The 288358-nt window shown below is 45.8% G+C and overlaps 1 protein-coding gene and 1 long non-coding RNA gene across 2 annotated transcripts; one reads left to right on the top strand and one right to left on the bottom strand.

The window, feature by feature from the left end:
• Positions 1–33238: 33238 nt before the first annotated feature.
• NFU1 (NFU1 iron-sulfur cluster scaffold) lies at positions 33239–160852 on the bottom strand. Its single transcript, XM_069214188.1, has 8 exons — positions 160676–160852; positions 110386–110495; positions 104739–104874; positions 102716–102782; positions 102451–102565; positions 82052–82115; positions 35888–36062; positions 33239–34411 (listed from the first exon to the last, which is right to left on the bottom strand). The coding sequence occupies exons 1-8, from the start codon at positions 160726–160728 to the stop codon at positions 34337–34339; spliced, it is 795 nt and encodes a 264-aa protein (XP_069070289.1). The 5' UTR covers positions 160729–160852; the 3' UTR covers positions 33239–34336.
• Positions 160853–161075: 223 nt separating this feature from the next.
• Positions 161076–215728, top strand: LOC138266660 (uncharacterized). Its single transcript, XR_011199604.1, has 3 exons — positions 161076–161447; positions 214556–214614; positions 215641–215728. It is a non-coding gene; the product is annotated as an uncharacterized lncRNA (long non-coding RNA).
• The last annotated feature ends 72630 nt before the right edge of the window (positions 215729–288358 follow it).

Raw genomic sequence — 288358 nt, forward strand, 5'->3', positions numbered from 1 at the left:
TAGAAGTCCAGAGTTACTGTCATCACTGGGGGCATCTTCTGTTGGGGGACTGGATAGTCGTGGCACCTCCTCTCCGCTGACATTGGCTGGGGCACCTGTGGGGATGTAAGTGATGTATTATGCTTCATGTCTGTGACATATTGTACATCCCTATCTTCCCCTCGATCTTTGGTGTTGCCCTGCCACCTTTTGCTTGTGTGTGGTGATGTATTGTGTGATTGTTAGTTTCCCTACGCAGTGCTTGCTTTGGTGATGTAGGTGCAGTATGTGGGATGTAGTGGAGTGATGGGAGTGAGGGGGTGAGATGGCATGCAGGTATTGGGGTGATAAGTAGTAAATCTTAACTCACCAGTGTCCAGTCCTCCGGCTACTCCAGCGAGTCCCTCAGGATGCAGTATTGCCAAGACTTGCTCCTCCCATGCTGTGCGCTGTGGGGGAGGAGGTGGGGGTCCACCGCCAGTCCTCTGTATGGCGAGCTGGTGCCTTGCTGCTATGGAACGTACCTTCCCCCGTAGGTCATTCCACCTCTTCCTGATGTCATCCCTTGTTCTTGGGTGCTGTCCCAAGGCGTTCACCATGTCCACGATTCTCAACCATAGCTCCATCTTCCTTGCAATGGATATCTGCTGTATCTGTGCTCCAAACAGCTGTGGCTCTACCCTGACAATTTTCTCCACCATGACCCTTAAATCCTCATCAGTGAAACGGGGGTGCCTTTGTGGGGACATGGGTGTTATGTGGTGTGTGTTGGAGAGAGTGTGTTGAGTAATGTTTTGGGGTGTGTGAGGGATGTATGGGTGTAAATGGTGTGTGTGTCTAGTTGTCGCAGTGGTCTTGGTGTCAGTCTGGTGGCAATAATTTGTATTCGTAAAGGGTTGTGGGTAATGTGGGTGCGTGTTTTTATAGTGCTGTGGTGTGTGGGTGTGGTGTGTGTATGAGTGTCAGGTATGTGTTTTTAGTATTGGCCCATGTAGTGTTGTTTTGTATGTGGGTGTCCATTCTGAGCGCAGTGGTATGTACCGACAATGGTTTACCACTGTTGAATGTCCGCCGTGGTGATTCGTGGGTCATAATGTGATGGACGTTGTTTTGGTTGGCGTAACGGTATAGGTGTTGGGACCACCACTTTATCACTGACCTTTGGGCTGGCAGATTTGTGTATGTGGCTGTATTCTGTCGGATTGGTGTGTGTGTGTGTCATAATATGGTGAACGGATATTCGCCACTGCGGCAGTATGTTAGCGCCCGTCAACGTGACTGGAAGCGGGATTTACTGCCAATGTCATAATGAGGGCCTTTCCCTGAATTAATCAACAAAACCAGAACCGTTACAGCCAGGATTGTTTTTGTGAAGGAAGAGAGACCTCTCTGCACAAAAATAATCCTCAGAGTCTTTTCCTTCCCTTTATGTTCGGCGCAGAATGAAGCACATGTAGAAAGAGGAAAAAATAGAGGAGAAATAATCATATTTCTCCTCGTTACGCCTCCCTTGCGATGGCTACCATTCTGATGAATTCACGGGTTTTAATGATGTTGGTAAATCGTGGAAAGTGCCAAAAATCAGGGAGGATATGAGGGGAAACCCATGTTCCACCCAGGGAATGCCTTCCTAGGGCAGATTAACGCAGTCAGCAACTTGCACTGCCTTGTGTTACTTGAGATTTACTATGCCACGCAGAAGTGGCTCTGCGTAGCATAGCAAATCTCACTCAAGTGCTTGCATTTTTCTTGCATCACCGTGCGTGACGCAAGGGCAACACAAGCCCTTGATAAATCTGGCTCCATGTTTGTGAACAATGGTCCAGAAAAGAAGATTGCCAGTAGCAGCAGAGCTGGAAGAAGAACGGAGTCACCTAAGTGTAGAACAGCAGAAACCAGAGAGGTGTGTGAGAGGGATGCAAGATTGGACCAGTAGCTGGATCGAACTGGGGCAAGATCCAGAACTGAGATCCACATCCAAGCCTAACTGTGCATGCATCTTTGTGTGTGCATACATGGATGCACATTTATCTGTGTGTGCATTTATGTGTGTGTTTGGTGTGTGTTTCTCACTGATAAACAGTTTTGCTTCCTGGAAGCTCTGCCTGGTGTCAAGGACCACTAATAGCATATGGCCCTTCCCATCATATTGGGTTCATCTCTGGCACAATTATGCTATTGCTGTCATACTAATGGCTCTGAAACAATAGTTGTCATCCTGAACATATTTGGGGCATTTTTTTGTCAAGTGTTGCATTCTGGCAGCCATCACTGACATATTGTGAACATGATTGATCTCATTTTGGAGGCCCTGCCGTAATGGGGGGCGCCAATATATAATAATGGCCATGACGGACATATTATGAGCATCCTTGATATTAAGGTGTCCAGCCCTGACATTATGGTGTCTTTGATATAAGAGTTACCATTAGTGTCATATTGTCTAGATCCTTATTATTATGATGAGCATCCATGGCTTGGGGTCCTAAAGCCTGGATATTTGAAGCATACTGGCTTTGTGAAGAATTTGACACGTGAGTACTTGATGAAAGTGACAAGCAACGTTTGGGAACCGCATACTTGCTGAAAATGGATACTAGTATTTTAAAAGCATAAGTATGTTTATTTTAAAAAATAATTTTGAAATTGAGTTTGTTTGCGTAAAATGGAAGTATTTGATGGAAAAAATATTTTTAGAAACAGATATGCTGATAAAGACAAATGGTTGCATACTAAAAGCTGATAGTTGGGTGGTAGTTCAAGTTGATTGCTGGAGAGTTATTGCTGTGGGTATGTTCTTTGTGCCAGAGGACACATGCTGCTTCGGGTGTTATTTCATTAAACATTTGGAAGCATTGCATACTGATAACGCTTTTCTGATAATTCTGCTGGTAACAACATGAAATGTTTATGAATTAATGTGTGATAATACCGCATAGAAACTGTAATAATAATTTTGCTTAAACGTGCACCTGAAATGTGACCACGGGGAGTGGCCGTCAATGTATACGTGGAGTAATAATGATGACTAAAATGTTTATGTATTACTATTATATTAAATACGTTTATACTAATCATTAATAATTATATCATTGAATTTGTGCTGAAATCCTTATAGGCCTTAAGTTACCATGAGTCGAGGTTTAGCTGCTTGGCTCTCATATTAAATGTAGTTTTCCTATCTTGCTGTGTGCTGATTCACAAAAGGACACAACCTTTTTTATTTTTTTCAAGCTAGAAGACGAATGTAACCATGCTAGATCCGTTCCCATGAATTTTTCCATTGCTTGTAGGACGATATTAAAACAAAATGAAACAGTGTAGATTAATGTAATGTACAAGGTGACTCAAACCGGTGAAGACAATGGAGCTACTGACCAAAGACGTGCAAAGAATTACAGAAAGAAGAAATCATACCGGACGTGCCACCTCTGAAGATATCGAACAGGAGAACCAATCAAAGACTTGTAAAATAATATGGGATGAAGAGTTAGGTGACCTAATGTGTTTTCTGATAGGTTAAAGATAGTGGGGTATAACAAATGTCCAATAGAATTTTGGGGGAATGTACGATGAAAAAGGGATAAAAACCCATGACACAGGGAGCCATGGAGGTGGGTTAGGGAATGCTATTGATTTTATCCAGAAACTTTGTCACTCTGTTTGGTGACTGGTTGCTTTACTAAAACCATCCTCGTCCTTAGTTTTGCCCATTTTACACTTTACCTCCTTATGAGGGAAGTGCCCATTTTTTTTGCCCCGGAGCTGAGTCCTGACTGATTGCGATTTGACTGATGTCCTGAAGACGAAGACTGAACCTGTGCGCTGACCTAAACTTTGGAGGGTAATTATGACAATGCAATTGTGATTTGTCTGTTTGCTTTTCCTTTCTAGGTACCAACTGCTTACTTTTGAAAGAGATCTTAGTTAGATGTTTTCCAAATTAGTGTTCTAAATTGTTTTGCATGAAGCCCAACATGCTAATGCTAATCAGTGGTTAGGACAGGTGTTCACTAAATTGACGCAAATAGACAAACGACGGAAGTGATGCTTTGTTGAACTGACGCATTATTGACACTTTGCTAAATTGATCTATGTTCACGCCGTGTTATGTTTTGATGTTTGTGATTCTCGCCTTAATTAAATCTTACCAAAGTTGCCATATCGTGACTATGCTATTATGTTTCTTGGGTTTGAGATTAACGCATCTGCTCTTAGATTTGTAATAAATAGGGAATAAAACTTATAAAATTTTACTAAACTGGTGTGGTTATTCATGGCTGCAAGGTCATGGTAGAGCTTTGAATTGATTAATGACTTTGAAATGTGTTGTTATGATGTTATAAATATTGATGACATTATTGACGTATTGATTGACATATTGATTAGCTATCTCGTCCTAAGGTGTCTCTCAACTGGGTCAAAAGATTCATTGGCCTAAAACGAGTCCTGATGTGTAATAAATTATCATAAAGGGACGCGTTATCAGTTGCATATTAAAAGCTGATAGTTGGGTGGTAGTTCAAGTTGATTGCTGGAGAGTTATTGCTGTGGGTATGTTCTTTGTGCCAGAGGACACATGCTGCTTCGGGTGTTATTTCATTAAACATTTGGAAGCATTGCATACTGATAACGCTTTTCTGATAATTCTGCTGGTAACCTCACCTAAAATGCTTAGATGATTACTTGTGTATTGTTAATTGATGTGGTCCATATTGTACAGTGACAAAAATTGCTAGTAGGGGAAGACGATTCTCCTTGAGCAGAAGTAGCTTGCATTGTAGAAATGGTTGAAGACTCCCTATATAAAGCCTGCATTACTAGTTGCCATTGGCCTTTAGCTTAAATAGGCCAATTGCTGTACAACCAATCATTCATAGATCAAAGGTAACTTGTAGAACAACTAATTATTTCAGGAGGTTTGAGAACTATTTACCCAATTCTCTTTTATGACCAAAAGTATTAATTCCGGGGTATGTAGTCACCCTCGCAAAATGACAGTCTAGAAAGTATTCAAGAAAAAAGATACTGCCCGAGTCCTCCCCTAGAGCCTCTGGCCCTTTTTGAAACTTGTTTTCTCCGAAGTTAAAACTGTTTGTAATAATAGTTGCTTTAGAAAGAAATGAATTGCACGCTTTCGTTTTACATTTGAGTTAATATAGTTGTAGCTCATTTTTGGTTTTAAATTATCACTGTTGAAGATTATCCTGAGGACGTCTTTATAAAATTAATTCATGAAGATACATACAACATTTTGTATAGTACTCTGGTGTCCCAGTCTGCTTTTTGCTTTATATAATCTAATAAAAGTATGCATAATGCACAATGCAGTTATTTTTATTTCCAGTGTTTATTCTGAATGTGAGCCAGATCACTCTATAAAGGTATTTGCTTTTATTTTGATTGAGACAGCCTGGTTCCATATATTTCCAAAAACCATTTCCCATTAACACTAGGGCAGATGAGTTCATGTTTTCCAGTGCAGGATTGCACAGTTCTGGATATGCAGTTAGAGCACAGACTTGGAAATGTGTGAAGGACAAGATTCTTTGTGGAATTGCTGGACGCCTGGAGTTATGTGAATGTATGCAGAGCCAAGATCTGCTGGGACCCTTTTTTTCAGTTCAGGGCTCAACCGGAGTATATTTGAGACCCCACGGTCGGGATCCAGATTTCCCCGCTGATTTTGCTCTGCAGATTATGCAGATTTAAATCATTGCATATCATCTGTATTTCAACCCTAACAATTCTTGAAGCTGACCCTGCACTATCTTGGTACCTCTTCACTGAACAGTCACTGTTCTGTATTTATTCTAGAGCAGTGTGCACAGTTATAGGAAGGTCTTCTGAACTAGACAAAATTCTCCAGATCTGGGCTCCTAACACGGTTGAACTTTTCAGAAGTCAATAGAACTAGATATTGCTCCAGTGTTCATCATGCTAGGTGAGCTTGGATTTTTTTGTCGGCCTAGAAGGAATCCTACACACATACTCCTACTCACACATCCTGGAACGTATATGGCTGACTGGAATGTTCCTTCTTCCATATCAATGCTCTTCTAACTTCTTCCCCTTACAGAGACGAGTGCAGCCACAACCACAGCTAATCATGGCTTGGAATACATTTCGACTTTGACTTCAACCATCTATTATCTTGCCTATTTCAGTGCAACCAAGAGGTTAAATCCAAAGGGGATCTGGGGTGAGTTACAGCTGGACTGATCCTGCTATAGTAATTTTAACCAATTGTATTATATTTGTGCTTTGTGAATACGAATGCACTGAATATTTGGGTTTTCATTGAGCTGATCACGTGAGTTATCCACACAGGTCTAAATACCTAGAATGTTCAGGTTGGATTGAACTTGTACTTTTCATTGAGCTGATCACGTGAGTTATCCACACAGGTCTAAATACCTAGAATGTTCAGGTTGGATTGAACTTGTACCCTGACTAGCACAGCCTGGGGATTTTGAGTTTGGGTCTGGAGAGAACAGGGTGTCAGGATGGCCTATCTTATCAGCATTATGTAGGAGAGCCATCCTTCAGAAACTCGTGTTCAGGTTAGAGCTTGCTTAAAGCACTACCAGTGGCGCCCATTTACTAAAGTCATGGGAGGTGCCAAGGCTCCTGGAGTCATGACTCACAGAGCGAGGGACCCACAAGGTTTCTGGATAGGCAAAAATGATTCTTGAAGCTGCTATGAGCTCTTACTAGCTGATTGACTGCAGGTATGGTAAAAGATGGCTGATTGTGCTCGGGACATGGCGCATACACCAGATCCAAATTTGTGTGCAGAGATAGAGGTAGACCAAGGAAGCAGACACTGGGAAGATAGAGAAGCATTTTACCCACATTTGAGTAAGATGCATCTTTATACAGATAACACCTTTCCACCCAACCAAAAACTGTACCACCAAAGAGGTGGGGGGAGAGAGCTTTAACACTTCAGAGGAGTCCTGAACACCACTCACTGACACAGTCTTTGAGGGAGGTGAAAGGAGACAGACCGTAACAGGGTGACCTGCGATCAGTCACTACCTCAGGTGACAGTAAAGAGAGCTTAAACACGTTGGAGCTATGCCAGGTGGCAAATAGGCACATGTGATTTAAGTGTTGCTTTATGAGCTTCAAGGCCCCTTAATCTCACTCTGGCAGGTCCTGCTTTCTTCCTTTGTGACGGTTTTCCATCTTTCTCTTTCTTCTTCTTTTCCGTTAGTTTGTTTTTCCCTGTCTTGGTCTCGAGAAACATCCATGCTATAACATTTTGACTTCTGTGCATTCGTTGCACTTAATTAGCACTAGTTTAATACCTAAACATAGCAATAAGCACCAGAAAAGTGACCGGTCTCCCACTGCTTGACAACAGGCGTCTTTGCATTTTTAGTAACTTGTGAACCGTTTGGGCTAGAAACATTTTTATTTTTTTAAATATGCAGACTATGCGACAGAAGATGGATTGTGTAGCAAATTAGGCTAATCTATAATTATGCAAAAATCTATTGGCTTTGTCAATATTCATATGCTGGATATTCATTCAGCAGGCGGCAACTACTGCATTTGCCGCTTACTGTGTTATTATTGAGGGTGGTGTGCAGCATTCAGGAGAGAGACTGTTTTACAGACAATAAATCACACTTTTCAGCAGGCTGGCAGTTTTACACAACTTGGGGTGGGCACTGTGGGTCTTGCCAGATAAAATGTTTATTTTTACAGCAGAGCTGAGGGCATTTTGTTCTCCCTGACACTGGACATAAAACATCCCATGCTGGCACTCCACTTTCCTAGATTCCTGAAGCTCTGCTCATGAACTGGCGGCGGGAGCAATAAATGCAAAAAGCTGAATACCCGTTTATTTGCATTTAAGCCCAATTTTAAGAACATTTCCCCGAAAACACAGAACATGAAATCCTTTTAAACAAACACATACACATACATGGTCTGATAGAAACTCACCAGTAGAACCTTCGCTTGCCAGACTGTTGATCACTGATGCTCTAGAGAACAGCTTATCGAGTGACTGTTCGCAGATCACTTAATCTCCACCAGAGTGATGTCAAGAAGCAGGACATCACATGAATGGGTACTTCAAAGAACCTACTCGCCACCCTTCTCCTCACAATGGCTGACAAATTGCTGGATTTTGGTCACTAAATGTTGCTTGTCATTTACTGTAATGCAACTAGTGCTCATCTAAAGCTCTCCGATACCTAAGGGGTGAGTTCGCACTATTTTAAATTGCAATAATAAAACAAAAGAACAAACAGCTGGAGGGGTTTGGGAAACAAATACACGAAAGAGAACAATAAAGATACATGCTACCCTCATGTTATTTATTCGTTCTGAGAGAACACCCAACTATAAAAACATACATTGCGCTTCTACTATTTCAATCATTATAACTGCACCACCCCTTTACCTATGCCCCCGTACTTTCTGTCACGTAAAATTATTAAGAGAAGCATCTCCTTCTGGTAACAGCCGCTACAGCTCTCTTCTCTTGCCAGCTGCTGGTCTCTACATCTGATTGAGAAAATACACCAAGAGTAATAGCTGCCTGTGCTGTAATCCTCAGCAGGACCCACACCCATGCTTGGTAAATAATGGAATGCTGACTGCTCGCCCACCGCACAGCTGACTGGTCACCTAATTGGCTCGGGCATGCCTCGGATCTCACATGGTGCCAGTGGACGTGTGTTGTGCTTGCGACTTGAGAGATGTCCTCCTGTTCAGTCTGCTGGGAGAAGGAGCAGCTCATGCACCAGCGTGTGGAGAATCTACACTCCGCGGCCTTGAAGGGGAAAATAGGTGAGTTCTGAACGGATGCGTTAAAAATCGTGTGATTTGCGCAGTCATTTCCCCCCTTTATGATTTAATTCATATTGCTGCTTAAACGTGTCGCGATTATGACGTCTGTGTTGACAGTTGTGACACCTGATCAAAGGTGACATTTGATGGTATTAAATTGCTCCCATTGCACCTGCAGACGCCATCTTAAATTGCTAAAATAAAACAACGAACAGTGAGTGGGGGTTGGGAAACAAATACAAGAGAGTATGGAAAACAACAGCTGGAAGGGGGGGAGGTGATAGAGAGCAGTGGAAAGATGGAACACATGCACTTATATGGAGTGTTGGCATTAAATAAAAAAAAGAAGTACCTCTGAAGTGCACGGCCAGTGGAAGCACACTGGCTGCCACCCACCTGCTGCCAACCGGAAAGGGTACTTGGTCCAAGCTCAAGGAGACAGCCGAGGCAAGATGAGAGCAAGTGAAGCTTGATGACATCAGATGCGGCTGATGATCAGTGAGAAGCAAGAAAAGGAGAGTGACTAGCACAGTCTACAAATGGTAAGTAATGTGTAGCCGGTAGGTGGATTGTAAGCCCTTTTAAGATTGTTTCTACATACAAAAGACTTCGCAAGCACTACTCAAGCACTATGCAGGTGACACCTAAAAATGTGCCATGGATACCCACTCGAAAAGTAAAAGTAGGAGATTTTGGAACATTAATGTGCAATGACTAACTATTTGGCAATGTGAACAGGCTGATCTGTGCAGAGTAAGTCCACTGGTATTTATATTTTGACTTAATTCAAGAATAATTACACTGCCCTGCTCTCAACCCCCTCTCCATCTCCAAAATGCACAGAGTAAGCTCAAGCCTACCAACCATGTGTAAAGATAGGAATGCAATTCTGATGTATTGAATTAATGGAACAACGAAAACTGAGGAACCACACTGGAAGAAATCAAGATATGGAAAAACAGTTTCAAGGAAACCCAATTGTAAGGAAATACAAATACATGGAAAATTAAAGGTAACACTTTAAAGGAAAGAGCATCATTCAAAGACACCTTATAGGCAGAGCTAGCAAATATATTATTGGTGAACCTCAAAAGAGACTGGTTTCCTGTCTAACGTGATGAAATGTACTTAGTAGAATTAATTTAGGAGTATGTCAAGGAGAACCTTGAAAAGATGGTATGAAATCTCAATGGGTTCAAGCCTTACTACAGAGAGCAGCATCCAACAGAAGGTTCCATGTTCTGATCCTGTCTACCTCAACCCATACTTTCGTACATCAAGGTCAATTAAAAGCACCCAATAGAGAAATGGCACTTACAAAAGCGATTACTGAAGCAGTTTGTAGTGTACACTAAATAATCTGTGTAGCCTGAGAAATTAAAAGAAACAAATGTTTTAAACATTTTCAAGAAAAATATGGAGCTATTCGCTGTTAATTTGTGCTGGTGTTAGACTCAAGCAACACTTTGAAAGATGAGTTTCCTTAGTATGAAAGACATGCAGTTCTTGTGGGCAGCTGTGCAAAGTTAAGTTCTGAAACCAGTACTGAGATTTCTATATATAGAACTGAGCTATATTATGATGCCTACATTCAGTTTCACGTAAAAAAAACTGCATTTTATAAAACCGCACACCAGAGTGTGGCTTTTCAAAATATCGATACACTGGACTCCAAATTCTGTTTCCCTTCAAGAGTGTGTGAGGGGCGCTGAGGGTGGTTGGATTCGTATGTAATACTGGTGGAACATTCCCTAACAAAACATTCTCTCATGGCTTTGTTTAGGCGAAAACCGGTTTTGTGACAACTCCATCAGGCCTGAAATAAGGTCTGCATCGTTTGCATGTTGGTTTCAGATTTTTCTGAAAGAAATGTTTATTTTAGTGACCCTCTAAAAAAATGAGGACTTGGCTTTTTAAAACAGGCCTGAGTGGGATTCTTTATTGGCAGAGTTTTGTGGTTGTTTACTTATTTTTCTTTATCTGATTTGGTACCTATTTTCGAGTAATATGTGGTTTAATGTCGCTTACAAAGATGTAATCCGTAAATGGGATTTATTTTCCTTAGGGTTGGACTACTACCGCCACTTTTGAGCCTTCAGATACTTAGAGCTTACTTACGAGTGGAATGGAAAAGGGCTAGGTCTTCCCGTAGTTCTTGGAGTTATCAATACCATAGCTATGGGTAATTCTCAGCTGGATTGCGGGGGTGAGCCCCTCTTACAAGCTGGACCCTTGCATTCCGTCAGAAATGGGTAATTACATGGAAATCAGAATACCACACCCACATTCTGTTGTAATTTCCTCATTTTGGCCTACAGTTAACCAGCTGCTTTCGGGGCTGGTGCAGTTACCGCAGAACTTGTAATCCAGATAAGGCTGGTAACTCTGTTACTAGACCCTTATGGATTAAGGTGGCACTCGCATTGAGGCCCTTACACTGCATGTCATAGACCATCAACAACAACAGCTCCCTAGGTAAGGTTTGATGACGTCCCAATGAAGAAGGCAGCATATAACTTTGTCTCTTTTTGAGAAATCCACATAAATTGTTCCCCAAAGTATCTTTAGATGATTCACAAGCATATACTTATATAGGTGAACTGTTAGGATACTCAAATTGTTACAAGAGTTTGTCTATTTGTAAGTACAGACATACAGCATTACAAAGACTGAAGCAAGAGTCCTTTGCACAGATGTAGATCTGCTCCCTTAACCCAACAAATCTACCTACTCAACTTTATAATTTGGATCTGACTAACTTATCGAAGTACTCAAAAAAATGGACAGGTGTCAGCCCTCAGTTTTTCTGTAGGATCACTGTTCCACAATAGCTACTTCCCTCTCTCCATCATTAGATCGAGGTATTTGCAACATCACTAACAACTTATTCACAATAGGTTTAATTCCGCTATCATGCAAAGGGAATGTTCTAGTACCATTGCTATAATAAATCACAATACAATACAAAATACAATGGGTGGTGGCCACGTGGGTTTGGCACCTGGACAAATCCTCTGCCTTGGGACTGAACTCTAAAATATTGAGTGCAAGAATATCCTGGCACACTCATATCATGGATTAAATATCAAAGGGTAAGTGCACTGTAGAAAGTATAGACTTACTACACTTAGTTCCACATCTATGTACCTTGAAGATCTGGAATGTCAAGGTACATAGATGTGGAGTTTGGAATTACAAATTCAAGCATACCTATCCTTTAATATTGTGTCCCTTGGTATTCTTCCTGCAATATTAGTGTCCCATGATATTCTGTATTCAGGATCCACACTGTGGCTAGGGCTACTGCCCATGGCCAAAGAGCAAGCTATGCTTCTCGTTCCCGCTGAGCAGAGTCAAAAGCTATGCCAGGTAGATAATGGGGACCTGTTTACTGGGCCACATAATGTACGTTTGTCCTCCTCTCCCCCAAAAAGTTGTGAGCTGCAAGAGTGCTTCAAACTACCCTGAGAGGGCCTTGCTCTCCAGTGATGGCTGGAGAAAAAGCCAATACCTAACCCGTTCAGATGGCTCTCGAAAGAAGTACCTCTAAAGGAAGAATGAAAAAACTAGTGGCGTTGACTCCTACCTGGCACCACAGGCAGCCACAACAAGCCCAAAAGATACCATCCCAGGAATCTCTGTTTGTGCAATGTACCACTAGCCTGATTCCTACATCCTGAACATGGTCAGCACAAACCACACAGAAGGCCGGAAATCCAACCTAGGTGAAAGTAGAACCTTCATGCCCACAGCATCACTCGCACTGTCCTTGAGTGCTGTGGCCCATCAAAGCAACTCTTCTAACCTACCCCCCAATCCACCAAGGAGACACATTTGCACCTCTGGTTTGAGGAATCACAAGGCACAGCAAGGTTCACACTTCCACTCCTTTACGTGGTGAGTTGCGTGTTGATGACCTTACTTATGGAGCATAAAGAACACGTTGAGCACAGTGATGAAGAAGTGCAAGGACGGCATGAACAAGTTGGCACCTTAAGATTTTTTAACTACTTTTTTTAAATAAATAAAAAAGAGAGGGAGTCGGTACTTGCAGAGGGGAGCTGGGCTATTGAGTACATCTGGTAAATCCGTCCCTTGAGATTGGTGGGTTTGGGGGATGTTGCACCACCGTGTGTCAATGTTAAAAACAAACACCAAAAGTCACATCGTGTTTCTTGGGGTACACAATTCGAGCACAAATGTGAGTTTGAGCCCCAATCGGCAATCCGGCAGGGATAACTAATTTTCCTTCACACATTTTTTTTAGGTAAACATTTGCAAAATATCTGCATGGAAAATACTGCTCATTCTAATCGTTACAGCGGAAGAAACGTGGTTAACCGTGCAATTCGTGTCAATAGCAAAACAGTTTTTCTGGTGTGATAAAGCGAGTGCCTTTGTTTCGAGTCATATTAACGGTTATCTCAACAACCAGAGAGAATTGACCTTGTGGTGTGCGCTTTAAATAAAGGATCATTACAACGTTGTTATCCTGTCAATAAAGATTTAAAGACAAAGCCTTGGAGACAGGGGGGTTCCCACAATCAGCTCGGCCTAGATAAACACCAGAAAGGAAGTGCCTCAGAGGCAGGGTTGGTGCTTTAAAAAGATGCTGACCTTGCCTCCCCTGCAGAACTTATAAATGAAGCTCCTATTTCAGATCAATATTGAGCAGGATTGCACTGCGGCTAACACAGCTCAGATCGGAGGCGGCGCAGGGCATTGTCTCGCTGCAGTGTAACAAGAATTAATTCAATACGAGGCGGGTCTGATCGATGTGTGGGAGCCACGTGTACTCGCAGGTCATTTTGGTGCTCTCCCTGCCGCATACAGTGATCCACCTTAACCGAACATGGGGTATTCGGGTTGTGTGGAGACCAAAAAACCAGAGCATCTGCACAATTTCTTCAACCTGTTCAACAGAACACATGTTCAGAAAGGATGCTACTGCCTGTATGTCACGAGTCAGATACCAGTAGGGCTGTCTCAGCATTTCACCCTAGGATGGTTGATAAAATTAGTACCTTTGGATTTGGTAACAGTAATACCAGGTATGGGCACCAGGAGTGACTGACTTTGCTGTGCTTGCTGTCTGAGCACTCAGTGTTGGAATACAATCAACAAATACATTTCAGGGTTTTCGGATGCAACTTAAATGTATTGATACGCCAAACAGGGTTTTAAAATTAAAAAAAGAAAGGTATTCGGTAAGGGCTGCATCTTAGGTGGGTTTTATCATTTACCACTTGTTTACGGGGGTGAAAATAAAATTGCACTCCAAATTACTCCTCTGGGCACTTAACTATCACTAATCTTACTCTATAGTAAGCGACAGGCGTTAAAAACTCAAATATACTGTGATGCAATACATAACACCAAGTTATAACTATGTCCAGTCGTTGCTTTATCTAAAATAAAAAAGGACCAATATATAGAGCATTAGAAAATAGGATGGCAACATACTATAAAAGGAGAAGCTCCTGGGGGAGCCAGATATAATCCCTAACGTTATAATAGCTCCTACATATGTAGTGCAAGGTTTTACATGACATCGGCCCTATGACCAAGCATACCTTACGGGGCGGCCACGTAGTTGTTTTCTGGATCTTCTGAAATCTTTGAGACTCCAATCTTTTGCAAGAGCGTTCCACCTACGAATACAGATGTAGGGACTCTGGCCCATAAGCACCAGATTATGGGCCAGAGTACTGGTCCAAATCTGAGTATCGCATTGATTAACTTGCAGGGCTGAAACCTCAGCTACCAAGCTTCTAGCATCAAGAAATATAAAAGGCACCCCACAAAAAATTCCTATGGCAATAATCCTAATATGCAAACAAAGATCCTCCCCAAAAGTGAAGTCACCTGTGCTCTATCATGGTGAAGTAAATGGTGACCAATGGCCCACTTATAGGGTTCTAATTAGGGACATTGTCCAAAGTTACTGGGATTCCACAACCAGGTTACGACTCGGCTGCTTATAATATTGATGGGACAGATCTAATAGTGGGCCAGTACCTTCTGTGGATTCCTGAGTATATCTAAATTCTCAGGGGGTCAGTAGTTTAGGATCCATTAGTCACACCCATGTTTTGTCAGTGGCATGGGTAGCCACAGAGGTCATGGCTTCACCATTTTCTACTGAGATATCAATTGCTCAGTTAAGGGATCGAACAGAACATAAAACTATGCTCCTTCTTGAACCATTGGAGGCTACAATGCGAGTTCAAACAGTTATGAAATTAGTGCAACCTAATCGAGCAAACTGAAATGGGCTGCATGTCAAGGGATGATGAGAGGTAAAGGCATATTGCATTTTGGTCCTTCTGGGGCTATGGCGAGCAGATGAAGACCCCCTTTATCTAATTGGATGGTCATGGATCCTGCAGCTTTCTTGAATACAAACAATGCAACTCTAGGACTGAGAGGATGTCCTTCAGTTGAACGACAAGGGTCTCATGACCTCCCAAGGTGACCCCCAATCCAAAGAGAAGTTCTTTACACAGACCTTACAGTCTGCTGGGCTTTGTGCAGTTTTCCTGGAGTCAGGTCACTTCTTTACAGAAGCAGTCTAGCACGCTTAGGTAAGCTCTCCATCCCTCCACAGCTGAAAGCAGCAAGGCTTCACTCAAGCTTCCCAGAGTTAGGTGCAGCCTGCAGAGAGAGTAGCATTCAAGAGGAGGATTTAGATGTCTTCTTCCTTCTATGGTGTGCAGGTATCTTCAGTGCAAAGATGGCCTACTGTGTACTCATTGAGAGGGCAGCATTTCTCCTCATGCGGTTTCAAGGGCAGAAAGCAATCAGATGGTATACCTTATACAACGTTCAAATGCTCCCTCCAATCCTGAAGGATGCATCTAACCTCTTCTATTATAGTGTTCCCTGGAATGAAGCCAGCATCCTATGCCGTACAGACAACTGAGCTGTCAAGTTAAACCTAAAAAGTGGGACCATGAACCAGTTTAACAGGAAAAAGAGAGAGATTGTCCAACATCATAACTGGAAAGGGTGAATAGGACAGAAAGACAATGCTATAAACTTTCAAAATCCCTGAATAAATTAGGCAAACATCTTAAAAATCTCTCACTTTGTAGGAAGGCGTTTGTCCAGTAACTGGTGTTTCAAATCAGAACCAAACCTTTATTTTGATATGTTTTGGTAGTGTAACTACATATAAAGTTGATTTTCAACGAGCTCCTAAAGCTAACTTCAGTGTGCGTTTTTTAAACGACGATTCAGCAGCGCCATTCCGTTGCTCTAAATTTAGTATGGATGTAATTTAAGTTAATTAAGGCTTCTTGCTATTATTAGATGCAAAACTTCCTGAGGACTAATTTCTGGGACAGGTTATCTTGGTCATCCTACAAACAAACACACCAATCTTGTCACAGTGAAGGAGGGACTTAACACAGACCTCGTGACTGGCAGCAGTAAATTTCCGCTACATGTGGCACTATGAAGTGGACGAACGAACTATTTTATTCAAGTTGCCGTTGCAGTGCTCTCTCGATTGTTTCCATTATGTTTAAAGATAGATCCCTGAAACAGATTACTATGAAAATACGTGCACAATCAGGTGCAATATAATTCGCGAGCCAGGGCCGGCTTTTGGGCGGTGCACCGCACCGGGCGCTGACTTCAAGGGGGCGCTGTGTTTAGCAATAACTTCAGAAACTTGCAGTTTAAAAGCACCTGATGAAAAGTTCCTTGTGTTTTTAGCCTTCAAGAAACAATTAAAATGTCAAGATACGTCTTGTGATTAATGTTCCTGCTAGAGAGATGGGAGTTTTGCCTAGTGGCAGCTTTGACTCAACATAAAGTAGCATAGAGGGTTAATATGCCTGCTGCAAAAAACAGAACTATGGGGCATATTTAAGAAAAGTGGCGCTGCACGCAGTGCAGCATCACTTTTCTTGCACCCCTTAGCACCGCCCAAACGCCACCATGTGTGCGTCATATTCAAAATACAGTGCACCGTGGCAGTAGTTCGGGGACTAGCGTCAGAATTTTTTACGCTAGTCTGGCACTTTGCAGGATTAGAATAAAAAATGTTGACGTTAATCCTGCAGAGCCCATTGTAACCAACAGAAGCCTCCTTTTAACGCCTGCTCTGAGCAGGCATTAAAAAAGTGCCAGAAAATAATGACGCAAAGAAATCTGTCAGATTTCTTTGCAGCATTTGTTTTGGCCCACCCTAACTGGAGAATGCCACCTTTGCATACATTATGCCTGGCGCAGGCATAATGCAGCGCAGAGGAATACAAAGTGGCGCAATGCATGCATTGCACCACTTTGTAAAGATGGCACAGCGTTTTTGGCCTTCTAACACACATTAGCATAAAAAAATGATGCTAATGTGGCGTTAGAATGGCGCTAGGGGCTCTTAAATATGCCCCTATATTTTATGTGGCTAGCTGAGTGGATTAGTAAAGCCAGCCTTTACAAATGCTTTAAAGCACATGGATGTATGTGAAAGGGGAGCGATGGAGAGATGAGGGGCACATTTGCTGGGTGGTAGTGAGTGAAACAGAGGAGAAGGTCATGGGGTGGGGGGTGCCACAATGAACTGTCACACAGGGCGCCACCAGTCCTAAATCTGGCCCTCTCGTGAGTCTCCGAGGCCAGACTCCCATGCTTCAAGCACTCCCAGATAGGTCTGGCCTTCGGCAAGCCTGCAATTGTTTATTTATTTATTACACACAAACACAATTTGCATTAGAAGTTCAACTGTAATTTAAAAAAAGTAAAAATACCACCGTCTACAAATGACGTACATAAGCTTGTAAAAAAAAATAAACAAATGGCCAATTGCAAACAAAAACACAAATTAAAGCTGAAATGAATGGGAAGATTGGTTCACAAGCTCTGGCATTTAAGTGGACTTTAAATGGTATTTAAGTGGACCACTTTTTAAGCAGACGTGCACTTGAAAAATACTTTCACTCGCAGTGACCAGAGCCAGGGCCTGAAGTAGGATACAAATTTCCCTATGCTGTGGTGCAGGGAAGCCATGTAAGTCGAAAGCCCCAGAATGTATGAATATTTATAAATATTTTATTTTGTTCTATGGAAAATATGAAGCTAACACAACAACTAAGCTCCATCAGAGACAGTTCTAAAAATACATACAGAAAATAAGATACATCAAGTCACTAAACACTTTCCAATACAGAAAGGAATGTTCTATTGACTGCAGGATCAGTAAACAACATACAATCTCAGATTAAAGGAGTGTAAAAAGGTAAAAAACATGGATCTTGTTGCAATAGAAAACTTTTTCCAGAGAAGACACGGATTTGTTACAATCACCCATTGTAACCTGGACCCCAATCAAAAGTTGTGCGTACACAGCTACTTTTATAGGGTGCTATGCATCACATCTTGGTTTCACTGATGAGTAACAAACATCTGCACTAGAAACACTGTACAGAGCAACAAGGATGAAACTGCGAAGGTCAATCAGTGCATTTGGATACCTATATAGAGAAGTTAGCACATATGCATTGTGAGCGGAGCAAAAACGAGACACTACATATGTATGTTTTATTTATGGTAAAGTAAGTTTTGGCGGTGAAGGGTGTAAATGGAGGTTGAGGGAGGACTAGATGTAGTTAGCCTTTGCATACATGTAGGAGGTGTGCTTTGAAATCAGCCTTGGGTGAAGAGATTGTTTGTAGGTCTTTCAGGAATGAGTTCTAGTGGAAAAGCCAACAAGATATTCAACAATGATGGTGGGTGGAAGCAAGAAGATCTGATTGGCCTAACATAGATTTTGAGAGCGAACATTGTAAAAAGCGCTTCCGATAGTTGGCGGAGGTACAGGTGATCACTTTACACACTAGAGTCAGCAACATATAAATAAATGGCCAAATTCATGAGCACTCATGCAGTGTGGTTGCAATAGAGCAAGATGTCGATTCACAAGGATTTTTTACAAGATTATTAGGTCAAAATCTAGTACCTTATCTAATGGGGTGAAAGAGTAGAGGAGACTAACTGGTCAGCTGCTACAATAGTCAGGTATCTACTCAAATGACTGTGGTTCACATTCCCAAGTGAACCACAGTTATTTGAGTAGATATAATTACCCTGGTTCTTATGGTAATTGGGTAGACCCTGTATGTTGATAGAATAGTCAAGTAAGCTGAGAACTTACAATGTGCCCTGCACTTACACTGTGATCACAACCTTGGTTAAGTAGAAGGAATTGCACTAGGTCTTAACGGCTCTACGTAGGGCCGGCACTAGGCATGGGCAGCATAGGCAGCTACCCATTGCCCTGCACTCAGCCCACCAACATGGGGCCTCGCGTCAGAGCCTACCCTGACCTGGGCCTCATGTAGGAGGCTGGCCTGGCTTGTAGTGGGTACCAGAGGTACTTACACCTTGTGCCAGGTCCAGTTATACCTTATTAGTGAGGAAGAGGTGTTTCTAGCAGCTTAGGGTGATAGAAGGTAGCTATGCCAAAGCAGCTTAGGCTGAACTAGGAGACATGTAAAGCTCCTACTATACCACTGGTGTCATATGCACAATATCATAAGAAAACACAATACACAGATATACTAAAAATAAAGGTACTTTATTTTTATGACAATATGCCAAAAGTATCTCAGTGAGTACCCTCAGTATGAGGATGAGAAATATACACACGATATATGTACAGAAACCAAAATTATGCAGGTTATAGCAAGAAAAGTAATGCAAGCAGTGTAAAGTTACAATAGATTGCAATAGGAGCACATAGGTATAGGGGCAACACAAACCATATACTCCAAAAGTGGAATGCGAACCACGAATGGACCCCAAACCTATGTGAGCTTGTAGAGGGTCGCTGGGACTGTAAGAAAACAGTGAGGGTTAGAAAAATAGCCCACCCCAAGACCCTGAAAGGTAGGTGTAAAGTGCACCTACTACCCCCAGAGAGCACAGAAGTCGTGATAGGGGGATTCTGGACGGAAAACCAACACCAGCAATGCAACAACAGTGGATTTCCGGACCCAAGTACCTGTAAGACGAGGGGACCAAGTCCAAGAGTCGCGACAGTGTCGAGAGTGGGCAGGAGCCCAGGAAATGCCAGCTGAGGGTGCAAGGAAGCTGCCACAGGATGGAAGAAGCTCGGTGTTTTGCAAGAACGAAGAGGACTAGGAACTTCCCCTTTGGAGGATGGATGTCCCACGTTGGGAAGAAGCTTGCAGAGGTGTTCCCACGCAGAAAGACCGCAAACAAGCATTGCTAGCTGCAAGGGTAGCGGTTAGGGTTTTTGGATGCTGCTGTGGCCCAGGAGGGACCAGGATGTTGCCACTTGGATGAGGAGACAGATGGGGTGCCCAGCAAGTCGGGCAGCCCTCACAGAAGCAGGCAGCACCCGCAGAAGTACCTGAACAGGGACTTAGAAGAAAAGTGAACCGGAGTCCACCCGAAGTCACAAAAGGGAGTCCCACGACGCCGGAGGACAACTCAGAAGGTTGTGCACTGCAGGTTGGAGTGTCGGGGACCCAGGCTTGGCTGTGCACAAATGAAATCCTGAAAGAGTGCACAGGAGCCGGAGCAGCTGCAAATCACGCGGTACCCAGCAATGCAGTCTAGCGTGGGGAGGCAAGGACTTACCTCCACCAAACTTGGACTGAAGAGTCACTGGACTGTGGGAGTCACTTGGACAGAGTTGCTGAGTTCCAGGGACCACGCTCGTCGTGCTGAGAGGGGACCCAGAGGACCGGTGATGCAGTCTTTTGTTGCCTGCGGTTGCAGGGGGAAGATTTCGTCGACCCACAGGAGATTTCTTCAGAGCTCCTGGTGCAAGGAGGCAGGCTACCCCCAGAGCATGCACCACCAGGAAACAGTCGAGAAAGCCGGCAAGATGAAGCGATACAAGGTTGCTAGTAGTCGTCTTGCTACTTTGTTGCAGTTTTGCAGGCGTCCTGAGCAGTCAGCAGTCGCTCCTTTGGCAGAAGGTGAAGAGGGAGATGCAGAGGAACTCTGATGAGCTCTTGCATTCATTATCTGAAGAATTCCCCAAAGCAGAGACCCTAAATAGCCAAAAAAGGAGATTTGGCTACCTAGGAAGGAGGATTGGCTACCAAGAGAGGTAAGAGCCTATCAGAAGGAGCCTCTGACGTCACCTGCTGGCACTGGCCACTCAGAGCAGTCCAGTGTGCCACAGACACCTCTATTTCCAAGATGTCAGAGGTCTGGGACACACTGGAGGAGCTCTGGGCACCTCCCCTGGGAGGTGCAGGTCAGGGGAGTGGTCACTCCACTTTCCTTTGTCCAGTTTCGCGCCAGAGCAGGGCCGGGGGATCCCTAAACCGGTGTAGACTGGCTTATGCAGAGATGGGCACCATCTGTGCCCATCAAAGCATTTCCAGAGGCTAGGGGAGGCTACTCCTCCCCAGCCTTCACACCTATTTCCAAAGGGAGAGGGTGTTACACCCTCTCTCAGAGGAAATCCTTTGTTCTGCCTTCCAGGGCCAGGGCTGCCTGGACCCCAGGAGGGCAGAAACCTGTCTGAGGGGTTGGCAGCAGCAGCAGCTGCAGTAGAGACCCTGGAAAGGCAGTTTGGCAGTACCAGGGTTCTGTGCTAGAGACCCGGGGGATCATGGAATTGTCCCCCCAATGCCAGAATGGCATTGGGGTGACAATTCCATGATCTTAGACATGTTACATGGCCATGTTCGGAGTTACCATTGTGACGCTATACATAGGTAGAGACCTATGTATAGTGCACACGTGTAATAGTGTCCCCGCACTCACAAAGTCCGGGGAATTTGCCCTGAACGATGTGGGGGCACCTTGGCTAGTGCCAGGGTGCCCACACACTAAGTAACTTTGCACCCAACCTTCACCAGGTGAAGGTTAGACATATAGGTGACTTATAAGTTACTTAAGTGCAGTGGTAAATAGCTGTGAAATAACGTGGACGTTATTTCACTCAGGCTGCACTGGCAGGCCTGTGTAAGAATTGTCAGATCTCCCTATGGGTGGCAAAAGAAATGCTGCAGCCCATAGGGATCTCCTGGAACCCCAATAACCTGGGTACCTCAGTACCATATACTAGGGAATTATATGGGTGTACCAGTATGCCAATGTGAATTGGTGAATTGGTCACTAGCCTGTTAGTGACAATTTGGAAAGCAGAGAGATCATAACTACTGAGGTTCTGGTTAGCAGAGCCTCAGTGAGACAGTTAGTCATCACACAGGGAACACATACAGGGCACATACTTATGAGCACTGGGGCCTTGCCAGGCATGGTCCCAGTGACACACAGACTAAAACAACATATATACAGTGAAATATGGGGGTAACATGCCAGGCAAGATGGTACTTCCCTACACCTCACACGTATGCGAGGCACGGGAGAGGGCATTTCTCTTCTAGGCCTCGCAAGCTCATCCAAATGACAAGCAACTTTCATTCTTTCAATCCCTGATGAGCTGTTAAAGAGATGCTTGTCGGTGTCTGGGAGGGGGGCATTGCTGCACAGGAGTCCTGCGCCATGCAGGTTGAGGATCACCTTTAACCATTAGGAAGCAAATATGGTTGCCGTCTTTCCAAGAGAAAAATCCAGGCCATTTTTGCTGTTCCTGCTAAAAAAAAAAAGAACAGGAACAGGTCATTAAATGGGCACAGGATGATGACCGCTGGGCAAAGCTGTATTCGGACTCTAAAGATAAGAACAGCATCCGGTTCTGGTCTACCATCAACAAACTTCTCTGGCCTGAACACAAAGGCATTACTTTCCACATCTCGAGGCCACCTGGACAAAATCTTCAATGGATCATTTCAATCACCATGACACTGGCAGCACTTTGCAGCCCATCCAGGAAGCTGCACACTCGGTCTACCCTACAGAGCCAAACACGGTTGATGAGGCACTAATTAAGTGACAGATAGCAAACGGGTGATTCCTCCAGCAGTCTTTATGCAGGACGCCGCCTTCTAGGCCGGAACCCTGGAACTGGTGTTCTCCCAGACTAGAAGCCCAGGCATTTTACCAGAATCATGCAGAGGCTCCATAATTTTCACCTATATTTAAAAGTGGTGATAAAGCCTTGCCTATCAATTATCATTTAGTAGCACTCATTGATAATGAAGCAAAGTACTTCGCCGGGACCTTGGTCGAAGAACTCATTTTATGGCACTCCAGCAATTATATCATCCCACTGAACCAGACTGTTTTTCCAAAAAGTCAGGTACAGCAACAAATATCCTGGCAATTCTGCTTCATTGACTATGAGCCTTTGACCACCACGATCGGGGGAAGCTCTGGAGCAAGCTGGCAAGATGGAACATTATGCAGGCCCTGCTTGGCATGCTGATCCTGCTTCGCAAGGACATATGGGTGCAGGCCAAGTTGGGTGCTAAAAAGCACCTATCCAGGAAAATTCCAACAAATAAAGGCCTGAAGCAAGGGTGCGCCTGGGCATGAACCATTTCAATCTTTTCTTGGCAGATTTAACACAACAGCTGCAATCCTACAATGCCAATGTTCCAAAAATAGGGGGCTTCACAATCTCCATCTTTCTCTATCCTGATGACGTGGTCTTAGTCACACACACAGGTGGGGCTACAGAGGCTTCTCAATACCACAAGGACTTATTCTTTGACCAGCGGCCTGACCAAGCTCGAGAAAACCAACACCATGATGTTTAACAGCAGGGAAAAAAGAGCTCCTACATGGTTCTGGGAAGATCCCCAGATTAAAAATACGAATGGAGTATAAATAACTATGGGTCATTATTGACAAGAACTGTGTTGTTATTGCCTAGAAAGAAGCCATTGAAAGGGAAGGCTTGGGTCTGGCCGTCACATTAAAAAGTCTCAAAAGGAAAACGGCAGGACCATGCTTGATTCCCTTCGTCCACGTAGCGCATGGAAAACTGAGGCCAATTATCACATATGGGAGCGAGTTATTCAGAGTAGCAATGCCAGAGTTTTAGACAACATAACAACATGCTGTTATAGAATTATTTTCTCATTCCCGCGCTTCACCTCACCAGCCGAGATCCAACTGGAGTTTGGATTACTAAAAAAAAAAAAGTCCTTTGCCCGTCAAGGAGCTCACATCATTTTCTGGAATAATTGAATCACCTCTATGGAGAGAGCTGCAAGACAGACGTGTCCCTGGCAAGAGTGCACCTCCTGGAATCTCTTGCAACCACCAGGCTTGCACAGCTCTGGGAAGTGCCTAAAAGTCATGAGGTGTACAAAGAGCTTGTCTTAAAATCCTTAAAAATCTTCTCGATCGCCAATGACAAGTCTTTAATGTCCCACAGGAATCACGGATGAATGAAGCTAAACAACTATAGGGCTCACGTCCCACTGAAATATTTCAGCACCGGGTGTTCACCTTTCGTTAAGGAGCAGTTCCTATGGTACCGGCTGGGATTGCTTCCTCTAAACCCACACCTTCCCCATTGGCTGCGGAAGGGTTCATCAAACAAGTGCTGACTGTGTGATCTGTGGGAAGGAGACTTGCTTCATTTGGCCTGCTTCTGCGATGCACTGAGGGAAGAAAGGAGACAGTCGTTAAAAGCCCGGTTCAATAAAAGTGATATTCACACATGGAGGCAGGGGTACTGGCCTGCTTCGACCCAGGGGATCCCCAGCTGAGTTGTTGCTTTGTAAAATTTCTGCTGGAGGCGGGCAAAAAACTGTCTTACTACACAGTGATCTGCCCTCCCACACAGGTGCTGGACACAATCGATGATTGAGGGGAACTGCTGACTAATCGAATTTATGCTGAAGGGGGGCAAAAAACAACCTCATAGCTGCCTAACCCACAAGTGCCGGACACGACCCAGAAATGAGGGGATTGATAACTTCTATGTGGTTAAGCCTTGCTGAAGTCAGAGGCAATCTACTATGCATGCAGCCCTGATGTCACAGTAAAGAGTGTTGCCTGGGAGTGGTCTCTGAGGGGGAGAGGGGGGCGATCACATCTACCTAGTGTGCAATCTCTGTCACTGGGAGGAGGTGGCGGGGAGGGTTGCATGACATTGGTCACTACAGGAGGGGGGAATATTCCACCATGTGTGCAGTTCTGCTGTCACTTTGGGTGAAGCTTGAGGGGGTTTAGCCGTCTTGCTCTGATCACTGTGGGAGGGTGACTGCTTCAGGCCTGCCTCCCCTCCATACTTTACTGGTCCCTGGGGAATCTGCTCCTTTTTCGGGCCGAGCCTGTGTCACATGCGCTTGCACATGCGTTTTGCTTGCAAGACGCTTTAGGAGTTAGAAAAGGGCTCGGAGCCCCGTCCTTGTCACGTCAGTGTCTTTCATTGGTTTGTGGGCTTGCCTGTTAAAATCTGCTTGCTTTTATTAGTGGAAGGCATGCATACGTCATGCCTTTTCCGGTGGTTAGCCCTCCTAGAGCGCAATGACCAAGTACTGAAAACATGCGAGGCTCGCTGTTTCCCGTCAGGTTTGTGGACTACTTTTATCTTTTGTGCGCAGCGCGATCTCGCTGGGCAGAAGTCGAGCACTTTGCATAACATCGACCCTGTTACATAGTTAATTGCACTTTTGCCGGTTACGTTGATAATTTCACTTTTGTCGACAGGTTTCACTACGAGTGAACTGTAGCAGCGTTGTTTTTTTCCATTCATTGTGGCAAGAAAAATCCAGTTGGGAGTTTACAACTGCTAATAGCTCTAACTCGGAGAAATGCGAGACCCTATTGCATTGTAAATGCTTGTTTGCTCTCTTATTAATAGGGCAAGGCTGGTACCCTACCCTTTAAATACCTAGATAAGCCCTCCTAAGAACGTGATGGTTTACACTGTTTGTTTAATTTCAGTTATGCAACGTGGAGCACGAAGCCTCCATGTTGAAGATGCTCACTGTTGATAGTTGCTGCTGTGGAGCACAACTGTGCAGCAGATCTTATTCAAGGTTTTAACCCATGTCATTCCCATTTAATTGATATTGGGGTATGTGTTTATGTATAGTCTATCAGCCTAACAACAATATTTATGGGGACTCACCTGTTCATGTATGGGGTTTTAAGCAGTTTACTCATCCTGTGACTGCTACTCGTACCCATAATAGAAACTGTAATTTGTATGTCGTGTTTTTATGCTGTTGTTTTACTGCTAAGGTTTCATGTAACTATGCAATCAATAAAATTGCTTATTTTGTATTTTATTTTGTTGATTTATTTATGGCCCGACAGCTACACAATGCTACTAAGCTGCTTGCTTTTCAGCTTTCCCAATCCTCACAGTCATCTTTCCCTGACGTCCTGATTTTTGTATAATATTTTTTTGGTGAGGGTCTTGCAGCTGCACACTGCTCTGGGTCAAATGGTCTTTATGCCCCCTCACCATGCCGTTATTTTATATTTTTTAAATTATTATCATTGAGCTGCACACTTCTACCAGGCCTCTCACTTTTCCTCTGCTGGATTCTGTACATACTTTTTTTAATTTACCTTTCTGAGACAGTAAATCAGCAAACGTAACCACCAGTAACTATCTTTATAGAACAAGTCCTGGCAAAGCGTCCATCTTTGAATGATTTTTTTCTTTTTTTTTTTTAGAAATATCATTCAAAGATGACCACTGCGCTTGGATGAGCCTGCACAGCGGTCATCTTGTAAGGATTCCACGTTCTTCTGCTGAAGCAAACTTGTTTGTATGAAGATGTGCACCGCAAGACCCGACCCCTCTCTTACAGTCACATTTTACACCCACCCACAGCAGCATACAGAATGGGGCAATGGGCCAGCCCAATTGAACCACTGGTTCTCTTTCACTGTGAGCGATGGAATTTGGCCTAATCGCATTTGCACTTCTTTCTAAAAAGACAATTGCCCGTTAGTGCCAGGGCTGGTGGCTCAATAGTTTGACAACGCTTCCCCCACAATTCTTTATCCTTTTATTTCATCCTTTGTGTTTAAACTGTCTTCAAATTACAGTAGTTCAAAGCCTATAATTCCTTTTTCGCACAAAAAAAAGAGTCACGTTTCCCTAAAACGTGCAATAAAAATCAAACGGGGTTTCAAGAGTTTATATATGTGTTCTAAGTGCACCTGCCTTCTAGGAAGCATCTCCTTGTAAGCACCTGTACCGTTCTATTAAAATTATATGCGGTGCTTAACTTTACTTTTAGTTTAAAACTTTTATAGCAAGCATGTTGTTGGCAAATTTAGGATGCCTGTTTTTTTTTTCTTCATTTTATTTTTGTAACAGATACTTGCAATAAAAACGCCAGATCAGTTGGTTTTGCCAGTGCTTTTTAAGCTTAACTTATATTCTGCACGTTTCACAGCACTGAATTTTTAGCAACTGCTTCCTTTGTGAGTCATGTTTGGTGTTCGAAGAAAGTCTTCATGCTTGTAAATAAGAGATAGCTCATATGAGAATTGAATTTTTCACTCTGAATCGGGGCCTTAGTGCCCCATGTGCCTGGGCTGTGTGATAATGTTTGTGTCCCTTGATGTGGAATGTAGAGAATGGATCTGCTGTCACTTTTTTCCCCTTAGGGTGCTCCGTCTACAACCCCTGGAGTGTTTCTGGAAGGGCTGAGTGATATGTCCTGGAGTTAGAAACTGCATGAGACTGAGAAGCATCAATCATACAAGTTGAAAGAGTTCTAGACCAGTTTTCCTGTGTTACAAGCGTGCAGGGGATGCTGGAGGGGCTGCGGTTGGGCGGGGGGAGGGAGGGAGGAGGAGATCTTAGTGGAATATAAAAACACCACAGGTGCCCAGGTGCACGAGGATAGATGAGAGAGAACTGTGGCTATGTATTGTGAGAAAGATGGCAATCTGTTTTTTTCCCAGGCATTTGAGAACTTTGGAGAAGAATGGGAGTTAGGGAAGTGGGTGGTAGTTAAAGGCAAAGGAAGGAGGTATTTTGTTTAGTAGTAATATGACCAATACTTACTAAAAGCAGACTGCAAAGGAACAGATGTGAACGAGTGATTGAAAAGTGAGGCGACACATGACATGATATGGGAGAAGGAGGTCGAGGAATTGATAGTTTAGAAGCTGACTAGGCCAGAAGAAGCACAAAATGGGACTGCAGATTTACGTATGGGAAGCTAGACCGAGACGAGCCGAGGGTTTGAGGTCACGAGGGTTGGAGAAGGGGGGTATATGAAGATGTAGAGGGAGAAACTATGAGGAGTGTAGTTTTGAGGACTAATGTTTGATAAGTAAGAGGCAGACTCAGAAGGAGACAGGTGACAGGTGTGCAAGGAGGAGAAAGTAAAGGTGACGGTTGTGCAAAGAGAAAGTGAAATGTTTGTGAGGGTGGGTCGTTGAGGATGACAGGCAATAAGAAGATAACATCTTGGGAGTAAGATAATTTAGCACTGGGCAGGTTCAGGTGTTGAATGGTTCAGTCTTTTATTAACCTGCAAAGCAGATGTTATAAGCAAGTGTGAATTTCACAATAACCAGTGAATTGGTGACACAGGTTAGTTAGAGTCATCAGGATCTAAGCCACACGCCTAAATGTGACCTGAAATCATAGGGAAATTGACATGAATCTAACCAGTGACCTGTATGAGGACTTGCTGGAACGTAGCACAATTTATCCAAAGGACTGCTGGAATGGTTGTATCCACAGGGTAAATCTAGGTGTCAGGGATGAATGTGTAGTACTGGGCTTGGGGGATGAGAGGCAAAGTGGTCAGTGGTATCTATGGTGGTCTACTGCAATGCCAAAGGGCATTCTATATCCAGGTTGTATCCCGAGGGTCTATCCAGGTCTCTGGTGACTCTAAATTGCAGGGCATAGGTGTTGAGACGTAAGTGGCCAGTGATACATGTTGTTCTTACTGCAACGTCATGGGGCATTCTATATGTAGAGATGAACGTTAGTGGTCGTTGTAACGGAAAGTCTGTTCCCCATTTAGACAAGGTCATTAGACGAGGTTGAAGGTGAATGATTTACTTAAGTGACAGTAGATGAGAGTTGGTGGCATGAACATGTGAGGACTGGTGGGCATTACAATAAGGAATATTTTATATTCTGAGTGTTATAGAAGACCTGACATTAGGCAGTTTTAAGCACAGAGGCAGACTCGGTGTAGAGACGATTTAAGACATTTAGTTTGGAGTAAAACAAAGATGAAAAGCCTTCAGCCGGCCATAATCGAGATGCGAATTTGGGTATGTAGAAGTTTTGCGGTGAGAAGGCAAAGGACGTTAAAAATTGGTCAGTAGCTTACTATGTAAGGACACGGTAGATCGAACAAAAACTGTTAAATTGGGGTTCGTAGAGTAGTGCAAGCTGCCTGGGCACCAAACCTTCAAGTGGTGGAGTACTCTCACTAAGAGTGTGGGCAGGGTCGCCAATCACTCAAAAATGGGGGTGTTGCAATATTGGTGCAAAACGGTGCAGCAATCACGCAAATTTTGGGTCTTGGGCACGAGCCACCGAAATGATGGGGCGTAAGAGCATAAGGCTTATTACAGTTCAAGGGGACACAGGGGTATTGCAATATATCCACATGGAGTACAGCGCAAAGGGATACACATTTCTCAGGAAGGAGGAGAACTAGATATCACTTAGGAATTCAGGTGCTTTGTACAATGCACAAATGAAGCACTGCTTGGAGGTGACAGTTTACATCCTCAAAGCCTAAAGCCAATATATGTGATAAAGGTAGGCAGGCTCCCAACTTGGTATGGTGGGCCGGATGGTGAGAAGCAGGTGGGAGTCTGCTGCTGTGCCAGCAGGAAGCCGCAGGGTCAGTTACCATGCAGAAGTAGTAGTGTTAAGTGTCATCTGCAGACGAAGGAAGCTGTGCCAGATGGAGGAGCCAATCGCTTCCCCTCCGTGTATAATTTGCTTGGCGGACCCATGCTTTGCATCATCAGAGGTGGTTATCAATCACAGATGTGGTGGTGGTAAAATTAGGGAATTCCGTTGTCATTTGGCAAATTTTGGGGAGAGAACTTGGAAATGTAGGATTCTGTGGATAGTGTAGTCCAAGAATATGACTCGATTCATTTCTAACAGATGTAAAAGTACATTTTGAAAATCACAAATTACCAAATGACCAATTGTACTTTATGCAATATGCATGTCTCCTTTGATAAAAAGCTCAAGAAATTAATATTTTTAACATACTTGGAAAGGGACTGAGAGCATTTTAAGGTTACACACAGTGCCACATCAGCAGCATGCATAGAATACTGAACTCTCTCTCGGGTTGGCAAGCCATGGTCAGTGGAGTCGGTTGGTGAGACACGCCCTTGGGTGTGTTCAGGGGAAGTTTTCAAAAGGAATGGAAGGGCTGCCTCGGCACAGTTATGAGACTGGGTAAAGCTACAGACCCAAGGATACTGTGATGGGAGCTACAAGGAGGAATCGAACCTAGGTGGAAGGGGTAGAGCGCTACAGCCCCCTAGGATTAAGGTAGTTTAGCGCTTCTGAAGGGAAGGTCCTAAAATGTGATCAGAAAGTGAGAAGTAATGGTCTTCCAGAGGCAACAGTGTCTAGTTAAACTGACTGAAAAGGGGTGGATAAGGTGGGAAGGAGTCAGGCGTATTTTGTGCGCCTTGTGTAAAAACGTATGTGTGATGCAGAGAAATTTGAAGTGGGAGCAGTCGTCGATGCCTGATTAGTATAGAAGACTTATGAAGGCTAATATGTGGTCGTGTCATCTCATCCCAAGGATTACACCAGTGGGTGCAGTTTTGGTAACACGGAGGAGATTGGGGTCTGTGATTTCCAGAATGAGAACGAGGCAGTTGCAGTAATCCATTTGAGAAGAACTGGGCTGGGGCGGCAGCTCCAAAGTCGTCTCGTGGTTACCACACGCACCTTTGGCATACTTTCTTGAAAGGATTACATCACTGCACAGAACAGCAAACATGTGAACTTATGTGAGAAAGGGAGTTGTTAAATGGAAAGGGTGAAAATCAAGCAATAGCCACAATCCGTGTCAGGCTGAACCACAAATCACTAAATTAACCTGTTCTTAACCCTCTGGCATCCTAGCACAAAAGCAATCAGGCTTAACTTAGAGGCAATGTATAAATATTTATGCAGCACTTAAACAATAATAAAGTGAAAACATAAGAAAAATTTCACACAAACTTAGCACAATAGAGCAAGACGACACCAAAACGACAAAAATCCAATCAGTAGACACAGAGTTATGAATTTATTAAGTTTAAAGTGTAAAACAACGCCTAAAATATCAAAGTACCAATCACGGATATCTAGTCATGCAAGACTGGGGCAAAGTCGAAAGTTATGGCCGACCGCAATGGAGCACGGTTCAAAACACAAAGTGAATTGGGGCTGGTCTTCACTTACCTTCGAACTTTGAAGACATTTTGGGGGAAAATGTCTCAGAAGGTAAAGTTCAGCGGGACAAAGCAGCCGGTGGTGTCTAAGGAGCAGGTGTGGACATCAGGGAGCCGCTGGATAAAGTTGCAGTGAAGATTTCTATGTTCATCCTTAGTATCTTTTTTGGAAGTCGAAAATCTCCACCAAGACAAAGCTGCAGCCTGAAGACAATAAGGGCTCCATGGTGAGGTGCTCCTGAACAAAACTTGCTGCTATGGAGAATAACGTAGCAGGAGCTGTTGAAGTCAGGATGACTGGCGATGCTCCTTGAATGGATCGGCAAGCAGTTAGGTCTCAGTCTCCTCTCAGGTGTCAGAGCACTTTTTGGCAGAAAAAGTTTTAAGTCCCAAGGTTTAGACATGGGCTATTTGGGCACCTTAAGCACCACTTCCAAGGGTCCAGGGCTGGAGAAGTACCACTAGGAGGGTCAGGACTCACTCAGGGTGGGTCTCGGAGCTGGTTCAGATGCAGGGTTGGAGCCTTTTCTGTCCTGAGGGCTCGGGTCAGGCCGCCAGCCAACTAGCATTGGAGTCACTCTAAATGTCTTCAGTTCAAGCAGGAAAACAGTTCTTAAGCAGCAAGGTAGTCCTCTGAGGGCATAAGGCAGGCTTCAGACAACAGGGTAACACTTCTGGTGCAGCAAGGCAGTCCTATGAAGTACACAGCATGCCACAGGCAGAAGGCTAGTCCTTTGAGAGTCGTTCAGGAGGTCCAGAAGTGAACTGAGGAGTGGGTCCAAGTGTTATACCCGATGCCATCTTTAAAGTGGAACAAACTTCTGGAGCCCCCACCAACAGCAGTGTCTGGAATTTCCTGCCTCCCTGCCTTGGTCCCAGCCTGTCCGGGGGCACAATAGGCTAGTGTGAAGTTCTTTGTGTGTGAGCTGACGTAGGGTCTTTGAAGTGTAAGTGGGACTGGGCACAGCTCTCTTCCCCCCGCCACCTCCTCCCCCCTGCCATCCTGCCGACACCAAGTCCCTCTATTGAATGGCTGTCTGGGAGGAACACACAAATATCAACTTCCAAATACACCTAGTCATGACACCCACGAAAACAGACTGCAGACAACAAATGGTAAATACAAAAAAATTGCCAATTGTTTAAAAGAGGCATTTTCAGATTGTGACTTAAAAACACGCCTATAACATTAAAGAGGATTTTAAATGACAACTCCTTAGACACCAAACATGTCATTTCGACCAGCTCCCAAACCAAAGTTAGCACTTATTAAATGTGATAAGGTAATCCAATGTTAACCTATGGGAGTGGTGAGCCTCACAGTAGTGAGAAACAAATTCAGGTGTTTTTCACTACCAGGACATGTAAAACATAGAAGTCCATGTCCACCTTTTTAAATACAATGCACAATGCCCTGTGGGCTATTTAGGGCCTACCTTAGGGATGACGTATGTGTACTAAAAAGTGAGTTTTAGGCCTGGTAAATGAATTATTTTGCAAAATCGAACTGGCAGTTTAAACCTGCTCACAGACTGGGACATATTTTAAGGGGCTACTTAAGTGGGTGGCAGGCCCACAAGCAGCATTTACTTTACTAGTCCTGGGGATATGGTATACCACTTTACTAGGGTCTTACTAGTAAACTAAAAATGCCAATTAGGTGTAAGTCAAATTCACCATGTTTTAGGGAGTGAGCACAGGCACTTTACCATTGATTACCAGTGGTAAAGTACGCAACAAAAATGTATTCCGCAAAAGAGAAGGAATGAAGCCAAAACGTTTGGGGTGTGACCCTACAGAGAGGGCCAAGATGAACACAAAAGCACTAATAAAACGTAAAAACTCCACTGGTAGAGGCATGTTTTTTAAGCTATGTACACCATTATAGGGTATAGTGGCACACATATAAACGGTGCGAAAACTAGAGGCCGCTGTTTGTGTTAATGTTTCACGAACCATAATCTTAGTATGTAACAGATCCCATAACGTCCCACATCAAGTATGGGTATTTCTTCCAGACTGTGTTTGCATTCAAGAATATGTAGCCTTGCATTTGTAATGGGAAACCTTATCTATAAGTCCAAGATTATGAGCAATATAGTTAGATAAACTCCTCACTCACGCCTCAGATAAGGCAACTTGAGATATGGGCATTGAAGAGACAAAGAAAAAAAAGAAAAAAAACATGGATATTTAAAAAGTTATCAGCTTTATTTTTCCACATACTTTTAAATCTAAACAAACTTCCATACAATCTCAGAACTAAAATAGAAACATAAAATAAAAACCTATAGAACGAAGCCAGGGACTATACAGTGACATAAAAGAGAAATGAAAAGTGATTACCATAAATAAGGGAAAAAAGGACTGTTCGCGTCATGCAATGAAATCACTACCTGGCCATGTTTTCATCCTCTGTATCCAACTGCTGAAATAAGCCAGGATGTGTGAAATGGATGCGCATAAGTCCTAAACATAGTTTTACCCAAAAGGATAATTGATTCAGCAAACTCAAACGGTGGAAAATAAAATTAAAAGAAATAAGGATCGTGGATTAAGGGACAAACTTTACAAAAAAACAATTAGATATGCAGCTAATGGATGTTGTAGAAGAGCAGACCTGTGCAAGTAAACAAGATAACGTCAAAATGAAAATTGATCTGGCATGACTGCCTGAGAAAATAGAAAGTAAAAAAAAAAAAAAGAAAGGCTTAAGGCACTTACTGAACTGCACTGGTTGTTGTACAAAGCATGTGTCTAACTGCTAAAGCATGTAATCACATTACACAAATAAGGGTCCCGATTGCACATCTCCTGGTCTCCAGAAGATTGGATTTGCAGAGGATGGATGGAACCAAAATGAAGGGGCACAAAAAAATAAAATCACAGAAGTGTCCAGTAGATCCCTGGCATTTTGAAGATCATCTCTTACCTCCCCTTCGTACATAAAGCAAAAGTCATATATATCGCATTTAATGAAAAATATACATTTAGTGATACAGTTTGACTACACCAACCGATATTCGAAAAATGCAGTTTCTTTGTCATATTTCTTGGCTTGGCGGTTGTTCTGAAAAAGCGCAATACAGAATAAACAAAATTGAATGGAACCTGCAGGTCAATGCAAACCAGGACCTTTCTTCACTACTTAGCTTTCGAAATGAAGAGGTCGTCTTTATTATACCTCTGTAAGGTCAGCAATGCAGACACCAAGAGCAAGTTCCAATAAATACAGGGTCTGCAATGATTTTGTTGGGGTGGAAAACATATGGTGAAACCACAGTAATTAAGGACGATGGGGCATGCTGGGGGAGTTTGCGCCCGCCGGCTCTTCCTCGTCTTCATCTTCATCTTCCACAACCTGCAAAGAATGAGGAAATGGTGTCCAGTAAGTTAATCAGTACTCAACGATGGGAGACAGCCATTTCAGTCTAAAAATATAACCAATATTATAGTACTGGAATCTGTTTCTACAAAGCCGTAACATAGTATGTCCAGAATACACTATAAAACTTTCCAACAAACAATAACTCAGGTGGGAAATTTAAAAAGGCATCGGACAAGGATGCCTCCTGTAGCCATCCCACTTTATTGTTAATTTCAGTAAGGTGGTTACTTATTTAGGTGTTCTCTTTAGCACCTCCATTAATACACTTGTGTCTTTGAACTACACACTGCTTTTGAGAGGAGTGAAATCTAAACCGCATACATGGTGGATCGTCTACTCTCCATCATAGGGCACATTATTGTTCTCAAATGGACACACTAGTGATATTGCTTTATTGCCTTCAGAGCAATAATTAAAGAAATTCCAAGGAAATACTTTCAGCAAACCTCGCAGTTTGAATAGGTGTTAAATAAATATTCGCTAAAGGGAAATCTAGGCCTCATTCTGCAGCAGAGTACATCGTTGACAGACATGCTGATTTATATGAATTGAAGCATATGTTAAATATTTTATTCTTGTGAAGGATGTTTTTCAAAAAGTTATCTCTTGTAATGGACTCTCCTTATTGTAATTACAACCATGTTTCAGGCCAACTTAACATTCTTCTTACACTGTGACTGTTTGAACACTCTTGATATGTTTGGGTGACCCTTCTAGTTTATCTCTCTCGTTACTCTGAGGCAATCTTGTCTTTTTTTTGGAATTGTGTTAGCCAGCCAGCAACTCTAATGGTGGGGTGGTGAAAGTGGTATTCTATTGGGATTAACATGGCAGATTTAAATTAGGATGCTAATCGGCAACATTTTCATTTTTGGCTGCAAATAGAGGAAGAAGGTAAATCGAAGAGCCACTGGAATTATGTTGCAGGAAAATACCAAATTATGAGGCAGGGTCGACCAATTTATGTGGCAAGAAAAGTCCAGTTATGAATTTACCATGCCAATGGCTGTGACTCCAGCAAATGCGAGACTTATTGCATTGTTTACTCTAGGAGCCCTTTTCTTCAAGTCTGGGATTTCTATCTAGTGGCTTTTGAAAGATGTTGGGTCCGTAGAGATTTGTAAACGTCAAAATTACTAATAGTTTATTTTGGTTAAAGTGACAGTATAATGAGTTTCCTCTGGTTAAAGAGTTGTGTAGTTTGTTTTGTTTAGAGGAGGGTGTGCCAAAAGGACTATTTTCATTCTATGCCAATATTCAGTAAACCAGTTAGTGACTAATTACAGAATTTGGTCTTACGCAAAGCAGGTGTTAGGATAATGTAGAAGAAAACAGGGTTTTGTTGACTGTAGGTAAACCCTGTGCGTGGTGTTCGGTAATGTCGACTTTGAAGCGAGAGCAGCTCCCGGCCTGAGAAGTCACACCCAAGTGTGGTCAATGTTTACTTGCCTGCTCCACACCTTCCACCTCCGGGATGTAGAACTGCAGCATGTTCTGGATGCCGCTCTTGAGCGTGATGATGGAGCTGGGGCAGCTGGTGCAGGAGCCCTGAAGCCGCAGCAGGACAATGCCGTCCTCAAAGCCCTTGTAGATCACGTCCCCACCGTCCTCCTGCACCGTGGGCCTAGTGAGACAGCAAAGAAAAAAGCTAACCAAATGCAAACAGATGACCTAGTTTCTAGGTGCCCAAAAGCCACTTTCAAACGTTGCACCTGTGATGGCCCTTTTAACCAAGAGCTCTTTCCATTATGTGGCTTTTAAGTCTCAAACCTATATCCTGAAAGAAAAACTACAAGTCACACTGCAAAGTGCTGTTGGCTGTAAAGCAAAGAATGGTTCACATTATCACAGACATTACAAGGTCCACTCGGGGGAATCAGCAGAGCAAGGAGAAACGGATTCAAAACCAGGACAACTATGAAAATAACTCGCCACAGGCACTAGCCCGGCAAGGACTAATAAGAACTGATATTTCACACAGGACTAACCACTAAAGTTTCAGGGCGCACAGGGCAGGGGTTACAACCACTCCAGTTTATAAAAAATTTGTAAATGAGCATCAGTAGCAAAAGATAATCCTAAATAAGACAAACAAAATCAAAATGTAAATTCCCAGAAATAAGTATTTCTTTATGAAACCCCCAACAAGGCATGGAAACAATTAAATATAAAACAAAAATAATAACACTAGGTAGACGATGTGCTTGTTTTTGAACACGAAAAATTGTGAAAACAAGAAGCACCATTTTTTGTACATTCAAGTGCCCAAATAATTTCTGAAGTAGCTTTCTCGCATTGCTTTCGCTTTTGTTTTCCGATTTCAGAAGGAAGACTGTTCGGACCAGCATTGACAAAACCAGTAGGTTTCGCCTAAGCATGAGCTATTGGCTTTGCTATTGTGTTTCAGCCAAGTTGTACACTATTGTGGCTGCTGTTACGCATGGCTAAAAGTTAGCAGCATAATGGAGAGTGGCGTTGGTTCTCGTACAGTACAATAGCGAAAAGCGGAGTAAAGTGTTGTAGAGTGGAGTGGCAGTGTGGAGCGGCAGAGTAGCATACACTGGAGTGGCACAGTGTAGAGTGGAATGTGTAGAGTGCACTGGCATAGAGTGTTGCATAGTATAGTGGCATAGAGTGCAATGGCGTTGAATTCATTAGCATAAAATGCAGCATCGTACAGTGCATTTGCGCAGATTAGAGTGGTGCATAGGACAGTTCAGTGGTACCGACTGCAGTGGTATGGAGTGGCGCAGGGTAGAGTGTCAGGGTACTGTGGTGTAGTGTGGAGTACAGGGGCGTAGACAGCAGTGGAGAGGAGTACACTGATGCATAATAGAGTGCAGTGACAGTGCAGTTGTGTACAGTGCATGGAGGTAGTGTGTAGTGGTTAAAGTGGAGTGGTGTAGAGTGCCATGATGAAGTAGAGTGGCACAGAGTAGAGTGGCATAAATTAGATTGTTTCAGAGTACAGTGAAGTGACATAAAGTAAAGTGAAGTGGTCCAAGGTAGAGTGCAGTTGTGTAGAGTCGCATAGAGTGTAATGGTGTAAAGTGGTGTAGAGTGCAGTGGCATGGAGAGTAGTGTAGGAGGCTGGCCTGGCTTGTAGTGGGTACCAAAGGTACTTACACCTTCTGCCAGGTCAAGTTATCCCTTATTAGTAGAATATAGGTGTTTCTAGCAGCTTAGGCTGATAGAAGATAGCTATGGCAAAGCAGCTTAGGCTGAACTAGGAGACATGCAAAGCTCCTACTATACCACTTATATCATATTCACAATATCATAAGAAAACACAATACACAGAGTTATGAAAAATAAAGGTACTTTATTTTTATGACAATATGCCACAAGTATCTCAGTGAGTACCCTCAGTAAGAAGTTAAGTAATATACACAAGTTATATGTACACAAACCACAAATAGGTAAGTAAGAGTCAGAAAAGTAATGCAAACAGTGTAGAATTACAATAGGTTGCAATAGGCAAGCACAGGTATAGGGGCAACACAAACCATACAATCCAAAAGTGGAATGCGAATCACGAATGGACCCCAGACCTATGGGAGCTTGTAGAGGGTCGCTGGGACTGTAAGAAAACAGTCAGGGTGTCCAAGATACCCCACCCCAAGACCCTGAAAAGTAGGAGTAACCCAAGAGAACACAACAGTCGTGATAGGGGGATTCTGCAAGAACAACAAACACCAGCAGTGCACTGACAATGGATTTCCAGACCGGAGGACCTGCAAGGCAAGGGGACCAAGTCCAATAGTCGCGACAGTGTCCGGGGGGGACGGAGCCTAGAAAACCCCGGATGAGATGCAAGGAAGCTGCCTCCGGATGGAAGAAGCTTGGAGTTCTGCAAGAAAGAAGAGGACTAGGAACTTCTCCTTTGGAGGGAAGATGTCCCAAGTCGCGATGAAGCTTGCAGAGGTGTTCCCACGCAGAAATACCACAAACAAGCCTTGCTAGCTGCAAGGGTCACGGTAGAGGTTTTTGGGGGCTGCTGAGGACCAGGAAGGACCAGGATGTCGCCCCTTGGAGGAGGAGACAGAGGGAGCGCTCAGCAACTCAGAGAGCCCTCACAGAAGCAGGCAGCACCCGCAGAAGTACCTGAACAGGCACTTGGAAGATTTGTGAACCAGAGTCCACGCAGAGTTACAAAAGAGGGTCCCACGACGTCGGAGGCCAACTCAGCGGGTTGAGCACTGTAGGACGGAGTGCTGGGGACCCAGGCTAGGCTGTGCACAAAGGAAATCCTGGAAGAGTGCACAGAAGCCGGAGCAGCTGCAAATCACGCAGTACACAGGTTTGCAGTCTAGCGTGGGAAGGCAAGGACTTACCTCCACCAAACTTGGACTGAAGGGCCACTGGACTGTGGGAGTCACTTGGGTAGAGTTCCTGTGTTCCAGGGACCACGCTCGTCAGGATGAGAGGGGACCCAGAGGACCAGTGATGCAGTCTTTTGGTGCCTGCGTTAGCAGGGGGAAGATTCTGTCGACCCACAGGAGATTTCTTCTGTGCTTCTGGTGCAGGTTGAAGGCAGGCTACCCCCAGAGCATGCACCACCAGGAAACAGTCAAGAAAGCCAGCAGGATGAGGTGCTACAATGTTGCTGGTAGTCGTCTTGCTACTTTGTTGCGGTTTTGCAGGCGTCCTGGAGCAGTCAGCGGTCAATCCTTGCTAGAAGTCGAAGAGGGAGATGCAGAGGAACTCTGGTGAGCTCTTGCATTCGTTATCTGAAGAATTCCCCAAAGCAGAGACCCTAAATAGCCAGAAAAGGAGGTTTGGCTACCAAGAAATAGGATTGGCTACCAAGAAAGGTAAGAGCCTATCAGAAGGAGTCTCTGACGTCCCCTGCTGGCACTGCCACTCAGAGCAGTACAGTGTGCCCCCAACACCTCTGTTTCCAAGATGGCAGAGGTCTGGGTCTCACTGGAGGAGCTCTGGACACCTCCCCTGGGAGGTACTGGTCAGGAGAGTGGTCACTCCCCTTTCCTTTGTCCAGTTTCATGCCAGAGCAGGGCTGGGGGATCCCTGAACTGGTGCAGACTGGCTTATGCAGAGATGGGCACCATCTGTGCCCATCAAAGCATTTCCAGAGGCTGGGGGAGGCTACTCCTCCCCAGCCCTTCACACCTATTTCCAAAGGGAGAGGGTGTAACTCCCTCTCTCAGAGGAAATCCTTTGTTCTGCCTTCCTGGGCCAGGGCTGCCTGGACCCCAGGAGGGCAGAAACCTGTCTGAGGGGTTGGCAGCCGCTGCAGTGGAAAGCCCAGAAAGGCAGTTTGGCAGTACCTGTGTTCTGTGCTAGAGACCCTGGGGATCATGAAATTGTCTCCCCAACACCAGAATGGTATTGGGGTGACAATTCCATGATCTTAGACATGTTACATGGCCATGTTCGGAGTTACCATTGTGACGCTATACATAGGTAGTGACGTATGTATAGTGCACACGTGTAATGGTGTTCCCGCACTCAAAGTCCGGGGAATTTGCTTTGAAAGATGTGGGGGCACCTTGGCTAGTGCCAGGGTGCCCACACACTAAGTAACTTTGCACCCAACCTTCACCAGGTGAAGGTTAGACATATAGGTGACTTATAAGTTAGTTATGTGCAGTGGAAAATGGCTGTGAAATAACTTGGACGTTATTTCACGCAGGCTGAGGTGGCAGGCCTGTGTAAGAATTGTCGGAGCTCCCTATGGGTGGCAAAAGAAATGCTGCAGCCCATAGGGATCTCCTGGAACCCCAATACCCTGGGTACCTCAGTGCCATATACAAGGGAATAATATGGGTGTACCAGTGTGCCAATGAGAATTGGTAAATTTAGTCACTAGCCTGCAGTGACAAATTTAGAAAGCAGAGAGAGCATAAACACTGAGGTTCTGGTTAGCAGAGCCTCAGTGATACAGTTAGGCACCACACAGGGAACACACCCCTGGCAGGGTCCCAGTGACACAAGGACTAAAACAACACACATACAGTGAAATATGGAAGTAACCTGCCAGGCAAGATGGTACTTTCCTACATGCAGCAGTGGATTGGCATAGAGTGCAGGGGCATAGAGTTGTGCATTACAGAGTAAAGTGCATTAGCCTAGAGTGTACTGGTATAGAGTGTATTGCAGTGGCGTAGAGTGCAGTGTTCCAGAGTGGCGTATAGTACAGTGGTACAGAGCAAGTTGTGCAGAGTAGATTGATCTGGCCTAGACAGTAGTGGTGAAGTGTGCAGTGGTGTAGAGTGGCAAAGAGTGCATTTGCATAGAGTAAAGTGGTACAAGGTAGAGTAGAGAGGCGCAGAGTGCAGTGGAGTAGTGCAGAGTGCAGTGGTGTGGAATGGTGCAAGTGGATTGGTACAGAGTAGAGTGCAGTGGTGTGGAGTGAAGCAGAGGAGAGTGGAGTGCCTAAAGTGAAGTATTCATTGTGTGGTAGCACAATGCCATTATAGACAACACATTTTCAATTGAATCAACCTTTACATTTGTAGAGACATACAGTTTTAGTAATAAAACTATCCAGTTCACAGACTAAAACGACTGGAAATTGTATCACCTAGTTTAATGATTCGTTTTGATCATATTAACCCCTTCCCCGCCATGGAACATGCTGCCCTCGGGAGAAGCGCTAGCGCTCCCCCTGAGGGCCGCCCCCACCCCCCCCAGGTCAGGGCTGAAAGGGGAATCCCTTCCCCTTCAACCCCTGACCCCCCCACCCCCCCTGTGATGTCAGCGCGTGAGCTTCCAGCGCGATCGAAAGAGAAATGCTCAGCATTTCTCTTTCGATCACGTGGGGGAGGCAAGGAGAGGCTTCAAAGGGAAGGGGGGCAGAAACCTCTAGACACCAGGGATACTTTTTTTTGTTGTTGTTGTTTTCTTTTGTATTTTAGGTGTGGGGAGCGACCCCTTAGGCAAGGGTCGCTCCCATAGGGGGCAAATTATATTTAGGCCATTTCTGCCCCCCTTGGGGGCAGATCGGCCTATTTTTATGAGGCCAATCTTCCCCCAAGGAGGGTAGAAACCACTAGACACCAGGGAGTTTTTTTTGTGTCCACGTAAGGGGAGCGACCCCTTAGGCAAGGGTCGTTCCACTGGGGGGCAAATTTATTTTAGGCCATTTCTGCCCCCCCTGGGGGCAGATCAGCCTATTGTAATTAGGCCGATCTGCCCCCAAGGGGGGCCGAAACCACTAGGCACCGGGGATTTTAGTTGTTGTTGTTTTACAGATGGGGAGCAAGGGTCGCTCCCCTGGGGGGCAAATTGTATTTAGACCATTTCTGCCCCCGTTGGGGGCAGATTGGCCGATTTTAGGTCAATCTGCCTCCAAGGGGGCAGAAACCACTAGGCACCAGGGATTTTTTTTTTTGGCGCCAATGTCACGCAGTGGGAGCGACCCCGTAGGCAAGGGTTGCTCCCGGGCGGGGGTTGGGGGGGCACATTTATTTTAGGCCATTTCTGCCCCCCCGGGGGCAGATCGGCCTATTGTTATTAGGCCGATCTTCCCCCGGGGGGGCAGAAACCTCTAGCGCCAGGGCAAATTTTATTTTGTGTTTTTTTTTGTTTGATTGTTTTTTTAGAGATGGGGAGCGACCCATTAGGCAAGGGTCGCTCCCCTGAGGGGCAAATTGTATTTAGACCATTTCTGCCCCCCTTGGGGCCAGATTGGCCGATTTTAGGTCAATCTGCCTCCAAGGGGGCAGAAACCACTTAGCACCGGGGATTTTTTTTTTGGCGCCAATGTCACGCAGGGGGAGCGACCCCGTAGGCAAGGGTCGCTCCCTGGCAGGGGTTGGGGGGGCAAATTTATTTTAGGCCATTTCTGCCCCCCCTGGTGCCGGCTGAGCTAGAGGCCAAAATCCACAGGTAGGCACTGTTTTGTATGAAAAAATGTGATGTGTCCACGTTGTGTTTTGGGCCACTTCCTGTCTTGGGCGCTAAGCCTACCTACACAAGTGAGGTATCATTTTTATTGGGAGACTTGGGGGAACGCTGGGTGGAAGGAAATTTGTGGCTCCTCTCAGATTCCAGAACTTTCTGTCACCGAAATGTGAGGAAAACGTGTTTTTTTTAGCCAAATTTTGAGGTTTGCAAAGGATTCTGGGTAACAGAACCTGGTCAGAGCCCCACAAGTCACCCCATCTTGGATTTCCCTGGGTTTCTAGTTTTCAAAAATGCGCTGGTTTGCTAGGTTTCCCCAGGTGCCGGCTGAGCTAGAGGCCAAAATCCACAGGTAGGCACTGTTTTCTATGAAAATTTTTTTATGTGTCCACGTTGTGCTTTGGGCCATTTCCTGTCGCGGGCGCTAGGCCTACCCACACAAGTGAGGTATCATTTTTATCGGGAGACTTGGGGGAACGCTGGGTGGAAGGAAATTTGTGGCTCCTCTCAGATTCCAGAACTTTCTGTGACCGAAATGTGAGGACAATGTGTTTTTTTAGCCAAATTTTGAGGTTTGCAAAGGATTCTGGGTAACAGAACCTGGTCAGAGCCCCACAAGTCACCCCATCTTAGATTCCCCTAGGTCTCTAGTTTTAAAAAATGCACAGGTTTGGTAGGTTTCCCTAGGTGCCGGCTGAGCTAGAGGCCAAAGTCTACAGGTAGGCACTTTGCAAAAAACACCTCTGTTTTCTTTAAAAAAATGTGATGTGTCCACGTTGTGTTTTGGGGCATTTCCTGTCATGGGCGCTAGGCCTACCCACACAAGTGGGGTATCATTTTTATCGGGAGACTTGGTGGGAACGCTGGGTGGAAGGAAATTTGTGGCTCCTCTCAGATTCCAGAACTTTCTGTCACCGAAATGTGAGGAAAACGTGTTTTTTTAGCCAAATAGTGAGGTTTGCAAAGGATTCTGGGTAACAGAACCTGGTCAGAGCCCCACAAGTCACCCCATCTTGGATTCCCCTAGGTCTCTAGTTTTCAAAAATGCACAGGTTTGGTAGGTTTCCCTAAGTGCCAGCTGAGCTAGAGGCCAAAATCTACAGGTAGGCACTTTGCAAAAAACACCTCTGTTTTCTTTCAAAAAATGTGATGTGTCCACGTTGCGTTTTGGGGTATTTCCTGTTGCGGGCGCTAGGCCTACCCACACAAGTGAGGTATCATTTTTATCGGGAGACTTGGGGGAACATAGATTAGCAAAACAAGTGTTATTGCCCCTTGTCTTTCTCTACATTTTGTCCTTCCAAATATAAGAGAGTGTGTAAAAAAGACATCTATTTGAGAAATGCCCTGTAATTCACATGCTAGTATGGTCACCCCGGAATTCAGAGATGTGCAAATAACCACTGCTCCTCAACACCTTATCTTGTGCCCTTTTTGGAAATACATAGGTTTTCTTGATAGCTATTTTTCACTCTTTATATTTCAGCAAATGAATTGCTGTATATCCAGTATAGAATGAAAACGCACTGCAGGGTGCAGCTCATTTATTGGCTCTGGGTACCTAGGGTTCTTGATGAACCTACAAGCCCTATATATCCCCGCAACCAGACGAGTTCAGCAGACGTAACGGTATATTGCTTTAAAAAATCTGACATTGCAGGAAAAAGTTACAGAGTAAAACGTAGAGAAAAATTGAAGATTTTTTCACCTCAATTTCAATATTTTGTTTTTTCAGTTGTTATTTTCTGTAGGAAACCCTTGTAGGATCTACACAAATTACCCCTTGCTGAATTCAGAATTTTGTCTACTTTTCAGAAATGTTGCGGTTTCTGGGATCCAGCATTGGTTTCATGCCCATTTCAGTCACTGACTGGAAGGAGGCTGAAACCACAAAAAATCGTAAAAAATGGGGTATATCCCAGTATAATGCCAAAATTGTGTTGAATAATTGGGTTTTCTGATCTGATTCAAGTCTGCCTGTTCCTGAAAGCTGGTGATTTTAGCACCGCAAACCCTTTGTTGATGCCATTTTCAGGGAAAAAAAACACAAGCCTTCTTCTGCAGCCCCTTTTTCCCATTTAAAAAAAAAAAAAAAAAAAAAAAAAAAAATTCACTGTATTTTGGCTAATTTCTTGGCCTCCTTCTGGGGAACGCACAAAGTCTGGGTACCTCTAGTATCCCTAGGATGTTGGGAAAAAAAGGGCGCAAATTTGGCGTGGGTAGCTTATGTGAACAAAAAGTTATGAGGGCCTAAGCGTGAACTGCCCCAAATAGCCAAAAAAAAGGCTTGGCACCTGAGGGGGAAAAGGCCTGGCAGCGAAGGGGTTAAAGTACTTGTTTCCAACACACTCCAGAAATAACAAAAACGAGCTTCATTTGTGTTCCTAATTCAGAAAGATTCTGAAATACATACACAGTTTATTTAAATGTTGTTGTGTGCTAGAAAAAAAACCTCTCTCCTACCCCCTGTATCCAGCAAAATTGTCACATAACCCCTCTCACTTTGAAATCAGAGAAATAAAAGGAAACAAGCTCCATCAGAAGACAGCAAATGTGAGGAGATAAGAACAAGATTTACAGGCCTGTTTACAGAAAGGGAGCATTCAGAAGGATACTGTAAATATGTTTGGCCAAGGGAAGGAATGAACTTACGCTGGACAGCCTAAAACAAATAAAGTCAACAACTGGAAAGAAAGAAAATGTGAGTTATAAGCCACAAAACCAATGGCAAGCAACAAGAGGAATGCATTCCTAGGTCAGCTTTCTGAATGTCCCCAAAATGTCTTTAGAAAACCAGACAGCTGCGACCTAAAAAGCAGGAGTGTAACTAGCTCAAGCCCCTTTTTTCCAGATCTTTCGGAATTAACGTCAAACTTCGGGCAGCCTGAAGGTAACCTTTGAATGGCCTGAATATATCAGTTTTTATGCAAGAAAATAATTTGTTGGCACTTCTGGGCAATCTATCTTTAGCTGCCTTAAGAGGCCACCATATTAACTCTACCACGTGGGACGGTCAGATACTGTCTATAGGCACTCAGGCTAGGTTAGATCCCAGCAGCAAGTACTTAACTAACTGTGGGAACCATCTATGTAATATTCATTTTACAAGTCTGAATCTCGGCAGAGCTGGCATTAAATCATTCAAGGTTGACAAATCAAACAACTTAGGTAAAATGAAATCCATTACTTAGAGCGTTATGTAATGAAAAACTATAGTACTGCCCACAGCTTGTAAAACTGAATGTTATTAATATTAAAGAGGTAGCTACCCTTGGGAAGCGCATTTGTCAAGGACAATAGATCTCGCCTATGCAAAAGCTGTTGGCTTTGCCAATATGTTTTAGCCATGTTGTACACCAGAGTGGCTGCTGTTCTGCATGGGTAAAAGTTAGTGGTGTAAAGGAGAGTGACATGGATTGCTGTAAACTGGAGTGTTATGCAGTGACGTAGTGCTGAGTGGATTGAAGTGGAGTGTCATGGAGAGAGGAGAGTTTTAGAGTGGCAGGTAGTAGAGCTGGATGGAGTAGAGTGTCAGAGTGGAGTAGATTGTCAGACTGGAATTGCATATTGTGTTGTGGAGTGGCGTAGGGGGTGTTGGGTGGAGTGCAGTGGCATAGAGTAAACGAGTAGAGTGCAGTGGCATAAGTGGAATGTTGCAGTGGAGTGGCCTAGCCTGGAGTGGTGAAGAGGGCAGCGGGGGCAAAGTAGAGTGAGGTATAGCGCACTGGCATAGAGTACAGTGATGCAGAGTGGAGACACCGTGTAGTGAAATACAGTGGCATAGAGCAGAATAGCGCAGAGTAGAATGCAGTGGCGCAGAGTACAGTGGTTCAGAACAGGGTGGCGTAGAGTCCAGTGTTTCAGAGGAAAGTGCTGTTGAGTGCAGTGGTGTAGAGTGGTGCAGAGTAAAATGACAGCGTCCAATGGTGTAGAGTGCAGTGGAATAGAGTGCAGTAGAATGCACTGGCATAGAGTAGAGTGGTGCAGAGTAGAGTGATGTAGAGTGCAATGGTGTAGAGCGCAGTGGCACTGAGTTAAGTGGTGCATAGAAGAGTGGCATAGAGTTAAGTGGTGGAGAATGCAGTGTTGCAGAGTAGAGTGGCGTAGAGAGAAGTGGCCTGGAATACAGTGGCGTAGAGTACAGTGATGCAGAGCAGAATAGAATGGAGTAGAGTGTAGAGGGCATTGGTTTTGAGTAAAATGGTGTTGAGTGCATTGAAGGAGAGTGCAGCGGTTTAGAGTCGCAGTGGTAGAGTGCAGTGGTGAAGAGTAGAGTGCTGCAGAGGAGAATGGAGTGGCACAGAGTGAAATAGAGTGCGGTGGCGTACAGTAGATTATGTCAGAGTAGAGTGAAATGGCATAGAGTAGATTGTTTCAGAGTAGAGTGAAGTAGTGTAGAATGGAGTGGTGCAGGGTAGTGTGCAGTCGCATAGAGAAGCAGTGCAGAACAGTGGTGCGTAGAAGAGTAGAGCAGCATAGAGTGCAATGGTGTACGACAGATTGTTTCAGATTATAGTGAAGTGGCATAGAGTGGGGTGCTGCAAGGCAGTGTGCAGTAGCATACAGTAGTGGTGTAGAGTGCAGTGGTTTAGTAGTAGAGTGACGTAGAGCACAGTGGCAGAGTAGGGTGGCGCAGTGTGGAGTGCAGTGGCACTGAGTGGAGAAGAGTGGCCTAGAGTGCAGTGGCGTATAGTAGATTGTTTCAGTGTACAATGAAACCACTGAGTGGAGTGGTGCAGTATAGTCCAGTGGCATAGTGGTGGCGTAGAATGCAGTGGCACAGGGTGCAGTGTTGCAGAGCAGTGTGTCACAGGCTGGAGTGGCCTAGACTTGAGTGGTTTAGAGTGTAGTGGTGCATAGTAGGGTGGGGTAGAGGGCACTGGAATAGAGTAGAGTGGTCCCTAGAAGAGAGGCATAGCGTGTAGTGGCGCAGAGCAGAGTGGTGCAGAGTATAGTGCACTGACGCATACCAGAGAGGCTTAAAGTGGATTGGCATAGAGTGCAATAAGGTAGAGTGGCGCAATGAGGAGTAGAGTGGTGTAGAGTGTAGCGGCATGCAGTGCATTACAGTGACAGAGTTCAGTGCATAGAGTGGAGTAGAGCAGAGTGGTGCAGGGTAGAGTGCAGTAGTGCAGAGTGGCATAGAGCAGGGTGGTGCAGAGTACAATGGCAGAGTTCAGTGTTGCGGAGTAGACTAAGAGTGCATTGGCATGGAGTGCAATGGTGCAGAGTGGCAGTCAGCAGTGGCACAGAGCACAGGGGTGCAGAGTACTCTAGAGTGGCATAGCGCGCAATGAGAGTACAATAGCGTAGAGTGCAGTGGTGTACAGTTCAGTGGAATAAAAGGTTGCAGAGTAAAGTGGAATAGAGTGCAGTGGTGCAGAGTAGATTGGTCTTGAGTGCAGAGAGGCAGAGGAGAGCGGAGTGGTGCTGAGTGTTGTGGCATAGAGTAGATTGTTTTAGAGTGGAGTGGAATGGTGCACAGCAGAGAACAGTTGCGCACGGTAGATTGCAGAGTAGATTAAAGTGGCACAGAGTGGATTGGCATAGAGTGCACTTCCACAGAGTGGAGTGGTACAGAGTAGAGTGAATTGGGGTACAGTACTAGGAGCCAGCATGGTTGTCACATAAATCTCACTCTGAAGTCAGAGAAAGAAAAGTAAACACCAAGCTCCCTGGATATCAGAGCCTGTCATATGACCTTGGTCTTTGAATGCAGAGCAAAAATGACAAGATAACAACAAGATTTAAAGACCTATTTACAGGAATCAGTACTGGTGGAAGAATACAGTAAATAGGGTTGGGGCAACACAAGGGACAACCTGAGGTTGGATGGTCTAAAATAAATAAAGCCAGCAAATAGAAAGCAAGCAAAGCTGAGTTACAAACCACAAAGCCAATGTTAAGCAATATAGCAAGAGTGCATTCCTAGGGAAGTCCCCAAGATGATGTTAGCAAATTAGTCAACTGCGCTGTCTGTTAGACTTCAAACAAAAACTGTCTAAAAGTAATAAGGAACTCATGGACATAACTATCAGTAGTGCAGCAGATACGGTTGCACTGATAGCTAGAGGCATGAGACGTCCAATGCGCCACATTACAGGTTTCATTTACTAACCAATGAAAGGTAACAGGGTTCATCTTACTTGCTTATGTGAGGGCTCATGGAAGTCTTGCTACACTACTGAAAGATCTCTGTAGGCTGGGCTCACTCATCTATATCTCAAAATTTCAAACCACTCCAAATTTTACACGATAACGGAAAGTAAAATAGGGGGACAACTTACCTATTATTAAAAAAGAAAATGGAGTAACTTACTCCATACGCCTACTCCTTTGCATAATTCGCACATTTTTGCTTGCTATGTTAGTAAACTATAAATGGTGAAAAAACAAACTCAAACATTTGAGAGTCACAAAAGCAAAGTTCTGAACAAGGAAACTGAACTTGCTAGACATCTACAATCTGAGGTTGCCCCAGGCTTGCCTCATTGCACTGGAGTCTGCTGAATGCAAGCCTGATCAAGATGTTATAGTCATTTACTCAAAACAAGCATTGGCAAAGCCAATAGGTTTGACATTGTCCACTAGCCTTCTGCAAATTCTTGTTTTGGTGTGCAATGGGTTTTTGCAATACATTATTGTAAGGAGATATGTAGAGAACTCAGCAGCAAAAAATGATTTTTGATCTTAAAAAAAAAAAAAAACACACAAACATAGTACTATAATACTTCCTAGCACTGAAGGGAACTACTTTGTGTGTGGATGTGTCCCTTTGACAGGGTAACATGCTTAAACCCATAGTGAAGTCAGCCAATGGTTGAAGTAGGCTTATGCATTGCCACTTAGTGCACGCTGGTGTGGGGGGAAAATTTGTGAATGACATCAACCACAGACTAACGGATGAAGTCTGGTTGCTACTAAAATATGCAACTATGTTTTACACATAATTTTAGTAAACTGAAAAGGGCTTGGAAAACAACTCAGTCTGGGACTGGATGCAAGTCTCTTGTCTCTGAAAAAAGAGAAACAAATAACGAAAGAAGGCAGACAAGAAAGAAGGCAAGAGAGGAAGAAGGCAAGAAAGACGTACAGAAAAAAAGTAGAAAAGTGAAAGAAAGGAAAGTGAAAAAAGGAAAAAGGAAAGCAAAAGGAAAAAGGAAAGCAAAAGAAAGAAAGAAAGAAAGAAAAGGAAATAGAAAGAAAAAAGTTTTTAAAAAAGGATAACAATACAGAACAGTTTCCACTGGACACAATCTGATTTGCTGTGGAATAGCTGTAGTCAGAACAGCACAATACTCCAAAAGGAATTTACAACATTATTGGGAGAAGATGGGATCTGATTAAGATGGAATGTGCCTTTGTTGCCAACAGAAGCGTCCTGCTATCAAATTAGGCTCTGAACACAAAGGCAACCCTAAAGTAATTATAAAGTGTTGGAAATGGCCCCTTTAGCAGGGCTTATCTCCAAACATTTTGCCTCTGACCTCCATTTTTGACTGTGTGCTGCATTTCGTTTTTGCTGGCTTTAGGACTCTGGGCACTTTACCACTGCTGACCAGAGCTAAAGTGCAAGTTCTCCCCGACTAAAGTGTATTGGTGATCGGTGTATCCATGACTGACATATTTAATTTACTATTAAGTACTTAGTGAAGTGCACTGTGTGCCCTGGGCCTGCAAACCAAATGCTACTAGTGGGCCTACAGCCCTGCTTGTGGCACCCACATGAGTAGCCCTATAAACATTTCCCAGACCTGCCACTGCAGTGTCTGTGTGTGCAGTTTTAAACTGCCATTTCAATCTGGCAAGTGCACCAACAAACCCTCCCTTTTACTACATGTAAGTCACACCCAAAGTAGGCCCAAGGCAGCCCCATGGGCAGGGTGCAGTGTATTTAAAAGGTAGGAGAAAGCTTGGCACCAAGAACCCTCCCTGATCAACTTCTCCACCCTCAAAACCACCATACTCAAACATCACCAACTCATCCGAACCACCAAAAGGGCTTACTACAAAGAACGCATAGATAGTAACTCACATAACAGCAAGGAACTCTTTACCATCATCAAAGAGTTCACCAAACCCAAATCCTGCAACAATGACCCCACTCACACACAAAAACTTTGCAACTCCCTCTCCAACCACTTTCATCTCAAAATTCTAGACTTACACAACAGCTTCACACCACCTGCACCCACCATCACCACCACCGACACGACCAACAAAACCACACACCCCCCACTCCAACCAACTGCACACCTGGGCCCCTACTAACGATGAAGAAACCGAAAAAACCATGAACTCCATCCACTCAGGCTCCCCCACAGACCCCTGCCCCCACCATATCTTCAACAAGGCTAGCCCAATCATAGCTACCCAGCTCTGCGCCGTAATCAACAGCTCCTTCGACGCCGCCACCTTCCCATACTCCTGGAAGCATGCCGAAGTAACCACACTCCTCAAAAAACTCAAAGCAGACACGGATGACCTCACAAACTACTGCCCCATTTCTCTTCTCCCCTTCCCCGCCAAGGTCGCTGAGAAGCTAGTGAACACCCGCCTGTCACACTTCCTAGAGGAAAACAACGCACTCGACACCTCCCAGTCTGGGTTCCGCAAGAACCACAGCACTGAGACCGCCCTCATCGCCTGCACTGACGACATCAGAACCAGAGCTGACAAGGGCGAGACCGTCGCACTCATCCTCCTGGACCTCTCTGCAGCCTTCGACACTGTTTGCCACCAAATCCTACGAACACGCCTTTTTGACGCAGGAATCCGACACAAGGCCCTGGACTGGTTCGCCTCCTTCCTCGCCAAAAGAACCCAGAAAGTTCGTCTCCCTCCCTTCCAGTCCCCAGCAACCAAGATCATCTGCGAGGTCCCCCAAGTGTCCTCCCTCAGCCCTGCCCTCTTCAACATTTACATGGCCCCGCTCGCCAACATCCTCTGCCCTCACAGAATCACCATCAGATCTTACGCAGGCGACACCCAGCTTGTCACTTCCCTCACCAGGAACACCACCATCGCCAAGACAAACCTCCACGCCGGACTCCTCGACACCGCCAAACAGATGACAGCAAGCCACCTCAAACTCAACTCCAACAAAACCGAAGTCATCATCTTCGGCCCCAACAAGACAGTATGGGACGACTCCTGGAGGCCCACCGCCCTAGGACCACCCCCAACACCCTCCACCCACGCACGCAATCTCGGCATCATTTTAGACTCAATCAACTCTATAACTTCCTCCTACTTCAACACCCTCCGCATGCTGCGAAAGACCTTCAAATGGATCCCCATAGAAACCATGAAGACCGTCACCCATGCACTCATCAGCAGCAGACTAGACTACGGAAACGCCCTCTACGCTGGTACCACAGTCAAGCTTCAGCAGAAACTCCAGCGGATCCAGAACGCAGCCGCACGTCTCATCCTGAACCTCCCACGCCATGAGCACATCTCCGCCCACCTAAGATCGCTTCACTGGCTACCCATCAGCAAAAGGATCACTTTCAAAATCCTCATCCACGCCCACAAATCCCTCCACAACACTGGACCAGCCTACCTCAACGAAAGAGTGAACTTCCACACTCCCACTCGCCTCCTCCGCTCTGCTGACCTCGCCCTCGCCACAGTCCCCCACAGCCAACGAACCACCTCCGGAGGCAGATCCTTCTCCTACCTTGCCTCCAAGACCTAGAACTCCCTCCCCACCAACCTACGCAAGACCCAGGACCTCCTTACCTTCAGAAAACACCTCAAGACATGGCTTTTCGAACAGTAAATCAGCATCCCTCCCCTGCTTTGTCTCCCCCCACAGCGCCTTGAGACCCTGCCGGGTGAGTAGAGCGCTCAATATATATTTTTTTTTTGATTGATTGATTGACATGTACTGGTGTGCTTTACATGTTCCGATAGTGAAATACTGCTAAATGCCTTTTTCACGATTGCAATGCCTTTCTCTCCCATAGGTTAATATGGGGATTGCCTTGAAATATTTTTTAAGTGTAATTTCCCATTAGGAGCAGATAGAGATATGGAGTTTGGAGGGGGGTCCTGAATTCACAATTTAAAAATAGATCTTTCTGTGAAGTTTTTGCACTATGAGTTCGAAAATGCCACTTTTAGTGGGCATTTTCTTGCTTAATCATTCTGTGCCTCTGCTTGTCTGCTGAATACACATCTGGGTTAGGATGACAGCTGTGCTGTTTGTTCATTCACTCTAGACAGTCACACAAAGGGAGCTGAGGCGTGCCCTGCATATCCTGATAAGCCTTCCTGGACTAGAGTGGTGGGAGGAGCGGACACGTGCACCTGAAAAGGGCTGTGCCTGTCCTCACACAAAGCTGTATCCAACCCCTGGGTTGTGTCTGGGGCCATGGCGGGAAAGGAAGGGCTGTGTGCACTACAAGGACTTCTCTTTGAAGTGTGCCTACTTTAAAGACAGAGATGTGTATAAGTACTGGACCTCTGACACCACATAGTTAGAATCTTTCTGGACTGAGGAAACTCAGCATTTGGATGCTGTAGGATGGACTGACAGTCTGCCTGCTGCTTTGTTGTGCTGGCCTGCTACTTGTTGCTTCTGCCCTGAGAGTGAAAGGACTGAACTTGGCTTTCTACATCCTGCTTCCAAAGGTTCTCCAAGGGCTTGGACCGAGTTTGTCTCCTGTTAAGATGTCTCAGGGACATCACAGACTTCACTTGCCAGCACCTGGGCTATCTTGCTCAAAGTCCTGACTTGCCAAGTGGTGCCAAATCCAGTTTCTGGGCCCTTGGGAGTGAGTTCTGGTGCAACAAGGAAGAAACTAGTGCATCGACTTCCAGAACGACTTCAGAACCAACGCCACTCTCTGACATTATGGTGCTGCTGCCTGCACCAGAGCCATGGTCCATGCTGAGTGCAACAACCGTGACGTACATTGCAGGCCCGCCGCTGCCGAGGCACCTCCGAATTACCGCCACAGCATGAGTCCAGACTGGCATGTCATCAACATCTGTGGCACCTGACTCCACCACAGCACCCGTGGCCCTGTGGTGCGATTGCAACACAACAAAGTCAAAGCCTCGGTCTTGACCTACTGGATTCATCTACCCCACCTTGTCGTAAGGAACTGCTGCCTTGTTGCATCATCTCCCCAGTGGCAGTACGAAACCAATGCCACACAGGCTCCCATGTCGCCTCACCTCTACAACGTCTTTGTTTCCTCATTGTTTTCCAAGGTACTGTAACCGGGGTCTAGATGACTCCGTGGCCGGCCACACTCCCTTGCGTGTGGCACCAGACTGTTGGAAGTGACTCAGTCAAGTCGTTTGCTAGCCCCAGTTGGAGCTATTGTGTTTCTAAGTGGTATACCACAATTAATCTTCAAAAATGCGTATCTTTACTTGTATATGTTGGATTTTTTTCGTTTTAGTCTTGTTTTAGTCAGATAAACATTGGCTATTCTTCTAAACTGGTGTGCAGTACTTTTGAAGTGTTTTCACTGTTACTGTGTGTGGGTGTTACAAATACTTCACACATTGACAAGCTACCAAGTGGGCGAGCAGGGGTTATTTTAGCTGTGTGACTCCCTTACCCAGACTAGAGAGAAGGTCCCTACTTGGACAGGGTGCAAACCACTGCCAAATAGAGACCCATTTCTAACAATGTAAAAACGAAAACACTGGTACTGAAGGGAACTAGACTCTGTGGGGATGTGCCCTTTGGATACAGTCACTCAAAGTGAAGTTAGTAGGTGGCTTAAGTAGGCTGACTCACTGCCCGATGCTACATAACGTAGTCACGGAAGCAAAATGTGAATGACACAACAACAGATCAACAAATGAAGAGAGGTGGCTGAAAGCCCCTTTATGGAAGTATATTATACATATTTTAGTAGAATCAAAAGGTCTTGGCTAACACCAGATCTAAAAACGTCAGACATGCAATTATACTACATTATTGACAAAGATGGATGGCGATCTTAATATGCTGCCCAACTGTGGGCAAGTTGGGATGCACACTGCTTTGCAAGAACCCTGGAAATTGTGGTTACCACTGCCTAAAAGCAGCGAAGTGACTTTTAGCCCTCCTTCTGATTCACAAGATGGAACAGAAAACATGATATTAAACATTAGGGAGAAACTGTTGTCTGCTCATGATGAAGGCCAGTCCTTCATGCGTGTGCTCCTTGCCATCTCAGCTGCTTTGGCACGCTGAAAATGGATGCTACGGAATGAATATAGCAGCAAGACCAATGGAGTTCCACAGTTTTACACCTTTTGCGCGTTTTAAATGTGATCATCTTGGTAATTTTAAGTAGAAGTCTGAGGATTATGGCACAAGAAACTACAAAGAGATACATGCCATTCTAACAAACACAAACTTGCCAAAAAAGAAGGTATGATAAGTGTCCAAAAGTTAAGAGGTCGAGTTTAAATATACAGTATTATTATAAGTACCTAAGCCACTTCACCCACAAGAATACTGGGTTTCAGTAGCACACACAGGAGAAATTCTGGCTTGCCTTCACAGGGCAGAAACATGTTATTGCATACGGCAAAAATGACTCTGTATGTTTTTAGAGTGTGTTAAACACAGCTACAATAAAGCTGAAGCTCTGATACCACATAATCCTATTTTTATTCCCCTTTGTTTGGGGTTTTTGTCTTTTTTTTTTTAACAAACAGACATGTCACATTCTTATATATCCCATCACAAAGACTTTCAGAATAGAGACCTGCAGCCTAATGTACGGAGGTGTTTAGGTGCAGAAAATCCTGCAAGTAGAAAATACATTGCCTTTCCAACCACAAAAAAACACTTTTAGAAATGTACCAAAGCACTTTTACGAGTCAGTAAAGTCCGACTTTCACAATTTATTACTAATCATTCATTGGAGAAGATGTGCAAGAGGCTTCCCCCACCTTTTTCGGGATTCGCAATGGAAATGTATAAAAGGTTTGTGGACACAGTGTGGCCACAAACCACTTGCCAGCTTGATTTGAGGTGGTAATCGATTCACAAGGAGGAAGTTGTACCTTTGAGGCAGACTCCTAGTTGAGAATTTTCAGAGACATTTCCGGAGGTGCTGGCAGTGGTGCAGTGCACCAAATGGGAAACTTTTAAGCAGTACCATTTCCTTTACTACCCATGGGCTGCTTAAAAACACAAAAAGTTCAATTCCAGAAAGCAAATGCAGGGTTGTGGGAGGTGGCTGTTTCTTGCAGGCCCTTCATCATTGCATTCTCAGTCAATCACAGGGGATCATAAGTTACAACTTGCCTATTTAATATTCATTAGGCAGACCATTTTTCAACCCCTTTTAAATAAGTGGGTGCATCGCACATTGCATTTCCATTCGCAATTAGTCCATGTGCCCATTCCTGATTTGCGAATGGGAACAGTACTTCGGAAGGTAGAACTTCAGTACAAAAAAGGAACACCCAGACATGTTACCACCACTGACTAATTTTGGTAACCTCTTTTGCAACAGTATTTAATGTTCACAAAAAGATGCAAGAGACCCAGAGAAAGACAAAAAGTGGGTAACCGCCTAATGAGAGTACAGCAATTTCTATACCTCAGTGGTGAAAGACAGATGTTGCTCATGCGTCCAGATAACCACTGACCATTGCCAAACTCCTAATATGATTTTTCTCCACATAGTCATGACCAAAAGCAATCCAAACCTTGATGAGTGAAGCATCAGTCCCTGTTGAATAATCCACCAGTCAAAGCAACAAAAAGATTGCATTATTTGACGTACGAGGAGTTATTTCTCTTTTTAACTGCCCTGACAATTTCCGTAGTATAAAGAGCTCTACCAGCTCTAAAGGGTGCTGAACCACAAGCTCCTGATTACATGCAATTTGCTGTGCGGGGATTGTGAGACCACCATTAAGACCACAAGGACTCTGAATTAAGAAGATATGGTTGGTTAAGGATATCACTCCAAGGACTTGGGGTTCTACCAGTCAGAGACACTGGAGGTCGGGCTCCCCAAGATACTTCAGGTCACCAGACATAAAAGATACAGTGGTTAAACCTTACACCCACAGGGCTCACTCTGGGAATTCTCTTGGCCCATTTGAGTCAAGAAGGTGTTCTAAAGTTTCACAAAGATCTCAAAACCTAATTGCTTCTTTTGTACACGTGACTGAAGGTGGTGTATTGGCACTCATTTTTGGTAACCAGGAACTATTTTTCCATTATCAAGATTTGACCAAGAGAGACAAAAGAGGTGAAGGAAGGAAGAGGATAGAAAAACAGTAATAAAGGAAAACAGCAGATGTGAAAAATATACTTAGAAGAGCGGGATACAGAGAGAAGAAAAACAAAGGTGAAAAAGATGCGGCAGAATTCAAATTAGGCAGCCTTGGTATTCAACAACGGGTTCCTAAGGAACACTTTAGACTTCTGGCCTTTACTAAACAAATGAAGCCCAGTAACCACTCTGAGCCTTCCATCCAATCTACATTACAAGGGAGTAGCTAGAAAATTGTAATACCCCCACTTTGAACCAAAAATGTAATGACGCAGGTTAAAGTAGTTAACTTCACTCTCATATCCACCAATTAAGCCATTCATCTTCTAACCAGTCCATCATCAAATCCGTTCATCCACCTTTTCAGCTGTCGAAATATCAGTCTTTCATACCAAATCGTACACTTGCCATTCCATCCATTCTTTCGCATGCCCATCGCCCATTCCCATCCATTTCACCATTCCATTTATCCACTGACCAATTAGTTCACATATTTATCCAATCATCATCCACCGCCCACCCTTTCACTCCTCCATCTACTCATTCTTTTACTCTTCTGTTCACCTTGTATTTCCCCATCCATGCGCCCATCCACAAATTGATTGTTTTATTTTTTCACATTTATTTTTTTCATATTTCCATCCGTGTATCACTGGAATGTTTCCTCCTAATTCACCCCTCTTTCCACTCTTCTTTAACCTGCATTCATATCTTTCATGCTTTCAGCCATCTGTCCTCCATTTGTATCCATCCATATTTATTTTAGCACCTTATTTTTCTTTTTTCCCTTTCCCTCTCGATTTACCCATCTCTCTGTCCATTTTTCCATCTTTCATTATTTTTTATTTCCTTCACTGAACTTTGCTTGCTTGACAGTTCTCAACTCTTCCCTGATATTTAGCCTAGAGGTCTGCAAACACAGCATCATAACCGAAATGGCCAAAATAAAACACAAATGTTTTTGGGGTGACCCAGCTTACTAGGCCATAGTGTCCGGTGGCAAGAGCCACTTTGGCTCCAATGGAAGTGGGGGGTAAGGGATGGTCATGATGCCACTACCACATGTATTCATAGGCACTAACTCGGCTCCGGAAGGCATGAAGGTGGACAGCCAAGAAAAAGTGACTGAAAACCAGGGTCACATCTGAAAGACTGGCAGGGCCGTGGCAGTCAGTCACAAAGGAATATGGGGTAAATGAGTTGGTCGTCTAAGGGGGTGGTGTGTGTGTGTGTGTTTGTTTTTATTTTTTTAAACAGTTTAGGGATTTACTCTCTGGAAACACAATCCTGCTTTAGTTATTCAAAGTGCTGCCTGGTAATTACACTGGTTACCAAATTGGCTCCACGGCATTCTAAGTAGGAGATAAGGCTAGGCGATTGTTCAACTGTGTGCTTACGCGAGGTGACAAAATGAAATTAAGCAACAGATATCCGACTAGACCAACCCGTTGCCAGAGGCAGACTGACCTACAAGGAAATCGGAAGATTCCCAAGATATGCCCCAGCTATGATAGACCGGTCTGATCGAGTGCGCCAAACTCAGGTTCACTACTTAAAGATCGTCTGGTTTGGGACAGATTTGGTCACAAGACAGTCTTTTGCTGCTAACAGATCGGACGGGCTGGCACAGAGTCTGTGACATGCCAAGGCAAAGCCCCTGGGGCCAGCACAGCTGAGGCAGACATGTTAGATTTATTGCACGGAAACAGACCAAACATACAGAGGCCGAAAAAGAAAAATAATGGAAAAAAGGTCTAGGACTGCCCAATAAGTTGCGCAGCGTTGCACAATAACCTTTTTAAACTTAACAGCATGCAAGGTGCTGGGTTATAAAAAAAAATAAAAAAGCAGGTCAGAATGGATTAGCTAGGAGAAGCAGATCGCATCTGAAAATCAGTCTTGAAGTTCGTTCACTCCAGGAATGCCACGTTGTTATGATCGATTTTATGTGGATATTCGCGGACAAATGAAAATACTAAATTGAAAAAATGCAGAATTTATTAGAAAATGGAACGAGAACGCTAGCAGTTTTACAAAAAAGTAAAAGCCGTCATAAAAAAAGAAGGAAAAAAGAAAAAAGGTCATGACGCGTAGCAACCCCAGCCAATGCGTGTACACAGTCTTCATTAGCTCCTACGTAGCAAATGGCCTTGCACAATGTCATGCCAAGTTACCTCTCATGGTTTACACGGTTTAGCGTACATTGCAATGATCATTGCGTGGCACACATTTTACACATGCCAGTTCGATCAGACCTGGTCCAGCCTTTTATCCTTCCAACGTCTATACAATTAGTTATGTTGGGCTGAGCAATATTGACACATACTATTTAAGCAGCAGACAACAAGTTAGTCTGAAGTGTCTATACAAAAGTGGTCATTCTTACAATGCAGTCAACATGCGGTGAAGACATAATACCATTATTGGGGAACAGAATAACAAAAGTTACCAAATATTTCCTCAATTAACTACAGCAGAAAAGACGGGCTTACATTCCACATTTGACCCCAAATCAGCCAAAAAAAAAAAAAAAACGCTGGGAAAGCTGAGCTAGCCCTTTCTTCAGCATTTGCTGGGTGTGGTCCTCAGTGGTATAATCCACACTCACTTCCTCCTGCACCTTTATCAGAGTGCCTCGTTAATCATTTATAAGGAAAGGTTTCAATCTTTATAGTGTTCCGCAACAACAGTGATTATCCCTCCCTGCTCTGGTTTCGTCTTCCCCTGGCGACAAGTGAAATCCTGCATTCATATTGAGGAAAAAGTGCATATCGATCTTACGTGCAAGTTTAAGGATGCATCCATCTCCACACATATTGCTCATTTAATAAAACATCCGCAGGTGCCAGATAGGGCTCCAAAAAATTGATTTCAGCAATGGCCACAATATGGTGCTCGTGTTATTCTGACCGGCAACACAGGATGTGATTTAACAGTGCTGCCTCATCATAGTAATGGCATTAGCTCCGCCTTACTTCCCTGCTCCACGTGCTCGGTGACAACCTTTCAAGAAGAAGCATTGGCAAAGCTACACAAGAGCGATTGGCTTGGCAAGTGCGGCTGCTGTTCAGCATGGCTAAAAGTGAGTGGTGTGGAGTGTCAGAGTGGAGTGGGGGAATAGTGTCAGAGTGGATTTGATGGAGTAGAGTGGAGTAGTGGGAGTACAGTGTCACAAAGCTGATTAGAGCTCAGTAGCAGAGAGTGTCGTAAAGTGCACTGTCTCGGAGTGGTGTGGAGCAGGGCGGAATAGGGTGGAAGGAATTGAGGCGGTGGAGGGGATAGAGGGAGTAGAGTGTGGTGGACTGGACTAGGGTAGAGTGGGGGGATTGAGTGGACTGGGGTGGATTGGAATGGTAGAGGTGGGGTGAATTGGATTGTGGTGGATTTGATTAGATTGGTGTGGGTGGACTGAACTGGATTGATAGGACTGGGATGAGGTGGACTGGATTGGAGTGGGGTGTCTTGGAGTGGGGTGGATTAGACTGAATTAGAGTGGAGACAATTGGATTACTGGATTGGAACGGGTGGACTAAAGTAGTGTGGACTGGATTGGTTTGGAGTGGGGTGGATTGGAGTGGGCTAGAGTGGGTGGACCGGATGAGGTGGATTAGATTGGGGTGAAATGAAATGGACTGGGTGGATTAGGGTGGGGTGGACTGGATTGGAGTGGGGTGTGGATTGGGGTGGGTTGGATTGGAGTTGGGTGAATTGGACTGGAGTAGGGTGAATTGGACTGGAGTAGGGTGGATTAGATGGGGTGAATTGGATTCAAGTGGGGTGGAATAGAGAGGGTTGGAGAGTGGGTGGATTGGACTGGAGAGGGGTGTGCTGGAATTTTAGAGGGGTGGGCTGGGATTGAGAGGGGTGGAATGGATTGGAGTGGGTTGATTGGAATGTGGTGCATTGCAGTGAGGTGGATTGGACTGGAGGACGTGGACTAGACTGGGGTGGGGTGGGTGGATCGGACTGTTGTGAAGTGGATTGGAGTGGGGTGGATTTTTGGAGTGAGTGCATGGAGTGGGGAAGATTGGAGTGGGGTGGATTGGACTGAGGTAGATTGAGGTAGTCCGGCGTGGGTGATTGGATTGAGTGGGTGGATTAAGGTCGACTGGATTAGACTGAAGTGGGGGTGTATTAAGGTGAACTGGATTGGAGTCGTATGGACTGGAGTAGGGTAAGTGTATTGGAGTGGGTGGACTGGGTTGCATGATTACATTGGAGTGTGGTGGATTAGATTGGAATGGGGTGGAATGGATTTGAGCGGGTGGGCACAATGAAAGTGGGGGTGGACTGAAATGGCGTGGGGTGAACTGGCCTGGATTGGGGTGGATTGGATTGGTGTGGGGTGCATTGGATTGGAGTGGGGTCGGTGGGTGTGGGATAGGATATGGTACACTGGATTGGAGTGGGGAGGGGTGGATTGGACTGGGGTGCATTGGATTAGAGTGGGGTGTGTTGGATTGGTGTGGAGTGCACTGGACTGGAGTGGGCTAGATTGGATTGGGGTGACTGGATTGGCGTGAGGTGGATTGGAGTGGAGTAGATTGGATCATGATGGATTGGTGTGGGGCAGACTGGAGTGAGGTGGCCTGTGATTGATTAGAGAGGGGTGAATTGGGATAAAGTGGGGGTGGACTCGCTTCAGGTGAAGTGGACTGGTTTGGAGTGGGGCAGATTGGAACGGGGTAGACTGTTTTGGTCTGGAGTGGGAAAGATTGTTTTGGATTGCCCTGGGTAGATTGCGGTAGGGCAGTTTGTTTTGGATTGGAGTGGGGCAGATTGTTTTTGATTGCAGTGGGGCATATTGGAGTGAGGTAGATTGCTTTGAATTGGAGAGAGGCAGACTGGAGTGGGGTGATTGTTTTAATTGGGGTGGGGTAGATTAGAGTGGGGGGCAGATTGTTTTAGATTGGGGTGGGGTAGACTGTAGAGGTATAGATTTGTTTGGATCGGAGTGAGGCAGACTGGAGTGGGGCAGATTGTTTTGGATTGGGGTGGGGAAGATTGGAGTGGGGCAGATTGTTTTGGATTGGAGAGGGGCAGATTGGAGTGGGGTGGATTTTTTTGGGATTGGAGTAAATCAGATTGTTTTGGATTGGAGTGGGGAAGATTGTTTTGGACTGGAGTGGGGCAGATTGTTTTGATTGGGGTGGGGTAGATTGGAGTGGGGGGCAGATTGTTTTAGATTGGGGTGGGGTAGACTATAGAGGAATAGATTTTATTTGGATTGGAGTGAGGCAGACTGGAGCGGGGCAGATTGTTTTGGATTGGAGAGGGGTAGATTGGAGCGGGATGGATTTTTTCGGGATTGGAGTAAATCAGACTGTTTTGGATTGGAGTGGGGTAGATTGTTTTGGACTGGAGTGGGGCACATTGTTTTGGATTGGGGTGGGGTAGATTGGAGTGGGGCAGATTGTTTTGGATTGGAGAGGGGCAGATTGAAGTGGGGTGGATTTTTGGGGGATTGGAGTAAAACATTTTGCTTTGGAGTGGGGTAGATTGTTTTGGACTGGAAAGGGGAAGATTGCTTTGGATTGAAGTGGGGTAGACTGTGGTGGATTGGAGTCAGGTGGAGGCGGGGGACTGGGTTGGGGTGAGTTGAGGTGAACTGGATTGGAGCTAGGCAGATTGGAGTGGGACAGATTGTTCTGGATTGGAGAGGGGTCGATTGGAGTTGGGTGGATTGGAGTGGGGTGGATTGGAATGGGTTGGGCTGGATTCTTTTTGGGTGGACTGGAGTGGGGTTGAGTGGGTTGGACTATATTGAAGTAGGGTGGACTAGAAGTGGGGTAGATTTGACTGGAGTGGCTTGAAATGGAATTAAGTGGACTGGAGAAGGGGTGGAATGGATTGGAGTGTGGTAGAATGGATTGGAGTGGGGTGGGGTGCACTGAGGTGGGTTTGATTGCGGTGGAATGGATTCAATTAGGTGGACTGGAGTAGGGAGGATTGGAGTGGGTGGTGTGGATTGGATTGGACTAGGGTGGGTTGGACTGGATTGGAGTGGGGTGTATTGGAGTGGGGTGGTTTGGAGTGGATTGGATGCAGTGTGGTGGACTGTGGTGGATTGGAGTGGACTGGAGTGGGGTGGAGGCGACTGCAGTGGGGTAGACTGGACTAGGGTGGATTGGATTAGGCAGATTAGGTGGATTGGACTGGGTGGAGTGGGTCGAACTGGACCGGAGTGGGGTGGATTACCTTGAGTGGGGTGGATTTGATTGAGTTGGGTGGATTTGATTGAGTAGGGTGGATTTGATTGAGTGGGGTGGACTGGAGTGGATTGTATGGGGTGGATTGGATTGAGTGGAGTGAATTGGAATTTAATTGGTGTGGAATGGATGTGGGTTGGACTGGAGTGGGGTGGCTTGGATTGTGGTGGATTGGACTGGAGTATACTGGACTGGATTGGAGTGGAGCGGATTGGACTGGAATAGGGGGGAATTGTTGGGTGAATGGATTGGAACAGGGTGGATTGGTCTGGTGTGGGGTGGACTGGGTTGGTGTGAGGTGGATTAAATTGGTGTGGGGAGCATTGTGGATTGGTGTGGGGAGGATTGGATTGAGTGGGGTGGATTGAACTGGAGTGGGGTGGATTGGGGCAGACTGGATTGGGTGGACTGGTGTAGGGTGGCCTGGATTGGGATGGACTGCGGTGCAGTGAATTGGATTGTAGTGGACTGGATGGGAGTGGGGGTGGATTGTGGGGTTGACTGGAATGGTCTATGGTGGATTGAGTGGGGCAGTTTAGATCGGAAAAGACTGGATATGGGCAGATTGGAGTGGGGCAGGTTGGATTGGGGTGACTGATGTGGGTGGATTGGAGTGAGGTGGGGAGGACTGAATTTGTGTGGGGAGGATTGAGTCAGTGCGGGCTGCATTGGATTGAGTGGGGTGGATTGTATTGGAGTGAGTGGATTAGAATGGGGTAGATTTTACTGGGGTGGGGCGGACTGAATTTGTGTGGTGAGGATTGAATTGGTGTGGGCTGCATTGGATTGGCGTGAGGTGGATTGGACTGGATTAGGATTGATTGGACTTGTGTGGGATGGACTGGATTGGTATGAGGTGGATTGAGTGGAGTAGGTGGTTGATTCGACTGGGGTGGATTGGAGTGGGGCAGTTTAGAATGGAACAGATTAGATTTAGGCAGATTGAAGTGGTGCAGATTGGACTGGTGTGGGGTAGACTGGATTGGAGTGGGATGGACTGGAGTGGAGTGGGGTATATTGGATTGGTATGAGGGAGGAGGACTGAATTTGTGTGCGGGAGAGCTGAATCGGTGGGGACTGCATTGGATTGAGTGGGGTGGATTGTTTTGGAGTGGGATGGATTGGAGTGGGGTGGGGAGGATTATATTTGTGTGGAGAGGATTGAATTGATGTGGGCTGCATTGGCGTAGGCTGGATTGGGCTGGATTAGGATGGATTGGACTGGGGTGGTTTGGAGTGGGGTAGACTGGACTGAGTCAGACAGGACTGCAGCAGATTGGAGTGGGGTGGCCTAGACTGGGGTGGATCGGACTGGAGTGATTTGAATTGGTCTGGGGCAGATTGGATTGGGGGTGAGGTGGGGTGTGGTGGAATTGGGCAGATTGGATTGGGTTGGCTTGGTTTGAGTTGTATTGGATTGTACTGCATGATCATGCTAAAGCATAATTTCGGAAATCACACATAAGAAAGAGACAATGTTGCTTTGTAAAATTTAGAAGATAATCGTCCTCTTTTAAGAGCAGCACCCACGAGAAGAAAAAAAAACAATGAGTTAAAAGTGAGGAAAAGAAGACTTGGCAAAATAAAAGAAAGTTAACTAGAGAAAATAAAAATTTGCAATTTTGTTTGTCCTTCTGGGTATGTTTTTGCCAGAAACATGCGTTCTGTTTAAGGGCACTAGAAGTTCAAAAAAATACCTCAGTCACGACAGGAGAACAGAAATGATGCTTGGCCTGCAGTGACAAATTGTGATGCTGTAAAGAAGAGTGCCATGCACGTCAACAAATGGTAAGCAACGAGCAGGCTCCAAGCCCTTTTTGTTTTCAATAGTGTCTCACAAGCAAAACACATTTGCTAATGCAGTCTGTTGCAGGCTTGACCGTAAAAAGTATCTCAATCCCAACACAAGCAGAGGTGGAAGGACATTAATCAATGACAATCAATCTTTACTTTATCTATGCTCCAGAAGAGAAAGGAGGAAGTGAAGCTGGCAGGGGCTGCCCAATTAGGAGGCAGAAAATAAGAGTGACTATAAAGCCAAGAAATGGTAAGCAATGTGCTGGCTCTAAGTTCCTTGTTGTATACCATACTACCTCTCGCAAGAGTGCATGCACTGTCGCAGGCAGGACCTAAAAATGGAGGCAGTTCCTCTCAGAAAAGCCTGTTACCGCATCAACATCATGGGACGAGCATGAATGTTTTCTGGAGGGTCATTTTTTCCCAGTGCACAGCGCAGCCTGATACAGAGAGCAATCAGGATTTTTAGGCAGCAGAATATATCCTTTTGTTGAGATGATGAAAGGCAGGAGGGCCCTTTTTGGGTTAATTCAATGCATTTCCTACTCTTGGCTAGAAAACATGGAGCAGAAAAACGTAATTTTCCAGTGCCACAACATGATTACCACAAAAAGCTGAACTAATGAACTGCAATTTGATTTGTAGAGGGCTTGTATGCCTCATGTATCATAGGCAATTTAAGGGTCTTATGGACTATCTCGTTTCTAAAAATTATGATTATTTGCTGAGTACACCCATGTATTTTGTGACTTTAAAGCATTTGGTTATTATTTGGCTGAGGATTTCGAGATACTAGGCTCAGCAATGCTGGAAAAGTCTTCAGAATAGAGTTGCTGGCCAGTGGTGCTACTTCACAAAGGTCAGAGGGGTGAAAAACAACAATGGTATTACTAAACAAGCATTTTAGCGAAGCTCAAGCACTTTCCCGAGGGCAGTGGTGACACTCTTGCCATCGACCTCCCTTGGCATTTAAAAAAATCGTACAGTGCCATTTTCTCCAAAACAAGACTTCAGTGTGGTATGATGTACCAATTTATACAGAACACATTCCCCTCAAAATGGCCTCCGATGCTTTGAAATCAGCATAAACAACTACAGGAAGGACAAATCAAAGTCTTGCTTAGTTAAGACTACATATGAATCACTTTACAGATAGCATGTCGTAAGGCTGGTTCAAGATAGAACTAAATTGGCTTGCTAAAATATGTCTGGCCCAGTGAAAACTCTAGATTTGCAACAGAGATTCACTCAGAGCTCTGCTCTTCATATCAAGACACACTCAGTTCCGTTTTAAGTTCCGAGAGTCGCTGTGAACAATGTTTCTTATAATACATGGGACCCTACGCCTGAGTATATACAAGGTACTTCAAAGCTAAGGTCTTGATGACAAACACTACCTCAAAATGACACCCTGACTATAATCAAAACTCTGCTAATAACAGATTACTTCACGCAGAGTTCCGTTTTCTCTAGTGTATAGACTCACTCAGACCTCAAGTGCTGATAATTCCCAACTAAGAATCGCATCACAAATTGATGTAATACTTCAAACTTTAACACAATGCAACAGAAGCAGCTCTAACAACTTTAACAGGCCTAGCAAAACATTATGTGACCAACTTGAACTCTGGATGACCAATTTTTGTTTAACAGCAGAAAACATATAAAATTGAAGCAATAAACAAAAGCAAATTCAACAGTCAGCATATACACTATGCAATGACAAATAATATCCACTTGAAATGATGTGTACCTCTTTGAAGTAATCCCACATAGTAGTGCTGTGTAATGGTACAACGACCTTCAAAATATTGAGACATACGTCAGTGACTCTTAGAACATGAGCCAGGCCATGCCCAAAGAATATTGGGCTAGATGCACTAACATTAGGAATACCCAATTCCTATTTGCAATACTCCCCTTTGAATTTCATTAGAGATTCCTAGTGGGTCAACTAGATCTGCCTCATGCATATGAATTAGGTAGGTCGCAATTTGCGATCCATTAGGAATCGCAGCCATCACAGGGAGGGTGGCCTGCTAGGCTCAGCAGACCACCATGTCTGTGATTGCTTTTTAATAAAGCAAGTTTTTTTGTTTGGTTTTAATGCAGCCATTTAAAAAGAAAAAGAAATAAACACTGCAGTCCATGGGATCACTGCCTGCTCTTAAAAAATATTGATTACATTCTCAAAGGGGAAGGGGTCCCTTATGTAACCAAATAGGTTTCCATCAGTTTGAAACTGGTGGTGAAGTATTACTGTTTTGTAAACAGAATTTCTGTTGCAAAACAGTAATACACACCATACGGAGTCAGTATTTGGAAGGGAAGCCCTAAACACACCCCTTCCAAATACCGAATTGTGGAAACAAAATGTGATTTGGTAACAAGTTACTGAATCGCATTTTGTCCTTTGTACATTGAAAAAACCTTTTTATGGTTGCAAACGGCCCGATGGCCCATTTGCAACCAGAATAATGCTTTGTACATCTGGCCCATTATCTCAATATATACACCATAATATGTGTCATCATTAGTACATACTAAAACAAGACAATTCTGTCATAAATCAACCAGGTTATCCTTTTAACTTGTTACCATTTGAGGCAATGTTCACGGCATGCAAATAAATGGTCAATAAAGGGTATTTTGAAACTCTTCTTGTCGACGAAGAAACAGTTAAAATGAATAGATTTTAGCAATGCTCTTCACCATAAATAAATAATGTTTCATTGTTACTTCATGATTTGAAACTGACCTGATAAACACACATATCTGCTTCTTATAATGCGCAGAAAAAAAAAAACACACAGTGATTAGTCCTTTGATATTATCTATGTTAATCTGGTCATCTGCTCTTAGTCATACCCAAGCTATCCTGATGATACATAGTTTCATTTTGTCGGTCTCTCACAAAAACCTTTCCTTAAAATCAGAGAATTACCAGGAGCTCCGTTCATAGTATCCAGACACACTCAAAGGGTTGCAGTTGAAAAGAAGCCAACTAATTCAGAATATACACATCTCTGCTCTTCTATGGATAATGGACAGATTCATTTTTCTCAGAGGTCTCTTCTTGACAATATCCAGAATTCCTCAAATGCACAAACATAATCTAGTATATTTTCTTGATAATATTCAGAATCATAGGTAAGCATTTGGCAATATCTACACCCCTCCAGCAGAAATGGACTACCAAAAGACCAAACAGTAATTAGCTTCCTATTTTTGGGTTATTTTCCAGAGGGATTTTTCAGTCAATTACTTAGGTAAACTGCAGGATTGCTAGGGTTCATTTGCCAGCGGACTCTTTATGTTCTTGATGGGTACTTAGTTTGGTGTTTTGTAATACTCCACAGGATGGTCAATGACAGCATGAGAGTGCTATGTTTGGCAAAGAGTGTTCTAATTCAGAAGCAAGTAAAACAGTTCAATGGCTGAAATTACATATGTAAAATGGTGATCTACTTTCAATACTTCTAGGAGAGCGTCTTGAGCGACTGATAGTGATATCTTTACATTTATCCCATCCAAAAAAAGGCAGCTGGCGAGACTCTTGTTTTAGGTGCTTGGCTGATCAGAGTTGAGCACTGGTTGATGAGTTGAAAATTATGGTGAAATTGGGGAAGGAGCAACTCATGTAGAGGTGAACACCCTACTTGTTATGGGGTACTAGGAAAAGAGTAGTAGAGTTCCTTATAAAACGTGAAGATGCAACCTTTAACTGTCAGAAGTGCCTGGGTGTACCAATAAGCCCTTGATGCGAAAATTAGGTTTGGAGACGTTGATCACAAGAATTAGCCTATTTTTCAGCCTTCTCTTGCGGACATGCTTTTCCACACCATGAGTGGTGCAGTGGGCTATTAGACAAAGTCTGTGCTAAACAGTGACCTGGCCAAGCATTCATCATTGCACATTCAACATAGCTATAACTTATACCTTATAAGCTTTTTCAGCTTATCCGTAAGTTCTAGGAAGGTGATGAGTCATTTTTAATATTTTATTTTATATTGCTTCAAAAAATTTGTTACCAAATGCAGGTGTACTCAATGTATTGAACTTGTAACGATGGAAGGCTAAGTCGACCTGGCCATAAATGCATTGATCGAAGGTCAAAAAAAGTTTACGTTGGCATGCATCTCAAAATGCACATCTATGTATCGCTGTGTGTTTTTTACCTTACTAAAAGTCTTTTGGCCTGATGTCCTAAAAGACTGGTCAACATCGTGCACAGGATTTAGCAACCAGTCTTTAATTTTGCAAAGCAACCTTTGTACTATTCGGTACAGTTTAAAAATCTCTAAACATGGACAGGGTTGCAGAATGACCTTCCTTTTGCATATTAATTAGAAAGGTCACTATTGTGACCATCTCATTGGTTGGAAGTACTGGGAAGCTGGCTTGTAAAGAGCAGTAGACCAACATCCCATTGCTTAAATTTGCAAACAGGATTTCTTTTGTTATTAAAGAAGCTCATGTTCCTTAAAGGAACCAAGGAGCTTATAAATCTTTTTAAAAAATTGGTTGTAGGAAGCTGACCTGATGTGTAGTGGGTACCCAAGGTACGTACACCTTATACCAGGTCAAGGTGTCCCCTATTAGTGTAGTCTAGGCAAGTCTAGAAGCCAGGCTCTCTAGAAGCAGCTGTGGGTGAGCAGCTAAGGCTTATCTAGGAGACATGCAAAGCTCATGCAATACCACTGTAGTCACACAGCACACACATGAAGTGTTACAAAAATAAAGGTACATTATTTTAGTGACACAATTATCAAAAGCACTAGATAGGCAACTATCCCATAGCAGGTAAGTAAACACACTAAATATGTACACTAATAAACAGAAATAGGCATAAATAGCAATAAAAAAACAGTGCAATAGCAAAGACAATAGTGACCCTTGAGGGAGCCAAAACCATGTACTAAAAAAATGGAGTGGGAATGCAGGACTCCCCCACCCAGGTAAGGGGAATCTGTAGAGGGAAGCTGGGGGAACTAGGAACCCCAAAAGGTAAGTACCACAGTGCCCCCCAGCGACCAGGAAGAAAGGAGTGAGTTACTGGTTTTTCCACAAACCACCAAGATGACTGAAAAGAAGAATAATGCACCACCCAGACAAGACAGCATGAACCCACGGGTGGATTCCTCAGGAGGAAGACCTGAAAAAGAAGGGGACCAGGCCCAGAACTTGTAGGAGTGTCCGGTGGTGGCAGGAGCCACTACCTACCCTTCTGTGGTTGCAGGAGTTGGTTGACGGTAGGACGATGACAGTGAGCAATGCAGCCCTGGAGTCGGTGAGGAGTTCCTGGAGGATGCAGTCGATGTCTCACACAAGATGGAAGATTGCAGTCTGTCTGTGGTGTGAAAAAATCCCCAACAAGCCTTGGCAAAGGCAAGAGTCCCGGGAGGCAAAAAGTGGAGCTGCTGGGGACCAGCAAGGTCCAGGTGGACTCAACCCATGGAAGGGAGTCTCCGGGGACCGTCAGCAATGCAGAGAGTCCACAGAGGAAGAGGCAGCACTCACAGAGGACCCACTGGACTCCCATTGGGGGTCATAGTGGAGCCCACGCAGGACAAATAAAGAAAGGTTCCACACCGCAGGAGAAGCATGCAGACGGCTGTGCATCGCATTGAAGAGTGGTGGGGGCTGGGGCTACATGGAGCCTGAAGATCCTTTGGAGGAGATGCCAACAAGCTTTGGTAGCTGCAAGAGACACTGTGTACGGGATACTGTCCTGCGTGGAAAGACAAGGGCTTACCTTCACCAAAGTTGGACAGCTGGTAAAGAGGACCAAGGGGACCACTCCAGACACTCCCCCCCCCCCCCCGATGCAGAATCCATGCAGCTCAGGATGAGAGGAGATCCACGCAGCTGGTCATCGCTGCAGTTGGTGCCTGCAGATTCAGGGGAGTGACTCCTTCACTCCAAAGGAGATTCCTTCTTCCTTCTCGCGCAGACTGAAGACTAGCCGCCCTCAGAGAATGTACTGCCGGGGAAATGTTGCAGCTGCTGGAAGGAGATAGAGAAACAATCTTGCAGGGCGAAGTCATTGCTGGAGCTGTAGATTGTAGGTTCCTGTGAAGTCTAGTTGCAGTTCCAGAGGCCAAAATTCGAAGTAGACATTGCAGATGAGTCCTGCTGGAATCTTGCAAGTCGAATCGGAGGACCCACCTAAGAGGGAGACCCTAAATAGCCCTGGAAGGGGGACTGGTCATCTAGCCAGGTGACCATTTATCAGGAAGGGGTTCTGACGTCACCTGCCTGACCTGGCCACTCAGATGCTCCCAGAGGCCTCTGCTCACCTTTGATTAAAGATGGCAGAATCAAGGGACCCTCTGGAGGAGCTATGGGCACCACCCCTGGCATGTAGATGGATAGGGAGTGGTCACTTAACTTTCCATTGTTCAGTTTCACGCCAGGCAGGGACTGGAGGTCCCTGAACCGGTACAGACTGGTTTATGCAAGGAGGACATCAAATGTGCCCTTCAAAGCATACCAGTGGCTTGGGGAGGCTACCCTTCCCAAGCCATGTAACACCTATTTCCAAAGGGAGAGGGTGTTACCCCCCTCCCAAAGGAAATGCTTTGTTCTACCTTCCTGGGCTTGAGCTGGTCAAGGAGCAGGAGGGCAGAAACCCATCTGAGGGGTGGCAGCAGCTTGGGCTGCCCAGAAAACCCCAGAAAGCTGGTAGGAGCAATGCTGGGGTCCTCTAAGCAGCCCCACAGTGCCTGGAACCATACTTCGAATACTGGCAATAGTATTGGGTTATGATTCCAACATGTTTGATACCAAACTTGCCCAGGTTCAGAGTTACCATTATGTAGCTGGACATAGGTAGTGACCTATGTCCAGTACACGCATAAAATGGCATCCCCGCACTCACGAAGTCCAAGAAAATGGAGCTGGAGTTCACGGGGGCACCTTTGCTCATGCAGGGGTGCCCTCACATATAGGTACCTCCACTCTGCCCTCTGGGCTTGGAGGGCCTATCACAGGAGTGACTTACAGTTACCTGGTGCAGTGACATAGTGAAAAGGGTGCATGCACCCTTTCACGCAGGCTGCAATGGCAGGCTTGCAGATACACTTTGCATGGCCTCCCCATGAATGGCATAATACATGCTGCAGCCCATGGGGGACCTCTGGTGCCCCAATGCCCTGGGTACCATATTCTAGGGACTTATAAGAGGGCACCAGTATGCCAAATGTGGGGCGTTTGTGGTTCAAGCAACCTAGTTTAAAGGGAGAGAGCACAGTCACCCGGGTCCTGGTTAGCAGATCCCAGTGAACACAGTCAAAACATACTGACAACAGGCAAAACGTGGGAGTAATCATGCTAAAAAAGGCTACTTTCCTACAGGGGGCACACTAGAGGTTGCGACAAATCAGTTATCTCCTCCTTTGATGTGCAACAGCAGTTGCAGGCTATGGATACATACCACACTGAATCGTGAATTGGAGAGACATCCCTTTTATACCCCTTCCTAAATGCGATGTGGTATTGGTTGGTAAACCCAATCATATGGATCTAAAGTGGTTTACCAAATTGTAAATTAGGTTTAACAATGAAAAAGCCATTTTGTGGTCACAAATCCTGTTATTTATTTTTTTATCGCAGGGCTTGCAACTGCAAAATATTTCGGTACATCAGGCCCTTTGTCTCCTTTATACTCAAATATACAATAGGAAATGTTTTATTTGTGCTTCCAAAAAGGTTTTACATATTAAAATATGTATACTTTTTACACTGAAAAATAAAATATATTTATATTTTTTAAAATCTGTGTGTTTTATGAAACCTTTCACATAAATACCGGTCTCCTTTCACCTTTTCCAGTGCCCTGGCCAGTATATTATTAGTTTCAAGTCTAATCTGTTCTACGCACAAAAACATGGATCTACTTATTAATTTGTATTTGGCAACAAAAAAAACTTCGTTTTTGGTTATGGTTTAATTACGTCTGACAGTTTGCTTTCCATGACATACTTCTGCATTAATGTCCGGACTTCCTTAAGGGTGCCTTCAAAAAAAAAAAAAGAAAAAGAAATCAAGGATAGAGGAAGCTGCCGATACAGCCACTTCTTCACTAGAGAAATAGATTTTAGTTTCTGCCAAACAACAAAATTAGCGCCAAGACGAGCAGCAACAAAGAGGCAACAGAGACCCTTCTCTGCTCACTTTAGTGCCCCACCATGAGGGTGAGCATACTTGCCCTATTTAACGGCTTTTGAGATTGAGTCCTTCTTCGGGGTTCTGAAGTCTTGGCTTCTCAGATAATAACTACAGGAAACGAGGAGAACTATTGACCATGAAACTCGCTTTCAAAGAAGGATCCAGATAACTGGCATTTCCAGAGCAGCCAATCAACCCGAATTGGAGTCTAAAAGGCTAAAATTATGATGCCTTACTGAGACTCATAATTCATGCATTTGATGAAGGCACAGGCTGCGTCAGAAATGCTTTCCAATAGGCCATGGTGCTCTTTATCAGAATGTTGCTTGGCACAAGTTACGTTTTGGAACCTTATATGCCTTTTGAGCTTTTCCATAAGATCTAGGAAGGTGATGCACACAGGCCCCGAGACAGGGACTGGAATGTGAACCTCAGTGTCACTGCCACCGCTTCTGTGAAGACGAGAGCCAGCACAAGAAGCCGACCTAGAGGGCAACACAGAGCTAAACAGCACAAAGATGTTGAGCAGCTTCACAACGTATGGCCCTGGGGCCGGTCCTGTAACTGAGGACACGAACAGCTGAGCAGAGTCAACACTTAACATGAACTATGAGATCTAGTTGCAGAGCGTCAGAGGTCTGAGGAGCAGGAGTTGCCATGAAGGCAAGCGCCTTAAGTACAAACTCCTGAAAAGAAGTCAGCTGCTTCAGATCACACCTGGAAGAGCAAGGAATCTGAACCAACCAGCAGATCACCCTAGGGGAGTTAGAAGAAGGTCATTATGCCACAGAAACCCCCTTTAACTCAAGAGACCTTGTGTCCAGATGAAGATGACAATTTTAATTAGAAATGGTAGTAGCTCCTTTACTCTGCTTGGGTTTGAAGAGGTTAGGCACGGCCCGAATTCTTTCCTCCCCAGCCCGCAACTTTAAGGTAAAACAACAACCATCAATCACAGTATTCAGTTGTTTTAAGATTAGCTAGCCAGTGCATTTACTGGCAGAAAGAATAAGCATTGCGGTTCAACCTCAGGCAAAATATCGACTATCAGAAGGGCCGGAAAAACAGACATCTGATTGCACCAGCTGGTGCACTACTTGAGTTGAATGCTGGCGGTGGCATGTGGCCACAAAAATGAAGTGTTCATTGTTCTAATTCAAGATTTATGGAACCAGTCTACTTATGAATAGTTCATTAGATTCAATAACTATTGGAAAGGCAAAAGTGCAAAGTCAGGGGCGTGGCCTGACCGGGCCTGGCGTAAGACGCACATTGTTCAGGCTCCTGCTTCCCTTGGGCCCAAATGTATCCAAAAGGCTTATCAGTGGCCTGAAATTGAGCTTGGTAGTGCTGGAGCTGCTTCTACTTGGAGTGACTGCAACTGCAGCGCAGTTAAGGATCCCCTGCTCTTTCATGACAGCGGTGCGGCAGCCACCCCTAGTACAGAGATGAGGCTCAATCTTGCCCAGATCTTTCTGAAGCTGGCGAGCTCACCAAGGAGAAACACAACTCCACTGGGGTTGCCCTGAAGATCTGGGGCCTTCCATCCTGGCTCCTGTAGCCAGGATCAACAAGTAGAGTCGATAGGGCTCCTTTAAGCGAGGGGGCGCTGCTCCTGCCTGGGACCTCTCCAAGTCCTGAAACACTGGGTGGGAGTCCCTCTAGAGGTCTACCCTCAAGCTGCTGCTGGGTTCTGCCTCGCCCTGTGGGGTGCTACTGCAGCATTCGCGGCACTGCTGGGTCACCCTCTGGCCTTTGGGGGCCCGCTGTTTGCTAGTGTCCAAGGGAAAATGTCAGCTCTGGACTCGGCTGTTGTGTTCTAACAAATAGACGTCCACTACTACCCGGGCGCTTTGAAAGCAGCAGGCAATGAGACCTGACAGACCTTGGATGGTCCTGGTGGCTCTTCTTTCGCGTTCATCCTCACTGTTCTTCAGTGAAAGCTCTGCCTTGGTTGCCTTTGATTAACATCCCCCTCCACACCCTTTGCAGCATCCCGTATCGTGTTCCCTGGCTCTAAGAAGGGAACCTGCACTAGCATGTCGCAACCTCTGCTGTGTCCATCCGGCTTCCCCAGGCCATGAAAGGGCCCAAGGACCAGCACAACCCCGGGGACAGACGGAAATATGACTCCCATTGCTGTGGAGCTGCAGGTGAGCTCCCACGCGGCCGGATAACCACGCTCTGCCGGGTCCTGGGGTTCTGTTTCAGGGTGTCGAGATCGCTCACCTCTTCTGACTGCACAGTGACTTTAGGGGTTGTCGCCTCCTCGTGATAGCTTTCATGGGGAACCCTTCTCAGCCTTGTACCCCCTTGGATGGTATGCCCCTTTTCCCCCCAGTCTCTGCAATAGGGGCACCTGTGTTGTGAGTAGTTTTGGCTCCTGAGGGGACTGACCTACCTGCCCGCAAAGTCTTGCTTTGAGAGATCTGAGCATCGTCGAGGAACCCCAGGCCCATCGGGTCTTTCTGCATTATTCTGCCTAGATTCTTGGGGATGGACCGGGTGCCTGGTGTGCCGACCGCATGGCCGGGAACTGTCCGAACAATGGTCCTTGTTGAAACTGTCTGCCTTTCACACTACTGACTCTGGATGGCCTGGCCTGGCTGTGTTTCCACCGGTCACCCCTGCCTTGCTCTACTCTCACACGTAGGCTTCCCCCACCCCACATTATGGCTGACCTCTAAACCAAGAGGGCTCCATCTTCCTGCCCTACTCATCATCTGCCCTCGAACCGCAGAGATGATTTTCTAGTGGCACTCTATTCAGCACCCTTTGAGCATGCATCACCACTGCTTGGCTGACTATGCCAGAGCCAGGAACGCTACGGACAGTTCTGTGGTATTCCTTTGGGCTTCAGCTACTTCACCCGACATGAGTGGAAAGAAAGACCCCTTCACACAGGCCCCGGTGACACCCCAAAACCCTCTTCATCATGCAGGACTATATGGAGACATTTTTGGCTTATATCTGCCACGAATTTGGCTCTTTGAAAACAGAGTTTAAAAGCTGCCTCAATGACCTTCACAAGGACATAGCGGCTGTGGGAGACAGGGTAGATGACCTGGAACACACCATTGACTCTTGCACAGGAGATCAGGAAAACCTTTAGAGGAGGGTCAACTTCAAGTCAAGCAGTAAGACTTAGAGAACCGGGGCCGATGCAATAACCTGCACATCCAAGGCATTCCCCGCAGAAGGAGGGGGAAGATATCATGTCCTGCACTAGGGACTTGCTGGGGACCATCCGTGGCGACTCGGAGGGGGCATCCCTGGTTCTTGACAGAACACATTGTGTCATGGCTACGCCTGGACGGCCTGATAAACCCTCTGACATTCTCTCCAAAGTCCACTTTTCCAGGACAAAGAGGCCATGCTCAAGGCTGCGAGGGGGAAGCAGACAGTATTTCTCAGCTATGCCGTCAGATCTATCAGGACCTCCCTCCATTGGCTCGAAGAACAGATGAGACTTTAAGCCTGTGACGGAACACTTATGCACCCAGGGAAACAAATATCAATGGACCCACCCCTTTGGCTTGCAATTCACCTGGACTGGAAAACAATGCATGATATGCTCCCTCGCTGAGGCTAGGAGGGCCCTCTGCCTCCCAGGGATCTCTTCTAGTAGGCATGCCTCGCCCTCGCCTTCCGCACACCCGGGCACTTGGTGGCCTAAGTGGCACACAGTTCAATGAAGCAGCCATAACCACAACGCCATGCAGGATTCACAGACGGTGACGGAGACATTGTCAAGCACCTTCAAATGATGAAGAAGGAGCCCTCCCACTCTTGAGCCGAGGAGAATTAACGTTAGCAGAACACACTCTTGTTTCGCTCCTGCACTGCTCTCGACACTCACCGTATCACCAAACTTCAGCACACTTGGCAGAGCTCATGGCCCAGAGCTCGAACTTTTAATGCCTGCTTGTTGTAACTTGCCATTTTCCTTTTAAGGATTGTTTCCTTACACAGACTGTTCTCTTGCGCAGCTCCTGACCTCACAACCCCCCCTCATTAAGCTTTCCTTTATTGAGGGCGACACCTCTACACTGCTGCGAAACTCTCCCCAATCCTTCACGCAGTGGTTCGTTAGGTTGGGCCCTGCTGGCCCCTCCAGTTTCCCCCTCACACCTTCCTACACTCATACCTTTCCTGATGGGTCTTTATGCCGCTCCTATGGTCCATGCTACATCCTGGCAGTGTAAGGGGGAACGCTCTCCTCCAACTATCACCCACGGGATAGCTGTGCTCCTTCCAAGATGCATACTGAGTGTATTATCTCTCATATGGGCACTACACATTATTTGAAGTCGTTATACCTTAACGTACGTGGGCTCAACTCCCCTAGCAAACGTCGACAGGTCTGGCGCTATCTTGAACAACATGACCCCGATGTCATCTTCCTGCAGGAGACCCACCTGCTTAGAATTGATTGACACCGTATGTGGCACCATAGGTACCCTCACCAGCACTCGGCTTACACCGACTAAGATGCTAGGGGTCGCCATACTTTGCAAAAGAGGCTTTTACACGAAAAAATTGTCAAAATGACTACGGACCCTGGCAGGCGGCTCCTCACCCTGTTGAGAGGGGCAGAGATACATTAACACTCCTCAACCTCTATGCCCCAAACCAAGCACAGGATGTATTCATATGTCAGACACTCACAGAACAACTGAGAACTGTTGGTGGTGACATCACTGTTGGGGGGATTTCAACTTAGTCTGGGATCCCGATCTGGACAGAAATACAGCACATGTTCAGGTACGGGAGCTATGTCCGTGCTACTTAAGAAAGAGCTTCGAGATGCAGGTTTAGTCGAGGCTTGGCAATATCTACACCCGGACAAGAAAAACTACTCCTTTTATTCACATGTGCACTTATCTGACTCCCCCAATGACTACCTGTTCATCACCTCCTCCTTACTGAGATACTTAACATCTGTGCAAATTTCTGACATCTCTATTTCCGAACATGTACATCTTAGGTGGACACCGTGTGCAGATACATCACACGCAACCCTGCGCTGATGCCTCTCTCCTCAACTCTTGCAAGAACCGATCAACAAAGCAGCTATAAAAGATGCTTTTTCCGAATACTTTGCACTTAACTCCCTACCCAACACCCCTCTCCCCACAACATACCCTTTGGGACAGGTTTAAAGCCACTATATGTGGAGTAATAACATTCACAGTCGGAGCTCAGGAGGTGCGCCTGTTAGAAGTGAAACTCACAGAAGACATTCTCTTGTTAATGCGTTCTGATAAGCAGCATCCTACATTGAGGGACAAGTGACAGCTAGCTATACTGTGGGGCCAGTTTGGGGACACAGGGTCAACAAAGAAGGCATACCCTTGTCGCCTGCAAACCAAATTACTATGAGGGAGGGGACAAGGTGGGTCCTCTTCTTGACCATAGCCAGTGCTAACAGCACGCTAGGTCCCACATCACCAAAATCCACACAGATTACTCTGGCTGGGCTACCAGAGAGTCAGACAAGCAGGCTTTCAAAGCCTTCTACCAGCGCCTTTATGGTACATGCGGGTGAGGATCAAACCACAATAGCCAAGTACCTCCAGAACTGCCCCTGGCAACCACTAGACCCCTCTTAGACCCGTGACCTGAAGAACCCTTCCCTGTAACTGAGTGCCACACGCAGATGCCTAAAAAAAAAAAAAAAAAAAAAAAAAAAAAAGGAAGTGCTTTCCAAGGGCAAATCCCTTGGCCCAGATGGTCTTACCTTGGTATTCTATTTGGTCTTCTTACTGCAACTCCAGTAGGCCACTAGCTTAAGCTCAACAACTCAGTCACCCACACCACAAGCCTCACACCTACCATGTCCAATGCAGAAATTACACTCTATCGCAAGCCTGGCAAGGACCCGACACTCCGCTCATCTTAGTGCCCCATAGCCCTACTGAATACTGATGCTAAGCTTTACACCAAGATGCTGGCCAACTGCCAAGAAACTCTTCTACACTGATTAATAGATCCCAACATTCAAGTTTGCTTAATATGACATAGGCAGGGTTCGGACGATATCAGAAACCTCACTCAACTAGTCGAAAAGGCCCGCCGACTTGCTATCCCTCACCTCCTCCTCTCCCTCAATGCCAGGAGGCTTTTGACCAAGTGAGTTGGGACTTCTTAAGAGCGATCCTCCAGAAAAAAGGACTAGGCCCAGTCATGGTCAGTAGGATCATGGCCTCATACTCTGCACACACTGCCTCCATTCGAATTAATGTCCAGACAACTCGCTTCTTCCCTTTCACGGGGCACCAGGCAGGGCTGCCCCTTGTCACCCCTGTTACTTTCCCTCTTGGTGGAGCCACTGGTCAATCATCTACAGCAATCCTTCGATATCAGTAACTAGGGCTCACAATCACGAACTCCTTAACTACCTGGATGCGGGCTCATTTGCCCCTATTTTGTAAAGCAATACTTGAAGACCTCCAGCACAGGAGATCACTCCACATTTCATCATTAGGACACATTAACGTGGTGAAAATGAATGTCCTCCCCCGGCTCTCATATCTGTTTCTATCACTTGCCACTCCCATTCCCTCACGAGACATCAAACAACCGCAAGGGGATCTTTGCTCGTTCATAAGGAAGGGGAGACTCCCTCGCGTTTCCACTGCACTTCTTATGCTTCCCTGAAACCAGGGAGTGGTGTGGGAGAGCGAGAAAGATTGGGTACAGATGGATTGAGATGTCACTTGTCGCCCGCTCTGGGACCTTGCCTGGCCTCTGAAGCAGCACCTCCCTTGCAGTGCTTATATAACCACCCCGATGCGCACAGTACCGGAGATATAGGACAAATTAGCAATTGGGAGGTGCCTGACCACATTCCCATCCCTGAACACTCTAATTGCGCAGAAGACCGACCTCTCCTGCCCTCCCTCAAGATTCCTGCCAGATTTGGTTAAGGGCGAGAGCAGAATCCTACAGGACTTATTCCAGGGCTTAACTATTAAACTCTTCAACCAGTGCAAAACAGAGTTCCACCTCCTTGAATCTGCCAGTCATCAATACTTTCAGCTACTGCACTGGGCTCTCCACCCCACCAAACGCAATGGCTGCTACCCGCATCGTTACCTTCTTTAAGCAATTTGTTCACAGCTTCTAAGGCAACTATGGTCAAATGTCTAAGACGTTTGATGTCCTAAGACAATTATGCCTCCTCCCCGGCCATTCAAACCAGTGGAAATGGGCTCCAGAGAATATTCCAGATATCACTCCGAAACAATGGGAACTGCAGTGAAGTGCAGACTATAAGGTGATGGTCCAGTGGCATTATACACCAGCCCATCTACACTCTATCTACGCTACAACGCAGCCATGTGCTGGCGCTGTGGAGCACAGGTGAGGGACTTCCACCACATATGGGGGCCCTGCCCTTCTCTCACATTTTTTTGGAAGGAGATTCTGATTCATTTATATAAGGCACCTTGGGTTACCCCATCCCGGCAGACTATCACACAATCATTCTGGAAATCCGTCCCATATCATTAGCTGAAATGACCCACGCAGTCTGGTATCTCATAAGTCATATGACTGGTACTGCCAAACAGCTCTTAGCTCCACCCTGAAAGCCTCCTTTTGCTTCTCTGGCAGCATCCTGGTGTACACATCTCTGGCACACTGTTGCCATGAAGCAGATGACACACAAATTGCCTCTCACAGATAAAAAAAAAATCAATATATCCAGGAAGTGGATACTAACTGAATAGACAAGTGCAACATTTATGCTGCACATAACATCAGTTCCTGTGAAGTCTATATGCTGACCTTTGTTATTTCGAATATATAGACAACTTTTTTTTTTAACCACTTGCATGTCTAAGCACTGACCTCCTGACTTGCATGACTGCTGGACCCAGTTTAAGTATCTGTGCTATTTTTGTCTTTGGCACCTTTGTATGTTAATAAAGATAAAAAAAATAAAAAGCTCACATTCCTCCGTGCAATCGTCAGACTTAGAACATACTTGTTTCGAACAGCTCAGCACAGCCTTAGACCCAACATAGGTGCTTTCATCCATTCATTTCAGGCCACTGCTCTTTGAAATTCTCTGAAATCTCTTGGCTGAATACCACTTTCTTCAACAAAAGCTCGAAAACAGTTTCATTTAGTGCTACAAGGTAAAGGTCACTGGTCTCATAGGCTATCGTGTTTGCCTGTGCTCAGAGGTCCCGGGGTAGTTATGAGCCTTCTAAATACTTCAACAAACAGAATTGTGTGCTCTGCTAACTAGTGACAGTCTGAGACCTCTGAAAGAAGTAGCAGGGCACCACGTGTATGTTCAAGAGGATCCTGCAGCAGCTGATAAGCTCTGCTTACAACCAAAGCACAAGAGTGAAGATCCAAATTCCTACAACCTGTAATTCTGGTTTCTCCACTTTGACAAAAACTGGATTTTCCACTGGAAATCTGTCTGCCATCACTTGCAGAGGGTGGATTTATTGGTGCAGGCACCGAGGCCCAGGGTCAGGCAAGCTAGTTTAATTGAGTGTTGTGATAGAGTTACTCACAACAAGTTTCTACTTGGCACATGTTTGACTCTGTCCCGGACCCACCAGACTTTTACTGTAATATCATGAAAGTTTCATGTAATTTTCTGAGACTTCACAAAACATTTTAAAGTCGTAAAAAATACATTGATCACCCAGCTCGCATATACACAAACTCATACATAACATGTTTGGCAAGCATATGACTAAGAAGGTGGCTGAGAATAAAGGAAAATGCCTGGCAGTATCTTCACAGGATGAAACCATGCCATAGAACTGCAGGCCATTTTAATATTTGCCTTCATGTTTGGAGCCAACATTTGCATTCAACAGCTTCCCCGTGCCCTTCCCACATTGCCACTACATTGCACAGTCGCATGGCATTCTGGAGGGGCAAATCAACACACCACATTTGAGCAGAGCCACTTCAAACAAGGAAACCAACTAACTTCATGCAAAATTAAACATTTTCTCCAGTTAAATCCCTCATGAATATTTACTGTGCATAAAGGTTTAGCTGTTTCCTAATTTTAATGTAAAGGGATCTTTAATTTAAAAAACTACAGTAAATCTGTCATCCCAAAGTTTCCATTTCCCTTAACATGTCTCTGCAAAACAATCACTTTGAAGGCAGTGGACAGTGGACTTCCATCCCAGCATTCTTTAACAGTGGATTGAGCTTCACTGATGCATGTGTGTGAACATATACCCAAGTGGGAGTCAAGAAAGGCCCACAAGAAGATCTTGACAGTGCCCTAATAAATGGCATTTACTTATGTGCTGTCTGTTCCGTCTCTAGTCTGCACTTGCCTTATTCTACTATCCAAAAGCTCCTTAATCATTGACACCACCTCATCGTCGTCTTCAGAGGCAACTGGAAAGGAAGGAGAAATAAATAATATCAACCATCTGGGTAAATACAATGCAGGCGTTTTTGCTTTCAAAAACAGTTTTTCATTCCATGGATTCCAGGATCTTTACTTTCTGTGGTCTTCTGAAACCAAAACAACACCCTCGAGGAGGAGACCTAGAACTGAAACTACGAGAATGTTAAAGTGCCTTCATTATCCGCTTTGACACTGTTGGATATGGTCTGAACAAAGACGCGAAATGGCACTATTGGCTACTTTAATGCGGATATGTGTAAAATAAATAATTTATGTTTTTCTTTCTTATGTAAGAACATGGGACAGGAACCCATAGGATATGAGGTTGTCCAACTTATGGACTTTCGATTTGTCTAAATGTGTAGCAAAATATTGTTTGACATTAATCTGTGCTTAGATCTATTATATGCATACAGTCCATCTATTATCCTGAGATATGTTTACATCAGCTATCATTTGCCTGTCTGGTAACTCATGTAGCAGGACCTATGTATGCTTCCATAATAGAAACAACAAAAGAACATATGGGAACGTACTCCCTGTCCCTACAAATATGGCGCCTACTAAATTAGGATTTTATAATCCTTATGTTTGGGACCTATTGTGAGGCTTTAATTATTGTGACGGATTAGGGACTGTTCTTCCTCCTTTTTTGATTGGAGTATGCTGTACCCCAATATTTTTATTATTATTATTTTTCTCAATTTCTAATTTTCAAAATAGTCATAGATTTGATAGCTACGTTTCTCGATATCGACACTCTCAAACAACACCTTTTCAATATGGCTGCCATTGCTGGTTCTGGAAAAATGCTGCTTGATACAGACAAAAGAAGGACATATTCTCCGTCTCTATCAAATATGGCGCTGAACTAGGATACCAGTTCGCTTTCAATCCTTTCGAGGCCAGGGATTTAACCTGCAACAAACAAAAGCTTGTTTTTCCAATCTCATGTTGTATCAGTAAGTGGAGCTTGAAAATATTATTGTTTTTTAGGATATTTAGATTATCTTTATTCAGTAGTTACAGTTATATTCATATCAGGTATAAGCGCTCGATATAACTAATTTAGACTATCGGTTACTATATTCTGTTTTTTCCTTCCGGCTGGCCTACACCATTTATGAAACATTACCAGAGCAGACACATCTTCCTATGTCCCGTGAATTATGAAACATTGTGATAAACTGTCTTTGCCTGGTTTTCATCACTAATATTATTGTCCCAACTATGTAAAACCAATATATGATCTAAGTTATCGAATGTTCTCCTCCTCTCTGGCCATACGCTACTTGTTGGTGTAACTCCAGATTACATGTGCCCTGGAAAATTAAATCTGATTAATAGTTTTTTTCCCTTGGAAGTAGCATTGTTATTACTTCTGTTACAATTGGTGTTTATTGACAAAGTATTGACTTGACATCAACAAAATGACTGTTTTTGGGTCTCTTTGACATGTTTTGATTCTTCACTTATTTTCTTTACTGTTTATTCAACATATAATTTCAAAATGACATATCACTTTAGAGTGCTACTAGATATATATGCATTAGGTTAATCTATGGGATGTAGCATTTAAACATCTAGCTGCTAATATTAAAACACATTTGGGACCCTTAAAAGGAATCACTACCTATGCTTTGCCAAAACCAGCACTGGCATGTGCCTTTGGATGTAAAAACTGATCGCAGATTTAGTAATAGGCCTTTACACAATTAGAATGTTGTCCGTTTCGTTATAAGTATCAATTGATAGTTTGCTAGGGTGAAATAAATTCATGTGATCATTGTATATTTTTGTTTGTAAAGATATACTTTTCTGACCATCTACATATGTTATGGAATTCAAAAATGGATATACTTTTGTGAACATATGAATAGGTGTCGTATGATTTTGCTGAAATTGGCATGGGTGGAGGGTTTATCTATTTTTTCGCTTTCCTCCACTCTTATTGCCTTTTTTTATTACTTTTTTATGGTTTTATTCTTATAATAATCGTGCAAATATTGACACAGGATGGAGGTTGTGTTGTTCTAATTTTTAGTCAGGACTTGCTTTTTCACCTTAATACTTTTGGGAGATCTTGGTTATATTTATCTTTATTTTTGAACATTTCTTCTCTTCTTCTTTAGAAATATTGTCTATTTTTCCTTCTTCTTTTAGTCACTTGACAGCATCTACCTATAAATAAATTGTTTCTGTTTCACCTTAAAATACGTGTCTTCTTTTTGGAGAAACCAGTACATCCTATAGAGAAAACAGTTTCTCCGGAGTGATGGTGAGGTTAGATAATATTTTCTTAAGTTCTTTGCTAACCCAGTTTCCTGGTCTTGCAGCCTTGAGAAAGCCCCAGGTATATATACCGACAGAGGGTGAAACGTGTCAGCTGTTGTTCTTTTCTAAGCATTTCACAATAAATTTCTAGTGGACTTATTTACTTGGCTCAACGTGTTATTTAACACACCCCTGTGACGTGAAGACTTGGACCTTTAATTTGGATTTATGGTGGGTTTACCAGTTTTTTGTTGCAGCTTATGTTTCTTATTTGAGGACAAGGGGTTCACACCTCTTTTGGTAGCCCACAACTCTATGAATAGGGCATTGTGAAATTAGAAGAGAGTGCTGGACCTTTGTAGTGAAGGTTTCTATCAAAAAAACATAGTTTACCAAAACTTGTAAGTGTGTGTGAGCTCTTAGCAATACCGCATGCTTTAAGCCACAAGTGGAAGCGCCAAACTGTACAAAAATACAGATCTACTGAAAACAGAACACCATAAAGGCAGCAAGGGTCGATGGGTGCCCTGTAATCAAACCACACACATGGTTGTTTAGCTGCTGGGGCGCATAAGATAACCTGTGTAAGAATTTGCGACCCTGTTTTATTAGTCAGTGATGTAAAGAAAGAGTAAGGCTTTTCTGAGAAATAAACTTTTCTCCACCATTGTGTCGTTGATAATATTTATAAACACAGAATCTCTCTGCCAACCCTTAACATTCCGGAATACCTTACCTGCATGGAAAAAACACTTAAAAAATAAGCAAAGAAGTGGCCAGATAAAAATAGCATTCCAAACTAATTATTTAATACTCCACACCAAACAAACAGTGCATAACCACACCTGTGCTAAAAGTCTTTTTAATTCTTTGTTCCTCAAAAAACTACTGACCTCTAGTTAAATAAACATCAATCCCTAGCAAGAGGATTTTCAAGTAGATTCAATGGTTTAAACATCTGTGAACTTTTAAAGTCTTCTATCAGGATTTATTTATACTTCTCAAATAAGGAAGGGTTGTCCCTGTAGTAGTTGGTGCGTATTAGTCCTGACTCTTTCTGATAAATATCTGTCCTTCAGTGCAGCACAAGGACTGAGGAACATCATTTATCACAGACGTGTATACCATTTGTCAAGAAATGCCTTACAAATGAAAGACAGACGTGAATAATCGGTGAGTTAAGCTGGAAAAGGTTTGAAGGGTATGAGATGATGCTTTTAATTCATGGTACAAACCCAGCAAAGGGATGGGACAAAGAGGTGGGAAGCCTTTACAATAGACACCCTGGAGACACTTTGACACCTGTAGGGGTCCTTCTTAAGCAGGAAGCCATGATTACAACAGTTTCTGGCTAAATCTGAGAGTTTTCCTGGTGTCTAAATCAACATCACAGCACCTTTCACCACTAAGGGATTTGGCATTTTGAAATGCCTTTAGCTGTGCCACACAGGCCTTGCTTCATGTTGCGGACACATTTCTCATGGTCAGAAGCACAGAACAAGGTGCTGCAACCATGAAGAAGCTACATAATACTCTGGAGTCGTTTGTGCAGGCTCCGGCCATCCCTGGTGCTCCTACTCAAAATCAAGAGTCTGCTTGAGCTTCCTACACCTGATGGCCATCTACCAAGAGGGATGCCTCGATCCAGGAGGCTCAGTAGACACATCAGTATACCTACACCGCAGAATTAGGTCTTGCAAAAAGACAGGGAGCATACCCATAATATTCTCCACGGCCATGTAAACAAATTCAGAGTCACAAACACCCTAAGTCTTTTGTGAGGAAATGTCTCCAGAAAAGGATTAAGGTAGCAGCGTAGATTAAAGCCTGGGTAGGTATGACCAATCATTTTTTTAATGGTAGATTACATCACATTTAGTGTGATTGTGACTATAACCACCAGGAAGCCAAACTTCACAGCTATAGTGCATCCAATGCAGGCTTCCATTATTTCTATATTGCATTGCAGCACACTCTTCTTTCGTCTTTTATGGTCTGGCTCTTCTCCCTGGACAGAACGTTTGAAAACACTTAAATTACATTTCTAAAAGGCTTTTTACGATGCTGCCAATCCCGTTTGATAGAAGGATGTACCCTACTGATACCAGGACTTTGGGAGGGAACTGTGGAATTGTTGTTAGCACTTGGATCCATGAAATCACCTGCTACCACTCTTACTCGTAATGAGAGCAAATGAATGGGCACAGAGACAAGACGCCCTTCCATAATGGAATTCTTTAGAAACATTTGCAAACTGCTTTTGCCACCGATGTTAGGGAGGGTAACGCACAGCTGGATGTCAAACATTCTGAAGTAAAAGGGAACAGAATCGAGGTGGGTGTGAAAGCTAATTTTATGGGCATCTTCAACTAGTTATCGTCATATGCCAGTACAAAATGTGATATGAATTTCAAGCATTAACTTTCTTTTGAACCACAAAATAACCAGATCACAAAGACACCAATATAGCCAAGTTGGAAAGCCTTGTCTTCCAACAATGCCTAAATAGTGGCAGTCTACTCAATCTTCAACAACTGCACCATCTTCTATCTTGGTCTGCTTGAAAACTTATTTTAAGAACCCAATGGGCCTGGAGAGGTGGCAAGCAGGGGTTAGTGAGCAACCACCCTGGGTTTTGCAGCATTTTACCAAAGAGGTCTTGAGGGCTGACTTACTGTGGAGCTGCAAACTGGGTAGCAACAGCACCCTTTGTACACCTTACTCTCCAGAGGAGTCAGAGGCTTCTCACAGAGATAATATGTAAGTAGAGACCAAGTACCCAAACAGTCAAACACACAGTGATTCCCGCTCCTATGTTATAAAAAAAAAAAAGTTACAAAATAAAGTTATAAAATAAAAAAGTAGTACTTTAATCACACACCAAAACCCAATTCTGCACATAAGAAAAGCTAATACACCCTTCAAGGACGCTACAGGGTTCTTTCTAAGTACACAGAAGTATTCTGGAGTAATTTGGCACACATGCACACTCACTATGATATGGTGCTAGCAGCTTCCTTGGTTGAGTGACTCATTGACTAGTCTATCTGTGTCTAACTACTAAGGTTCTTGGTTCTTTAAAGTGAATCTGTCTCACTGGGTTAAGTATGCTTATGGCATTTTAGCAGTGGGAGACACAATGTTCATGTTCATGCGGCTCAAGTTACCTGGTGAATCAGGGGCTTGGAACATACAAGGAGAGTACATGTAAGTAGTCCTTGCTGTAACTCCCAATAGTTATTAGTGGTCCTGCCTCCTCTGATTCTCTGTATTGGTGTTTGAGTACAGTGGCTCTTGGCAAAAGCAGTGCAGGTCCAGTAGCACCCAGAAATCCCTTCCTGAAAACAATCCTCTCACTGGGGCTGTATCAGGTCTTTGATAACAAGGCTTTATGTTGCTGCAGAGTCAGCATCAATTCACCTGTCTCTGGCAAATGACAGGGACATTATGCTGGCTGATAGGTACTGAAAACAGACATCCGCACACTCATACTTCTCGAGCTCTCCGCAGCCTTCGACACGGTCTCCCACAGGACCTTATGCACCATGGTCTCCATGATGCAGGAATCTGCGGAAAAGCCTTGCAATGGATTCACTCCTTCCTCACCGGAAGATCACAGTCAGACTCCCACCCTTCACATCCAAACCAACTCTCAGGGATCCTCCCTGAGCCCAACGCTCTTCAACATCTGCATGGCTCCACTTGCAGTCATCATCAGAGGCCACAGAATGAACATCATGCCATACGCCGATGAAGCACAACTCATCATATCCCTCAATAAAGACCGGACAAAGCTAAGAGGAACTTTCACACTGGAATGAAAGCTGTCACGATGAGACGAGAGAGAGCTGCCTCAAGCTCAACTCGGACAAGAGGAGCTCATCTTCTTCGGAAACTCCACTTCACCCTGGGACGACTACTGGTGGCCCACATCGCTCAGCTCCCCACCTACTCAGACTGACAACCTCCGCAACCTAGGAATTATCCTCGACTCTTCCCTATCAATGACCCGACAGGGAAACGCAGTCACCTCTTCCTGGTGGCACACCCTCCGACAGCTCCGCAAAATCTTCAAATGGATCCCGGTCGACTGCTGCAAAGTAGTCACCCACGCCTTAGTCATAAACAAGCTCAACTACGGCAACCCACTCTATGCCGGCACCACAACAAAGAACATCAGGAAACTACAACTCATCCAAAATGCAGCCACCAGACTCGTCCTGAACCTCCCCCGCCAGGAACACATCTCCCAACACCTGAGGATCCATTATTGGCTCCCAGTGAAGAAGGCGAATCAACTTCAAACTACTCACCCACCCCTACAAGGCCCTTCACAACATCGGACCGGACTACCTGAATCATTGCATCTCTTTTCATAACCCCACCAGACCCCTCCGCTCCATGCAGCAGACGCTAGCCACCATCCCACGCACCTGGAAAACCAATGCAGAGGAGGATCTTTTTCCTACCTCACAGCTAAGTGCTTGAACAAGCTGCCCACGCACCTCAGACAAAGCCCATCACTCACCATCTTCAGGAAGAACCTCAAGACATGGATCTTCGAATTAGGCCCAGACCCACCACCAGCGCCTTGAGACCCTCACGGGTAAGTAGCTGCGCTTTATAAACATTGATTGATTGATCAGCAGGCCAGGCTGCAAGCATCAAGATTCACACACTTCAGGTGATGCCCCCTCACCTCTGGGAGACTGGCTAGCAAATAAACCATCCTTGGATCTCAGCAGTCCTTCGAGTACTTGGATCACTCTCTGCCTTAACCAGTGAAAACTATGGAACTGAAACCGTGTGGGATTTTTCAAATCCCATTTTTATACACATTTTTCAGACAGGGGATGTTGATTCCACTGTCACAGCCTAGGAAGCAGTCGAAGTGATTCCTCATCTTAGTTCATTTTTCTTCTGCAGAGCAGACACATTCTCCACTAAAGATGATGGCTTTCACACCAGGCAGTGGCAATGCTTACTAACTGAAGCATCCAACACATGAGCACAATTAAGTGTGAAGACTCTGCAATGGCCATCACCAGCCTTTTGTAACAGCATTTTAGGGGAAGACAACGGAACTGGGCTTGGCTAGAAGATTACCTCTCCCTAACAATAGAATCTGCTGAATGAACCCCTCGTCCCCTTGGCAGTGCTAAAAAAATAATTATCGGACTCCCTGTTAACAGGTCACAATCGAATAATTATGAAAGGCTTCTTTATCCTTCCATACGTCACTGTCTTACGCTACACCCTTTAGCTTAGGAATGCAAGGAATATACTTCCACTGCCTAGGAACACTGCACCTCAGCCTCCATCTTGTGCTATGTTTTACCAGAGCTATCCAATATAGATCCCACTGGTCTCTCCAGCCACACACATAAACAATATGGAGTCCTGATACCAGTCACGAATCATACAACACACACACATGCATTACACACACATGGGGATGTGTAGGAAGCTGCCCCTTTATGTGGTATGTAAATACCATGTAAAGGTTACAGGGGTTCTCCAATGAGTAGACAGGGCCTGCTATGCAATACCAACGTGCTCTATTTAGGGGTATTGCGGTCGAGCAGCCTTAGGCTTAACACAGAGGAGTAGCAGACATCACAAATATACACAATAGTCAATAAATGAGACACAGAACTCAAAAAGGAGATACACATCAATTTATAAAAATTGTAAGTATATTGATATATGTTTAGGCATCAGAGAAAAATCTTTCAGGTAAGTATGTGTTTAAATAGGAATTCTTTTCACTTTGAAATATGGACACAGTGCAATTTCTGAGTTCTGCAATGCTATCCTATGGGAGGAAAAACACATTCTGCAAACAAGTAGACTTACAAGACCAATCTCCAGGAGTTAAGGTGAATCTTTTTCAAAGGCAGACGTTCTTACCAGGTTTTTGGAGTCACAGCTGCAGGACGAATCGACTTTGGGACAGATTTTTGTTGAGGGATGCCGACAGGCTGGCAAGGTTGGTACCAGTTCCACGACAAAAGAGAAAGAGATAGGGGCGTACCAGTGTTATCAGGAGAGCTCTCAAGCATCTACTAGGATGCTGAGTATCATCAGTGGGCAATCTCCTCGCCAGACCGGCACTGCAATGTCTGGCGGACCACCCTCTTTCTAGCCTTGTTACCCCCACTTTTGGCCTGTTTGTGAGTGTATGTCAGGGTGTTTGTCACTGTTTTCACTGTCTCACTGGGATCCTGATAGCCAGGCCTCAGTGCTCATAGTGAAAACACCATGTTTTCAGTATGGTTGTTATGTGTCACTGGGATCCTGCTAGTCAGGACCCCAGTGCTCATAGGTTTGTGGCCTATATGTACGTGTCACTGGGACCCTGTCACACAGGGCCCCAGTGCTCATAGGTGTGCATGTATATGTTCCCTGTGTGGTGCCTAACTGTCTCACTGAGGCTCTGCTAACCAGAACCTCAGTGGTTATGCTCTCTCATTACTTTCAAATTGTCACAGACAGGCTAGTGACCATTTTTTACCAATTTACATTGGCTTACTGGAACACCCTTATAATTCCCTAGTATATGGTACTGAGGTACCCAGGGTATTGGGGTTCCAGGAGATCCCTATGGGCTGCAGCATTTCTTTTGCCACCCATAGGGAGCTCTGACAATTCTTACACAGGCCTGCCACTGCAGCCTGAGTGAAATAACGTCCACGTTATTTCACAGCCATTTTACACTGCACTTAAGTAACTTATAAGTCACCTATATGTCTAACCTTTACCTGGTAAAGGTTAGGTGCAAAGTTACTTAGTGTGAGGGCACCCTGGCACTAGCCAAGGTGCCCCCACATTGTTCAGAGCCAATTCACTGAACTTTGTGAGTGCGGGGACACCATTACACGCGTGCACTACATATAGGTCACTACCTATATGTAGCTTCACCATGGTAACTCCGAATATGGCCATGTAACATGTCTATGATCATGGAATTGCCCCCTCTATGCCATCCTAGCATTGTTGGTACAATTCCATGATCCCAGTGGTCTGTAGCACAGACCCTGGTACTGCCAGACTGCCCTTCCTGGGGTTTCTCTGCAGCTGCTGCTGCTGCCAACCCCTCAGACAGGCAGCTGCCCTCCTGGGGTCCAGCCAGGCCTGGCCCAGGATGGCAGAACAAAGAACTTCCTCTGAGAGAGGGTGTGACACCCTCTCCCTTTGGAAAATGGTGTGAAGGCAGGGGAGGAGTAGCCTCCCCCAGCCTCTGGAAATGCTTTGTTGGGCACAGATGTGCCCAATTCTGCATAAGCCAGTCTACACCGGTTCAGGGACCCCTTAGCCCCTGCTCTGGCGCGAAACTGGACAAAGGAAAGGGGAGTGACCACTCCCCTGACCTGCACCTCCCCTGGGAGGTGTCCAGAGCTCCTCCAGTGTGCTCCAGACCTCTGCCATCTTGGAAACAGAGGTGCTGCTGGCACACTGGACTGCTCTGAGTGGCCAGTGCCACCAGGTGACATCAGAGACTCCTTGTGATAGGCTCCTTCAGGTGTTAGTAGCCTTTCCTCTCTCCTAGGTAGCCAAACCCTCTTTTCTGGCTATTTAGGGTCTCTGTCTCTGGGGAAACTTTAGATAACGAATGCATGAGCTCAGCCGAGTTCCTCTGCATCTCCCTCTTCACCTTCTGATAAGGAATCGACCGCTGACCGCGCTGGAAGCCTGCAAACCTGCAACATAGTAGCAAAGACGACTACTGCAACTCTGTAACGCTGATCCTGCCGCCTTCTCGACTGTTTTCCTGCTTGTGCATGCTGTGGGGGTAGTCTGCCTCCTCTCTGCACCAGAAGCTCCGAAGAAATCTCCCGTGGGTCGACGGAATCTTCCCCCTGCAACCGCAGGCACCAAAAAGCTGCATTACCGGTCCCTTGGGTCTCCTCTCAGCACGACGAGCGAGGTCCCTCGAATCCAGCGACACCGTCCAAGTGACCCCCACAGTCCAGTGACTCTTCAGCCCAAGTTTGGTGGAGGTAAGTCCTTGCCTCACCTCGCTGGGCTGCATTGCTGGGAACCGCGACTTTGCAAGCTACTCCGGCCCCTGTGCACTTCCGGCGGAAATCCTTCGTGCACAGCCAAGCCTGGGTCCACGGCACTCTAACCTGCATTGCACGACTTTCTAAGTTGGTCTCCGGCGACGTGGGACTCCTTTGTGCAACTTCGGCGAGCACCGTTTCACGCATCCTCGTAGTGCCCGTTTGTGGCACTTCTCCGGGTGCTACCTGCTTCAGTGAGGGCTCCTTGTCTTGCTCGACGTCCCCTCTCTCTGCAGGTCCAATTTGCGACCTCCTGGTCCCTAGCAGCGTCCAAAAACGCCAAACGCACGATTTGCGTGTAGCAAGGCTTGTTGGCGTCCATCCGGCGGGAAAACACTTCTGCACGACTCTCCAAGGCGTGGGGGATCCATCCTCCAAAGGGGAAGTCTCTAGCCCTTGTCGTTCCTGCAGTATTCACAGTTCTTCAGCCTAGTAAGAGCTTCTTTGCACCAACCGCTGGCATTTCTTGGGCATCTGCCCATCTCCGAGCTGCTTGTGACTTTTGGACTTGGTCCCCTTGTTCCACAGGTACCCTCAGTCAGGAATCCATCGTTGTTGCATTGCTGATTTGTGTTTTCCTTGCATTTTCCCTCTAACACAACTATTTTGTCCTTAGGGGAACTTTGGTGCACTTTGCACTCACTTTTCAGGGTCTTGGGGAGGGTTATTTTGCTAACTCTCACTATTTTCTAATAGTCCCAGCGACCCTCTACAAGGTCACATAGGTTTGGGGTCCATTCGTGGTTCGCATTCCACTTCTGGAGTATATGGTTTGTGTTGCCCCTATCCCTATGTTTCCCCATTGCATCCTATTGTAACTATACATTGTTTGCACTGTTTTCTAAGACTATACTGCATATTTTTGCTATTGTGTATATATATCTTGTGTATATTTCCTATCCTCTCACTGAGGGTACACTCTAAGATACTTTGGCATATTGTCATAAAAATAAAGTACCTTTATTTTTAGTATAACTGTGTATTGTGTTTTCTTATGATATTGTGCATATGACACTAAGTGGTACTGTAGTAGCTTCACACGTCTCCTAGTTCAGCCTGAGCTGCTTTGCTAAGCTACCATTATCTATCAGCCTAAGCTGCTAGACACCCTATACACTAATAAGGGATAACTGGGCCTGGTGCAAGGTGCAAGTACCCCTTGGTACTCACTACAAGCCAGTCCAGCCTCCTACATTGGTTGTGCAGCGGTGGGATAAGTGCTTTGAGACTACTTACCACTCTTGTCATTGTACTTTTCATAAGAGAAAAATATACAAAACAAGGTCAGTGTATATACACATAGCCAAAAAGTTTTGCATTTCCTCTTTTCACTCTTTTCTAAGTGCTGAAAAGTACTTCTAAACTTTCAAAAAGTTCTTAAAAGTTTAAAAAGTTTTTTTTTCTGTCTTTCCAAAAAGTTCTGAAAACTTTTTTCTCTTTGTCTATCACTTTAACTCTCTCTAAAAATGTCTGGCACAGGCCAAAATGTTGAACTGTCCAAACTTGCATATGATCACCTTAGCTGGAAAGGAGCAAGGAGTCTCTGCATAGAGAGAGGTTTGAGTGTAGGGAAGAATCCTTCCTTAGAACTGTTAATTAATATGCTTAGAGTACAGGATAAGGCCATAAGTGCCCAATCTGTAGAAAAAGTAGCTAATGGTTCTCAATCTGATCCAGGGACTCCCCCAGGAAAAGGTTCAGGAAAGAAACTTCTCAGCCTGCCCATTACTAGACAGTCTAGCATAGTTGGTACAGAGGTTGAATCACATCATACTGATGATGTGCTCTCACATTATGCTGGTAGCCAAGCTGTTAGGGTGCCCTCTGTAAGGGACAGGTCTCCTTCTGTTCATTCCCATCATACCTCTGTATCTAGAAATGTCCCTCCCACCCACCCTGATGACAGATTGTTAGAAAGGGAGCTCAATAGATTGAGAGTGGAGCAAACCAGACTGAAGCTCAAGAAGCAACAGCTGGATTTGGATAGACAGTCTTTAGAAATAGAGAGGGAAAGACAGAAGTTGGGTTTAGATACCCATGGTGGCAGCAGCAGTATTCCCCATAGTCATCCTGCAAAAGAGCATGATTCCAGGAATCTGCACAAGATAGTTCCCCCTTACAAGGAGGGGGATGACATTAACAAGTGGTTTGCTGCACTTGAGAGGGCCTGTGCTGTACAGGATGTCCCTCAAAAGCAGTGGGCTGCTATCTTATGGCTATCATTTACTGGAAAAGGTAGGGATAGGCTCCTTACTGTAAAAGAAAATGATGCTAACAATTTCCAAGTTCTTAAGAATGCACTCCTGGATGGTTATGGCTTAACCACTGAACAGTACAGGATAAAGTTCAGAGATACCAAAAAGGAGTCTTCACAAGACTGGGTTGATTTCATTGACCAGGCAGTGAAGGCCTTGGAGGGGTGGTTACATGGCAGTAAAGTTACTGATTATGACAGCCTGTATAACTTGATCCTGAGAGAGCATATTCTTAATAATTGTGTGTCTGATTTGTTGCACCAGTACCTGGTAGACTCTGATCTGACCTCTCCCCAAGAATTGGGAAAGAAGGCAGACAAATGGGTCAGAACAAGGGTGAACAGAAAAGTTCATACAGGGGGTGACAAAGATGGCAATAAGAAGAAAGATGGTGAAAAATCTCAAGATAAGCATGGGGATAAGGGTAAAACCAAAGATCCCACTTCAAATCTTAAACACTCTTCAGAGGGTGGGGATAAAACAAATTCTTCCTCTTCTTCCCAACCTGCACACATTAAAAAGCCTTGGTGCTTTGTGTGTAAAAACAGAGGCCATAGGCCAGGGGATAAGTCCTGTCCAGGTAAACCCCCTGAGCCTACCACCACTAATACATCAAGCTCTAGTGCCCCTAGCAGTAGTGGTACTAGTGGTGGGACTGCTGGCAACAGTCAAGCAAAGGGTGTAGTTGGGTTCACTTATGGGTCCATAGTGGAAACTGATGTAATCAGTCCCAAGACAGTTTCTGTCACACCTAGTGGCATTGGCCTTGCCACACTGGCTGCTTGTCCCCTTACAATGGATAAGTACAGGCAGACAGTTTCAATAAATGGTGTTGAGGCCTTGGCCTACAGGGACACAGGTGCCAGTTTCACTTTGGTGACTGAAAACCTAGTGCACCCTGATCAACACATCATTGGACAACAGTATAAGATTATTGATGTCCATAACTCCACTAAGTTTCTTCCCTTAGCTATAATTCAGTTTAGTTGGGGTGGAGTTACTGGCCCTAAGCAGGTGGTGGTATCACCTAGCTTACCTGTAGACTGTCTCTTAGGTAATGACCTAGAGGCCTCAGGTTGGGCTGATGTAGAGTTGTATGCCCATGCAGCCATGCTGGGCATCCCTGAGGAATTGTTCCCTCTCATTTCAAGTGAAATGAAAAAGCAAAGGAGAGAAGGCCTGAAAACTCAGGATCCCTCTCCATCAACAGGTAAAAAGGGTATCACAGTATCCCCGAACCACCCTACCATTCAGGATACTATTCCTGTGGTGGGAGAAACCTCTCCTGGGGTGGCACCTGTTCCAAGGGAATCATCAGCTGGCAAAGCTGGACTCCCTGAGGTGGAAGTACCTCTCTGTGGGATAACTAACATATGTGACAAAAAGAACACCATTTTAGTTAACATGGAGCATCCCTCCAACCCTCCCAGAGAAACTTTAGTGCAGAAACCCTGTACTGCCTCACAACACTTAGGACAGCATCCCTGCCCTAGTGTGGAGCTCATAGGACAGCATCCCTGCCCTGCTCCAACTCAAGAGAAACAGCATCCCTGTTCTCTCTTCCAGCCAAATGGACAAAGTTTTTGCCCAGCTATGGCTTTTCTGAGACAGCATCCCTGTCTGGCATTTCCATCACTACAAATAGGTTCAGTGGACAATTCCCACTGCTCTAAACTAAAACTTACTGATAGAAACTCTGAAAATACATCTTCACATTGTTGCTTAGCTAAAAAACTGCAAACAGGGTGGTTTACATCCCCACAGGGAAGTAACCATATAGTGGATGATAAAGGGAGTAACCAGTCTATTGCAGAGCTACTCTCTACTTATCACCACTTAGACAATAAAGTCTCAACTGGCCAAGGTTAGCCTTATTGTCCTTCGTTTGGGGGGGGGGTTGTGTGAGAAGGTAGCCTCTTTCTAGCCTTGTTACCCCCACTTTTGGCCTGTTTGTGAGTGTATGTCAGGGTGTTTGTCACTGTTTTCACTGTCTCACTGGGATCCTGATAGCCAGGCCTCAGTGCTCATAGTGAAAACACCATGTTTTCAGTATGGTTGTTATGTGTCACTGGGATCCTGCTAGTCAGGACCCCAGTGCTCATAGGTTTGTGGCCTATATGTATGTGTCACTGGGACCCTGTCACACAGGGCCCCAGTGCTCATAGGTGTGCATGTATATGTTCCCTGTGTGGTGCCTAACTGTCTCACTGAGGCTCTGCTAACCAGAACCTCAGTGGTTATGCTCTCTCATTACTTTCAAATTGTCACAGACAGGCTAGTGACCATTTTTTACCAATTTACATTGGCTTACTGGAACACCCTTATAATTCCCTAGTATATGGTACTGAGGTACCCAGGGTATTGGGGTTCCAGGAGATCCCTATGGGCTGCAGCATTTCTTTTGCCACCCATAGGGAGCTCTGACAATTCTTACACAGGCCTGCCACTGCAGCCTGAGTGAAATAACGTCCACGTTATTTCACAGCCATTTTACACTGCACTTAAGTAACTTATAAGTCACCTATATGTCTAACCTTTACCTGGTAAAGGTTAGGTGCAAAGTTACTTAGTGTGAGGGCACCCTGGCACTAGCCAAGGTGCCCCCACATTGTTCAGAGCCAATTCACTGAACTTTGTGAGTGCGGGGACACCATTACACGCGTGCACTACATATAGGTCACTACCTATATGTAGCTTCACCATGGTAACTCCGAATATGGCCATGTAACATGTCTATGATCATGGAATTGCCCCCTCTATGCCATCCTAGCATTGTTGGTACAATTCCATGATCCCAGTGGTCTGTAGCACAGACCCTGGTACTGCCAGACTGCCCTTCCTGGGGTTTCTCTGCAGCTGCTGCTGCTGCCAACCCCTCAGACAGGCAGCTGCCCTCCTGGGGTCCAGCCAGGCCTGGCCCAGGATGGCAGAACAAAGAACTTCCTCTGAGAGAGGGTGTGACACCCTCTCCCTTTGGAAAATGGTGTGAAGGCAGGGGAGGAGTAGCCTCCCCCAGCCTCTGGAAATGCTTTGTTGGGCACAGATGTGCCCAATTCTGCATAAGCCAGTCTACACCGGTTCAGGGACCCCTTAGCCCCTGCTCTGGCGCGAAACTGGACAAAGGAAAGGGGAGTGACCACTCCCCTGACCTGCACCTCCCCTGGGAGGTGTCCAGAGCTCCTCCAGTGTGCTCCAGACCTCTGCCATCTTGGAAACAGAGGTGCTGCTGGCACACTGGACTGCTCTGAGTGGCCAGTGCCACCAGGTGACATCAGAGACTCCTTGTGATAGGCTCCTTCAGGTGTTAGTAGCCTTTCCTCTCTCCTAGGTAGCCAAACCCTCTTTTCTGGCTATTTAGGGTCTCTGTCTCTGGGGAAACTTTAGATAACGAATGCATGAGCTCAGCCGAGTTCCTCTGCATCTCCCTCTTCACCTTCTGATAAGGAATCGACCGCTGACCGCGCTGGAAGCCTGCAAACCTGCAACATAGTAGCAAAGACGACTACTGCAACTCTGTAACGCTGATCCTGCCGCCTTCTCGACTGTTTTCCTGCTTGTGCATGCTGTGGGGGTAGTCTGCCTCCTCTCTGCACCAGAAGCTCCGAAGAAATCTCCCGTGGGTCGACGGAATCTTCCCCCTGCAACCGCAGGCACCAAAAAGCTGCATTACCGGTCCCTTGGGTCTCCTCTCAGCACGACGAGCGAGGTCCCTCGAATCCAGCGACACCGTCCAAGTGACCCCCACAGTCCAGTGACTCTTCAGCCCAAGTTTGGTGGAGGTAAGTCCTTGCCTCACCTCGCTGGGCTGCATTGCTGGGAACCGCGACTTTGCAAGCTACTCTGGCCCCTGTGCACTTCCGGCGGAAATCCTTCGTGCACAGCCAAGCCTGGGTCCACGGCACTCTAACCTGCATTGCACGACTTTCTAAGTTGGTCTCCGGCGACGTGGGACTCCTTTGTGCAACTTCGGCGAGCACCGTTTCACGCATCCTCGTAGTGCCCGTTTGTGGCACTTCTCCGGGTGCTACCTGCTTCAGTGAGGGCTCCTTGTCTTGCTCGACGTCCCCTCTCTCTGCAGGTCCAATTTGCGACCTCCTGGTCCCTCCTGGGCCCCAGCAGCGTCCAAAAACGCCAAACGCACGATTTGCGTGTAGCAAGGCTTGTTGGCGTCCATCCGGCGGGAAAACACTTCTGCACGACTCTCCAAGGCGTGGGGGATCCATCCTCCAAAGGGGAAGTCTCTAGCCCTTGTCGTTCCTGCAGTATTCACAGTTCTTCAGCCTAGTAAGAGCTTCTTTGCACCAACCGCTGGCATTTCTTGGGCATCTGCCCATCTCCGAGCTGCTTGTGACTTTTGGACTTGGTCCCCTTGTTCCACAGGTACCCTCAGTCAGGAATCCATCGTTGTTGCATTGCTGATTTGTGTTTTCCTTGCATTTTCCCTCTAACACGACTATTTTGTCCTTAGGGGAACTTTGGTGCACTTTGCACTCACTTTTCAGGGTCTTGGGGAGGGTTATTTTGCTAACTCTCACTATTTTCTAATAGTCCCAGCGACCCTCTACAAGCTCACATAGGTTTGGGGTCCATTCGTGGTTCGCATTCCACTTCTGGAGTATATGGTTTGTGTTGCCCCTATCCCTATGTTTCCCCATTGCATCCTATTGTAACTATACATTGTTTGCACTGTTTTCTAAGACTATACTGCATATTTTTGCTATTGTGTATATATATCTTGTGTATATTTCCTATCCTCTCACTGAGGGTACACTCTAAGATACTTTGGCATATTGTCATAAAAATAAAGTACCTTTATTTTTAGTATAACTGTGTATTGTGTTTTCTTATGATATTGTGCATATGACACTAAGTGGTACTGTAGTAGCTTCACACGTCTCCTAGTTCAGCCTGAGCTGCTTTGCTAAGCTACCATTATCTATCAGCCTAAGCTGCTAGACACCCTATACACTAATAAGGGATAACTGGGCCTGGTGCAAGGTGCAAGTACCCCTTGGTACTCACTACAAGCCAGTCCAGCCTCCTACAGTGGTACTCAACCGAAGATCTTCCAGCAGATATCAGTGAGTCTTCGGAAAAGACTGGCAAAACGACAAAAGTGTAGTAGAGACGGGTGAATTAAAATTGGCTCTGCGCCTCAGACATCATAATTTAATAACTCAGGAAAAAAGGAACAGGCCAAGATTAAAAGAAAGAGGGAGGAGTCAACACAGGGAACAATGTCCCATTATACTCCATGCAAGGAGAGAAGGTAGAGTACCCCATCCTAACAAAAAGTGGTCAACATGTTTCGCGCCTCTGTGGTTAAAAAAATGTATCCCTTGGCGCTTCATCAGGACCTAGACAACTACTTCTCCTAGTATAAAGAAAAATAAATGCTAACAAGTCACTTACTGACCGACTTGTCACCGTCAATTAGTCGAATGGTCGCCCCTCCCATGGTAGAGAAAAGGCATCATAGGCACATGTCAGTCTCAGATCAAGGAAGAATTATTGAAACTTCCATCAGTCCTGCGTTGAACCTGAAGGCACGGGTCATCGGGTAGTTTTCTAGGTCCTGATGAAGCGCAAAGGCTACTGACCCTTGGTGTCACTACCCCACCCCCATATGACCACTTCCTGTGGGAAGTGGGCATAACCATGTCCCAGAATTCCTAGGTATGCCTTCTCAAAGGTGGCTACCTCTGAAAAATAGTATTTACCTCGCCTTAGCCCACCTATGGGGTGGTACTAGCCTGAGGGTGGCATGCCTATCTGACTAGCTAATTTTCCCTCCTTTTCAGGTGCCAAGTGGGCTCTGGACAGAGGGGCGGTAGCTTCCTCTTCTGTGAGGGGTGCCAGATTCACATTTCAAAGTGACAGCTTCTTTGAAGCTTGCCAGCACAAGGAGACTAAATAGCAGGCCATCCTGTGGGAGGGGGTGTTACACCCTCTGTCCAGACAGGCCTTTGTTCTGGGTCTCCTGAGAGCAACGGCTCACACCCTAGGATGTCTGAACAGTGTCTCGGGTAGAGACCAGTCAGCAAGCACAACAGAGGCTGGTAGGTTTTCCGGGGCACCTCTAGGGTGCCCTCTGTGTGCATGCATTGGTAAATCCAACACTGGCATCAGTGTGGGTTCACCAATACAAGATGTTTGATACCAAACACCCCTATTTTCAGTGAAGTCATCATGTAACTAGGGAACAGGACTGACCAGCACAGGGGCATATCAGCTTATGCACACACATATAATATTAAGCCCCCTGTCTTAGGGCTGTCAGGCCTGTTGTAGGGGTAACTTCCAAATATCATACGCAGTGGTAGGGGACATGGCACACAGGGATGTGTGACATGTTGTGTTTTAATTTTTGTCTGCTCCAGGACACGCGTCCTGGAATGGCAGTGGTGCATGCGCTTGGAGAGGTTCTGTTAGGGTGGCACAATTCATGCTGCAGCGCTTAGGGACCCTCTCTAGTACCTCAGGTCCTAGGTACCAAGGGTATCATTTAGTAGGCACTTACAGAGGGGCCTAAAAGTTGTGCCAGTAATACAGTTTTGGGGGAAAGAACCCTGGCACTGGGGACCTGGTTGGAAGGGACCCAGTACACTTCAAACTTGTATCAAATACCAGGCAAAAAGTGTGGGGGGTGTACCGCAACAAGAACCCAGTTCCCTACAGGATGTCAGTGCAGCATCTGGGTATTACATTTAAGAGGAACTTTACAGATGTGGAGCATGTAGGCATGAGCCACATCACTGAACAGAAAGGAGGCCTGGGTAGTACTATCAATCAAAAAACAGTAAGCTGCCATCTCTGCTTAACATATATGACCCAGGACATGGATAGTAGTCCAGTGTTGACTGGTGAAACTGCTTTGTGCAACCCACAAGACCACAGAGCTCGACTATGAGTATCAGAACCATTATGAAAAGTCTAAGCCTTGGTGTGCCAGAGCATGTGTTCTGGGCCAAAAGACTATCAGAATACAAGATCACTAGGATCACTCCAGAAAAGAGTGCAAGTCTGTAATCCCATGCATTTACCATTAGTGTCCTAACACTGTGGAAATATGACAGATACTAAATAGGACACTGTGTGGCCAAGACAACCAAACTGGCACTGAAATGTCTTAGATGTTAGTGGTAGATCAAGATATCCATTCCGAAGACTGCATCGTAGGCAAAACTGAACACAGCCCTCAATCCAAACAAAGGATTTCATTAATAAAAAAATAAAAAATAAAAGAGCTTCCGAATACACTTAAGCACTGAACAAGTGTGTTTGACTAGGGCCTCTCTTTCAAATTTCACCTCGGAGTGAGACACATTAGTGGCCAGAGGCACCAAGCCACAAAACCCATTCCTCCTAGAACTACAGAACCTCTAACCCTTTTCTTCTTTTCCAGAAAACAAAATCTTACCACAAGCCACCAAATTTTCCTGGAAGTACTGCCACTACGAAGGTGAAAATAGACATTTTACGCCTCAGCTGACTTACTAGAGCCGGGATCCTACTGAGCACTGAACTCCCCAGTCAGGTCAATGCCGACTCTGTACAAATTAGTTGTGTCATACCAAATGTATGTCCTTTTTATAGCAGTTTCTCCTTATCAAACAATTAGCATGAAATTCGAGGTGCACCAAAGTTTCCAAAACATGTGCTTGATATTATAAAATAGTACACACAAAAGAAAGAAGGCAAGTGCCTGTGTCGCATGTCAGTGTTTTTACCTCCATCTGGACGAGCTGCCTCTTCAGTCACTATTGGCAAGCCAGTGGCATAAAAATCCATGATTGTTGCATAAATGTCAGGTTTTATTAAGTTCCAGTCTGCATCTTCACTCTCCTGTAAAGTTAGCAATGCATAAATTAGAATGTTCTCATGCATAATTACCTCAGCCAGAGCAGACCACAACCTCTGCAGGTCGGACAAACGTGAATAGAGAGACTTGTGAGTGCAGATGGGAACCCTGAGCCCGTCAGTGTGTCTGCTTACCTTAGAGATAGTGATGAAGTCTGGCCCAAAGAAGACACTCTTCACTCCTTCAACCTTGAATAGCTGTCTGAAAAATAATATTTTTTTGACATTAAAGTTTATTAAAAAACAACTTACTACCCAAGTCTCTAACTACCTATCAAAACACACACTCATGCATTCTATCACAAACCCACTAATCCATTTCACACGAATGAATTCATACAAATAATTTGCACACAGTATGCTTTGCTACCAGATCTGTATAGTCTGACAGACCAGTCATTACACTTCTGGCACATAACATATCAATGCTTCCCCTACAATGTATTAGATATAAAACAGGAGAAGAATCATTTCATATTGTACCACCATCAATTGTTCTTTTGTGGCAATAGCGTGCTGTACAAAAATGGAAATATAAACAAAAAAGAACTAGCCTTCAAAAAGGACAAACAGCTATAAATAACCGTGCCTTTTTCATCATCATGTGATCAGATTGTTTCAAAAACGTCAAGGCATCCTTTTGAGCAAAGTTTCCCACAACCTTTATGGACCACGTAAGACCATCTCATCTGCTTCTCTCACACAGCTGATAAAAGGTTGGGGAAGGTTGTTACTGTTAATTACGAGCAGCCACCTTGAATTTGTCATATACCGAAAGGGGGGTGAACGGTTCTTAACGCAAATACCGGGTACATAATACCTCCACATGTATTCAATTTAAAAAAACATTCTACTTTCAAACATTCTCATAAATAGGTTAATTTCCAGTGGCAATCCATGTGAATGTCATTCCTGCAATACCTTTAACTAATCTAAGAACACGTTGAACAATATTTGGTCTCCAAATATCACATAAATATTCCGGTTAGAAGAAGTGACAGCTTGCATACTGCAAACTCACTTTAGCAACCCACTTGCCCAAGCAATACTAGGTGGGCCATATATTTGGGGAAGAGTCAATTACATGAAGTGGTTCACTAATGTAGAAGTTAACTCTTTCATAGCACAGCAGCCCTTTCTGAGGGAGGACCGACCTAAGGAAGACTCGTCCCTTGCACTATTGGCCTTTCAGATGTGATCTGATACATGACTGACTCTTCCCCAGTCATGTAGCCATTTGAGAGCTGAATGTGACATTGTCTAGTTCTCTGGAAAAGTACTCTGTCCCTGAACACCAGCTTACCTTTGCTTATTGTTTCCCTTTATTCAAATTGTATTTAGGATTACCACCGTTTCCAGAGAAAACCACTGGCCATTTGTTGGTATTTTGAGATGCTGGGAGGGCCACAGGACAGTACTTGAAAAATAAGTTGCATACCATCCTCTGTATTGATTTTAACACTGCAACTCTGCCTACTTTTACTTTGGGCTTCATGTAGAAACAATTTAGACACCCCTAAAATACTTTGAAGGGATTTCTTCTTTTTACTGGCATTTTAAGATGTATATTTCAAAAGGAAGGTTGTGCTAACTGGCATGGTCATGTAAATACCATCAATCCTGGTAAAGTACTTGCAAACTGGCAACACAATTTGTATTTCAAGAGTGCAGACTACCCCAGAGCAAATACCAGGCGTGCAGCAGGCACTAGCCTTTTCACCAGATGATTCCAGGTAAACCCAGAACAGACCTGGGAACGCATCAGACAATGCCTCAGGTATGGAATGCTCCCACCCACCTCCACACTTCTCTGCTCTTGTTTACTACCCTTTGGCGCTGATGGGATTGGAGCAGAAGTCCTGAACTGCTCATTTTCCAGATAGAGACTGTGGAAAAGAGGAGTGCAAGCGTATGGATGGGTATCTAGATGTGAATGAATAAAAGACACAGCACTTCCTATCCACTGTCAAGCCCTGTATATCTGTATGAAGTTTAACGACAAGTAGAGTTGAAAGAGTATGCAAAATAGATAAGTTGGGTGACGCATATTTGCTTGAAATTTTATTTCTATATCTCTTCTCCTGAACTGTTAATTAGTGTGTGCGTCCCATATGTCACAGCAGAGAAGTTCATAGGCTACTGCCATCTTTCCAAATACCTGGCTAAGGGAGAGCAATACGCAGATGCAGGAGATGGAAAATCCATAGTTCTTCCTTCTAGGACCGCCCTGCCCGGCAGAAACTTCAGACTGTTGGGATTAGGCGTGTCTTGCGTCTGAATGAACATGCACCTCACTGTAAACCAGAAAGAAGGGGAAAAATTAAACACATTGCTCTTTGTACTCAAACTATGTGATAATCCGCAGCATTTCTTCTTCCGATGGAAATTACAAAGACGAAAACAAGTCAAAACTTCATGCAGTATATCCATAGGCCCCACTTCTTTGCACCCACTATCCTTGTGCCTCAACTTCCTCACACATTCAATTTATCTCCCCTAATCTCCTCAGGATATATGCCTGGGAGCCACCAGCTACTCACAGTTTGTAAAGGTGCCGACACGCATTACAATGTCTGTGCAGGTGACCTCAGCCACTAACATAACTAGGCTCGAAAGTCCCCACCTCTGTATCCATGTCACATGCTACTGAGCATTTTGCCATTCTAGTAGACCTTTTTTTCAAACTTAAGAATGCGACTTATGTTAAGAGTCTCATGACGAGCGCTCTACAATTATTTTGTGTATGCTTACAAACAGAGTGGTACACCCTGTTGGCATATAGGAGCGTGTCCCAGGATGGTACACTTTTTTTCCATTGGCAGCTACTGCTCCACCCTCTCCCCCCACTCCCTACGGCACCACTAGTGGCAACTATTTGGATCCGCAGCTCAGTTGAGAGACAGCCTACTCGCTCTCCCTAGTAAATCCATGTAGTATGTCATCACTGGGCTCAATGGATCTCCCAAATATATGTAGAGTTTGTATGAGTGTGGCAGTCAATGCTCTCTTCTCTGCATCTCCCTGAGTGCCCCTTCCCTGCTTCTGTGATTCTCCCATCCAGTAGAATTCACTGTGAAGCCAAATGCATCCAAGTTCATACAACCAGTGAATGAAGACGGAAGCACCTTTTGATGATCATTGGGATTGGACCAAGCCAGTTCTAGCAGGTCAGTCTGTGAGCGAATAAGAGCGTCACTTGAACAATGAAGTGACCAAAAGGTTTGGTTAAGCCTGAACACCTGATAAAAAGCAGATGGACTCCCTGTAAGGGAGAGACCCCTTCCCCAATGAACAACATTTGTCTGGCTAGAGAATTATCTGAATATAATAGCATCAACGGACCAAACCTTCAAAACCAAGGGCACAGAACTGAAAAACTGTAACCCGAATAATAGCCGCCCTTACTATGTAATTAACCACAACTACCAACATGTATTACTAAAATTGTTAGTGCTGAAGCTTTAAGATGTACTGAGACTTTAAATGGTTTTGCTTTAACTTCTGGTAAAATTATTGTATCACATTTTTTATGTTGCCCACCAGCAACGCCCTAATTTAATAAATAAGCATCTGACACCAGTCTCTCTTGTATGCATAAAAATATCCCAAATGTATATCAGTTATCCTTCTTGTCCTTATTCCCGTTTGATAAAACAGACACTTATGAAATCGTACATATATTCAAATAAATGTTGCCATTGTAATGACCTTTGAACCAATACAATTCTGTATCTGCAGTATTTTTACTATCACTGCTTATAATCAACTCTGAATGGATGGAATATGGAGGATACAGTCAGTATTTTGGATAACTTTCTAAGATGTAAATAGTTGTTTTAATTCATGAATATGTGTATGTTTTCAGTGTCGTTTACAAAAAAGAAGGGAGTGAATATACTTTTTTATAATAAATGTATTCTACAGAGACTGCAGTAAGCTGCAGAGGTGCCCAAAGAGATGGAATCCCCTGGGAGTAGACGACCTGCCCTGCCCAGCCCAGAAACAAAAGTGCAGCATTGCATAATCTCGCTATGAAGTGTTCTGAAATCCCCAGCATGACAAGACAGGCTGCCTCTATTTCCTAAGCAGCCTGCAGTATGAGCAGAGGTGTGGAATAGCAGGATGCCCAGGACATATTGTTCAGGGTCAAGGACAACAGGTTTTCATGTTCATTTTGTGCTTGGGACAAGTAGGTTCAACCCCCTTGTAGGAAAATGGCTCCTTGTTGCAGTTACCCTCCCCCAGCACTTTTTGCCTGATACTGATGCTGACTTGACTGAGAGTGTTCTGAGATCCTGCTTACCAGGCCCCAGCACCAGTGTTATTTCACAAAAAATGTACCATTATTTCCACAATTGGCACACCCCTGGCACACAGCTCAGTCCCTTGTAAAAAGGTACCAGTGGTACGAAGGGCCCTGTGACCAGGGAAGGTACCTAAGGGCTGCAGCATGTGTTGTTCCACCCTAAGGGACCCCTCACCTAGCACATGCATGCTGCCAAATGCGGAGTGTGTGTGTTGGTGGGGAGAAAAGGGCAAAGTCGACATGGCATCCCCCTCAGGATGCCATGCACACAAAATACTGCCTGTGGCATAGATAAGTCACCCCTCTAGCAGTCTTTAAAGCCCTAAGACAGTGAGGGCGGCTACACCCTCCTTGTGTCCACTCCCTCTGGGGAGGGGGGCACATCCCTATCGGGCCTAATCCTCCAAAGCAAGATGGAGGATTTCTCAAGGAGGGGGTCACTTCAGCTCTGAACACCTTCAGGGTGGTCCTGGCTGTGCCGGTGACTCCTCCTTGTATTTCTCATTATCCCTCGGGACTTGCCGCCAAAAGTGGGACTTTGTCCGTGGGCTGGGCATCTGCAGTAGCTGAAGTGCCCTGGGCATTGTAACACGAAGCCTGAGCCTTTGAATCTCACTGCTAGGTGTTACAGTTCCACGGGGGGTATGAAGCACCTCCACCCAGTGCAGGCTTTGTTTCTGGCCCCAGAGAGCACAAAGGCTCTCACCCCAGGGGGTCAGAAACTTGTCTCTCAGTGGCAGGCTGGCACAGACTAGTCAGGCATAGGTAAGTCACCCCTATAGCAGCCCTTAAAGCCCTAAGGCAGGGTGCACTATACCACAGGTGAGGGCATAGCTGCATGAGCAATATGCCCCGACTGTGTTTAAGTCCAGTCTTAGACATTGTAAGTACACTGTGGCCATATTAAGTATATGGTCTGGGAGTTTGTCAAAACGAACTCCACAGTTCCATAACGGCTACACTGAACTCTGGAAAGTTTGGTATCAAACTTCACCCACACTGATGGCAGTGCTGGATTTATTACAAAATGCACACAGAGGGCATCTTAGAGATGCCCCCTGTATTTTACCCAGTCCTTCAGTGCAGGACTGAAAGCACATGCTGCCACAATAGTGCCTAGCACTGAACAAAACTACAGTTTCTGCCAATATGCCCCTTCTGAAAAAGCAGAATGCTATAACTCAAAGTAAAGCCAGCCGATAAAATTTTAATAAAAACAAAAAGGTCTTGGTTAACGGCAGACGCCAGACCTAGTTAGGGCCCAATTCTTAAGTCAAAAAAAGTGTACCCATGGCATATGCATTTGCATTAGTGCTGAATTATGGCTTTCATGAATTCACAATCATTTACAGATCTAAACCAGGAAATCATCCTCCTACAAAATATTTGTGGACTGTATTTTAGTATGAGAAATATGCATGTGTAGATTTGCTCATGCAAAAATCTATTGAGCGTTTACAAGTTCACTTTCCCTCCAACAATTTTTTTTTTTCACAAACCTGGAAGAACTTCTACTTCGGCCTTTGTCAGGAGTAAATTTTTCAGTATGGGAAAAGATTAGAGAAGAGGTGGTGAACATCCTTAAAACATGCAAGCTAGCAGTTTGCACAACCTAAAAAAGCAATCCAACCCTGCAGTGCTGCCTACTGATTCCGCCAGCCCTAGTATGTAGATCTGCAGAAAGTTGGTGAAATTAGGCATTTGCTAGTATTCAAGCCATACTATAGTATTAGCCCTGGCATAATCAGAGAGGCTTTTATCAGATCTCTTATGTAATGAGATTGCTGCCATAATTTGTTGTCACACTACATGGCACCAAAGGGACAAGAAGTTTTTTTTTTACAGAACAAGTAGATTTATGAAGCAACCTGTCGCAGAGACAAGTAGATATTTTATTAAATTCCACATCCCTGATGAGAGCGATGTGCTTTAATCCTTCTTCTAGTGACAACTGGTGGCCAAGTGAGGACCGGATCCCTGCACAGTGCATTGCTCTTTGCCCTTTTTTGAAGCAACTCTGATGTCTGTGTGAGGTCTATGTACCTGCACACTCATTTAATTGCACCCCTTTTCTACAAACCACACTGTTTAGCACATGAGGTTCAAGTGCCACATACCCACATTTCAGCTGTGAGCCTTTTCTTATTGAGCGGCAAGTACTATGCACAGGGTCCAGGTACCTCTGAGCCAGGTTTTTCACTGACACAGATGCTACTTTCCCCTACATCTGGATTCCTTAAACTGTCCAGGCTCAATAAGCGGTACCTGTGCAGCACTGTATAATAGCCCTAAAAAATGTGTCAGACTGTGCCAAAAAGAAAGCTGCGCAAGAGGCTCTGAACTTAACTATTATGGAAATTAACCTTACAATGGTACTCCCTGAAAAGTGTGCAAAGGTGTTAGACACAAGGAAATTACAGAGTAACAGAGATGCATAGTCAGAGAAATCGCTTATGCTATAAGACGTTATTGTGACTATGACTTTACTGATCATGTCATTTTCCAAAGTCTAAATCTATTTGGACATAATATTTTCTGTGAATTATCAATGTGCTGCCTGAACTAGATACTCATGTGACCAACCAAGAAGGCTTGACTTTTATTTTGCAACCAGTAACCATGGTCTGTGATAAGCTCGAACCTCTAGTGGTAACAGGTCCCTAAGTAACTTGCTCGAGGGAAATTAAGATAATCCTGTAAACTTCTCATACACTGTCTATCTGTGCATGCGGCATCATTCAAGATCCTACAGCTATGATGAAGTGTGGAGGGAGGAAGTGGGATTTTTGGGTTAACCAACTGTGTAAAACTCTGTCAATGGGCCCATGTAGGGTTAAACTCCATAGTTGGAGCCAAATGTGTGGAAGATCATGGACAATTCAGTGATTGGAATCCATAAATGGAGTAGCGTGTTATGGGGACGCAACAGTACTGGAGTAGTCATAATACTCCATAATAAGAAGCTTAGGAGCAACAGAAGGAACTGTTTTCAGAGCAAGAGACAGATAGAGAGAGAGATGTATGTGGAATATCCTTCAGCAGAAGTGGTAAAAGAATTGTGATAAAAGAATTCAAACCAAACAGAGGTAGACATGAAGTAGCAGAAAAGCAAAAGAAAAAGGGTTAGAAAAAGGACGTTTTGTGGAATAAGGAGAGAAATTGACAGAAGTGCTAGGCCATGTAGCCGTTGTTGACATGAGGTACTATGGCTCCAGCAGATTAACTAGTCTAGTGGCCACTGGGCAAGTCTTGAGTATTTCTTGGTAAACTAAATGAAAATAAGCCCTGCACAATAACAAGATGATCAGAACAAAACATTCCAATGAATGCCAAGAAGGAAACTGTTCAGTACCAGTTCAGTGTCAACCCCAAATATTGCAGCTTCTGTCGTGCATGAACAATTGCTTTGAAATATTGCTTAAATGATGGGACTTAACTGAGATTTACTAAAAGGATTAAGAAAAAAAATACAGAAAAGCTTCAAACAATAAACTATTACCTGAATTGTACAACACGCTTGAAGGAAGCGCTGGTTTCTGTAGTCCCACATGGTTCAAAGCCGGCTTGAATGTGGAGTAACATTTACTCTTGATCTCCCGCCGATAGAATCTTAGAAACAAAAAGTGTACACATTTGTATTTAGCAAATTCTAAAGCACACCTCCCATGAATGCTGTAAAAAAACATGAATGCTGTAACGAACAAGGAGAAAGCACGAGACCCAAATAGTTGTGGAAGGTCATGGGCTGGACATTAGTTCAATACTGTTTGTAAACATCAGTTGGCATTTGCTGTGTTGCTTATGTTTATGCTTCTGTGCACAGGTGGCTGAGTAGGCCCCATAGCTCATAATTCTAAACTACGATAGCCCTTTCTGGCAAAGGTGAAAGCTAGTTATTTATGTAACTACCTTCAAGGCAACTTCTCAATTGACCCATAATCCTCAGTGATGCAAACCACAAAACGAAAGTGCAGTTCCCATTGAGTGGAAGTGGATATAAAGCCTGCAAGCAGTAGCTGAAGGTTGAGGGTGGGAAATATAAATCTTTTATCCACCTTCGTCCCTAAACAAAGGCTTCCACCTTTTATATATCACATTTTCAACTCTTAAGTCACTTTCTGAATTTCTAAAGAAATGCTAATTTTTCGATTAAAAAAAACCACACACAAGAAGAAAACTTAAGTCCAACATTTCAAAACATTAGAAAGAGCAATTTTTAAACTAACCAAACTTCACAATGCCAGACCTAGTTATCTTCTCAAATGTTGTAATTATATATTAGGGTCTGTTTTTTATAACAGTAGACTGATTTTAAGGCCACGTCTTTGTATCAAATATGTTTCTGCAAGAGACCGCCTGAATTGATAATCTACTTATTTGGACAAGAAAACCAGAAAATGTCGTACTTGCGGAGTTTCATCAATCAATGGTAACGAGATCTCCTAGTCAGCAACAGAGCTCCTATGGTGTGCAGATTTAAAACCATATAGCTTAGAGGTGTCTCCTTGTGTCCCAGAACGTCGTATTTGAAACCAAAGGACAACTCCCTAAACAAGGCTTTTAGGCTTCTTAAATTGCCAGCATGCTTTGGGTACAGTTTAGTGCAATGTGGGCACAAACATGCACTGATCTTTTCCAATTTACAAAAATTTGTAGAAAATCTGAAAACGTATATTTTATGCAATATCTCTCAACCATGACCAGTGCTCGAGGAGGGTACCTTGCTTTTCCTCTACATAAATGACCAGACTGGATATCGCCATGCTTATGATCTTCACAAGAAGTCAGAGGCTTTATTCTTGCCTTAGGACTTCTGACTGACGGTTTCAGCCTGGGCCCCGACTGCAAGCTTCCTAGCCACAAGTAGCCAAAGCTAAGGTGCAGCTGCCCACTGCACTCAACCATCATTGCAAAGTAGGAGACTGGGCATCCATGGAGAAACAAAAAACATTAAAACAGTCTGCAGATTCTGAAATGGGGCAATTCCTGTTGTTGCTCCTGACGTTTTCTGGGATGTGTCAAAAATTCTAAACACTCGAGAGGCACCAGATAATCTCGAAAAGGACTGGTAACATCCCAGATATGGGACTGTTTCAGTTATCCATGTCCAGCGCAACTAACTGTATGCAGGTTCCTGGACCTCCGTTTCATCAGAAAACCTATCAACAATCACAGCAATTCATTCACACCTTCAAACTGTTTTTCAATGGATTTACAATCAAATGTTCACTGCTTATCCCAGTGATAAAGTCAAAGGAATTCCAAATCTACTTATGCTATTAAGTGACTTGGTATTAACTGACACAACCATAAAAGCACCACAGATCTATTGGCCCTGTGGAGAACAGAAACCAAATGTTTGCAAATGCTGCATTAGAACCAGTGAGATATCAAAAAACCTTCAAGTAGGATAAGAGCCCCGCTACAATTCATCAGGCAGTTGCCCCTAACTGTGGTAAACCTTTTCAGTGGGTGGGAGGAATGTCATAACATCTGAAGGGTAAGGACTAGGGACTTCGGGTTTTCACTGAAAAGCATTGCTATAAATGCTCTATTTAACTTTGTGCATTAAAGGTATGTTCTTTTGCCTATTTACATCGCCTTCAATTAGGCAGATATTTACTGCTCACACATCACACAAAGGGTGATGGCAGGATGCATGCAATACGTCTAAACACTGGCAATTGCTCAGGATAGCATTCCAACCCATCATTCATTTGTTTGCCATGCTAACTCAGATTAGACCCAGCCACATGCAAGACAGTCTTAGCCCTGCTCTAACAGGAACAGCCCAGTCCGGGAATACCCTTAGCCTCTTAAGGCATGACATCAAACACAAGGATTAACATGCTGCCCGAGAGATTGCCAGTGGCTGAGATTAATTCAAGCATTCAATCCATCACCTTGTTTTTTGATGCCCTAAATGTGACAGGTACGCCCAGACACAAGCCCTGTGCACAGTGAGGAAAAAAGAAAAAAAAAAAGAAGTATTCTTATTGTCATCTTTCGATAGAAGCATGAAACCAAAATGTCAGGGACCCAAAACTTGTGCCTCAGTGAATGTATAGATAAACAAAAACTAATTAGTACCACAAGCCCAAACCAAGGAAGAAACTAGCACTTGTATTTATGCATAGGGAAATATGGTGCCTTTGGTATTAGTTGGTATCTTTGAAATGACCATGAAGCAAGAAGACAAACAGGTTAAAGGAGGCACTGGTACTTACATTAGCAGCAGCACAGTGAAAGACACATGCCTCCCACAATCTGCAGGGAATGCCAGCACCTGAAAGATCATTTGGTGCATGAATTCGACACAGGCCTCGGTGCCTCCAGCCCAGGCTGACAAGACTCCACATTGATATAACAGACAGGCTAGTAGCCATGTGGCAATGAAATATCCATCCTTATATATATGCCCACAACAGGGAGTGGAGCTGGAGAAACTGGCAGAAGAGAGTGTCATTAGGACTGTTAGCGGCCTCAGCCCATAGGTGTCCCCAAGATCCATAGCCATTAGCTAAAACAGCCTGGTGCCATCAGAATTTGCATCAACATGTGCCTTCCTAATCAGGCAATCAAGAAAGATGCCGGGCAGGTGCTTATCTATTGACATTCTTGCTGACTTGAATGAAGTGAAATGTCTCATAAAGCTGAGCTTCTGTGCAAGATGCCACCAACTGCCACTAGAAGACTCAAACAGATACATTACAATATTCTCCACCCACCAGTGAATATGGTGATGCTAGAGGTTGATGGTTGACATCTCATTAGCTGCCAAAGTCTTCCTGAGCACACAAAGAGAAGTCATGGTTGGACTCAAAGGTGTCATGTAAGGGAGTGATGACATCCTAATTAAGGGAACACATATTCAAGACATAACAAGAGTGTGAGAGATGGTCTATACAGAATAAGGGTTTGTGTCCTAACTCTGCACAAGAAAACGAAATTAAAGTCTGCTGCCCCTTTAAAAAAGAAAGTCACAGACATCCTCAGCTTTGTGGGGATAGCTACATACTGTTGTAGTCTGATTCCTAACTAGGCCATCATAACCAAGCCCCTCCAGAATCTGACCAAAAACAAGACCATATGGTCATGGATTGAATGCCACTACAAGGAGTTACAAGATTCAAAGAACTCAATATTCCAGGATGACGTTATGAACTGCTACAACACTGCCAAGAACATTGTGCTGACACTGTACACCAGCCCTTGTGGCCTAGGGGCTGTACTGCTCTAGAAACAATCTACAAAAGGTGTAGGCTCCCATAGCATTCGTCAGTAAAGCACTGACGAACAAGGAGTATTAATGTTCCCATGTAGAAAGGAAGATAATCAACATACGGTGGGGAGCCAACATGTTCACCTATGCCTCTAATGCACTCGATTCAGAGTGGTAATGGACTACAGGGTATGCATCTCTGTTCCAGGGTACAGCAACACACTCTTGATGCCAGATGGAACACTCAAGATGCCATATAGAAAAATGGGCCCGCAATTGGTAATATACTGATTTCTCGTTAAGTACTGACCAAGTGTAAAAGGTGTGTGGCCTTTGTGCCTCATCTTTCCTGCTGATTGGTAATTCACAGCCTGCATTGGACTGTGTAAAACAATGGAGCAAATTCAGACGGCAAAGTGCTTGACACGAGGGTGAGAAAAGGAGTAAGGGTACAGGGAGGGGCAGGAAACCCCTGTAAATAAAACAAGTGTTTGCAGTGCAATAGGTCTTGCAATTGCATGAATAAGAGCTATTGGCATTGTAATTTCATAACTGGACTTTTCTTGCCAAATAAATTGGTCAACCCTGCCTCATAATTTCGTATTTTCTTGCCATATAATTACAGTGGCCCTACATATAACTCCATTTACATTCCATTTACCTTCTTCCTATATCTGCAGCTAAAAATTTAAATGTTGCCATTTAGCATCCTAATTTAAAGCTGCCATGCTAATTCCAATAGAATACCACTTTCACCACCCCACCACCAGAGTTGCTAGCTGGCTAGCACAATTCTTCCCAAAAAAACCACACAAAAGCCAAAGACGAGAAATAAACTAGAAGGGTCACCCAAACATATCAAGCAGACAGGGTAATAAGGAGGTTAAGCTGGACTGAATAGTCATCATAAATGTATTAAGAGATTATTGAAACATATACAATTATCATATAAACCTTTTTCAGAAATAAACTTCTGGCATTAGACTTTACCCTCTTGGGTGCCCTGGACGTAACGGTTACGTACTGGGCAGCACCGCTTGGGTACCCAGGACGTAACCGCTACTTCCTGCACCTGGCCCTCGGGGGAAGCGCTAGTGCTCCCCGAGGGCCTCACCCCATCCCCCCGCCGGGGCAGGGCTGGAAGGGGAATCGCATCCCCTTCAACCCCTGCGTCCCCCTCAAACCCCCCAGTGACATCTGATGTTGCCTCCCATCTTCCAGCAAACCAAGGAGAAACAGATTAGTTTCTCCTTGGTATGGGGGCTGGGGAGATCAGGGAGGCATGAAAAGGAAAGGAAAGGCCACTAGTCACCAGGGATTTGTTTTCTTTTTTTAAATGGACATGAGGGTCGCACCACCCTAAAGGGGTGGGGGACTTTTTATCTAAGGCCATTTTTGCCCACCTGGGAGCAGATCAGCCTATGTTAATTAGGCCACTCTGCCCCCAGGGGCGAAGGGGGCAGAAGACACTACACAGCAGGGATTTTTTTCGGATCCCTTAGGCAAGGGTCGCTCCCCAAGAGACAATTTGTTTATTAGGCCTTTTCTGCACCCCCCGGGGGCAGATCAGCCTATATTAATTAGGCCGATCTGCCCCCAGGGGGGGCAGAAACCACCAGGCACTTTTTTTTTTTTTTTTTTACAGATAGGGAGCAACCCCTTAGGCAAGGGTCGCTTCCCTGGGGGCAATTTTATTTTAGGCTTTTTCTGCACCCCCCGGGGGCAGATCGGCCTATATTAATTAGGCCGATCTGCCCCCAGGCGGGGCAGAAACCACCAGGCACCAGGGATTTTTTTTCTGCACCAATTTCACGTAATGGGAGCAACCCCTTAGGCAAGGGTCTCTCCCCTGGGGGGGGCAAATTTATTTTAGGCCATTTCTGCCCCACCTGGGGACAGAACTGCCTATCTCTGTAAGGCCCATCTGCCCCCAAGGGGGCCACAAAGCCCACCAGAGACCAGGGAAGTTTTTTTTCAAAACAAGAGGGTGGGGGTATAGCCATACCCCCACCTCAAATAAATGGGGACAAATCTGTTCTGCCCACCGGTGGACAGATGAGGCAATTACGTCCGATCCGCTACCTAGGGGGGCAAAAAGTCTAATAGATGCCAGAAAAAAAAAATAAAAAAAAAAATAGTGGGATGTTGACTACCAACCAGTATTGGCATGGTTATGCCCCCACCCCAACTGGAGGGGGTAACAGTCTTTCAGCTCTCCCCCCGCATACTAAAACATCTTATCCCACGGCAAGCAAGAGGACATTTGATTATTTTGGGTTTTGGTTTTACATTTGGGCTATGAGAGCTTGGCTAACTCTCAAAATCGGGCCACTTGGAATGGTGAGGGCTGCACTTTTTGGACTTTGGGACGCTGCCATGTATAAAAATCTATAAGACCTAGGCACATTTGAAAACCAAACATCTGGGTGAGTCCAGGGTGGTGTGTTTCACATGCACCCCGCACCATTTTCTTACCCACAATGCCCTGCAAACCTCCAACTTTGCTTGAAATCACAATTTTTCCCACATTTTTGTGATGGAACCTTACGGAATCTGCAGGAATCCACAAAATTCTTACCACACAGCATTGCCTCATCTATACCGATAAAAATTGACCCACTTGTCAGCCTAAAAACATTTTTTTCCAAACTGCCCTTTTGGACCCGCTTTGGTTCCCCCTCATTTTCGAAATGTTTTGGCTCTTCCCCGTCACAGACACTTGGCCCACCTACACAAGTGAGGTATCATTTTTACCAGGAGACTATGGGGAACATTGTGTGATAGGAAATTTGTGCCGATGAGGTGATCTCACACAGAAATGTGGGAAAAATCGATTTTTTTAGCTAAATTAGAGGTTTGCTGAGGATTCTGGGTATGAAAACACTGGGGAATCCACGCAAGTCCCACCTCCCTAGACTCCCTCAGGTGTCTAGTTTTCAGAAATGTTTGGGTTTGGTAGGTGTACCCAGATGGCTGCTGTGCCTAGGACCAAAACCAAAAACGCAGTTGCCCCCCACAAAAACAGGTAATTTTGTATTTGATAATTTTGATGTGTCCACATTATGTTTTGGGCAATTTCTTTTCGCAGTCACTTCGCCTACCCACACAAGTGAGGTACCATTGAGCTAGAATTCAGCTCTATTTTTGTCTACTTTTTAGAAATGTTTAGCTGTCCGGGATCCAGCATTGGTTTCACACCCATTTCTGTCACTAACTGGAAGGAGGCTAAAAGCCCAACAAATAATAAAAAAAATAGGGTATGTCCCAGTAAAATGCCAACATTGTGTTGAAAAATGTGGTTTTCTGATTCAAGTCTGCCTGGTCCTGAAAGCTGGGAAGATAGTGATTTTAGCACTGAAAACCTTTTTTCTGATGCCATTTTCAGGGAAAACACCACAAGCCTTCTTCTGCAGCCCTTTTTTCCCCATTTTGATTTTTTTCTTTTTAAATTAAATTTTCACTGTATTTTGACTAATTTCTTGGTGTCCTCCAGGGGAACCCACAAACTCTGGGTACTGCTAGAATCCATAGGATGTTGGGAAAAAAAGGACGCAACTTTGGCGTGGGTAGCTTATTTGGACAAAAAGTTATGAGGCCCTAAGCGTGAACTGCCCCAAATAGCCAAAATATGGCCTGGCACCTTAGGGGGAAAAGGCCTGGCAGTGAAGGGGTTAATGCTCAAAACAGTCCCTAGAAGGCACCATAACAAAAATATCATTTGTAAGAAATATGGTCAAATACCCATATTGTTAGCCCTTAGGGGGCATCACCCCTTTAAAAAACCAGGAGAAAGTTATGCAGTGTATCCATATACTTAGCCCCTAGAGGGAATTTTTAGGGCTAGCAGGCCTACCACAATGATATTACAAACAAGGCCTTTAAAACAAATCTTCTTCCAGCTGTAAAACAAAAGTTCTAGCCATAAGAAAGCCTAAAAGAAACTGAATGGTGGACAGGGTTATTTTGGGGTCCCCACTGACCTAGTTTGGGGACCCAGGGACGATGCAGTCAGAAAGACCCTGTTAAAGGTAGTCCCATTGTCCTAGGACCACCACAGGCTAAGTTACGAACAAAAATGTTTGGTAAACATAATGACCTGCAAAGCATTATGGGGTGAGTTTTTGTGCCATAAATAGTATAGAATGTTGACTGCAATGCTCAGAACAGCTCTGAGAGAACACCACAATACAAATAGCATAAGAAACATGGTCATATACTCATACAGGCAGCCCTTAGAGAGCATAACCACAAGAAAACGAATGAGAGAAAGTAATACAGTGTAACCATATATTGAGCCCACAGAGGACATATTGCATTACACATTTTCATGGGTAGCAGGCCTATTGCAATGATATAACAAACAAAGCCCTTAAAACACAAACTATTCCCAGCTGTAAAACAAACGTTCCAGCCTTGAGAGCTTAAAAAGGCACTGAACAGAGGGAGGGGTTTTTATTTTGGGGTCCCCACTAAGGAACGTTAAGCTCAATGCTGAGTGCTGATTGGCCAACATAGGTTTCTATCATTCATATGTACACCTATGGAAGTACTACATTAAAAAACTTAATTCATTCAGTAAAATCTAGTGGATGTGGAAAACTGGGGGCCTTGAGAAGAGCAGGATTCTGCAGTTTTACCTAGTTCATTAGTACAACCATCTACTAGTACCATAAAAGGACCGCCATCATTTATCGAAGCAGACTTCCACTTGAATAGGTTTGAAATCTATAACCATATGTATGCACGTTTGCATACATTCACACCCAAATAAGAAAATAAAAATCGCAGCGGATGGAGACTTAGGTCTGTTTATTCTGTACTAGTACAAAACATGTCCAACTATAGATGCACCCCATTCTGAGCCACAAGCATGCATTTATTTGGAAACATTGTGAGGCATACATCATTCGTGGTTTGCATGTGTATCACTATTTCCATGTTTTATATTATTTTTTTATATAAAACTCCACTCTGCATTCAATATAGTTTACCACGCAATGGGACTTTAAATCTGAGTCTACTAGAATGAATTTTAAAAACACATTTTAAATTAAGGTTGGTGGGCAGTGTTGCAGTGTCCGATTTCCATAGGAATGGAGGCAACTGGTATTATATCAAGTAAAACCTCCAAACAAAATGTAGATGAAAACGTGCAAACTGATTTATTGACTAAGTGCCATGCAGAAGGTTGACAATCACAGAAGACATAAATTAAGCGAACAGCCCATAATGCCTATGTACAATGTTGAACTTTCACCCGTATATTGATATTAGGCCAATTTGGCGTTCAAGGAAATATCTGCTTGCAGAGAGCTTCAAAAAAGCCTTGCTGTGTTATTGTGAATGTATGTAGGCTGTGATGCGTTGTGTATTTAACTTGGTTTGCACTCCTTCAAACATGCTAAGCGTGCTTGACTACTGGCTTGGAAAAAAAATTGGAAAAGCAAAGACAAATCGTATAAAGTATGGCAATATCTAGTTGGGATGGTGTAGTGATAACACCTTTTAAACTTCGCCTGAAGGATGACAGCATTACTAAATTGTTAATATAGCCTGGAACACAGGTCTTCAAACTAGGGGAGGGGCTCAAGTGGTTTCAACAGGGGGCGCCAGATTCTGCCCAAAAGAAGCATTATACAGATAACAGGCCTTTGTTTTAAGCAGAAACATGTTATTGCATTTTTAAAAAGGTAACAGTACTTAACTGCAATGTTCAAATAGGTCTAGACCAGAGGTCTTCAAACTGGGGGGCGGGCCTCAAGTGATCCCAGGGGGGGCACCAAACTCTGGGCAAAAGAAATATTATACAGATAACATGCCTTTGTTTTAAGCAGAAGCATTTTATTGCAGCTTTAAAAAGGTAACAGTACTTAACTGCAATGTTTAAATAGGTTTAGACCTATTTAAACATTGCCATCTTTCTAAAATAATTGTGAAAAATTCAGAGGGGGGGCCCAATGATTTTTATTTTTCAACTGGGGGAAGCGGCATAAAAAAGTTTGAAGACCACTGGTCTAGACGTATTTAAACATTGCCATCTTTATAAAGTAATTGTGAAAAATTCTAAGGGGGCCCCAATTGTTTTTATTTTTCAACTGGGGAGGTGGCATTAAAAAGTTTGGAGACCACTGGCCTGGGAAGAAGTAAAATGCGTCGGTCATTTTGGGACACTTAGAGGCAACTCTCATATTAATGTGCAAGTTACTCCAGAATTTTACATTTGCTCACAATCGGGAGGTGTTGCTAAAAAGGAGCAACGTTCGTTGAGTATTCTGTGAAAGCCTGCCTTGTCCAGAAGTAAGTTAACGAAATGTAACTATAAATAACAAGATTAGATTTTTCGGTTCCGTTTTGGGAGAGGTTTGCTTTTCTTCCGAGAAAGAGTTTTGAGCACAGCAAAAATTCCTCACTGCCTCCTTGGTACTGGACCGTCTGTGCTGTAATGGTAATGAGGAGACAGAAGCTCCTTGTGTGTGTGCGCTATTTAAATAAATGCTGCATTTACGGCTCAACACTGTGTGTTAAATGGTAAGCAAACTCTAGAACCAGTGTTCCTAAAAGCTCACTCTTGTCATTAAGTTAAAGTGGGGTCCGGGAAAACCAGCTTGACGCACAGTACGTCCCCAGCGTTGTGCCAAATGTATGTTCAAACGAATTTACCAGATTCCGAGCTCAAGAAAAAAACAGGCCAAAGCATTTCTGCTCTCCTGCCGCAATGGAGCGCGAAGAAAGACAAAGGGAAAACGCTTCTAAACCCGATGGAGTTCGATCTGTATCAAACTTTAAAGTGCCAGGAGCGCGAAGGGCAGACACAAAATAAACAAGCATTTGCAATGCAATGGGTCTCGTGTTTGCTCGAGTTAGAGCTATTAGCATTGTAAATTCCTAGCTGGACTTTTCTTGCAACTTAAATTGAAAATGTAAAGTAAAACAGCTGACATAAGCAACACAATTCAAAGCGCCAAGGCCACCATGAGTGTGAGCGCAGAGAGACACAAAAGGAAAAAGAAGTTCGCTTGCAGTCAAACATATCGGTAAAGTGCAATTACCCTTGTAACAGGGTCAGTTCCCAACCGCCCCAAGTCGGGACAAACCTAAAGCATTTACCAATGGCTAAGGATTTTTGAAAGGCATCCCACAAAAGAGTGAAAGTGATGGGCGTGAGGAGGGCGTGATTAAAAGTCCACATAGATACCAACACGCCGGAAAAGCAGCGTTTGTGCGCTGCTATGCTCGACCTAAAAAACTAAAAAGCATCACAAAGGGAGAAAGCAGACAGCGGCAAGAGTGAGATGAAGGGGCAGGAAGTGGCTGTAAATGGTTTAAAGAGGCCCCAGGTGGCTTCAGGATTAAGCTGCCTCAGTATACTGTGCTCGCACATTTAAGCGCAACAGCCGCGTTTCAGAGGAGAGCTTTAGGCACAATCACATTTATAGTTACAAATTAAGCACTGAATGCTATTAAATGTAGGAAAGGGAATTAGATCCATTACTGCAGAGCGCACAATCATTGTAATTGTCCTTGTTAGTTTGTTGACATAAAAGCGTGAATTATTCAGTTTTTTTTGTGATGGTTTTATGGACTATTGACTGAATAAATTTGTATACTAAACCTAAAACTGAACCGAAATGGAAACTGATTCAATCGGACCCACATACAAATTCCAAATGTCCTTGGTCCTCTCTGAGCGCGTGGTGACGCCATTTGCCACTGACGCTTACTCTGCGACAGCAGCTTGAGGAAGAGAAGATGCAGGTGGGCTATCGCCAATCAAGCCTGATTACTTACTCTCTCTGCTGTCTGAATTGTGTGTTGATGCCAAAGCCTCTGCATCAAACCCTCACAATTAAAAATAGGCTTCTGAGGAGGTCAGCATAACCTCTGGTCTCCCCACTTTGCTGAGGCGCTGTGCGCCAGGTGCTACATATAAACATGGGCTGCTCTGACGGATCCCAACTAAGAACGCAAAACATGCATAGGGTGGCTGAAAGGGAAGCATGTGGAAGTGATGGACAGTTTGTGCGGCAGATGAAAGGTGGGTGAGGAACTCCCAGCTCCGCCCTACCCCCCTCTGAAGTGGAGAGAAGAGCCTCCACGACATCTGGGCAGTGGGAGAGGTCCCATGTGTGGAGTGTCAGCAGGCACATAAAACAGACAGGACCCAGGGATGCACTCCTTATCTGCTTTACAAGGCCATCCATTTCAGTTGTGACAGGTCAGGTGACAAGCAACTGGGGAATCAAAGGATGTTGTGGAAATGGGTCTGGGGCATAAAGGCAGCTGATGAACAAGCATTTGCAATGCAATAGGTTTCGCACATTTCGAACAAGTTAACTGTCATCTTTTGACAACAGCACCCACAAGCAAAAACAAGCATTTACAATGCAATAGGTCTCGCTTTTTCTTGAGTTAGAGCTATTGGCATTGTAATTTCATAACTGGAATTTTCTTGCCACATAAATTGGTCAACCCTGCCTCATAATTTTGTCTTTTCCTGCCATATAATTCCAGTGGCCCATCATTTAACTAAAGCACTTCTATTTACCTTCTTCCTCTACCTAAAAACATATACAATTATCATATAAACCTTTATCAGAAATAAACGTGTGGCATTAGAGTGTAATGCTCAAAACAAAATAATAATATAATTTGGGACGGATTGGAGGGTGAAAGGAAAGAGGGAGTCGGGAGTAAAGATTGAGAGGACAAGTGGCCTAGTAATAGTGTCATGGGCCCTGGAGTAAGAAAGGAAAATGGCTGACTGCAATTTCAGTAGGAAAATACAGCAGCAATTAGAGTTGAGTGAAGCCCATAGGTTTCTGGGCCTCAGTGACACATTGATAACTAGGCCTCAGGGGAGAAAGCGGATGGGGCAGAAAAAGAGAAGCAAAAAGAATACAACAGACAAAAGGAAGAAAGAGAAGTGGTCGCAAAGAAATACAAGAAAGAGGGGAAAGAAGGCACAAGAAAATGAAAACACAACTAAGAGAAGAAATAGAGCAAACGTGAGACAAAAGAAAAAAGGGAAGGAAGCTAGCAAATGAAAGATAAAGAGGAAAAAATAATGAAAGAAGTGTAAAATGAAATAGAAAAATGACAATTAGAAAAAAAAAGAGAGATGGTGAAAGAAACAAGCAGCAACAGAACCATGTAAGTACTGACACATTTCTCACAGACACAGAATGAGAAAACCAATTTGACACTTCGGGTCTCGACAAGTAACTTGTGGCTTCCACACACAGAGAGACGGGAAAAAGAGGGATTTATAGTAAAAAGTGCATTGACAGATAAAGATAAGAAAAACACCAGAGTAAGGAAGGAAGATCTAAAAAACAAAAAAAGTGAAAGGACGCATACCAAGTCAAAGGAAAAAGCAAATAAAGAAGACAAAGAAAGAATAAAGGGAAGAGAAAAAAATGGTGAAAGAATGAACGCCTGATGAAGAAAAAAAAGAGAGGAACGAAACAAGGAAAAAATAACCAAGTTTTTGCAAGTTGGAAAGAGGAGGCAGCAAGATGAACAGGGAAATAAAGAAAGGGAGAGGAGTGGAAATAGACAGTTGAAAGAAAGAGCGAAACTGTTAACGTGGATTTTAAGAGCTGGAAAGAGAAAAGTGGGGGAGAAAGAAAACATTGAGAATAAACAGAGTAAAGGAAAGAACAGAGTGAGATAGGTGAAACAGACCCTCCCAAATAAAGATGGCAGATAAGAGTACATTTAATTGGCTCCCCTATGTCCTCAAACTGAAGTCATAGTGTGGAACAGCAGGCGGCACTGCAGAACAGTAGGCTGTGTTAGGAGCTGGAAAGAGAAAAGTGGGTGAGAAAGAAAACATTGAGAATAAACAGTAAACGAAAGAACAGAGCGAGATAGGGGGAACAGACCCTCCCAAATAAAGATGGCAGCTAAGAATACATTTAATTGTCTACCCCACATCCTCAAACAGAAGTCAGATTGTGGAACAGCTGGGGGACACTGCAGAACAGCAGGAGGTGTATTAGCAGAGTTGTATGTAAACCCCGATACAGCAATATTGGGCGGTTTCAGATCAGGATTGGGGGTATAGACAGAGCTGTGTCCCGGCCCACTGCTGGAATAAAGGAAAGGCAGCAGGTGAGGAATGAGAAACGGAGTTCGTGTAATTCCTGGTATTGGAATAATGGGGTGCTGCAAGTTTGGGTTGAGGTGCACTGACAGAGTTGTACGTGGGCTGCGGTACTGGAAAAGTAACAGGCATACAAGGTCAGAAGGGAGGTAGGATAATGGAGCTATGTGTGGAATCTAGTATTGGCAAGCCAGGGTTGCCGAGTGTTAGCCTGGAGGTGCTCTAGTGAAGCTGCGAGTGGGGCACAGTATGGGACTGGCATTGCCTCTGAACCACAGAAGCGAGGAGTCCTGAAGGGCGCGTGTGTGAGCCTTAGTACTGAGAAGAAATGTGCAATAAATGCCAGAACTGATGGATTCTAGTGGAGCTGTGGTGGTTCCCTTCAACAGTGGTGTTGGATGTTAAAGTTGAGGTGCACTGGCTGAGCTGTGTTTTGCTCTTTTGGGTCCACTATTGGCATGGCAAGGGACTGAATATTAGAACTGAGCTGCTGTAATGGAACTGTATGTGAGCGGAGTCCCAGTATAGGAAAGGAAGTGGCCTCGCCGCAGTATAACTGAGGTGCACTGATGGAGCTGCACCCGAGGATCTGGTATTGAAACAGCAGAGTGTACTGACTGTAAGAACTAAGGTGCTCTGGCAGACAGCGTGTGTAGGGTTCTAGCACAAAACAGGGCTTGGAGTCTGTAAACTGAGGTGCACCGACGGAGGTGTGCCTGAGGACTCAGAACTGGAAAAGCAGAATGTACTGACTGTAAGTACTGAGGTGCTCTGGCAGACGGCGTGTCGGGGGTTCTGGCATGGCTGAGGGGTTTGGAGTGTGTGAACTGAGGTGCCCTGATGGAGGTGTGCCCGAGGTCCCAGTACTGGAATAGTAGTGTGTACTGACTGTAATAACTGAGGTGCTCTGGCAGACAGCGTGTCTGAGGTTCCTGGCACTGGCATGAATGAGGGCTTGGAGTGTGTGAACTGTGGTGCACTGATGGAGCTGCAGAGTGTACTGATTGCCAGAACTGAGGTGCTCTGGCAGACAGCGTGTTTGGGGTTCCTGGCACTGGCACGGCCGAGGGCTTGGAGTGTGTGAACTGCGGTGCACTGGTGGACCAGAAGTGGGCACTGTCTACAAGGATTGCGGAGCCCTGGTAGAGCTGGGTGCCTAGGCTATTAGCAATCACAAGCGATCGTCTGCCCAGGCACTCAGCACACAGGCAGGCACACTTGGTAAATAAAATCCAAGCCAAGGAAGGGTGGGAGCCAGGCAGCTGAGAGAGGGTGAAGAGAGCCCACAAAGACTAAATGTGACCAACATAACAGCCTGATTTATAGCCTTGTAAAGCTCAGAGGAAGAATGCTCTGCAAATGAAAAGGGAAGTTTCCCTGGACAGGAGCAGGAAACAAAGAAAAAAACTGTCCCCTACAAACCAGATAAACAGGCCCAAGCGTAATTATACAGTAGTTGGTCACTGCTCCCACACAGAAGAAGGAGGGACAACGAGGCATGACTGATCACTAGCAAGCAAGAATTTTTAAATGATGCTGAAACTAATAAATGAAATAGCTGGAAGCCCACAGAGAAGTATATTTGAAAGTATTCAAGAGGTCGTGCGCTTACGCACTAACTAAAAAAGCTCGAATGAAGTTAACATAGCAGCCTGAGAAGATTTATGGCCCCATTACGGGGATGTGCCAGGTCATGAGTGCTGGCAGAGGTGCCCTCTGCGATGCGATGCGAGGGCATATGTGTTTGTTTAGTAAAATAATAAGCTTATTTTAGGAGCAGGGCAGCAGACAGCACTGGAATAAAACCAAAACAAATGTCAGCAAAATAGGAGGAGGTGGGAGAACAAATGCTGCAATAAAACGCAGGCAGCTACCAGCCTAAACAGCACAGTGAAAGGGGACCACCAAAGAAATGTAAAAAAAATTCTGTCACAGCAACAGATAAAGAAACATAAGTGGAACAATACAGTACTCGGTCACTGCTCTCAAACATAAAAAGGAGGGAGAAAAAGGCAGAACTGACCACTAGCGAGCAAGAATATTTAAAGGACACAGCAACCGACTAATGAAATTACTTTAACTCACCGTATAAGTATACACCAGGTTGAACGTTAATGGTCGACCTAAAAAGCAGTTCTCCACACTAAAGCATATCTGTGAAGGTGCAATTATCTTCGTAACAGGGTCAGTCTGCAAAGCAGTGACAAAACCACCCCAAGGCGAGACAAACATAAAGCATTTATCAATTACATCAATGGATTTTTGCAAGGCAAGCCCAAGAACGAATGAAAGTGATGGGCGTGAAGTGGGTGTGGTTAAAAGCCCACAGATAGATTACAACACAACGGAAAGCAACGCTTGCGCCTGCTACTCTCAACCTAAAATAACACAGGGCAATCACCAATGGCCAAACATCCGTACCTAGAGTGCTATTGTGTTGCCCCGCAGTTAAATATCCACAAATCAGTGTAAGCAGGTCAGCTGGCAGCTTGTACAGACACCCAGGACCACACACAAAAAAAAAAAAATCTGCATGTCAACTGATTGTAAACATGGAACAATATGTTACACTTGTTGTCCTGGGAACATGCCCGACAACTTTAAGTCCCCAAAAAAATCCAAGTAGCAAAAGGCAGTGACAGACCTACGTAAGCTGCGAAGGCCGATTAATGGACAAATATTCCAAAAGAACAATGCCATTGAGATCTTGGCGCACAGTTGGTTTTAATAAGGTCTTTCCAGGAGGAGGGCATACTATCCAAGCTGAATCATATCATCATAACAGGAAGATCTTTAAAGATCAATACCCAAGTTTCTCCCCACCTACCATCATTTCCCATACCAGACCACCAAATTCACCACTGGCTCCATGTTATTTGAAAGACCTGTCCGAGACACCAATCCAAATGTTCCTTCCTGGACTCTAACCTCAACCACTGAAGACACTAGACAAAGATAATGGTCTAAAAATAACCAAGTCAGCCAAAGTGGATGTACTGCTTGCAACCGGTGACCATCACCCAGTTCAGGTGAAGTTTATAATGCACTTTGAGAGAGGCCTATATGGTCAGTACTTCAATAAAAGGAAGAATCGTGATCACTGCCAAACAGAACCAAACACTGTGACCAGAAACAAGTTAATGTTTAAATGCAGCTGTGGGTACCAGCGGGGAGTTATTTCACATACTTTCGCTCCTAAACTGGACACTGGGTTAGACTGTCACAAATTGCTCACAAATGAGACTGCAGGGAATGAAAGTAGAGTCCTTGATTGGCAGTAGCTCTGGTTCTGACCAACAGTCTTTAGTTATTACCAACAAAACTAAGTATGTCATCAGATCGGTGCTCCTTAACACAACTTCCTCCACTCCTGAACTCGACCCAAATTGGAATGATATCACTCAGTGATACAGTCCTAAACTTCTCACAAGTCGACTGCTGTCCCTTCTCCAATCTAACATTGATGTTAAGGTATCCAACTTGAAAAATCCTGAGCAGACAACAGACCCTGGACACAATGACCCTAATCATTAATTATCCCTTCTAGCACCATCTCATCACCTCTTAGTTGTTTACTTCTCCTTCTCTCTTTGACCTCTTTCCATCTGCCATGACAGAATTCTATTCCACCAATCTTTTTTGCCTGGTCAGTTTTAATGATGGTACTAGCGGAACAAACTAGAGCAGGCAACAAATCACAGACATATTGCCCCTACTGCACCAAACCCATTGATCATCCCTTCCAGGTCTTCAGAGGGAAATTCTTTCAACTCCAGTAATAACTGTACCAGCCTCTCTACCCCAAATTTCATTTAGCCCCAACATCAATACTGACACGTTGAAAACAAGATCTGTTTTAGCTCATAACTCATCTAGCCTTTTCTTTCTTGGACTCCTTTCCAACAAGTTAATCAACTTGAGGACCCAATTTGAAACATCAGTACTTAGCTTACACTCTTTACAACCTGGGCTCTGCATGAACTAATCCTAAGGATAATGCAACTTACTCGCCTCCAGAGCCTGCCTCCCATTGGCAGTGAACACAGGTCACCATTCAACATTTGCTCTTCAAGAAACACTGATCAGAACAACCTTATCCAGAACCATCTTGAATCAGTGACCACTCCTTTCATTAAAACAGTGAAGTCTACTTTGTAATGTTTAGTATAAACTGTAGATCTGCAGTGAAACATAAGTTTGAAATCTCTGACATCACTGAAAGGCATGACGTTGATCTCCTTATGCTCACTGAAACACGGTAAACAACACGTCTCATAATATCACAGATGTTCTTCCCAACAATTACTCCATCATGCAGATGGGCTGGAGGAGGAATACAAGTAGTTCATTAAAACTCAAATAAATGCAGAAAGATTGTGGCTGACTCCTTCAATGATTTGATTTTGAATTTTATACAACATACAATTATCCAAGGATATCCTGGTGCTGCAAAGTGAAATAAGGAAAACTCACAAAAAAGGGACATTATGAAGTTATTGAAACAGGTATGTTTGTAACGTTTTCAGAACATGAATAAATGTGGCTCCACGTAGATGGCAAGAAGGAGACTGATCACTGTTGAAGTACAGAACAAAGAAAGGGAGCCCTCTAAGATGTTATTTCCAAAAGCAAGGAACAGAAACCAAAGGGGAGGTAGAGAAGCAAAGAGGTCTGGAAGGTATATACCGCAAAAACATGTGTAGAAATATAGCTCTTATGAAAAGTGGAAATTTACTGCTTTCTGGCAGAAGCATCGTACCTTAAAAAGGCATCTTTTCTCTTGGGTTGCCAGTGAAGCAAGTTAAAGGGCATTGATACACTTGAATGTTTTGGAATGTTCAGTGTTAGTCAAGATGCAGAATTGCGGAGGATTTGCAGCCTGAGAGATATAACAGGAGAAGTTCTGTGAATGAGGCATTGCAGCATTCCAATCTGCTTATAACTATATTGAGTAGGACCTTCTTAAGTAGTCATAATGAGGAAAATAGGCAAGTTTCTGAATATGAGTGCCAAAAGACAGACTGGCATTGAAGATGATTCCCAAGTTACACACTTTGGGAGCAAGATCAGGGGAAGGTCCCAGAGAGTGAGCCCACCAGGATGAGGACCAGCCGAAAGAGTTTCCAAAAACCAAGACCTCAGTTTTATCTGCACTGAGCTGCAGTGAATTGGTTTTCACCCATTTAACAACCACGGCCATACATGAGGTAAAACAATTCTGGAAGCCAGATCCATCTCCCAAGTCAAAAATTAGCTGAGTATCATCATATTCATAAAATTGGAACCTGAGGGATGAGATGAGGTCTGCAAGGATTGCCATACATAGGTTGAATAGAGTCAGGCTGAAAGCAGACCACTGGGGTACTCCACATCCTTGTACTCAGAATGAGGAATGGCATAGACCCTGGCGTACCATCGGCGAATGGGAGGCAAAGAAGGACATGAGCCAATCCATCCCTGTATGCTGTAGTCCTAACAGACTGGTAAATGTAAAACTGAGAATTCTTCCTCCATCAGGCTTAATATCATGTATCTCCCATCTGGGAAAATCGAGGCGGTTATTAAAGAAAACACGAAACACATGACAAAATTCTCTCAGATACAAACATCTTTCTAGAGGATTTCAACCTCCAGTGGGTTGGACTAAATGGTAGTGAAAACTATTTTTTTCATAATGTCTCTCAGAGAATGACCTATCTCAACACTGCTACTAACCTAAACACATTAAAGAAGCTACATTTGAAGTCTTAATCACAAAAATAGAACTTATTTCTGCAAGGGAACCAAAACTGGTCCAATCACCACCAGATTCCTTTCGCAAAGTTCCTTCAACATAAAATATTTTATTGTCAAACGAAACGTGCTTTGTTGGTTTAGGGGCATTAAAAAACGTGATCTCAACCATTGCACAGCAGAGGCTCTTAACAGTCTTCCTTTGATCAATCCCAATGATGATCTCAATATCCACCCTATAGTCTCAACAACAGTGTGGCATATGCAGTGGTCAAATCAACCTTGCTTAAAATTAAAAGTAAGTGAAAAAGCCAAAACCATCTCCCCACCTGTTCTCCAAAGAGTTATTTAAGATATAAATCACCAGGAATGATAGAAAGTAAAAGGAAATAATCGCCCTCCCATGCTTGCCTAAAAACCCTAAGAACAGCCAGAAGGTGACTTTAGCAAAAGCACCTAAAACAGCTCCTTAATTTTGTCAAAGCTGTAAATAACCCTTACCCTACCCTAAGATCTGAAGGCAGTAAGGCCAAAACTGATGAGCTGGAAAACTTTTTTAAACAGGAAGCCAATTCTATAGAACGTTCTCTTTCTCACATCTCACTCTTCAAGATAGCTTTATACACAAATGTAAGTCTAAGTACAAATGGTTCTGGGGTAAAACCCCAATCAGATTGTGATCTATTAAATAGCACACCGAATGCTTAAATCTCTAAATCAATTCCTGTACCCTATTCCAAGGAGCATAGCAAAAGACTAGATCACACCTTCTGCGTCATTAGACAAATCTGATGAACCTCTCTCTTCATCAAGGAGCAGTGGCCAGCTATCTAAAAATTGGCCATAACACCCCATCAATGATGAAGCCATCAGCAGACCCAAGGATACAAAACAAATGTACAACCTGTCCCGTGTCTGCCCTTTCTATCAAAGGTTCTCCAAAGCTCCACTGCTGCACAACTCACTCAATACACTGCAGATAACGATCTCTTGGATGAGTTTCAAATCAAGCTTTAGACATGGCTGTAGTGTGAATATGGCACCGTTTAAGGTAATAGTTGTTTTTTTTTAATAATATTTTTATTGCATTTTTTTTGCTTTAACTCTGTGTCCTACATTTACCAGTCACATTGTACAGGTATGTTAAATCAATTGCGTTACTATTCCAAAGTTTAACACATTAACTTCAACAACTTAACTGAGGTCATTATCGCTCATTCAGTAAGGAGTACAGAAATGGTTCCTAAACAGTCGCTCGCCATGATGTTATTATGGACGCTATATCACTACATTAGGTATGTACTCTTATGAGACTATTGCTTATGTGCTGCGTGGGGGAAGATCCGTAGTGGAGGGGGTGTGCGTGTTAGGTTTGGGGTATGTGGCTTACATTTCTGTGTGGAGCATTAGCTCCTCTGTGGGAAATCGTTGTGGAGCACCCCTGGCGGAAAATCAGACACAGGGGGGTGCCAATCGACCCAGTGAATCGCATTCAAAGAGCCACGTGTTGGGCGACAGGCCGATTACTGCCTACAGTTTTTCGTGTGCATTAGTTTTAGTTCAGGGCGGTTTCTCGTCGCTTTTGGCGTCTAGTCTATCTATCAGGGTCTCCCACACCTCCCTGCCTGTCCGCAGGGGCCCCATTCTTATGTTCCTCAGCACCATCAGTTCTGCGCTGGCCCATCTCAGTGTCATGTTGTGCCAGGACGTCAGGTCCGGGGCGGTGGCCGACTTCCAGTTCATTGCTAACAATCTTTTGTACATTACGAACGCTAGGTCAATAAACTTAGGCAGGTGTTTGTGTTTTTTATCTCTATTTCTCAGGCCTAGCAAACAGGATTTAGGGTCTATTGTAAGTACCAGGCCCGTCAATTCCGATACCTTCTCCACTATTGCGCTCCACTTTACACACACTTGGGAGCAATCCCATACCATGTGGTAGAAATGAGCCAGCGGGGCTTGGCACCTTGGGCAGGCTGGGTCCATGGTGGGGAACATTCGTTTAATCCTGGCTGGTTAGAGGTACGTTTGGTGTAAATAATTGAGTTGCGTATATCGGAACCTAGGGTTTCTTGAGACTCCCTTGGTATGCAGTAGGGCGCGAGGCCATTCCTCTTGTGTGATCGGGAGTGGGAGCACTTCGTTCCACTTAATCAGTGCCTTTTCCAAGGCGGGCACCGAGTGTTTATTCAATGCTTTGTATAAATTCAACACTATCTGCAGCTGGCCGTCATATTGCAACATGTGATGTAATGGTGAGGAGGTCATAGGCTCCTGATCCCCCGACCCCCACACCTTCTTTATAGTGTGGCATAAGGCATGGTATGACATGAATTGCCCCGGGTTTACTGATGTGAGGTCACATATCTCTTCAAAAGTCATTAATTTCCCTTCTTGAAGCAATCGCCAATCTTCTGAATGCCCGCCTCTGCCCACACCACCAACGACCTTCTTCTATCTCCCCCAGCCCAGCCCGGGAGGGCCCCTAGTTGCACTAGGGGGGAGTAGGGGAGCACGCGACGGCCGCTTTGGATATATCTCTTCCAGCATGCATGTGCCACCTGCAATTGCGGTTTACCGGCCCCTCCCCTTGGGGCTCCGGCTGCCATCCAGGCGACCAATGGTGTGTCACTCAGGTTAGCCAGCGCCCATGCCGACTCCGCCTGTGTGGGCCTACGTATCCAGTCTAGTACCCACTGGAGCTGTGCAGCCGCGTAATAGCGTTCAAAGTTTGGGGCTCCCATGCCACCCTCGGATACTGGGCGCTGTATTGTGGCGAGGGCGACGCGCGTCCTGCCTCCCGACCAAATGAGTTGCAGCAGTGCACCGTTCAGCTCGCGGAAGAAGCTCTTGGGGATCAGGAGTGGCAGCGCTGAGAAGTAATACAGGAGCCGAGGGAGTATCAGCATATTTGCTATAGCGACTCTGCCCATTGGTGACAGTGGCAGCTTACCCCAGAAGCAAAGTGATCCCTTGATGGAGGCAAGTGCTCTCCCCAGGTTTCCATCTCTGAGGTCCTCCGGTTTATGGTATATTTGAACCCCCAAGTATTTAAATGAGTCGAAGCACCATCTCAAGCGCCCGGTCAAGGTTGTTGCCCGGTTTGACAATGTCCGAGCAGCCAGGGGAAACACACACGATTTTTCCCAGTTTACTACCAGCCCGGACAACGTGCCAAACTCGGCCAGGAGTGATATAACTGATGGGATTGTCTCACTACCTCTGCGTAGATATATTAAGGCATCATCTGCGTATAGAGATATTATGTGTTTCGTCCCATTTCTAATTATGCCCCATTCCTCTTCCATCGATCGCAAACGGGTGGCCAGAGGCTCCATGGCGATAGCAAATAGCAGGGGGGATAGGGGGCAACCCTGCCTAGTGCCTCTTGCGATCGGGAAACTCTCGGATACCGTTCCGCCTGTTCTAACACGTGCTTGTGGCCCGGAGTATAGTGTCTGCACCCATTGAATAAATTGTGGGCCGATTCCCATTTCCCGCATAGTATCAAATAAGAAATCCCATCCCAACGTGTCGAACGCCTTTTCAATGTCCAATGATAGTACCATTTCGTCGTGTGCCCCCGGGGGGGTACTTCCCATCACTCCCATTAGTCTGCGGATGTTTAGGAATGTATTACGTTTGGGAATGAAACCGTTTTGATCTTCATGTATCAATGTGTGAATGACAGGGGCCAGCCTGTTGGCCAATATTTTGCCCAGGATTTTACAGTCAGTGTTTAAGAGTGATAGTGGCCTATATGACTTGACATCTGTGGGGTCCCGTCCCTGCTTGGGCAGGACCGCTATCATGGCTTCTCTTTGTGTAGGGGGCAGTACCTTGTGACTCCAGGCCTCTTCGTATACTTTTAGTAGATGAAGCTTCAAGTGGTCCAAGTATTTCACATAGTATTCCAGTGGTAGGCCATCCATTCCTGGTGCCTTGTTCCTTGGCATTTGTGTTAGTGCGGCTTCTAGTTCCTCTACACTCAGAGGGGCCTCTAGCTTTTCGGTGTGTTCGTGTGATAATTGGGTTAATTGAGAGCCAGACAGGAAAGTTACGAGCTGACCAGGTGCACAATCCGTACGCTTAGTGTATAGGTTTGTGTAGTATTCCCTGAACGCCTCATTTATATCTGCCTGCGTGGAGGCCAACTCATTGTTTTCTAATTTAATAGTCCCTATTGGAGTCTGTTGCTGTGCTCCTTTTAGGAGCCAGGCCAGCAGTCTGCCCAACCTGTCCCCCTCTGATTGTTGACGCATTAGGTGGTACTTATAATCATGCTTGCGTAGGCGGGAATCTGCTTCTTTGTATTTTATGCGTGCTTCTTTTAGTGCAGTGTATGGTGCCTCTTCCCCGGCTATCGCCACTTCGAGTGCTCTCAGTTCCTTCTCTAGTTTGCTAATCTCCGTGTGTAGGGCGCGCCTAACCCCCCAGGAGGATGCCATGCAGAACCCTCTGACCACCACCTTGTGTGCCTCCCATTCTGCTGCCCTTGTGTTTGCGGATTCCGGGTTGACTTCCCAGTATTGCTTTAGTGCTGTGTCTAGTCCCTCTGCGTAAGCCTGGTCTCGGAGCGCTTCTGGTTGCAACCGCCATGTAGAGATTACCTGGCGAGTTCCGCACCGACCCAGGGTTATTTTGAGCGGGGAGTTGTCCGATAGTGTCATGGCTAAGTATTCTGATCCGTTCGTCAGTGCGCATATGTCGGTAGTGCCCCAGAATATATCTATTCTTGTGTGCACCTTATGTGGTACTGAATAAAATGAGTATTCTCTCTGTCTGGGGTGTTGCACTCGCCAAAGGTCATGGAGTCTCATGTCGTCCGCCCATTTCTGTAGTGAGTTCTTGGTGCCTCTGCCTGTTGTTGCTTTTTTAGGAGGAGCTGATCTGTCCAACTCTGCGTTAGGTAGGCAGTTAAAATCGCCTCCCCATATGGCAGGCGCTGCTGGGTTATCTAATAATGCTGGGGTGAGTGACTCCAGAAATCTCGCTTGCGCATTGTTGGATGCGTATATCCCTATAAGCGATAATTGTCTCCCATCTAGCTGCCCTTCCACTATTGCATACCTGCCCCCTGTGTCTAGCTTATGTGAGGTTCGGGCAAACGGGACGCCTTTTGCTATCCAGATCAACACCCCCCTAGCGAACGCAGAGTGTGTTGTGCCTGTGACCTGTCCGCCCCATTTCGTCTGAATCTCTTGTAACTCAGCTTCCATTAAATGTGTTTCTTGTAGGATAGCTATGTGGGCCTTTAGGCGTTTGAGGCGTGCATGCACTTGCGCTCTTTTACTCGGTGTGGACATTCCCCTTACATTCCACGTGACTATCTCATACTGTTGTGCGTGTGCGTTGGTTTGTTGAGCCATATTTCCTTATGTGGCGTCTTACTCCTGTGCTCCCTCCTGGGTCCTGTTCCCTTCCGGCTATCTGCACATATTATTGGGTCTATGTTTAGAGCTGGCAAGCACGTTAGTGTACCCTGCTGGCAGTGTTGACCTCGTCTAATCCCCTTAACTCCCTCTAGCCCACCCGCACTGTTTACTATTCCCTCTAAACGATTACTACCACACATATTTAAAGAAAAGAAAAAGTATAAGAGAAAGCCCCGCTCTTTGTTGCTTGGTGGGGTCAGTATCCGTTCGGATACTCGAGGGGGGCCTTCATTCGGGTCGGATGTGTCACCTATATGGAACACACACCCTTTCTCAGATCTAGTCTGCGAATGTGCACGTGTATTGACGTGGGCACCTCTGGTGGGTCTTCTCATTTATCTGTCCCCCGCCCCCCCTGTCGCTGCGAATTGCGCTCAAACCACTGTTTTCATTGGTTAACAGTTCAAAAAGATACTCTTTGGAGCCAGTACGGCTTGTGATGCGGTTCCTGATTCAGCCGCTTCTGGATTCCAGGCTCCTTATGCACTGACCGATATTTGACAGTCTCGCTTTTACAGCAGTGCCCAAATCAAAGTTCGTCTGCTGTTCTTGGAGTGACCTCTGGGCCCCTGAGCGCTTCCGTAATTGTTGAGATTGAGTTGGTTGATTCCAAATCTGATACAGATGGAGGGGCCGACCTGAGTGTCTCAAAAGGGTTCTGCATGAGTATCGGGGTTTCTTTTAGTATTTTCGCTCTTTCTTCTGCTGCCTGTTTCTCAGTGGGCTGGCCTCTTGGGCGTCTCTTGCTGCGTTTCCTTGATGCGGAGGTGGCCCATTCCTCCTCCTTCAGTGCATCCTCGTTTGATTGTGCTATGCCTTTGGCGTGCATCCATGTCCAGGCATCTTCTGGAGAGGCGAACATATGCTTGCGGTCCTCTAAGTTCACCCTCAGTTTGGCTGGGAAAAGGAGAGCGTACTTAATATTATGTTCCCGGAGTCGTTGTTTGATTTTCACGAAAGAGTTCCGCCTATTCTGTACTTCTTGCGTGAAGTCCGGGTATGCGTGGATCACTGCGTCCTGGTATTGGAATGGACCTTTATTGCGGAAACGTTGTAGTATAAGGTTGCGATCCCTATAGTTCAGGAATCTCACTATTAGAGATCTGGTCGGGTAGCCCGGTAGTGGGGCTCTTCCCGGGATTCTGTTCACTCGTTCTACCGAGAAGAACTTAGAGGGGGAGCCATTCAGTACCTCTTTGATTAGCCATTGCTCTGTTGTTAGTTCCGAATTTTGTTCAGGGGGGAATTCCGGTATCCCCACTAGGCGAATATTGTTACGCCTGGATCTGCTCTCTGCTTCTTCGGCCCGTCTCCACAGGTTCTTCACCTCTGCGTCCAGTCCCTGAATCTGTTTCTGATTATCCGTTACTGTTGGGCATGTTGCTACTAGGGTGTCCTCCGTTGTTTTCACTCTTTCTGACAATTTCCGATGGTCCACTCTGAGTAGATTTAAGTCTTGCGTTACTGCGTCTATCTTAAATTCTAGGGAAGATTTAGTGTCCATGATAGCCTGTAGTATTTTTTCGAATTGCGAAGAATGCATTTGGAGTGTGTTTTCGAGTGATTTCAGAGTTATATTTTGTGTTTGTTCAGTGTGCGCCAGGCCAGGCGCATTTCGTTCCTGGTGCTTTGCTGACTTAGATTTCCCAGCCATTTCTTCCTCTTGCAAGTGTCTCACACGACCAGGTAGGGGGGACTGTGTGGAGACGAGTTTCGGCAGCAGCGAGCTTTCCGAGTGCGTCTATGCTTCTTCCGGAGTGCAGAGTTATTTTGAGGCTTTTTCGCTTACTTTGCGGGTCAGGCTCAAAGAACTGCGTGGGTTGGCGCTATGACTCCTGCAGCAGTTATGGGGGGGGGGGAGGAGGGGGAGGTCAGTCCACACTCTCGAAGACACCCCGGCCCGCAGCGCCCGCAGGGTATGAAGTGTTGGATACGTGAGCCCCCACCCCTTGTTGAATGCCCCTCGCAGAGTCCCCCGGTGGGAGGGGGAAATCCAGGGGGTCCGCGCTTTCTGCGTGGGATTGCCTCCACCCACTTCCAAGATTGAGGGCAGGTCTTCAAGTGCACCCCCGCGTGGGAGGGGGAGGAGAAGAGAGGTCCGCTTCCCGCGCCAATTCCACCAGGCTGCTCCCCATTAAAGCCGGGCGACGTCTCTCTCGCCCCCCCCTGGGGGGGGGCAAGGCGGTTAGGAAGAGGCTACTTGTTTGTAGCCTGCGTTGCACGTCTCACCCCGCCCCCAGGTGAGCGCTCCCTGTGTTTTTTTAATTTTATTTTTTCTCTTTCTTTTTTTTTTTTCTTTCCCCCCCCCTCCGCCAGCCGTAGGGGTGCCCCCCCCCCCTCAGCCCGCGGTCTCCGGCCCGAGCGCTAAGGGCCGGCCCGCGTCTACGTGGCCGGCGCCAGCTCCGCGCTATGCACAGGAGGGAGGGGGGGGCGGAGCGCGGCGGCCGGCAGAAAAAGGCCGAGGAGATCCGCTCCAGGGTCGGGTCTCACTCTGGTGGCGGGCGCAAGTCCAGAGAACCGGCCGCCGCCCGGGGAGGGGGGGAGGAGGCCCTCCCTCTACTGTTTAATTTCGCCGATCCTGCTCTCCACGGGATCGGCCCGTGCAGGGGCGGGGAGCTCCAGCTCCTTTCTATGCTTGACGGGGAGGGTGGGGGGAGAGGTGGCGGAGCGCGGCTTCAGGCAATTAAGGGACTGGGAGGGTCAGATCAACACCCGGGCCCCCCCGTACCACCAACGTCCCGGGGCCCCGGCTCTTCACGCCGCCTCCACCCCGTCCTCACCTGGCCTCACGGATGGTCTCCCGGCTCGATCGCCGCTTCTCCGGGCGCTTCCTTTATCCGCTCCGGAGTCCCGCGCCCGACTCGGGATGCCTCCACCAACTCCCCGGGGCCGATTTTCGGCTCGTCGGTTCTAGGGCCGTTCTGGAGACAGGCGCGTCCTGTCCTTGTTGAAGCACCCTGACCGGGGGTGCCCACCAGGATCTTTGAGTCAGGCCAGAGTCGGAGCTCCTTGTTTAAGCGTCCGACTCGGTCGCCATCTTGGCTCCTCCCCGTTGAAGGTAGTAGTTGATGCAGTCCGCTTAGCAATTCAGGTCTCCTGGTTCTTACACATAGGCATGGAAGGCTTAGTCCACAAATGGTTCAACACTTACCTAACCAACTATACTCAACGGCTCAAATCTAATGCCTTTTCTCACCCTGCTTCTTTGACACAAGGGTCAGTTTTGGTCTCCTATCTTTTTATGTCGAACCCTTGGAGTCCTATTCAAACGTTCAGGATTACTTTATTATAATTACTTTGATGATACTCCAATGTATCACAGGATCACTTAGCCTGAGAATGTTCAACTGTTGGCCAAAACTCTGCAAATGAAGCAACACTGGATGACCTTAAATTGCAGAAAACTCAATCCAATTGAAAGATAATTTATTCATAATTAGCCTACTCACTCAAAGCTACCAATACTCATGCAGTGTGCTCGATAGTAATCCCACTTCTTTTGACAGCTCCAAATCTCTACAGCTCATTCTAAACAGCAGACTTCATTTCCAAACTAAAATTCATACCATGGTCAAAAATTCACGCTTTCAATTACAACTCCAACGGGGTATCTGCCAACTGATTCTTCAAGCCCTAAAACCCTCTGCTCAATCTCTGGTTCTGGAAACTCTTTATAGAAGGGTAACCTAAAAAATCATCTTGCCCATCTAAAATCAGTCCTACGTGCAGTTGCATGCTTTGTTTGAGGGACAAAAACGTAGCTATATCTCTCTGATGCATTCTATTCTCCAGTGGCTTCCTTTGGAAGTCAGAGCTTTATACAAGCCTGTCTGCATTACACACCACCCCCTCCCAACAATCCCTCAATGCTGTACTGAATCAACTAAAGGCAATATCTCAAAATAAAATTATGGACGGAGTGTTAAAACTTTTCAAACACTCACCCCCAGTCACAGATCTGGGTCTAATCCATCGTTATTTTGCTTGCCACGTCACCCCAATTCAGACCCAGCTATATGCATATCAGTCTGGACCCTGCTCCCTATGGGAGCAGTCCAGCTCGAACTGCTAAGTCAGGACCTCCCTGGACAGGATTTAAGCATCCTAGGACCGATTTCAGGGTATCACCCTTCATCCGCCAGGCTAGCTTGAATCCAGTGGCGCAGCAAGCAAAGGACCCACATCTAGGCATATCCTAGCTATTAGCTATCAACTAAAAACATCAGATGGGGACAGATTCCTTTGCAGTACCAGAACACTGCTCCTAGAACCACATCTTCAAAAAAGGAAAGTAAAATGTCATACTTTTTTTTTTTTCTTTTTTTTTTGCAGTGTTACCAGAATATGGAACTCTCTACCTCCTTGCCTCTGCACCACTCCCTCATTAAACACCATCAAGAGGTAGCTGAAACTATTTATCTTTCAAAGACAACTTCCTATCATCTTTTAAATTATCCTAAGCCTACTTATTCTGATTTATCATTCTATCATCTAGCACAAATAATGATCTCACCCTGGACTTCCCTCAAACGTAGCTACCTCCACTTTTCATTTTCCTACTGCGTGCTTCCTTCTCTTCCACAACATTTCAATTTCCTTCCTACTCAAGCTTGAGAACATTAATTTCACAGCACTTATATGGAAGACTATACTGTTTTACCTACCTAAAGATATAGGCCCTTATTATGAGTCTGGCGGTCCTGTGACCACCAGAATTGTGGTGGTAGTCGGACCGCCACCAAAGCAGCAGTCTGGCCTCCACTTTCTGACCGTGGTGGATCTGCCACGGCGGTGCCGGCGGTCTTAATCCACCAGATTAGCACTGCTTGCAGTACCCTCTCCGCCAACTTTTGCATGGAGGTTCTACCGTCATGCAAAGGCTGGCGGAGACGGGGCGCTGGTGTCCCAATGGACAGCCCCTTCGCTCTTTTCACTGCCTGAATTATAGGCAGTGAAAAGTCGGATGAGTGCTGTTGCACCCGATGCACCGCAACATTGCAGCCAGCTCTATAACGAGCTGGCGTCAATGTTGTGGTGAGTTTCCCGTGGGCCAGCAGGAAACTTGTAATAGGGCCAGCGGGCGGAAAACCGGGGTGGCGGTTTTCCGGCCCAAAGAGTTTGGCGGGCCACCTCAGCCGCCTGCCAAACTCATAATGAGGCCAATAATTCTTTTGCTGTACATTTACTTATATTGTGTTCTGAAACTAACTATCCATCTCTGTAAAGCACTCCAATGCTTAAGGGCCACGTACACGTTATGTATGTATTTTGTGCTGCAGGGCCATGTTCGTGCTAAATATGTATTTTGTAAATATGTAACTTTCACCATGAGTGACCATAGTAGTTATATGTATTGTCACCTACTATTATGTTACTCGAAATTTCTTGTGTAATGTTCTTTTGCACTATTATAAACATGTCTGGCTCTAGCGGGTGGGCCAAACTCACCCAAACATGACCTTTGGCCATCCCAGTCTCAGAGAAAGAGGTCACAGAGAATGCACCTGCTATGTGCTTCATCCATGTTGGCAAATGTTGCGATTATTTTTTCTCACTTTTGGTTACTTTAATTATCAGTCAGGGGCCAACAAGTAACCTCTAGAATACATTTCAAACTGCAATGTTTTAATAATAGCTGCTTTAATTATGTAATGATAGGGAGAACATACCAGCATTTGATGATTTTCCCTATTTTTAGGTCAAGCCTAGACAGCACTCATGCTGTCGCTTAGCAACCTGTGGTCTTATACTTTGTGGGCTTACAGCCCGTCCACTGGTTTTCATTTGTTTTTGTCGGTGTTGTTTAAATTTGCTCTGATGTAAGTGGCCAATGTATCCTGTTTGTCCCACCTTTTTGACATTTTTTCACTCCCATGGCCCATAGCCAATGTAGTTGTACTCTTCCAGTTTTCTTTTTTTATTTCCTGCCTCAGGAACTTTTTTTGTATATTTTTTTTTTAAACATTTGAAGGAACACTTTGTAGAGTATTTGTGTTGTTGTTCACTGGCTTAGCTAGTCACTCGCTTTACGTTTGCAGTCCTTTTTATTTTTTTGGAGTATTTTTTTTTGTTCAAACTGTTGTCAAAAGGATTGCTATAATTTTCTTAACCATACTTTTTGGATTTGTTGTAGTGCCTTAGCGTCGAGTGTTTGATGGATGCGGTGCTTTAGTTTTTAACATTTCAGTAGTTTGGGGAGGGGTTTTTACTGACAAACAATGGAAATGTAATGCTTTTAATTGTTGTTTATTTATTATGGTACATGTTCTAAATAGCTTTAGTGTGGCATCCGGGTTACGGATGCAGCACTTTATCTTTTAGTAATTCTATTTTTGGAGACTTATTTTCTTTGTGGGTTGATGGATGAATCTAATTTTATTCATTTGCCAAAATGAAGGAATTATTTTTGTTTGCGGGCTTTTTTTGGTGTAATTTTGTAGGTATATGAATATGTTGTTTATGCATTGGTGGCTTCATTTTTTTCTATTTAAAACTGGTATTTATTGCGTTACTTTAAAAAAAAAGTAAGGAAATGCCAAATTTTCACACTTTGGTTATTTGGTTTAGAAGGAAATTAGTATTTTTTATTGGTCTGTTATTATTATTTTACATGAGAACTTTCTAGAATTGTTTTGTTTTCACGGCTGAGCGTGGCGTCTGCTTCACGGTTGTGGTGCTTTATATTTTACTATTGAGCTACTTTTGGGAGGTGTTTTTACTGTGTACTGAAGGATTACTATATTTTTTAATATACAAATTATTTTAACAAACAGTGTTTCAATTTTGGTTTCCTGCCTGAGCTTGGCACTTGGTTTATGGATGCGGCGCTTTAACCTTTCCTACTGCTGTTCTTTTGGGAGGTGTTTTTCCTCTAGAAAGTAAGACTATTATATTTTGATCATTGGTAATGTATTTTAATATTTGAATGAGCTCTTCTTTTGTTTTATAGTGTTTATTTGGCGTCCGAGTTATGGCTGCGGCGCAATATCTTTTACTATTGATATACTTTTGAGAGATCATGCTACTGGAGACAAATGGATTAAATTTTTTTTTTTTTTAAGTATCCAGACTTAAGTATTGTTTCATTTTTTAAATGGACTACTATTTTGGGGAAAATTTGGTATTTAAATCTTGAAGCCTTTTTTTTTTTTATAACTAACATTTATTATTATTTTTTAAATAAGGAAATGTAATGGATAGATAAATTTGTGACTGGAAGGCACTAGTTGAAATTTTAATGTGGACTCCCCATAACTGTTTATGATTTTTTTACTCATTCACTTTGCGCAGTGCCCATCTTACGGTCGCCATGCTTTTTGTTTTAGTTTTGTGTACGTTTTGGGACATATATATATTTTTTTTTAATGACGGCAGAGGGATTAACCTATTTTTCTTCATATTTCAATATTATTTCGGCTGTGGGAAATAGTGTTATTCTTTTCTGGTTATTTAGGATTGGTAGGCATTTCTCTTTTTTTTTTTTATATAATTACAAAGCTGTGGGTGTACCTTTCTAGTTCAGACGTCTGCCAGCTCTGCCATTCTGTCCTACCTGTATTTTTTCAATGACTTTTGTATGTTTATAGTTAGTCGTTGCTTTGCACAGTAGAGACATGGAGGAAACACTTGCTGGAGAGACTTGTATTTGGAGTTGTTATTTTGTTTGTGTCGCAATCTGTTTCTAGTTTAGCATTTTCTAAATGTTTAGAGAAGAGATCTCGTCTCCTTCATCGGGGAGTGCTGCAACACAAAATAAGCTTGGGCATTAAAATGAAAAAATCAATTATTATGGATATGCAAATAGCTCCTTAAGATATAGTTGTATAATTAGTCCATATTTGAAATTATAACCACTCGCTTTTGGGGCTGTTTGAAAGATATGGGAGAGTGAATGTCACTGGGTTTTGTTTTCACAATGTTTGTGGAATTTAGATTTACAAAATAAATTGAAAGAGCTCAACTTGGTCCTAAAACATGCATAAAAAAGTAAAGAAATTAGCTGAGACCCTCACCTATCAAGCCAACTATTTGGGACCGCCTCATTGGCCTCTCTTTGTCTCTTTGAGCATTTCTGCAGCCCGATCATGAAGCGATCGGGCTGCAGAAATGCCCACTAGACACCAGGGAGTTTTTTTGTTTGTTTTTCCAGAAATTGGCATGAGAGGAGCAACGCATGGAGCAAGGCTCGCTCACAAGAGGGGTAATTTTTTATAAGGCCTTTTCTGACCGACCGACCATGCCTCCTCCCCCCCCTCCCCCCCTCACTCCCCCTAAGAGAAAGCCTACCAGATGCCAGGGAATTAAAAAAATAGTGGGGTGGTGGCTACCAACCCCAACTGAAGGGGGTAACAGTTTTTTTAGCTCTCCCCCGCACACTAAAAGATCTTATCCCAACGGCAAGCTAGAGAACATTTGATTATTTGGGGTTTTGGTTTTACATTTGGGCCATGAGAGCTTGGCTAACTCTCAAAATCATCCCACTTGGAATGGTGAGGTGTACACTTTTTGGACTCTAGGACGCTGCCATCTAGAAAAATCTATGAGACCTAGATATCTGAAAACTTAACATCTGGGTGCGTCCAGGGTGGTGTGCTTCACATGCACCCTGCACCATTTTCCTACCCACCATGCCCTGCAAACCTCCAACTTTCCTTGAAATTACAAATTTTTCTCACATTTTTGTGATGGAACCTTCCAGAATCTTCAGGAGTCCACAAAATTCCTACCACCCAGCATTGTCGTATCTAAACCGATAAAAACTGCCCTACTTGTCAGCCTCAAAACATTTTTTTTTTCAAACTGCCCTTTTGGACCCGCTTTGGTTTCCCCTTAAATTCAACATCTTTTTGGCTCTTCCCTGTCACAGGCACTGAGCCCACCTACACAAGTGAGGTATAATTTTTATCGGGAGACTGAGGGGAACGTTGAGTGGTAGGAAATGTGTGCTGGTGTGGTGATCCCACACTAAAATATGGGGGAAATTATTATTTATTAGCTAAATTTGAGGTTCGCTGAGGATTCTGGGTGGGAAAACACTGGGGGGTCCACGCAAGTCACACCTCCTTGGACTCCCTTGGGTGTCTAATTTTCAGAAATGTTTGGGTTTGGTAGGTTTCCCTAGATGGCTGCCAAGCCCAGGACCAAAAAAACGCAGCCCGCGCCCCCCCCCACCCACCCCTCGCAAAAACTGGTAGTTTTGTATTTGATAATTTTGATGTGTCCACCTAGTGTTTTAGGGCATTTCCTGTCAGAGGCACTAGGCCTACCCACGCAAGTGAAGTACCATTTTTATCAGGAGACCTCGAGGAATGCTGGGTGGAAGGAAGTTTGTGGCTCCCCTCAGATTCCAGAAGTGTGTAGCACCGAAATGTGAGGAAAAAGTGTTTTTTTTTGCAAATTTTTAGATTTGCTAAGGATTCTGGGTACAAGAACCTGGTGAGAGAGCCACAAGTTACCCCATCCTGGGTTCCCCTAGGTGTCTAGGTTTCAGAAATGTCCAGGTGTGCTAGGTTTTCCTAGGTGCCGGATGAGCTAAAGGCCAAAATCCACAGCTAGACACTTTCCAAAAAAACACGTCAGATTTCAATGTAAAAATGTGATGTGTCCATGTTGCGTTTCCTGTTACTGGCATTAGGCCTACCCACGCAAGTGAGGTACCATTTTTATCGGGAGACTTGGGGGAATACTGGGTGGAAGGAAATTTGTGGCTCCTCTCAGATTGCAGAACTTTCTGTCACCGAAATGTGAGGAAAATGTGTTGTTGGAAAATGGGTTATTGGTAGGGCAGGTAGGTACCTACACCTAGCAACAAGCCACTAACCTCCACATAGGTACAGTTAGGTCTCAGTAAATTAATCCCAGCTCAACCCTTGGTAGCTTGGCAACGAGCGTCAAGGCTTAACTTAGGAGACAAAGTGTAAAGCATTCAAATATCACAAAACAGTAATTAAATAAAACACAGGAAACAGTTTAAAAATCCAAAACCAATTTATAAAAATAGTTTATATTTTTATCTTTAAAATGACACAAAAACGATTAAAATCGGTTCAGGGGAACCGGAGATATGAATTTTTAAAGAATTATTACTTTTCTAGCACTTAGAAACAAAAAGCGCCAATCGGGTCATCTGGTTGCACCTCGACCGGGGCAAAGTCAAACTTTCAGGCCGACCGCGATGGAGCCCTGCTCGGCTACAGGTCGCGGGAGGCCTCGTTAAAAAGTTACCTTCTGACTTAGTCTTTATTTTGAAGTTTTTCTTCACCGGGACGAACCTGCCAGTTGAATCCGACCTCCTGGAGCCCTTGTCCGGATACGCGATGTGGGTTTCCTCAGTGGAGACTTTTACCTTCGGACTTAGTCGTTTTTTCGAGATGAAAATCCTTCGACCGGGGTAAACCTGGATCTTGATCCGACGTCCACGGAGCCCTTCTCGGATACGATGGCTGGGAGGTCCCGGTCAACTTTTTACGTTCGGACTTAGTCTCTTTTTTGGATGTTTTTCTTTACCGGGACGAACCACGAAGTCAGGCCGGGTCGCGGTTGAGGCAAGCCGGCTAGAATTTCCGCGGCGGGTCGGTCCCTCTCTGGAGCTTTTTTCCAAAAATTCTCAAATCTTTTCCAAACTTCTGGGGCTTCACCCAGATGTTCTTTTAAGGTTCTTTTGGGGTCCACAGCTCACCCCAAGGGTCCAGAAGTTCTGTGATGGTCCTTGGGGGGTGCAGACTTCAACTCCCAGAATGCACCTGGCGCAAACTCCTTTTTGGCCACTGGACAGTGGTCAGGTGGTCGCTTTCTTCAGGAGTTGGTGCAGGGGACTCTGGTTAGCAATTTTTCACCTGTAGCAAACAGGGAGTCCCTCCTTGAACCAGTTGAAGCCAGGCAAAGTCCTTCTTGTGGTGAAGCCCAAGTGTGCAGCTGGTGCAGTCCTTCTGAGTGCAGGTTCCAGGTGCAGGCCAGGGGTCCAGCAGGGCAGTGCTTCTTCTCCTTAAGTTCTTTCTTCTTGAAATTTGGTGGGGATCTGAGGTGTGGGTGCAGGTCTGACAGTTTTATCCTTGCTCCTGGGTGAAAAGCAGGGGGGCCCTGGTTCTCCAATCAGGGACAGGGTCGTCCCCCTGTGATGACCACTTCCTGGGAAGTGTGGCAAAAATCCATCCCAGAAGGCAACAGTCTCTAAAAATCCAACATGGATGAATCTGATTTTTGGAGGTTACATCTGGCTGAGCCCACCCACTGGTGTGGCTAAAAATCATAAACACACCCCTCTCCTGCCCTCTCCTAATCTAATCAAGGGGGCACCTAGCTGTCTGGGGTTGCAGGATGTGGGGGTGTTGCTGGGTGCTGCAAATGTCCTTCTCTGCCTTTGAAGACCAGTTTGGCAGCCCTCCCCCTTCCTGCCTCACCATCTGCTGAGGGGAGATTCTCTCCCCCAAGCACATTCCTTTGTGTGAAGCCTGGCCACTTCACACCTCATCAAGGCAGCCTGGCAGAAGCTGCTGCAGGCTGGCCAATCAGAGCACAGCAGCAAAAACAATGCAGAGCTGAAATTGGCAACTTTTTAGGTAAAGTCTAAACTTTTTACCTGAACTAGTTATATTAAATCCAACAACTGGAAGTTGTAGGATTTATTACAACAATTAATTTGATACCAAATTCTTGGTATGCAACATTTAAGGAGACTTTAAAATTTAAAATAAAGTCTGCCCATTCTAGCCTATGAAGGCCATTTACTTCAATGAGGGAAAAACGAATTTGGCTGTTTTTACCTCACCAGGGCTTATAAATCTATTTTTATAAAGTCCCTGCTTATAGTTACATGGCACCCAGCCCTAGGGGCACATAGGGCACACCTTAAGGGTGACTTATATGTAAAAATAAGGTAGTTTAAGACTTTGGAAGTACCTTTAATTCCAAAGTCGAATTTGCATATAACTTTAATTTAAAAGCAGCCAGCAAGGCAGGCTTGCTTTTAAAATGACACTGGGCACCTCAGCAATGCACCTAGGTGTGCACCACCTATGCTGTGGTCCCTAAACCTACATGCCCTACCATATACTAGGGACTTATAGGTAGGTTAACTTAGCCACTTATAATTAGCCTAATTTGCATATCCATTTTACACAGAGCACAGACCCTGGGACTGGTTAGCAGTACCCAGGGCACCTTTAAAGTCAGGAAAACACCAGCAAAAAGTGGAAAATAGGGGCAAAAAGTTATGGGGCCTCTGCAATCAGCCCTGTTTTCTCACACAACCCCCCCCCAGCCCACACGCCCAGGAGACTCAGCCCAACCCTGGGAGAGTCTTCCTGGCTTGTTAGGCGAGGAAGACAGTGAAGAAAACTGGCTGTCCCTTTGCAGGGCCTACTCTGCCTTATATCCTCCTGTCAGGGTCACTCCCTATGGGTAGTGAAGCCATCCCAACAGTAAAAGGACCCAACACAAACTGAAACTTTCCTCTAGGGGGGTCTTCCTCCTTTCTCTCTGCCAACTTGGGTAGTGAGGTGCCCACCTCCCCTACTCCAAACTTTGCTAGGGCAACACCTAGCTTACCCAAAGAGGTCACCCAACACTTGAGCAACCCCACCATGACCAATAGGGTCAGGGGGCCTACTTTGCTATTGGCCCTGGGGTCTGCCTCCCAGGCCAAGTACAGTGCTGCCAGGAAGGCTAGCACCCAGCAGAGGCTACTGACAGCTGTCAGTACCCAGAACCACACCCTAAGCTCTCCACTGACAGGTGGCTGAGCTGCTTTAGGGGCAACTTTGGGGTCCTGGCACCCCTCTTGCTGTCTAGAGTGGGGGGCTACCACCTCCTGTGGCAGACACCCTCCTTCCACTCTCCCTTCAGTCAGTGCAGGGGCAACACCTTGCATCTGGACAGCTGCCTGACTACTCAGGAATTCCTTGGGGTCAGGTGAGGCCTCACCAGTGCCAACTCTGGGCTCCCCCCCTACTGGGGCAGAAGGCCTTTGGCTCCCTGGAACTCTCTTTAAGAGTGGCCTACCCTTCCTTTTCTTCTTTCCTTTTCTTGGGGACCCCTGTCTCCTAACTGTAGGGACTGACTCCCCAGGACTTTGGGTTGGGGGGGCGCCCTGGGCGACCACCCCATCTGTGACCAGACTCACCTCTGGGAGGTCATTGCCCAGGATACAATCTAGGGGAAGGTCAGCACTGACTACCACCCTAATCCAGTCAAGGATACCCTCCCTCTCTAGGGGCACTATGGCTACAGGTTTGGAGGTGACCTCCCCTGTGGCTATCCTGACTTTCTTTGTCTTTCCTGGGACATACATGTCTGGGGTCACTAACCGGTCACTCACTATAGTGTGACTGGTACAGGTGTCTCTCAGGCCAGTGGTAGGGATCCCATTCACTTGAATGTGGTGGAAGTGTTTACTCCCACCCTCAGGGATCACCAGCTTACCATCTGGTCCTGTCTCCCAGCTCAATGCTAGGAGGACTTCATCATCTGAGGAATCCTCCTCTATGGCTACACTGGACAGCCCAGTGCTAACCACCTTCTTTGGACAGGCTGCATCTCCTCTGAAGTGACCTGTCTGCTGACAGTCAAAGCAAGCCCTACTGTCCAAGAGCTTTTTTAACCCTGGGTCTAACTGTCTCTGCTGGTCAGAGTGGGATTTACTCTCCTCCTTCTTAGGGTTCTGGGGTACAGAGGGAGTCTCTGTGGTGGGCTTACCACCTCCCTCCTTAGGTTTTTGGGGACCTGTCCCCCCCTTCTTGGAGTCTCCCCCCTGGGACTTGACAACCACCCTGGTTCTCAACCACTCATCAGCTGCCTCCCCTAGCTCTCTAGGGTTGGTCTGCTTAGAGTCCACTAGATGCTGGCGTAACCTTTCTTGGATACAATTGGTCAAGATGTGCTCTCTCATGATCAGATTGTATAACCCCTCATAAGTATCTACTTTGTTACCAATAATCCAGCCCTCTAGTGCCTTTAGTGAAATGTCCACAAAGTCAACCCAAGACTGGGTACTGACCTTCTGGGTATCCCTGAACTTCATTCTATATTGCTCTGGGGTCAGACCAAACTTCTTGGCTAAGCACCCCTTCATACTAGGGTATGAATCTGCCTCCTCCCCCCTTAAGGTCAGAAGCCTATCCCTCCCGGAGTTGGGGACCAACTCCCACAAAAGGGAGCCCCAGTATTGAGGCCTAACCCTTCTCATTTGGAGTGCCCTCTCAAAGGCCCCTAGCCACTTATCTATGTCATCCCCCTCTACATAAGCAGGAACTACCCCCTTGGGTAATCTGGGGCAAACTCCCCCACCCATGGACACCTCAGCTTCTTTATCGCTGCTTCCATCTCTTTTCTCTTTGTATGCCCACTTTTTCTTTTCTAGGGCCAGCTTCTCTGCTTCCAAAGCTATGTATGCTAGCTGGGCCTCCAGCTCTCTTTCTCTGATGGATGGGTTCTCTCCTCCTGAAAGGACCCGCTTCCCACCACTAGCTTTGGATCTGCCCCTAGTGACTGTATTTACTGAGGACCGTTCTTCCTCATCCTCACTTAGGGTCAGATGCCTTCCCTCCCCTGAGTGGTTAGAGCTTGCATCCTCCCTTCTTTCTCCCTCCTCTGGAGCTTCTTCTGACTCTACCTCTTGGGCCTCAGCCCATGCTGTCAGGGATGTGATCAGGATTTGCTTCCTGAGATCAGTGGTTGCAGGCAACCCTCTTTCAATACACAACCCCCTAAGCTGGACTACTGTCAGTGTGGGTAGGCTAGCCAGATCAAGCTCCATGGTTCCCTAGTTTTGTGTCAACAAAAACTTTTTGCAAAAATTGGAAACAAGAATTTAGAAAAATTACAAAAATTCAATAATTGAAATTAATCCAAATTAAAAATTAAAAACAATTTTTGCACTAGGACAATTTAAAGGATTTTTAATTTGTTTTACCTAAAACTGGAACGTGATATTGAACACAAGTACAGGATCCAGTCGCTGCTTCCAATTATGTTGGAAAATGGGTTATTGGTAGGGCAGGTAGGTACCTACACCTAGCAACAAGCCACTAACCTCCACATAGGTACAGTTAGGTCTCAGTAAATTAATCCCAGCTCAACCCTTGGTAGCTTGGCAACGAGTGTCAAGGCTTAACTTAGGAGACAAAGTGTAAAGCATTCAAATATCACAAAACAGTAATTAAATAAAACACAGGAAACAGTTTAAAAATCCAAAACCAATTTATAAAAATAGTTTATATTTTTATCTTTAAAATGACACAAAAACGATTAAAATCGGTTCAGGGGAACCGGAGATATGAATTTTTAAAGAATTATTACTTTTCTAGCGCTTAGAAACAAAAAGCGCCAATCGGGTCATCTGGTTGCACCTCGACCGGGGCAAAGTCAAACTTTCAGGCCGACCGCGATGGAGCCCTGCTCGGCTACAGGTCGCGGGAGGCCTCGGTTAAAAAGTTACCTTCTGACAGTCTTTATTTTGAAGTTTTTCTTCACCGGGACGAACCTGCCAGTTGAATCCGACCTCCTGGAGCCCTTGTCCGGATACGCGATGTGGGTTTCCTCGGTGGAGACTTTTACCTTCGGACTTAGTCGTTTTTTCGAGATGAAAATCCTTCGACCGGGGTAAACCTGGATCTTGATCCGACGTCCATGGAGCCCTTCTCGGATACGATGGCTGGGAGGTCCCGGTCAACTTTTTACGATCGGACTTAGTCTCTTTTTTGGATGTTTTTCTTTACCGGGACGAACCACGAAGTCAGGCCGGGTCGCGGTTGAGGCAAGCCGGCTAGAATTTCCGCGGCGGGTCGGTCCCTCTCTGGAGCTTTTTTCCAAAAATTCTCAAATCTTTTCCAAACTTCTGGGGCTTCACCCAGATGTTCTTTTAAGGTTCTTTTGGGGTCCACAGCTCACCCCAAGGGTCCAGAAGTTCTGTGATGGTCCTTGGGGGGTGAGGACTTCACCTCCCAGAATGCACCTGGCGCAAACTCCTTTTTGGCCCCTGGACAGTGGTCAGCTGGTCGCTTTCTTCAGGAGTTGGTGCAGGGGAATCTGGTTAGCAATTTTTCACCTGTAGCAAACAGGGAGTCCCTCCTTGAACCAGTTGAAGCCAGGTAAAGTCCTTCTTGTGGTGAAGCCCAAGTGTGCAGCTGGTGCAGTCCTTCTGAGTGCAGGTTCCAGGTGCAGGCCAGGGGTCCAGCAGGGCAGTCCTTCTTCTCCTTAAGTTCTTTCTTCTTGAAATTTGGTGGGGATCTGAGGTGTGGGTGCAGGTCTACCAGTTTTATCCTTGCTCCTGGGTGAAAAGCAGGGGGGCCCTGGTTCTCCAATCAGGGACAGGGTCGTCCCCCTGTGATGACCACTTCCTGGGAAGTGTGGCAAAAATCCATCCCAGAAGGCAACAGTCTCTAAAAATCCAACATGGATGAATCTGATTTTTGGAGGTTACATCTGGCTGAGCCCACCCACTGGTGTGGCTAAAAATCATAAACACACCCCTCTCCTGCCCTCTCCTAATCTAATCAAGGGGGCACCTAGCTGTCTGGGGTTGCAGGATGTGGGGGTGTTGCTGGGTGCTGCAAATGTCCTTCTCTGTCTTTGAAGACCAGTTTGGCAGCCCTCCCCCTTCCTGCCTCACCATCTGCTGAGGGGAGATTCTCTCCCCCAAGCACATTCCTTTGTGTGAAGCCTGGCCACTTCACACCTCATCAAGGCAGCCTGGCAGAAGCTGCTGCAGGCTGGCCAATCAGAGCACAGCAGCAAAAACAATGCAGAGCTGAAATTGGCAACTTTTTAGGTAAAGTCTAAACTTTTTACCTGAACTAGTTATATTAAATCCAACAACTGGAAGTTGTAGGATTTATTACAACAATTAATTTGATACCAAATTCTTGGTATGCAACATTTAAGGAGACTTTAAAATTTAAAATAAAGTCTGCCCATTCTAGCCTATGAAGGCCATTTACTTCAATGAGGGAAAAATGAATTTGGCTGTTTTTACCTCACCAGGGCTTATAAATCTATTTTTATAAAGTCCCTACTTATAGTTACATGGCACCCAGCCCTAGGGGCACATAGGGCACACCTTAGGGGTGACTTATATGTAAAAATAAGGTAGTTTAAGACTTTGGAAGTACCTTTAATTCCAAAGTCGAATTTGCATATAACTTTAATTTAAAAGCAGCCAGCAAGGCAGGCTTGCTTTTAAAATGACACTGGGCACCTCAGCAATGCACCTAGGTGTGCACCACCTATGCTGTGGTCCCTAAACCTACATGCCCTACCATATACTAGGGACTTATAGGTAGGTTAACTTAGCCACTTATAATTAGCCTAATTTGCATATCCATTTTACACAGAGCACAGGCCCTGGGACTGGTTAGCAGTACCCAGGGCACCTTTAAAGTCAGGAAAACACCAGCAAAAAGTGGAAAATAGGGGCAAAAAGTTATGGGGCCTCTGCAATCAGCCCTGTTTTCTCACATGTGTTTTTTGCCAAATGTTGAGGTTTGCAAAGGATTCTGGGTAACAGAACCTGGTGAGAGACCCACAAGTCACCCCATTCTGAATTCCCCTAGTTGTGTAGTTTCCAAAAACGTATAGGTTTGCTAGGTTCCCCTACATGCCAGCTGAGCTAGAGGCCAAAATTCACAGGTAGGCACTTTGCAGAAAACAGGTCAGTTTTCTTTGGGAAAATGTGATGTGTTCATGTTATGTTTGGGGGCATTTCCTGTCGCGGGCACTAGGCCTATCGACATAAGTGAGGTACCATTTTCATCGGGAAACTTGGGGGAATGCTGGGTGGAAGGAAATTTGTGGCTCCTTTCAGATTCCAGAACTTTCTGTCTCCGAAATGTGAGAAAAGGTGTGTTTTTTTGCCACATTTTGAGGTTTGCAAAGGATCCTGGGTAACAGAACTTGGTGAGAGCCCCACAAGTCACCCCATTCTGAATTAACCTAGGTGTCTAGTTTTCAAAAATGTATAGGTTTGGTAGATTTCCCTTGGTGCTGGCTGAGCTAGAGGCCAAAATCCACAGCTAGGCACTTTCCAAAAACCCGTCAGATTTCAATCTAAAAATGTGATGTATCCATGTTGCGTTTCCTGTCGCTGGCATTAAGCCTACCCATGCAAGTGATGTACTATTTTTAGCTGAAGATTTGGGGGAACACAAAATAGAAGAACAAGTGTTATTGCCCCTTGTCTTTCTCTACATTTTTTCCTTCCAAATGTAAGACAATGTGTGAAAAAGATGACTATTTGAGAAATGCCCTGTAATTCACATGCTAATATGGGGACCCGGAATTTAAGGATGTGCAAATAATCACTGCTTTTCAACACCTTATCTTGTGCCCATTTTGAATATACAAAGGTTTCCTTGATACCTATTTTTCACTCTTAATATTTCACCAAATGAATTGCTGTATTCCCGGTATATAATGAAAACCCATTGCAAGGTACAGGTCACTTATTAGCTCTGGGTACCTAGGGTTCTTGATGAACCTACAAGCCCTATATATCCCTGCAACCAGAATAGTCCAGCAGACGTAACGGTATATTGCTTTAAAAAAATCTGCCATAGCTGGAAAAAGTTATAGTAGAAAATGTGGACAGAAATGGCTCTTTTTTCACCTCAATTTCAATATTTTTTTATTTTAGCTGTTACTTTCTGTAGGAAAAACTTGAAGGATCTACACAAATGACCCCTTGCTAAATTCAGAATTGTGTCTACTTTTCAGAAATGTTTAGCTGTCAGGGATCCAGCATTGGTTTCACACCCATTTCTGTCACTAACTGGAAGGAGGCTGAAAGCACAAAAAAAATAGTAAAAATGGGGTATGTCGTAGTAGAATGCCAAAAATGTGGTTTTCTGATTCAAGTCTGCCTGTTCCTGAAAGCTGGGATGATGGTTATTTTAGCACAGCAAACCTTTTGTTGATGTCTTTTTCAGGGAGAAAAAAAACCTCAAGCGTTCTTGTGTAGCCCTTTTTTCCCTTTTTAAAAAAAAATGAAACTTTCACTGTATTTTGGCTAATTTCTTGGTCTCCTCCAGGGGAACCCACAAACTCTGGGTACCTCTAGAATCCCTTGAATGTTGGAAAAAAAGGACGCAAATTTGGCGTGGGTAGCTTATGTGGACAAAAAGTTATGAGGGCCTTAACGCAAACTGCCCCAAACAGCCAAAAAAAGGCCTGCCACCTGAGGGGGAAAAGGCCTGGCAGCAAAGGGGTTAAAAAGGGAGTGTGTAAAGAACTAGCTGAGTTTTTTTTTCCACTTACAAACTTAATCTACTTTTTTTTTTATTTTGTTTCATTTCCTTTAAATGGATAATTTTTGGAAGAAACAGATGATGTAACTTTATAAGTACTGCCTTTGACTTGTATTCCCTAGGAGCAGGAATGAGGCTTGGTGGGTGGTTTAACATCTTGTTGTTTACAGTATTTTACTTTCTGTTTGAACCCAACAAGAATCTAAATTTCAACACCGATAAGAATCTCTACATATGCTAATGGATTCCCTGATAAAGTCTAGCAGCCTCCTTTGATAACAGAGCCGGCAAGTAGTCTACTTTGCTACATTCTATTTTTAGGGTCAAGTGCAAAGCCCTCTGTCCCTGGTGTAATCTCTCTGGGGGCTTTTAACGACGCCTATAAGTTTGGTTGGTTCGTGGGCTTGACTTTTACAATTCGCTTGATTTCATTAGTGAAAGGCATGCATACGTCATGCCGTTTCCGGTGTTTAGCCCTCCTCGAGCGCACCGGCCAACTAATGAAAACATACATATGTATGAACACATTTTCCCACAGACATAGAATGGGTAAAAACCCTTGAAACATCTGGCCCTTGATGTTTTCCTCATGGTTTCTGGACTACTTTTTCTCTTTATTTCGCATGCAGCGCGATCTTGCTGGTTCTCTTTATTTCACAGGCAGCACGATCTCGCTGGGGAGTAGTCGTGCGCTTTGCATGACATCGACCCTGTTACATGGCTAATTGCACTTTTGACGGTTACATGGATAATAACTGCATTTTTGCCGATACGTTTCACTGCAAGTGAACTTCTGTTTCATTTTGTGTGTCTCCGTCACGCTAAACTGGGGCAGTGGGCTCGCTTATGTGAAACTGTTTTACTTTTTATTAGTTTAGGTGGCAAGAAAAGTCCGGATAGGAGTTTAAAACGGGAATAGCTCTAACTCGAACAAATGCAAGACCCGTTGTATTGCAAATTCTTGTTTCCATTTGGGCGTTGGTTTTAAGTGAAGAAAAGGTGCGAGTCTTCCCCAATTTTGTAAAGCAGAAAGGTTGTGTAAAGGCTAAGAGGCACATTATAGTACTTTGGTGCTTGCAAATTATAAAAAACTAATGTTTGCAACACTTTTTACTTTAAACGTATTGGGTTTTTTATATCCAATCTTCAGAACTCTTTCTGGGTTACAGGTAGTTTTTTTTTTTTTACTTTTCACTTATTATTAATATAGTGATAACAGACTGTGGTGCAGGTGAACTATTAAATGTATACACAGGAACTATCCAATAATAAGCTAAATTAACTTTTATGCAATAAAGCATGTTTGTTGTTCACAATGGCGCCTGGTTTACAGTTGCGTCGCTTTAAGTTTGAGCACTGTGGTACTTTTGAGATTTTTTTGTTATATTCACAGATGTTTGTGTTCATGGATTAGTGCACCGCATGTTTCAGGGCTGCAGCGCTTTATCTGTTAACATTGCGGTCCTTTTGGTTTGTGTTTTTAGTGTGGGAAGAAGGATTACTCTTTGTAATGTTTTTATATTATAATACAGTAGCACATTATGAGCAGTGCCTCCTGCTTTTCCACACACTGTCATACACTCACAGCTTTGTTTTCAGTATAGGATGGTAAACCTTCCTCATACTCTTAAAGAAATGCAAGAGTGAGGATGACCATCTGTACGTGACATCCTCTCTTCTGTTCCTATTTTAATGTAGATGAACTCTGAAATTCTCTCTTGCCTGTATATATGCCACCCTGGGCACCGTGTAAACAAACTGGACTTGGATTTTTTTTTATCCATGTTTTATTTTTTCGCCTATTTTTCTATGATACTTCTTTGTTGCAGCACAGATACGGAGAACACACTTATCCTAGCCACTTCATTTTTGTTATTATTTATTTTCTGTTTACATCTATTGCCTGCCACTGTTATTATTTAGTATGGCTTATGCTAAATCTCTCATCTGTCTCACCAGGGTCGGAATGGGCCATTAAATAGGCTTGAGCATTAAAAAGATATATTTGTTAATAGGAACTCACAATAAATAAGGAAAAAATACACCTTGGTAAATTGGAACAGATTTTAAATTAGAACTCCATGCTGTTTGCGTATTTTGCAAGTTATGGGCGGTTGCAGGCACTAGTCTTTGCTCCTGCTAAAAAATGCGGGAATAACAAGGATATCAAACTTAAGAAAAGTAACACTAACACTGCTACTAAAACATTCCCATAAACTGTTAAAAGAGGGGTAACACATTAACCTGTGAGACCAGCCTGTTCGGCACTGTTTAATTGCCTTTAAATTAATCTACTGACTTTTATTTCTTGGGAGCACGGCTGAGGCTTGGTGGGTGGATTAACACTGTTTTTACGCTACTTTACTGCTTTATGTTTCGAAACCTCCCGAATGCAGCTTTTAACACTGATAACAATCTTCGCTTTTGCCAATGTATTTCCTGATACAGTCTAGCAGGCACCTTTAATAATCGAGCCGGCAAGTAGTCTACTTTCCTATGCCACATGGTTCTCTATCCTGGTGCTGGATTCAGGTAAAAAGGTGTGAGTCTTACATAATCTTCTAAAGCGGAAAAGGTTGTCTAAAGGGTAAAATGCACACTATTGTTAATGCAAACAAGACCAAACAAATGTTTGCAACACTTGTCACTTTAAAAGGAATTGGTTTTTGAAATCCAATCATGTTAAAGCTTTTTTGATGTAAAGGTCACCGTGCTTTTTTTGTTGTTTTACTTTTAATTAATATATCGCTAACAAGACAATGTACAGGTTAACCTTTAAATGAATCAATGGGAATTATGCAATTAAAAGCTAAATCAACATTTATGCAATAAAACATTTATGTTAACACTTTTAGTTAAAAACGTAACAATTTTAAGGAACACATTTTTCAAAAACTATTGTTAAATTACGATGAGTTTTTTTAAATAAATAACATTTTACATTACACCAAACAAGCTTCCAATTACATATGCACTCATGCATGTCATGACACCTTTACTTTTTCCTACTAATGCACAAGAATAACAACAAAAATATGACAAAAGTAATAAACCTGCATTCATATGCAAAAGACAAGACCTATTGGCAATGCCAATGCTTGTTCTACTGGCTAAGACATTAAAATACTGGGCATGCTGGTAAAAAGAAAACAGCCAGGTGGCAACCCTAGTTCATGTCTGAGGCAGCCGGCAGAGGGAAGGTGTGTATTGGGGAAGAGGAGACAGGGGTTTACCTGTTAAAGATGCAGCCGATGCAGTGGCACCAGGGCCCAGGACCATGAGCGGCCTTCTGCACCTCAACAATAATGTCTGTTTCTGTGTGGGGGTACTGAGGCTGTTATGTAGTTTAGTCTGTGTAGTAGCCACACAGTAAAATACTGTAAAATGGGTCCTGCGTTATATTATTCAGATAGCGGAAGTTCATTCCTCATTGGATAAGCAGCCATAATGTGAAATTACAATGCCTACTAGAATGTGTGTATCTGTCTGATCTCTGCCAGATGCTATGGTAAAGTAAATAACAGTTTTACTCATGTAAGATATTGTGCTGGGCTGGTTTTATTCTCACCAGCGCGGCAGGATTACAAATGTGGGCATTTCATATTCTGGTATCTTGTCACAGTACATTGCACATTCCCAGGTTGTCAGGGAAACTGGAAATATGCACTTTTGTGGCTATGGTATATCAATATCATTTTGCACACCAATCCAGTGATTAATGTATGCAAAACACACTACATACAAACCCACAACATGCATAAACACCATGTTTATGCCTATACATACTGCACATTAGCACACTCACACCAAGCTCAAACGAATATTGCACACACCAACACATGCACCAAATGGCCATGGCACACACATGCGCAAAAACACCGCAGGCATGCACACACATACAGTACTCACTAAAGCTACACATGTACATATGTTGATCCCAAATACTAGAATTACACAAGCACAAATGTTCACTATTCACAAACAGGGCCTGAAAAACTGCAAGCCCCACAAGCTCTCTGAGCTTCTCCCACCTTAGCTGAATCTGCCTAGAATGGTTAAACCAATAAATGAAGTCAAACTACCTAAAACTAAACACTGAGAAGATTGAAGATCTTTGGGGAATAGCTCTTCTCCCTGTGACTACACTGGTGGCTAACAGAGCTAGGACGTATTCCTATTCCCATGACCCATGCCAAGAACCTCAATATCATCACCGACTGCAAACTCAACATGACAGCCCAAGTCACAGCTGTCACCACCTCATTCATTTACACTCTAAAGGCACATATCTCACCTCGCCTCAAGGAGCTACACTAGTGCAGAAGTTGCCACCATCTGTGAACTGGTGCATGACAATACTGAAGCTTTTCCAGTACTTGTATCTGCAACTGTTATAGCGATTGCAACTGCAGCCTCTCAGAGCACCTTTTTAATACTATCTCCTGTCCTCACACCTTTCTGGTGCCAATGAGTGGAAACAGATTTTGACCACTTTAGAACAAAAAAGAGCTCACAGCAACTTATATATGGCTGAATTAGTCAGAAAGTTTTCAAACAAACAACAGGGCGGCCTGTATTACAGATAGGGAGCACTGTCTCAGTTTGCATCACTGCAAACCTTTAAACAGGTGCCCTGGGCGCACACAGGGAAAGTGCACCCTGTTACAATTAATGCGTGCCCTCTGAACAACTGAGAACCTATGCCTGTCCTGTGGGCTACGCTTTCAGAGAAATATGGAATAGCTGTTTATAAGCTTAGAAATCATCAGTTTCACAATACAGGTGAGCATGCTGCCTGCAATTTCAAGGGGGGAGAGAGATCCCCTTGCAGGCAGGTACAAATAGAGACTGCACCTGCCTGCAGGGCAATGTCTGGGGGTCCATGTTAGCCCCTTGGCACCCTCCAAAACCAGGTTTAAGGAGGCAAATAAACAGTGCACCACCTTTTCGTGACATATTGTTAGTGCGTATCCTGAAGGACTTTTTACCCCTGTGCCCACATCCTTGATATGGGGCCAGTGCTGAGGCAAGATCATTCCCTCATTTGCATGGGACCATGCTCCCATGAAAATGGGGGAATGCGCATGCAAATGAGGGGATGCGCTAACAGTATTACAGAAGTGGCTGCACAAGTGGCCCTTTTCTTTAATATAGTATCCCGGGGTGCACAAACAGGGCCGTTGCATCCCTGGGTCTCTATGTGTGATACATCCCAGAAGGTTATCTCTTCGACTGCAATTACCAGCTTTACGATTGCCGGGCATGAAAACTGCTCCCAGGTAGCAAGAATACTGCTGGAAATTATGAGGGCTGGGTCTGACTACTATAGACATCAGTTTTGACTCTCAAATAACTCTCTACATGCCCTGTATGCCGCTTGGAAGAAAATATAATGTAAATCTAGCGCTTGTATGCTACCTCCAGAATTGCCGAAAATCGGGCACACACTGGCAGCACCCTTGGCCAACCAGATAAAAATTCCTGGAACAGGGCCTGATTGTAAAACGCTATCACACCCTGGGTAATGTCCGCACTACATAAAAACGAATAAATATAAAACTTCAAAAATAAACATATGCACCTACGATCACCTACCTAAGGGGCCCTCTCCTAAGTTGAACGGTTTCAGCTTGCCGAAATGCTACATCTCACCTTGTAAGTCCAAGGCGACTGTAAACGATGAACGTGTAAACATAATTATGTCTGCTCTACAGAGAAATATAAATAAATGAAAGTAGGGGCGGTGAGATGAAGTGCTACAGAGTATGAACGGAGATGGTTAATAAAGCATTCAGAGCCTTTGGAGACGCAATCCATGGCAATGGAACACGCCCGACACTGTAGGATGCAGGATTCAAGGCAGCAGCCACTTTCTCCTGTGCTAAATATATCTGCGCATTTAGCACCTGATTGACCCTCTTTGCAAACACCTGTATCACAATATCCAGAGAAAGCACTGACAACATTGGACTAGCAGTGTCAGATAGATGCATGTTGTTTTTTTTAAATAAATAAAAGCAAAACACAGTATAGCAGTGAGGCTTTGAGAGGTCACTCACCGCCCGCTAAGAGCCGCAGCTCCTCGGGCCAGACGCCCCATAGCAGCGGCCATATTAGCAGTCCTCTGCGCGGCAAGACACAACTAGAGGTGCCCTTCCGGAAGACCAGTTTAGAAAGGAACTATAAACAAAACATGACAATGTCATGTCACGCTTTGTGGGACAGCCACGATGGGTGCCCAATCAGCTGATTCGTTCGCTTGTGTACGTCAAAAAGGGACAATGACGTAGCCTACGGCGAGCGTGTCTCCAAAACGAGGCATGGAATGCAAACATCCAACGACAGAAAACAGCGACGGATAAAGGCCAGTCGACTGTTTGAAAACGAGGCTGAAAACGTAAACGTTTGATATTTGGCTTGGCAACGCGGGGTCGATTTTTTTTTGCTATGAAGATGCGCTTTCGGGACAGCGCTGAATCGGATAGGCTGAGAGACAGCTGTTTTCTATTGGTTGTTTCTGAAAATGCTGCTTTTTCGCGCACACGCGCCTCGCTTTTGGGGTCGAGCTGAGCTATTTCTTATATCTGAACAGTTTCACTTTTTATTTTCGGCCGCTCAAAGGAACTGGAGGTTGCGGGAGTTTCGAGCCTCGTAAAATGAACCAGGCTTGCCAGGGGTGCGTTTTATCACTTGCATAAATAATCTGACAGAGGGTTGAGAGGTATACAGAAGATGCTCCCTAAATAAAAGAGGAAAACAAAGCGAAAACGAGTGGAAGGAATAATGCTTCAATGAAAGTGAAGAAGTAATCATGGGGAAAGACACACAAGGGTAAGAGAATGAAAGAAAAGAAAGCCAGAGGGGCAGAAAAAAAGAAAGCCAGAATAGTAAAACAACAAAAAAAGAAACGCTCAAAGCATGGGGGTGAGAAAAGGGTGCTGGAAAGTTAAAGCAAAGACAAAAGGAAAAGATGTGCTTTTCTTTAATAATAAAAAGGTTCATAAACTTTAATAAGGCGTTGCAACAGTGTAAGTTTCTTTTAAATGTAGAGCTCACATATGTGTTTGCCCAGAGGCCCTTTCTTTCATGTATGACCCTTTCTGCTAGGGTTTCATTTATTATCATACAGCCAGATGCATTCTGGGGCTTCTAGTTAGTCTTTCAACATTAATTGTATGGCCTCAGAAATTAGAGCATGCAAAGTGCTGCTATCTAAAACGCCAAGTACAACTGGACGGGTCACTTATGATTTGAAGTGGCATGGCAGGTAAGGATGAAGTATGGCCATCAAAAGTACTACAAGATTCTAGAGGTGGTCAAGCCAACAGACTGCCTGGGAGACCTGTGATAGTGTTGAGCAGAGGGTCTGGCTAGGCTTTAAGTGCCCGTGAACGAGCCGAGCCGACCCTTGTAAATATTTGGCCGGTTATGATGCACCAAACATCATGTAAAACTATGATTAAGTCCCCACTACCTTAAAAAAAAAAGTGTATTTATTTCACATGTGGAAGCGTTTCACCCTAATACATCCGATTATATCAAAACCTCGAGAAGCATTTATTTAAAGTGAGTTTTTGATCATAAACTTAGAAACATCCCTGCTTTCCACCCTGACAATGCAATTAGTGGGAGAGGCAAGTCAGTTGTTACATATAACCTAAAGTGGCCTAGATTCTTATTATAGATTGAGCAACATTACAGTCTGTTCAATCACAGCGCACATCCCGAAGACTTTCTCATACGTGGTAAAGGAGAGAAAGGAGACTCTGAAATTAAATATTTGCCTCTGATCACGGAATTTGTGAGCGCAGCTAAGATCACAGGTTTTCTTGTTGCGCATGGTGCTGTTTAGTGTCAAGAAGGGTATCTTTGTCTCTGTTGTGTTTTACATAAACATTTAATGTTTGTCTTTAATTTTTGGCACCTGTGGGTGGCAGGAAGAAGCCAAATGAAAGCTCAGATCGTTTTGGGCATGAGGCTCCAAAAGGATCTTAAGCTGAGCCACAGCCAGGCCTCTGGTTCGAATTTCCAGTGGCTACCCCACCTTTACAACATTTACTTACTCATACTGGATGGGTATAGCCAAGCACCACGCGTTGCTGTTATGGGTTACAGTCAGAAGAAAAACAAGGCAGCTGCCTACGGAGACAAGTTTTAAGGGGAAAAAATAATAATAATAAAAAATATATATATATCTATATATATAAAATCCTCAGACTACATCTGGATGTATGTGTGTGGTAAGTGTACAGCGTCAAAGTTAAAAAATGAAATTATCAAGTGTTTGGAAAGATAGTGAGATTCTGAGAGCGAGAGGGGACTTGTTTCTGCCTTGGAATGTAGTATCGTCTGCTGTTCCCTAAATTGGAGTAAGGTTGGCTGGTCCTGATTGACATGGGAATGCTGTTTCAGATCCTGGGTGCATAGACTGAGAAGACCTGTTGTCTTGTAGTTTTTTTTTCTTTTTCAATCCTTTGTCTCCAGTATGGTGGGGTCATGGCTGGTCATGTGCCGAGGGTTAGATATCTTTGAAGGCAAGCTGGTTAGTAAATACATAGGAACCCAACTACAACTAATTCCATCTTACATGCTAATAGTGGTCATTCAGAAGTGTTGAAGTGGGCATTCCTTATAGTCAAATGATAAGAGCGAAAATAATTTGTTCCACTGATGAGGAATGTAACAAGGAAATTGGGAGGATGGTGAAGCGATTTATTGAACAAGGCTATCCTGTGGGTGTGTTGGAAAGTGCTAAAGAGAGAATCATCACAAAAGAAAGACAATAAATATTGTACCCGCGGAAAAGGATAATGTGGCGAAGAATGAGGGAATTAAAAGATTATTCTAGGAGTATAATACAGCCCAATCCAGTGAGGAGAATCTTGTGCAAAAATTGGCATATTCTGCATAGAAATGAGCACTTGAAAACATTCTGAACACTGGTCCCAGAATAACCTCCAAGAGAACCAGGTCACTAAGTGATACATTGACATGCAGCTTTTTTTTACTCCAAAAGAGAACTGGGGGCAGATGATTGGTAATGAGTGATACCAAGGGGTTTATCAAGTGTGATACCTGTAAAGCTTGCAGGTATGGTTTAAATTGTAAGGAATATCAGACCTTTGAAGGTCGGACCATCAAAATACGAGATAGAATAACTTGTAAGACAGATCATGTTGTCTATGTACTAAAATGTGGGTGCAACAAACTATTCGTGGGCAGCACTATTAAGAAACTGAAAGTTAGAATCCTTCAGCATATTCAAGCTATTAAGAATGCTGACGGGAGTTATCCGCTGTCTGGTCACTTTGAACAGCACCATGCCAGGTCCCTACTGACTCTCAGTTTTTAAGGGATCAAACATGTGAAACCCCACCCGCAAGGGGGTGACAAAGAGAAGGAATTGAGAAAGGAGGAATCCCAATTAGTTGTAACACTGGGAACTGACGTACCCTGGGGACATAATACTGATTCCGAATTGCATGTCCATCTGTAGGGTTGTTTTAGTTTCTTTTGGTAACTGTCCTTTGAATATATTATCGACTAGTAGCACTCACTTGGAGTGGGATCCTGTATCTGCACCTTGAGGATGATCGTAGGTCTATTTCTTGTAACCCTGGATTAGGATTTCTGTCCAAATATGGTTAATGAGGAACTGCAGGATATTATGCACCTTATTTTTAGGAGCACTTACCATTTCTTTGAGTGTATTTTCTTATTGATGAAATGTTCCCTTCAACTTAGGAAGTATTATATGATTCCCTATTTGATGGTTGATTGACTTGGACCCCAAGGAGGTACAAACATTTTATCCTACTCATTTATGGTTGGCCGTACTGTAATTATTATAAGATGATGCCTTTTATACACAACAGTTTGAAGAATAGCACCTGCTGAATTAAGGTTGGAACTCACTTGTGTCTTCTACTAATTAGTATTTAAGCTTTTCCATAGGGATACTTTGGCCTTGAAGGCCACTAAGGGCAGAAACATGTTGGCCTGAAGGGATTGCATGAGCCATTTCTCTCTTATACTATCCCACTGGTTTTCAGTCATACCTGCGGTCGTGAACTAATAAAGGTGATAGCCTGGGAACCATAAGGTGTTTTTATTTGTGTCTGGATCCCCATTACTATCCAGCATAATTTATTTAAGAACTCCCTCCCACTTATTACATCAGGGGAGGTTGAGTCTGCGGGGTGGCACTGTCCTACCCGGGTGGGGAGAGGTAGCTGATGATGAAGCATGACACTACTAGTGTGTGAGGCTTCCTTTTCCAAATAAAATAATTTTTCTCTCTCGTGACACAAATAGACCTTTTCCAGCCGAATGGGGTTTTCAACATGATTTTGTGAGGAGCACCTAATAAGTGCCCTTCTGCCTACCACCCTTTTGTGATTTAGTAATTAAAAGCGAGGACATACAGTGGTAGTCTGACCTCCCCCTTTTCATTACTGTTTGTGTGGTTAGTACAGCAGTTCCTGCTGAGAGAGGTTTTGTTATACCAATAGGTAATCAGTCCAGCATGGCCTTTCTTCACCCCGGTCTTATATTACTCTATACACCTGATTTTACACCAACTTGAGTTAGATCCAGTAAGTAGTAGAATGATCACTATTGAAGGGTTAGCCTTCGATGACAAAGATCCTCGATCTTATCAGCACCAATACGCCTAGGGAAGTCATCGCTGGTCCAGACAGTGTACCAACTAGGAGACTGTAGGAGGCTGGCCTGGCTTGTAGTGGGTACCAAGGGGTACTTACACTCTGTACCAGGTCCAGTTATCCCTTATTAGTGTAGAAGAGGTGTTTCTAGCAGCTTAGGCTGATAGAAGGTAGCTATAGCAGAGCAGCTTAGGCTGAACTAGGAGACATGCAAAGTTCCTACTGTACCACTGGTGTCATGTGCACAATATCATAAGAAAACACAATACACAGATATACTAAAAATAAAGGTACTTTATTTTTATGACAATATGCCAAAAGTATCTCAGTGAGTACCCTTAGTATGAGGATGCCAAATATACACAAGATATATATATTGCAATAAGAGCACATAGGTATAGGAGCAACACAAACCATATACTCCAAAAGTGGAATGCGAATAACGTATGGACCCCAAACCTATGTGAGCTCGTAGAGGGTCGCTGGGACTGTAAGAAAACAGTGAGGGTTAGAAAAATAGCCCACCCAAAGACCCTGAAAAGTAGGTGTAAAGTGCACCTATATTCCCCAGAGAGCACAGAAGTCGTGATAGGGGATTTCTGCAAGAAAGACCAACACCAGCAATGCAACCAAAGTGGATTTCCGGACGAGAGTACCTGTGGAACAAGGGGACCAAGTCCAAGAGTCGCGACAAAGTCGAGATTGGGCAGATGCCCAGGAAATGCCAGCTGAAGGTGCAAAGAAGCTGCCACCGGATGGTAGAAGCTGTGGATTCTGCAAGAACGAAGAGGGCTAAAAACTTCCCCTTTGGAGGATGGATGTCCCACGTCGTGTAGAAGCTTGCAGAGGTGTTCCCACGCAGAAAGACCGCAAACAAGCCTTGCTAGCTGCAAGGGTCACGGTTAGGGTTTTTGGATGCTGCAGTGGCCCAGGAGGGACCAGGATGTCGCCACTTGGAGGAGGAGACAGAGGGGGCGCCCAGCAAGTCAGGGAGCCCTCACAGAAGCAGGCAGCACCCGCAGAAGTACCGGATCAGGCACTTAGAAGAGGAGTGAACCGGAGTCCACCCGAAGTCAGAAAAGGGAGTCCCACGACGCTGGAGGACAACTCAGAAGGTTGTGCACTGCAGGTTAGAGTGTCGGGGACCCAGGTTTGGCTGTGCACGAAGGAAATCCTGGAAGAGTGCACAGGAGCCGGAGCAGCTGCAAATCACTCGGTACCCAGCAATGCAGTCTAGCGTGGGGAGGCAAGGACTTACCTCCACCAAACTTGGACTGAAGAGTCACTGGATTGTGGGAGTCACTTGGACAGAGTTGCTGAATTCCAGGGACCACGCTCGTCGTGCTGAGAGGGGACCCAGAGGACCGGTGATGCAGTCTTTTGTTGCCTGCGGTTGCAGGGGGAAGATTCCGTCGACCCACGGGAGATTTCTTCAGAGCTCCTAGTGCAGAGAGGAGGCAGGCTACCCCCAGAGCATGCACCACCAGGAAACAGTCGAGAAGGCGGCAGGATCAGCGATACAAGGTTGCAGTAGTCGTCTATGCTACTTTGTTGATGTTTTGCAGGCGTCCTGAGCAGTCAGCGGTCGATCCTTTGGCAGAAGGTGAAGAGAGAGATGCAGAGGAACTCTGATGAGCTCTTGCATTCGTTATCTAAAGAATTCCCAAAAGCAGAGACCCTAAATAGCCAGAAAAGGAGGTTTGGCTAGCTAGGAAGGAGGATAGGCTAGCAACACAAGTAAGAGCCTATCAGAAGGAGTCTCTGACGTCACCTGCTGGCACTGGCCACTCAGAGCAGTCCAGTGTGCCAGCAGCACCTCTGTTTCCAAGATGGCAGAGGTCTGGAGCACACTGGAGGAGCTCTGGGCACCTCCCCTGGGAGGTGCAGGTCAGGGGAGTGGTCACTCCTCTTTCCTTTGTCCAGTTTCGCGCCAGAGCAGGGCTGGGGGATCCCTGAACCGGTGTATACTGGCTTATGCAGAGATGGGCACCATCTGTGCCCATCAAAGCATTTCCAGAGGCTGGGGGAGGCTACTCCTCCCCAGCCCTGACACCTTTTTCCAAACGGGAGAGGGTGTAACACCCTCTCTCTGAGGAAGTCCTTTGTTCTGCCTTCCTGGGCCAAGCCTGGCTGGACCCCAGGAGGGCAGAAACCTGTCTGAGGGGTTGGCAGCAGCTGCAGTGAAGCCCCGGGAAAGGCAGTTTGGCAGTACCCGGGTCTGTGCTAGAGACTCGGGGGATCATGGAATTGTCTCCCCAATGCCAGGATGGCATTGGGGTGGCAATTCCATGATCTTAGACATGTTACATGGCCATGTTCGGAGTTACTATTGTGAGGCTATACATAGGTAGTGACCTATGTATAGTGCACGCGTGTAATGGTGTCCCCGCACTCACAAAGTCTGGGGAATTTGCCCTGAACGATGTGGGGGCACCTTGGCTAGTGCCAGGGTGCCCACACACTAAGTAACTTGGCACCCAACCTTCACCAGGTGAAGGTTAGACATATAGGTGACTTATAAGTTACTTAAGTGCAGTGTAAAATGGCTGTGAAATAATGTGGGCATTATTTCACTCAGGCTGCAGTGGCAGGCCTGTGTAAGAATTGTCAGAGCTCCCTATGGGTGGCAAAATAAATGCTGCAGCCCATAGGGATCTCCTGGAACCCCAATACCCTGGGTACCTCAGTACCATATACTAGGGAATTATAAGGATGTTCCAGTATGCCAATGTGAATTGATGAAATTGGTCACTAGCCTGTTAGTGACAATTTAGAAAGCAGAGAGAGCATAACCACTGAGGTTCTGGTTAGCAGAGCCTCAGTGAGACAGTTAGTCATCACACACGGAACACATACAGGGCACACTTATGAGCACTGGGGCCCTGGCTGGCAGGGTCCCAGTGACACATACACTAAAACAACATATATATAGTGAAATATGGGGGTAACATGCCAGGCAAGATGGTACTTTCCTACAGAGACTGGGACACGTTAATCGAAATAAAATGATCACAAGTAAAGACAATTCTTCACAGGGCTATGATGAAAGAGTACCTGCAAAGTAATGCGGCCCCACACGGTTTAATGGTAAAGAACAGACCTCTGATTTTTCTCGAGGACATAGAGTTCAGAAAGGATTGCTCCCTTATTGCCTGGCTGTGCTAGGGACTGGCTGATTCTAATTATAAAAACAGCAAAGAGAATATCGGATGAGTTGGTCATTCAAATTAAAGCCAGTGAAGGGAGTCTAAAATTATGCCTTACTAGTACCACATTTAAGATAAAACTAAAGAAAGCTAACACAGTTACGACTGAATTCAAAGAAACCCTTACACAACAAAAAATCACTAAGTTCCAGAAAGATTTGAAAAAGTTTTCTCACAAGACTGTGTAAACATATTCAAAGGAGGGCTTTGCTCCAAAATCTACCAACTCGATTGACTCCTCCTCAAGGAGCAGCATCTCATCCAGCTCAGAAAAAAGTTTTTTTCCAGTGGAGTGCGCAAGAGAAGAAGCAGGAGATGGACCCATTGGGTTTTTTATCCTCATCTGACCTATTTTGCACCCGCAGCCCCCAGTGAATCCTCATGGGCTTGGCACCAGGGTATGGCCCTCCCCCTAGTTATGAAGCACCAACTTTTGTTCCAGGCCAAAATGTGCCCTGGTTTAACCCTAACAGTACTTTTTTAGAGATAGGTGGAGAACGATCAACAGGGAGCAGGAAAGGAGTAACTTGAAAGAACCAGGAGACTCAAGCCGAGAACAATCCATCAGAAGAATCAACCCCCAATATGAGCAGAACCTGACCCACCCCCAAATATTTCACAATTACCTAGAATGATCGTTTAATAACAGAGATAGAGAGCAAGGTGCTCGACAAAGGGTTAGGTTTTGCACCCACACCAAAAGAAGACATATTCAAGTTAAAAATGGAAACCGCCAAGTTCCTGCATAAAGATGGCCCTCAAGAAGAATGTCATGATACTAACAGAGGACTACAACTGAAATCTTCATTTACACCTTCCTCCCATGAAATGCCACCAGAAGTCCTAGCTTTTGAGAAGGCAGTATACAAGGTATTGATTTCCTAAGTACTAATCACTACAAGAGCTTCCACAATACCAGTAGAAACGACGTGAGAGCTCTGGCAGATGATGATTCAGTAGTCATTAAGCCAGCTGACAAAGGTGGGTATATTATGATACTTCCCAAGACAATGTATGGAGAAGAGTGCTTAAAATGGCTTAACGACGGTCGCAATTACAAATGACTGACAAGAGACCCTTTCTAATGAAATACAAGAAGAAGTCAAATTTCTTGACTGGATCACCACGCATGAGGCTGAGTTTTTGATCCAGAAAGAGCCCAAAGTTCCCTATTTTTGAATACATCCATAAGTTCATAAGAATAAGTATCCACCCCAAGAGTGACCTATTGTGTCTGGGATCAGTTCAATCCTCGAACCTCTCACAAGTTTGCGATGTTTTTTTCAGACCTTTGGTTTGAGAGATGCCCATATACTTAACAGGATACTACAGATGTCCTTAATCTTTTAAAAACCTTATCCTTTGACAGTGAAAGAGAGCTTCTTGTGAGTCTGGATGTAGAGTCCCTTTATACAGGCATCCTGCAGGAAGATCTTAAGTGAAACTGAGTAGACCTCAATAACACCAAGGGACTACATCTTTGATTTAGCCCATTTGACTCTCACCAGAAACTTTTTTAAATATGAGGGATAATTCTTTTTGCAAGTCCACGGGACTTCAATGGGGAGTTCTTTTGCCCCCAGTTTGTCATGTTTGTATGTCCATTCCTTTAAAAAAGACGTTGTACTTCTTCATCATAACTCTTTTCTAGATCAAATAAAATTGTGGAAAAGGTATATTGATGGCATACTCCTGATTTTTTGTGTGCTTTTAAGTTATATGCATGTATTTACACCACAGTTTTTTTCAATTTTGCAGTGCATTCGGTTTGCTGTGTCACGTTTCACTAGTGAATTTATCATTTTTCCTTTTGGTGCAATGTGAGTGGTTTATTATGTGCATAATTAGACAGTTACCGTCACCTCACATAAGGCACTTTTTTAATCGTGTTGCTGAAATTTTATGTATTTATGTTATTTTTATATAGATAGAGTACCTGTTAAATAGATGTAGTAGCTCACTCGTGCCTTCTACTAATTAGTATTTAGGCTTTCCCGTAGGGATCCTTTGGCCCTGAAGAATGTATTTGACCTTGTTAGGCCTCATTAAGGACAGAAACATGTTGGCCTAAAGAGATGGCATAAGCCATTTCTCTTAAACCATCCCACTGGTTTTTAATCATACCTGCATTCCCAAACTAATAAAGGTGATAGCCTGGGAACCACAGGATATTTTTAATTGTGTCTAGATTCCCATTACTATCCACTATAATTTATTTAAGAACTCTCTCCCACTTATTACATCAGGGGAAGTTGAGTCCGCCCAGGTGGCACTGTCCTACCTGGGTTGGGAGAGGTTGCCAATGATGAAGCATGACACTACTAATGTGTGAGGCTTCCTCTTCCAAATAAAATATTTTTTCTCTCACATGACACGAATAGACCTTCTCCACCCGAATGGGGTTTGCAACATGATTTTGTGTCTAATTAATGCCCTCCTGCCTACCACCGCAACACTTTTGTGATTTAATATTTAGAAGGGAGGATGTACTGTGGTAGTCCGCCCTCCCCCTCTTCATTAGTGTTTGTGTGGTTAGTTTGCATATACCAGAGGGAGAGAGTTTTGTAGTTGAGCCAGTTCTCTTACCGTCACTGAACTTTGCTGTGGTGTGATTGTTGCCCAGGATTAGAGCCTGGATTCTCCATTACAGTGCTGAAAGTGTTGTTTTTGTATTTCTTTCAGTCAAGCTCAATTAAGTTGTTTTTGGCGAGTCCTCTTCATTGTACTGGACTTGTACTCGTGCCCTGAGTGCACAACTATACTGATGCCTGGATCTCTAACACTGATTTATGTTGTCAGAGCCAAACATAGATCATGCATGTGTGCCATGACATAGGCCTGTTTCACAGACTGTGGCCTTGTTTGATCAGAAGGGGCGTCCAAAACCCTACCCTCACAGTCATGAAGGCTACCACCTTTACCAAGAGTTAAGAAGCATGAGTGCAGTGGTGACAGCATACTGTGCAGTGATCAGTAGAAGTGAACAGGTCCTTTTTAACCTATCACTGAAGTGAGGCCTACAGACTCACTCGTTAAAGTTTTGCAGCTGTATGCTTAACTAGCCTTTTGGCCTACACCAGTTGAATGTGAAGTGCTGCGCAGGAGTTGTGACTGCACTGGTTGGGCTGTGCATTGTGTGCATTGTGAGTGCATGTACTGGGTGTATGTGCACCTGCGAGGAGTGCAATACATAAAGGGCCTGATTCAGACCCTGGCGGCCGGTGACCGCCAGGGTCACCGGCCACGGGAGCACCGCCGACAGACCGGCGGTGCTCCAAAGGGCATTCTGACCACGGCAGTTCTGCCGCGGCCAGAAAGGGTAAACCGGCGGTCTCCCGCCGGTTTACCGCTGCCCTTGGAATCCCCCATGGCGGCGCAGCTTGCTGCGCCGCCATGGGGGATTCTGACACCCCCTACCGCCATCCTGTTCCTGGCGGTTCGCCCGCCAGGAACAGGATGGCGGTAGGGGGTGCTGCGGGGCCCCTGGGGGCCCCTGCCGTGCCCATGCCAATGGCATGGGCACGGCAGGGGCCCCCGTAAGAGGGCCCCACTGTGTATTTCAGTGTCTGCCTAGCAGACACTGAAATACGCGACGGGTGCAAACTGCACCCGTCGCACATGCCCACTCCGCCGGCTCCATTCGGAGCCGGCTTCCTCGTGGGGAGGGGTTTCCCGCTGGGCTGGCGGGCGGCCTTCTGGCGGTCGCCCGCCAGCCCAGCAGGAAAGCCAGAATGGCCTCCGCGGTCTTTCGACCGCGGAGCGGCCATATTGCGGTTCCCTCCAGGCGGGCGGCGACCGCCGCCCGCCGGGGTCAAAATAACCCCCAAAGTGTGTAGTGTTGTGTGGAGCGTGAATGGACAGTGTGTGTGTTTGGGTATATGTGTCCCTGCAGGTGGCACAATATGGGAAGGATACAGAACGTGAAGTGCACACAGAGTGAATGTGTGTGCTAAGTGTATGTGTGCTTTAGTGGCACAATCATGGAGGTAACTGCGGGACTGTGTGTGTTCTGTATATATGCACTGACTGCAAGACTGCCTGTGATGGTACATTACATGGAGGACCTTGGGTTTCATTTTGGCAAACCCAGGCCTGCATGGTAAAGATATGAGAAGGAAGAGGAATCCCCCAAGACAAGATTTGTGTATTGCTGCATTCATATGAGCTGGTGGGAAACACTGGGAAAAAGGAGAGATAGGCTCCCCCTGTACAATTCAAAGGGTGCTCTTTGATTTAGTAAGCAATCACAAGGAAGTTGAAGAAAACATCTTAGGAAGGAGAGGGGTTTGGTAAAAAAAAGCATAACAAGTAGAGCAGGGAGTCCAAGAGTAACCTTTTGATGCACATATCACTGTGGCTGACATCCAGGTGTGAACTTTAGTCACTCCCATGGCCTGAGTTGTGGGACTACAAGCTTCAGAGTCTCTCCTGCTGTGACAGATGGCTTTTCAAGAGGGAGAGTAGAAGTATAAACTTCTAAAGAAGCAGAAACTCAACATAAAACTTCAAAGACCCAGACACTAAATCACATTTGGTGTTTGGAAATGGACTATAAGAAGGGGAGTTTGACAGCCCAAAAATTGTCATCTGCCAAGTAGCCAGATGGGCTGTGTGAGGAGGGGAAGCCTTGCAAGACTTCTGTCTGTGACCAGTACTGGAGCCAAGGCCCCAGGGGACATGACTAAGGGAAGCCAAGACCACCTGCCCTAGAACTTGGAGCACCAGTGTCTGCCTGCTTACCAAGACCAATGTGCCCTGTGAGAATGAAGAGAGGGTCGCAGGGAGCAAGGTCCATTGGGGAACCCTGTTGAGTGGACTCCTGGTGCAAGAGTCAGGAGAATGGCACCTGCACTGATCAGTTCATTGCCTGTGTGCTGTACTAAGTCAGAGGCTCCTGTATACCAGGAGAGGGCTGCTGCAAAAGAGATTGCTGTATAGTAAAGGCAAAAGACTGTGTGTCACCATTGCGGTGACCCTGTATGCCAGGAGGGGCCACTGTGGAAAAGATTGCCTTGCAGGGAAGGGCCAAAGCCTGTGCAACACCATTGTGGTGACCTCAAATGCCAGGAGGGGCAGCTGTGGTAAAGAGGGCCATGTGGTAAGGGCCAAAGCCTCGCCTGCAAATACCAGGAAGGGCTGCCGGGAGTAAGTGTGCCACGTGGATTAAGCCGGAGACTGTAAGCTGAGAGCAGTAGTGTCCCATAGGTCACCAGGAGCAAGAAGAACTGTGACTGATCCGACCCCATACAATGAATGAGGACGGCAAGGGATCATCGCTGCCCCAGCTCGGGATCGAGGACAGGAGCATCAGAATCATGGAAACATATTCTGCAGGAAGAGTGCAGGAACATCGCAGATCGCTGCTGGAGTACGACCTGACAGAGAGCGAGATAGCCTGCAACTGCAGAGTGCAGCCGCTGAGTCGATCTGCAGCCAACTCACCCGATTAGTACCAGAGCTGCTGGGGCAACCGTGGATGGGGCTTATTACAAGACGCTGCACATTTCACTTCTCCCGAAGTGGATAACCCTTTTTTTCATACTTATTGGGCCCCAGGAGATTCACTGCTGAAATCACTGCAGCGCTAATACACTTTTGACTTGGCTTTAAGAGTAGGAGTGGACTCTTGAGATACGGTCTGATAATTGAGTATTGCCTGGATGTTCCCTCCAGTGAAAGGGTAATAACCCCTACTTTATTACGAGAAGGGTGAGACAGGGACTTGTCATTGAAACGCTAGAGCCCCAACCTCAAGAGGGAAATGTGCAATTGTATGTGAATGTCATAATTCTCCTCTGAATTAGTAGAATTAGAAATAAAATACATCCCTTTCTATAAAAGTGACTATTATACTGGACATTGATTTATTGCTGCCTCGCACTATTTGAGTTGTGAGCCCATGTCTACTATCTATATCCACACCTCCCACCCTCCAGGTAGTCTTGGACTGCTCGACCACATCTACCACTGAGAGTCAAGCACAGAAAGGGTACCTGGTCCAGTTGCTCAGGATGCATAGTAGGTCAAGCCCTAGGACATCAGAAGTAAAAGGCCTCAACACCCATGGTTGGGTCCAGTCACCCCTGAATGCCCTGTGGCCCTCTGAAAAGGGTTCTGACATTTACCTAGTACTGCACTCATCCAACTGCCATTGGCATCAAGGCAAACAAAGATTTCTTGTATTCATGGGAGGCAGCTACAGGCTTACTCACCAGATTTTCAAAGACTTGAATTTCATGAAAGGAGTAACACGCTCAGTCTTCTATCCTCTGTCCATTAATAAAATATTTGAGTCCCAAAAGAACATTTACTTTTATGCACTCTTTCCTTCAGTGAATCACCAGATAAGAGTTCAGTCAAAAGGGAGATATATGAGCATTATTACAAATTATGGTGAACAAAAAGCTAAGTGGGACAGGCTATATTAAACAATGGGCGAGTGATCTGAATATTGAGACTGATGAGGGGGACTGGAGTGCAATTTGGTAGAGGACAGCTAAGTCCCCCATGTGTATTCAGTATAAGGATTGCTCCTGCACTAGTATCTCGCCCTATCCAGCTTGTCCCACATGATGGGAACGAGAGATAGCTGTTGGCGGGGGTGCAAGGCTCAAGGCACATTGTTAGAAATTGGGTTTCTAGTTGGCAATGGTATGTCCAAGTAGGGACTACAATCTAGGAAGGGTAAGTCAAATACACAACCTAAGTTAACCTGTGCTCACCCTCTAGTAGCTTGGCACAGAGCAGGCAGGCTTAACTTAGAAGGCAGTGTGTAAAGAATTTGTTCAACCCCCTGTAGTAATCACAATGAGGCCGCCACAGAAATACTCAACACAATATTCGGAAAATAAACACTCTTTATCTATTTATAGGATAAGACCAAAGCGATTAAGTAATTAAGATAGCTCAACTTTCAAAGTTAACAAAAGCAGTGCTTGTAGCTGGTTACATAGTAGAAATAGGATGCGGTGCACTCTGGAATGCAAGTTCAGTACGGTAATAAATCGGACACGCTTTTCGCTGAGAGCGGACGAATGCTATGTTCTCGAACAAACTTTTTCCCAGCACGGCAGCAAGAAAGTTGTCAAGACTGTGGGGGAGATGCTGGGGGGGGGGGGGGGGGGGGGGGGCAGTGGCACATTGGGAAATTACCGCCATGGCCACGGGTGGAGAGTTAAGGAGGGAGTGCAGTGGTCTGCTGAACTGAAGCCGATATGTGGTCCTTGACAAAGCAGGCGACAGACCGTAGGGAAGCCGCTCTGCAATCCGTGTTAAGAGCGGGTGGCAAGCTGCAGGGAAGCTGCTCTGCGATTCTGGACAAAGTGGGTGGTGAGCAGCAGGGAAGCTACTCTGCGATCCTTAGCAAAGTAGGCGGCGAGCAGCAGGGAAGCTGCTTTGCGATCCTTAGCAAAGTAGGCGGTGAGCTGCAGGGAAGCCGCTCCATGATCCTTGACAAAGCGGGTGGCGAGCTGCAGGCAAGCCGCTCTGCGATCCTTGGCTAAGCGGGCGAAGAGCTGCAGTGAAGCCACTCTGAGATCCTTGGCAAAGCGAGTGGCGAGCCTCAGGGAAGCCGCTCCATGATCCTTGACAAAGCGGGTGGCGAGCAGCAGGGAAGCCGCACTGCAGTCTTTGATAAAAACGAGCAGCAGGTTGCAGGCAAGCCACTTGGGGGTCTTTGATGTCCTGGAGATCCTTAGTAGACGCGGAGGCAGGTCAGCAAGCTCTCGGAGTCACTCTGGGGTTAGCTGTTGATTCTTGGGCTGCAGGGCAGAAATCAGCAGGCAGCAGGGCAGCAGTTCCTGGGAACAGTCAGTCCTGGCAAGGAGACAATCCTGGCACACAACAGTGTTTACTCCAGCAGGTTCCTTAAGTCCAGGAGTGTACTGACTTTTGGGGGTCAGAGACCCAATACTTATACTAAAAAGTGCCTTTGATGGAAAGTACACAGGTCCCCCTTTTAGCCCGGCCCTAGATCCAGACCATTAGTGGGAGGTAATCAGCCCCTTTTTGTGGGCGCTAGCCAGTACCTTTTGAAATGTAAGTGGGAGCCCTTCCCAACCTCCTCCCCAGGAAGACCCGTCTGTAGGAAAGGAACACTTTTTGGTATGGTTACCCCCACTTTTTGCATGTTTATCAGTGTGTTTACACTGTCTTCACTGGGATCCTGCTAACCAGGTCCCCAGTGATTGTGCTCTCTCCTCCAAATTTGGTTGCTTTGGTACCCTTTACACCCCACGATTGGCATACTGGTGTACCCCTGTAAGTCCCTAGTTTTTGGTACTTGTGTACACAGGGCAGTGGTACACCAGTGGTCCCCCAAGGGGTGTAGCATGTATTATGCCATCCATGAGAGCCCATGCAAACTGTGTCTGCAGGCCTGCCATTGCAGCCTGCATGAAAAGGTGCATGCACCCTTTCACTGCTAGTCACTGCACCAGGTCACTGTAAGTCACCCCTATGATAGGCCCTTCTGGCCTAGAGGGCAGGGTGCAGGTCTCTGTGTGTGAGGGCACCCCTGCATAGGCAGAGGTGGCCCTACAAACTCCAGTTCTAATGCACTGGACTTTGTAAGTGCGGGGAAGCCATTTTACCCGTTTACTGGCCACAGGTAACTCACTACCTGTGGTCCAGCTACATAATTGCTAACTCGGAACCTAGGCATCTTTGGTGTCAAACATGTTGGAATCATACCCCAGTACTGATGCCAGTATTGGTGGCATGGTTCTGTGCACTCTGGGGGCTCCTTAGAGGACCCCCAGTATTGCTCCTGCCAGTCTTCCAGGGTTTGCAGGCAGCCCCTCAGACAGGTTTCTGCCCTCCTGCTGCTTGACCAGTGCAGGCAGGGGAAGGCAGAACAAAGGATTTCCTATGGCAGAGGGAGGCAACACAATCGTTTTTAGAAATAGGTGTTGCATGGCTGGGGAGGGGTAGCCACCCCATGCCACTGGCTTGCTTTGAAGGGCATATTTGGTGCCCTTCTTGCATAATCTGGTTTGCGCCAGTCCAGGGACCCCCAGTCCCTGCTGTGGTGTGAAAGCACACAAAGAAAAGGGGAATGACCACTACCCTGTCCATCACCACACCAGGGGCAGAACTCCTCCAGGTGTCCACTGGATTCTGCCATCTTGAAAACAAGACGTGCCTAGACCCCTGGGAGTATCTGGTTGGTCAGGACTGGTGACTGATGTCAGTGACCCCCTGCAGAGTGACCAATCCCCCTGGTAGGACTATTTAGGGACTCCCTTGCAGGTGGGTCTACAGATTCGGCATGCAAGACTCCAACAGGACTCCTCTGCAATGATCTCTTCTGCTCTTGGCCACCAAAACCGCAACTGGACTCTTCAGGAACCAAACAAGCCTGCAACTCCCGAGATGACATCGCCTTGCCACATTTTTTCTCCGGCTCCTTTCAGCAACTGCAACATTTCCACGGCTGTGCATCCTCTGGGGTCGGCAAGAACTCAACTGCACCAAAGAAGCAAGAAGGAATCTCCTTTGGAGTGAATGAGTCACTCACCTGAAACCGCAGGCACGTAAGACTACAATGACCAGCAGCTGGGATCTTCTCCCATCCGGATCCAGGAAGAACCTCCAACACAGATGGTGGGTCTGAATGGTCCCCTTGGTCCTCTCTACCTGCTGTCCAACTTGGAAGAAGGTGAGCCCTTGCCTCTCCTTGCAGGACAGTACCCCTTTGCACTGGGGCTCTTGCAACAACCAAGGCTTGTTGACTCTTGCTCCATGGGATCTTCAGGCTCCAAGTAGCCCCGGCCTCCAGCACTTCATCCTGCAAGGACAGTCTCTCCTCTGCTGCTCCAGCGATGTGGGACTCCTCTCCAGGTGTGCCGACTGGGCCTCAATAAAACTTACTGTGCCTGCTACCAGTGGGTTTCCTGTGGGTGCTGCAGCTGCGTCTACTGTCTATTCCGACTGCTGAGGGTCAGCCCGGACTCCCCTGCAAAGGTCGAGTCCCCTGGACCTTGCTGGTCCTCTTCAACTCTACAACTCTTCTTTTGCTCCAACATGCATTTGCCAAGGCTTGTTGGTGGTCCTCCTAACCACTGACCAACTGTGACCTAGCGACCGGTGTGGGACATCATCTGCACAGCTCCAAGGACTTCTCTGCAGCTCCTGGGCTCTACAGCGGATCTTCATCTTCCCTCGTCGACCTGGTTCTTCATCATCAGAAGGGCGGGTAGTGGCTCCTGCCCGGTCTGGACACTCCTAGATGGTCTGGACTCTGTCCCCATATGTTTCAGGTCCTCTTCTCCTGGAATCCATGCCTGGGTTCCACTGGACTGGTCCTGGTCTTGCAATCTTCCTCTAAGTCCTCTTGTTAGTCCTTGGGAAGACCAGGTACTTCCCTCTGCTCTCCTGATCACTGTGGGTCACTTAGGTACTCACCTCTTGGGGTCCTGAGTTCTCCCAGCTCCCGTCTAACTACTCCATATCCTTGGGTGGGGAACTTCATTTTGCATTCCAATATTTTAGTATATGGTTTGGCCCCCCTGTAGGGCCCTAACTATTTTTTACTAATTTCTTTGCCAATGTTTATTGTTTCTTTATGCTAACTCCTAATCATTAAGGTATATATATAGTGTGTACTTACCTCCAGTTAGTGGACTGCCTATAAGTAGTCTAGTTCAGTGCTACTATAATAAAGTACCTTTATTTTTGTAACACTGTGTGGTTCCATTCATAAGTTACTGTGTGACTGTTGTGGTATTGCAAGTGCTTTACAATCCCAGATAAGTCTTGGCTGCTCACCACAGCTACACTAGAGAGCCCTGGCTTCCTAGACACTGTCTTCATTCACTAATAGGGGTTGCCTGGACCTGGTACAAGATGCAAACGCCAAAGGTGTCCACCACACACCAGGCCAGCTTCCTACACCATCAGTATGCAGATGCAGTTGAGTTTCATGTGTTGTAAGTGTCTGGAGGGGATGCACAAGTGTAGCTGTCACCTAGCCCGCCTAGATGTCTATTGAAGATAGTTTGTAGGCACACAGGACAGCAAGGGATGAGAAATACCCACTTTCTAAAAGTGGCATTTCTAAAGAAGTAATGATAAATCCGGCATTACCAGTAAAGATGATTTATCATTACCATTCCAATGATATTAAACATGATGTAGCTACTCTTCTCTGGTCAGGAATTACAGCTTAAAAGTATTTTAAGGTATTCCCCATGCTGCCCTATAAGAGGAGCAGGCCTCACAGTAACGAAAAACTACTTTGGAAGTTTTTCATTACCAGGACATGAAAAACTTAAAAAGTAATGTCCTGCCTTCTATTTACATGGCACCCCTCCCTATGGGCTACCCATAGCCTACTTTAGGGGTGACATATATACAAGAAAAGGAGTGTCTGCGGCTTGACAAGAGGTTTTGAATGCCAAGTTGAGTTGGCAGTGAGACTGCACACACAAGCTCTGCAGTGGCAGGCCTGAGATATACAGGGCTACTTAATTGGGAGGCACAATCAGTGCTGCAGGCCCACTCACTAGTAGCATTTAATGTACGGGTTCCAGGTTTATGGTTTACCACTTTACCAGGGACTTACATGTAAATTAAAAATGCCAAATGTGGATACCACATCAATGTTACCAGGTTTAAGGGAGAACCACATGCACTTTATTAAGCACCGGTTAGCAGTGGTAAAGTGTTCAGAGTCCTAAGGCCAATACAAAGTTACAGGAACAAAACAGGAGGTAAAAGGCAAATATTCTGGGGGTAAGACCCCCCAAGAATGTCAGGTCTAACACACATATTTTCACATGTGGTAGGATAGTCCGGTAGTTGCTGTCTTTTGGAAGCATGTGTTCCACCAAATGTCTGACATCCTCAGATCACGCTCACCCCCACCCTCTTCAGGCACTCTTAATAGCTCCTGATGAAAAGGGTCTTTACCCGCTCAACCGCCCTTCCGGTAAATTGATTACTCATATTTTGGTGGCGGCACGCCTGGCGATTGCTTTTCATTGGAAGGGCCTGGAAATCCCTACTTTGCAACTGTGGTGGGCAAAGATATGGGATATCTACAATATGGAGAGCCTGATGGCAACTGTGAGGAATACTTGATTGCGCTTTGAAAAAATATGGACCCCCCCTTTCTGAACTTTGTGAAGGACAGTTCTGCAGGACAGGTGCAGGTACGCCCCCAGGGTTAGGTAGCTATTGCAGACCTGATAGGCCGAGACTGGTGAAACTGGATCGAACTTAGAGGGAGATGGGGGAGATGTGGATGTGTGGGTTGCATATGGTCAAATGTGAAGAAAGTATTTGTCTGGGCTCTCTGTCCCCGCACTTCTGGGAAGCGACTTGCCCAGGGATCGCCTCACTTACCAAATCTTGTGCAACTATTTTTACGGTCTTTTCTTTTTATGCTTGGACTGGCCACTCCTAGTGAGAGCACACATTGTTCATATTTCTTTAATATTTTTTCTTTCGCTCTTCCTTTGTTGAAAATTTGATAAATAAAGTTAAAAAAAGTGAGAGGGACATAGTTTTTCTCAGCACGGTTATTTACTTGAACGTACACTTCCTGTGTGAGGAAGTACAAAAATAACTGGTAAAAAGAAAACCCAGAACTAATTTCTGTTGCTTGGTGACAGGCAGATTCCGGTGTCTATACTTGGGAGACCTCACTACCCCTCCGTTCTTGGATGGTTTCTATAGCCTTACCTTTGATCTTGGTGGCCTCCTCTTCCTACATGTGGGGGTCTGCACCCCCACCTTCCCATCTGCTTACGTTAGCAAAACCACTAAGCAGGATAAGAAGTCCATAAAATCCACAACCATGACTGCTGACTGCTTTTCCAGGGCAGTTAACACAGCAATGGCTGGGGATGTTGCTGCAGTGCAGAACTTGCAACAGTAACTGGTAACTGTTGCCCCATGCCAGCATACAGTGGTTTGGCTGTTGTCTACCACAACCATGGCTGTTGACCCCCACCCAAGGAAAGCTGCCACAACCATGGCTGGTAATCCTACCCCAGGACAGCAACCACAACCACTGCTGCTGGTTGCTTCTCCCTGGGCAGTTATCACAAGCATGGCTGGAGACTGCTACACCAGGGCAGAACATGCAACAGTGTATGGTAACATCTGCCCCAAGGCAACAAGCAGTCTTATGATTGTTGATCCTGCCTCCAGAGAAGCTATCGCAATCATGACTCATGGGTGTTGCCCCCATGATAGAATACAGTGCAATGGCTGTTGACTGCTCCTCCTAAGGTGGCTACCATAACCATGGTTGGTGATTGCTGCCCCCAAGGGTACATGCCACAGTATGGCTGGGGACTGCTGCCTCAGGACAGCAACCACAACCACTGTCAGAGAGTGTGGTTGTAAATGTATACCAGGATATACCTAGGGGAGGTATGAAGATTGAACAATGCAATCGGAGCCAACCCTTCCATTCAGCTGCTGGTGAACAAATATGTTCTTAGTAGGTAGATTGTTCAAACCTCCCCATCATTTTTCATTATGATCAGTAGCTGTGACAGATTAGTATTAAAATCCCTACACAGAATAAAATATAATAATCAAGTTACTATTGTACCAAGACTCTTCCCTAGTGGAGATTCATGGGGTGGAATGCGTGAAGGTGTGTGTACATGACACTATGGTGGTCATTCTGACCCTGGCGGTCCTTGACCGCCAGGGCGGAGGACCGCGGGAGCACCGCCGACAGGCCGGCGGTGCTCCAATGGGGATTCCGACCGCGGCGGTAAAGCCGCGGTCGGACCGGCACCACTGGCGGGCTCCCGCCAGTGTACCGCCGCCCCATTGAATCCTCCACGGCGGCGCAGCTTGCTGCACCGCCGCGGGGAATTCGACCCCCCCTACCGCCATCCAGATCCCGGCGGTCCGACCGCCGGGATCCGGATGGCGGTAGGGGGGGTCGCGGGGCCCCTGGGGGCCCCTGCAGTGCCCATGCCACTGGCATGGGCATTGCAGGGGCCCCCGTAAGAGGGCCCCTACATGTATTTCACTGTCTGCTGCGCAGACAGTGAAATACGCGACGGGTGCAACTGCACCCGTCGCACAGCTTCCACTCCGCCGGCTCGATTCCGAGCCGGCTTCATCGTGGAAGCCTCTTTCCCGCTGGGCTGGCGGGCGGTCTGAAGGCGACCGCCCGCCAGCCCAGCGGGAAAGTCAGAATTACCGCCGCGGTCTTTCGACCGCGGAACGGTAATCTGACGGCGGGACTTTGGCGGGCGGCCTCCGCCGCCCGCCAAGGTCAGAATGAGGGCCTATATGCACACACCATGAGAGCACGAGCAATCATTAAGGCATTAAGGTTTTAATACTTGCTCATAAATAATATTTTTATGTTACACTGCTCTGCTGAAGTCAAGGGTGAACATCTTGCTTTGCCTCAAAGATTCAGGATGTTATAGACCTCTTATCCTGGTTAGACATTTTGCCAACATAAGCAGATGAAGGAAGAAGGGAAGGTGGCGGGGGGCAGGCCTCCACAAGTCAGAACAGGAGGCTCCCAATACCAAAGCTCGGGCTGTAGAAACCACTCAAGAAGAGAGGCATTGTGAGGGCTCCCAAATATGGATACCTGAATCTTTTGGTCACCAGGCAAACAAAATGAGTGTAGTGCTTCCAATTTACCAGTTATTGTTTTAATTATGTTAATCTCTTGGTTTTATTCTTTGCTACAAGTTAAATAACACACTATGCTGATGATCAAAAGTCAAGACTGGGCTACACGTACTGTGGTAAAGTACTGTATGAATGTGATGGCAAAAGATGTGGAAGGGTGCATTGGACTCTGTAGCAAACTGGCTTTTGGGATCAGAAGGTAGGCCGATACATGAAGGTGGTCTAGATGACAGGGCTATCATCTCTGCTGGTTCTTCCTTGTATCCACCTAGCTGGCTACAAACTCAAGGAGTTTGGCCTCAGCTTGTCACAATGACCTGCCTTTATGGGCAGCATAAACTGCTATGCACTGAGCGCATACTAGAATAGATCATTACTACTTATGCCACAGCAAAGTTCACCACAGCATGTTTATTGCTGCCCGTAGTGGCATACACACTGTCATACACACTGCCCTTACTGGTGGTTGTCTCCACTGGAGAGTGCACAACTCTGTACTAGCTTACCTTGTTTCAATATTGTGTGGAAATGTGTTGTGATATAGAACCCTGGAGTATGATGATGCTTGGATAATGCTGATGGAATGGACTGGTGAGGGTTCTAGGGAGTGGGAGAGGGTTGAGCTGGGCATCTTATGCTTCTTAAGCAAAAGGAGATGGGTCCACTCATGTGAAGGGGCACCTTCGAAATCCAGTTTTTAGTAATGACCCCAGTCTAAAAATGAAAAGCCCTCGCCCAATGGCCTGGACCGACCACACCACTATCTCATTTACTTTGGAAGGACTTTCCTCTCCAGAAGGCACTAAACTGCCTAGAAGCCCAGGAAAGACATCTGGCTTTTACACTTGCCAGCACTAGACTAACATAAGGAAATGATCCCCAGTATGCTAATGCTATGGCGAATAGTTGGATTAATAATTCCTTGGATGATCAGATCCCTATTGATATTCTAAAAAAGGGATATAAAGAAAAATTGCCTCCCTGGTTTAATGAATCTCTAACTTTCCTGAAAAGGGGATGTAAAAAACTAGAAAGACAGTGGAGACGCAAATATGATCAGAATACAAAACTCACATATTGGGCTGCCACTCAGCACTATCACCAAGAGATAAAAAAGGCAAAAGCTGCCTTTGATGAAGATTTATTGGGCAAGGCTGCCCATAAAAGCGGGAATTCACTGCCTAATCTATGAGAAAGTCGCTGCAATGAGTTAGTAGGCTATTTCCCAAATAAGGTGGCAGACATCTATAGTGAATTACTAAAGAATAGGGTAGTCTCCTTGTAGGAGGCTGGACTGGCTTGTAGTGAGTACCAAGGGGTACTTGCACCTTGCACCAGGCCCAGTTATCCCTTATTAGTGTATAGGGTGTCTAGCAGCTTAGGCTGATAGATAATGGTAGCTTAGCAAAGCAGCTCAGGCTGAACTAGGAGACGTGTGAAGCTACTACAGTACCACTTAGTGTCATATGCACAATATCATAAGAAAACACAATACACAGTTATACTAAAAATAAAGGTACTTTATTTTTATGACAATATGCCAAAGTATCTTAGAGTGTACCCTCAGTGAGAGGATAGGAAATATACACAAGATATATATACACAATAGCAAAAATATGCAGTATAGTCTTAGAAAACAGTGCAAACAATGTATAGTTACAATAGGATGCAATGGGGAAACATAGGGATAGGGGCAACACAAACCATATACTCCAGAAGTGGAATGCGAACCACGAATGGACCCCAAACCTATGTGACCTTGTAGAGGGTCGCTGGGACTATTAGAAAATAGTGGGAGTTAGCAAAATAACCCACCCCAAGACCCTGAAAAGTGAGTGCAAAGTGCACCAAAGTTCCCCTAAAGACAAAATAGTCGTGTTAGAGGGAGAATGCAAGGAAAACACAAATCAGCAATGCAACAACGATGGATTCCTGTCTGAAGGTACCTGTGGAACAAGGGGACCAAGTCCAAAAGTCACAAGCAGCTCGGAGATGGGCAGATGCCCAAGAAATGCCAGCGGTTGGTGCAAAGAAGCTCTTACTAGGCTGAAGAACTGTGAATACTGCAGGAACGACAAGGGCTAGAGACTTCCCCTTTGGAGGATGGATCCCCCACGCCTTGGAGAGTCGTGCAGAAGTGTTTTCCCGCCGGATGGACGCCAACAAGCCTTGCTACACGCAAATCGTGCGTTTGGCGTTTTTGGACGCTGCTGGGGCCCAGGAGGGACCAGGAGGTCGCAAATTGGACCTGCAGAGAGAGGGGACGTCGAGCAAGACAAGGAGCCCTCACTGAAGCAGGTAGCACCCGGAGAAGTGCCAGAAACAGGCACTACGAGGATGCGTGAAACGGTGCTCGCCGAAGTTGCACAAAGGAGTCCCACGTCGCCGGAGACCAACTTAGAAAGTCGTGCAATGCAGGTTAGAGTGCCGTGGACCCAGGCTTGGCTGTGCACGAAGGATTTCCGCCGGAAGTGCACAGGGGCCGGAGAAGCTTGCAAAGTCGCGGTTCCCAGCAATGCAGCCCAGCGAGGTGAGGCAAGGACTTACCTCCACCAAACTTGGGCTGAAGAGTCACTGGACTGTGGGGGTCACTTGGACGGTGTCGCTGGATTCGAGGGACCTCGCTCGTCGTGCTGAGAGGAGACCCAAGGGACCGGAGATGCAGCTTTTTGGTGCCTGCGGTTGCAGGGGGAAGATTCCGTCGACCCACGGGAGATTTCTTCGGAGCTTCTGGTGCAGAGAGGAGGCAGACTACCCCCACAGCATGCACAAGCAGGAAAACAGTCGAGAAGGCGGCAGGATCAGCGTTACAGAGTTGCAGTAGTCGTCTTTGCTACTATGTTGCAGGTTTGCAGGCTTCCAGCGCGGTCAGCGGTCGATTCCTTATCAGAAGGTGAAGAGGGAGATGCAGAGGAACTCGGCTGAGCTCATGCATTCGTTATCTAAAGTTTCCCCAGAGACAGAGACCCTAAATAGCCAGAAAAGAGGGTTTGGCTACCTAGGAGAGAGGAAAGGCTACTAACACCTGAAGGAGCCTATCAGCAGGAGTCTCTGACGTCACCTGGTGGCACTGGCCACTCAGAGCAGTCCAGTGTGCCAGCAGCACCTCTGTTTCCAAGATGGCAGAGGTCTGGAGCACACTGGAGGAGCTCTGGACACCTCCCAGGGGAGGTGCAGGTCAGGGGAGTGGTCACTCCCCTTTCCTTTGTCCAGTTTTGCGCCAGAGCAGGGGCTAAGGGGTCCCTGAACCGGTGTAGACTGGCTTATGCAGAATTGGGCACATCTGTGCCCAACAAAGCATTTCCAGAGGCTGGGGGAGGCTACTCCTCCCCTGCCTTCACACCATTTTCCAAAGGGAGAGGGTGTCACACCCTCTCTCAGAGGAAGTTCTTTGTTCTGCCATCCTGGGCCAGGCCTGGCTGGACCCCAGGAGGGCAGCTGCCTGTCTGAGGGGTTGGCAGCAGCAGCAGCTGCAGTGAAACCCCAGGAAGGGCAGTCTGGCAGTACCAGGGTCTGTGCTACAGACCACTGGGATCATGGAATTGTACCAACAATGCCAGGATGGCATAGAGGGGGCAATTCCATGATCAAAGACATGTTACATGGCCATATTCGGAGTTACCATGGTGAAGCTACATATAGGTAGTGACCTATATGTAGTGCACGCGTGTAATGGTGTCCCCGCACTCACAAAGTTCAGTGAATTGGCTCTGAACAATGTGGGGGCACCTTGGCTAGTGCCAGGGTGCCCTCACACTAAGTAACTTTGCACCTAACCTTTACCAGGTAAAGGTTAGACATATAGGTGACTTATAAGTTACTTAAGTGCAGTGTAAAATGGCTGTGAAATAACGTGGACGTTATTTCACTCAGGCTGCAGTGGCAGGCCTGTGTAAGAATTGTCAGAGCTCCCTATGGGTGGCAAAAGAAATGCTGCAGCCCATAGGGATCTCCTGGAACCCCAATACCCTTAGTACCTCAGTACCATATACTAGGGAATTATAAGGGTGTTCCAGTAAGCCAATGTAAATTGGTAAAAATGGTCACTAGCCTGTCAGTGACAATTTGAAAGTAATGAGAGAGCATAACCACTGAGGTTCTGGTTAGCAGAGCCTCAGTGAGACAGTTAGTCACTACACAGGTAACATATACATGCACACCTATGAGCACTGGGGCCCTGTGTGACAGGGTCCCAGTGACACATACATATAGGCCACAAACCTATGAGCACTGGGGTCTTGACTAGCAGGATCCCAGTGACACATAACAACCATACTGAAAACATGGTGTTTTCACTATGAGCACTGAGGCCTGGCTATCAGGATCCCAGTGAGACAGTGAAAACAGTGACAAACACCCTGACATACACTCACAAACAGGCCAAAAGTGGGGGTAACAAGGCTAGAAAGAGGCTACCTTCTCACACAACCCCCCCCCAAACGAAGGACAATAAGGCTAACCTTGGCCAGTTGAGACTTTATTGTCTAAGTGGTGATAAGTAGAGAGTAGCTCTGCAATAGACTGGTTACTCCCTTTATCATCCACTAAATGGTTACTTCCCTGTGGGGATGTAAACCACCCTGTTTGAAGTTTTTTAGCTAAGCAACAATGTGAAGATGTATTTTCAGAGTTTCTATCAGTAAGTTTTAGTTTAGAGCAGTGGGAATTGTCCACTGAACCTATTTGTAGTGATGGAAATGCCAGACAGGGATGCTGTCTCAGAAAAGCCATAGCTGGGCAAAAACTTTGTCCATATGGCTGGAAGAGAGAACAGGGATGCTGTTTCTCTTGGGTTGGAGCAGGGCAGGGATGCTGTCCTATCAGCTCCACACTAGGGCAGGGATGCTGTCCTAAGTGTTGTGAGGTAGTGCAGGGTTTCTGCACTAAAGTTTCTCTGGGAGGGTTGGAGGGATGCTCCATGTTAACTAAAATGGTGCTGTTTTTCTCACCAATGTTAGTTATCCCACAGAGAGGTACTTCCACCTCAGGGAGTCCAGCTTTGCCAGCTGATGATTCCCTTGGAACAGGTGCCACCCCAGGAGAGGTTTCTCCCACCACAGGAATAGTATCCTGAATGGTAGGGTGGTTAGGGGATACTGTGATACCCTTTTTACCTGTTGATGGAGAGGGATCCTGAGTTTTCAGGCCTTCTCTCCTTTGCTTTTTCATTTCACTTGAAATGAGAGGGAACAATTCCTCAGGGATGCCCAGCATGGCTGCATGGGCATAAAACTCTACATCAGCCCAACCTGAGGCCTCTAGGTCATTACCTAAGAGACAGTCTACAGGTAAGCTAGGTGATACCACCACCTGCTTAGGGCCAGTAACTCCACCCCAACTAAACTGAATTATAGCTAAGGGAAGAAACTTAGTGGAGTTATGGACATCAATAATCTTATACTGTTGTCCGATGATGTGTTGTTCAGGAGGCACTAGGTTTTCAGTCACCAAAGTGAAACTGGCACCTGTGTCCCTGTAGGCCAAGGCCTCAACACCATTTATTGAAACTGTCTGCCTGTACTTATCCATTGTAAGGGGACAAGCAGCCAGTGTGGCAAGGCCAATGCCACTAGGTGTGACAGAAACTGTCTTGGGACTGATTACATCAGTTTCCACTATGGACCCATAAGTGAACCCAACTACACCCTTTGCTTGACTGTTGCCAGCAGTCCCACCACTAGTACCACTACTGCTAGGGGCACTAGAGCTTGATGTATTAGTGGTGGTAGGCTCAGGGGGTTTACCTGGACAGGACTTATCCCCTGGCCTATGGCCTCTGTTTTTACACACAAAGCACCAGGGCTTTTTAATGTGTGCAGGTTGGGAAGAAGAGGAAGAATTTGTTTTATCCCCACCCTCTGAAGAGTGTTTAAGATTTGAAGTGGGATCTTTGGTTTTACCCTTATCCCCATGCTTATCTTGAGATTTTTCACCATCTTTCTTCTTATTGCCATCTTTGTCACCCCCTGTATGAACTTTTCTGTTCACCCTTGTTCTGACCCATTTGTCTGCCTTCTTTCCCAATTCTTGGGGAGAGGTCAGATCAGAGTCTACCAGGTACTGGTGCAACAAATCAGACACACAATTATTAAGTATATGCTCTCTCAGGATTGTGTTATACAGGCTTTCATAATCAGTAACTTTACTGCCATGTAACCACCCCTCCAAGGCCTTCACTGAATGGTCAATGAAATCAACCCAGTCTTGTGAAGACTCCTTTTTGGTCTCTCTGAACTTTATCCTGTACTGTTCAGTGGTTAAGCCATAACCATCCAGGAGTGCATTCTTAAGAACTGTAAAATTATTGGCATCATTTTCTTTCACTGTAAGGAGCCTATCCCTACCTTTTCCACTAAATGATAGCCATAGGATAGCAGCCCACTGCTTTTGAGGGACATCCTGTACAGCACAGGCCCTCTCAAGTGCAGCAAACCACTTGTTAATGTCATCCCCCTCCTTATAAGGGGGAACTATCTTGTGCAGATTCCTGGAATCATGCTCTTTTGCAGGATGACTATGGGGAATACTGCTGCTGCCACCATGGGTATCTAAACCCATCTTCTGTCTTTCCCTCTCTATTTCTAAAGACTGTCTATCCAAATCCAGCTGTTGCTTCTTGAGCTTCAGTCTGGTTTGCTCCACTCTCAATCTATTGAGCTCCCTTTCCAACAATCTGTCATCAGGGTGGGTGGGAGGGACATTTCTAGATACAGAGGTATGATGGGAATGAACAGAAGGAGACCTGTCCCTTACAGAGGGCACCCTAACAGCTTGGCTACCAGTATAATGTGAGAGCACATCATCAGTATGATGTGATTCAACCTCTGTACCAACTATGCTAGACTGTCTAGTAATGGGCAGGCTGAGATGTTTCTTTCCTGAACCTTTTCCTGGGGGAGTCCCTGGATCAGATTGAGAACCATTAGCTACTTTTTCTACAGATTGGGCACTTATGGCCTTATCCTGTACTCTAAGCATATTAATTAACAGTTCTAAAGAAGGATTCTTCCCTACACTCAAACCTCTCTCTATGCAGAGACTCCTTGCTCCTTTCCAGCTAAGGTGATCATATGCAAGTTTGGACAGTTCAACTTTTTGGCCTGTGCCAGACATTTTTTAGAGAGAGTTAAAGTGATAGACAAAGAGAAAAAAGTTTTCAGAACTTTTTGGAAAGACAGAAAAAAACTTTTTAAACTTTTAAGAACTTTTTGAAAGTTTAGAAGTACTTTTCAGCACTTAGAAAAGAGTGAAAAGAGGAAATGCAAAACTTTTTGGCTATGTGTATATACACTGACCTTGTTTTGTATATTTTTCTCTTATGAAAAGTACAATGACAAGAGTGGTAAGTAGTCTCAAAGCACTTATCCCACCACTGCACAACCAATGTAGGAGGCTGGACTGGCTTGTAGTGAGTACCAAGGGGTACTTGCACCTTGCACCAGGCCCAGTTATCCCTTATTAGTGTATAGGGTGTCTAGCAGCTTAGGCTGATAGATAATGGTAGCTTAGCAAAGCAGCTCAGGCTGAACTAGGAGACGTGTGAAGCTACTACAGTACCACTTAGTGTCATATGCACAATATCATAAGAAAACACAATACACAGTTATACTAAAAATAAAGGTACTTTATTTTTATGACAATATGCCAAAGTATCTTAGAGTGTACCCTCAGTGAGAGGATAGGAAATATACACAAGATATATATACACAATAGCAAAAATATGCAGTATAGTCTTAGAAAACAGTGCAAACAATGTATAGTTACAATAGGATGCAATGGGGAAACATAGGGATAGGGGCAACACAAACCATATACTCCAGAAGTGGAATGCGAACCACGAATGGACCCCAAACCTATGTGACCTTGTAGAGGGTCGCTGGGACTATTAGAAAATAGTGGGAGTTAGCAAAATAACCCACCCCAAGACCCTGAAAAGTGAGTGCAAAGTGCACCAAAGTTCCCCTAAAGACAAAATAGTCGTGTTAGAGGGAGAATGCAAGGAAAACACAAATCAGCAATGCAACAACGATGGATTCCTGTCTGAAGGTACCTGTGGAACAAGGGGACCAAGTCCAAAAGTCACAAGCAGCTCGGAGATGGGCAGATGCCCAAGAAATGCCAGCGGTTGGTGCAAAGAAGCTCTTACTAGGCTGAAGAACTGTGAATACTGCAGGAACGACAAGGGCTAGAGACTTCCCCTTTGGAGGATGGATCCCCCACGCCTTGGAGAGTCGTGCAGAAGTGTTTTCCCGCCGGATGGACGCCAACAAGCCTTGCTACACGCAAATCGTGCGTTTGGCGTTTTTGGACGCTGCTGGGGCCCAGGAGGGACCAGGAGGTCGCAAATTGGACCTGCAGAGAGAGGGGACGTCGAGCAAGACAAGGAGCCCTCACTGAAGCAGGTAGCACCCGGAGAAGTGCCAGAAACAGGCACTACGAGGATGCGTGAAATGGTGCTCGCCGAAGTTGCACAAAGGAGTCCCACGTCGCCGGAGACCAACTTAGAAAGTCGTGCAATGCAGGTTAGAGTGCCGTGGACCCAGGCTTGGCTGTGCACGAAGGATTTCCGCCGGAAGTGCACAGGGGCCGGAGAAGCTTGCAAAGTCGCGGTTCCCAGCAATGCAGCCCAGCGAGGTGAGGCAAGGACTTACCTCCACCAAACTTGGGCTGAAGAGTCACTGGACTGTGGGGGTCACTTGGACGGTGTCGCTGGATTCGAGGGACCTCGCTCGTCGTGCTGAGAGGAGACCCAAGGGACCGGAGATGCAGCTTTTTGGTGCCTGCGGTTGCAGGGGGAAGATTCCGTCGACCCACGGGAGATTTCTTCGGAGCTTCTGGTGCAGAGAGGAGGCAGACTACCCCCACAGCATGCACAAGCAGGAAAACAGTCGAGAAGGCGGCAGGATCAGCGTTACAGAGTTGCAGTAGTCGTCTTTGCTACTATGTTGCAGGTTTGCAGGCTTCCAGCGCGGTCAGCGGTCGATTCCTTATCAGAAGGTGAAGAGGGAGATGCAGAGGAACTCGGCTGAGCTCATGCATTCGTTATCTAAAGTTTCCCCAGAGACAGAGACCCTAAATAGCCAGAAAAGAGGGTTTGGCTACCTAGGAGAGAGGAAAGGCTACTAACACCTGAAGGAGCCTATCAGCAGGAGTCTCTGACGTCACCTGGTGGCACTGGCCACTCAGAGCAGTCCAGTGTGCCAGCAGCACCTCTGTTTCCAAGATGGCAGAGGTCTGGAGCACACTGGAGGAGCTCTGGACACCTCCCAGGGGAGGTGCAGGTCAGGGGAGTGGTCACTCCCCTTTCCTTTGTCCAGTTTTGCGCCAGAGCAGGGGCTAAGGGGTCCCTGAACCGGTGTAGACTGGCTTATGCAGAATTGGGCACATCTGTGCCCAACAAAGCATTTCCAGAGGCTGGGGGAGGCTACTCCTCCCCTGCCTTCACACCATTTTCCAAAGGGAGAGGGTGTCACACCCTCTCTCAGAGGAAGTTCTTTGTTCTGCCATCCTGGGCCAGGCCTGGCTGGACCCCAGGAGGGCAGCTGCCTGTCTGAGGGGTTGGCAGCAGCAGCAGCTGCAGTGAAACCCCAGGAAGGGCAGTCTGGCAGTACCAGGGTCTGTGCTACAGACCACTGGGATCATGGAATTGTACCAACAATGCCAGGATGGCATAGAGGGGGCAATTCCATGATCAAAGACATGTTACATGGCCATATTCGGAGTTACCATGGTGAAGCTACATATAGGTAGTGACCTATATGTAGTGCACGCGTGTAATGGTGTCCCCGCACTCACAAAGTTCAGTGAATTGGCTCTGAACAATGTGGGGGCACCTTGGCTAGTGCCAGGGTGCCCTCACACTAAGTAACTTTGCACCTAACCTTTACCAGGTAAAGGTTAGACATATAGGTGACTTATAAGTTACTTAAGTGCAGTGTAAAATGGCTGTGAAATAACGTGGACGTTATTTCACTCAGGCTGCAGTGGCAGGCCTGTGTAAGAATTGTCAGAGCTCCCTATGGGTGGCAAAAGAAATGCTGCAGCCCATAGGGATCTCCTGGAACCCCAATACCCTGGGTACCTCAGTACCATATACTAGGGAATTATAAGGGTGTTCCAGTAAGCCAATGTAAATTGGTAAAAATGGTCACTAGCCTGTCAGTGACAATTTGAAAGTAATGAGAGAGCATAACCACTGAGGTTCTGGTTAGCAGAGCCTCAGTGAGACAGTTAGTCACTACACAGGTAACATATACATGCACACCTATGAGCACTGGGGCCCTGTGTGACAGGGTCCCAGTGACACATACATATAGGCCACAAACCTATGAGCACTGGGGTCTTGACTAGCAGGATCCCAGTGACACATAACAACCATACTGAAAACATGGTGTTTTCACTATGAGCACTGAGGCCTGGCTATCAGGATCCCAGTGAGACAGTGAAAACAGTGACAAACACCCTGACATACACTCACAAACAGGCCAAAAGTGGGGGTAACAAGGCTAGAAAGAGGCTACCTTCTCACACTCCTGCACAAGTCCTAATGCTCCCCCATTGATGGAAGGGACTGATTGTCTGCAAAATGTTCCCCTTATTACAGAAGAAGCATTTCTAGAGCTGTTTGAGAAGGTGAAATCGGGTTCCCCATTAAAACTGTTCCCTACTCATATTCTTTCACAAGGGAGCCAAGAAATGTTGCCTATAATCAGGAACTCTTAAATACCTCAGTCTCCACAGGCATAGTCCCCCGGGAATGAAAACGTGCATTGGTCAAGCCTCTGTTAAAAAAACTAATCTTGACCCCGCTTGTCCAGGTAACTTTAGGCCTATATCTCTGCTTTGGGAAAAAATTTGAGTAATATATTAATTAGCATTTCTCTAAGTATCTAGAGGATAATTTGCTTCTGGTCGACTTCCAAAACGTTTTCTGTCCTAAGCACGGCACAGAGTCAGCAATGTTGATACTCACTGAGGAGGTTATACATATCCTAGATAAGGGAGGAGCAGCTGTCATTGTCCTTCTCGACCTGACTGCAGCATTCAATATGGTTAATTACCAGACACTGGTGCTCAGGCTGGGAGAAATCAGCATAGGAAGTACCTCTCTAAATTGGCTTTTGTCATTCCGAACAGAAAGATCATTCCAGATTTGGGAACCCCTTTGCTACTCTGAGGTTGTCCCTTTGAAGAGTGGGGTTCCACAGGGTTCCGCACGTAGCCCCACTCTTTTTAACATCTATGTCAGATCATTGGCCTCCGTTGTTAAGGAAGTTGGAGTGTCCATTGTCTTCTATGCTGACGATACACAGCTTGTGGTGTCCCTCACCCCAAGTGAGGATTTTCAGCCTTAGTTAGGCCCATGCTTGGAGAAAGTGGCCTATTGGATGGCAAGCTGTTCACTGAAACTAAATGGGGACTAAAATGAACTAATGGTATTAGGGGATTATCCTACCTCTGGTGACACCGCCAGATTGGCCAAATAGTTTAGGGACACCACCCATTTCCTCTTCCCATTTAAAAAAGCTTGGTGATTTGGTTTGATAGTTCTCTGTCAATTGACGTCCAAGTCTGGAACCTTACTGGCTCCTGCTTTGCTATGTTGAGGACTCTGACGAAAATGTTGGCCCTATATCCGATTTCCTGTAGAAGAGCAGTCGTCCAGGCATTGATCTCTTCTCACCTTGACTATAGTAATTCACTATATCGTGGCACCCCTAAATCAATACAGAAAAGGCTACAAGTGCTGCAGAATGCTGTTGCCAGAACCATCTACATGATACCTAAAGGGTCCCCAGTCAAGGAAGTCTTGACCTCCTTACATTGGCTTCCTGTCGAACATAGAATTAAATTTAAAGTATTATGCATGACTCACAGGGCATGAATGGAAAGAGCTCTCCTATGATCAGAACTCAATTGACTGTCTACATGCCGAGCAGGACCTTAAGATCTTCCACCACAGGGTTTTCTAATAGTTCCACGCAATTAAAAGTGAAATGGGGTGGAAGAGCTTTTGCCTATGTTTCCCCCAAACTGTGGAATACATTGCAATCAGCCTGAGAACGGAGTCTTAGGAGCCCAAATTTAGGAAACGTCTTAAAACCTTGTTATACCCTTATTAACTTTTAACTGCAGACTTTAGGTGCATGTTTTTTTACTTAGTGCTGGGAAGCTTTAGGGTAGCTATGCACTATATAAGTTAAGATAAGATCTTAGGTGGATGTCATTGATGTGTCTTATGTTGAAGCAATAAACACCAATACTACATTATCAACAATATTGTGTAGAGCACTACATATTTTGGTGATGAGAAGTCTGCGTAGAAGGCAGCATATGGTTTTGGCTGCTATCTCTGGATAAATATCAAGGAGAAAGAAGAAAACATTCATGGGAAATGCCTGGATGAAAAATTAATAAACTACATGGCTGAAAAGAATATGGCAGTTCCAATAACCTTTTTTTTACTAACCCCATAGAAACCACAAATTCTGTGGAACTGATGGGAAAATATTTTTTTTCATATATGCTAGCCATTGGGGGAGACAAATATGGACCACCTAGGAGCCAAGCCATCTTATTATATCACATAGTAGTAGAGGGAAGGAGGATATATGATCTCCCTGAAATCTCATTAGGAATGGATGGTGGGCAGGCCACAAATGTTTATGAAATGTCTCTCCGAATGTTAGAAATACACTTCACACCTAAAGATTACATCGTTTTTGAAAGACACACTTTGTTTTGTCATGTGCAAAAGCCTGATGAAGATATAATGAATGATGTAGGCATGTTAGGGGATTTAGCAGTTTCATGTAATTTACAAAACTTGACAGAGCCTCATTCATGATCCAATTGTGAGATGGATAAATGACAAGAGAGTAAAAGGAAAACTATTATCTAAGGATCCTAATTGGGAAGAATCAATTCAAATTGCAAGAAGCAATGTAGAATCGGCAATCTGGTTTAAGAAGATCGATATGAGTAAGGAAAGACTAAAAAATGTACAGAGCAAAGAGACAGAGGTAAAGGTGGTTAAACAAAAAAAAACTATTAAACATACAAATTTAAACACCGGCACACCTGTGAGCATAGAAGCATTGTGTGTTGCAGGTGTGGCTGTCCTGGACATATTAGTTTGAGCACTGCATGTGAAGCAAGTAATGCGATTTGCAGAGCTTGTGGATAAAGAGGGCACTTGGCTAAAGTATATCGATCAAAAGCAAGAGTGCAAGGTACAAGCATAAAAACAGTAGAGGACCAGTGCAAAGATGTGCAAGAAATTGTGCTCACTGTAAACTAATTAGATGATACTGTACAGGAAAAGGATGATGATATCAGGGGTAACAGAATGAAAAGGGAAAGTTCGGAAAAACGGGAGAACCCTCATTGTAATATAAACCACGGGAATGTAGAGGTCAGGATGTTGGCTGACTCAGGTGGTCTATTTACATTAATAGCCAAAAGTACTTATGAGACATAGCTGAGACGAGAAATTGACATGAAAGCTATGGTGTTCGAGGAAGGCTATCTCGGGTGGCATCACCAGAAAGACCTAAACATAATTCTAGACCCTAATTCCAAGGAACTGGTTGTGATAGTAGAAGCAGTCAATGAGAGCCAGCCAGAAGAACATACTGTAAGTCAAGAATGGAATGAGAAATTGATAATGAGATTTCTTTGTGTCTTTTTTGATAAATTGGGACCTTTAAAGGATTTCACTCATAAAATAATTCTAAAAAGTGTAGCCGTGAAGGAGCCACTTCAACAGGAATTGGATAATTTACTCAAGGAAAAAATTATTGAGCCAGTTGAATCGTATGAATGTTTAGCCTCCATTGTGGTAGCCCCCAAAGAGGGAAATAGAATTTTTTTTTGCATTGATTTGAGAGACTTAAATAAGAATGTATGGGTTTACAGACACCTCCTATGCAATGCATCAATAAAATGCTGAGCATGATGAGTGGTGGTGAAATATTTAGTGTGTTAGATAGGTCAGCCGCCTACCACCAAGTCAATTTACACCCTGAGTCATGACTGGTAACCTCTTTTGTTACGCAATTGGGGGCATATCGAGACTGTAGAATGCTGTTTGGATTGGCGTCAGCATTAGCCATTTTTCCGAGCATGATGCCAAAAGTCTTTGAAGAAATGAACAGTATACTTTGTTTTCAGGATGATGTTGTGGTAGTAGGTGGATTGATGGAAGAGCATGAAAAACTATTGGACCAAGTACTCACTAGGATCGAAAGACACAAATTGACCATAAAGAAGGAAAAATGTCAACTAAGGAAAATAGAGATGAACTACTTGGGACATAAAATCTCTGGAAGTGGTATTAGACCGAAGAAAAGCATTGTGGAAGCTATTGAAGATGCACCTGGACCAATGATCAAAGAGCAACTCAAATCCTTTTTCAGCCTTACCGAGTATGGTTCAAAGTTTTTTGTAATTCTCCTGAGATTGTGGAACCTATGAGAATGCTGTTGAAGAGAGTGGAGAAAAGAGGATCATTCTGCATTTGACGTATTTCATGAGATTAAAAGGTTCATTGCCAAGGCACCAACATTAGGCCATTTCACTGTTAACAAGAAAACTCTTGTTTCTACTGATGCAAGCAATGTGTGCCTTGGTGCAGTATTATCGCTCAGAGTGAATGGAGAGGAGAAGATTATTTGTTTTGCATCTCGTCAAGTAAAAGGGGCCAAACAGTCTTATTCTACCATAGAAAAGGAAGCATTGACATGTTGCTAAGGTATAAATAATTTTAAGTATTATCTGTAGGGAACACCGTTGCCCCTCGGAACCAATCACAATTCCCCAGCAACACACAAAAAGATGTTCCTCAAGGCAGACAGTGCTAGATGCCATGCCCTGCTCACTGATTTGGTGAATAACATTGCTAGAGGAAACCTATGAGAGGCCATATAAGGAGAAAATATTAATGTTTGCATGTGCAGACCCAATGGTGAAACACCATGAAGTACACTGCATATATGTACATCACACCAAAGACGCATTCTCCCTCCCACAGCCCTACGACTGGGATACATCACAACTTAGCTTCACAATAGCGAATTACTGTCCCGGGAGGATGCCAAACTTACTGGTACCCTGCACTACGCTATACAAGAATTACAGGAGTGGAAAAAATTAACAGGATGCATCACAACAGCTAAGGTCATAAACAAGATTAACACTGCTACTTACCCGGTGCTGACCAAACCAGCATTGACTATGCCCCTGCAAGAGGTGCCAAGAGTCTCATCAGGGGAAGACTCATGCACCCCTACATATATTCATGTACCATGGACCAGGATAGACTTAATGTTATTCACTAAAGATTCCCCAAATTGAGAGAGGACCACACAAGTGGTATACTGAGTTAAACACAATAATAGCCTTGGGAGGTTTTCTTTGGAAGGATCCAGACACCTTGTTTAGCATAATCGGGTCAAGAGATTTGTGGGAAAATTGTCAGAAGGTGATAAACTGGCGGATAGAGAAGCCAGTGAGGGGTAAAGCTGGGGGGATACCAGGAGATGAGGTAGAAAAGGCAAGGAAAGATGTCATAGAGTACATAAGAGGAAAGGTGCCGGAGGACAAGATAAACTGGTAAAAAATAATACATACAAAGCAGGAAAAAAATGAAAGTGTGAACTCATATTATGACCGTCTCTTACAAGTTTACCAGCAGAGCAGTGGAATGAAGAACCCATTGGGTGAGGCGATGCCAGCTTTCGTTACCATATTTGTATATGGGCTCCAACAATGTATTCAGACACACCTACAGACTTCTTTTGTCTGCTGGCAACAAGAGCCCATAGACAAGGTGCTGGTGGCAGCTAGGTGTTGTGCAGACTATCAGGCACAGCTACAGGCAAGTGAAGAAGAGAAAACAGAGGGAAAGGGATAAGTTAATGATGGTGCAGGAAAGGTTTTATAGTGGAGAACAGAGTAGGCATGGTGGGAGAGGGGTGAGGATTAAATGAGAGGGCATCCTCCCGACCCCTGCCTGGCACAACATGCTTCCACTGCAACCAGCCAGGGCATTGTTGGGTAGGGCGCTCAGGGGTAGAAGGCAGCAAAGAGAGTCCTACCATCCACAAAATGCACCACCACCTTACAGTGACAACATATTTAACACTGCTGCTAATGTGCAAGAATTAGAAACTCCAAGACCCACAGAACCACGCTACAGCCCAACTCAAGCACTCCATTGCCACCGCCTCCCAGAAAGGGCAGCGGACAACGGCCACATGAAAATGACAAAGATAGAGGCTACCCACTTTACCCCCGCCACCACAAAAAAAATATTTTTACGGCTGTATTAGGGTAAGAAATTGTCTGGTTTTCCCCGGTGAACAAGTGGACCAGGAGGGTCCATATGTGGAGGGGGAAGTGCTATATAGGACTGTTCCTATCCTGGTTGACACTAGAGCCACAAAATCAATGCTGAAGGCATCCAACATACCCGGGGTACCACTATCAGGAGCACAGATAACAGCAGTTGGCATGATAGGACAACCCATTGATGAATATTTGACACAGCCCCTAAAATTGGTAGTAGACCCAATAACTGTTGACCACCAATTTGTCTTCAGCAGATACTGTCATGTTACTTTCATGGGGAGGGACCTACTATGTAAATTGCTGTGCACCATCCACTGTTTACCTTTCGGGTATTTCTAGAAAGCAGGGTCAATGGACTATTGTTGCAGGCATTTATGAGGTGTGGCTCCCAAGTGAGGGCACAGGAAATACCGCCAGAACTGCAGGATTCTGTCCTGAGTGAGATCTGATCACACAGGCCAAATCATGTGGGGCCGATATTGGATTAACCCTCCCCGTGCAGCTCGATTTTAAACCTGGGGCGCCAATGCCACGAGTTCCACAATACAATATCTCCAAGGAGGGTATATCCCCAGTAATATGAGATCTCCTACAGCAATGGGTCTTAAGGAAAATACAAGTTGGCCCTTGCAACACTCATATCCTCCCGCTCCCGGTAAAGGCCTCTAAGGGACTGGACGGGGCCCCTGTTTATAGATTTACACAGGATCCTCAAGAGCTAAACAAAGTAGTGATCCCCTCATTCCCAGTAGTTCCACACACTCCCAAGACATTTTGAAATAGAGGCCCTCATTTCGAACTTGGCGGTTCGGACCGCCATGCCGGCAGTGGTGGCTAAAGCCGCCAGCTGGCATGGCGGGCCGAACCGCCATAGAAAGAACATGGTGACCGCCGCCAGCGGCAGCCGTCACCCACCGCCATGCTCCCGCTGCCAGGCAGCCTGGCGGCGGGAGGAAACACCATTCGCCAGGGTAGCTGCGCTACCCAGCGGATAATGTTTCCAATGCCGCAAGCCTTTTCCTGGCGGGATATCCCGCCAGGAAAAGGCTGGCAGAGGGGGTGCCCCTGCACTGCCCATGCACTTTGCATGGGCAGTGCAGGTGCCCCGGTGCAGGCACCCGTCGTGCATGTCACTGCCCGATTTACGGGCAGTGACATGCGCGACGGGTGCTACTGCACCCGCCGCACAACAACATTGGCGGCGGCTCCTCATGGAGCCGCCCTCAATGTTGCGGCTGTGTTCCCCGCCAGGCCGGCGGGCGGAGACAATGTCTCTGCCCGCTGGCCTGCCAGGGAGTTTGTTTTACGGCCAGCGGGTTTTCCAGGCTGGCAGTTGATGGGAAGACCACCAGCCCGAACACGGCGGGAATTCCCGCTGTGTTCGTAATGAGGCCCATACAGACATTCCGCTTAGCAAATATGTAGGATGTAAGGTAGTAAACAAATTGATACAGTAGCATTTTACTGCACCCATCAGGTACACAATTGTCTCCGATGGCCAGCGCAGACCCCAGATAGACGATCATGTGGCAAACAGGGCCCCAGACACGAGATGAGTCACTGCTAGACCAACTTGAGGCTCTGGGGTGACGGGAAATGGATGGGAATGGGGAACCAGAAGCTTGGCATTCCCCGGGGAACAGGACTGCGGAAAGCTTGCGCATTCCATGCTTAAGGATTCACAGCAACATAATAGCCCCATGGTGTATAAAATACACCAAGGGTAGTAGCCTAGTGAAAAAAAGATCAATGAGGACCTGTGCCCCATATTCAAATTCCTGCGCCCATCTGCAGACTTTCCCCTGCCTAATTGCGAGAAGGGTACCACTGATGCCAAGGTTAATATATATGTGGGCACAAGCAAATGCCACAGCTATACATATTTAGATAAGATAAGAGATGGCCCAAAAAGACAATCAGTGGGCTTGTCAGGACCACGTTTTTTTTCTTCATATGTGGGAACTATGCATACTTAAGACTAACGGCTGGATGGTATGGTACTGTTATCCCCCACAAATGACCCACATCACCAACATATCTAGTTATGGGTCACGAAGAAGGAAGACCCCCACCTGGATAGACAAGGCCATAGCAGTTTTGGGAGCAATGGAGTCCCTGGTAGGGATTGTATATTCAACAACCAGAATACATCAACTGGCAGCGCTAATTGAAAGATTGGCAGACTGTACAGCAGCAGCCCTAGGAAACATCACAGAGGAGCTCACTGATATAAGGTCTATGGTAATTCAAAATCATATTGCATTGGACATCATCTTAGCCAAAGAAGGTGGGGTATGTCATGTGATCCTCGAGACATGTTGCGTTCACATACTGGACAATAGCAGGAATGTCAACAATGCCATAGGGGAGATGAAGAAAGCCCAAAGGGAGCTAAGATTGTACACACTTCTACAGATTTTGGTGTAATATGGGGAACATTAGGATCATTGTTTCGCACTGGGGGTCGTGGTTAATAGAGGCACTGATAATAGAACAGTGGTATTGATCACCCTGGGTCTACTGATACAAACATGCCCCACATGCCTTAGAATGTGACTTGATAAATACTGTGGTTAAGGCACCACCCTATTTTACCATCACACACCGAAGGATGCTTGCAAGTTAGAGGGCACTAAGGATGGAGCACCCCTGAGGGAGCTTATGTAAGTTATCATTGAGTATTAGAGAGCGGAATGTAGAATTGCAATTACATCACCAAGTGTGGAATCCATGTTGAATTTCTTAGCCCTAGGATAATCAATGATAGCAAGGCCTGTTGTTGAAAAGCTCATAACCTTGATGAACCATGTCCACTGTTTTCTTCTATTATGCTCGGAAGGCGTTATGATGTAAGAAGACAGCACCCGTGATGCACTCTTGCATGCTAGCTTGAGCAATATCTATTAAGACATTTATTTTCAGTGCATGTACTGCTCACCAGCGTGGAAAGTCCCCAAGTCTCCATTGTCATCATGTAGCGCACGTAGGCATTATTTTGTAACTATTTTATCTGTCTTTTAGTTGGATCTTATGTTCGATATTGTGAACTTATAACCGTAATCTTAACTGTTTGAGAAATGATCATGTATTGAAATTTAATTAGACAATATATGAAATGCCTATTTACACCTTTGTGGTTTGAAAGGATAAAAGATTGTGTTTGAGTTCTGCAAATTGGACTCTTCAGACTTGGCCTCTCAAAGCAGCAGTCACTGTGGCACATTATTAAAACCTTTTCTTCTGGTGAGTTCAGTGGGGTGGTCTATGTAGAGGTGGATTTCGAGAGACTATCGCTTCTGTTTTCTGGAGTGATGTTTAGTCCCCAAGGCCTGGGTTAACATGTTTATGTTGTGTGTGGTATGATGTGCATAAATACATATGTCCCATACTAAGTTACGCATTCCCGCGACCCAAAGAGTGCAGCCCCCAGTCACCCAGTCATCGTCTGAAAAATTTCCCCAGCGACACTCTTGTGAGCAGTCAGTGTAATGAAAAATAGATCTCTTAATACATATTGCTCAAGCTAGCATGCAAGAGTATATCACAGGTGCTGTCTTTTCAGCAAGCCTTGCATCATAACGTGTTCTGAGCATAATAGAAGAAAACAGTAATGGATTCCACACCCGGTGATATAATTGCACTTCTACAGCTGCACATTTTTAAATGTGGATGTGGTTTGGAGGGTAGTCTAACACCAAGGATTACACAAAGGATGATAACAGTTATAGATTTGCACTTTGTGGTGGAATATGTCACAGGTAGGAGGAATATCTTGGCTGATAGTATGTCACGTTTGCCTGTTGAAGATATTTTGTGTGCTGAAGAAGAATATCTTAGAGTTTGTGTGGAGGGGGATTTGGCCCTTAGGGAAGGAAAATGGAAGGAAGCTGTGGACAGGGATGTGGTTACAATCAGTTAAAAATACTTATAAGTGATATGCAGAGAGAAACTAAAGAGTTAAGTGAAGAAGTACAGCAGTATGTTATGGTCAAAGATGAATTGAGTATTCAGGAAGATAAGGTTTTAAGGTGTGATCGCTTAATTCCACCTAGTCAGTTGAGAGAAAATTTGGTTAAGATTGCACATGTAGGACATTTAGGAAGAAGTATGACGAAGAAGAGGGCAAGGCAAGGCAATTCTTTGGGTGGCCTAACATGGATAAGGAAGTGGAGGAAGTTGTCAGATTGCCAGGAATGCAGAAACAGTGACAAAACCAGAGTAATCAGGGATCCTCCTTTGAAATGTGTGGATTTACCTTGGAAGCCTTGGGACAAATTGTCTGTGGATTTCATAGGTAAAGTTGACAAACTGGGCAGAGGAAGTTGTTTCTTGGTAGTACTGTGGGCTATCATAGGATTTGGTTTCTAGGTCAATGAAACAAATAACTACCAATAATGCCATACAAATTTTGAAAGAGGTATTCTTGGAGGAAGGGATACTTAAGGTATTAATTACTGACAATGGAATACACTTTACTTATACCTCCTTGTTGGAATTTCTCTTAGGATTAGGTATCCGGCATGAAAAGGTGGCATTGTTCAGGCCTCAAGCTAATGGTCTAGTAGAAATAGTGAACTATATTATAATGGAGAATATTCAACTTTCTTTGACAAATGGATTGTTATGGAGAAGGGGATTGGAGAAAATGATCTTGGCTCATAGAGTGGCGCCTCATTCCATCACTGGTATTCCCCCTTTTATATCTCTAAAGAGGAGAGAACCAGCTACTAAAGAATGCCCCAGGTGAGTGCAGGAGAAGAATCAGCTACTAAAGAATGCCCCATGTGAGTGCAGGAGAAGAATCAGGTGTGGGAAGATCGTGGAACTATGAGATCACAGTAGAAGGTTTATAACAAGCTTGTCAAAGGAACCACAAGAACAGAAGGGTTTGAGGTACGTAAACATGAAATGTGGTGATTGGGCAGTGGTGATGAGAGCAGGATTTGTGAAAAAAGGAGAACATACATTTTCTCATTCACTGGTAGTAACAAAGGTAAAGGGTACCTGAAGTTACTTGAATGATGGGAAACAATGGAGTTCTGGGAGTTTATACAAAGTTCTGGGACCTAGAGTATAATCTCTGTGCTGTTTTAATCCTGTCTTGTAAATATCTGGTTTTGTGCTATGTTTATATTTGTTCTAGTCTGATAGAAAATTTGTAAGTTCTGTACTGCTGTCCTATGCAATGTTATTTCCAGTGTATTAAAAAGTTGAGCTGTACATGTATAAAGGGGGGAGATATGTGGAAATGTCTTGTGAAATAGAACCCTGGAGTATGATGATCTGGATGGAATGGTGTGGTGAGGGCTCTAGGGAGTGGGAGAGGGTTGTGCTGGGTATCTTTAATCAATCAATCAGTATTTTTGTAGGGCGCTACTTGTCACCCGTGAGGGTATCCAGGCGCTAGCACGGTCCAGAAGATTAGCCTAATCATCGGGTCTTCAGAGACTTTCAGGACTCTGGAAGGGACGGGGAGGTCCACAGATAAAAGGGTAGCTCAATCCATGTTTTTGCTGCTAGCTAGGAGAAGGGGCAACCTTGGAATCTGCTATGTCAGATGCAGGGAGTGAGGGTTAGAGAAAGGGACAGGGAGTGGAAGTGTCTGGTGAGCTGATGAGGAGGTGGTTCAAGTAGGCGGGTCCGTAGTTGTGTAGGGCCTTGTGTGCATGGGTCAGGAGCTTGAACTGGCATCTGTTCTGTACAGGGAACCAGTGGAGTTCCCTGAAGTGAGGAGTGATGTGGTTTCATCTAGGGAGATCCAGAACTAATCTGGATGCAGAAATCTGTATAGTTTGTAGTCGTCCGAGGAGGTGCGATGTGATCCCTGCGTAGAGAGTTTTGCCGTAGTCCAGTCGGCTGGAGATGATGGCCTGGGTGATGGTGTATTTGGAGCTTTGAGGTAGCCATTTGAATATCTTACAAAGCATACGGAGGATGGAAAAGCAGGAGGAGGAGACGGAGTTGACCTGAGTCGTCATGGTTAACTTGTTGTCCAGAATGATGCCTAGGTTCCTAGCGTGGTCAGTGGGGGTAGGAGTATGTCCAAGTTATGAGGACCACCAAGATGCATCCCTTGGAGAGTACCACTGTCTTGTCGGTGTTGAGCTTCAGGCAGTTGTCCTTCATCCACTTGGCAACATCTGTCATGCAGTTGTGGAAGTTGGTCTTGGTGTTAGTAGTGTCTTCGGAGAGAGACTGGATGAGTTGTGTGTCGTTGGCATAGAATATGATTGTTGAGTCCGTGGCTTTTGGCGATGCTGGCCAAAGGCATCATATAAGTGTTGAAGAGGGTGGGACTGAGCGAGGATCCATGGGCTACTCCACAGAGGATTTCCCTGGGATCGGATGTGAAGGGGGAAGGTGGATTTTTTGCATTCTTCTTGTGAGGAAAAAAGCAATCCATCTGAGGGCTGCTCCTTGGATGCCTATGTAAAACAGCTTAGTGATGAGTGTGTAGTGGGAAACCATATCAAAGGCTGCCCAGAGGTCTAGAAGTATCAGAGCTACAGTCTCTCCTTGGTCGAGTAGGGCTCGGATGCCATCAGTAGCTGGAGGTCATTGATATGTTTTATCTTGAAGAAATAAATACCAATAATGCATCATTAATAATATTATATGGATCACTGCATATGCCATTTTAGGTATCTCAGGACCCACTGCCCCCAGGGTAGCATGACTAATAAAACTGATGACTCCTGCACGCAAAGCAGTATGCACTGCTGTGGGTTGGAATGATATGCCTCATTTGTGCATAATTCTATTGCTGATGGTTGCTACCTCCAGGGCAGATCACACCCACTTGGGTAGGTTACTGCTGCCACAAGGGCAGCAAACAGAGCGATAAATGGTGACAGCTGCTTCAAAGTCTGCTCTTGCTGTAATGACTGTCTACTGCCCCAGGGAAACTCAACCTACTGTGATACATTACTAGTAAACCAAGGCAAACAGTTGGCATTGTTTGCCTCTGCTACCACACAAGAAGTACATACATCTGTAATTGGCTATTGTTGTCTTTAGGTCAGTACTTTCTTTATGCTGTTGCTGGTGACATACCGCCACAGATGTAGCAACAAATGTCTGAGCTGGTAACGTCTGCCCCTTGGTAGCATCTCTTATAATGGCTAGTTAGTGCTGCCTCAGTGGTAACAAATAAAGACATTGCTAATGGCTGCCACCCCCAAGACAGGACACATTATTATCATAGTTAATTGTTGCCTTAAGGGCTATTGTGCTGCTGTTGTCAGAGATTGTTTCCAGAGAAATACACAAGGCTTTGGGTGTTATTGTTCCCTGGGGTGAAATACACTTTTATTGTTGACTACTAGCACCAGGGCAGCCTGCCCTGCTCTTGCTGGTGAATGTTTCTCCCATGACAGAAACATTTATGTTGCTTATGGGTGCTGCCATCATGGTAGCACACACCAGTATCATTATTTACTGCTAGTCCAAGGGCAGAAATAACTTCTATTGCTGGGGTCAGCTACTCCAAAGGCAGAACACCACTAACACTGTCTGTGGCTGCCCACAGGGCATCATACACAGTTAGGGCTGATTATTGTTATCCTCCTAAATTGCCTGTTGAACTCTGCCCCACAACAATGTCTAAGGGCATGACCTATAACAATAGCTGGTGACTTCTGCCTCCAGGGCTGCATTCAGTGCTATGGCTGGTGACCGCTGCCCCAGGGCAGAACCTGCAACAATGGCTGTAGACTGCTGCCCCAAGCCAGGCACTGATATAGTTATTGTTTGCTGCCCCCAGGGCAGCTACGACAAGCACAGCAGACAGCTGCTGTCTCTAGGGCAGAACCTGCAACATTAGCTGATGCTATGCCTGGTGACTGCTTTCCAAGGGCAATAACCATTGCCATGACTGGAGCTTGCTTTCATCCATGGCAGATTCTACAGCAATGGCTGGTGATCTGTGCTCTCAAGGCAGCAGGCAGTGATAAAGCTGGTGTTTGCTGGCCCTAGGGCACTTACCCTAAGTCTGGCTGCTGGTGGATGCCCATAGGGCATTGACCACAGCCATAGTGGTGACTACTGGACTCAGGGAGGAACATGAAACAATACCTGGTGATTGCTGCCTCCAGGGCGGCATGACATGCAATGGCTGAAGACTGCTGCCCCCAGGACAGCAGGCACTGATATAGCCGGTGTTTGCTGCCCTGGGGTAGCTACCATAAGCTTGGCTGATGGCCGCTGCCACCAGGGCGTCAACTACAACAATGGCCGGTGACTTCTGCCCTCAGGGCGGAACCTGTAACAATAGCTGGTGATCACTGCCCCCAGGTGTAGGGGGCTGGCCTGGCTTATAGTGGGTACCTGATGGTACGTACACCTTGTGCCAGGTCCAGTTATCCCTTATTAATAGATTAGTAGTGTTCTAGCAGCTTAGGCTGATAGAGGTAGCTGTAGCAGAGCAGTTTAGGCTGAACTAGGAGACATGCAAAGCTCCTACTATACCACTTATATCATATAGCACTATATCATAAGAATCACAATACTCAGTGTTACCAAAAATAAAGGTACTTTATTTTAGTGACAATGTGCCAAAAATATCTCCGGGGATATACTCCCTTAGGAGGTAAGTAAAATACACAAAATATACACACAAACCAAAATCAGGTAAGTAAACAGTTAGTAAAGTAGTGCAAACACTGTAGAATACGATAGGATGCAGTAGGCCTAGGGGCAACACAAACCATATACTAAGAAAGTGAAATGCGAACCACTTAGTGACCCCTGGCCTAGTGTAGTGTGTTGAGGGTCGCTGGGAGTGTAAGCAACACTAAGGGTGTCCAGGATGCCCCACCCCAAGACCCTGAAAAGTAGGGGTAAAGTGACCCTACTTCCCCAGAAACACACTAAGTTCATGATAGGAGATTCTGCAAAGACCACAACAGACTGCAAAGCACTGAAGACAAATTCCTGGACCTGAGGACCTGTAAAGGAAGGGGACCAAGTCCAAGAGTCACGAAAGTTTTCAGGGCGGGCAGGAGCCCACTAAACCCTGGATGAAGATGCAAAATGACTGCCTCGGGTGGAAGAAGCTGAAAATTCTGCAACAATGGAAGATTCCTGGAACTTCTTCTTTGCACAGAAGATGTCCCACGGAATGCTGGAGGACGCAGAGTTGTTTCTTTGGGGAAAGACCACAAGCAAGTCTTGCTAGCTGCAAAGGTCACGGTTGAAGAAAAAGGGTGCTGCCCGGGCCCAGGAAGGACCAGGAGGTCACCACTTGAAAGAGGAGACGGGGGGGGGCACTCAGCAACACAGAGAGCCCACGCAGAAAAAGGCAGCACCCGCAGAAGTACTTGAACACGGGTTCAAGAAAACTGAGCACTACAAAGGAGGATCCCACGAAGCCGGTGGTCAACTCAGCAAGTTGAGCAATGTAGGATTGAGTGCTGGGGACCTGGGCTAGGCTGTGCATGAAGGAGTCCTTGTAAAAGTGTACAGCAGCCCTAGCAGCTGCAGTTCACGCAGTACACAGGATTACTGTCTGGAGAGGGGAGGCAAGAACTTACCTCCTCCAAATTTGAACAGTTGGACCACTGGACAGTCTGGGTCACTTGGGTCCACCACCTGTGTTCCAGGGGACACGCTCATCAGGATGAGAGGGGTCCCGGAGTACCGGTGACGCTGAAGTTTGGTGCCTGCTGGAGTATGGGGAAGATTCCATTGACCCACGGGAGATTTCTTCTTGGCTTCCAGTGCAGGGTGAAGGCAGACAGACCCCAGAGCATGCACCACCAGGATACAGTTGGGAAAGCCAGCAGGATTAGGCTCTACAATGTCGCTACAATGTCGCTGGTAGTCTTCTTGCTACTTTGTTGTAGTTTTGCAGGTGTCCTGGAGCAGTCAGTGGTCGATCCTTGGCAGAAGTCGAAGAGGGAGATGGAGAGGAACTCTGGTGAATTTTTGCAAATCGTTATCTGAGGAAAAGCCCACAGGAGAGACCCTAAATAGCCCTTAGAGCAGGATTGCCCACCTAGTGAGGTAAGCACCTATCAGGAGGGGTCTCCGACATCACCTGCTGGCACTGGCCACTCAGAGGCCTCCATTGTGCCCTCACACCTCTGGATTCAAGATGGCAGAGGTCTGGGACACACTGGAGGAGCGTAATGGACAGGGGAGTGGCCGCTCCCCTTTCCTTTGTCCAGTTTTGCACCAGAGCAGGGGCTGGGGGTTCCCTGAACCGGTGTAGACTGGCTTATGCAAGGAGGGCACCATCTGTGCCCTTCAAAGCATTTCCAGAGACTGGGAGAGGCTACTTCTCCCTAGCCCTTAACACCTGTTTCCAAAGGGAGAGAGTGTAACACCCTCTCTCAGAGGAAATCCTTTGTTCTGCCTTCCTGGGACTGGGCTGCCCAGACCCCAGGAGGGCAGAACCCTGTTTGTGGGGTGGAAGCAGCGGTAGCTGCAGTGAAAACCCCAGAGAGCTGGTTTGGCAGTACCAAGGGTCCATTGTGAAGCTACATATAAGTATTGACCTATATGTAGTGCATACGTGTAATGGTGTCCCCGCACTCACAAAGTCTGGGGAAATTGCCCTGAACTATGTGGGGGCACCTTGGCTAGTGCCAGGGTGCCCTCACACTTAGTAACTTTGCACTCAACCTTCACTAATTGAAGGTTAGACATATAGGTGACTTATAAGTTACTTAAGTGCAGTGTAAAATGGCTGTGAAATAACATGTGCGTTATTTCACTCAGGCTGCAGTGGCAGTCCTGTGTAAGATTTGTCTGAGCTCCCTATGGGTGACAAAAGAAATGCTGCAGCCCATAGGGATCCCCTGGAACCCCAATACCCTGGGTACCTAGGTACCATATACTAGGGAATTATAAGGGTGTCCCAGTGTGCCAATTAGAATTGGTGAAAATGGTCACTAGCCTATAGTGACAATTTTAAAGGCAGAGAGAGCATAAGCACTGAGGTTCTGATTAGCAGAGCCTCAGTGACGCAGTTAGGCACTACACAGGTATACACATTCAGCCACAAACTATGAGCACTGGGGTCCTGGCTAGCAGGATCCCAGTGAGACAGTAAAAACACACTGACATATACTCACAAACAGGCTAAAAGTGGGGGTAGCAAAGCTAGAAAGAGGCTACCTTCCTACACCAGGGAAGCAGGCCACGCAGTCGTTAGTGACTGCTGCATAGCTGGTGACAGCTGCCCTAGGACAGCAACCACCCCAATGCCTAGAATCTGCTGCCCTCAAGGCAACAGGCGGTGACATAGCTGGTGTTTGCTGCCTCTTGGGCAGCCACCATAAGCATGGCTGATGATAGCTGCTGCCAGGGCATCCACCACAACCATGGCTGGTGTCAGCTGCCACAAAGCAGGACTTGTGGTAATGGGGGGTGACTGCTGCACCCTAGGTGAGTGTGATATTGCTGGTGACTATCACCCCTAGCTACAACATCCATGGCTGGTAACAAGTTTTTTGAGGGCAGTTATTACAACCAAGGCGGAAGACTGTTGCCCCCAGTGCAGCATGCAGTGCTGTGGCTAGAGACTGTTGTTCCCAGATTAAAACCTGAAACTATAGTACAGAACGGTGATTTGCCATCAAGGCAGCATTCATGGTGATGGTGACTGCTCCCCCACGTGCAGCCACAACACCTACAGGTGATGAGTGCAGCCTCCAGGGCAGTAACCATCACCATGGTTAAAGACTGCTGCCCCAAGGGCAAATCCTGCACTAATGGATGGATACTTCTGCCCTGAATGCAGCAGGCCTTGATATACCTTGTGTTTTCTGCATCCAAGGCAGCTACCATGAGCATGGTTAATGCCCCCGGGGAATCGACCACAACCATGGCTGGTTACTGCTTCCGTTAGGACAACTAGAGTAACCGTGACTGGGAACTGCTGCAAGCAGGGCGGCAAGCTATGGCTGGTGACTGCTGCCCCCAGAGCAGCACTCACGACAATGACTGCTGCTTGCGTCCCTCAAAACAATTACCTCAACCATGGCTAGAGACTACTGAGCCCAGGGGGGAAACCTGCAACAGTGTCCGGTAACTGCTGCCCCCAAGACATCATGCAGTGTTATGACTGTTGACAACTGCCCCCAGGGCAGCTACCACAGCCATGGGTGGTCGCTGTGCCCACCAGGCAGCATGTAATGCTATGGCTGGTGACTGCTGCCCCCAGGGCAGTTGCAACAACAATAGCTAGAGTCTGCTGCCCTAGGACAAAACGTACAACATTGGCTATTAACTGCTGCCCCTAAGGTTGGCTGTTGACCCCTGCCCTCTAAAGCTACCACAAACATGGCTGGTGACTGCTGCCCCCAGGGCAGCATACAATGCTATGGCTGGTCACTTCTTCCTCCATGGTAGTTACCGCAACTGTGGCAGGAGAATCCTGTAACAGTGGTTGGTGTCTGCTGCTCTGAAGGCTACATGCAGTATTACGACTGTTGACTTCTGCACACAGGACAGTAACCACAACTGCGGCTGCTGCTCCCCCCCAGACAAGTTGCCACAGCCATTGCTGGAGACTGCTGCCCCCAGAGCAGAACCTGCAACATTGGCTGGTAACTGCTGCCCCCCCAAAGCTGCATGCCTGTTATGGCTGTTGACTCCTTCCCCAAGAGCAGCTGCCACAACTGTGGCTGGTGACTGCTTCCCTCAGGTCTGCCAGTAACTGCTGCCTCAAGGCAGGATGCAGTGTAATGGCTGTTGACTGCTACCCCCCAGGGCAGCTACTATGGCTGGTGACTGCTGTTTCTAGTGGAGCATGCACTGCTATGGCTAATGACTGCTGCCCCCAGGGCAGCAACCACAACCACTGCTGCTGAATGCTTCCCCAAGGCAGGGACCACAACCATGGCAGAGGACTGCTGCCCCCAGAGCAGAACCTGCAACCACAGCTGCTGACTACTGCCCCCAAGGCAGCATTAAGTGCAATTGCTAGTGACAGCTTCCCCCATGGTAGCGCACACATTTATATTTAGCTCTGGCTGCCCTCAGGGAATTGAGTGCATTATTTTTTATATGTAGTCCTTGAGTTCTTTTCCTGGTCCTCCTTTTTCCCTCAACTGTTGTCTTGGTTATGTCTGGGAGATAGATTTGCATGTTAAAGAGCTTAGGCTCTTTGTGATAAGATGTCTGATTTTGAGAAGTAGATACTGTGGGGCATATTTATACTCCGTTTGCGCCAAATGTGAGTCAAAAATTTTAACGCACATTTGGCGCAAACCGTGCACCATATTTAAACTTTGACGCCCGAGCCCGCGGACGTCAAAATCCTGCCATGTGTGTCATTTTCTGTCTCCAGGGAGCAAGATCTGCTGGACCACCTGGGGATTGTGATTGGTGGCCCTGTTGGTGAGTACAAATCATGTTAATGTGCACATTTAAATGCTCTGTAGTGACATTAGCTGATTTTTACAATATCTGCCGGCAATGTTGTTGAGCGTGTGGAATGCTAGAGAAACATACAGGGCCATATTTCTACTTTGTTAAGGACCACAATTGCGAGCTGTTTGGAAGCAAGAGCTCCGCAAACTTACTGAATACATTTGTATTTAGTAAGTTTGCGCCGCCTTTGTGTCAAACAGCAACACAAATCAGGTGCAAAATATGTATAGATATAGGCCACAGTTGCCTGTGAGGTATAGAATTTTACGACACATTACCGTCATTTGTTGACGCAACAGCAAGACTAACTTTATAAACACAACAGGAGCCTGAAAATTAGTGCAGGCTTCACGTCAATTGATGATAGCAATGTGGCGCTAACATATGTCTCATGTGTGTTCGGTGAGTGTGTCAGGAAACCGATCATGGAAATCCCCAAAATATTAGGAATTATTGTGCCCCTCCATTCATTTCGGATACATGTCTGATCTGGATTTGGACACATACGTAACAAGTTCTAGCTGCGCTCAGCTAATATCTTAGACTGGTATTTGGAGTTTGTAGTGCCACATTTAAATTAGGGATGGCAGGCGAAAGGTATGCACATGGGTTCATATCTCTATGGTTGGTGCAACTCATCATAGCTGTGCCACATCAAATGAAGAAACTGATACAAATTGAGGGCTAACAACTGTCCCTGGCTCTCTGTACATTGTACCTGTGTGTCATAAATTGGTAATAGTCACAATGGCTGGTTGACTGGTAATGCAGTCCTCACGGAAAGTGGCTTTGGATGTCTCTCATGGATACACATGATGAGACGAATACACTCCATGATTTTGTCTGCTCACTAATGAAGGAGCATGTTTGCCACCACATGATAGTTAGGGCCTCTGTATGTGTGCAGATATGTGTGTATCACTCACTGGAGTCCCTGGGTCTGTACATGTTTGCCGTGGTATGTAGGATGCAGTATCATCATGTTTGAAAGACTTTACTTTCTGATTTAATCTTACACATAGCCCCTCATTCTGACCTTGGCGGGCGGCGGAGGCCGCCCGCCAAAGTCCCGCCGTCAGGTTACCGTTCCGCGGTCGAAAGACCGCGGCGGTAATTCTGACTTTCCCGCTGGGCTGGCGGGCGGTCGCCTTCAGACCGCCCGCCAGCCCAGCGGGAAAGAGGCTTCCACAATGAAGCCGGCTCGGAATCGAGCCGGCGGAGTGGAAGCTGTGCGACGGGTGCAGTTGCACCCGTCGCGTATTTCACTGTCTGCGCAGCAGACAGTGAAATACATGTAGGGGCCCTCTTACGGGGGCCCCTGCAATGCCCATGCCAGTGGCATGGGCACTGCAGGGGCCCCCAGGGGCCCCGCGACCCCCCCTACCGCCATCCGGATCCCGGCGGTCGGACCGCCGGGATCTGGATGGCGGTAGGGGGGGTCGGAATCCACTCGGCGGCGCAGCAAGCTGCGCCGCCTTGGAGGATTCAATGGGGCGGCGGTACACTGGCGGGAGCCCGCCAGTGGTGCCGGTCCGACCGCAGCTTTACCGCCGCGGTCAGAATCCCCATTGGAGCACCGCCGGCCTGTCGGCGGTGCTCCCGCGGTCCTCCGCCCTGGCGGTCTTTGACCGCCAGGGTCAGAATGACCGCCATAGTATTTGTCTTTTGAATTGTTGTACAGTGCACAGACATTGAGCACATTTCTCCCTTCCATGCCTTACAGGTGGACCGGCACCCTACACTGTTGGCGAGGTGCTCGATTTAAGGACCCAGACATCTCCAGTAAGTGTTGATATTTCTGTTATTTGTTGTGTTTGCTGGTGATGTGTGATAAACTCCTGTGTGTTGGACACATAGCAAGGTGTGATGCGCTGGCCAATCATTTGTTTTGTTCCATGAGTGGAATATCATTTTATCACCATCTTTGAGTTGGCCAATCCTTATCGTATTGTCATATTTTGGTATTCTAGGTCAGACCTGTAGGCACGGCAGTGTGAATAGGGATGAGTCATGTGGATAAAACTTGATTCAGAAAAAGTAGCAGTGGACCATATTATTGAATTAGTCAGCCAGTCAGACCAGAATTCTCCCAGAATAGGAATGCCAAAGTCTTACCCACAGACTTCTGCTTCCCTATTCACTAATGAACATGTTGAACTGTATGTTAAACTTCCTAGCAGCATGTAGCTCCACATGTAGTGCTACGAGTATGTGGCACTTGAGTACAATGGCCTAGGTGTGCATGCAATGGCCTAGGTGTGCATGCAACTCATGGCCAGAGGTGTTCTTGCATCTCTCTATTAGTTGATTGTCCACCCCCCCTCAGACACAGGCGTAGGGTTGTGAATAGTTTACCTAGGACTGATGATACAAGTTTGGTACACAGACATGTAAATCAGTAAATCACTTGTCTGAACCTAGTATACCCACTCATGACTAGCACATGCTTTCTATACTGGCAAGTCCATTTACAACTCGCAGATCTTGTGGCCCTAGATTGATATCCAGTACAATTACATTTGTTGCCCTGGCAGTGGTGGAGGATGTGCAGCATGATTTTTAGCTGACAACTGGCAGACCTATGATGCCAAAATCATGCCAGTTGTTACCCATCTTGTAGGGTTTGGATGTGCTACGTGTGATAGGACCTTTGTGGGCTGGCTTGCCATGTACTTCCTCAGGGACAATCAATGAGCTCTATGATGATATGTGCTGTTACAAGTACATTAGATGTATTGTCTGATTTACTTCTTATGCCATTTCACACAATGCAGTACCTAATGTTTGATTTTCTATTTGTCTTAACAGCTGCAAATATGACTCCCATCCAGGTCAGGGAGTTTCAACGACGGGCAATGCGATACCACCACATACTTGATGTCGAGTCTGTGTACCGCAACATGGCCTGAAGATATCTCCATGAACGAGCCTCCGGAGCTTGGAGGACATTTGCACAAGGGGGCCCTTCTGTGTCTACCACAGCCACCACCAGCAGCACCACCACTATCACCCAGGTGGCACCAACAGCAGCTGGTACCTTTGCGGGACCATCAACTGCAACTGCTCCAGGACCAAGCACAGCACCACCTGCAGGGCAGCCTACAGCCATTGCTACAACCCGGGCCCATACTTCCTCGACTGGCACCCAGACCACACCTGCTGCAGCCATTGACCCTGCTGCTTTTGCTCAGATGCAAAGGAAATTGGACTGTGTCCTAAGAAAGATGACCAGACTGCAGCAGGAGGTGGCACAGGTCAACCGGCGGGTGCGGTCCATCAAGAAGACCCTGAGGAGGGCCAACATGTAGACATCTAGACGGACATGATTCCCTCCCTTCCCTCCTCTTTCCTGGTTCTTACACTTTGTGGGTTTAGGGGACTTAGTGTTAGGTTAGTATAGGCTGTTAGTTTAGTTAGTGGTAGTGGGTGGGAGGTGGGGGTTTCTGTATATTTCTACTGTTATTTTATGTGTAGGCCATGTTAGGGTTCTTGTGTTTTCCCCCCCAAAATATTACAAACTAAAAAAAATACAAAAAATATATACATTTGTTTAGTATAGGATAGTATGTGTTTAGGTTAGTATCTGTTGTCCTCCATGTGTCCCGTCTCATAAGAGGGGTGGGGGGTTGATGTTTAGATTGTTTCGTTAAATGTGATAAGTAAGTTTAGCTTAGGTTAGTTAGGGACAGTTGTTTAATAAATATCTAGGTAACCCTTTATAGTATGTGTCAAATGCTTGTAGATCAGGGCCTTGTCATGAGTGAACAGTGTCTCTTTTGTATTAGAATTTGTGTCCTATGCTGCAAAAAAATCCCAACTGAGCTGTAACATTGGCAGCTACCCCAAAGCTACTTAGCTAAGATTCGGCCATTCATTGCAACCACCAATCACGGTTACTATGGATCCCAAAGTGTGGTTATTTCATGATGTATGTTTTCAATGTCACATACTGTGCTTCCAGATTTAGTATTGGGGACACTGTGTTAAGTCTGACTGCAGTCTGATGTCCAAGGAAATCCTTATAAGGTGAGTGGTAGTAAGCTCTCTTGTAGTATAGTGTACATACCTCACATAGATCATTTGTTACACTGTTCAGCATGGTTACTTATTTGGATGTAAACTCATACACCTCCATTCATGCAGTTTGGTGTATTTTAGCTTAGATTTGTGGGAAATGTCACATACGTTAGTTTTGCATTAAAGCAACAATTTGAAGGCACTATTTTCTGGCTTTGACATCCCTTGAGGAAGCGTTATTCTGTCCAACACAGCATTATGGTGTATAGTTTCTATTTTCCTCAGAAATAACCCTCAGGAAGGGCAGAGTATGGTACAATCCAGGCCACTGTGCATAGTTATCAGCCCACATTATTTCAGGACAGTTGTATTGACAATCTATAGTAATTGACAGGAGGCAAACTTCACTGATCTACTGCACGGTTGATGTGTCACATTACACAGAGACAAAGTGGTTGTGTAGGTGCTATTTATTGAAAAGTGCTGTAGTGCTATATGTACATTGTCCATGATTGTGAGTCCATTATAGTGACATCTTCCATTGTGATCCTACACAAGTGCAAAAGGACATGTCATTGGACATGCTGGGGTGAAGTGTCAGACAGTGCAGAGGGACAGGATTTGCCAATGAGTTAGTGAGAGACAATCACAGGGCAGGCTGACAAGATAACATTGGGTTGCAGAACAGTGCTTGAGTACAGTTGTTGCAAGACTGGCATGTTACAAAGCGAAGGACCTTGGTAATAGGTGGCCAAGTGGCAGGGACTAGTGCTACCGGGTACTCTTACGTGTGAAGGTGATCTGTTCCTGGTCTTCATCTTCTGATGTGTGTGTTGCCTCCTCTGCCCTTGGTGGTGGTGGTTGTGGAGGGGCAACACACCTCAGTGGAGTCAGACTTCCCGGTAGCTGCTAACTGTGGGGGTCTTAAGGGCAGTACTGCAGCAAGGAGGATCTGCTGGTTCTTAAGAACAGCAGCCACATCACGGTGGTAGGCAGCCAGGTCGGCCCAGAGGGGTTCAATGTTGCATTCGTGCACGCATTGACAGGATTGCTGTTGTAGGTGTTGGGTCAACTGTATTACGGCTGTGCTGATTTCCTTCAGCCTTTTTTCTACTTCCTGCAAGATAGTTGTTCGCCCTTGCATAGCTGCTGCCTGTTCTTCAGTTGACATCATGCACAAACGCACCCCCTCTAGGCTGTCTGCCATAGTTTGCATCCCCACCCGCACCTCCTTGGCCAGCTCCCTCTGTACTCCAACTACAATTCTCTCAAAGCTGGTGCCAGTGTCGTCAGAGTCCTCAGCTGTATTGGAGCTGGCAGGTCGTACACTAGGGGTTGTGGGTGGGTCCTCTGTGATGGCTGCTAGTTCTGTGCTCCTCCTTGTGACTGAAGGTGGGGTCTGGAGGGTTTCAAGGACCTCTTGGAGGGTCTGCTGGCTGATGTTTGTCAGGTCGTCATCCATGTCATCAGGGTAGTCCTGGACAGGCATATCCACAGGAGATCCATCGTCCTCTGCAATGAAATACGGTACAATTAGTGTGTCTGTGTTGTGGCATTTGTAATGTGACATGCCTGCCTTGTGATTATTTTCACATTGTGATCTTGGTTCCTGTCTTTCAGATTGACATTCTCCCAGGCCTATGCCCCACCTGCATGTCAAATGTATTGTGGTCAGTTTGTGGACTTGTCAGCATCATCTCCTCTAGGTGTTGGTTCTGGCCAAATAGTGAATTGCCACCTTCTTGTCCTATTCAACCGTCCGTCTACTTCCATTCTCATGGTGAGGCCTTTCACTGGCTGTGGCTGCTCTGATGGCACTAGCACCACACTTAACAATCTGGACCTGCCCCAGTCTCTGATCTTTCACATCCACCTATATGTAGTTGAAATGTAGCATATACTATGTATAGCATTGTTATGGCACAATATGGATGTCAGCATTGGTAATGTGTACTGCTGATGTTGGGGAATGTGTGGTACACTGGATTTCCCTGATAGTTGTAACAGAGTCCTATTTCCTCCTCTGACTGTGCAGGTGTATTTCTGTGACCAGTTACATGTGCCCTCCCCCTCACTGCTGTTGTCTGAGCAGTATGACATTTGGGATGTTGCATTGTGATCCAGGCACAGGGTGGACCCTGACATATCCAGCATGGGTATGACATTAGTGCTGTGTACCTCCTAATGTTGATGACATTGGCTGATGTTTGCGGCAACTATTAACCTTCACATTTGACAGGACTGGAACATTTGTCTTGTTCCAGTCGATTGTTAACGTTGTCATCCTGAACCCTCTAATTTGGGCGTTTTAGATCCATGGGGACGTTACTGCTATTAGCTACTTGACCAGCACACACAGCGGAGGTGGAAGTGGCAACTGTTGTCAATGTTACATTCCACTTGTAGGTATGGCCAGAGGTTGTTTATTGGGCCCTAGTTAATGTAGGGAGTATAGTGGCTGACATGTGACGGGATGCCAGTTTAACGTTGTGCCCTTCTCTCCTGGCCTGGCTTTACCTTTGCAACATCCTTGGCATGGCAGCATACCCCCATGGAAAGGTTGTTGGTGTTGTGCCCCAGATTTCCTCTGAATGGGCCATGCCCCCATGCCGTGCCCCTTTACCCATGCCACTCCCTGAATATCATTACTTACATGCATTGTGTAGTAGGTATTCTCCCCCCCCCCGCTGGCAGTTCACATTTGTGCGACTTACCCTGCATGTGCGTTGTCTCCTGGTAGTCTGCGCTGTCCTGTCCTTGAATCCCTGTGACGATCTCCTCAGGGATGACGGCTGCGACCATCTCCTCCATGTGGTCCAGGGCCTCCTGGTGTGCTGGACTCCCACCTCCAGTCTGCAGTGCTGCCTTCCTGTTCCTGGCCATCTTTTCCTTGGTCCTGTGCTTGCAGTCATGCCAGCGTTTCTTGCACTCGATGACTGTTCTGCGTACTTCTGCCACACTGTTAATCTTGTCAACAATTTGTTGCCATATTGCCTCTCTCCTACTGTTTGGCAACTTTGAGATGACAAACAGTTGGTGCTGGTGTTCCGTCACCTCTTCCACCAGAATTTCCTGCTCCTCTGCAGTGAAGAGACACTTTCTTTTCTTCTTCTCCCTGTCCTGGGTCTTGTGTGGGTCCTCCTGGCTGGTTCCTGGTCTGTTGTCATCTTCCTGGGGTCCATGCAAGCATCTGGGATCCATTTTGGCCCTCCTCTTCACAAATAGCTGTGTTTGCGGTGAGTTTTGACGCAATTGCAGCATATCCGGTTTGCGGTGTCGTAAATCGTCTCACAGTCATTTCTGCCGCGTTAACGTCGTTTTCCTTTACGACGTGATGCTGTGGTGTGCGTCAGAGAAAATGACTCACACCTGTGATTTGCGCCGCCGTGTGTCAAAGTATAAATTTGACGTCCGCACGGCGCAAAGAAATGGCGTTAGCCGGCGCTAATATTTGTGACGCAAAACTGCGTCGGCGCAGTTTTGCGTCAAAAAGTATAAATATGGGCCTGTGTGCCTCCATCCATACTGTTGTGGTGGATGTTTGCCAGGTCCACTGGAATCAAGCTACAGGAGAGGACCAAATTCTGGGTCCGGGTTTACTAAATTGCGTGTCAAGAAAAGGCAAACTATGCAGCTTAATGCAACACATTTTGAGATGGTATTACCTCATTATTTTGTTATTTGGACACGTTAACACTATATAGGCAAAAGTTTCACTTCATTTGTACCAGATTGACACCCCAAAAGAAATTACGTTGGACTAAGTGGTAAATTTGGGAAATCCATAATTATGTGGAAAATACCACAATTGCAAAAGTTGCATAATTACCATGGCCCGATGTTTGCACCAGTGCCGGCTTGCGCGAGGTGCGGCATGTGGCAAGGAAATGGGGGGACTAAAACACAAAATATAATAATTTTTTAAAACTTACCTTGCCGCGATGATCCTCGATCCTCGACTGCAGTGAAGGCACAGGCTCTCAACTTGTCCTGCGTTGAATCCTAACACTGCTTTCATGCTGCTGGCAGCATTATAATTGGACAGAGCACCCAGCCAGGGTGCTCCGAGGCAGAGTGAAAGTCTCTGCCTGCTGTCTCCAACCCAACAACGCAGTGCCTGTGTTGCTGGGTTGGAGAGAGCCCAGTGCGCATGTGTGTTTGGCTGGCCAAACATACATGCGCACAGAGAGGAAGTGCTGTGCACTCCCCCTCCGTGCTCCTCACAGCCCATGGTCCCACCCCCTTTGCAAGAAAACGATAATAAACACTGTGTTCGATGGCATCTGTCGCTGTAGATACGCATGTTCTGCAATAGCTCGCCATCTGGTGTTGGGCCGGAGTGTTACAAGTTGTTTTTCTTCGAAGAAGTCTTTCGAGTCACGGGACCGAGTGACTCCTCCTTTTGTCTCCATTGCGCATGGGCGTCGACTCCATCTTCGATTGTTTTTTTTCCGCCATCTGGTTCGGACGTGTTCCTGTCGCTCCGAGTTTCGGAACGGAAAATTAGCTAATTTCGGAAGATTTTCGTCGGTATTGTTGCGTTCGGGATCGGCGTACTTAGATTCCACACCGCATCGAAGATCGAAGAGCTCCGGTGCCCTTCGGGGTAGTTTTTCGATCCTCCGTCGGGGCCTGGTCGGCCCGACCGCGTGCTGAAGAACGCCGATGGAACGGACCCCGTTCCGTTTCTGCCCCAAATGCCACAATAAATACCCCTACACAGACCAACACTTGGTCTGCAACCTGTGCCTGTCACCTGAGCACAGCGAAGACACCTGCGAGGCCTGTCGTGCGTTCCGGTCCCGAAAAACACTCCGAGACCGTCGAGCCAGAAGACTTCAGATGGCGTCCGCACCGACAGCCCAACGGGAGTTCGAGGAACAGGAAGAGGAAGGTACCTTCTCGATCCAAGACTCAGACTCCGAAGGATTCGACGATACACAAACCGTGAGTAAGACGTCAAAATCCACTCAGAGGAACATTTACAAGGCCCAGGGGACGCCACTGCCACCAGGCCATGGCTCGACCCATAAATTCGGTGACCGACCGTCGGCACCGAAAAAGGCCCAAACAGTGCCGAGATCGTCCGACTCCGGTCGAGACACCGGCACGCAGCCTTCTCGGGACCGAGAAAGTGCTGGAGACAAGCCTCGACACCGAGATGCCGGTGTGGAAACGGCTCGACGCCGAGACAGCGGCACCGAAACAGATCGACGCCGAGAGGTTTCGGCCCCGAAAAGGAAAAAAGTCACCTCGGAGCCGAAAAAACACGCAGACAAAGTTTCGATGCCGAAACAAACTGCAAGCGACCCAGCTTCAGGCTCTTATACAGAAGAGCACTCGCTAACCTCCCAAATGCAGAAGCATAGGTTTGAGGAAGAGCTACAAGCAACTGATGTGGACCATACGCAAAAGCGTATCTTCATTCAGCAGGGGACAGGAAAAATAAGCACCCTTCCCCCCATTAGGAGAAAGAGAAGGTTGGAGTTCCAGACGGAACAAACACCACAACCAAAAGTGGTGAAAAGAGTTACACCACCACCCTCTCCTCCGCCCGTGATTAACGTTTCACCAGCACAAACTCCATCACACTCCCCAGCTCACACCACCATGAGCCAGGGTGACCAAGATCAGGACGCATGGGACCTATACGACGCCCCAGTGTCAGATAACAGTCCGGAGGCATACCCTACAAAGCCATCTCCACCAGAAGACAGCACAGCGTACTCTCAAGTGGTGGCTAGAGCAGCACAATTTCACCACGTAAGCCTCCACTCAGAACAGGTCGAGGATGATTTCTTATTCAACACACTCTCCTCCACCCACAGCTCATACCAAAGCCTGCCTATGCTCCCTGGTATGCTCCGGCACGCAAAAGACATCTTTAAGGAGCCGGTCAAAAGTAGGGCAATCACACCAAGGGTGGAAAAAAAGTATAAGCCGCCTCCTACGGACCCGGTTTTCATCACTACACAGCTGCCACCAGACTCTGTCGTTGTAGGAGCAGCTAGGAAAAGGGCCAACTCTCACACATCTGGAGATGCACCACCCCCAGATAAAGAAAGCCGCAAGTTTGATGCAGCTGGTAAAAGAGTCGCAGCACAAGCTGCAAACCAGTGGCGCATCGCGAACTCCCAGGCACTACTTGCGCGCTATGACAGAGCCCATTGGGACGAGATGCAACATCTCATTGAACATCTGCCCAAGGACTTACAAAATAGGGCAAAACAAGTGGTTGAGGAGGGACAGGCCATCTCCAACAACCAGATACGCTCCTCCATGGACGCTGCAGATACAGCTGCACGGACAATTAATACATCTGTAACTATCAGAAGGCATGCATGGCTCCGAACGTCTGGATTTAAACCAGAGATTCAACAAGCAGTTCTCAATATGCCTTTTAATGAAAAAGAACTGTTCGGTCCAGAAGTGGACACAGCGATTGAGAAACTCAAAAAAGATACGGACACTGCCAAAGCCATGGGCGCACTCTACTCCCCGCAGAGCAGAGGGAATTACAGTACATTCCGTAAAACACCCTTTCGAGGGGGGTTTCGGGGTCAAAGCACACAAGCCAGCACCTCACAAGCCACACCGTCCAGTTACCAGGGACAGTATAGAGGAGGTTTTCGGGGACAATATAGAGGAGGGCAATTCCCTAGAAATAGAGGAAGATTTCAAAGCCCCAAAACCCCTACTACTAAACAGTGACTCACATGTCACTCACCCCCTCCACACAACACCAGTGGGGGGAAGAATAGGTCATTATTACAAAGCATGGGAGAAAATCACTACAGACACTTGGGTTCTAGCAATTATCCAACATGGTTATTGCATAGAATTTCTACAATTCCCTCCAAACATACCACCAAAAGCACAAAATTTAACAACACACCATTCCAATCTCCTGGAGATAGAAGTGCAGGCACTATTGCAAAAGAATGCAATCGAATTAGTGCCAAACACACAAATAAACACAGGAGTTTACTCACTGTACTTTCTGATACCAAAGAAGGACAAAACACTGAGACCAATCCTAGACCTCAGAGTAGTGAACACTTTCATCAAATCAGACCACTTCCACATGGTCACACTACAAGAAGTATTGCCATTGCTAAAACTACACGACTACATGGCAACTTTAGACCTCAAGGATGCTTATTTCCATATACCAATACACCCATCGCACAGGAAATACCTAAGGTTTGTATTCAAAGGAATACATTACCAATTCAAGGTACTGCCTTTCGGATTAACAACCGCACCAAGAGTCTTTACCAAATGTCTAGCGGTAGTCGCTGCACACATAAGAAGGCAGCAAATACATGTGTTCCCATATTTGGACGACTGGCTAATCAAGGCCCATTCGTTCATACAGTGCTCAAATCACACAAATCAGATCATACAAACCCTCTTCAAACTCGGGTTCACCGTCAACTTTACAAAATCCAACATTCTGCCGCGCAAGGTACAACAATACCTAGGAGCCATAATAGACACATCAAAGGGAGTAGCCACTCCAAGTCCACAAAGAATTCTAAATTTCAACACCATCATACAACGCATGTATCCAACACAAAAGATACAGGCAAAGATGGTATTACAACTCCTAGGCATGATGTCTTCATGCATAGCCATTGTCCCAAACGCAAGACTGCACATGAGGCCCTTACAACAATGCCTAGCATCACAGTGGTCTCAAGCACAGGGTCACCTTCTAGATCTGGTGTTAATAGACCGCCAAACTTACCTCTCGCTTCTGTGGTGGAACAACATAAATTTAAACAAGGGGCGGCCTTTCCAAGACCCAGTGCCACAATACGTAATAACAACAGATGCTTCCATGACAGGGTGGGGAGCACACCTCCATCAACACAGCATACAAGGACAATGGAACGTACATCAAACAAAACTGCATATCAATCACCTAGAACTTCTAGCAGTTTTTCAAGCACTAAAAGCCTTCCAACCAATAATAGTTCACAAATACATTCTCGTCAAAACAGACAACATGACAACAATGTATTATCTAAACAAGCAGGGGGGGACGCACTCCACGCAGTTAAGCCTGCTAGCACAAAAAATTTGGCATTGGGCAATTCACAACCAAATTCGCCTAATAGCACAGTTTATACCAGGGATCCAAAATCAACTCGCAGACAATCTCTCTCGAGATCATCAACAGGTCCACGAATGGGAAATTCACCCCCAAATTCTGAACACTTATTTCAAACTCTGGGGAACACCTCAGATAGACTTGTTTGCGACAAGGGAGAACGCAAAATGCCAAAACTTCGCATCCAGATACCCACACAAACAATCCCAAGGCAATGCCCTATGGATGAACTGGTCAGGGATATTTGCTTACGCTTTTCCTCCTCTCCCTCTCCTTCCTTACCTGGTAAACAAACTCAGTCAAAGCAAACTCAAACTCATATTGATAGCACCAACTTGGGCAAGGCAACCCTGGTACACAACGCTGCTAGACCTATCAGTGGTACCCTGCATCAAATTGCCCAACAGGCCAGATCTGTTGACACAGCACAACCAAAAGATCAGACACCCAGATCCAGCATCGCTGAATCTAGCAATCTGGCTCCTGAAATCCTAGAATTCGGGCACTTACAACTTACCCAAGAATGTATGGAAGTCATAAAACAAGCCAGAAGGCCATCCACCAGGCACTGTTATGCAAGTAAATGGAAGAGGTTTATTTGCTACTGCCATATTAATCAAATACAACCATTACACACAACTCCAGAACATGTAGTGGGTTACTTGCTTCACTTACAAAAATCTAACCTAGCTTTCTCTTCCATTAAAATACACCTTGCAGCAATATCTGCATACCTGCAGACTACCTATTCAACTTCCCTATATAAGATACCAGTCATTAAAGCATTCATGGAGGGCCTTAGGAGAATTATACCACCAAGAACACTACCTGTTCCTTCATGGAACCTAAATGTTGTCCTAACTAGACTTATGGGTCCACCTTTTGAACCCATGCACTCCTGCGACATACAGTTCCTAACCTGGAAGGTGGCATTTCTCATCGCCATTACTTCCCTAAGAAGAGTAAGCGAGATTCAGGCGTTTACAATACAGGAACCTTTTATACAACTACACAAAAATAAAGTCGTCCTAAGGACCAATCCTAAATTTTTGCCAAAGGTTATTTCACCGTTCCATCTAAATCAAACAGTGGAACTTCCAGTGTTCTTTCCACAGCCAGATACCGTAGCTGAAAGGGCACTACATACATTAGATGTCAAAAGAGCATTGATGTATTACATTGACAGAACAAAAAACATCAGAAAGACTAAACAACTCTTTATTGCATTTCAAAAACCTCATGCAGGAAACCCAATTTCAAAACAAGGTATAGCCAGATGGATAGTTAAATGCATCCAAATCTGCTACCTTAAGCTAAACGACAGCTGCCCATTACACCAAGGGCACACTCAACCAGAAAGAAAGGTGCTACCATGGCCTTTCTAGGAAACATCCCAATGCAAGAAATATGTAAGGCAGCCACATGGTCTACGCCTCACACATTCACCAAGCACTACTGTGTAGACGTGTTATCCGCACAACAAGCCACAGTAGGTCAAGCTGTATTAAGAACATTATTTCAGACTACTTCCACTCCTACAGGCTGATCCACCGCTTTTGGGGAAATAACTGCTTACTAGTCTATGCAGAACATGCGTATCTACAGCGACAGATGCCATCGAACTGAAAATGTCACTTACCCAGTGTACATCTGTTCGTGGCATCAGTCGCAGTAGATTCGCATGTGCCCACCCGCCTCCCCGGGAGCCTGTAGCAGTTTGGAAGTTACCTTCAATTATTTATATATGTGTCATCTCAACCTTAAATAGGTGCATACTTAGTCACTCCATTGCATGGGCACTATTACTACAATTCAACTCCTACCTCACCCTCTGCGGGGAAAAACAATCGAAGATGGAGTCGACGCCCATGCGCAATGGAGACAAAAGGAGGAGTCACTCGGTCCCGTGACTCGAAAGACTTCTTCGAAGAAAAACAACTTGTAACACTCCGGCCCAACACCAGATGGCGAGCTATTGCAGAACATGCGAATCTACTGCGACTGATGCCACGAACAGATGTACACTGGGTAAGTGACATTTTCATTATTTATCGTTTTCTTGGAAATGTTTTGCAGCTGCTGCGCAGCAGATGCTGGCAGGAGGGGCAACGCTCCCCTTCCATAGCGGAGGAGCCATCCCTGGTTTGCACACAGCTTTCTAGTGCTTGCAAGTATCTGTCAATGACTGTATTGTGGATATCAATACCGTTATCATGGTTTGAGCTTATTGGTACCAATTTTAATTTGTTTCATGATTGGTTTTCTTTGCCTTGTTAACACATAAATGCAAAGTCATGTTTCTCCATTTTCAGTATTGTGTAACAACTAAGCCCCTTATTATGACATTGGTGGTAACTACCGCTTACCGCCATGCTGACTGCCGCCAACATACCACCGCAGCAGCGGATTACCGCGCCCATATTATGACACACACATAGCAATCCGTCACTATTCAGCCACACACACACGTCTGCCAGCCCAAAGGTCAGTGACAAACTGGTGGTAGCAAAACCCACACCGTTACACCAACAGAACTACGCCCACAGCATTATGAAGCATGAATCACCGTGGCGGACATTCAATGGCAGTAAACCATTGGCGCTACATACCGCCACGCTCAAAATACACACACACTACACACACACCACTATAAAACACACACCCACATTACCCACAACCATTTACGACTAAAAACAATTGCCACAAGAGAGATAGCAAGACCACAGACAAGACCACAGCCACACACCACCATCACCTATACACCATCCACGCACCTTACATCACCCCAACACATCACCCCACACATCCACACCACTCACACTACACCCATTGCACCACAACGACACCCCAGGTTCTCAGAGGAGGAGCTAAGAGTCATGGTGGAGGAAATCATCTGGGTAGAGCCACAGCTACTCAGATCACAGGTGCAGCAGACATCCATTGCTAGGAAGATGGAGCTATGGCAGAGAATCGTAAACAGGGTCAACGCCATGGGACAACACCCCAGTACAAGGGATGACATCAGGAAGAGAGGTGGAACGACCTACGGGGGAAGGTGCGTTCCACAGCAGCAAGACACCAACTCGCTGTACAGAGGACTGGGGTGGTGGACCTCCACCTCCTTCCCTACAACTGACAACATGGGAGGAGCAAGTCTTGGCAATCATGCATCCTGAGGGCCTGGCAGGAGCAGGAGGAGGACTGGACTGTCAAATCTCTATTACTATCATCCCCCTTACCTGCATGCCATCACCTGCCCCCACCCTCACTCCCATCACTCCACCCCCTCACACATACCCCACCATCTCAACCCACCCCTCCCAATACCAAGCCCTGCATGTAACACCAGTGCATGGACCCCCATCACAGACCTGCATGGACAGCCATCACTAAAGCATGCACACTAGAGAGAATCACCTATCCCACCAAATAACTACTCACACAAGGCAAAGCTGCCAGGGCAATAACAACCATAGAGGGCAACACACCCATGCCCAAGATGTCACACGCAAAAACAATAACACTGCATTTACATCCCCACAGGTCCCCCACCCAACGTCACTGGAGAGGAGGTGCCAGCAACATCCAGCCCCCCCCCCAGAAGAGGCCCATAGTGATGACAGCAGCTCTGGACATCTGGATGACCAACCTGGCCCATCAGGGACCTCTGGACAGTCGGTTACCCAGGCACAATCCCATACCACCCCAGAGCCTCCCCCCTCAGGAAACACCAGCACAGCACCCACCCAGCTGGCCCATACCTCTGTCCCCAGGACACGTCAATCTGCAGTGTTCCACCACTACAGGGACCCCAGGCAACCCCACAAACACAGGACGATCAGGGACCTGGGGTCAGTGGCAGTGGGCACATGGTTCAGGGGACAGAGGCACAGAGGCACAGGACAACAGGGAAGCTGGGAGGACTGCTGTGCGACAGGGGAAGGACAGGCCCTGGGAACAGACTCTCCAGGAGGCACTCACCAAGATCCTGGGAGCATACCACCATTCCCAGGAGACGATGGGCCAGATACTGGACAAGTTGCAGGAGACCCAGCGGCTGCAGGAGGGACAGTGCCTGGGGATCAGGGAGGACTTGAAGGACATAAGCACCACTCTGGTCACCATAGCAGGGGTGCTGGCAGACATGGCCAACACCATGAGGGAGGCAGTGGCACACCAGTGGGCCCCTGACACTAGCCAAACCACTGAACAGCCTTCCACCTCCGCTGCCGCTAGTGGACAGGAGGCCCCACCACAGGACAACAGCCCAAAAGCACCCCTCCCCCTGCAGAAGGAGAACTACCCCACAAACAGTCCCTGCGATCCAGGCAGAAGCCAGAGACTATTGCCAAGCCCCCCACCAGGAAATAAAACTCTCCTGATTGTCACCCTTGTGTCCCACTCAGTCACCCTGTCCACCTTGAACTGCCATAGCTCCACTTCCTATGCCCCCTTGGACAATGCACCTATGATCCACATAGACTGGACTCTATCCTGGACATTCCTCCACCATCACCCCAGCCCATTGCACATCCTCCTCTACTTATTGGCACTTAAATAAACCCATTTGAATAAATACAAGTATGGAGTCTGTCAAATGATTGAACTATGTATTAGTTTAACAAACTTTAAACACTGCAATACAACTGTACAGTAATGTATACATAGGAATGACCTGTAGTTGGCTGCAGTCAACACACCAGGAGCGATAGTGGGGCACAAATATCTGAAAATAGAGATGCCAAAGGGTACCGTAAGTGGCCTTAGAAGTGGGAAAATCAGCCTGCCAGTGACACTGTCAAACACAAAACTGTCAATGAAACGTGAAGTTAGTGTCTTACCTGTGTGTCATTGGATGTATTGTTGTATTATTGTACTTATGTTGTCCTCATCCTCTGCCTCCTTATCTTCACTGCCCACAGGGTCCACTGCTGCCACACGGCCATCTCCAGCCTCATCCTCCTGCACAAAAGGCACCTGGCGACGTAAGGCAAGGTTGTGCAACATACAGCATGCCACGATGATCTGGCAGACCTTCTACAGGGTACAGGGGTCCTGTTAGATGGAGGCAACGAAACCTGGCCTTCAGGAGCCCGAATGTCCTCTCTATGATTCTTCTTGTTCGCCCATGTGCCTCATTGTAATGTTCCTCTGCCCTTGTCCTGGGATTCCTCACAGGGGTCAGTAGCCATGAGAGGTTGGGGTAACCAGAGTCACCTGAAAATATCGAGGGACAACTGTTAGCCACACACTAACCCTTAGGGCCCACACCATATCCATACACCAACATCAACTGGGTGGGAACCAGGGCTCACCTATTAGCCACACCCGGTGCCTCTGGAGTTGAGTCATCACATATGTGATGCTGCTATTCCTCAGGATAAAGGCATCATGCACAGACACAGGATACTTTGCACTGACATGGGAGATGTACTGGTCCGCCAGGCACACTATCTGCACATTCATGTAGTGAAACCTCTTTCGATTTCTTAACACCTGTTCATTGCTCTGGGGGTGGAGGGGAATTCAATATGTGTACCATCAATAGCCTCAATAATGTTGGGGATATGTCTCGTTGCATAGAAATCAGCTTTCACTGTGGCCAAATCCTCCACCTGGGGGAAAACGATGTAACTGTGCATGTGTTTAATCAGGGCAGACAACACTCTGGTCAGCACCATTGAGAACATTGGCTTAGACATTCCTGCTGCCAAGCCCACTGTCACTTGGAATGAGCCAGTTGCCAGGAAATGGAGCACAGATAGGACTTGCACAAGAGGGGGATCCCGGTGGGCTGATGGATAGCAGAGATTAGGTCAGTCTCCAATTGGGCACACAGCTCTGTGATTGTGGCTCTGTCCAGTCTATAAGTGAGGATATTGTGCCTGTCCTCCATTGTTGCCAAGTCCACCAGGGGCCTATACACGGGGGATGTCTCCATCTCCTATTCATCCACAGTGGTTCCAATCTAGGGGGCAAAACATTGAGCAGCTGGTCAGCATTCCATATTTACAAACACTACACTGCATTGCATGTTGTTACTGTAACAGTATATTGTTGGATAGGCCCAAATGGTGCCTATGTGTACTGTAACGCAGCTAGGTGCCATGGCCTGCCCCCCCCCTAAAATGGCATCTGCCTGTCCTGTATGGAGGAACATGTGGAAATGAGGTAATTCCCCTGATGTTGTGCGCCATTGCTAGAGCCAATCGAGAACCGCAGTGCAACTCCTCATTGGATACCATTGGGCCCTATGAGTTACAGTGGCCAATGGTGATGTACGCCGGCGGTGACGGTACGCACTGCCGCGGATGTGACCGCCATTTTCTATCTGTTCATTCACTTGCTACCTGACCTTCAACAGGAGAGGAACTACACTGCAAATGCTGCTGTGACCTGTGCCTGGAACTGACCATGGCTCGTGTCACTGGGGAAAGGGCCCCTGCCTTCACCGCTGCAGAGTTGGAGAGACTGGTGGATGGGGTCCTACCCAAGTACCGAATGCTGTATGGGCCTCCAGACCAACAGGTGAGTACACTGTGAGCACGATGCATGGGGCATGAATGCATGGAGTGCTGTGTGTGAGGGCCTCGTGTGTGGGGGGGGTTGGTGGAAGGGCCCTGGGTAGCATGCTGCATGTATGGCGGGCAATGTCTGTGCGTAAGGGAATGTGAGGGCTATGATGGGCCATGAGTGTAACAGGCAGGACGGTCTGACTGATACCTTTTCCTATGTGTATTTCTTTGCAGGTCAGTGCCCATAAAAAAAAAAGGGTATTTGGCGTGCCATCGCCAAGGACGTGCGGACCCTGGGGGTCTACGGCAGGCGGAGCACCCACTGTCAGAAACGGTGGGAGGACCTGAGACGCTGGGCACAGAAGACGGTGGAGGCCCAGCTGGGGATGGCCTCCCAACGAGGAAGGGGTGCCCGTCGAACCTTTACCCCCCCGCATACTGGCGGTGGCCTATCCTGAGTTGGATGTGTGCTTGGGGGCATCACAGCAGCCACAAGGGGGTGAGTACAGTGCCCCAATATACTACTTGCGCGTGGTGGGGTGGCATCTGGGTGGGGGATGTGGGCCTGTGGGTGCCCCTAGGCCAGGCCGGACATTGCAGGGTAGGTCCCATGTTGGGCAGGGTCTGAAGTAAACCTCCTACAACCAAGGTAGTAGGCATCCACTACTGGGCAGGGGTCTGTGGGTCTCAGGTATGCTGCAATTGGCGTTAGGTATCCCTGTCCATGGGCTGGTGACTAGCATTTTGACTGTTAGTGCATTGCCTAGTGCGTAGGGCTGTTCCCTGTATGTGTGTGTCGTGTACGCCAACGGTGGTGTTGTTGCTGTCATTGACCAAGGGTATCCTTTGTCTTTCTCCCCCATTTTTGTTTTGTCACCCTATCCTTATGTGCATTAGCATCATCTGGTGGAGGAGCAGAGGCACCGGCGACGGGGAGACCTGCATCCCACAGGGCCTAGGAGGCCAAATCCACTGACTATAAGGGCACCAGTGGGACGGAGGGCAAGGGGAGCACCACTGCGGAGACTGGAGGGGACAGTTCTGACAGTGATAACTCCTCTGATGGAAGCTCCCTGGTGGTGGTGGACACCTCTGTGCCCACCCCAACTACAGGTACAGCCGCCACCCCCATACCAACACCACCCTCCCAGCAGCCCCTCAGCGTGTTTCCCGTGCCTGCTCACCCAGGAAGGTGGGCATCTCCTTCGCTCCAGACACCTCAGGCCCTGCCCCAGTTAGCCATGCTGCCCTGAGTGAGGAGGCTATTGACCTCCTGCGCTCCATCTCTGTTGGGCAGTCAACCATTGTGAATGCCATCCAGGGGCCGGCAGCCCATTTGCAACAAACAAATGCATTCCTGGAGGGCATTCACTCTGGCATGGGGGCCCAACAGAGATCAATCCACGCTCTGGCCTCCTCCCTGATGGCAGACATTGTCCCTGTTTCTAGCCTCCCCCTCCAACTTCCTCCACCCAATCCCATTCCCCTCAACCCCAACCTATCCCAAACACACAGGCAGACCAGCATGCACACAAGACAACACAAGCACCACACATCATCCCACAGGCACTCACACAAACACCATCCAGATGCAGACATACCAACATCCACTGCCTCCACTGTGTCCCCCTCCTCCTGCTTGTCCACATTCCTCCCAGTTGCGTCAACACTCACACCTCATCCACTCCCACCATCACTATCACACCTATCACTACACGCCCCTCACTGGCAGTCACCACCCCCACATCCATGCACACATCCCCTGTGTCCTCTCCCACTGTGTCTGTGCCCCCTCCTCCCAAAGTACACAAACGCAAGCACTCAGACACCCAACGGCCATCCACCTCACAACAGCATCCAGCCCATGCACCCAAAATCAGCAGACACCTCCTACAACCACTTCTCCTCTTCCTCCTCTCCCAAACCTTCACACTCTTCTGCTCCAATATCCCTAAGAAGCTTTTCCTCTCCACGTTGACCTTTTCCCTACCACTCCCCCCCCCATCCTTCACTTCGGGCCAGGGTGGTCAGAGCCCAGGCAAGCACCTCAGCCACCCAGTCCACGCCCACAGTAGTGTCAACAGCTACTGCTGGTGGGAGAGGGCACCAGTCAGCAAAACTGAAAGGATGCCTGGACCAGCAGCATCTAGGAAGGGCAAGGAGGCACCACCAGCTGCGACAGGGAAGGTCAAGGAGACACCACCAGCTGCGACAGGGAAGGGCAAGGAGGCACCACCAGCTGCGACAGGGAAGGGCAAGGAGGCACCACCAGCAGCGTCTAGGAAGTGCAAGGAGGCACCACCAGCTGCGACAGGGAAGGGCATGGAGAAATCCCCGGCTGCTGACAGGAAGGGCAAGGGGGCTGCATCAGCAGGCAGGAAGGACAGGAGACCTGGTGCTGGAACTCATTCGGAGATCCAACCACCAACCATGGTAGTTCAGCCATCCGAGGCTGCAAGGGAAGGGCTGGAGCCTCCCCCGCCACTGCCAGCACCGCCACCAGTACCACTGCCAGCGGCAGCCCCAGTGGGCAGCCGTCCGAGGCTGCCGGGGATGGGCTGGAGCCTCCCCCCCTCACCACTGCCTGCACCGCCACCAGCACCACTGCCAGGAGCAGCAGCCCCAGTGGGCAGCTGTCCCAGGCTGCAGGGGATGGGCTCGAGCCTCCCCCTGCCACTGCCAGCACCGCTGCCAGCACCGCTGCCAGCACCGCCACCAGCACCACTGCCAGCGGCAGCATCCCCAGTGGGCCGCCGTCCAAGGCTGCAGGGGATGGGCTGGAGCCTCCCCCCACTACTGCCAGCCCCAATACCAGCACCACCACTGCCACCACTGAGCAGCCGTCACCGCCGGCAGTGTGTAGTCCTGCATCCATGGGCTGTTGTGCGTCCTTGCCCCTGCAAATCCTGTGGGTCTGACACCCAGGTGAGAGACTGTGACCTTGCACTCCCCAAGATCTGCATCACAGGGCACAATGCCCCCTCCAGAACCAGTGGAAGAAGCCATCTACTCACCCCATCCTTCCCAGGATGAAGCACACTGGGCACAATGCCCCCTCCAGAACCAGTGAAGAAGCCATCCACTCGCCCCATCCTTCCCAGGGTGAAGCACACTGGGCACAATGCCCCCTCCAGAACCAGTGGAAGAAGCCATCCACTAGAGAGACTGTGGCATTGCACTCCCCAGGACCAAGCAGTGGGCAAACCACCCACTTGAGAGACTGTAGCTTGCACTCCCCAGGACAGCGCAGAGGGCATGTAGCCCCCTCCAGGACCAGTGGTGTTATACCATCTTCTGGTTGAGGTGCCCCCCATTCCCCGTCCTCCTGAGGTGCCTCTGTATTTTCGACCTGATGCCCCTGCAGTGTTCTCTCTGTGTTGTTGCAGGAGTGAAGTAGGGCCTTGGCCTATGTGTTGTGGCCCTGTGGCCCACGAACATTGAGGACTGGGCAGTGTCCCTCCATTTGTAAATATGTATATACGTTTGTATTTTGATGCACTTATTCTTAGTATTTTATCGTATTACACTCACTTTCTTCAAATCATTTAGTCCTTGCATTATTCCTGAGGGGTACAGTGTAGGTTATATGGTGCTGCTTCTGGTTGTGTGTATGGTGTTGGGGTGGGGGTGGGGGTGTTGCGTGTGTGTCACTCTCTTTTTCCTCTCCCCTCCCTTGTGTGCTAGGCGGCAGTGCTTACCGTGGTCGTCTTCTCCGGCGTTGCTGTTCATAATGCAGCAGAAGGTAGACGAGCATTGTAAATATGTGCAGCTCGGGCTCCATGGCGTAGTGGATGTTCCCTGAGTCTCCACAGGTGAGTTTGACTTCTGAGCTCTGTTTCCGCCATGCTTTTGATGTCGTTGGTACCACCCCGGAAAAGGTGGCGCATAGGCCGGTCGTAATAGTGTGGGCGGTACATTTTCTTCTGCCTGGCTGTTGGTGGTTACCGCCGTGGTCATAATTTCATTTTGGTTACCGCCAGTGTGTTGGCAGTATTACTGCTGCTTTATCACCAACCGCTAGGGTTGTAATGAGGGCCATAATGTTTTAAACTCTAAAAACCACTGAAATTCACCACTTATAGTTATAGTTATCACAAGTAACTATAACTAGTGGCCTAAGGTAACTATAACTTGCATCATCGCCATGCACTGATAATAACCCCACATGTTACATCACTTGTGACCTCTTCTATGACATCATTGATAATATCACTGACAGATTTGCAGTGAAATTATTGATAAGAAAATTGTGCATGGCGTGGGCGCGAGTTATAGTTACCTTAGGGCATGAGTTTTATTTATTTGAGGTAATTATAACCAGTGAATTTTAGTGTTTTTTAGATTTTACATCATTACGTTGTTACTGAACATTTCGCCCAACCATAATGTTACTCTAACCTTTGTTTTTTTCAGTGAGATAAATAGATAGATAGATAGATAGATAGATAGATAGATAGATAGATAGATAGATAGATAGTTATTGGATTGGATGAGGAGAGAAGGCAGAGGCCCAAAGGAGACAAAGAAAGCAAATGCTCAAAAGAAAACAACTGAAGACCATGAGACCACATTCTGTGTGCACAAGCCAGCAACCATGGGCAGAGAGGTACTGAGTTCCCAGATGACACAATCTCAACTTGGGGTCATGGCATAAAGCAACTATGGGGAAACGGTGGGAAAATAATTCATACAGGGAACAACATATTTTTAATGTTCACTATCTTCTACTTTTCCTTTGTATACATAGACACTTCAGGGGGTTTCGTAAGGGAGCACTACTTTCTTCTCTGTTGAAATGTATAAAGCACACAGTATCTTACAATATACTTGCGCCAGAATGCATTGTGCCTATATAGCGATTTCCTTTACCAAATCAGGAGAGGTATAGATCTTTTAAAAAAGAAAGCAAAAACAAAAAGAAACTGAATTTCATAGTAGCTACGCCCTTACACATGCTGTATTTGATTCTTCTGAATACAATTTGTAGAGTTAGATGAAGGTATAAAATGAGTGGGCTGGGAAAACAGGTGGAGAAGGAACTGTCTCTCTAGTTGGAGAAGGAAAGTTTTTTATTGGTAATTATTTTTAGTCATCCTACAAGTTAATACTAGCTAATGAAAACAGTATAGTATGCTTCCCAATCCATACAAACTGTATTATTATGAAGATAATATTACCCAAGAATTTGCAAAATAGCCACAATTCAATGATAGCACGATTGACAGATACAAAAGGTGTGGGTAACAGTAAAATAACAAGAAAGACAGAAGAAAAATCTTGTAGTTAAAATCTCTATGTATGCAGCTTTAGTGTTTATTTTAATCTTCATAATTTAAGGCAACTGTCACAGGTCCTCTGTCAGATCTCATTTGCGGATCTGCTGCAGGCAGGGGCTGCTTTGCCCCAACTGTGGGAGTTGGGGGTCATTTGCCTGTGATGTCACAGAGCCTGTTCTTCTAGGGATCTGCTAACTGGGCCAAGTACAACCATTACAATACTTTACTGTCAGGGTAGAAAGTTGAGCAGTCACAGGATTCTCAGGGATGTAATGTGGGGATGCTCAAGCTCAGAGCTCAACAATCAGCCACCAAACCCAGTAAAGCAAATGTCAAGCCCAAGGCACATCTTTGAAAGAATGTACTTTAATCACATATTTCCACTCAGTATTACAAACTAAAATAATCATCAGCAACGCTGTGCTTCAATGCTATTCTTAGTAGAATGTATACCCACCCACCCAACTCCTCTCTGTCTATCATTCTCTTTCTCAGCCTTTCCACCCTAATTCTGGATTCCCCTCTTTCTCAACAGACTATAGAGGAATAATGGGAATAAAGTTCAAGTGCTCACAATATGTATGTGTGCTCAGTTGTACCCCTTCACTTGATAAGTAAGTCCTCAGGGCCATTCAGGGTAGTGCGTTACTCATTAGTATAGTGACATACCAGCAGTTGTCAGTGAAGGTTCCTTGGAGCAGGGCAAGCTTGTCAGTGCATTTGCTCAGCCTTTACTTTGCAGTTGCAGCAGCCTGGATGGCAGCTCATCCGTAACCTGTGGGGCGGTATTCTGAGGATCAGAAGTCCTGAGATGATGTGGTCCAAGCTGGACTGTCTGTAAGTGCAGTCCCACTGGTGTCCTCGTAGTCAACAATTACAACCCACACCACGTCAACTGGACAGCAGGTGCAGCCCCCAACAGGACCGCCATTTCTTTGGTAGATATAGCACCACATGACCTCCAGTACCTCAGCAGATTTAGCCCTGCAAGGGTGGTTCAGCAGTCTGGCAGATGCAGCCCCACACATGCCATTCAAAGACATGCCATCACAGCCTGACCAGGCCTTTTACCTACCACATTATCAAAAGCTTTCCAATACTTGCCCACATCAGAGTATAAAAGGGTCCAACTGGCACACTTGCATCAGTTCCTGGAACTTCTTCTATGCCCCATCAAGGCATACAAAGAGAAACTGTGAGAGCATTAATGGCATCGTCAATACACAATACAGCATAGGACATCTTAGCATACTTTGTGACCTTAAATATGGCACTCATTTGGAGAAGAGAGGGAGGTTGGTGAGAAAGTATCAACCTGTAATATTTTTACCAAAGGTATAATGTTTACTTCTGAATCATACTTCTTTTTGCAGAATAAAGATCCAAAATCTCAAAACAAAATCTTCAGATTCACCTTGGAAGCCTTGCAACACAACCACAGTAAAGTATCTCACTGTCTGTTTGACTCTGTTTGAACTGTGAAGGAGTGTTTAGCAAAAGTATGTCAGGATGACCAGGTGTCTGACTGGAAGAGTCAACCAACTGAATTCCTCGGATGACAGCAGGGGAGGAACAATTATCCTATTGGAGTTAGTGTTAATGCTTCTTGAAGGGTCTTTTGTGGCCAAGAGATAGCAGATTATAATACAATATAAAACTTTGGTGAAGGGCGTCCTTCGGGTGTTGACACACTTGGCTGACCCAGATCAATGTGGCTTTGTCCCTCACTGCAGTACATGCCACTGCATACATAGAGTCCATATGTTTTGAGTGTATTATTCATGTATGAAAGAGGGTCTGGAGTTCCACTTTGTCCCAGGACTCATCTTATAGGACTGATTGTTACTAGTAAACACTTGCTGCACAGTACTGCTCAATGAGCTGTGCATGTGTTGTAGTCTAAATGGATTTCTAATTCGTATTGGTGAATTGACTGAGTTTTTTCATCAGAAGGTTGGATATCCAAAGACTGTGGCTCTAGGGGGAACCCCAGATTGTATAATTTCCTGATCCTCTTTAGAACTCAAGCAAGGAGAGGTAGCGTCAGGGAGGCATACAGGAGTCCTAAGCTTCACAATAGGTGCAGTGCGTCTCTGAGAGAGAGCCATCTTCAGTACTCCAATGTGCAAAATTGCTTACACTTCACATCCTCTGATGAGGTGAAGAGATTGAGCCAGGGTTCTCCCCTTTACCAGAAGATACCCTGTGCCACTTCTAGGTGTAACTACTACTATTCACGATCTGCTACGTGTCAGCAGCTGTGTTCATGCACACTGGTCCCGCCAGGTGGTGTGCCACCAGGAAACTCCCCGGTGATCCAGCTGCTTTCAAAGGTGTGCCTCCCGACTCAGAGCCAAGACCCCACCCCACCAAGTGTGTTGCAGTACCACATGCCAGAGGTTTTCCATGAGCATTTGAACCAGCCTCCCTCTGATGGTAGGCAGGAAGGCTTTCAATGCAAAGCAAATGGTCTGCAACTCCAGCAGGTTGATGTGGAGCCGAGCCTCTGCTGGATATTCGATGCCTCAGATCTCCACCTTTCCTAGATGATCTCTCCAACCCGTTGTGATGCATCCGTGAACATTGTCAGCTCTGGGTGAGGTAAGGAGATGGGTCTGCCATTGATCCAATCGCAATCCAACAGCCACCACTGTAGGTCTTTTATCGAAATTTGAACCTTATAAGACATGTTCCCCTGGCGGTGTGCCTGAAGGGACACAGATCCCACTACAGAGCCCTCATATGCCATCTGGCATGCTTCACTTGTAGGATACAGGAGGCCAGTATTTTCAGCAGTCTCAGAGTCATCCTCATTCATATTGAGGACAGAGACTGAAACATCGGGATCATAGCCTGAATGTCCTGCACCTGCCACTCTGGGAGAAAGGCACACAATTCTACAATGTTCTGAATAGCTCCAAATGGACAGGAGCATCTGCACAGGAGACTGGTGTGACCTCGGCAAATAGATAGTAAACCCCAATGATTTTAAGAGGTTCACTATAGTCTGGAGTTTGGTGATAATTGCTTCAGTCGAGACCGCCTTCAGCAGGCATTTGTTGAGGTAGGGTAAGACTGGAACCGCTGACCTCTGAAGATGTGCTACAACTACCCTTATTGCTTCTGTGAACACACAAGGGACACTTGTGAGGCCAAAGGGGAGCAAACTGAAAATGCTCTTGCCCCACTGTGTATTGCAAATAGTGTCTGTGGGCCTGCAGGACAGGGGTGTGTGTGCAGGTCTAACGCTACCACTAGGGTAGACAAGACTAGGGTCTAGAATAAGAAGAAAGCCTCAGTCCTTCTTTGGCACTAGTAGGTAGCAGGAGTAACAACCAGCACCTACCTCTGATGCCACTTCCTACTTTATGGTTCCTTTGGCCATAAGAGCATGGACCTCCTGTTGCAAAATGGATAGATGGTCCTCTATCAGCCATCTTGAGCAGAGCGGAAAGGAATGGAGGACGAAGCACAGGTGATCTATTCACAAGGCCCACTTGTTCAAAGTGACTGCTTGACACTCTGGGGGAAAATGCCAGATCCTGCCTCTGACAGGGTGGTGTGTGTCTTGAAGGACACACTAAATCGGCTTTGCAGTCACAGCAGCTAGAGGGGTGTAGGACCTGGGCTGCATGTGGCCCCTGCTGTCCACGTTGTCTGTGGGATCCACATTATTGGCCATGAAATGGCTGGGAAGCTTGGTAGACTGGTTGAGGGGGCTGATGCTGGGGATAATGCAATTGGTAACCCCTACCATAGCCATGGAAGGCGCAAAATTGCTGGTGAAAATCTCACTGGGGCAGGTAGACTCATGGATTGTGCTGTGGCCCTACTATCCTTGGATTGCTCAAGTGGCCACTCTCCTTTCTTGCCGAACAGGAGGGAGCTGTTGAAGGGCAGTGCACCAGTGAGGATTGGACCTCTCTAGGGAAGACAAAACACCTCATCCAGGTGTGTCATCTGAGTGCTACACTGGTGCCTATTGCCCAGCCTACGAGGTCAGTAGTTTCCAGCATGCAGCGTATGACAAACTTTGCTGCACAACAGCCATCTTGGTTGTCCTGTGTGAGAGAGCCACAAGTTCCTCGGCTACAGTGGGCTAAACCTGGCCCATTAAATGCAGAAGTGCTTGGAAGTAGGGGTCTAGGACACAGCTGGCAATAACAGAGCGCAAGACAAGTCTGGGGGACAGGGACGGCTCCTCCATAAAGACAGAGGTGCGTTGCCCCTCCACCAGCAGCAGTAGCTGCAAACCTTTTCCCCAAAAACTATAATAAACTATGATTATTAGAGTTTTTGGGGGAAAGGGGTGGGCCACAGGGTGACGAGCAATGAGGGGGAGTGCTCAGCATGCATGTTTGGCCGGCCGTCTCGGGCCACATTAGTAAACAACAGCCAGAAAGGTACCACTCTCTTGCCCATGTTTCAAGTGAAAGTTTAAAGTTGCTGCCCATGAGATAGCCTACAGCCCTCCTGGGGTGAGGTGTGAATGACTCTCAGGAAGGAACCCTAAAGAGCCTGCCATTGGAAGAGGAGTTACCTCTCCCTGGCAGGAAGGCCAAACAGGGGATGAGCGGAAAGGCGAGTTTCAAAGGGGAAGCCGCATTTGAAGGGCAAATAATGACATGCACAAGAGGGGCAGCTATTTTGTTTAGGTAACCCAGCTGCAATCAGGGACAGAGAGGTGGAAGCCGCTGCCAAGTCAGGTTTCTTGTGAGCATGTAGCCCTACTGGCTAGTAGTGACTGCATCCCCCAAGTTCAGATTCTGGGCATAAAAGTGGCACCCCTGGCATCCTGACCTGAGATTACGTCTGCAATTGAAAGAGAACTGAAGAAGAAATTCCATGCTGTTCCCTGAACCTGGCAAAGAGAGGCTGTGCCAAAGACTAGATTGCATCTGTTGATCCTTGGGCAAGCAAAGAGAGGACAGTGCCTTTGGTACCCTGCTCATGTAAAAGTTGTCCCTGAGCCTCAGACAGAAGTGACTCCAAGAATCAGTTGGCTGGCTTCTTGTTACAGCTCCAGGGTCACAAAAGCTGAAGAAACCTGCCTTGGTGAATTAGTAGCCATAATTGCTTGATCGCCACTGACCGCTGAAGCGCAGTCTGGGAAACAGTCTTGATGCTCAAAAGTTTTACCTGATTCTGCTGGACCCGGGAGAGTTGTCAGAGTGCAGTTTGGTCGTCTAAGACGGACACTAGCCTCAGTTAAAACAAACTGCTGATTTCACTGTAACGGGAAACCTGTAGACCTTTAGACCAGTGGCAAATAGTTTTTGGGTGGAATTCAACTGGACTTTGAAGGACACCGATTCCTGTAGCAAAAGTCTCCCCACTGTGTTTGTGGTCCCAGGTAGACCCCCTTCACCGGATCAGCAACCACAGCATCTGTAAGCATTCTGTATACCTTACGTGAAGACCACGCCATTAATGTCTATGGCAGTTCACCCATAGAGCCTTAAACTTGACTGGAAACCGGTTTGACTGCAAGGAAACTATCCTGCAAAGTCTCAATTGGCCCAGTGACTTGCTGCCTGCTGGAGTTGGTCGGAGTAACCAACCACAACTTTACAGAGTTTTCCAAGTAACCGCTAACCACAGTAGTTGCCATTGCTTGTTTGCAATTTTGAATGAAAAGCAGTGATTTCTTATTTGGGTAATAATTTATATCTCCTGAACCCTCTGGTGGATTTAGTTCATTTTGATGTCAAAAAATGTTGATGTCTAAAAATTCATTAAAAAAGAGATATTTTTATAAATTAGTGTCAGAGTTTTTGTGCTGTTTTTCTTCTTTATTTTGCTGTTTTGGTACTTCTAAATGTTTTGCCCTTGTTCCTCTGACAAATCCTCACTGCTCGAAGTGAGAGCTACCTATGGTTGAGCTAAGATCTTGCACATGAACCTGACTGGACTCAAGATGGGTTTAGGAGTTTATTACATGGTAAAGTTACATAAACCTACCATATAATAAAACTGTTTCCTCACAAGGACCCAACAGCCAAATGCCACATCCATCAGCAGTGCCTTGCAATCCAGTATCAAACCTCAGCTGCCATCAGCCAGACCTCAGCTTCCACTAGCCAGAACTCTCTACACTCCAGCCAGACCTCTCATCCCTACAGCCAGACCTCTTGTCTTTCAAGGCAGACCTAATGACCCACCAGCAGAGCCTCAGTCACCAAAACCCAGATCTCTTGACACAACATTTAGACCTCATTAAACAATAGCCATGGGACATGGGTTGGCAAAACTATTTTGCAGAAAGTCCACCTGTTTTTTAAATTCATCTGAAGAGTGAAACTGGGGGAATAGCTTAAAAGCTGGGTCTTGGTTTCTATCAGTCAAGTGTCAGACTTTACAACCTTCCGGTCTTACCTCAACCCTCTAAATGAACCAAGGAAATCACCAGTTAGACTTCAGTACTTAGTAGCTTGACCTGTGAATTCACCTGTTAGACCTGTAGGCTCAACAGCTGGTCATCTTCATATACCTGCTAGCCCTCTGCTCTGACCACCAATCTCTGTGCCTATCAAGATGACCTGTGCTCCTACAAGCTAGCCGCCTGTTGCCACAGTCTGGATCTCCTCTCCTACCTCACAGACCTTTGCTCTTATCAGGCTAGATCACAGCTTCTCCCAGATGCACTTGAAGATACATCAACCTGAAGTCAGGAACCACCAGCCTACCCGTTGATACCACAAACTGGACTACAGGACACTGAGACCAATAAACAGACCACAACACCAAGCAGTCGAACCTTGCAACCCCCCTGGTGGACCTCATAACCAACCACCAAGACCTTAGGATCTACCAGACAGACCTTGTGACCAACTAGTGAGACATTGTGACCAGCTAGCAAGACTTTATGATCATGCAGGCAGACCCCAGAACACTCACAAGATAAAACACATGGGGCCTGATTACAACTTTGGAGGACGGTGTTAATCCGTCCCAAATGTGACGGATATACAACCTACCGTATTACAAGTCCATTATATCCTATGGAACTCGTAATACGGTGGGCAGGATATCCGTCACATTTGAGACGGATTAACACCGTCCTCCAAAGTTGTAATCAGGCCCATGGTCTTGAAACTTGCCAGCCAGACCAAACGTCAAAAAAGCTGGATTGCACAGTCCACTAGCTGGTCCTTTTGACCTGCCATCCACACTTTACAAACAATCACCAAGTTTATAAAGCACCAAAAACACACCTGCTGCATCAAAAACAGGACAGACAAAAGGAGGCCTGAATGGCTCACTATATCCCAGAAACTCACCAGCTAGGCATCAGAATCTTATCAGCAAGACCTCAGCTCTCATGAGCCTGACCTCAGGAGCAGTATGTCAGACCTCAGGTATTACTAGTCAGACATTTAGACCCACCATGTGGACCACAGAACCCCACAGCTGGACCTCAGCTCAGACCAGAAGAAATGTGGCTGCAACCCCCAGACTCCAGGGATCACAAGCTAAACCTTGGGACCCACCAGCAGGACATTTGCTCCAAGAAACCAGACCTCTGCTTCCATCAACTGAAATTCACTACATCAGCTGAAAATCAGCTTTAACAATTGTACTGCAGGTCCAAAAGCCAGACCTCAGGTCTTACCAGCCAGACCTCAGAATCCACCAGTCACCCCACAGGACGCAAAATCAAAACCACAGGATCCGGGTGCTAGGACATATGAGCCAGATTTCATGACCCGTTTGATATAACTCTTGACTCAGACAGATTATGTCAGAATATATCAGCCATATCTATGAACATAATCAGGACACATCAACCAGACATCATGACCAATCAGTAGGTGTTACAAATGGGATCTCTGGTTTACACCCTGTCCAATTAGGGATCCTCACTCTACTCAGGGTAAGGGAGTCACACAGCTAAGATAGTCACTGCTAACCCCCTTGGTAGCTTGGCACAAGCAGTCAGGCTTATCTCAGAGGCAATATGTAAAGTATTTGTACACACACACACACATACACACACAGTAATACAGTGAAAATACCATAAAAGTACTCCACACCCATTTACATAAAGAGACAATATTTATCTGAGTAAAACAAGACCAAAATGACAATAATCCAACATACACAAGCAAAGATATTAATTTTGTAAAGATTATGGGACATATTTATACTTGGTTTGCGCTGAATTAGCGACATTTTTTTACACTAATTCAGCGCAAACCTAACTCCATATTTATAGTTTGACGCTAGACCCGTCGTCAAGCATCAAAAATATGGAGTTAACGTCATTTTAAGGATGCGTGAAACCACCTTGCGTCAATGAGATGCAAGGTAGGCGTACCCGTCCAAAAAATGACTCAAAGCCCTAAGCGCCATATTTATCCAACAGGGCAAAAATGACGTACGGGTGGGAGGTGGACCCAAAAAATTACGTTAACTCCGTTTTGCATCACATTTTAACACCTGGGTCAGGGCAGGCGTTAAAATGAGACAAACACACCACTACTTAAGGAAAACACACACAAGCAACATTACAGACCAACAGAACAACATGGAGGTACTACTGATGCAGCTTGCAAGACAACGCCGAACGCAGGACCAATGGCAGCAACCACCACTACCCCAACGCCGCCCACAAAGGCAACTCAGAAAGCAGGAGAGACTTTTCAGAAACAGGACAACCCTCCATGGCCTCAGGGAACCGGATATCATTTGGAGCTATCGACTCAACTGCCAAGCCATACTGCACCTGCTGTGCCATATTGAGCCACAACTAACAGCTAGCCTGCAGGCACCACACAACATACCACCTGTGACCAAGCTGCTAGCTGTCCTTCGTTTGTTGGCAAGTGTCTCCTTCCAGGTCGCTGGGGTATCACAGCCCTCATTCTCGGCTTTCCTGCCCAAGGTCTTAGATGCCATAATCTCCCTCACACCCCACCACATCAGCTTCCCCAACACCCAGCAGACGCAACAGGAGATAAAACAGGGTTTTTATCAAATTGATGGCTTCCCGCATGTGCTCGGTGCAATTAACTGCACCCATGTCCGATCGTCCCACCTGCAGCACCAGAGCACCTATTCAGGAACAGAAAGCACATGCATTCTATCAATGTGCAGGCCATAGTTGACCACCAGGACTATTCACAAACATCTTGGACAGGTATCCTGGGAGTGTCCATGACTCCTTCATATTCCGGCACAGCAGGATCAATGAGCACTTCCAGGATGGACAATATGGCAATGGCTTACTTGTCGGTAAGTCAACAAACCTAGCAATATACACACACCACAACAACCCTGTAGGACACACAAGACATATACCACTACACTGACACGTGGGCAGGGTGACACTGAGGTGTGACACTGGTAGTTATGTTGTATACCCTCACACAATGGGATACACACCCTTGGACAACTGACGGCTGCCACAAACATTAGCTGCCACTCTAGAGCACCAAGGGACCAATGTTAAAGCCCACTGTGATAATGACGTGGCCTGCACTGTAAGTACAACTTGGAAGATGAACTATTTACAATTACTTTAGGCCACATAGTCAATTGGCCACCCTCCCAAGCAGTATGTAGCGTGGAAGGGGTGTGCAATGTGTGTTGCAGCAGGTCTAACACCATGGACACATAGCATGATGATGCTGACTCAGATGTAGGTAACATGGAAATACTGAGACAGTGCCAACATCAAACACCACTGCTGGGGTGCCGTTTGCAGGTTGCAATAAGGAAGTGAACTGTGCTATGAAAACATGTTGATGTGCCACCAATGCAAACTGCACACTGCTGCACACACTGAAAGAGCCAATTGTCCATCAAAACAGCATATGTACAGGGAGATGGCCCTTCCTGCACAGATACATCCACCTCCACAAGGCAGTTAGCCAGGTTCCCTGGGGCAAGGTCGATAGTGTAGGTGCACGGTTGCACATGAGCAACTGGCAGACGGAACAACAAAGGGTTGCCTAGAAACAAGTCACACATGGGACAATTGTGCATTGTCAATACTGAACAGCTCAATGCTGCCAACTTATGGAGATGTGTTGTGCATTGTCACCTACCCAATTCAAAGAGTCTTAGTTTCACATTTCATCTGCAATGACACATGTCTAAATTGATGGGATGTCCAGGCCATTTAGTGCAACCATGTTACCACCACATCTGAACCCATTGTGTGTGTGGCTGTATCATGTCCCCTCCAGTGAAAGCACACTGATACACATGGGACACTACACAACGCATGGTACATACATACTGACCAACAGTTAGGAAACCAAATCATATATCCCAGGTCCATGAGCCAAACACAAGTTGTCATGTCCAACAACCCAGTGCTGAGAAGACCTCACAGAAGCCCAGGAACTCACACTATACCACAAACACATATGAGTCACAGACAACACAAGATATCAACTGCCATGCTACATGACAATCCTGTTGCAAGAACTAACAAAATACTCACTCCTATTATCTTTTGCAGCGGATCATGGTTATGGGGTCCAGCCATGGATCATGACCCCATTCCCCAACCCAAGCACAGCAGCAGCAGAGCGTGCCTATAATGAGGCACATTGGAGGACACGCACCATTGTGGAAAGGACTATGGGCATCCTGAAGTCCAGATTCAGGTGCCTGGACATCACAGGAGGCAGCCTCCTATATGCCCCACACATTGTGTGTAAAATTATACTGACCTGTGCTATCCTGCACAACATTTGTGTGAGGATGAACATCCCATTATATGAGCCAGACCAAGAACTGCCTGAGGAGGAGGATGGTGGCAGGGAAAATGAGGGGGAACAGCAGAACACAGCTGCATGAATGCTCCGCAGACAGCAAATCGTACACATATTTTTCACTTTATAGTCACTCTACACACCTTGTTAAGATATGTAAACAAACACCTTACTTAAGCACACAATCCTGCTCTGGTGTCTTCATTCTCCATCACATGTACCTTAGGAATATGAGTATTACCTCAGGGGGCATCTCACAAATAGAAATCTGAGAACTTCTGATGCAACATCACATGTGATGCGTATGACTGTACAGCAACCATCACACACATAGCAAATAGACTCATCACTTGAATGTCACAAATGAAGGACACAATCAATGGACGACAACATATGAGTCACATCCATGTTGCCAAATTGTTCAACTGTAGCACATCACACACAACTATGACATCTCCTATTATAAGGTAAACAAGGGCCCCGATACATGAGGAAGTGGATGTGAAATATCAGAAGGACAGGAATGTATGAACAGACCACTGACATTACTAAGTGTGACACTTGCAATGTCTGCAAGGAGAAGGGGGGCATCATTTGTGATAATGATTAGCATGATTGCCCCAGGTATGACAAGCAATGTTCACAACACTTGCCCTGCGCAGTCCATGTCTGGAAATCAGTCCTGCCACTTCCATGAAGCCCAATCCTGACATAGGTTACACATGCCCAAACACTTGGACTGGACACTTTTGTGGAATGCACATCTGAAATAATGTGAACACATGCAGCTAGGGCAGCAGGTCCACCACAGCAACACAAGAAACATAGCTAATTGTAATGAGTTAAACTGACGTGTACAAAACATTATATGAGTGGAATTTAGGCACAGTGTATCAAACACAGTAAGTACCAAATATGCACACATGTCAGACATTTGTGTAGTCCACACACAAGTCACCATGAGCTCATAACCAACAATTAGAGACATATGAGGGGTAACATATCCTACGTAGCACTCATCAACCATCATCAATAATGCCTGAGTTGTGCTTGTCGTGTGAAATGTAATGTCCTCTAAGTCAAACAACTACACACATCACATCAGTCAACACATTTCACAAACAAATACCATGACTGTTGTAGATATCTGACTGCCATCAAATGTGGATACACAGTTGGCACACATTCATGCATATGCATGACGTCCAAAGTATTGCATACCGTTCATTCAGAAACACACACATCGGTGTAACAGACCATATACACCCAAATCACAAAGTTGCATGCTCTACCACATGTGGCTGTACACAATATTACACACTGCATCCCAAACCATCCCATTTGCATGTTGATACAGGGTGCATCCATGGTAAATAGAACAAAATCACGCAATAGCAAATAGAGTCAAAAATGTTGACTCTAAAGCATCAAAAAGACCCGCAAACGCACGCTACCGATACATGGGCCCTTAGCGTGAATTCCACCCTGGCACTACACTCATGTGGATATCCTGTGAAATCAAAGTCTACAGGAATGTGTTGTATATTGCCACACACGTAGGTAATGCGTCAAAATTAGTCATGCAAACATCTTATGCGTCAAAAAATACGCGCATGACGTAAAACGTGTTGCTAGGGGACAGGAAGTGATGTAATAGGAACTCCTATTTACAGGCTTGGTACAGTGGTAGTACTTTCACTTTCACTTTACAGTCTGTGCATTTGTTGACTGTGTGGCTGTGTCTTGGTGTTACTGGTGTGTTGTAGGCTATTTTTGTATCTTGTGGTGTCTCTCTTGTTGTGTCTGTTGTGAAATCTGATTGTTACTTGTACCAGTGTCTGTGATTTTGTGTAGTTTACTGTATTTCACTTTGTACTTGTACTGAGGTGTGTCTGTCTGGATATTGGGTTAGTTGGGGTTCATAGGTTTGGGCTGTAAGTTTCCTTTTTTTGTCATTTAATATTTTTACTAGTTACTGCGAGGGACATGTCAGGAAGGGCGAGGCGGACACGGATGGGGGAGGAGGAGTTTGGAGGCTTCGTGTGGCTGGTGTGCCACTTCTTACCTATGATGCTCGAGATGGGTGGCACAGTGATACAGGGGTATCAGATGGGGGCGGGGCGGCTGTGGTGGGGCAAGGTGCTCCACCACCTGAAGAGGGTGTACCATACCAGCCGTAATGAGCACCAGCTAAAGCATCACTGGGATGACCTAGTGGCCAGAGAGCAGGATCTGCTGGACCACCTAGGTGTGGTGATCGGTGGCCCTGTTGCTGAGTATCCCATTGACATACATGTACAGTAGAATTCTCCTGAGTGACAGTAGCAGATGTGTTGGCGTGCTGCATGCAGTACTTGTGGACAGGTTGAATGCAATCAGAACAAAATGTTACTGTCCCAGTACTGAGATGGAGTCCACATGTCTATACATGTTAATAATGCAGGTCAGAGGTTTGTTGAGCCATGCATAACTATCACTTAGTCACACATTTCAGGGGCCATGGCAACACCTGTGCCCTTGCATTCTGCCAATGATGATAAGCAAGACACCGGCAGCATACCATATTTCACTGGATCCTGACATCAAAGTGGTCAATCCATGTATAGCGCTACATTGTCATCATTACACACACATGATCCCTGCCATTATGTTGGCAAAGGGGGCATACCCGCCTTACGGGACACATGCAATGGGGCATTTGTTACCAAGATACAACTGTGCCACATCAGTCATGGACCACTGAATGCATGATAATTGCAGACTAAAAATTGAGCCACGTGTCCATCAAACAGTTACTCAGTGTGCCTCGATGAACAAGGCACAATACCTGAGTCACTTGTATTGCAGTGCACCAGGGAAGTGCCATGGATTTTTCACCTAAATACAAATCATGCCATGGAGTACCATCTTAAATGGATTGGCCACATATGGTTGTTGTAGGGTATAGCACTACATGAGTCTTAGGCCCAGTGCATGTCTGCAGATGTGTGTCTCTCAATCACCGGAGTGTCAGTGTCAATGTGAGTTTGCAGTGGTATGTCTGTTGTACTGTCTTCAAGCAGGATCACTAGCTCACTCATCTAAAATGTTACACACTGTGATATGTTGTCCACTCGTAGTGACAGTGATATGACACTGAGCATGTTTTTCCATCCATGTCTTACAGGTGGACCTGCCCCCTACACCACTGGAGAAGTGGCAAGATTTCAGGACCCAGATATATCCAGTAAGTGTGATAATGTCTGTCCCGTGTAGTGATTGTGGCTGTTGTGTGAGTGACTCTTGTGTGTTGCACTCAATGCTAGATATGATGAGCTGGCACGTGATAAGATTTCAGAGTAGGCTGGATGGTGACATTGTGTCCCATGCAAGGGTTACCCATTCACAAGCAGAGAGTCATATCTTGGGAGTCTTGTGCTGTGCAATAGGCAGCAGCGTGTGAACAAGGAGATTAGTAGCCACATGTAGGCCCACATGTGACTTGGAAGTGCACCACTGTCAGTATATTGGCACTGGGAAATACCGTCATTCTCACAACACAATGATGCACCAGTTTCCCACACAAATTGGTGCATCCCTGTATTGTAATATACATGTAGGACTGGGTGGGTAACTGTCCCCCAGCATGGTGCCCCATAAGTTGTGCTCCATTTACGTGACACTTATGTGGTATGTAATAGGCGTGCATGCAGGTCAACGCCAGATGTGTGCTGGCATCAGTGTCAGTGTTTAGGGAATTGAGTTGGCAGATCAGGTGTTGATGGGTGTCCACATCTGCACACATGAATGTAGATGTGAATGGCCTATGGATACCTGCTTCCTAGGTGGCAGCTCTCCTCACATGTGGTCCACTCCCTAACTCCATGTATAAGTGGACATGCCTTAGTGATTGACCTCAACAGTTGTGATGATGGATTGCATGCCCATCCTCCCTGAGGCACAGGGGTAGGGGAACAACATATATGTAAGTAGATGCGATGGTCAGTGTGTAGATGACATTCATCTTGATCAGGCTTGCATGTGTCCCAATCAACACTGACCCCTTATGATTAGCAACTGCATACCATACTCCCAATGACATCTACTAGTTACTGGTGTTGTGTGGTTTAAAGTTGACTCAGATGATGAAGATTAGTGGGCCTAGCCCATGTGAAGTTGTTGCTGCCTTTGCATTGTGACACATTGCACTAAATCAATGCACAGATTTGTTTTTTTGGTTCCAACTCTTGTTGTGCATCGCTTTGGTGTCAATGACATGATGGGTAGGCAGCGTTGCCGTTACATTCATCAGGGACATTGTATTATCTCGAATGTGATTCGGAGTCCATGTGAAAATCAACGCAGAGTGTTAGAGTACCATCTGTACATACATCACACAATGCTGACACTGATGGTTGCCTGTTTCAAATTAACAACTGCCAACATGAACAGTGAGGAACTCAGGGCGTTCCAGAAGAGGGCAGTGCGCTAGCGCCACATATTGGGTGTGGAGCCAGGGTACCGCAGGATGGCAGGATGCTATCGAAAGGAGCGAGCCACTGGAGAATGGCGGGCATTCAGCCAGGGAAGACCCGCACTGCCACAAAAAGTGGACCGAGCACAACAGCTACACAGGGGTCCACAGCCACTACCATCACTTCTGCCCCACCTGCAACACCCTCTACATCGGCACCATAGCTCACCACATCTGCTGTAATGGACATGTCGGCATAAAGGACCTACAGAGGGACGTGAAACAGGTCCTCAAGAAGCTGGAAAGGCTAAAGAAGGAGGTAGACCACAACACAAAGAGACTGAAGGCCATCAAGAGGACACTCAAGAGGGCCAACCTCTGAACTGATGCCTCCTGTTCACCCCCAGTTCAGTCCCCTCCCTCCTCATTCCTTATCATATTTTGTAGTGGGTTTTAGGGGATTAGTGATAGGTTAAATTAGGTTAGTTGTTTAGATAAGATAAGTAGGTTTGGGGGGTGGGTTTTCAAATTATTACGTTAGTTTGTGGGTAGGTGGGTGGGGGTAATGTTGGGGCAATTGTGTTTTAAAAAAAATAATAATTAAAAAGTATGATAAAATATACAAAAATATATATATTTGTTTAGGATTAGATAGTAAATGTTTAGGTTAGTATATGTTGTCCTGCATGTGTCTTGTGATATAAGGGGCTGGGGGGCCAATGTTTAGAGTGTTTTGTTAAATGTGGTAAGTAAGTTTAGCATAGGGTAGTTAGGGCCAGTTGTGGGTAACGTATAGGTAGAATAGATTTAGTTAGGATCGGCATTTAACATAGCTTTCAGTTCAGTTTTCTACATATATAATAAAAGTTTGGGCACTCCCTTACTGCACATGTCATATGCTTGGGTCTCAGGGACTTCCCATGAGTGTATAGTGCCAATTGTCTGTTGGCCTGGGTATTCCGTCCTGCATCCAGATCCCTCTCTTGACATGTTCATTCCCCCATCCAATTGAGCTGTCACATTGGCAGCTACAACACATCTACTTCTCAATGCATCCGCCATCCAATGTACCCACCACTCAAGGTGACTATGGTTCCCATGTACTGGACAGGTAGGTGTAGTTTTTAAGCTGCCATTGTTTGGGTCCTGTGTCGGAAAGTTGGGCACTGTGGGACGTCTGCCTGCATCCTGAAGTTCATGTCAACACTGCTAAACTAAGCAGTGCCAATTTCAGATGAGGTTAAGTATATCTATTTCACACCAATGTGTTTCACTGGTACTCCCAGCTGACTTTATTGCCCAAGCACTTTTACACAGCCATTCCTGCTGTATGTAGTGGGTGAGGCATAGATGTGTTAAACATATTTCACATACACAGTGACTTGCTCATAGGGGATGTGTCCAGCATTGACGTTCATCATGTAGGTAGGTACCTTGTGCGTAGATATTTGCCCCAATATTTCTGCACTCTTGTACTGACACTCTGTGACTATAGACATTTTGCATGCATCACAAATCAACAGCAAAGTAGATGTGTCACATTACACAGAGACAATGTGGTTGTGTAGGTTCTGTTTATTTTAAAGTGCTGTAGTGCAATATTTACATTGTCCAGGTCTGTGACCCCATTAGTGAAAACCATTCTATTGTGACACAACACAAGTCCAGGGTTGAGGGACATGTCATTGGACATGCTGGGGTGAAGTGTTGTTCAGTGCAGGGGAACATGAATTGCCAATTGACTGAGAGACAATTGCAGTCCTCAGTGGAAAGGTTAACAGTGTGTCGGTGAAGAGTGCATGTCACCAACTGTAGCAACACTGGCATGATGTCAAGCACAGGACAAAGTGAAATCACTGCCCATGTGGCATGGGCTGGTGCTACTGGGTACTCCTACGGGTGAAGATGATCTGTTCCACATCTTCATCCTCTGATGTGTGTGTTGTCTCCTCTGCCCTTGATGTTGGTGGTGGGGTAGAGGGGGCCACACACACTTCAGTGGTTGGAGAAGTGGACACCAAATTCCCGGCAGCTGCCATCTGTGGAACTACATATGGCATCACTGCAGCAAGGAGGAGCTGCTGATTATTGAGTATTGCAACAACATCCCTGTGGTAGGCAGCCATTTCTGCCCTGAGAGAGGCCAGTTCCCAGTGCATGGAGTCCAGCTTGTTTCCATGCATACAGGAGCGAGATTGGGAGGGCAGGTGTTGTGTCAACTCCCTCATGGCAGTGGTTAGGTCCCTCACACACTGTTGGACTCCTTGCAGTGGGGATTGTGTGGCTTGTTTGGCTGCTGTCTGTTCAGTTGCCGTTATGTTGCACGTGCTCATACCATCAAGGCTGGCTGCCATACTTTGCATTCCCACCCGCATCTCCTTGGCCAGCTCCTGCTGGACTCCCACTACTGTCCTCTCAAAGGGGGTCCCTGTGTCATCGGAGTCCTTAGCTGTGTTGGACCTGGCAGGTCGTACTATTGGGGTGGTGGGTGGGGCCTCTGGGATGGCTGCTACATGAATGCTCCTCTTGCGACTGGAGGTGATGTCTGGAGGGTTCCCTGGACATCTTGGAGGGTTTACTGGATGATGGTTGATACCTGGTCATCCAGGTCATCCGGGTAGTCTAGGACAGGCAGATCCGCAGGAGAGCCATCGTCCTCTGCAATGAGATATTGTTCAATTAGTGTCTCTGTGTTGTGGCAGTTGATATGTGACAACACTGACTTCCTATTGGTGGCACATTGTCATCTTGGTTCCCATACATTGTTCCTGTACTGGCACTAGGCAGCTTCCTGCAATTTACATTCTGGCAATACCAGCTGTCCTGTGACACCAGACCAGTTTTACGTTCACCTCTGGTCCACAGTGCTGCCTTCCTGTTCCTTACCATTTTTTCGTTTGTCCTCCGCTTGCAGTCATGCCAGCGTTGCTTGCACTCAGTGACAGTTCTCCTGACCTCTGCCACACTGTTAATCTTGTCCACTATCTGCTGCCAAATTGCCTCTCTCCTTACAATTGGCAATTTAGAGGTAATGAATAGTTGATGTTGGTGCTCCTTCAACGCTCTCACCAGTATTTCATGCTCCTCTTCACTGAAGCGACACTTCCTCTTTTTATTGTCTCTCCCCTGGGTCTTGTCAATGTCCTCCTGGCTGGTTCCTGGTTGTCTGGGGTCTCCCTGGGGTCTCTCCTGGCTTTGTGGGTCCATCTTGCCCCTCCTTTGCACTGTTTGCTCCGTTAGCATCTCTTTTTGACGCTATTGTGGGCAAAAATGGCACATTTCCGTTTTGCAATGTGTTTACATGTCGTAAAGCGGTTTAGAGACATTTTTCCTGCGTTAACGTCATTTTGCCTTACGACAAGGCGCAATGGTTAGCATCAGGAAAAATGACTCTAAACTATTCTTAGCGCCACCCAGCGTCATAGTATAAATATGAGGCCCGGGTGGCGTTAAAAATTGGCACTAGTCAGCCCTAAACTTTTTGACGCAAAACTGCGTTAGAGCAGTTTTACGTCAAAAAGTATAAATTTGGGCCTAAATCTCAGTAAAGTGCGTAGAAACACAATAGGTCTAACTGGGGCTATCACGACGTCTTGAGGGAGGAAGTGTGGGCTGGTCACGGAGTGGCACGGACCCCAGGTACAGTACCTTTGGAAAATGAGGAAACAGAGATGTTACACAGGGTCGGGAAGGTGAGGTGTTGCTGGAGCCGGTGTGGCGTTGGTTCCTTACTGCTACCGGAGAGGTGAGGCATCAGTTCCTTACTGCTAGGCAGGGGAGGTGATGCATCGGTTACTTACAGTTGCAGGGGAGGTGATGCGGTGTCAGTGGTAAGGTGCCGGTTCCTTACAATCCAGAGGGGTCGATGAATCCAGCAGGCCAAGACGTGAGACATCGACTTCGCGGTGTACCAATTACACCATGGGGCCACAGGTGCTGCATCAGAGTCGGGTTTCACGGACGTCTGTGACACTGCACTCAGGGCTTACACTGTGGCGGGACTTCAGAAGTGCTGCAGCGGCGTTGGGCCTGCTTCATCGGCCGCGGTTGTTGCACTCAGCGGGGACCAACTGTCCGGGGCAGGCAGCGGCATAGAGTCAGACAGCAGCCGTGGTTCCGAAGTTGCTCTGGAGTTGATGTACTTGGTTTCTTTTTGATTACACCAGAACTCACTCCGGAGGGCCCAGGGTGTGGATTTGGCACCACTTAGAAAATCAGGACTCTCACCAAGAGAGTCCACGTACTGGCAGACAAACTCTTTGATGTCCCTGAGACTTCTAACAGGAGGCAAGCTCAGTCCAAGCCCTTGGAGAACCTTTGGAAGCAGAATGCAGAAAGCAAAGTCCAGTTCTTTCACTACCAAGACAAAAGCAGCAGGCATCAGGCCAGCACAACAAAGCAACAGGCAGAGTTTCAGTCCCTCCTACAGCATCTAGCTCTTCTTTCTGGCAGAATGTCCTTAGTCCAGAAGGATTCTAAAGGTGTGGTCTCAGAGGTCCAATACTTATACTCATTTCTGCCTTTCAAGTAGGCAAACTTCAAAGTAAATACCAGCCATCCAGACCGCTCCTATCCCCGACCCAAACCCAATCCCACCAGCCAGGCCTCGCCTCCCACCAAAGCACACACAAACCTGATGTCAGCTCCCCATACAAGGACTTTACCACCCATCAGCCAGATGTCAAGGCCTTGTTTCTAACCAGGATTACCCCAGCCCCTCACCACCCACTATTCAGATGCTGCCACTCACTAGTCCGGCCTCAGCACCTACCAACAAGACCTCACCAACCACTGACTAGATGTCAGGACCCATCAGCCCAACCTCAGAACCCATTTGACTAACAGCTGGATTCACAAGACAAATCTCAGCAACTGCCAGCTGGACTGGAGTAATAGCCAGTCAGATCAAAGGGCACACTAGACAGATTTCAGGATGGACCTTGTTGCATGGCTTTCACAAGATGGACCTCAGCTTCCACCAGCCAGACTCAGGCTCCATGAGAAAGACCTCCAGACTGACCTCAGAACCTCACCGTCCAGCAACCAGGTCTGCCACCCAGCCAGACCTTTCCACCCACAGCCAAGCCTAGCCACCCAGCAGCCAGTCCTCATCTACAACAAATCAGACGATGCTACCTATCAACCTCACTCATCAGCCACACCTTAGGACCCATAATACTAATATCTGGGTTCACCAGATAAATCTCAGAGTCTACCGAGCAAACCTCAGGAACAACAATTCTGACCTAGGTAACCACTAGGCAGAACTCTAAATGCAGCAGCTAGACATCTTCTCCAACTAATTAGACTTTGCCTCTCACAAGCAAGTTCTTACCTCCCCCCAGCCAAATCTGCCCTTCAAATGAACCTCGCTTCCCAAAAGAAGGAACTCAGTTCACACAAGTAGTCAGCCTGACCTCACCACTCACCTTCCAGACCCCACCACCCACTAGTCCGGCCTTGTCCACCACAAGCCTGTTGTCACCTTCCATCAGAGATCTTGGACCACTTGATTGTAGTTTGGCTGTTCCAAATGCATGTGGCATTCAACCAGCATTAAATGATCACAGTTTAGGACTAAGGCTGTTTACTTAGTTGAGGACAAAATAACCTTTTTTATCATGGAGGTTAGAAACACAGATATATGAATTTCTTTGATCAGAGACGGTGGTATAGGGACTGATGTAATTCCCTCAAAGGGCAGGCTTTAGCGCAGATGGCGCCCGGTGCAACATTTGTTTTTGGGCTCACCCAATGACCTCCTTCTCCCCAGATTCCCTCACTACAACCCTCAAACAGCGTCCATCATCTCTCCATAGCCCTTCTCTCACATCATTTCATTTGTTTTATAGCGCTACTCATACCAGTGTGGGGTGTCAGAGCACTTTACATCACACACACATTATACAAAAACAATTAACCATATGTGTTTAAATTAGTATACAGGAAATGTTACATAAAACAATGAGGATTACAAGCTGTAGGAATCACGTAACATCCATACAAGTAGGCAGAATATTTTAAGTGTGTTTGGTCTGGAGAAGCACAAACTCTGGAATTAAAACGTACAGCAGATGTTGGGGTTGGCTTTGCTGATAAGAATGTATTTCTACCCAAACTAACCCTTTTTAGCAAAATGTGGATAATGAAAGACTGAAAAAAAAACTTATGGTGCCAACACTATATCATTGCCTTTTTCATGCAGCTCTTTAATGACAGTTCATAGGGTACTGTGCTATTATTAGGATGGTAACTTATGAACTGTAAGCAACTAAAGGATCTCAATGACAAAATCAGTAAGACACTGGGCTATCCACATATGATAGAGTTCTGTGGTATGGATGGTACATTCTTTGAAGCAGGCATATTAACCCTCTGAGCTACTTTATGATGAGTCAAAACTGTCACTAGACAAAACTCTCTCCAGCAGGAACATTAATCACTATAGTTATCTTGACATTTTTAGTGTTGGCTGAAAACTGTCTGACACACAAGGAACTCTACATAGGGTGCTTTTAAACGCATAACTTACTTCTAAAATAGCAGGCTGGGACAAAGGAAGTGTGAGTGTGTGCAATTACAACAAGCATTGGCAAAGTCAATAGGTCTCGCCTTCGCGAGCTATTGGCTTTGGTAGTGTTTTGTAGCCATGCTGTACAGCAGCGCAAATGCTTTGCAGTGTGGCTAAAACTAAGTTTAAACAGTGCTATGAAACAGCCAGGACTAATTTGCTTTTTTTTATTTAAAAGTGCATTAGCGTTTTATGCGTTATTGTCCTTTTTCATCATTATTTTTAGCCACTCTGCTATACAGCATGGCTACAAATCATTGTAAAAATCAGTAATTGCTCAAGATGTACAGATTAAACAAAGGGCAATGGCAGAGGCAATAGTCTCTGAGTAAGACCTACTGGCTTTGTCAGTGCTTTTTAGGTCTCAGCACAACACCCCTGTGATTCAGTTAATCACCTAATGCGTGAAAAAGAAAGAAAATGGCAAACAAATCCTATTACATAAAGAAAGCAATTGCACCCATAAGTGAAAATACATTTGGAAGCAGATAACATCTACTGTCACAATAAAAGCAGATAAAATTGGTTGTCACAATAAACATCAATTTCAAAGGCGAAAAGGGCTTCTTTGAAGTAGGTGTAGCACAGTAAACCATAGCTACAAATGGCAAGAGATTCAATAAGGACGTCAGGGGAGAGGAAAAAGTTGTTTCTCAATCACAGCACGATCAGTGGAAGGAGAGCTATCAAGCTGAAGCAATCAGTACTTGGTCTTTGCTCCAGCCGAAAGAAGAGGAAGTGAAGCCAAAAGACAATGGCCAATTAAAAGGCAGCAAAAAGAGTTACAATGAATCCAACCAATGCTAAGCAATGGGAAGGCTGTAAGCCCCTTGGTGTATAAAAAATGTCTCATAAGCAAGAGTGCATGCAAAGCATCCACTGACGAAGGTGAGATCTAAAAACGATTTGCGCACTTACCTTGCCATATCGCTTGGTTCTCTGCCTCCTGTGCCCTAACTCTCTTCTCTAACTTCTTGCTCATTCACCCCTCTTTCAAATTCATCCCTTCCCCTCAAGGCAACTTTCCCTTCTTGATTCTCTTCAGCTGCCTCTATCTCCTTGTGGCTCTGTCATGTCTCTTCATATTTACCATGCATATTCATTCCTCTTCCCTACCATGTGTCTTTTTCCTGTTTCCCATGTCTCTCTCCTCCCTCTATTCCCTTGTAATTTTTGGGGTTGTGGCTACAGAAAGATTTAGCTGTCTGTCGGCAGCCCTCTTCTTTTCAACACATAACATATTCTTAGAATGGGATTTCTGGTAGCCCTTTGTGTATTATTGGTCAGTGTTGTCTATCTCAGGTGCCTCCTCTTGAGTCAGTGGCGTTCCCCTTTCCTTTTACAGTTATCCTGCCCAGGAGTATTTTGACCTCACAATGTTCTGACTGGATAAGTTGCATTTTTCCACTTCTGGCTTGAGGGGACCCTTTTTAGATATTACTACAGATAGCTTTTGCTTTTTGGATGACCACATGTTAAAAATATACTTTAATAAAAAGTACAATATGTAGTAGAATAGAAAGAGCTTTGGGTCAGCCCATTTATCCATTAGCTCTCATGACGTTTTCACGGTCTGTGTGGGATGGCATTGAAGCCCTTGAATTATCTCCTTATCATTCTTCCTCATCACAGAAGCTACTAGATGAGCAATAGCTCCTTTCATACTTCACAGAACCTTATAAGCAAAGCAAATCATGTTCTAGTAGTTCCCATTCTTTTCCATGATGCCAGACTTCCTCTTCCTTTGAAACGTAACAGAGAAAAAGGAAGTCCCACCCTTTCCTCTTCCTGCTTTTTCATTTCTGCAAAACCTCCAAGTGGCAGATAAGTGAAATCGACTATCCAGTGAGGTCTCACTTTAGCAGACCCGGAAACCCTTTCATTGAAGTAGTGCTAAAGCAGCTCAAGGGATGAACAAGGAAGATCCCACGTTAGCAGATCAAATATTCTGTACCCGCTTTTTGCAGCTTCATTCAAACTAAATACCAGTGCTCAAGGGGTGATACTCTGCCAGTGCTACCACAAGGATCGCGGTCTAAATAAACGCAACTTGAATGTCGCACTCTGTCTCTGGACTGGAAGATTCAGCACAAATCCAAGGCTATTTTATGTAGTTCCTAGGCAACGCAACAGGAGTTCTCGTCTACCGAATTGCCTGCCATCTATAAGAAATGGAAAGCACTGTTGGAGATGGGTTATTTCTGGATTGTGTGGAGCAACATGGAGGGTCCAGGCAACATATGGAGAAGACCCATAATATTGAACAAAGTGAATCATCTGTTACACCTTCGCTGGTAGTGATTCAGCAGATGACTCAATAACTGAATACCCAATGTCAGTGAAAGTGGGCTCTTTAATGGCAGGTTTGCCATACCACTCTTCATGATCCTGGACTTCTGCTAAACATCAGGAAGTTGTATGTCTCACCAACCCACAATGTGATAATTATAAGTGACCATTTCAACACAGAAGTTGAACAGTTTAGAGAGTCTACATAGTATGATCATGCACTTTCTTGGTCAAGATGCTCCTCCACTTTTCCAATGATAAAGATTACAGGGCTGGCTTGATGGCATCCTCAATCAGTATCCTTCCCTGGGCCCGTCTTCATACATATCCCTTAATCAATCACTGACTAACTCATTGGTTCCCATTTCCCAGGACTACATTCAACAACTTACTTCCTCACAGCATGTCAAGGACTTTTTAGATTGGTGGTTAATGGAGCTCAGTCTTCCATTTTATATAAGCTGGCATGTGCCACCTTGGAGTCCTGGTCAATCTAAGGGTAATGGTATCAACTTTAAGCCTCCTGTTCTTCGAACTTCAGGAATCTCAAAGTGTGTCATCAGACACTCCTGGAATTTGCTTCTCATCTGCTAGGTCATCATGTCCAAATACAAAGAAACAACAGGTATTGATGGGGTACCTGCATCATCAAGGGGGTTGCCGAGTCCAGTCCCTTTGGTTTTTGTCACAGGAGATTTGTGCTTGGGCAGAGTCCAATCTAGCACCTCTAAGAGCAATTTTTCTTCCATGGAGGGAGATCTGAGCTGTGGACAACCTAGGTCGTGTGATTCTGGCAATGAGTGCAGTATCTTTGAGGAAGGACGAATTGCTGAAATTGCAGAAGAAGTTTAGGTGTCCAAGGACAATGATGTATTCCCCAACTTTGGCGCAATTATTCCTTCTGTAGAGGTGTGGAAATTGGACAAAATGTAATTCCCATAGTCAGTGGATCTAGTTTATGCATTTCGACCCATGCCAATGATTTCTAGAGTACTCCGAATGATCAGGGAAGACAGGGCATTAATCCTTCTAATTGTGCCAGCTGGGAGAGACGTGCCTGGTATCCACTGTTGTTAAAGATCGCATTTCTGCCCCATTGGGAAGTCCTGATGCAGCTGTATCCCCTAGTAGCGGCTCCTTTGCCTCTTGAGATGTTACAGAAATTTCACCTTCAGGCTTGGCCATTGAGAGAATAAACCGATTGGCTAGGAAATGTTTTGCTCTAGTTGTAGAATTCATCCAAAATTCCAGACATACATTTCTGGCTGTATATAATAGATTAAGGGAGGTGGTTCTGCCAGTCATCTTCCCTAATCCCTGATCTGAGGAGGAAGCTTGCATTTACTAGAATAGCGGTTTTCTCAATCAAGAGAGAATGGACTTTTTCAGAAAGATGGATAGCATTTTTATACTGGTTGGTCCTGTAGGAAGTGGATTGAAGCCACCCAAGTCCACTTTGTGTAGATGAATTAAAGAAAACTATCCTTCTGGCATTAGAGTCAGGGCTCGGAGTTGGGTGGCCTGGTTCAGGGAAGGTCAACAAGGAAGATTTTTACCTCATTGGCATCTATTAAGGCGGTGTCTATAGAAGACATCTGTGTTGCAGCAATATGGTCATCTCCCCACGTTTATGGATCACTATAGACTTGCATTGGGGGGCAGTATTTCTAAAGAGTTCACTCCTGCTATATTGAAGGCAAGCATTAACCAGTAATATGTGAATTTAACATATAAAATGGTGAAATACTTCAGAATGTTTATGATTAAAAAGTTGGTCAAGGCATGTAAATCTCACAAGTTTGTTTCACTTTGCGCATTTCCATGAAGCCAATTAAGGCTTTGGTATCTGCTCATCTAGTAAATACTGTAGTGAGGAAAACTGATGAGATGCTAATGCCCCAGTTACTTACCAGTAATCTTCATTACACCGAATCCAAGACTTCCTCAACACAATCAACTTTACCATCCCTCCCTTCCCTTCCTATATCAGCTTCAGTTGTTTTGGAGGTGTGGTACAGGGCAGGGGGACTTCTCTTTTCTAATGAGTTTCAGAGGAAGAAGAAATTGGCCATCTTGGGAGGGATGGAAACAACTAGAACATGTTTTGCTTTGCTTGTAAGGTTGTTTGAAAGGAGCTATTTCTCATTTAATAACTACTGCAGTGAGGATGACTTAGACTCAGAGTAATGAAGATTACCAGTAAATAACCAGGGTGTATCTAGGAAGTTTACATCAGATACACAAAGTGGCCCTCAGTCAATCAATCAATCATATTTATAGAGCTCAACTACTCACCCGTAAGGGTCTCAAGGCACTGAGGGGGTCGGTCCTCTGTGCTTCAGTCGAAGAACCAGGTCTTAATGTCCTTCCTGAATTGAGGCAACAATGGTGACTGCCTGAGGTGAAGAGGCAAGGTGTTCCAGCTCTTTGCTGTGAGGTAGGCGAAGGATCTTCCTCCGGTTAAGGCCTTCCGTAATGCGGGGTATGGTGGCTAGTGCCTGTTGAGTGGAGTGGAGAGGTCTGGCGGGGTAGAAGGTGATGCAGTGGTTGAGGTAGGTGGGTCCTAGGTCATGGAGCACCTTGTATGGGTAGACGAGGAGTTTGAAGTTAATCCTCTTATCGACGGGGAACCAGTGGAGGTCCCTTAGGTGTCTGGTGATGTGTTTGCGGCAGGGGACATTCAGGATGAGTCTGATGGAGGCATTTTGTTCAGGTTCCTCATGGTAGTGAAGATGTAGAGGACGTTGCCATAGTCGAGTCTGCTGGTGACCAAGGCGTGGGTTACGGTTTTGCCGCAGTCTTTGGGATCCATTTGAAGATCTTCTGGAGAAGTTAGAGTGTGTGAAAACAGGAGGATGCGACTGAGTTAACTTGGAGGGTCATGCTTAGTGATGAATCCAGGATGAAGCCGAAGCTGCGTGCGTGGTTTGTTGGGGTAGAGGGGGGGAATGCTGCGGGAAGCAGGCCACCAGGAGTCATCGCAGGCTCATTTGGAGGGTCCCAGGATGAGGATCTCGGTCTTGTCAGAGTTGAGTTTGAGGCAGCTGTCCTTCATCCAGGCAGCGACAGCTTCCATCCCGTTGTGGAAATTCTTCTTTGCAGTTGTGGGTTTTTTGGTCAGTGAGATGATCAGCCACATTTTTCCAATGACCCTCTCCAATTATCATTGGTCCATCCATCATCCCTACTTCCTTGTTGCTATCTGTACATCCCCTTCCTCTTCGCTTGCTACTTCTTCATCTTCCTTCTTCCTGCCTGTATTTTTCCCCACATACTTAACTTTCATAGTTATACCGTCTGGTTGCGTTTTCCCCATACAAGCTTTTAGAGTTTGTGCATTCAACATGGAAGTTCCTTGCATTTGCATTGACTAAACAAGCACAGTCAGTATAATTATTAACAGCCTGGGTTTCAACTATACTCCGTGGACCTCAAGTAACATTTATAATGTAAGCATTTTATCAGATTATTTGTAAAGGGCTAGAACTATCTTTGACCACTCAGCTATTTAGGAACGAGTACAGCAGAATAGTCTGCGGGCCCTACATAGGCCTCCTAATGCAATCTAAATTTAGCAACACCAAATTGAGGCAAAGTCTGGCTTTCCAATGGTACTTTCGGCCAGCATTGAGACTGTGCAGAGTGTATAGCTAGAGTAGGGACTATGGGCCAGATGTATCAAAGGTTTTTGCCCATTCTGTTTCTATGGGAAAATGTGTTCTTACGTATGGCCCTATAACAGATATGGAGAGCTTGAGCAACAGCAGTACTGACTACTGGAGCCTTTAGGTTACAAATGTATATCTGTCACTTCCCTACTTTTATATACATTATGTGGAAATTTAAAAAAAATTGAAACAACTTTCACCAAGTTCTTTGTGATGTGTATAAACATTTGGTGGAACATTTCTCATATGCTCTAATTGAAGTCAACAAATCTTGGCATCCTAGCAGGGGCTAAGGATCAAGTAAACGTGACATTGAGCAGCAATTAATTTACAGTATGACCAATTTGGCCACACATTGAAAACATAAGCTGAAAATAGAGTTGAAAGGATTTTATTACAAATTAAAACACAGGTTAATGTAAACAATTCTCAAGAATGGTCCATAAAAATACAGAATCACCATGGGGTGACCAAAATGGCAGAAACAGTTAAGTTGGATGACCACAAGTCAAACCAAACACTCAATGACCATTGTGACAGAATATCAACAGAAGAATCTGATGTTCTGAAAATAAGTGTTGGCCCAATCTTTTACTCATTAGTGCATATTAAAGTCATCTAACTAAATGAGCTATGATAAAACTAGAAATCCTCCAAAGGTCTGCCTACAGAACATGCGGACAAAAGTTAAAAAGTAAATATAGGACAAAAAGAATCTGGAAAAAGGGCATTATGGGGCCAAAAAAAGACTAACTAAAGTAGGCAAAAAGTAAGTAAAGAGGAAAGGTGCCAGCATTTCGGAAGCTTGGTCAAGAGTCTTCTCAAAGGGTCAGATGAATGTCTAAGTCACTCTCAGCAAGCATTGGGAAATTGCAGGGCAAGGGAAATGGGGCTGTACCTCTCCAGTCCAAGGGAATCTCATCTGCTCTTAATTAGTGAAAGTCCTAGTTAATATGGTGACTAGTCCATTTGGTGATGCCCAAAAATCAGGCTATCCTGTGGTTCAGTCTCCTCACATCGTACAACAAACTTGAAACATTCTTCTGCATTCCCAAGACCATCCTGGGAAGGTAGCTGTCCTTGGTCTCCTGTACGACTTTGCAACACCATGAATAGTGACAGCCTTCACATTCTCAGTCTCTCCATGTACTTTCTCTAGGGTTGTTTTCCCATGCTCTCTATCAGTAAGGCAGTAGCTCAACTATTCTCAAACTAAAAATCCTTGCGAAAACACTGGCAATTAAATGACATGCAGAAATGAAAAACAGTTTCTCACGTTTAAGAAACTTGGGCCTGCAACAGTCATGCTAATACAGAACTAGGTTTGCACGTTTAATTCATTTCACTTTAAGCATGTCGACTTTTGCATTATAAATTTCAATTACATTCTCATTTAATACTTCATGTTACAATCGATATAAAATTAAATAAAACTGTTAATACGTATTGATGAATATGACATTAATACACATGTTCTGAAAATCATTATCGTTTTAAAGGTAAACACTCTCCAATAACGTAAAGATAGTTATAAAATGAAAATCAGTGGTTACATTTCAATTAATATGTTTATACCATCAAAACAGTTTCTCCTAACTCTATAGTGAATGCGCCTTATTATTGACTTTGAGTGCTCCACTTACATTAGTTCATTACATGATATTTTCAGTATGGTCACATATAGATCAACATTGCAATGTCAAAGGTAGCAACCATTTCTCCTGCACCTCATTTGACTGATTACTGAGCTCTAATGCAAATCAACAGGGGATGTAAGTGGCGGATTTTTTTCCTCTCTTGATTTGCTTTTTTCTGAACTTTGCTCAGAAATCATAAATGTAGTTTTACAGGTCGGGATATTGCTTGCACTGCTTCCGATGCTGGAGGCGGCAGAGATCCAAAATTGTACTTCCGGTTGTGAACAAAAGCAAACCCAGTACTTGACTGATCTGAACGCTCATCAGAGAAAGCTTCAGGACACCAGTTCAAATCCCTGATATGGAGAGCTTCTAGGAAAGTTCACTGAAAGGTAGGAGTGCGGTGAAAGGTTTTTTTTTACCTTGTATCTCTGTCACACTTCATAGTACCGAGTCATCATGTGGAAATTTAAAAAAAAAAAAAAAAACTCAGAAAAAAGGTTTTTTTCAGTTCTTTGAAATATGTGTATTATTTGACTGATTAATAACCTCTGGTGCGTGTAAACGGAAGATGGGATTGTCATTTTTTTTCTCTAAATTTTCTTATTTCTGGATTGGGAATGCTTGCACACCTGATCTACAGCTTTAAAGGTCAAGATCCGGCTTGCCTTTCTATCGATCTTGGATACGGCCACACCCAAGCAAAATGAAGGGAACCGCTTACAGACATGTCATAAAACATTCCATTTTAGCTTCAGTCAAAGACCCAATTTTTTGTGTAATTGTCTTATGTACCGATAGATGCATGTGGAACAGCACAAAGCTTTCATACTTGCACATACTGCCAGAGTCTGTTAGTGACTGTTTCCCTTAACTACTGTTTAAGATAATTTCTGGTATAAGAAAGTAAACAAGCCGCTAGAAGGCAGTTTCTTCCTTTGGGTAAGGCTAGTTTCAGTTTAGGTCATATACAGCCTTCATTATGTTTTCTGCTGGTTTCCACATGCCGCCTTCTTATCATGAAGCTCAGGCTGAGGTCCAAGTTTTATAATGATTTACACAGGACTACATATTTCAACATGCGACAAAAACTGGGTACCTCCAGAGCTCTGGTTTTGTGGTGATTTCCGGCTTTGTGACATGTTTACTGTTGAGTTACTTGCTTTTCTATTTTTGTGTTTGAGTTCAACTCTTATTCTTCGTGAGCAACATTTCTGTTTGCATTAAAACATGTTTTTCATTGTACATACTTCAGTAAATCCTGTGATTTAAGAGGAAGGACGGGTTGTCGAAGGTACTCTCAAACCTCTCACAGACTAGCTTCTCAGATTGCTGACTGCACTCACACACTTGCACTCACCCACGACCGAAACTCCATGGTACTTCTCAGTCTAGCAGTGACTCACTACCTCGTGTGTTGGCAGCCATACACCACCTATGCACTCACACAACCCAGACTGAGTAGCGTCGTGCCCTGCTACTGCAAGAATTGTGTCTTCCTTAGGAGGCTTCTAGTATTAGTCTAATTTACTGCACCTGGCACTGGGAAAGTGCCGATTGTAGTTTTTCTGAAGAAGCAAGACTTATTGGCTTTGCTTGTAACTCAATACTTCTGAAAAAAGTAAAACTGAACAGGCATTTGCAATGCAATGGGTCTTGCATTTGCTCGAGTTAGTGCTATTAGCGTTGTAAATTCCTAACTGGACTTTTCTTGCCACTCAAATTGAAAATAAAAAGTAAAACACTTGACATAAGCAAGCCGATTGAAACCGCCATGGCTGCCATGAGCATGAACGCGAAGGAGAGACACAAAAAGAAAAAGAAGTTTGCGTGCACCCAAACGTATCAGCAATTGTGCAAATATCCATGTAACAGAGGCAGGCTGCAATGCAGTGACAAAACCGCCCCAAGGAGGGACAAATGTAAAGCATTTACCAATGATAACAAAGGATTTTTGAAAGGGAAGCCCATGAACGAGTGAAAGTGATGGGTGTGCGGTTGGCGTGGTTAAGAGCCCACAATTCTTACAACAGGTCAAAGCGCTTGCGTGCTTAACCTTAAAAAAGCTAAAAGGCCGTGTGATCCAAATGGAATTTGAACATATAAGCTACAGTTTACGCACAGACTTCTGGGACGGGTAAATAATCACACAAAGCTATTTTCTCAATGCTATTATTGGAGTTTAAAGCAATACAGTAGGACATTACCATTAGTTATGCATTCAGAAGTGCTCTGCACATGTTGTTATAATATGGTCTGCAAGTTTTGACTTTTGTCAACATCGTTCACCATGGTGGAGATTGGGAGGCAGGAGCCTATTGTTATAAAAAATGGGGGGAGCAACACCCGAAGTCATGGAATAAAAAGAACCGCTGCATCAAAACCAGCGACTGGCAGAAGGTGCTATACAAAGTTTGTGGGATTGTCAAAGTGCTTCTTAAGTATACCTTTGCTGTATTTGTAACATGGGTGTAGCTTGGTCAGTAAGTTTGGGGAGGTGTGAGCTTCCGGTCTTCCAACAGTCACGCTGGCATATGATAACAAAATAAATTATATGAGAATAAGGGTGCATGAGAAGGTCCTAAGGGACAGTGAAATGAGAGAGGAACGCAGATTGGCAGGAGTACTAAGTGAGAGAAAACACAATATTTTGTAAAACAAGCAACATTTTTGAGGACTTTCAAAAAAGAGGACAAGAGTGTGTGCGCCTTTTTGTCTGTCTATATGTAAAGAAAATCCTGGTGAAATCCTACAGACAACTCACCTTACTTTATTTGACTGTAAGAACCTGTACCTAACTATTTATCACAAAATACATTTATTAGGGGGAATAGAATGCGGCAAAAACCCATCCTGAAGCTAGGCCCCTGTTTTTTAACAGCTGGTAATTTGTTAATGAAAAATCCCAAAAATTCTTCAAGCCAGGACCTGGGGAACTTGACAGCTAGGAGTAGAAGCCAGCCTGCATAATTATTTGCTTTATGTGCTTGTTGAAAGCAGGGGCGTAGCTTAGTCAGTAAGTATGGGGGTTGGGTCATAAGGGGCAGTGGAAAGGGAGAGGAATGTGGATTTGTAGGGGTTCTTAGTGAAAGAAAACACATTTGTTTGTGAAATAATCAACATTTTTAGGTCAAACCTAGGCAGCGGGCATGTGCTGTCTCTCGACATGTAATATACTTATGTGGGCTTTCACCAACGCCCATCACTTTCATTTGTTCCTTGGCCTGACTTTCAAAATTCCCTTGTTTTCTTAGGCAAATGCTTTATGTTTGTCCCGCCATGAGGCTGTTTTGTTAGCGCCTTGAAGACTGACCCTGTTACATGGATTATTGCATGATTGGCCATGTACCTGAGTGTCTGCGCACTACTCTTTTCTTTTGCTTCTCCGCTTTGCGCTCCGTGGGGGTATGTTGTTTCTTCCTCTTCCTTGTTTTCGGGCATCTCGCTGTTTCTTTGTGGTGTCTGCGGCCAACAAAGGCTGCAAGCTGGTGGGGTGTTCTTTTTTATGCATTTATTTTCTTTTTTAGTTTTATATAGCACAAACTCGACCTGAAGACTGGAGCGCTTTACACCGGTTACATTACACAAGGACACATTTGTGTTTGAGGAATCACAGGATGTTGAGCCGACACAGAGGCTCGAACCTGGTTCCACAGTTCCAAAGTTGGCAGCTCTGGCCGTCACGCCACAACCTCACCCTTGTGCTGCACTCTGAATGTGATGCTTGTCATACATTAGTATAGCACATACTACCTCTTTGTGGGGCACATAAGCGCTTACAGACACAACTAGTTTTATGTCAAAGTTGTGACGAAGGGTCTACCCAGCTTTTGCCAGATCCGACTTACCAGAAGCTTACCTAGACCCAATAAGGAAAGAAGGCAAATTTCTTTCCAAATTGAAAGTAACCCCAGAAGATTCCAACCCTGTTAAGGAGAGTTTTACTTTGCAAGAGAGCCTCTCGTTTCTGCAAAACTCTGGAACAGGGAAAAATCAGTTACGACGAAGAACCTATCTCTCTACCTCCAAGTCGATTGTGCTTGGTCCTGCTGTTGTTGGCCGGCATTCTTATGGTAGGGAGCAGAATCCATTATTTTCAATGTCACCAACTGCCTCTTTCTATCCTATCACTGCTCTACAGTAGTGCACTGACGACAGCAATGTGTTGTTTTCATTGTTGGTCTTTATACAGCATTGCCTTTAAAACAGTCACTGCGGTACTTTTTTTAGCACCGTACAAACTTTAACCCCTGAAATTTTTCATAAGTGTATTTGTTGGTGCTAAAGTGGTGAAAATGTAATAGCCTTCTGCCATTACAGCGCCATTAAGAGACAATGCCCAGGAAGGGATGATAATGTGCTTCTGTGGACCCATGGCACATTTGTAGGCATGTTTTGCTCACTACTGGTACTTAGGCAAGTGTAATTTTCACTTCCCCCAGGATTTTCAGGAGCAGTGAAATCAAGGGACTAGGAATCCGCTAGGTGGGAACTCTCATGGATTTCTGATCAGGACCTGTATATTCTTCAAATGTGTTAGCTCCACCTTATTTGAATTGAATCCATGTCATAATTGAATGCCTCTTTAATTTCTACAGTAAGGGGCCTTCACTTCCACCATAACCCCATTGCTGGAACTTTCCAGAGATTTCTGTGTGTACCACTGACAAGTGCATTACTCACATTGTTACCGATTTGATAATCGGACTCATTTAAATTTGCAACCCCATTCCTAAATGTGTCCCAAGCTTAGCAGTTGAACGAAATATAAACTGGCGCCTTTTAAATAGAAAAATACAAGAGAATCCTCAAGGCTGCTCTCCCAGGCACAGCAGGACAGCCAATACTACAATATTCACTGCACTCTGGAAACTAGTCCCATAATGCTTTGCGGTGCATTCCTTTTACAACACATTTTTGCCCATAATTCCGCCTGTGGTGGTCCTAGGACAATGGGACCACCACTAAAACGTTCAGCACAACATGCTCTTTCTGTACCGGTCATCTTATGGGTCCACACACTAGGCTGGGGGTACTCCAGTATCATAACCACTCCCACCATTCAATGTCTCTTTAAGCTCTCTCATGGCTGGAGCTTTTGTTTTACAGCTAGGAATAGGTTGTGTTTTAAGGGCCTTGTTTGTAATAATATTTTAGCAGGCCTCCTAGACCTGAAAATGTGTAATGCACTATGACCATAGGGCCTGACTATATGGTTACACTGCAGTGCTTTCTGCCATCCTGTTTTCATGTGGTTATGCCTTCTAGGAGCTGACTATATGGTTACATGACCATGTTTCTTCCAAATGCTATTTTAAGGTTGAGCATGCAAGTGCTCTGGCCTGTTGTAATCTATCTGTGGGTTTTAACCAAGCACACCGCACACCCATTACTATCACTCATTCATGGGCTTGCCTTTCAAAAATCCTTTGTTATCATTGGTAAATGCTTTATGTTTTTCCCTCCTTGGTGCAGTTTTGTAACCGCCTTGGCCATCGACCCTGTTACATGGATAATTGCACTTTTGCCAATACGTTTGAGTGTGAGTGAACTTCTTTTTCCTTTTGTTTCTCTCCTTCGCACTCATGGCGGTCGTGGCGCTTTGAATCGGCTCACTTATGTCAACTGTTTTACTTTTCATTTTCAATTTATATGGCAAGAAAAGTCCAGTTAGAAATTTACAATGCTAATAGCTCTAACTGGAGCAAATGGGAGACCCATTTCATTGCAAATGCTTGTTGTACTTTATTGTGGTGCCCTCTAGGGCCTGTTCTGCTCATTACAGTCTAATGCCAAGTGTATGAAGGAACGCACAAACACAAAGTTTATTTCAGATAAAGGTTTTTATTGGGTTTTACATGATAACTGTATATGTTTTATTGAACTCTCCTTATTGCATTATGACCATGATTCATGCCAACATAACATCCTTATTACACTGTGACTGTTTGAACACTCTCGATATGTTTGGGTGACGCTTCTAGTGGGTCATCAGTGAATGCACAATGTTAGCTATGGTATGTTCCATCTGCCAATATATATTTGCAAATTATTGTGCAGTATTTAGTAGCGTGTGTGTAATTAATGACCTTCTCCTTTTCTAAAGACAAAGTAATGGACAGTACTTTATTGAGTGTTATTGTGTTCAAGTGATTGGTGATTCCTAGCCCACACCCCCTCTCTTGAGTAGGACTTAAACTGCTCCGCCTCGCTACCCTGTGAGAGTCAAGCGCTGAAATGGGGTGTTTGGAACCCACACAGCTAATAGCCCATTTTCTAATATTAGAAATACTATCTGGTATTGATACAATAACCTGCAAGTCCATGCCAAACAAAATAAATTGTGTGTGCAAATCCAGTTTTTAAACCTTATGCTGGTACAGTCAGACAACCCAAATACCTTAATTTGCATTCTACTAACGTTCCTTTAAATAGGTTCTTCAACATGGTTTGCGCCTTAAGGCCCAAGAAAGGATCAGCAGCGCTTCGTCAGGACCTAAAAAAATGCAGGGTGCGACCTTACACCACAACTAAATTTTAATGTGTGGTAAAAGGTGTTGCCCTTGAAAATTATACCTGGTGTAATGAGTAAATGATAGTCCAACCCTTTGGATCAATCAGATATACCCTTTAGGTCAGGGTCAGAGGGTACCACACAGCTGCTAAGTGGTTACTGCGCAGAGAGCACAACTGGCCTACTCTCCTCTGCTTGCCTGGATCAATATACTGCATAAGTCTGTGAGATTTTCTTCAGCTCTTCTTTTATTTTGTCACCGGCAAGAGTCTTTAAATACTTAATGATTTTCTTGTCATCTATTTGCTCTAGGGCATCTATGAAGTTGTCAAATGGCTCGATCCATGCAGTCCATCTGGCCAAGTATTTTGCTTTTGTCAGTGTTGAATGGTGGTGGTTTCAGAAAAGGAGCTGCATCATACTTTGCGCTCTTTTTCTACTACTGTTGAGAGCATTTGCTGTTCAGATGGCTGCCACTGTTCGCTTGGACTGGTAATCTCTGCAAGCACTGGCCGTGTGTTTGCACTAGGGTCTCCACGCCCAAAGAGAGGTTGTAGATTATCATATTTTTTCTTGACAGTAACGGTTCTTATTCTCGCACTTAGTCATTGCCTGTACCGTTTTGCTTTGTTTTGATGATGGCTCTGTGTTATGGCACAAAGTATTTCTTCTTTCAGCCTTCCCAACAGATTATACTGGGCTTTCCGAATGCTCTCCTCCATCTGGACTGCCCACTTCCCACTTCTTTGAGGGCCATATATGGGCTGAAGTGGAGCTTTGACTCCACACACACCAACTGCGAATTGCTTCATCTCGATTTGGGCACATGTTGCATGCACAAGCAGTTTGCTATATCCTTGTAAACTCTCAGGGGAGCAGTAATTTCTTCAGGACACAGATCCCCTACTCATCGCCAGTTGCAGTGTCCTTCTCAGACCGGAAACATGCAAAGAACCACACCACACATGGAGCTCTGTAACAGACATCTTTTTTCCTCATTATGTGATCACACACTGCACTCTATGTCTTTACCATTAATAACCACACCTTAGAATCTCTCAGCAAGTTATGTAATTCTTCTATTAGGTCTGCCTAGGACCACGAAGGTTCTAGCGCAAATAGTCTCACAATACTAAACCTACCCTTTCTGGTGTGCGCTCTTTTACAGAAGCAACTGTATTAGTGGGTACTGCTATCTTCTTTTGATGCACAAGTGCAGCTAAAGTGTGTGACTGCACTTGCTGAACTTAACAAAAGTGCTTGACATGCACTGCACTTCAAGATTGCACAACAATTAATACAGGCTTCAAGGGAGATCTACCTGGAAGGCAGATGTGACAGCGGTGGCTCGGCAAGCTGACGAAGAATAGAGACACATAAGCAAGCTCAGGTGTCATTTCAATTGAAGTTGATGGGATGCCCTGAGACACACCAGGAGAATGACACTGGGAATGAGGTTCATGGCAATGGTGGTGTGCAGGATAAAAATCCTTTAATATCTGCACTTATTAAGTGGAAAGGAGATGTGTTTATACAGATGGAGAGCATGATCACCTAAATCCCAAATTACGTTTTACTAGCGAATAGTTTGTGATTACAGAGTAGTATTCTGCAAACCAAGTCATTTTAGAAAACAAACTGAACATTTCAACATTTAATTTAGTGTCCTTGAAGTCTTTGAAAATTTGAATACATATGAACTTTGTATTTTTTCTAAAAGGAACAAGAAAAATCTTGCACAAATGCTATGACTGTTCATGATTTGAATAACAGATTAGGACTACATTGAATGCTAGGATAGGAATAAAAAAATATGAATGACTTCTCATTTCTTTTTTGTTATACATGGCAATACTTTTAAGTCACATCATTTTCACTGTTGAGATTTGATTTGATGCAGAGCTATTATAACAGATTATTAACGTATCTTCTATTATCTTTAGATATCCACTACAACCCACCAGTGATCAGTGCCCAGCAGAGTGGCAAGGGGTGATACCCGGAATGTCAGTTTACTCCCTTATCCAATTCCCCTTTCTGCTACTGACAACATATTTTTATTGAGTGTGGTTAAAGGTGCATGTGGTGAGGGGGTGAAAGAGTTCATCGTTCCCATTTTATGTTTAGCTCAAATTTAGAGCTATCTGACAGGGTTGTGGCCTAACCATAATGTTTTGAGAAGTTGATGTCTATTGTCCTGAAGAAGGCTGCTATGATTAACTGGCTTGTGAAAACACCATTAATGATTTGTTGGCTGAGACCTTCTCAGTATATTGATCACTATAAACTGGACAGCAGAGGAACATTAAAAGTAGGTTGAATATATCTCTTTAGTTTGAGAATATGTATGTTTGTAAATAATTGTTGGACCTTTTTAAGAGTAGACTGTATGCTGTGGCTGAAATATGAATTTTTTGAGGGATCTGAGATATTGTGACAACTTTGCAATACAAAATGCTGATATTGGAACAGCTCTCTCCTATGCAGCCCAAATCACAAAGTGGTTTTCCATGTGTAGTATTTACTAAATCCTGGATATTCAAAAGTAAGGGAGCAAGTCACATCCAACCCATAGAAAAAATACGTAAATTATGCCCCCTGTGATTTGTCAAATAAAATCTTTGTGTTTTTAATCATAAAATTATACATTTTCCTTTGAGTTTATGGTGGTAATTATTGCAGCCTTAGCCTGTGTTTGGTACTGAGGACAATGCTCATAATTAGAGTGTTTGATACTAACAATCTCTTGTAAATATGTTTCTTAGGGCCAGATGTAGCAAGGGTTTTGCGAGTCGCAAACGGCGAAAATCGCCGTTTGCGAGTCGCAAAAGCCTCTGTGCTATGTAGAAATGCATTTTGCGAGTCGGATCCGACTCGCCAAATGCATTTCCGACTCGCAAATAGGAAGGGGTGTTCCCTTCCTATTTGCGACTCGCAATGCTATGCATTTTAATTTGCGACCGCAATTGCGGTCGCGAATGAAAGCGCAGTTACCATCCACTTGAAGTGGATGGTAACCCTGGGGCAAACGGGAAGGGGTCCCCATGGGACCCCTTTCCCTTTGTGTCTGGAAAAAATAAAAATAATTCAGAGCAGGCAGTGGTCCAAGGGACCACTACCTGCGCTGAAAAATACCGAAACTAAAGGTTTCGGTTGTTTTTCAAAGTGCAGCTCGTTTTCCTTTAAGGAAAACGGGCTACACTTTGAAAAAAAAAGACTGCTTTATTTAAAAGCAGTCACGGACATGGTGGTCTGCTGTCTCCAGCAGGCCACCATCCCCGTGAATGCCCTGACTCGCTATGGGGTCGCAAATTGCGACCCACCTCATTAATATTAATGAGGTGGGTCTTTGCGACCCCATAGCGAGTCGCAGAAGGTGTCTGAGACACCTTTCTGCATTCCAAATTGCGAGTTGCAATTTGCGAGTCGCTGGGACTCGCAAATTGCAACTCGCAATTTGGAGTTTTGCTACATCTGGCCCTTAATGTATTTTTTGAAAACTCTAAATAAAGCGTTAGTGTAATCTTAGAACCACATCCATTGTAATTTATATATCAAAAATCAATCACATTACAACATGTAGGGTGCTGATGTTTGGCTTTGCATTTAGCATTTAGTCTTCAAATTGAACCAAATACACCCATTTGCAGTGCTTCCTTTAGCTACAGAATGCTAATCTGTTGAATTTTATTTTTCAGTCTGTGTTACATTTACTGCTAGAGAAATGCTTACATTGAGCTAACCTTTGAACTATAGGTCATTTCAGTAAACACATTCCAAAACATCCCCTCATAGCCAGCCCTCCAATCTTAGGTGGTTCCTTATCATTTTGCATTTCGGGCACAAGGACAATCCTAGTTTCTATTTCACTGGAGGCTGCATATATTTTCAAATATACTTCACCTGTCAAGTATCAGGGTGAAAACACAGAAGATATAAAGCTTCAACATACCTGACTTGATTTGATTCTTGCCAGTGAACATCTTTCTCCAAGCTGTTGATGTTTCCTCGAGCTTTCTGTATGAATTTGAAATACCGATGATCTTTCACGCAAATTGTTCTCTCTGTCCCCCTTCATTCATCTCTTCATTGTTGTTTTCAAGTTTAGACAGCTATCACACGCTGGAAACAATGCCACACAAACAGTATTTCCTATTTACATTTTTCCGCATGTACAACGGCACAGTATCAAGAGTGCCGTGAACCATACGAATTGTTTTCTTTTTTTAATTTATAAAATACACTGATTTCTTTTATGCTAATAGCACAGTTTCTTTTTAAGAACTGGTGATACAGTTGATCCATATGAATACATACACAGTTAGCCCTTGAAATGTATAGGTCCAATATATTTTTCATGCCCGAATACATTCCAGCACTCCAAAGCTATATTTGTATTCAAATTGTGTTTGTTTTTTTGTGGTTCAACTCTGTTTATTAGTTTTCAGTTAACATATACTCCCACCTGCATCCTGTGGCCGGTGCGGGTTGAAGTACCAATATTCATACATCTGCAATGTTAATCAGTAACTTGTTCCCCAACTCGTCCACCTTCCTTCTCTCCCTCCCTTTCAGGAGTACTCTAACAATGGTCATTTGGGTATTCTCAGCCCTTGTCAGGGGTCCATCAGTAGCTGTTCGTGTGGGTGACGGAAACTATGTGAGGCAGATAGTATGCAAATATTTAAGGCAGGTTAATTCACGAAATTCTTTGGAGAGTAAAGTAATGAACAGCTCCCACAACGTGCTATATGTGTCATCTTGCGCCGTTAGTACTAAGGCAAGTTTATCCACCCCCAGTGTGTGCCACAATTTATGGAGCCATGCTTGGGGTGTTGCAAGTTTGTGCGAGGGAATAGTTCGATGGGCTGCACCCAGTATGAGTCCTAACTGCCGACTTTTACGGGATTTAAGTGGATAAGTAAGCTGGTTCGGGAGGCTCAATAGTGTATATGCTGGAAAGTGTGGTAGGGTCGTGTCCAAGCAATCGTCTATGTCATTTAGGACTGCGGTCCAGAACGAAGTTACTTTAAGGCAGTCCCAGAGTATGTGAAGCAGTGTCCCCTGGTGGCCACAAGGTCGCCAACACAATGGACTGCAAGCTGGATTGCCTCTGTGTAGTCGAGGTGTCATGTACCAGCATGTAACTAGTTTCGTGGCCGTTTCAATGCCTGCTGTGTTAGTGGTTATATGTTTAGCTCTGAAGTAAATGTCCCCCCATTCCTCTAGAGAAACTGGGCTATCAATCTCCCGTTACCAAGGTAGTTGGCTAGTGGCCTTGCTTAGTGGAAGTGCAGGTAAAAGGAATCAGTATAGTTCGGATACCAGGAGGTGATTGCCATTTTTCGTTACAAGCCATTACTCGAACCTTGTCAGGGGGCTGCTTGCCCCAGCCCACATGGTGTGGTGGGTTAACCAGTGCCTGACCTGAAGATAGTGGAGTCGTTTTATCTTGGGGAAGCCAGATATGCGTATCAGTTGTTCAAATAGGACGATGCCATCCTCATTGAAAAGAAGCCCGATAGAGCAGCATTCTGCCTCTAGCCAGTAGTGAAATGAAACATGGTCTAGGCCAGGGGAGAAGTAGAAGTGGGTCAAGGGTGAAGGGAAATACATCAATTGTGTACGCACAGCAACTGTGCCCCACACTTTCAGTGTCCCACTTGTGATCGGGGACAAGTAGAGGCGTTATGCTCACTGTGATAGTTTAAGGAACCGGACTTTCCATAAATGAGCGCCTGCTACAGTTGAATCCATAAAGAGCCAGGGCTTTTCTGACTCCGGTTGGGGCCATTCTATGAGGTAGCGGAGTTGTACCGCTTGGAAGTAGCTCTATAGATGGGGTATACCCAGCCATCCCTCCGTTTGGGGGGGGCGCCGTGCAGTAGCTCCTGTCCCTGCTCATTCGATTTTGCTTTCCTGCCCATATAAAGCCATGAATCGCAGTCTGAAGAGACTTGAGTCCCGGGGGGACTCGATTGGGAGCGTTTGAAAAAGATATAGGTGGTCATTACAACATTGGCGGTAAATGCCACTTACCGCTGTGCAGAAGACCGCCAACACACCGCCACGGAAATCCGCCACAGCTATTATGACCCACAGCTCGGAATCCGCCAAAATTCAGACACCCACACAAGTCCGCCACACCAAAGGTCAGTGATAAACTGGCGAAAATAAAACCTCCACCGTCACCCAACAGAAATACGCCCACACTATCACGACACACGAATCCACGCGGCGGTCTTTCAACCGCGGTATTCCATTGGCGATACACACCGCCGCGTTCAAAATACACACACTTTTACAAAACACATTGGACAATTCAAAATACACACACCTGATACACATACACACACCACTCCCACACACCCATTACAATATAAAACACCCACCCACATCACCCACAAACCCCTACGACCACAATTATAGAGAGAAGGCCAGAGAGAGACACCACAAACAACTACCAAGCATCCACAGGCACACAATACCATCATCCACATAACTTCCACGCACCTCACACAACACACCACTAAATATCACCCCACTTATCACTACACACACCACCCCACACATCACCCACACCACCCCATGGCACGGCAAAGACACCCCAGGTCCCCGAAGGAGGAGCTCAGGGTCATGGTGGAGGAAATCGTCTGGGTAGAGCCACAGCTATTCGGATCACAGGTGCAGCACACCTCCATAGCTGGGAAGATGGAGCTATGGCGCAGAATAGTGGACAGGGTTAACGCAGTGGGACAGCGCCCAAGAAATAGGGATGACATCAGGAAGAGGTGGAACGACCTACGGGGAAGGTGCGTTCCGTGGTCTCAAGACACCACCTTGCGGTTCAGCGGACTGGCGGCAGACCCCCACCTCCTCCCCCACAACTAACAACATGGGAGGAGCAGGTCTTGGCGATTCTGCATCCTGAGGGCCTCGCAGGAGTTGATGAAGGAATGGACTCTGGTAAGTCAAATCTTAACTATTACATCCCCCACCCTACCTGCATGCAATCACATACCCCCACCCTCACCCCCATCACTCCAGCTCCTCACAAATGTCCCAACATCACAAACCACACATCCTAACACCAAGCCCTGCATGCAACAACAAAGCATGGACACCCATCACCAAAGCATGGCCACTGCACATACCCATACACCCCCTAAACCACCGTCACACAAGGTCCCACACAGGAATGCAAGCACTGGGGTACACGGTCACCCACCTATTGCACACCAAGGCACACACAGATGTAATAAACATCCTTTTATACCCGTGCAGGACCCATACCCAACGTCACCGGACAGGAGGGTCCACACATGACCACACCACCAACAGAAGAGGCCCACAGTGATGACAGCAGCTCTGTCCAACTGGATCTAGATGACCAGCCCGACCCATCGGGGACCTCAGGACAGTCGGTTCCCCCGACACAGTCACAGGCCACTACAGAGCTTCTCCCCTCTGGAAACACCAGCACAGCACCCACCCAGCGGGCCCATACCTCTGTCCCCAAGACACGTCAAACAGCAGTGTGTCCACCACTACAGGGAACCCAGGCTAACCCACCACCCCAACAACAACAGGGACCTGGGGGCAGTGGTAGTGGGCACACGGTCCAGGGGACGGAGGCCCAGGAACACAGGGGAACTGGGAGGGCTGCTGTGCGACAGGAGGAGGACAGGCCAAGGGAACCCACTCTCCACGAGGCTCTCTCCAACATCATGGGAGCCTACCACCACTCCCAGGAGATGATGGCAACGGTACTAGCCAAGTTTCAGGAGATCCAGCGCCTGCAGGAGGAACAGTATTTGGGCTTCAGGGAGGAACTCAGATCCATAAATTCTACCCTGGGCACCATCATAGGGGTGCTGAAGGAAGTACTCAACACCAGGAGGGACACTGTGGCACAACAAGGGGACCCTGACACTAGCCTGGACGATGAACTGCCCACAACCTCTGCCGGCGCTAGTGGACCCCCACCCCCTGCAGAGGGAGAACCACCCCACAAATGGTCCCTGAGATCCAGGACAAAGACAGAGAACGATGGCAAGACCCCCACCAAGAAATGAGACCACCCTGAATGTCATCTTTCTGTCCCACTTTGTCACCCTGTCCATCCTCAAACTGCCCGAGCTCCACTTCCTATGCCCATTTGGGCAATGCACCTGTGAGATCTAATAGACTGGACTCTGCCATGGACATTCCTCCACCATCACCCCTCACCATTTTACAACCCCCTCCAATATTGAGCACTTAAATAAACACCCTTGAAGCACAAAACAATCTGGAGTCAGTCTGTGATTTTGAAATAGTGTATTAGCAATTACAGTGTCAAAATGCTCTTTCAAATTTAATGTCAACATACCTTTGTCACACAGCTCTAGTCCAGGAGGAAACAAAGCAGATGTCACACTGTGGGACCCACATCTGTGAAATCGTAAGGGAAAGTGACAACTCAGTGACCATACACTGGGTGAAAACAACAGGCAGTAGAGAGGTAGTAGTGTTAAAGTACATGTAGTAGGCAGGTTTGTATTCTTACCTGTGTCTCACTGGAAATATTGCAGGATCACCAAGTTCCTGTTGTCGATGTCCTCTTCTTCTGCTTCCTCGCCTTCACTGTCCACAGGCTCCACAGCTGCAACAACACTGCCATCTGGACCATCCTCCTGCAGAAATGGCACCTGTTGTCGCAAAGCTAAGTTGCGAAGCATACAGCAGGCCACGATGATCTGGCACACCACCTTTGGTGAGTAGAATAGGGATCCACCTGTCATATGGAGGCACCTGAACCTGGCCTTCAGGATGCCGAAGGTCCGCTCTATTATCCGCTGAGTTCCCCCATGGGCCTCATTGTAGCATTCCTCTGCCCTTGTCCTGGGATTCCTCACTGGGGTCAGTAGCCATGACAGGTTGGGGTAACCAGAGTCACCTGCAAATGGCGAGGGACAACTGTTAGACACACACTAATCTGCAGGGATATACCCAGACCCAGACAACCATTCCCACTGACTTGCTTCCAGGTGCTCACCTAATAGCCACACACGGTGCCTCTGGAGTTTCCCCATCACATAAGGGATGCTGCTATTCCGCAGGATGTAAGCGTCATGCACTGAGCCAGGGAATTTGGCATTAACATGGGAGATGTACTGGTCTGCCAAACACACCATCTGCACATTCATGGAATGATAACTCTTCCGGTTTCTGTACACCTGTTCACTCCTGTGGGGGGGTACCAAAGCCACATGTGTCCCCTCAATGGCACCTATGATGTTGGGGATATGTCCGAGGGCATAGAAGTCACATTTCACTGTAGGCAAATCCTCCACCTGAGGGAAAACGATGTAGCTCCGCATGTGTTTCAGCAGGGCAAGACAACACTCTGGACAACACGTTGGAAAACATAGGCTGGGACATCTCTGATGCTATGGCCACTGTTGTTTGAAATGACCCGCTTGCAAGGAAATGGAGAACTGACAGCACTTGCACTTGAGGGGGGGGGGGGTTCCTGTGGGATGGCGGATAGCTGACATCAGGTCTGGCTCCAGCTGGGCACACAGTTCCAGGATTGTGGCACGATCAAGCCTGTAGGTGATGATCACATGTCTTTCCTCCATTGTCGACAGGTCCACCAGCGGTCTGTACACCGGAGGATGCCGCCATCTCCTCACATGTCCCAGCAGACGGTCCCTATGAGGGACAACAGCGAGCACAGTCAACCAACTCAGGGGTACCTACCCACAGCTTACACAGAACACGAATCATAATCCGAAATTTGGCCTGTATGAGTGTTGAGGCAAGGCCTAGCTATGTGTGACGCAGTGAAAAATTAAGCCATGTGGGCCCCTGAAATGGCAGCTGCCTGACCTGTAAAGTGGGACAATGGGATGTGAGGTAACTGCACTGGCATTGTACACCGTCGTGGTAGGCGGTCGAAGACCGCTGCGCAATTCTGCATTAGTTAACATTGGACCCTATGGGTCCCAGGAGCCAATGACGATGTACGCCGGCGTTGACGGAACGCACCGCCACGGACGTGACCGCCATTTTCTATCTGTGCAATCACTCGATACCTGATCTTCGACAGGAGAGGACCTACACTGCAAGTGCTGCTGTGACCTCGGTCTGGAAGAGACAATGGCTCGTGCGTCTGGGGAAAGGGCCCCTGCCTTCACATCGGAGGAGTTGGAGAAACTCGTGGATGGGGTCCTCCCCCAGTACACGCTACTCTACGGTCCTCCAGACAAACAGGTAAGTACACTGGGAGCATGCTGTGTGGGCTATGCCTGTGTGGAGTGGGGTGGATGAAAGATGGGGGGGGAGATTGAGGAGTGCATGAAATGACGGTGAGTGCGTGTGCATCATGGCAAGGGTAGGGATGGGGGCCAATGACTGTGACGGTGCATTTGGTAATAACTTTTCTTTTCCCCCTGTACAATTCATGTAGGTCAGTGCCCACCAGAAAAAAGATATTTGGCGTGCTATCGCCAAGGACGGAGCACCCACTGCCATAAGAGATGGGAGGACATTCGCCGCTGGAGCAAGAAGACGGCGGAGGCCCAGCTGGGGATGGCCTCCCAACGTGGGAGGGGTGCCCGTCGCGCCATGACACCCCTGATGTTCAGGATCCTGGCGGGGGCGTACCCAGAGTTGGATGGGCATCACAGCAGCCACAAGGGGGTGAGTACACTCTCATTCTGCTGATTTTGCGCGCAGTGGGGGTGTCTGGGTGGGGGAGGTGGGCTGTTGGTTTCCCTAGGCCAGGGCGAGTGTGCTAGTTAGGTCCCCTTGTTCTGGCAGACCCTGTGGCACCCCACCCCACCTGTGTACAGCGCCAAGTACACCTAGTCAGGCTCCTGTGTCATCCATGTGTGCAGATGTCGGCCATAGCCTTGTAGGCCATGTCCCAGGGATTGAACAGTGGAGCCCAAGTGCGCAGCGTAGTGCAGGGGGCTTCTGTGTCTGTCGTGTCTGCCAATGGTAGCGGTAATGCATGCACTCAACACGTCTTTCTTCTGTCGCCCCCCCCCTTTTTGTGGTCTCCCTGTTCTTGTGTGCATTAGCATCATCAGGCGGAGGAGCAGTGGCACCGGAGCAGGAGGGAGCTGCATTCCACATGTCCCTGGAGGGCGACACTACGGACTCGGAGTTCACCAGTGGGACAGAGGGCGAGGGGACCTCCATGGCGGGGACAGGAGCTGACACCAGTGACACAGACTCGTCCTCTGATGGGAGCTCCCTTGTGCTGGCGGCAACATCTGTGCCCCCGCATCTACAGGTACAGCCGCCACCCCCCCTACCAGCACCGCCCTCCCAGCAGCCCCTCAGCCTTTGCCCCGTGCCCGCTCACCCAGGAGAGTGGGCATCACCTTCGCCCCAGGCACCTCAGCCCCTGCCCCAGTCACCCCTGCCGCCCTCAGTGAGGAGGCCATTGACCTCCTCAGGTCCCTCACCGTTGGGCAGTCTACCATTTTGAATGCCATCCAGGGTGTAGAAAGGTAGTTGCAACAAAAAAATGCATTCCTGGAGGGCATTCATTCTGGTCAGGCGGCCCTTCAGCGAGCTTTTCAGACTCTGGCCTCAGCACTGATGGCAGCCATTGTCCCTGTCTCTAGCCTCCCCCCTCCAACTTCTTCCACCCAGACCCAATCCCCTGTACCTCAGCCTATCCCAAGCACACCTTCAGACCAGCATGCACACACGTCAACACACAAGGGAAGCTCTGGCAAACATAAGCACCACACATCCCACAGGCACTCACGCAAGCATCACACATATGCAGACACACCAGGATCCACTGCCTCCATTGTGTCCCCCTCCTCGTCGTCTCCCTCCTCCCTCCCAGTCTCGTCTACACTCACACCTGCATGCACTACATCTACAGCCACTACTTCCATCACCAGCACACCCACCACCACACCCCGATCACGTGCAGTCACCACCCCCACTGCCATTCACACGTCCCGTGTCCTCTCCCAGTGTGTCTGTGACGCCTCCTCCCAAGATACACAAACGCAGGCACACACCCACCCAACAGCCATCCACCTCACGACAGCCTACAGCGCATGTACCTTCACCCAAAGTCACCAAACGAACACCTCCTACAACCACAACCTCTTCCTCCACTCTCAAACCCCCTCCAGCTACCCATCCCACTGTTCCCAAGAAACTTTTCCTGTCCAACCTTGACCTCTTTCCCTCACCTTCCCCATCCCGTCCGTCTCCTAGGGCCCGACTCTCCAGGTCCCAACCTAGCACCTAAGCCACATCTTCGGGACCAGAGGTGCCTGTAGTCACCGGAATCTAGAGTGCACCGGCCACCAGGGCAGCCAGTGTGGCACGGAGCCACAGCACGGACAGTCCCCCACCTGCCAAGCATCAAAAGTTGGCCAGTGCCCGGCCGGAGAGGGGGAAGACTCCAGCCACCAAAGCCGCTCCCAGGGGTACAGGTGGGAGTGTGGAGTCAGCTGCGACACCTTCCAAGGTGGGGAAGGGCCACAAGAAAGTCAGCAAGTCTGGGAAGAGCAGCACGGCGGAGAAGACCGCCATTATCCCCGCTGCCCAGGAGGCCACCGCCAGCACCTGCCCAGCTGCCCAGGAGGCAACCGCCTTCATCCCTGCTGCCCAGGAGGCAACCACCATCATCCCCGCTGCCCAGGAGGCCACCGCCACCAACCTTGCTGCCCAGGAGGCCACCGCCAGCACCAGCCCAGCTGCCCAGGAGGCCACCGCCACCATCCCCGATGCCCAGGAGGCCACCGCCACCAGCCCTGCTGCCCAGGAGGCCAACGCCACCAGCCCCGCTGGGCCAGGAAGGACCGCCAGCACCAGCCCCGCTGGGCCATGAAGGACCGCCAGCACCAGCCCCGCTGGGCCATGAAGGACCGCCAGCACCAGCCCCGCTGGTCCATGAAGGACCGCCAGCACCAGCCCCGCTGGGCCATGAAGGACCGCCAGCACCAGCCCCGCTGGGCCAGACAGGACCGCCAGCAGCTGAGTCACTACAAAGGACCCCGCCGCCACAAGCACCGCTGAACAGGGCACCACCGCCACAAGCACTGCTGAAGAAGACACCGCCGCCACAAGCACCGCTGAACAGGGCACTGCCACAACAAGCTCCCCTGGCCCATGAGCGCCAAGGGCACTGACGCTACTGAGTCAGTCACGAGCAGGATGAAGCACTCTGGGCACCAAGCCCCCTCCAGAACCAGTGGAGTATCACATCCACTACGTCTGTACTTGGCAGGATGAAGCACTCTGGGCACAAAGCCCCCTCCAGAACCAGTGGAGTATCACATCCACTACCTCTGTCCTTGGCAGGATGAAGCACTCTGGTCACCAAGCCCCCTCCAGAACCAGTGGAGTATCACATCAACTACCTTGGTCCTTGGCAGGATGAAGCACTCTGGGCACAAAGCCCCCTCCAGAACCAGTGGAGAAAGGCATCCACTTGAGAGACTGTGGATTTGCACTCCCCAGGATGGAACAGTGGGCAAACCACCCACTGTAGAGACTTTAGAGACTGTGGCTTTGCACTCCCCAGGATTGAACAGTGGGCAACCTACCCACTGTAGAGACTTGAGAGACTGTGGCTGTGCACTCCCCAGGATTGAACAGTGGGCAAACCACCCACTGTAGATACGAGAGACTGTGGCTTTGCACTCCCCAGGATTGAACAGTGGGCAAACCACCCACTGTAGAGACTTGAAAGACTGTGGCTTTGCACTCCCCAGGATTAAACAGTGGGCAAAGCACCCACTGTAGAGACTTGAGAGACTGTGGCTTTGCACTCCCCAGGATTGAACAGTGGGCAAACCACCCACTGTAGATACTTGAGAGACTGTGGCTTTGCACTCCCCAGGATTGAACAGTGGGCAAACCACCCACTGTAGAGACTTGAAAGACTGTGGATTTCTACTCCCCAGGATGGAACAGTGGGCATGTGGCCCCCTCGTGGATTTGGCGTTGTGCACTCAACCGGCTGAGGTGCCCCCCCCTTTCCCTTTCCCCTCAGGTGCATGTTTTATTGCTATCTGATGCCTCTGCAGTGTTCTATCCATCATGTTCGGGGATTGAGTGTGGGCCTTGCCCATACCATGTGGGCCCAGTGTTCCACGGACTTCAATTGAGCACTACCTGAACTACTATTCTTGGTGTATATTTTGTTTATAGTGTATATTTATATTTTTGCGTACTGGATTTTAATATATTACAATGGTTACACTCATTTTCTTTGGTCTTTGCATTCTTCCGGGGGGGTTGCGGGGTGTAACTGTAATGTATCATGCTGTATTAGTGTGTGTGTTGTCGTGGGTGAGGGTGGGGGTGTTGTGTATTACGTGTGTGTGTCCCTGTTTTTTCCCTCCCCCCTCCCCTGTGTCGTAGGTCCAGTACTCACTGTGGTCTTCGCCGCCGGCGTTCATGCTCCTGGTAGAGGAGCAAGAAGATAAGGGCTGGCAGGATCTGGAGCTCGGGTTCCATGGCGTCCGGATTCCTTGTGGGGTGTGTAGAGGTGAGCGTTTTCCCTTCGAAGTCCTGTTTCTGCCGTGTTTTTGTTTGCAGTGAATCCGCCCCAGAAAAGGTGGCAGATTGGTAGGTTGTGATACTGTGGGCGGTACAGTGTCCTCCGCCTGTCTGTTGCCGGTGACTGCCAAGCTGTTTGTTTGTACCGCCGTGCCGGTCTGAGTGTTAAAGTGGCTGTCTTTGTTGGCGGTTTCCGCCACAGTAGTGATTCAATTTTTTTTTCCGCCGGCCTGTTTGCGGTTTAACCGCCGCTTTAACACTGACCGCCAGGGTTGTAATGACCACCATAGTATCTTCTGCAGGATTGTCATCCTGACAGCGGCAATTCTACCTAATCAGGAGAGACGGTACAACCACCATGAGGCTAAGTTTCCAATGATGAGTTGCAGAGCTTTAGTGTAGTTAAGGATTGCTGTGCTCTGCACCACAGTGGTTAATTGAATCCCAAGATAGGCAATAGATTCCCTTGGCCATTGTATTGGGAAGCTCTTGGCCCGGTGCAATTCCTTGGCCGGAGGTACCATAAGGTTGCGGGCTTGTGACTTATCTACATTTATAGAGAAGCATGATGCTGCACCAAACACCTCTATTTCTGTAAGGAACGCTGGTAGGCCAGTAACTGGTTGTCTAGAGCCACAATCACATCATCCGCATAGAGGCTAATTAAACATTCCTCCCTGCCAAAAATAACTCCCATGATGTCGGGTTTGTCATGTACTCTTTCGCAAAGGGCTCTATGTATAGCGCAAGCAGTATGGGTGATAGGGGACAACCCCGTCTAGTCCCTATACCAATGATAAACAGAGCAGATGTTATGCCATTGATGCTGACTGTCACCCTCGGTTGGCCATTATTGCCTAGGATTCAGGAATGAAAGCTTTCCCTGAAGCCAAAACTGTTCAGTACTTTTTTCAGGTAGGGCCTGTGTACTCGATCAAATGCCTTTTCGGCATCGACTGAGAGGAGCATGATCTGTATTTCGACCGGGATGCTTTGTCAATAATGTGGAGCAGTTGCTTGGTGTTGTCATTGCACTGCCTGGATAGTATGAAACCGGCCTAGGCAGGACCAATAAGATCTGGCATCAAAGAGTTAAGGTGGGCCGTCAGAATCCTTGTGAAGAGTTTCACATTGTTATTTAAAAGGGAGGTAGGGTGGTATGACCCACAAAGGAGTTTGCCTTTCCCTGGTTGAGGAATTACACTAATTGAAGCTTC

The sequence above is a fragment of the Pleurodeles waltl genome, chromosome 11, assembly GCF_031143425.1.
Source record: "Pleurodeles waltl isolate 20211129_DDA chromosome 11, aPleWal1.hap1.20221129, whole genome shotgun sequence".
Lineage (NCBI taxonomy): Eukaryota > Metazoa > Chordata > Amphibia > Caudata > Salamandridae > Pleurodeles > Pleurodeles waltl.

What these genes read in the sequence shown, in the direction of transcription:
- NFU1 (XM_069214188.1), bottom strand. Translation starts at nt 160,728, where the DNA reads ATGGCCGCTGCTATGGGGCGTCTGGCCCGAGGAGCTGCGGCTCTTAGC. An exon ending in TATTGCTCTCCCTTAGCCAG is followed by an intron (nt 102,783 to 104,738) that starts GTATTTGGAAAG and finishes ATTATTTTTCAG; the next exon opens with ACAGCTATTCAAGGTTGAAG. An exon ending in AGGTGGAAGGTGTGGAGCAG is followed by an intron (nt 34,412 to 35,887) that starts GCAAGTAAACAT and finishes CATTCTTTGCAG; the next exon opens with GTTGTGGAAGATGAAGATGA.